The 288,358-nt window shown below is 42.7% G+C and overlaps 7 protein-coding genes, 2 long non-coding RNA genes, 1 other non-coding gene and 1 pseudogene across 18 annotated transcripts; 5 read left to right on the top strand and 6 right to left on the bottom strand.

Annotated features, from left to right (window-relative positions):
* Nucleotides 1–21,250: 21,250 nt before the first annotated feature.
* LOC110517167 lies at nucleotides 21,251–25,751 on the bottom strand. The gene is made up of 2 exons (XM_036952493.1): nucleotides 21,512–25,751; nucleotides 21,251–21,391 (listed from the first exon to the last, which is right to left on the bottom strand). Exon 1 carries the CDS (start codon nucleotides 25,191–25,193, stop codon nucleotides 21,615–21,617), a length of 3,579 nt encoding a protein of 1,192 aa, XP_036808388.1. The 5' UTR covers nucleotides 25,194–25,751; the 3' UTR covers nucleotides 21,251–21,391; nucleotides 21,512–21,614.
* Nucleotides 25,752–69,857: 44,106 nt separating this feature from the next.
* LOC118941130 lies at nucleotides 69,858–98,845 on the bottom strand. Its single transcript, XR_005037426.1, has 3 exons — nucleotides 96,901–98,845; nucleotides 71,106–71,230; nucleotides 69,858–70,012 (listed from the first exon to the last, which is right to left on the bottom strand). It is a non-coding gene; the product is annotated as an uncharacterized LOC118941130 (long non-coding RNA).
* Nucleotides 98,846–101,981: 3,136 nt separating this feature from the next.
* On the bottom strand, nucleotides 101,982–112,427 carry LOC110510683. Its single transcript, XM_036952487.1, has 7 exons — nucleotides 112,209–112,427; nucleotides 111,891–112,009; nucleotides 111,572–111,722; nucleotides 111,148–111,444; nucleotides 103,535–108,112; nucleotides 103,315–103,390; nucleotides 101,982–103,193 (listed from the first exon to the last, which is right to left on the bottom strand). The coding sequence occupies exons 2-7, from the start codon at nucleotides 112,004–112,006 to the stop codon at nucleotides 103,087–103,089; spliced, it is 5,325 nt and encodes a 1,774-aa protein (XP_036808382.1). The 5' UTR covers nucleotides 112,007–112,009; nucleotides 112,209–112,427; the 3' UTR covers nucleotides 101,982–103,086.
* On the bottom strand, nucleotides 112,179–117,225 carry LOC110501762 (fibrous sheath-interacting protein 2). The gene is made up of 4 exons (XM_036934053.1): nucleotides 117,026–117,225; nucleotides 112,954–113,016; nucleotides 112,614–112,775; nucleotides 112,179–112,298 (listed from the first exon to the last, which is right to left on the bottom strand). Exons 1-4 carry the CDS (start codon nucleotides 117,047–117,049, stop codon nucleotides 112,179–112,181), a joined length of 369 nt encoding a protein of 122 aa, XP_036789948.1. The 5' UTR covers nucleotides 117,050–117,225.
* An 11,168-nt stretch (nucleotides 117,226–128,393) lies between these two features.
* Nucleotides 128,394–138,614, bottom strand: LOC110493335 (formin-binding protein 4). 2 transcript variants are annotated; one of them, XM_021567598.2, is made up of 17 exons: nucleotides 138,428–138,614; nucleotides 137,786–137,881; nucleotides 136,725–136,846; nucleotides 136,076–136,256; nucleotides 135,778–135,928; nucleotides 135,530–135,629; nucleotides 135,094–135,420; nucleotides 134,199–134,391; nucleotides 133,880–133,989; nucleotides 133,643–133,747; nucleotides 133,070–133,203; nucleotides 131,903–132,066; nucleotides 131,309–131,580; nucleotides 130,884–131,010; nucleotides 130,447–130,646; nucleotides 130,077–130,234; nucleotides 128,394–129,593 (listed from the first exon to the last, which is right to left on the bottom strand). In XM_021567598.2, exons 1-17 carry the CDS (start codon nucleotides 138,534–138,536, stop codon nucleotides 129,500–129,502), a joined length of 2,643 nt encoding a protein of 880 aa, XP_021423273.1. In that variant the 5' UTR covers nucleotides 138,537–138,614; the 3' UTR covers nucleotides 128,394–129,499. The 2 variants fall into 2 exon arrangements, with proteins under 2 accessions (XP_021423273.1, XP_021423282.1); XM_021567607.2 differs by having other exon boundaries at nucleotides 137,786–137,863.
* Nucleotides 138,615–157,893: 19,279 nt separating this feature from the next.
* LOC110493325 (leucine-rich repeat-containing protein 10) lies at nucleotides 157,894–160,599 on the bottom strand. Its single transcript, XM_021567588.2, has one exon. It carries the CDS (start codon nucleotides 160,010–160,012, stop codon nucleotides 159,146–159,148), a length of 867 nt encoding a protein of 288 aa, XP_021423263.2. The 5' UTR covers nucleotides 160,013–160,599; the 3' UTR covers nucleotides 157,894–159,145.
* A 12,808-nt stretch (nucleotides 160,600–173,407) lies between these two features.
* On the top strand, nucleotides 173,408–201,495 carry LOC110493282 (CCR4-NOT transcription complex subunit 2). 7 transcript variants are annotated; one of them, XM_021567577.2, is made up of 15 exons: nucleotides 173,408–173,561; nucleotides 175,009–175,188; nucleotides 186,176–186,248; nucleotides 186,537–186,681; nucleotides 186,985–187,170; nucleotides 187,326–187,405; nucleotides 187,600–187,725; nucleotides 193,104–193,228; nucleotides 195,424–195,541; nucleotides 195,705–195,861; nucleotides 196,002–196,063; nucleotides 198,619–198,668; nucleotides 198,806–198,906; nucleotides 199,194–199,338; nucleotides 200,033–201,495. In XM_021567577.2, the coding sequence occupies exons 2-15, from the start codon at nucleotides 175,021–175,023 to the stop codon at nucleotides 200,117–200,119; spliced, it is 1,623 nt and encodes a 540-aa protein (XP_021423252.2). In that variant the 5' UTR covers nucleotides 173,408–173,561; nucleotides 175,009–175,020; the 3' UTR covers nucleotides 200,120–201,495. The 7 variants fall into 7 exon arrangements, with proteins under 7 accessions (XP_021423252.2, XP_021423249.2, XP_021423235.2 ...); XM_021567574.2 differs by having other exon boundaries at nucleotides 199,194–199,344; XM_021567560.2 differs by having other exon boundaries at nucleotides 193,074–193,228; nucleotides 199,194–199,344.
* A 7,747-nt stretch (nucleotides 201,496–209,242) lies between these two features.
* LOC118936773 lies at nucleotides 209,243–220,210 on the top strand (annotated as a pseudogene).
* Nucleotides 220,211–222,407: 2,197 nt separating this feature from the next.
* On the top strand, nucleotides 222,408–267,403 carry LOC110493250 (nuclear transcription factor Y subunit beta). Of its 2 annotated transcripts, none has more exons than XM_021567516.2 (7): nucleotides 222,408–222,560; nucleotides 228,745–228,838; nucleotides 229,183–229,316; nucleotides 255,298–255,495; nucleotides 260,465–260,543; nucleotides 266,373–266,452; nucleotides 266,795–267,403. In XM_021567516.2, the coding sequence occupies exons 2-7, from the start codon at nucleotides 228,745–228,747 to the stop codon at nucleotides 266,825–266,827; spliced, it is 618 nt and encodes a 205-aa protein (XP_021423191.1). In that variant the 5' UTR covers nucleotides 222,408–222,560; the 3' UTR covers nucleotides 266,828–267,403. The 2 variants fall into 2 exon arrangements, with proteins under 2 accessions (XP_021423191.1, XP_021423194.1); XM_021567519.2 differs by having other exon boundaries at nucleotides 222,512–222,897.
* LOC110493274 lies at nucleotides 255,504–257,162 on the top strand. The gene is made up of 3 exons (XR_002469111.2): nucleotides 255,504–256,143; nucleotides 256,528–256,586; nucleotides 256,696–257,162. It is a non-coding gene; the product is annotated as an uncharacterized LOC110493274 (long non-coding RNA).
* Nucleotides 266,509–266,622, top strand: LOC118944178. The gene has a single exon (XR_005039489.1). It is a non-coding gene; the product is annotated as a small nucleolar RNA SNORD67 (small nucleolar RNA).
* Nucleotides 267,404–288,358: the final 20,955 nt, after the last annotated feature.

Raw genomic sequence — 288,358 nt, 5'->3', positions numbered from 1 at the left:
TGGGCTTGCTGCAACACGTTGCAAAGCCTTCCACAGAATCATACCTCAACCCTAAAATGTGATCCACATGTATTCGATGTCGAAATTGTCAGTCATTTGCAGTGATGGATTTAAAGCATTACCACGACTACGTCAATATTATTCAATTATTGCACCCACACTGCTTGGGCGCGCCAATGAGCGTCTGCATAGCAAAGGGCTAAAATAGAAGACAGTTCTATTTCTGATGCAGATCACACTGCAAGTCCTGCCTCTCCCATCTCCTCATTGGTTTATAGAAGCAGGTACCAACGTGCCATCTCCTCATTGGTTATAACCACGTGGGTGACTGAAAAACCAAAGAGGTCAGTGGCGGTAAGGCACCTAATTTATGAAAGTTGCCAATCGCAATATAGAATCAAGAGAAGAAAAAGCCTGGAAGGAGGAGAGATGACTAGAAACGATTCGGTTGACCGTTTTATGTGTGGATTAATTGGTGGTGTAAAGGACCTTGGTTCACACAGGGTCATGTTTGGCGAGTCAGTGGACAAGTATCCTGCCTCTATTGTATTGAGTTTTGGAGAAAATGGGGGTCGTATTAGCAGTAACTGCAAAAAGTTACTGTGAAACCAAGGTAAATGGCAGTAACTGAACTTACTGCCTTTTAGCTTGGTTTCAACCTGCCCTTGGCTGTAGTTACTGCGTTTGACCTTTGTATCATATCATTTTATTCTGATAGTGATGCAATCAAACCTGTATGACACTGACTGACAGCTACACACACATACATTGCTAATCTAGGGATACAACACCATGGCACAGCATTCCCGGGGGAAATTATGGTTCAATTTGCCCTGAAACGCCGACATCCAGACACTGGTAAGAACTAGCTAGCTAAGTACATCTGACATCAAAATAAATTAGCTAGTTAGCATAGACTAACAATGCTCCCTGCTCGCATAAGAGATCTGCAATTGATACTAACGTCAATCTATTAGCCACATAATCAATTATATTCAGAAATTTCATCTGCTGGTTTCTTTGAATCAGTACACCATACACACAATTTCTAGCCAGTGACAGCCACTTAGCTAAAAATGACGCGCCCCTACCAAAACTTCAAAACCTACCTAGCTAGCATTAGCATGAAGCAATAGATTTGTGCTACATGTTCCCATAAGAGACGATCAACAGTTTATACTAGCTTCAATCTATTATACCTGGATTTAATATTATCCTTTTAGTTGTATTCTGACATTCAATGGGTTATTTGAATCCGTAACGTTACACCACACACACACGATCTTTAGCCAGCTGACGGTCAGTTGGACGTGCACCGCATACTGAATTGTCAAAAGCCACGCACACTCTTTTTCCGGATGAGCGCACACACAGCATTGCTAGCTCATTAATAATATATCCACTCACATATTTAGGGTTTCTGGATTTCTTTTATATTCCAGTATTGCGTGACTGTCCTGGTCAGGGAAGTTAAAATCCCAAATTGTATCCATCACCTTTGTTGGTGGCATATGTAATTAGTACAACAAGCTTTGACATGCCAAACGTGTGCTCAATGTGTCTGCTTCAGTGCCATCTTTACATGAATGCGGAAAAAACTGTTTTGCATGATTTCCACCAATCCCTGTGGCCTAGATGATTAGTATCAATGCGGATCAAAGTTGCCATGTGAGGGTGTATTAGACAGTACAACCACGTCAATACTAGGTTTTATTCCTGTCAATGTCCATCCATGCAATATTTTTGTATTTGTAAATAAAAATGAAAATGTAAGAGCCTTTTTGGGGAAGCAGGTATGAAATTAATAGATGAACTGAGTTTTGACAGTGAAAATTATTAAGATAATGTTTGCACAAGATAAAATCAACATTGATTATATCCTATATTATAGAATAACTGAAAAGGATTATGATCATATGTTTGCACACCAGAAAATGTCACTATTAATTATTATCATCCATGACAGATTAGAATCATTAGGATGCATGTCCCTGATTATTTGCTCTATTTAGTTCAGTTGAGTTTGAGGACCACATTTCAACAAAGATTCCTGATCTACCCCCTTTAACTGAAGTCACAGTGTCAACACTATTTGAAGAAATAGAGAGCCAGTGGGTGGTCTCTGACTCATTAGACATCAGACTATCAGAAGATAAATCAATTGTCAATGATGATGATGAAGAGTATCATCCACCTTCAGAGTTGGATGTTCCAGCACAAGTGGTAGCTGAGCCCGTGGACACAACTCCAGAACACCTATCAAATAAGAAATCCAAGATTCCACCAATGGGTAAGCCATGTGGTCCCAAATGCAAGAGGCAATGTACTCAGAATATTTCAGAGGTTAGGCGAAAGGAAATATGGGAAAATTAATGGGAGATTAATTATAAGGAGAAGAGGACATGGATCTTCCTCACGGTGGCACAGCAATCTAAGAAAAATGTTACAGTTGGTGCTTACAGTCAACGCAGCAGGTCGTTTCTGTACCATCTTCTAAACCAGAGTGGTTCTGCACAACAGGTGTGCAAAGTGTTTTTTCTGACAACATTGGGCTACCACCCCAAAAATGACAGGTTGATTGTCACAATGATGGGCAAGTCAATCACAACCAAACTGATTCCACCAAAGGATCAGAGGGGAAAGAAAGCTTCAGCGAGCAAATTGAACATGAATCCAATCCTGCAACACATTGAGTCCTTACATCCCCAAATCAGGCACTACAGACGAGAGCATGCCCCACATCGTGTCTACCTCCCTAGTGACGTCAATATTCGGTTCATGCATAATGACTACAAGGAGAAGAACAAAGATGCCAGCTGCGGTTATGAAACCTATCGCAAGGCAGTAAAAGGAAGGAACATCAGCTTTGTGAAGCTTGAAGAGGAGGAGTGCGAGCTCTGTTTGGTGTAGGGTCATCATCTTAAGATGGAGCACAGGGAGAATGAGGCCATGGAAACCCAAGCCTGCCAAGACAACAGCCAAGCAGCACCTGAATTCACCATCACCAACCCTGACTGCATTCAATGTAGAAAATATGAGGAATATAAGAAGTCTGCAGGGCAGAGCAGAAGCCATTACCAGGCTGATGCACAGAAAGATTGGCCTGAGGACTGGTCTGTGAAGAGCGTTGATATGCAAAAAGTCATCATGCTCCCTCGCATGCCAGGTGTGAAAACAGCATTGTTCACAAGAAGAATCGTTGCCTATCACGAGACATTCGCCACCATTGGAAAGAAGTCTCAAAAGAAGAAGTAAACAATCTCAGTGGTATGGCATGAAGGAACAGCTGTTCGGAAGGCAGAGGAGATTACTTCCTCTTACGTAACAGCACTGGAGAGTGAGAGAGATGTCAAGCATGCAGTGTATTGGGTGGATAACTGCACTTCTCAAACCAAAAACTGGTGCCTCCTAAAATCACTGGTGAGCGTTGTCAATGCTGACTCAACTTTGATGGAGGACATCACCCTCAAGTTCTTGGAGCAAGGACACACCTTCATGAGTGCAGACAGTTTCCACCATGGCGTGGAACAGGAAATGAAAGCTCGACCTGGAGGTGTGGTGTACGACTTCGGGGACTTCCTCCATGTGGTCGCTACTTCCAATGCAGGCAAGGTGGAGGTGGTCGATATGAAAAAGGAAATCATCCTGGCATGGAAAGCTGGCCATTCCATCGTCAAGCTGAAGTAGGCAGCAGCACCAAAGCTGGCAGAGATGGCTGAGATCCAATTGAGGCGTGGATCCAGGAGCCTCTTCTACAAAGTCTCCCATGAAGAAAAGGACTTCACAGAGCTTGACTTCCTCATGAAGAAAGTCACTCTAGAGACACTCTCGACACTACGTACACAGGATAGAGGGATAGAAGAGTCCAAGAAGATGATCATAATCACCAAGATGTGTTCTCTAATGCCTGCAAATCGAAGGCAGTTCTGGAATGACTTGGCTGTGAACAGCATTACTGAGGATGAGGAGTGATATGGAAGTGCACTGAAGAAGTTTTACTTAAAAATGAAATATTACTTAAATGAAATGTAACTATTCAGCGTTTTATCAATTGTAGCTAAATGTAATTTGGGTCCTCTTGTGAATATGAACATGTAAATATGTTTAAAATGTATTCTTAAAGCTGTTATTTATTCAATCAAAAGTATAATTTGAAAAAATACAAATAAAATGTTTTATAAGCAAACTCATGGTCATTTTTTATCATTTGTATTACCCTACATCATATGATTAACACACGGGACGAGACCCGTAATTATCTGCGCAATCCACAAGGACACGAAAGCCCAAAACACACAGCACAGGTACTCACGCGCACCAACGGACATTGTAATAATAATCAAAAGTCCAATGTAAACTAAAGGGCACACTTATACAAGTCCTAATCAGTGGGAATAGGGGACAGGTGTGCGTAATGAAAGTTCCGGCGGGATCCCTGACATCCGAGAAGCGCATGAAGCATGAATGCTCTGACTTCTGCGGCCAATGCAGAATTCGGATTGACCATGCCGAGTCCTTAATAGTAATAGTAATAATAATAATAATAGTAGTAATAATAGTAATAATAATAATAGTAGGAATAATAACAATAGTAATAACAGCAATACTCATAATAATAGTAATAATAATCATACAAATAGTAATAATAACAACAGTAATAATTATAATTATAGTAATAATAGTAGTAATAGTATTAATAATAATAATAATAATAATAGTAATAATAATAATATATGGCATTTCTGTAGCACTTTTCATAGATTCTCAAAGTGCTTCAACAGCAAAAAACAAACAAGCAATATATCAGGACAGGTCAACCAATAGAGGCCAAGTCTTTGAAAGCTGCATCCTCCGAAGATGGAGGGTCCGTTCATGGCTTGAGCGGAGAGAGCTGGTGAGAGAATGGTAGATGATGGTGATGGAGTTTGCTAATGATCTTGTAGAGGGTAAGTCTGGGAACCAGCCTGAGTCTTATAGCCACTGGATTTGTCTTCCACTCTGGGTAGCACCCACTTGGGTGATGCCTCAGCGTTTCTCGGCATCACCTCAAAAAGTTCCAAATAGTAGCCAGTCATCCTTACCACGAACACCCCACTGCACCTCTCTGATTCAGAGGGGTTGAGTTAAATGCAGGAGACACATTTCAGTTGAATGTTTTCAGTTGTGCAACTGACTAGGTATCTTCTTTCTTTACCTTTCCATCCCAGCATATTCTGTAGTATTCATAGTATATTCATAGTATACTCATAGTATACTCATAGTATATTCATAGTATATTGTGTAAATATCCCTGCTACCCTTCCTCCTTTTTGGTTACCTATTAGGCATTTATTCACTATTTCTTATTCTTTATCTAATACATTTGTTTATTCATTCACAACTAAGATGTTGCTGGGTCAGTATAGGCATTGAGGTGCAGTGGCGGTAGGAAGAAAACAGAAAGAGACACACAAATGTAATGCCAATTCCATAATATGTAATAGTGATTACCACTAGGGTATGATGTGTTGCTAAATTGCCAGGGCTGAATTTTTGTCCCAGTCAGCCAATGCTTGCCATAACAAAGGGGTTGAATACTTTTTGACTCAAGATATTTCAGCTCTTAATATTTTATTAATTTGTAAAAATGTCTAAAAAACTTAATTCCACTTTTACATTATGGGTTATTATGTGAAGATCAGTGGCACAAAAACTTAATTTAATAAATGTTATATTCAGGCTGTAACACAACACAATGTGGAAAAGGACAAGGGGTGTGAATACTTTCTGAAAGCACTGTACATATTGGTATGTTTAATCATAGAAATACAGTAGATACATTCTATTGTGGTTTTCTTTGTAGCCTATTGGTTTCGTGGTTGTAAATGGAATAGTACATATTGGAAACGTATTTATGGTAGGCTGGCATTGCTTAATTGATTATGTGGGTCTAATTTGATCCACAGAAGTGTATTGTATCATATCACAACGTGTTGCTGAACCCCTGAGCAGCACGACTTTCCATGTTTGAAGCGGGCCTGTTGTTTTGGCAAGACAGCTGTGCATGGCTGCATCTCACTGTAGCAGGCTGTATACTATGTTTTGGTTATTTGCGTTTTGTTTGCTGCATTTGTTTACTGTTAATGTAACTAGCCTTAATATATTGTAGATTGTGTCATATCTTTATCAATCTTACATTTTGTTTACTAGTCATACTACTTGGTACCGCTGTTCACGTTCAATCGTTGCATTCACAGTTGTGTCAGTAGGCTATTCCAAGCCAAACTGCTATTCAGTTGCTTTAGTGTGTAGGGAACTGTCCATGGTGCTGATACGCAGCGGAAATACAACAGCTTTTGCACCAACCTACCTTACTTCAAATGCACTCAATGATCTCTGAGTCTCAGCATTTAAACTTTATGTTTGTGATATACGCAGAATTCAATATAATTCCAATGCAAGAACCCCCCAAAAATGTGCCCCCTCATCGATTTCGACTGCCCCCTTAGTAAATGTTTCCTGACGCCTGGTGTGCGTGAGCGGTCTCGGGCATACGGGTCTGATTAGATGGCAATTCCTAACACACAATGATCTAAGCCAAATCGATCCATTTTATAGACTCCATGCTGGCGACAGGGGATTTACACATAACCTCAGACATGCACCCGTCTCCATACATTTTTCAGTGTAATCAATACAAAAACTGTCTACAGTCAATCATTTCAAGGTAGGCCTGTAGCGATAGAAATGGACTTACTTTTCGGGCGTCGTCGCCGTCCATGCTACACGCCTAATTAGTTCTCCAAAATGAGCCGGTAAAACATCGTACTTCATCTGAGTTTGCCAAAGCTTGAATGCTACTGAATATTAAACTGGCTTAGAAATAAGAATGTATAGAAATTCAAAAAAAAACATTGAAATTATTGCGTCACAATACCAGGCAGCCATTGGGAGTGTACCCATGAAGTTACCAGTCAATTTCCAGGGTTAGAGTTCCAAGCCCATTCTATTCATTCTTATTTCTGTGAGCCCAGGCCTACTTCCATCATGATGTAATTTGCAGTCCACATCATTAAGCATAAATCTTAGACCACAGATGCTGAGATGCACTATTTTGCTCAAAATATATAGCTTTTACCCTTTGGTCTAAGCTATACAGTACCATTCAGAAGTTTGGATGCACCCACTCCTTCAAGGGTTTTTCTTTATTTTTACTACATTGTAGAATAGTGAAGACATCAAAACTATGAAACACATATGGAGTCATGTAGTAACCAAACAAGTGTTAAACAAATCCAAATATATTTTATATTTGAGATTCTTCAAAGTAGCCACCATTTGCCGTGATAACAGCTTTGCACACTCTTGGCATGAGCCGGCTTCACCTGGACTGCTTTTCCAACAGTCTTGAAAGAGTTCCTACACATGCTGAGCAATTGTTGGCTGCTTTTCCTTCACTCTGTGGTCCAATTAATCTCAAACCATCTTAATTGGGTTGAGGCCAGGTCATCTGGTGCATCACTCCATCACTCATCTTGGTCAAATAGCCCTTACACAGCCTGGAGATGGGTTAGGTCATTGTCCTGATGAAAAACAAATGACACTAACACTGAACACAAACCAGATGGGCTGGCCTATCGCTGCAGAATGCTGTGGTAGCCATGCTGGTTAAGTGTGCCTTGAATTCTAAATAAAGCAACGCACCCTCACACCTCCTCCTCCATGCTTCACGGTGGATATCACACATGCAGAAATCATCCGTTCACCTACTCTGCGTCTCACAAAGACACGGCCGTTGGATCCAAGAATCTCAAATCGCAGGCTGTCAAATCAAAAGGCACTCCTTCGATAAAGTTGTTTTTGACTAAAATGAAAATATGTCATTTTCACAAGGTTGTGGAGTAACATGTTCAACTACCTATTATTGGCTCAAATTAGGGTTGTGCCTTTAGATTGACAAAATTAACAACCAATGCAAGAATTTTTCACTTGTCAAACCCTGCCCTGGTCTGCTTGGTTTGTTTCGTAAGCGTTCAAGAAAGTCTTGTGATGTTGCGCCTCTTGGTTCAGAAATTCCGATGTAACATTAAGCCTGTTAGAAGAATAACATTTACAGGAAAAATATACAGGAATCCTAGTCTCTCAGCCTGTATATTTTGTGCTAAGCTATCAATGCTAGTTAGCAAAGTATCTAAACCTGATGCATGTGAAATAACTATTGTTTAAAGTTAAATATAGCCTCAGTGACTGTTCAAGCAAACAACAACACTGGAGGCTTATTGGAACTACTAAAAAGTATGAAGTTTACATGTAATTAAATACCAAAAATATAGGCTATTTGGAAAGGACACAATGGCTGCAACTTCGGTCAGTGATGGTGGGAGTGGTTTTGCCGAATGGACCCATAGGAGTTTGAGCCTTGAACAACAGAAAAATATTGAGTAACTACTCTCATTCGACAGGTTTTTAAGCATCTAGTTACAGACGTTAGACTAAGACATCCAGAGCAACACATAGCAGGGAGCTCCAATATGATCAGGAAACTAGACCGGTTATATAGATCGCTGAAAATGACTGTCAATCATTTCTTGTATTAGTCATCTCAGGGATGGTACTTGAAAAATGTAGCAGAAGCAATTTCCGGTTTAGCTCCTCACTAAACAGTCTATAGACATGAAATCATAAAATTACACAACTGAATAGGACAAAATAAACCACCAAAACTCGCAATCGAAAAAAAACTGGCAGTGAAAGCAAAGATCCATGTCATCTAACCAAAGGTAGTAACTGCAGGCAAGAGCGAAATGGATTCAATAGGGTTGGTTGTTTCAAAAATTCAAATGAAAAACTATTTTTAAATTAGTTTCCAAATAATTTGTTCTGCTTTTAAATTAGTTTTGCTCCTTTTGTTTACAAATCTACAAACGATTCTCTCAACATCCATCACTTCTCTCAATCTTCACATTTTCAAACATCGAGGGCGTTTTACTAAGACATATGCAATGTACACAACTGAAAACTGCTCCCAAAAAACAGGACACTGCCCTTGCCACCAAACTAAACTTGATTTTCAGCACAGCGAAAGACCTCAAATTGAAAATATATGAATGTGATCAAGACAAAGGAGATAATTGTGGACTACAGGAAAAAGAGGACCGAGCACGCCCCCATTCTCATCAACGGGGCTGCAGTGGAGCAGGTTGAGAGCTTCAAGTTCCTTGGTGTCCACATCACCAACAAACTAACATGGTCCAAGCACACCAAGACGGTCATGAAGAGGGAATGACAATGCCCTTTCCCCCTCAGGAGACTGAAAATATTTGGCATGGGTCCTCAGATCCTCAAAAGGTTCTAGTTGGTTGCATCACTGTCTGGTATGGCAACTGCTCGGCCACCGACCGCAAGGAACTACAGAGGTAGTGCGTATGGCCCAGTACGTCACTGCGGCCAAACTTCCTGCCATCCAGGACCTCAACACCAGGCGGTGTCAGAGGAAGGCCCTACAAATTGTCTAAGACTCCAGCCACCCTAGTCATAGACCGTTCCCTCTGCTACTGCACGGCAAACGGTACCGGAGCACTAAGTCTAGATCCAAGAGGCTTCTAAACAACTTCAACCCCCAAGCCATAAGACTCCTGGACATCTAGTCAAATGGCTTCCCAGACTATTTTCAGTGCCCCCACCCCCCCCCCCCCCACACACACACACACACCCTCTTTACACCGCTGCTACTTTCTGTTGTCATCTATGCATAGTCACTTTAATAACTCTACTTACATGTTCACACTACCACAAATAACCAGTGCCCCGCACATTGACTCTGATCGGTACCCCCCTGTACATAGTTTTGCTATTGTTAATTCACTGCTGCACTTAAATTACTTGTTACTTTTATCTCTTATTCTTATCTGTATTTTTTGAAACTGCATTGTTGGTTAGGGACTCGTAAGTAAGCATTTCACTGTAAGGTTTACACCTGTTGTATTCGGCGCATGTGGCTAAAACAATTTGATTTGATTGATTTGATTTGTAAGCTCTGATTCAAAGTCTTTAAGGTGATCGGGACATTCGTGTGTCCTAACAGGGTAAGGACACAAAGTAGCCATTGATTGTTGTTGTTCTGGGGCCTGGCCAGTTTGCACATAGGCCAACATAGAAATGCACAACATAGAATGCCCACCCCAAATCACACCCTGACCTAACCAAATAGAGAAATAAAACAGCTCTCTAAGGCCAGGGCGTGACAAAAGGACATGATGGATAAAAAAAATCACGACAGGCCTGATGGAAACAGCAAATTTGTCGGTCAATCTTACAAATGTCAACAAAACAAAATACACTAGGCAAGGTTGGATCTTTTTGTGTCGGTAAAATGAATTGTGCGAGAAATGGCGGTGGAAACGCCATTATGCGCAAATATTTATATAATAACCATCATATCGAAGTAAACTTGGAGTCACGCAATGATATTGTGTGGTCCTCCCACTATGACTCGAGAAAGCATGCAGTTTATTAGGCTACAGATGAAATAAGTTACGATGAACTTGATGATCTTGATGCTCCTTTCCAATATACAGTGCCTTGCGAAAGTATTCGGCCCCCTTGAACTTTGCGACCTTTTGCCACATTTCAGGCTTCAAACATAAAGATATAAAACTGTATTTTTTTTGTGAAGAATCAACAACAAGTGGGACACAATCATGAAGTGGAACGACATTTATTGGATATTTCAAACTTTTTTAACAAATCAAAAACTGAAAAATTGGGCGTGCAAAATTATTCAGCCCCTTTACTTTCAGTGCAGCAAACTCTCTCCAGAAGTTCAGTGAGGATCTCTGAATGATCCAATGTTGACCTAAATGACTAATGATGATAAATAAAATCCACCTGTGTGTAATCAAGTCTCCGTATAAATGCACCTGCACTGTGATAGTCTCAGAGGTCCGTCAAAAGCGCAGAGAGCATCATGAAGAACAAGGAACACACCAGGCAGGTCCAAGATACTGTTGTGAAGAAGTTTAAAGCCGGATTTGGATACAAAAAGATTTCCCAAGCTTTAAACATCCCAAGGAGCACTGTGCAAGCGATAATATTGAAATGGAAGGAGTATCAGACCACTGCAAATCTACCAAGACCTGGCCGTCCCTCTAAACTTTCAGCTCATACAAAGAGAAGACTGATCAGAGATGCAGCCAAGAGGCCCATGATCACTCTGGATGAACTGCAGAGATCTACAGCTGAGGTGGGAGACTCTGTCCATAGGACAACAATCAGTTGTATATTGCACAAATCTGGCCTTTATGGAAGAGTGGCAAGAAGAAAGCCATTTCTTAAAGATATCCATAAAAAGTGTTGTTTAAAGTTTGCCACAAGCCACCTGGGAGACACACCAAACATGTGGAAGAAGGTGCTCTGGTCAGATGAAACCAAAATTGAACTTTTTGGCAACAATGCAAAACGTTATGTTTGGCGTAAAAGCAACACAGCTGAACACACCATCCCCACTGTCAAACATGGTGGTGGCAGCATCATGGTTTGGGCCTGCTTTTCTTCAGCAGGGACAGGGAGGATGGTTAAAATTGATGGGAAGATGGATGGAGCCAAATACAGGACCATTCTGGAAGAAAACCTGATGGAGTCTGCAAAAGACCTGAGACTGGGACAGAGATTTGTCTTCCAACAAGACAATGATCCAAAACATAAAGCAAAATCTACAATGGAATGGTTCAAAAATAAACATATCCAGGTGTTAGAATGGCCAAGTCAAAGTCCAGACCTGAATCCAATCGAGAATCTGTGGAAAGAACTGAAAACTGCTGTTCACAAATGCTCTCCATCCAACCTCACTGAGCTCGAGCTGTTTTGCAAGGAGGAATGGGAAAAAATGTCAGTCTCTCGATGTGCAAAACTGATAGAGACATACCCCAAGCGACTTACAGCTGTGATCGCAGCAAAAGGTGGCGCTACAAAGTATTAACTTAAGGGGGCTGAATAATTTTGCACGCCCAATTTTTCAGTTTTTGATTTGTTAAAAAAGTTTGAAATATCCAATAAATGTTGTTCCACTTCATGATTGTGTCCCACTTGTTGTTGATTCTTCACAAAAAAATACAGTTTTATATCTTTATGTTTGAAGCCTGAAATGTGGCAAAAGGTCGCAAAGTTCAAGGGGGCCGAATACTTTCGCAAGGCACTGTATATCAAGGGTCTTATTCTGATGGCATGATGATCGATGCTTGGCTGCCGTTTGACAAGTAAAATCATACGGTATAGGCTATACCCGCAAATTATCAGCGAGCTGTTTGCTAGAGCACACGTGCCTAGACCAGAGTGGGCACATTCTTTATATAACGCAACCAATTTTGTGACAAAACCATCAATAGAGTTGAAAATGCAATGAAAACCCAATTGTTTTTTATTATTTGGTACATGGAAATTTAACCGTAAAGTTATTTTATGTGCACTACATCTTAATCTGTAACAAGTCAATTTGATGGAAACACACTGGTGGGAATATATGTATAATTTTTCATGCAGAAGTTTGAATATTCGCATGAAAGTCTGTAGCCAATTGGACGGAAACCTAGCAAATGACAGGAAAGAGATTTAGTTTATGCATTTGTGGTGACTTAAGAATGGTATTTACAATATTGCATATGGATAGGAATAAAATACCTCTACAGTTAATGTATGTCAGATACCAAGATTATCATTGTGGGTAAGGAGAGTAAACAAACATGTAGAGTTCCTTACTAGTTTATAATCAATTCAGCTGTACGGAGAACAAACAGATTTTTTTTTTTACTAATTGCCTAATCTATAACACATTGGTTGATGTTTGACAGTTTTTCAAAAAGCAAAATGATTTGGACAAACTTTGACATTTTGGCTACAGAGGCAGTCATTCTTTTTTAGTTATACATTATAAAGGGGTGGGTGTGCATGAAGTTATGCTTAAATCCTCTAAGGACATAGAAGTCTAAAAACGATCAAGTAGTCTGAAACAAAGTACATCCATTTTTATTAGAACTGTTGTAAGAGTCCCCGGGGGATTCATAGTGAAGATTCTAGGATGAGGGCTCTCAAAAGGCATGTAGGAAATGAAGTAGGCAGCCAAAGCTCAAAACTTAAAAACATAAGAAACTTGTGGAAACACAAGAGATTCACACAGTGCAGAATGATTTTCCAGTGGTTGTAAATACAATCTATTTTTCTACAGGATATTTATGTATTTATATTTTAGCACAGTGGTCACATCACAATGTCAGGTGTCATCAGATAAAATTAAATGTTATTTGTCACATGCTCTGAATACAACAGGTGTAGTAGACCTTACAGTGAAATGCTTACTTACCCCAACTTGACCCCAACTTTATATAGTTGCATTGCTATTTAGGACGGGGCACACTTGGGTCTTCTTTAACCTTCATTTTAAGATAGAATTCAGTCAAGACTACCTCTGACTGAAATTAAAGATTGTCTGCTCTGAATAATTTTGAGGCAAAATCCTTTCTAAAACATTTCAAAGCCTTATCAGTTCCCCTTTCCAGTTTAATTTGGTTTGGTTTTGTGCTGTTCATTTCTCTCTCTCTCTCTCTCTCTCTCTCTCTCTCTCTCTCTCTCTCTCTCTCTCTCTGTCTCTCTCTCTCTCTCTCTCTCTCTCTCTCTCTCTCTCTCTCTCTCTCTCTCTCTCTCTCTCTCTCGCTGTTGACAATGAGTTCAGCAAGACCTGCTACTACAATTAATACGTCTGTCTGGCACTGACAGGAAGTTTCCAAATTGTCATCAGTGGCACTGTTATCAAGTGATTGATTCTCATAACTCACTGGGTTGTCATAAGACAACTGGGTTGTCTTATTGGGACATTTGTGCATATCTCAAACTGTCTTATCTGTGGTTACATCCCAAATGCACCCTATTCCCTGTATAGTGCTCTACCCTGGTCAAAGGTAGTGCACAATATAGGGAATAGGGTGCCATTTGGGATGCTCAATTCAACCTGTCAGTATTGCTCTATTGGAGGATTCATGTCAAATCTTCCCATTTGATCTCAATTTCTAATAGAATCCCACCCTGATAGGAATATCAGATTGAAAGGGCTTCATTGTTGTTTATTCATACATCATCACAGGGACGGTTTTCAGAAAGTTGGGGAATCTATTGATAACAATTCAGACAAATCCTGTTCACTGCATCAGCAGAAGTGTGATAGTCATTTGCTTTGAGACATATTGTTTTATTTGACATAATTACAACATAATTGAATATATAAAGGAAAAGACAAAGGTTAAGAAAAAGGCTAATAGGATTTTAGGGTCATTTAAATTATGTAATTTACTGTTCTTAACTACTGTAACACAGTTAGTAACCCTATATTAGCATTTAGAGCCCACTGCTGTGGGAGTCTGTCACATAGTGTGCACATGAAATGTTACATCAAATGAGAAGGCAAGTGATACATTATTTTGAAGTACTCAGATATTTACCACGGTTCATTTTTTATGTCTGATTTTAGTCTAATGAAATGATGTGTGATACCCTACAGCAGCACTGGTTCTTTAATATTTTTGATTTGAGATAGACAAGTCATTGACCTGCCTACCCCAGTGCCGTCCCTGGCCAGGATGACTTGAAGAAAAGAGTACAGAGATGACGGATTAACAGGCAGCCTTATGGCCTATGATTATTTAGTCTCAGCACAGAAGAATATACAAGAAAAAGCTGTAGGGTGATTTATTTCCACACAGGGTAGACAACATTTCTCTTTTACCATCCTCCTTAGGTCCGGTCAACAATGATGCTATCACTTTTTGAATAATAAACTTCAAAGATTATAATAACATGACAGAAAGATTATCAGTGGGCTTTCCACATAAAATTCTGACTTAGGTAATGCACTTGCCTGATGCACAACTGTTGGATGTTCTTAAGTCTGACTTTAAGCCCCTTTCTTCCCATTTTCTACTTGCCTCAATAAACATACCATATCTCATATCACTGACTTTACCCGACAATGAATAATGCCATAGTATAATTTTAGTCTGCTTATATACAATAGGCAGCTTAATTCAATACATTCCTTCTGGTCATTAGAGTCATATTACATAATATTCATTTCTTTCCTTAAATCATGTTTATTCATGCTTTCCAGACATGAAGGAGACATCAGCTTTCTAGTGCTTACCCGCTGAAGCAGAAAGCAATTTAGAGCCACTGTGCTCTAGTGGAGTAATAGGTTCACATATTGATTTTTCTCAGTTGGGCTCTGGAGTGTGTGTTCAGACTATAGCTGAATCATCACTATCTCTCATTAGGTGCTGTGAGGCAGATGAGGGAGAAAAAAGAGCCACAAGTTCTCAGGGAATACATGTACAGTATTTGTAACCCTGACCCATGACACATACATATAGGGAGATGTACACTTGTCAGTCACATCTCTAAGTATACTGCATTCAACACATGCATTTGTCTGGCAAGGAGACTGCTCTCTTTGTGATGTAGCATTGGTTAAAACATGACAACAGACAATGAAAAAGGAATCTTCAACCTCTTTTCAACCTTTGGATAAAAGCGTCTGCTAACTGGCGTACTTGATATTGAGCAACTCAGGGTATAGAATGTCAAAAGGAACAGAGGTGGCTTTGTACACTGACCATCAGGGCTGGTTCCAGGCATAAGTGACATAAGCAGTAGCATAGGGCCCCCGACTGCTAGAGGGCCCCCTGACCAAAAATAAAGAAATAAACGTACCCCCAAAAATGTAACTCAGTAAAATGTGGTTGTGTATATACATGAAGTATGTGGGCACCCTTCAAATTTGTGGATTCGTTGCTGACAGGTATATAAAATCAAGCACACAGCCATGCAATTTCCATAGGCCTTACTGAAGAGCTCAGTGACTTTCAACATGGCATCGTTATAGAATGCCACCTTTCCATCAAGTCAGTTTGTAAAATTTCAGCCCTGCTAGAGCTGCCCTAGTCAACTTTAAGTGCTGTTATTGTGAAGTGGAAATGTTCAGGAGCAACAACGGCTCAACCGCAAAGTGGTAGGTCACACAAACTCCCAGAACGGGACCGCAGAGTGCTGAAGAGTGTAACGCGTAAATATTTTCTGTCCTCAGTTACAACACTCACTACCGCATTCCAAACTGCGTCTGGGAGCAACGTCAGGACATGAACTGTTTGTCGGGAGCCTCATGAAATTGGTTTCCATGGCCGAGCAGCCGCACACAAGCCTTAAATCCACATGCACAATGTCAAGCCTCGGCTAGAGTGGTGTAAAGCGTGCCGCAGTGGAAACACTTTCTCTGGAGTGATGAATCAAGCCTCACCATCTGGAACGACAGACGATTCTGGGTCTGGCGAATGCCAGGAGAATGCTACCTGCCCCAATGCATACTGCCAACTGCAAAGTTTGTTAGAGGAGGAATAATCGTTCAGGCTGGGCCCCTTAGTTCCACTGACAGGAAATTTTAACACTACAGCATACAATGCCATTCTAGATGATTCTGTGCTTTTAACTTTGTGGCAACAGTGTGGGGAAGGCCCTGTCCTGTTTCAGCTTGACAATTTCCCCATGCACAAAGCGAGGTCCATACAGAAACGGTTTGTCGAGATCGGTGTGGAAGAACTTGACTCACCTGAACAGAGCCCTGACCTCAACCCCATCGAACACCTTTGGGATGAATTGGAACGCTGACAGCGAGCCAGGCCTAATCGCCCAACATCAGTGCCCGAATTCACTAATGCTCTTGTGGCTGAACATAAGCAAGTCCCCGCAGCAGAGGGCACCCATTTATTTTGTTAGTCATTCACACTCAGATATCTTATTAACATGGCATAAGTCATTACAATATGTGTAGAATTGCAGGAAATTTGCTTTAAATCTGCAAACATTTCTATCCACCCCATGGTAAAATGTGTAAAATTGAAGGAAAAAAACTGTAAAACTGCACATTTTTTATCTGTGCCCCACGGCATACTGAGTATAATTGCATGACATTTGTTATAAAAAGTTCTCGCTGTCCCATAACAAAAGATGTAGAAATGCAGTTACAAGAATTTGAATGATGATGTCCCATCCTCCCAGGCTGCTGGCCTGGAGTAGTATCAGATAGGGCCAAAGTAGTGGCATTTTGTTGAGGTTTTAATGGGATCAGGGTTAGTTGGTAAAGCAATTGTTTTTGTATTTAGTTTTATTTTTCATATTTTTTTATTCACAAAGTGTAATGAATTCATACTATAGAATAGTAGACTGATACACAGCCAATACAGCAGCATGCACCTACGACATTTATTTGTGGACCACCGTAATACCGAAGAAGAAGAGACAATTGATACATGGATTGTGTGCCGTTCAGAGGGTGAATGGGCAAGACAAAAGATTTAAGATTGAATTGCCTTTGAACGAGGTAGGTGCCAATAGTTTCCTGTGTGTATCAAGAATGGTCCACCACCCAAAGCACATCCAGCCAACTTGACACAACTGTGGGAAGAATTGGAATCAAAATGGGCCAGTATCCCTATGGGACGCTTTTGACACCTTGTAGAGTCCATGCCTCGACAAGGGTGTTCTGAGGGCAAAAGGGGTGCAATGGAATATTAGGAAGTTGGTCTTAATGTTTTGTATACTCAGAGTACAGCCAAACCAACAAGGAACTGGCAGTATATCTGTGTCAGAGTCTCTCCACCGCTCTCTCTGAATTTGATATAAAACCATCTGTGTTCGTCATAGAATAATGGGACTAGTTTCTGTGGATGGGGACAGATTTCCAGCGTTGTGCTTTGTTTGAAGCAAGCAGTGGCGGGCCCTCTGATGAGCAAATTCAATTTTAGGTGGGACTTTCCAGCCTCCAATGGCTGTGGATATTTAAGTGATGATGCCGGAGAAGCTGGTGTTTGGAGGATATATTGGCACAGGTGTTTATAGGCCTGAGACGAAGTGCCAATACAGGGAGTGAAGGTTAAATAACTGAAAGACATTAAACAGAACAGGAACAGCGTCTGGACAGGAACACACAACACCAAGTAATGCGTACACAGGGAACACCACGAGGAACAGATATATATACTGGGGCAATCAACCACGTGAAGGAGTCCATGTGAGTCCAATGAGCGCTGCTGCGCGTAGTGATGGTGACAGGTGCATGTACAGACGGGTAGCCTGGCGCGGAGGGGGAGTGGGAGCAGGCGTGACAATATCCTCCAAACACCGGCTTCGAGGATACATCAATAACAATGAGCTAATCAGTTACGATTTCACCCGGCATAAAAAAAAGTGCTCTTGTTAGGACACTATTGTTCAGAGGAGCTAGCCAACAACACAGCTAACACAATAACTTAAAACTGGAGCTGGAAAGACTGCAAACTAGCTGCCCTTCCTTTCGTTTAATCTTTTTTCAATTGACATTTCTTTGTATATATCCATAAAAATCATGTCAGCTTATTCATGATTTCGACTGGCTGAGAAACTGGCATCTCTCTTTCTCGTCCGACTCCCGATCCCTACACGTTAATTACTATGGGACAGTTGGAGATCGAATTTGAATATTTGAAACAATGTTGCAGATGTCGGAGAGCGACTCATGTTTATACAAATCTCCGCGTTTGAAAACTAAATGTTAGTCTAAAGAAATGTGAGATAATGTCTAGATGCTTTTTATAGTGGAGATCAAGTTTATAACTTCCCTGCCTGGGCTGATGAGACAGTCAGATGGAACAGAGTACATAAGCATTTTAACGTCATAGATTTAGCTTGTGGTAATTTGTGGAATAGACACCGGCTGGAATGCGCTTTTAACCAATCAGCATTCCGGATTATACCCACCCATTGTATAAATGGGTGATTCATGTGTTATGACGTCTTAATGTAGGTAGCCCTCAAGTAATGCATTATGTGTGTCAAACTACTAACAGGCAGGGTTGCCACACAACATACTGGCCCACAAGTTATGATTAAGGTCATCTCGTTCACCAGATACTTCAATTAGCTGGGGGATGAGGTCCTGATTAAGGTGTAGCAGCAGTATAAAAACCACACTACAAATGATGAGCTGAGTCATCATGCCCCAAAAACACCTTATTGTACATGAGCATGCCTGCAGGAGAGGGAGAGAGAGACGGAACACTGGCTAGCAGACCTAATCCCCTTATTAAAGCTGAGTCTGAACTTGCATCCCAAATGGCACTCTATACAGTGCACTACTTTTGACTAGACCCCTATGGGCCCTGGTCAAAAGTAATGCATTGTATAGTGAATAGGGTGCCATTTGAAATGCAGTCTGGATCTCCTCAACACAATTATACGGATGAGTTTCCACCGTTCCACTGTGCCTGAGGTTACGGTAAAGCCACTCACATGGAGTGGGCTTACGACTCCTCCTCTTCGCCTCAGCCTCTGAGAGAGGGGCTTCCCTGCTAGTATGAATGGGCCATGATAAAGTCCTCTTTTTCAATATGTCTAAGTCCTCTTCTGAAAGTATTACTTTCTTTGTCTCCCCAAGTTAGGCAAACAGAGTAGTCACATAAACACGTGGTGCATAAATATCATATGCCAAATCATACTAAACTCACGTGCCAGGCTTCACGGTTCCGGATGCAGAATACATGCAAGAATATGGCAGCTGGCCGTAAGACTCGCATGCTCCGGTAACTTCAAATATATACAACCTGAAGTATATACACTGAGTGCACAAAACATCAGGAACACTTTCCTAATATTTAGTTGCACCCTTTTCCCCCATCAGACCAGCCTCAATTCGTCGGGGCATGGACTCTACAAAGTGTCAAAAGCATTCCACTGGGGTGCTGGTCCATGTTGACTCCAATGCTTCCCACAGTTGTGTCAAGTTGGCTGGGTGTCCTTTGGTTGGTGGACCATTCTTGATTCACACGGGACACTGTTACGCGTCAAAAACCCAGCATTTACACTGTGACATCAATAAAGGATCATAGCTTTCACCTGGATTCACCTGGTCCATCTATGTCATGGGAAGAGCACTCATGTTTTGTACACTCAGTGTATATTACACTGCTTTAATACTGCTAATTAATTTGGCAGACAGCAATGTTGTACTTCACACTAGAAACTCTGAATTCAATATACTGTAAATGATTCATCAAGCCCTTCTCTGCCAAGGCAGAGTTAGAGGAAGATGTAAGTATGCATTTCACCTGTTCGACAGCGCATGTGATAAATACATTGATAGGATTTTCTGACAGAAGATATTTGTCGCCTTCTTGAGGCCTTTTCTACCTCTTTCAGGACCGTGCCAATTAAATAAATAAGTGAAAGTCATACAACTTCCGTCTGTCTAACAATAATATAGCTTTTGTTGAGCAAGCAAATATTGCCATCAAGTTGACATACATCAATTCACTTTTATTCATTTACATTATTTCTACTATAATATAAAGCTCCACAATGAATATCTTAATACTGCACTATGGATACAATTATATACCCTTATAGAAGTCATAAAATGACTAAGCCTAGTTCATACAATAGGGAGAGGTGCAACACAAGAACGCTTCTCAAAATGCTGATCCTGCGTTCTTGTGTAAAGTTTTTTTTGTGTAGCTGCTTGTAGTTATTTCTTGTGTACGTATGTAGGGTATAAACTACGCTTTAGTCCCATGTCATCAAATGAAAACCTAAATTAAAATAAAAAATGATGAAAGATACAATATTAATAAAAATCTGCAATACAAATGCTTTATTAAAACAACCATTAAAAAGTATGTTTGTGATTGAAAAATAAAATACATAGTTTCTCAAAGCCCAAAAAGTTTAGCACCACTTTCCTAATCGTAAGAGTAGAAGCTGCTGTCGGCCTACCCTCCTTGTCATTTTTTAATTTAGGCTAAATATCTACATCAAATTTAGAGGCTGCAATGGACGTGGATCAATGATTACAATAGGGAGAGGGCATCAGATGTACAGCACATCTAGTCAATTGGTTGGGCTTCTTAGCTTATCTTCCTAATCACAGGAGAAGCTGTAGATGTCTGAATGACATTTAGAAGCTCACATTCCTAGTTACAGGAGTGGGAGCTAATAAGGGATCAAAAGACCCAGATGGAATTGTGGTGTTGACTAGCCTATAGTGTATCTTCCTTAAGGAGTATTAACTAATGGTAAGCTAGTCCACTGACAGCCTGGTTCAAATATAGCAGCATTAGGGGATTCAAAATGAAAACAGAAATGACCAACAAAAATAAAAATGTTGTATTGAGGCCAGTTGTGGTGTCCTCCTCAGATGTAGCCTGGCAAAAGCAACTGACATGGGCTGCACGTCATCCAGGCTACCCATCAGAGGACCCAGAGGACTTGCAGGTGACCAAGCGTTTCCAGGCCTTCTGGACTCCCCAGAAGAAGTCCCGGATGCCTTTCCTCATCTTGGATAATTTAACTGGCAAGAAGATGAAAATATGTAAGAATTTCAGATGGACAATTGTCTGAAAAAACAATAATTTATTACTTCTTTATATATAATTGTCCCATAAGAACATTTTCCCCCAGGAATACTCACTCATAGGTGTAGAATCCACAGCAATGTACATCTCTGGCTGGTTTGTAGTGTCTGTAAGGACGATGCTCATGTTGGACTGTGATTAGAATTCAAGAATGCACAATTAAACTTCAATTTCACTTCCTTTACATATTCCTATAATTATACAACTGTACTTACTGGTGCCGATATCAAAAAGCACAACCAATGACCATTCAAGAGTAATCTGAGCTTGTCTTACCTTTCTGCCGGTGGCATAATGCACCCCCTCAGATTCCGCATCCTCCAAATCATTACTGCATGAGTCTTCAAGGTCTGAGGTCTCACGGTCATATGGGTTGGAAACTGAGGGTTTCAAGATGGCCAGTAGCTTGTGGGAAACAATGACAGAGACAATGGAAAGCATCTCCTGATCCTCAAATAAATCGTCAATTTTCAAGGAGCATTTCAAACGCTTGACCTTCCCAAGGTCAGTGTAGATGGCATCTGCCAGCTTCGATGTCATCTTAGAATTGAAACTTTTTTTCTGGCTTTCCATTTCCTCAATCAGATATTTGGTCACCTCATCGTCGAACAATCGGATCAGCTCAGTCACCAGATCACTGATCTGGATGCGCTGACGCTTGTTGATCCTTTTTGGCATACGGCATATCTTCTTGACAAGCTTCATCAGGACTTCTTCTAATATAAGCTCCCTAATGAAGCTGGTGGAACCGGATGTCACTTGTTCCACAGTGGACCACTCCGACTGTTCAATCTCAGTCTTCATGCTGCTCTGCTCAGCTTTCTTATTCAAAGATTGACGGGTTGTCATTTCATTAAACAAGGCTGTCAATTCTTTCAAGTTGAGTGTAGATTCCAGATTTTTGGTGCTTTGAAGTTTGGATGGTGCATCCATAATTCCGTTCGTGACAAGACAGACAATGTCCTTGTGCAGCTTGGGTGCCTTGTGGCACAGTATCTTCTGTAGGGCTTCCTCTGTGCCATAGCGTTGCATCAACTTTCTATGCACAGACAGCACCAACTGAAAGATGTCTGTTGCCTTCAGGCAGACATTTGCTTCCCTCCACCTGTTAGTCACCCTCACCCACAGAGCACTGGACAGCTTGTTGGTCACATCCTCAACTAGGGTCCAGCTGGCCAGTTTATCCTGGGTCCGAGGAACAATCAGAGACCGCAGCCGGACAATGATATCCATCACCGCCTCTACATGAACAATAATATACACCGGTTGGGATGCCTTCACCTCAGCCGAGCCACATCGGCTCTTAACCATGACCTTGTCCTGGTCTGTCCTTAGGCAGATGTCTGAGGAGAGCGGCCTGATAGAGACTTTGGGTACAATTGAACCCAGACGGTTGACTTCCCTGGTGACTGCACTCGCAATGGCTGTTGTCATCTCCCCGCTGCCACGGCTCAAAGCTCGCCTCAGAGCATCAGGAGAGCCCATGTGCTCCTCCAGCTCTCTGCAGAGGGCACTTACAATCCTTGCACTTGAGGGGCGGGAGTACGGCGTCTTGAGATCCTTGGTCATTTCCAATGCTGAGGTAACGTCTGGGGAATCGGACATGTCCCGAAGGACAGAAACCACCATGTCCATTGCCACATCAGAGAGAGTGGTGGTTGGGGATGACACAGGTGATGCAAAGTCCTCTGAGTTAAGCTCATACCCATGAAGCAGCTTGGTGATCAGGTCTACAACCACCTCTGGTGTGGAATGTAGACTGGGAGAGTCCTTGTCGGAGGTCTCAATCATACAGGATTCAATTTCACTCAAAGCCCCTCTGACCATGATGTTTGTCTCAGAGTCATCGGGTACATGGTTCTCTTTGAGGTGTTTGATACCTGCCTCACACAGCTCTTTCACATGGATGTTCTCGGAAGACATCACTGCTTCTTGAATAGTAGGTTGTTGATTGGCTATGGTTGTAGCCATGATTGTCCTTACCATCAGAGGACAAAGCTTTGCCACCAGTTCATTCTGTAGCTTAAAGTTCTCAGAGCGGCTGTAGTTCATGGGTACCTCAGGGATGTCAAGGCCCTGAAATAGCATCTTCCGTACCAGTTTGCCCACTACACCCTCCAGTAGACAATTAGTAGGGCTCGGGGTCTCATTCCCTCTGCCACTGGTGTTGGAAGGTAACTCTTGCTTCTTGTGAAGGCCATGAATGGCCTCACTTTGCGCAATACAACCCTCAACAGGCAACTCCTCCACTGCAATCGTGTGCATAACCACATTGACGTCGTTGGTGTGGGGTCCAATCAAAAGCTTCTTATAGGTTGGGTCTGTGACATATTGTAAAACACCCCCGCCTGTCTTTAAGTTCTGAGCTTTATCTCCAAATGTCCTATCCAGGAGACACAATACTGACTCAGATAGTGGGTCAGTGAACTCCTGGAGCTCTAGGCTGCTCTCAACTTTGAAGGGGCTGAGGCTACAGCTGATCTGGGAGCTGTAATAAGAAGCCTGCAGCTCACTTTTGGACTCCAATCGGTCATAAAGCTTTGGATATAAGGCATCTGCAATAGAGTCTGTGAGCCGCTCATCCAAATTAACAGAGAAAATATTATTCAGGCTTTTGTTGGAAGCCTCCTCTTTGGTTTTCCTCAGGATGTCCCGCACAGCTTCCCTTGGGGCAGAACCAGAAGTGCAAACATGTCCATTGGATGGTGTCTGGGTGCCAGTAAGGGATTCCTTGATCAAGAAACTCTGGAGTTCGGTGGCCACTTCCTTAGACATCTCCCTTTTGATCTTCAGAACAGCAGGAGTCAGTGTAGCTTTCTCTGAGGTCAAAGGTGTCAGAACTCTGGTCAAAGTTGAGGGGCATCTGAGATGATCACCCAGACCCTCTAAGTCATCAGAGCAGGACACCGTGGCAACTTTAAATAAAACCGAACTAATAAGGTTCTGAGCCACAGCAGATGATTTTGCTGATGCTGCCTGGAGGGTCTCTGAACTAAGCTGATTGGAGGCAGCCATCTTTGTTGTTGCCCTGGTAATGATGTTACTCACAGGCTTGATGGAGTAGCTCATAAACTGGGATCTCAGGCTTTCAAAGACTCCCTTCACTCTTTCTGCCTTCAGGTCTTTGTCAGTGGCAAATACACACGACTGAACAGCATAGAGAGATACAGGGAGAGGAAAGCCCAAGGGTGAAGCCACATCTGTGATATGGATGGAGGACTCTGAGGGTGTCTCCTCAAGGCGCCTCTGCAGCAACTTTATCATCTCCAGGACTCTGGCATTGTCCTGTGGTGAGGTGGAACACTCTCCTGAGACGTTCTCACTGTCTAGTGTGTTCTGGATTCCAAGCAGTGTTGTGCTGAGTATCCTCCTGTCATGGGGAAGCACTCCCCTCAGTGCAGAAGAGAACCGGCTCTGTGGTGCTGGTGTGTTGCATGGTGTTGATGCACCAGAGACGTCACTTCCACTGTCATCATCTTTTTTGGTCCTCATTATAATAAGGATTTCGTCAATGATCTCATCACTGTAGACTTCTAAGTCCTCTGTGGTAACATGGGCCGTTGGGGTGGCGATACTCAGAGTACGACCCCCAAGAAGTTTGAAGGACGTCTCCGACCCACTGCCAAGAGGGCCAACAGACACACATTGCAGTGTTTCGCTTGATGACGAAGAACAACTGGAGGAGAGATCAAGCAGCTCCTCCTCCAAAGTCGGAGAGAAGGAAATAATTCCCTCCATTTTCAGGACAGAGATAACATCCGCAAGTGTTGAATCTACAAGGTCCTCACCTAGTGGGCTACTCCTTAAGTGGCTGACAAACACCCTTGTAGGAGAATGGGAGACTGTGGTGGGAGATGGAGAGCCCTCCTCACCATTCACACTTGACCGCCCCTCCACAATTGCTAAAGACTGGGAGATGACGGAACATACAGCTCCGCCAGCCCGTTCAATAATGGAGGGGAGGGAAACATCCAAAGGGTCTGGAGGTGTCACACTCCCTCCTTGGCCATTTCTATCTTGGCTGAGGCAGATCGACGAGACCTCAGTAGCAAATTGATTCTCCCGCAGAGGGCTGCTGCCGGAGTCAGGTCCAGGAACATTTGAAATGGAGCTTACAGTCAGGGAGCAAGGAATGTCACTCCTACTGTCTGAAAGCTTGATGGAGCACGAGGAGGGGAGGCTGCTGGAGGAGAGGTTGGTGTTGGTCTCGTCGCTGGAGATTAAGGAGGAGAAAGGGGCCAAGGTCAGTTTGACAGGGATGACATGCCCACGACCGTCCACAGCAGATAAGGTTCCAGAGTAGTCAGTGGCAGTAGGTGGTTTAGCAGAATGTGGTTTAGCAGGTGGTGGTTTAGCAGGTGTTGGTTTAGCAGGCGTTGGTTTAGCAGATTGTGGTTTAGCAGGTGGTGGTTTAGCAGATTGTGGTTTATCAGATGGTAGTTTAGCAGATGGTGGATTGGCAGAACGTGGCCTAGCAGCCAGGAGGTTCTTAGTAGAGATCTGACTGGAGAAAGAGTGTGCTCGTTCCTCACTGGACAGAGAACTGCTGCTACAATAAGTCTGGACAGCAGTGACTGGTTCATCAATGGAGATTGGGGAGAACCTACTGTCAGGACTCTGAGTGAGACAGATGACATTGACTTTGGAGAGTAGGGAGGTACAGCTGACAGAGGCCTGGGTTGAATCTTCATTGGTGTCTTTGCTGATGGGGAGCATATTCTCTGCAGCACTTTCTGAAGCTCTCAGCCTTATAAGGTCAACCAAGGCAGGGATCAGGATGCTATTTACCTCCTCCAATACTGAGCTTGTTATGTGCCCAATCAGGAGCAGCAAGTCCCTAACAGTAATCTGTATATATGAACATCAACATAATTTATTAAGATTCACAGTATGTTGGAAATCAAAACACATGTTAATACATATCAAATTATTTAAAAAAGTAAATATAACAAGTATACTTTTCTTTATTTTCTAGCAATTACTCTATATCAAATGTGTGGTCTCCATTGTTGCAACTTAATCATCTTCCTCATCTAGACGTTTTACATTTACTAAAGTGGCAAACACATATCACATCATATCATCCAAATACAGTGGCAAGACAAAGTATATGAACCCTATTGGAATTATCGGAATGTCTGCATAAACTGGTCATAAAATTAGATTTAATCTTCATCTAAATCACAACAACAGATTAACACATTCTGCTTAAACTAATAACACACAAATTATTGTATTTGTATTGTCTATACTGAATACATAATTTAAACATTCACAGTGTAAGTTGAAAAAAGTATTTGAAACCCTAGGCTAATGACTTTTCCAAAAGCTAATTGGAGTTAGCTAACCTGGAGTACAATCATTGAGACGAGATTGGAGATGTTGGTTAGAGTTGTCTGCCCTATAAATACTCACAAAATTTGAGTTTGCTATTCACAAGAAGCATTGCCTGATGTGAACCATGCCTCAAACAAAAGAGATCCCAGAAGACCTAATATTAAGAATTGTTGACTTGCATAAAGCTGGAAAGGGTTACAAAAGTATCTCTAAAAGCCTTGATGTTCATCACTCCACGGTTAGACAAATTGTATATAAATGGAGAAAGTTCAGCACTGTCGCTACTCTCCCTAGGAATGGCCGTCCTGCAAAGATGACTGCAAGAGCACAGCGCAGAATGCTCAATGAGGTTAAGAAGAATCTTAGAATGTTAGCTGACGACTTAAAGAAATCTCTGGAACATCCTAACATCTCTGTTGACGAGTCTACGATATGTAAAACACTAAACAAGAATGGTGTTCATGGGAGGACACCACGGAAGAAGCCACCGACTGTCCAAATAAAAACATTGCTGCACGTTTGAAGTTCGCAAAAGAGCATCTGGATGTTCCAGATTCTGTGGAGAGATTAAACTAAAGTTGAGTTGTTTGAAAGGAACACACAACACTGTGTGGAGAAAAAAAAGCACAGCACACCAATATCAAAACCTCATCCCAACTGTAAAGTATGGTGAAGGGAACATGGTATCATGGTTTGGAGCTGCTTTGCTGCCTCAGGGTCTGGACAGCTAGCTATCATCGATGGAAAAATGAATTGCCAAGTTTATCAAGACATTTTGCAGGAGAATGTAAGGCTGTTCGCCAATTGAAGCTCAGAAGTTGGGTGATGTAACAGGACAACGACCCAAAACACAGAAGTAAATCAACAACAGAATGGCTGCAACAGAAGAAAATATGCCTTCTGGAGTGGCCCAGTCAGAGTAGGGGACCTCAACCCGATTGAGATTCTGTGGCAGGGCCTCAAGAGAGCGGTTCACACCAGACATCCCAAGAATATTGCTAAACTGAAACAGTTTTGTAAAGAGGAATGGTATAAAATTCCTCCTGACCGTTGCTCAGGTCTGATCTGCAACTACAGAAAACGTTGAGGTTATTGCTGCCAAAGTAGGGTAATCCGTTTATTAAAACCAAGGGTTCACATAAACTCAGCAAAAAAAGAAACGTCCTCTCACTGTCTACTGTGTTTATCATCAGCAAACTTAACATGTGAAAATAATTGTATGAACATACAAGATTGAACAACTGAGACATCTTCTTAAGGCTAGGGGAACCCCTCGACAACATCCGCTGAAATGGCAGAGATAAAAAATATTTTTTCGAAATATTTAACTTTCATACATTCACAAGTGCAAAACACCAAATTAAAGCTTAACTTCTTGTTAATGTACCCATCATGTCCAATTTCAAAAAGGCTTTACAGCGAAAACACACCATACGATTATGTTAGGTCAGTGCCTAGTCACAGAAAAACATACAGCCATTTACCAGCCAAAGAGAGGAGTCACAAAAGGCAGAAATAGAGATCAAATTAATCACTAACCTTTGATGATCTTCATCAGATGGCACTCATAGGACTTCATGTTACACAATACATGTATGTTTTGTTTGATAAAGTTCATATTTATATCCAAAAATCTCAGTTTAAATTGGAGCGTTATGTTCAGTAATGTTGTGCCTCGAAAACATCCGGCGAATTTGCAGAGAGCTACAACAATTTACAGAAATACTCATCATAAACTTTGATAAAATATACAAGTGTTATTCACAGAAATAAATATATACTTCTCCTTAATGCAACCGCTGTGTCAGATTTCGAAAAAGCTTTACGGAAAAAGCACACCATGCAATAATCTGAGTACAACGCTCAGACACAAAAACAAGCCATACAGATGGCATGTTGTGGAGTCAGTAAAAGTCAGAAATAGTGTTATAAATATTCACTTACCTTTTGATGATCTTCATCAGAATGCACTCCCAGGAATCACAGTTCCACAATAAATGTTTGTTTTGTTCGATAAAGTTCATCTTTATGTCCAAATACCTCCTTTTTGTTAGCGCATTTAGTTCACCAATCGAAATTCACAAGGCGCGGTCAAGTCCAGATGAAAGTCCAGACGAAAAGTCAAAACAGTTCTATTACAGTTCGTAGAAACATGTCAAACGATGTATAGAATCAATCTTTAGGATGTTTTTATCATAAATCTTCAATAATGTTTCAACCGGAGAATTCCTTTGTCTTTAGAAATGAAAAGGAACGCAGCTCGCTCTCACGGCCGCGTGCATGACTTAGCTCATGGCCTTCTGCCAGACCTCTTAGTCAAACAGCTCTTATTCGCTCCCCCTTCATAGTAGAAGCCAGAAACATGGTTCTAAAGACTGTTGACATCTAGTGGAAGCCTTATTAGTAAGTGCAATATGACCCCATTTACACTGTATAGTAGAAAGGCAATGAGTTGAAAAACTACAAACCTCAGATTCCCCACTTCCTGGTTGGATTATTCTCAGGTTTTCGCCTGCCATATGAGTTCTGTTATACTCACAGACATCATTCAAACAGTTTTAGAAACGTCAGAGGGTTTTCTATCCAAATCTACTAATACTATGCATATATTAGCTTCTGGGCCTGAGTAGTAGGCAGTTTACTCTGGGCACGCTTTTCATCTGAACGTGAAAATACTGCCCCCTATCCCAAACAGGATAAACTGAACATGTGGCTAACAGAAATGGAATAATGTGTCCCTGAACAAAAATGGGGTTCAAAATCAAAAGTATTTGCCAGTTCTTGCTGTAAGTTCCCAGACATTTCTGGGGGGGGGGGGGCCACAGGAGGACCCTCCGATCCAACAGGTCCCAGACGTGCTCAATGGGATTGCGATACGGGCTCTTCGCTGGCCATGGCAGAACACGGACATTCCTTTTTTTTGTGTGAATTTTACCCCGTTTTCTCCCCAATTTTGTGGTATCCAATTGTTTAGTAGCTACTATCTTGTCTCGTCACTACAACTCCCGTACGGGCTCGGGAGAGACGAAGGTTGAAAGTCATGCGTCCTCCGATACACAACCCTACTGCTTCTTAACACAGCGCGCACCCAAACCGGAAGCCAGACGCACCAATATGTCGGAGGAAACACCGTGCAACCTTGGTTAGTGCGCACTGCGCCCGGCCCACAGTGGACATTCCTGACTTGCAGGAAATCTCGCACAGAACGAGCAGTATGGCTGGTGGCATTGTCATGCTGGAGGGTCATGTCAGGATGAGCCTGCAGGAAGGATACCACATGAGGGAGTAGGTTGTCTTCCCTGTAACGCACAGTGTTGAGACTGCCTGCAATGACAACAAGCTCAGTCCGATGATGCTGTGACACATCGCCCAAGACCATGAAGAACCCTCCACCTCCAAATCGATACCGCTCCAGAGTACAGGCCTCGGTGTAACGCTCATTCCTTCGACGATAAATGCGAATCCGACCATCACCCCTGGTGAAACAAAACCATGACTCGTCAGTGAAGAGCACTTTTTGACAGTCCTGTCTGGTCCAGCGATGGTGGGTTTGTGCCCATTGGCGACGTTGTGCCGGTTTCCTTACAACAAGCCTACAAGCCCTCAGTCCAGCCTCTCTCAGCCTATTGCGGACAGTCTGAGCACTGATGGAGGGATTGTGCATTCCTGGTGAAACTCGGGCAGCTGTTGTTGCCATCCTGTACCTGTCCCGCAGGTGTGATGTTCGGATGTACCGACCCTGTGCAGGTGTTGTTACACGAGGTCTGCCACTGCGAGGACAATCAGCGGTCCGTCCTGTCTCCCTGTAGCGCTGTCTTAGGCATCTCACAGAACGGACATTGCAATTTATTGCCCTGGCCACATCTGCAGTCCTCATGCGTCCTTGCAGCATGCCGAAGGCACGTTCACGCAGATGAGCAGGAACCCTGGGCATCTTTCTTTTGAGGTTAATAGAAAGGTTAGTATAAAGGCCTCTTTAGTTTCCTAAGTTTTCATAACTGTGACCTTAATTGCCTATCGTCTGTAAGCTGTTAGTGTTTTAACGATCGTTCCACAAATGCATGTTCATTAATTGTTCATGGTTCATTGAACAAGCATGGGAAACAGTGTTTATACCCTTTAAAATGAAGATCTGTGAAGTTATTTGGATATATATGAATTATCTTTCAAAGAAAGGATCCTGAAAAAGGGAAGTTTCTTTGTGTACTTTTTCCACTCTGCACTGTGAATGTTTACACCGTGTGTTCAATAAAGACATGAAAAAGTATCATTGTTTGTCTATTGTTGTGACTTAGATGAAGATCAGATAACATTTTATGACCAATTTACTCAGAAGTCCAGGTAATTCCAAAGGGTTGACATACTTTGTCTTGCCACTGTACTTGGATATGGATTTCCCAGTAGATGGGAGACAGGGAAGCAGTAATATGTCTACAGCCCCCAAAGAGTGAAAGCTGGGAACATGTTCATGACCAAAATGACCTACCACTGACGGGCTAGCTGAATGTGGTGAGCAGGTCATCACAGAAGACAAGGTTCCAGAGGGATCAGAGTCACTGCTAGGTCTTTCAGTTGGTGGTCTGGCAGAACGTGGTCTGGTAGTTTGTGGTCTGGCAATATGTGGTCTGGCAGTATGTAGCCTAGCAACCTCGAAGTTCTCAGTCGAGATCTGACTGGAAAGAGTGTCCATCGAGGAGGTGGAGTGTCTGAAGGGAGAGTCCATTCCCAGAGGTGTGTGTGTCTCCATGCCCAGGGGTCTCCAATCTGCCATCTGGCTACCAGGCTAAGAGAGACGGGTGAGAAAGAGAGGCAAATGGATGAAGATACCAACAGAAACACTGAGGTCCTACTGCTGCTTAAGCAACTGTGAGTTGATATCAGCCCTAGGAGTGCCGCTGTTCCATCCTTACCTGTCCAATCACCGACCAGCGGATTCGGCGCTCCAGGCGCAGCTCCCTGCACACTTCTCTTTCCAGCTCCTTAAGCCTGAGGCGTCGTTTCACATCCCAAGCCAGTTCGGCCAAGTGAAGGTTCTTCCCCTCTTCCATTTCACTCTGAAACCTTCACATACAAGGGAACATAAAACATGATTAACCTTAATTTTTCTACAACTCTAACTGTCCACCATTTATATTTCTTAAGTTATTGCTAGATAGGTCAATGTGATTCCACACCTTTGCTTATGTTTTTTTTAAACAAATTTCAGTAAAAGATTCTAATAACACTCACGTGTTCTTGAAGTAGCTTCTACCCTTGGCAATGAGCCAATCTCTAACATCCGTCAGTGAAATGTGGGACGGAACCTCCCCTTGCTGTTGCAAGACTAGGAACTGCTTCAAAAGCATTTTCTGAGAGAGAGAGAGAGATAGAGATTAATTTGCACCCTTCCACAAGTTTTTCCTGGTCTTGTTGAAATAAAACGCATGGAAAGGTGTCTTACAATATAGCATTTGTGTTTTTATAATTATGCATCTAGAAAGCAGACCACTCTAACCTGCTGGGCACAGCACTGCTTCTCCCACAGCAACTGAACTGACTTGATGTAGCTACTGTAGCGATTGTACTCTTTACACGTACACAGCACCTGAAAGGGAGGAGCCACAAAAGAGCCATTTTTAGAGGAAGTTCATGTGTACAAACACCCAATCCCAAATCTACCTCTAACCCCTACCCCAATATTGATTGATTTTGCCTGTATTTAACCAGGTAAGACATTAAGAACACATTCTCTTTTACAACCTGCACTAACAATGACCATATGTAGATTTGGATTTGTGTAAGCTAAGCAAAATGGCAAACATTTCACCTAGCTATCATATTGCTTACACCTGTACAATTTTCTCAGTTCCATATAAGTGTCACTTTTAGATTTTGGAAAGAAAAGGGAGGTCTGCCTTGCCTTCTCATTTGAGGTGATGAGGCCTTGCTTCACCAGCCGCTTCTTCCTTTCCGGATGGCGGAAAAAACTCTTCAGGTGTTTGTCGTGGAGGCGGTTATAACTAACATCTATGACTCTCATGTTGGGGTCCAACAGGTCAAATCCTGGGGTCTCCTGATGGAGCTGTGGATTGTGTTTTAACAAACCTCAATGTCAGGGCAATGGATACTACAGTGGGAATGGTTTTGGAATTAGGACTGGAAATGGGAAGGAAGTAATTAAAAATATATAATTAGGTAACATTTAATTTGAAAGAAATTGAGGATCTCAGATCATTTGGAATGTCATACTATCACACTAACCTTCTCCCCCAGTTTTCCTCTGAAGAATACAGGGAATGTCCTTTCTGGGGCTTCCTGTAACCCCTACAAAGACAAAGACAATCATGACAAAACTTTTTAGACGTGGGGTTTTGGTAATGGTTTTGATGGTAGACCCCATCCCTGTCACTTGGTTTACAATAATTCCACCTTTTGCCAATTCACTTGCATGAAAAATGTTGAATCAAGCTTATCTCTAAAACAAATGTGTTTGATCCATTTACACTGTTAAACTATTCTTAAAGTAGTCAACTAGCCGTAGGCCAACATGATGACTGATTCTGTAGGCTACATATTAATCTCATAGACTTCCATCATCCATAATTAGAATTATACAAATGTGAAGCGACATTAATATGAAGAATGAACAAAGCATTATCCTAGGCCTACCTACATTTTTTTCTGCTTTGCCCGCACTTTTTGACATAGTAGGTATATTGACTAATATTATAAACAAGTGATGTCATAACTGAAACTTGATTATCCTGTGTCTCCAGAAAAGGTAGGCCCTATGCCCTCCAAACGTCCTCTATCTGATAGACCTATGTTGTTGTACTGATATAAACACTATGAAAGGATATTGTAGCCTTAACCTACTGATATAGTCTACAGGCTTATTTATGGTGTGCCCGCTCCATAAAGCACACCTCCAGTTGTGCCTGGGTCTGCTGCAACACGTGCACTCTGTTGCCAAGCCTTCCACAGAATCATACCTCAACCCTAAAATGTGATCCACATGTATTCGATGTCGAAATTGTCAGTTATTTGCAGTGATGGATTTAAAGTATTACCACGACTACGTCTATATTATTCAATTATTGCACCCATACTGCTTGGGCGCGCCAATGAGCATCTGCATAGCAAAGGGCTAAAATAGAAGACAGTTCTATTTCTGATGCAGATCCCACTGCAAGTCCTGCCTCTCCCATCTCCTCATTGGTTTATAGAAGCAGGTGTGCCATCTCCTCATTGGTTATAACCACGTGGGTGACTGAAAAACCAAAGAGGTCAGTGGCGGTAAGGCACCTAATTTATGAAAGTTGCCAATCGCAATATAGAATCAAGAGAAGAAAAAGCCTGGAAGGAGGAGAGATGACTAGAAACCATTCGGTTGACCAATTTATGTGTGGATTAATTGGTGGTGTAAAGGACCTTGGTTCACACAGGGTCATGTCTGGCGAGTCAGTGGACAAGTATCCTGCCTCTATTGTGTTGTGTTTTTGAGAAAATGGGGGTCGTATTAGCAGTAACTGCAAAAAGTTACTGTGAAACCAAGGTAAATGGCAGTAAGTGAACTTACTGCCTTTTAGCTTGGTTTCAACCTGCCCTTGGCTGCAGTTACTGCGTTTAACCTTTGTATCATATCATTATAATCTGATAGTGATGCAATCGAAACTGTATGACACTGACTGACAGCTACACACATACATTGCTAATCTAGGGATACAACACCATGGCACAGCATTCCCGGGGGAAATTATGGTTCAATTTGCCCTGAAACGCCGACATCCAGACACTGGTAAGTACTAGCTAGCTAAGTACATCTGACATCAAAATTAATTAGCTAGCTAGCGAGCATAGACTAACAATGCTACCTGCCTTCATAAGAGATCTGCAATTGATACTAACGTCAATCTATTATACATATAATCAATTTTATTCTGAAATTTCATATGCTGGTTTCTTTGAATCAGTACACCATACACACCATTACTAGCCAGTGACAGCCACTTAGCTAAAAATGACGCCCCCCTACCAAAACATCAAATCCTACCTAGCTAGCATTAGCATGAAGCAATAGATTTGTGCTACATGTTCCCATAAGAGACGATCAGCAGTTTATACTAGCTTCAATCTATTATACCTTGTCCTGGTCAGGAAAGTTAAAATCCCAAATTGTATCCATCACCTTTGTTGGTGGCATATGTAATTAGTACAACAAGCTTTGACATGCCAAACGTGTGCTCAATGTGTCTGCTTCAGTGCCATCTTTACATGAATGCGAAAAAAAACTGTTTTGGATGACTTCCACCAATCCCTGTGGCCTAGATGATTAGTATCAATGCGGATCAAAGTTGCCATGTTTTGACAGTGAAAATTATTAAGATCATGTTTGCACAAGATAAAATCAACATTGATTATATCCTATATTATAGAATAACTGAAAAGGATTATGATCATATGTTTGCACACCAGAAAATGTCACTATTAATTATTATCATCCATGACAGATTAGAATCATTAGGATGCATGTCCCTGATTATTTGCTCTATTTATTTCAGTTGATTTTGAGGGCCACATTTCAACAAAGATTCCTGATCTACCCCCTTTAACTGAAGTCACAGTGTCAACACTATTTGAAGAAATAGAGAACCAGTGGGTGGTCTCTGACTCATTAGACATCAGACTATCAGAAGATAAATAAATTGCCAATGATGATGATGATGAAGATTATCATCCACCTTCAGAGTTGGATGTTCCAGCACAAGTGGCAGCTGAGCCCGTGGACACAACTCCAGAACACCTATCAAACAAGAAATCCAAGATTCCACCAATGGGTAAGCCATGTGGTCCCAAATGCAAGAGGCAATGTACTCAGAATATTTCAGAGGTTAGGCGAATGGAAATATGGGAAAATTAATGGGAGATGAATTATAAGGAGAAGAGGACATGGATCTTCCACACGGTGGCACAGCAATCTAAGAAAAATGTTACAGTTGGTGCTTACAGTCGACGCAGCAGGTCGTTTCTGTACCATCTTCTAAACCAGAGCGGTTCTGCACAACAGGTGTGCAAAGTGTTTTTTCTGAAAACATTGGGCTACCACCCCAAAAATGACAGGTTGATTGTCACTAAGATGGGCAAGTCAATCACCACCAAACTGATTCCACCAAAGGATCAGAGGGCAAATTGAACATGAATCCAATCCTGTAACACATTGAGTCCTTCCATCCCCAAATCAGCCTCTACCTCCCTAGTGACGTCAATATTCGGCTCATGCATAATGACTACGAGGAGAAGAACAAAGATGCCAGCCGCGGTTATGAAAACTATTGCAAGGCGGTAAAGGGAAGGAACATCAAGCTTTGTGAAGCTTGGAGAGGAGGAGTGCGAGCTCTGTTTGGTGCAGGGTCATCATCTTAAGATGGAGCACAGGGAGAATGAGGCCATGGAAACCCACGCCTGCCAAGACAACAGCCATGCAGCACCTGAATTCACCATCACCAACCCCGACTGCATTCAATGTAGAAAATATGAGGAACTTAAGAAGTCTGCAGGGCAGAGCAGAAGCCATAACCAGGCTGATGCACAGAAAGATTGGCCTGAGGACTGGTCTGTGAAGAGCGTTGATATGCAAAAAGTCATCATGCTCCCTTGCACAAGAAAAATCGTTGCCTATCACGAGACATTCGCCACCATTGGAAAGAAGTCTTAAAAGAAGAAGTAAACAATCTCAGTGGTATGGCATGAAGGAACAGCTGTTCGGAAGGCAGAGGAGATTAATTAATCTTACGTAACAGCACTGGAGAGTGAGAGAGATGTCAAGCATGCAGTGTATTAGGTGGATAACTGCACTTCTCCTAACATCACTGGTGAGCGTTGTCAATGCTGACTTAACTTTGATGGAGGACATCACCCTCAAGTTCTTGGAGCAAGGACACACCTTCATGAGTGCAGACAGTTTCCACCATGGCGTGGAACAGGAAAGGAATGCTCGACCTGGAGGTGTGGTGTACGAGTTCGGGGACTTCCTCCATGTGGTCGCTACTTCCAATGCAGGCAAGGTGGAGGTGGCCGGAATAAAAAAGGAAAACATCCTGGCATGGAAAGCTGGCCATTCCATCGTCAAGCTGAAGTAGGCAGCAGCACCAAAGCTGGCAGAGATGGCTGAGATCTAGTTGACGCGTGGATCCAGGAGCCTCTTCTACAAAGTCTCCCATGAAGAAAAGGACTTCACAGAGCTTGACTTCATCATGAAGAAAGTCACTCTAGAGACACCCTCGATACTACGTATACAGGATAGAGGGATAGAAGAGTCCAAGAAGATGGACCAAATCACCAAGATGTGTCCACAAATGCCTGCAAATTGAAGGCAGTTCTGGAATGACTTGGCTGTGAACAGCATTACTGAGGATGAGGAGTGATATGGAAGAGCACTGAAGAAGTTTTACTTAAAAATGAAATGTAACTATTCAGCATTTTATCAATTGTAGCTAAATGTCATTTGGGTCTTCTTGTGAATATGAACATGTAAATATGTTTAAAATGTATTCTTAAAGCTGTTATTTATTCATTCAAAAGTGTTATTTGAAAAAAATACAAATAAAATGTTTTTATTAGAAAACTCATGGTCATTTTCTATCATTTGTATTACCCTACATCATATGATTAACACACGGGACGAGACCCGTAATCATCTGCGCAATCCACAAGGTCACGAAAGCCCAAAACACACAGCACAGGTACTCACGCGCAGCAACGGACATTGTAACAATAATCAAAAGTGTAATGTAAACTAAAGGGCACACTAAAACAATTCCTAATCAGTGGGAATAGGGGACAGGTGTGAGTAATGAAAGTTCCGGCGGGATCCCTGACATCCGCGAAGCGCAAGAAGCATGAATGCTCTGACTTCTGCGGCCATTGCAGAATTTGGATTGACCATGCAGAGTCCATAATAGTAACAATAATAATAGTAGTAATAATAGTAATAATAATAATAGTAGGAATAATAACAACAGTAATATTAGTAATACTCATAATAATAGTAATAATAATCATAAAAATAGTAATAATAACAACTGTAACAAGTGACACAAGTCATAATAATAATAGTAATAATAGCAACAGTAATAATTATAATGATAGTAATAATAGTAGTAATAGTATTGATAATAATAATAATAATAATAGTTGTAATGATAATAATAATAATAATGTATGGCATTTCTGTAGCACTTTTCATAGATTCTCAAAGTGCTTCAACAGCAAAAAACAAACAAGCAATATATCAGGACAGGTCAACCAATAGAGGCCAAGTCTTTGAAAGCTGCATCCTCCGAAGATGGAGGGTCCGTTCATGGCTTGAGCGGAGAGAGCTGGTCAGAGAATGGTAGATGATGGTGATGGAGTTTGCTGATGATCTTGTAGAAGAGTCTTATAGCCACTGGATTTCTCTTCCACTCTGGGTAGCACCCACTCGGGTGATGCCTCAGCGTTTCTGGGCACCAGAAAGCTCACCTCACAAAGTTTCAAATAGTAGCCAGTCATCCTTACTACGAACACTCCACTGCACCTCTCTGATTCAGAGGGGTTGAGTTAAATGCAGGAGACACATTTCAGTTGAATGCATTCAGTTGTGCAACTGACTAGGTATCTTCTTTCTTTACCTTTCCATCCCAGTATATTCTGTAGTATTCATAGTGTCACGCCCTGGCCTTAGTATTCTGTGTTTTCGTTAGTATTTTGGTGAGGCCAGGGTGTGACATGGGGATTTATGTGGTTTGTTTTGTCTGGGGTTGTTTGTAGTTATGGGATTGTGGTTAGAGTAGTACTCTAGGTAAGTCTATGGTTGCCTAGAGTGGTTCTCAATCAGAAGCAGATGTTTATCGTTGTCTCTGATTGGGAACCATATTTAGGCAGCCATATTCTTTAGGTCTCTTGTGGGTGATTGTTCCTGTCTCTGTGTTTGCACCAGATAGGGCTGTTTTGGTTTTGTCACATTTCTTGTTTTTTTTAGTTTAATCATGTATAGTGTCTATATTAAAGAACCATGAATAACCACCACGCTGCGTTTTGGTCCGCCTCTCCTTCACCTCAAGAAAACCGTTACACATAGTATATTCATAGTATATTGTGTATATATTCCTACTACCCTTCCTCCTTTTTAACAATTGTTTCTATTACTTGGTTGTATTTATGTCTGTGTGTATGTGTGTGTGTTGCATTGTTGAGGAGAGCCTGTGAGTAAGCATTTCGCTGCAACATTTACGTCCTGTATTCTGGGAATGTGACCAATATATTTTGATTTGATGATAGCCAGGCACTAATTAGCCAAATAAATCTAAGGTATTATGAGCAAATGGTAACCTATTAGGCATTTATTCAGTAGTTTTTCTACTTTATTTAATACATGTGTTTATTCATTCACAACTAAGATGTTGCTGGGTCAGTATAGGCATTGAGGTGCAGTAGCGGTAGGAAGAAAACAGAAAGAGACACACAAATGTAATGCCAATTCCATAATATGTAATAGTGATTACCACTAGGGTATGATGTGTTGCTAAATTGCCAGGGCTGAATTTTTGTCCCAGTCAGCCAATGCTTGCCATAACAAAGGGGTTGAATACTTTTTGACTCAAGATATTTCAGCTTTTAATTTTTTATTAATTTGTAAAAATGTCTAAAAAACTTAATTCCACTTTTACATTATGGGGTATTATGTGTAGATCAGTGGCACAACAACTCAATTTAGTAAATGTTATATTCAGGCTGTAACACAACACAATGTGGAGAAGGTCAGGACAGAAATACAGTAGATACATTCTATGGTTTTCTTTGTAGCCTATTGGTTTCGTGGTTGTAAATGGAATAGTGCATATTGGAAACTTATTTATGGTAGGCTGGCATTGCTTAATTGATCCACAGAAGTGTATTGTGCCATATCACAAGTGTTGCTGAACCCCTGAGCAGCACGACTTTCCATGTTTGAAGCGGGCCAGTTGTTTTGGAAAGACAGCTGTGCATGTGTTGCCGATGTGAAATGGCTAGCTCGTTTGCGATGGTGCGCGCTAGAGGCGCTTCAATCGGTGACTTTACTTGCTCTGAGACCTATAAGTAGTGGTTCCCCTTGCCCTGCAAGTGACTGTTGACGTGTGCAGCGTCCCTGGTTCGCGCCTAGGTCGGGGCGAGGGGACGAGCATCAAGTCTATACTGTTACACATGGCTGCATCTCAATGTTGCAGGCTGTGGACTATGTTTTGGTTATTTGCCTTTTGTTTGCTGCATTTGTTTACTGTTAATGTAACTAGCCTAAATATAAATTAGATTGTGTCATATCTTTATCAATCTGACATTTTGTTTACTAGTCATACTACTTGGTACCGCTGTTTTGTTCTGTTCACGTTCATTCGTTGCATTCACAGCTGTGTCAAATCAAATCAAATCAAATTTTATTTGTCACATACACATGGTTAGCAGATGTTAGTGCGAGTGTAGCGAAATGCTTGTGCTTCTAGTTCCGACAATGCAGTAATAACAAGTAATCTAACTAACAATTCCAAAACTGCTGTCTTGTACACAGTGTAAGGGGATAAAGAATATGTACATAAGGATATATGAATGAGTGATGGTACAGAGCAGCATAGGCAAGATACAGTAGATGGTATCGAGTACAGTATGTACAAATGAGATGAGTATGTAAACAAAGTGGCATAGTATAGTATAAAGTGGCTAGTGATACATGTATTACATAAGGATACCGTCGATGATATAGAGTACAGTATATACGTATGCATATGAGATGAATAATGTAGGGTAAGTAACATTTATATAAGGTAGCATTGTTTAAAGTGGCTAGTGATATATTTACGTCATTTCCCATCAATTCCCATTATTAAAGTGGCTGGAGTTGAGTCAGTGTCAGTGTTAGTGGTGGCTGTTTAACAGTCTGATGGCCTTGAGATAGAAGCTGTTTTTCAGTCTCTCGGTCCCAGCTTTGATGCACCTGTACTGACCTCGCCTTCTGGATGATAGCGGGGTGAACAGGCAGTGGCTCGGGTGGTTGATGTCCTTGATGATCTTTATGGCCTTCCTGTGACATCGGGTGGTGTAGGTGTCCTGGAGGGCAGGTAGTTTGCCCCCGGTGATGCGTTGTGCAGACCTCACTACCCTCTGGAGAGCCTTACGGTTGAGGGCGGTGCAGTTACCATACCAGGCGGTGATACAGCCCGCCAGGATGCTCTCGATTGTGCATCTGTAGAAGTTTGTGAGTGCTTTTGGTGACAAGCCGAATTTCTTCAGCCTCCTGAGGTTGAAGAGGCGCTGCTGCGCCTTCTTCACGATGCTGTCTGTGAGAGTGGACCAATTCAGTTTGTCTGTGATGTGTATGCCGAGGAACTTAAAACTTGCTACCCTCTCCACTACTGTTCCATCGATGTGGATAGGGGGGTGTTCCCTCTGCTGTTTCCTGAAGTCCACAATCATCTCCTTAGTTTTGTTGACGTTGAGTGTGAGGTTATTTTCCTGACACCACACTCCGAGGGCCCTCACCTCCTCCCTGTAGGCCGTCTCATCGTTGTTGGTAATCAAGCCTACCACTGTTGTGTCGTCCGCAAACTTGATGATTGAGTTGGAGGCGTGCGTGGCCACGCAGTCGTGGGTGAACAGGGAGTACAGGAGAGGGCTCAGAACGCACCCTTGTGGGGCCCCAGTGTTGAGGATCAGCGGGGAGGAGATGTTGTTGCCTACCCTCACCACCTGGGGGCGGCCCGTCAGGAAGTCCAGTACCCAGTTGCACAGGGCGGGGTCGAGACCCAGGGTCTCGAGCTTGATGACGAGCTTGGAGGGTACTATGGTGTTGAATGCCGAGCTGTAGTCGATGAACAGCATTCTCACATAGGTATTCCTCTTGTCCAGATGGGTTAGGGCAGTGTGCAGTGTGGTTGAGATTGCATCGTCTGTGGACCTATTTGGGCGGTAAGCAAATTGGAGTGGGTCTAGGGTGTCAGGTAGGGTGGAGGTGATATGGTCCTTGACTAGTCTCTCAAAGCACTTCATGATGACGGATGTGAGTGCTACGGGGCGGTAGTCATTTAGCTCAGTTACCTTAGCTTTCTTGGGAACAGGAACAATGGTGGCCCTCTTGAAGCATGTGGGAACAGCAGACTGGTATAGGGATTGATTGAATATGTCCGTAAACACACCGGCCAGCTGGTCTGCGCATGCTCTGAGGGCGCGGCTGGGGATGCCGTCTGGGCCTGCAGCCTTGCGAGGGTTAACACGTTTAAATGTCTTACTCACCTCGGCTGCAGTGAAGGAGAGACCGCATGTTTTCGTTGCAGGCCGTGTCAGTGGCACTGTATTGTCCTCAAAGCGGGCAAAAAAGTTATTTAGTCTGCCTGGGAGCAAGACATCCTGGTCCGTGACTGGGCTGGATTTCTTCCTGTAGTCCGTGATTGACTGTAGACCCTGCCACATGCCTCTTGTGTCTGAGCCGTTGAATTGAGATTCTACTTTGTCTCTGTACTGGCTCTTAGCTTGTTTGATAGCCTTGCGGAGGGAATAGCTGCACTGTTTGTATTCGGTCATGTTACCAGACACCTTGCCCTGATTAAAAGCAGTGGTTCGCGCTTTCAGTTTCACACGAATGCTGCCATCAATCCACGGTTTCTGGTTAGGGAATGTTTTAATCGTTGCTATGGGAACGACATCTTTAACGCAAGTTCTAATGAACTCGCACACCGAATCAGCGTATTCGTCAATGTTGTTATCTGACGCAATACGAAACATCTCCCAGTCCACGTGATGGAAGCAGTCTTGGAGTGTGGAGTCAGCTTGGTCGGACCAGCGTTGGACAGACCTCAGCGTGGGAGCCTCTTGTTTTAGTTTCTGTCTGTAGGCAGGGATCAACAAAATGGAGTCGTGGTCAGCTTTTCCGAAAGGGGGGCGGGGCAGGGCCTTATATGCGTCGCGGAAGTTAGAGTAACAATGATCCAAGGTCTTTCCTCCCCTGGTTGCGCAATCGATATGCTGATAAAATTTGGGGAGTCTTGTTTTCAGATTAGCCTTGTTAAAATCCCCAGCTACAATGAATGCAGCCTCCGGATAAATTGTTTCCAGTTTGCAAAGAGTTAAATAAAGTTCGTTCAGAGCCATCGATGTGTCTGCTTGGGGGGGGGATATATACGGCTGTGATTATAATCGAAGAGAATTCTCTTGGTAGATAATGCGGTCTACATTTGATTGTGAGGAATTCTAAATCAGGTGAACAGAAGGATTTGAGTTCCTGTATGTTTCTTTCATCACACCATGTCACGTTGGCCATGAGGCATACGCCCCCGCCCCTCTTCTTCCCAGAAAGATGTTTGTTTCTGTGAGCGTGATGTGTGGAGAAACCCGTTGGCTGCACCGCTTCGGATAGCGTCTCTCCAGTGAGCCATGTTTCAGTGAAGCAAAGGACGTTACAGTCTCTGATGTCCCTCTGGAATGCTACCCTTGCTCGGATTTCATCAACCTTGTTGTCAAGAGACTGGACATTGGCAAGAAGAATGCTAGGGAGTGGTGCGCGCTGTGCCCGTCTCCGGAGTCTGACCAGAAGACCGCCTCGTTTCCCTCTCTTTCTGAGTCGTTTTTTGGGGTCGCTGCATAGGATCCACTCCGTTGTCCTGTTTGTAAGGCAGAACACAGGATCCGCGTCGCGAAAAACATGTTCTTGGTCGTACTGATGGTGAGTTGATGCTGATCTTATATTCAGTAGTTCTTTTAGACTGTATGTAATGAAACCTAAGATGACCTGGGGTACTAATGTAAGAAATAACACGTAAAAAAACAAAAAACTGCATAGTTTCCTAGGAACGCGAAGCGAGGCGGCCATCTCTGTCGGCGCCGGAAGTTTGGCTATTCTAAGCCAAACTGCTATTCAGTAGCCTATTTTTGTTTGCATGCATGAATAACTAGGTTACTAGGCTACTTTCAGCATTTAGTTTGTATTATTTTGGTAAAACAGGCTGTTTGTAATAAGTTAATTACCCTATCTATCTTGTAGCCTATATTCATTACCAAACGGACTTGCTTTAGTGTGTAGGGCACTGTACATGGTGCTGATACGCAGCGGAAATACTACAGATTTTGCACCAACCTACCTTACTTCAAATGCACTCAATGATCTGAGTCTCAGCATGTGATATAAGCAGAATTCAATATAATTCCAATGCAACAACCCCCCAAAAAGTGCCCCCTCATCGATTTCGACCTCCCCCTTAGTAAATGTTTCCTGACGCCGGGTGTGCGGTGAGCGAACTCGGGCATACGGGTCTGATTAAATGGCAATTCCTAACACACAATGATCTAAGCCAAATCGATCCATTTTATAGACTCGATGTTGCGACAGTGGATTTACACATGACCTCAGACATGCACCCTTTTCCATACATCTTTCGGTGTAATCAATACAATAACTGTCTACAGTCAATCATTTCAAGGTAGGCCTGTAGCGATAGAAATGGACTTACTTTTCGCGCCTTGTCGCCGTCCATGCTACACGCCTAATTCGTTCTCCAAAATGAGCCGGGAAAACATCTTACTTCATCTGAGGTTGCCAAAGCTTGAATGCTACTGAATATTAAACTGGCTTAGAAATAAGAATGAATAGAAATTCCAAAAACACATTGACATTATTGCGTCACAATACCAGGCAGCCATTGAGAGTGTACCCATGAAGTTACCAATCATTTTCCAGGGTTATAGTTCCAAGCCCATTCTATTCATTCTTATTTCTGTGAGCCCAGGCCTACTCCCATCATGATGTAATTTGCAGTCCACATCATTAAGCATAAATCTTAGACCACAGATGCTGAGATGCACTATTTTTCTCAAAATATATAGCTTTTACCCTTTGGTGTAAGCTATACAGTACCATTCAGAAGTTTGGATGTACCCACTCCTTCAAGGGTTTTTCTTCATTTTTACTATTTTCTACATTGTAGAATAGTGAAGACATCAAAACTATGAAACCTATATGGAGTCATGTAGTAACCAAAAAAGTGTTAAACAAATCCAAATATATTTTATATTTGAGATTCTTCAAAGTAGCCACCCTTTGCCGTGAAAACAGCTTTGCACACTCTTGGCATGAGCCAGCTTCACTTGGACTGCTTTTCCAACAGTCTTGAAAGAGTTCCTACATATGCTGAGCAATTGTTGGCTGCTTTTCCTTCACTCTGCGGTCCAATTAATCTCAAACCATCTTAATTGGGTTGAGGCCAGGTCATCTGGTGCATCACTCATCACTCATCTTGGTCAAATAGCCCTTACACAGCCTGGAGGTGGGTTAGGTCTTTGTCCTGTTGAAAAACAAATGACACCAACACCAAACACAAACCAGATGGGCTGGCATATCGCTTCAGAATGCTGTGGTAGCCATGCTGGTTAAGTGTGCCTTGAATTCTAAATAAAGCAAAGCACCCCCACACCATCACACCTCCTCCTCCATGCTTCACGGTGGAAATCACACATGCAGAAATCATCCGTTCACCTACTCTGCGTCTCACAAAGACACGGCCATTGGATCCAAGAATCTCAAATCGCAGGCTGTCAAATCAAAAGGCACTCCTTCGATAAAGTTGTTTTTGACTAAAATGAAAACATGTCATTTTCACATGGTTGTGGAGTAACATGTTCAACTACTTATTATTGGCTCGAATTCGGGTTGTGCCTTTAGATTGACAAAATTAACAACCAATGCAAGAATATTTCACTTCTCAAACCCCGCCCTGGTCTGCTTGGTTTGTTTCGGCAAGTGTTCAAGAAAGTCTTGTGATGTTGCGCCTCTTGGTTCAGAAATTCTGATGTAACATTAAGCCTGTTAGAAGAATGACATTTACAGGAAAAATGTACAGGAATCCTAGTCTCTCTGCCTGTATCTTTGGTGCTAAGCTATCAATGCAAGTTAACTAAATATCTAAACCTGATGCATCTGAAATAACTATCGTTTAACGTTAAATACAGCCTCAGTGACTGTTCAAGCAAACAACAACACTGGAGGCCTATTGGAACTACTAAAAAGTATGAAGTTATTTGGAAAGGACACAATGGCTGCAACCTCGGTCGGTGATGGTGGGAGTGGTTTTGCCGAATGGACCCACAGGAGTTTGAGCCTTGAACAACAGAAAAATATTGAGTAACTACTCTCATTCTACAGGTTTTTAAGCATCTAGTTACAGACGTTAGACTAAGACATCCAGAGCAACACATAGCAGGGAGCTCCAATATGATCAGGAAACTAGACCGGTTATATAGATCGCTGAAGCTGACTGTCAATAATTTATTGTATTAGTCATCTCAGGGATGGTACTTGAAAAATATAGCAGAAGCAATTTCCGGTTTAGCTCCTCACTAAACAGTCTATAGACATGAAATCATAAAATTACACAACTGAATAGGACAAAATAAAACCACCTGCTTTTAAATTAGTTTAGCTCCTTTTGTTTGCAAATCTTCAAACAATTCTCTCAACATCCATCACTTCTCTCAATCTTCACATTTTCAAACATCGAGGGCGTTTTACTAAGACATATGCAATGTACACAACTGAAAACTGCTCCCCAAAAAACAGGACACTGCCCTTGCCACCAAACTATACTTGATTTTCAGCACAGCGAAAGACCTCAAATTGAAAATATATTTATGTGATGAAGACAAAGGAGATAATTGTGGACTACAGGAAAAAGAGGACCGAGCACGCCCCCATTCTCATCAACGGGGCTGCAGTGGAGCAGGTTGAGAGCTTCAAGTTCCTTGGTGTCCACATCACCAACAAACTAACATGGTCCAAGCAGACCAAGATGGTCATGACAGGCCACTACTCTTGTTTTTGTTGTTGTTGTTTTTTTGGAATTTTTAACCCCTTTTTCTCCCCAATTTCGTGGTATCCAATTGTTGTAGTAGCTACTATCTTGTCTCATCACTACAACTCCCGTACGGGCTCGGGAGAGACGAAGGTTGAAAGTCATGCGTCCTCCGATACACAACCCAACCAGCCGCACTGCTTCTTAACACAGCGCGCATCCAACCCGGAAGCCAGCCGCACCAATGTTCCCAGACTATTTTCAGTGCCCCCCCCCCCACACACACACACACCCTCTTTACATCGCTGCTACTTTCTGTTGTCATCTATGCATAGTCACTTTAATAACTCTACTTACATTTTCATACTACCTCAAATAACCGGTGCCCCGCACATTGACTCTGATCGGTACCTCCCTGTACATAGTCTCGCTATTGTTATTTCACTGCTGCACTGAAATTACTTGTTACTTTTATCTCTTATTCTTATCTGTATTTTTTGAAACTGCATTGTTGGTTAGGGACTCGTAAGTAAGCATTTCACTGTAAGGTTTACACCTGTTGTATTCGGGCGCATGTGACTAAAACAATTTGATTTGATTGATTTGATTTGTAAGCTCTGGTTCAAAGTCTTTAAAGTGATCGGGACATTTGTGTGTCCTAACAGGGTGAGGAGACAAAGTAGCCATTGATGGTTGTTGTTCTGGGGCCTGACCAGGTTACACAGCTTACTGGTTATACTGGAGCAGTATCCTTCTTGTATGACTGGCAGGGTATTCAGGGCTGTGTGGTGATCAGTTTCCAACTACAACAGTTGGTTCCAGGCCCATTGACTAACTGGATGATGCTAGGACATAAAAAGGATATCTAAGATCAGGGCGTGACAATAATAATAGTAATATATATATATACATTTACTACTGTAGCAATGATACATGTCCATTGGAAAGGGGGGGGGGGCAATTTAATCCAACACAAAGGTTAACTACAGGTTACTTAGAGCGTAGGTCATAGACTACGACTAAGAAGCATTATGAGGGACGTAGCACAACTCCACACGCATATACATTTGAAGAGGATCCCTGGGCTTTGATATACTCAAACGTGAGTTGGCTTGGGGGTGTGGTTTGATATGTGTGTTCTTCAGTGTGTCCTTGCCACCTCCAAGACCCAGGAGTAGAGATCAACACCAGGGCAAAATGGAGTGTTAAAAAAACATGTTGTTGTTATAGTTTATTTGTGTTCTCTGTACCAGACAACACAGTGCCTAACACCTCTTTGCTCTAAAATAAGACCTTGTCCAGGGTTAGGAGTTTTCCCTGGTCAGTTCATGTGGTCAGGAAAACCTCCTTACCCTGCTCATACTTTACAGATATGCCGCTGGGTCAAGGTCAGATCCCATCCCTTCAGCATCACTGTGCTTCCTCTATGTTTGAAGGGAGTGAATACTGAATATACATTGCTTTTACACTCTTTGGTTTACTGTTGCTGGCGAGTGTATGTAGTGAACCGCAGTCTAAACTCAGGGACACTCTCAAATTCCAAATGGGGTTTGAAGGCATTTGTCAGTCCACTTCATCCTCGCGCAGGAGAAATACACTCATGGCTGTGCTTTTAAAGAAGAGACATGCTTTTAGTATGGAAAATGTTATCCCAAGACAGGAGCCATTTAATTTCAATGGAGGGGAACAAACAGAAGTGTGTGTGAGCAGACTTCTAAGGCCACGATTTGGTCACACTAATCAGGTTTACAACCAACTTTTATATGCGAGTAAAGGTGTCACGTTCGTCGTAAGTATTGGACCAAGGCGCAGCGTAGTAGGCGTACATTTTCTTTTTATTAAATGAACACCAGACAACAACAACAACAACAACAACAACAACAACAACAACACGTGACACTACTGTTGTGCACTCAGGCAACTAAATGTAGACAAGATCCCACACCAGAAAGTGGGAAAAAGGGCTGCCTAAATATGATCCCCAATCAGAGACAACGATAAACATCTGTCTCTGATTGGGAACCATATCAAGCCAACATAGAAAAGCACAACATAGAATGCCCACCCCAAATCACACCCTGACCTAACCAAATAGAGAAATAAAATGGCTTTCTAAGGTCAGGGTGTGACAAAAGGACATGATGGATAAAACAATTCACGACAGGCCTGATGGAAACAGCAAATTTGTCATTCAACCTTACAAATGTCAACAAAACCAAATACACTAGACAAGGTTGGATCTTTTTGTGTCGGTAAAATGAATTATGCGAGAAATGGCGGTGGAAACGCCTTTATGTGCAAATATTTATATAATTCCCAGCTAGCTAGTCCTCCCACTATGACTCGGGAAAGCATGCAGTTTATTAGGCTACAGATGAAATAAGTTACGATGAAGTTGATGATGTTGATGCTCCTTTCCAAAAAATATCAAGGGTCTTATTCTGATGGCATGATGATCGATGCTTGGCTGCCGTTTGACAAGTAAAATCATACGGTATAGGCTATACCCGCAAATTATCAGCGAGCTGTTGGCTAGAGCACACGTGCCTAGACCAGAGTGGGCACATTCTCTATATAACGCAAACAAATTTGTGACAAAAACATCAGTAGAGTTAAAAATGCGATGGAAACCCAATCGTTTTTTATTATTTGGTACATGGGAATTTAACCGCAAAAGTTATTTTATGTGCACTACGTCTTAATCTGTAACAAGTCAATTTGATGGAAACACACTGGTGGGAATATATGCATATTTTTTTCATGCAGAACTTTGAATATTCGCATGAAAATCTGTCGCCAATTGGATGGAAACCTAGCACCTGACAGGATAAGAGATTTAGTTTATGCATTTGTGGTGATTTAAGAATGGTATTTACAATATTGCATATGGATAGGAATAAAATACCTCTGCAGTTACAGTATGTCAGATACCAAGATTATCATTGACAGAACAGGATGGTATTTAAATATTGTAGATAACAGTGTTACTCAACTGGACCTCTAGAGTTACAGTTTGAGATACAGAGATCAGTTGACAGGTCTTCTGAAAAGGACATACCAGGCCTTTCCTGCCAGTATGATTTTGACCGTATTGTATCATTTTGTTGTTGTGGTTAGCCACTGTTTACTGGGCAGTCTCTGGACTCATGCCCGTTTACTCATGTCTGACTCCAAAATCCAATAGTCTGGAACAATATCCCTTCCATTATTTTTTACATTGTTAATATTCCAAGATGGCGTAGCAGTGCAGATGTGTTTTGTTCGTCCTCTATTTCAATTTTATTTTCAATCACTCCTCCATTTTAGTTCAATTATACCTTCCGGTAACCTGCCACACTCAATGTGATACGGAAGCGCTATTATTCTTATTTTAAAGACCTTATAGCAAGAACCACCTAGCCATCAGAAGCTAACCAGCTAATTAGCTACAAGCCATTTAGTCATTGTTAGCCACTGCTTGCAGCCTTTACCTGCACAGATACCAGCTCTTTTTTTTTGCCTGGATAATACTCGCCAGCCTACCATCAACAGACTGTCTCTCCACTACAACGCCGGATTCCCGCCGTAATCCCTGGACCATTACTCCTGATCTTCAAAGCTAGCTAGCACCCACCGAGTTACCCAGTACCGAAGCTATCTCTGAGGCCCACCTCCCGGCCTACTCAGTTGTTCACCCGGACTCTACCCAAACACGGCTAGAACACACTACTCCACCGGATCCTTGCCGTAAGCTCTGGACCTTGGCACCGGATCACCGCTGCTACCGAGTGGCTATAGTGGCTAACGCCCCTGCCCCGAAGCTAGCAGCAGTTAGCCGTGAGCCAGGCGCATCTCCCGGCTAGAAAACTAAATTACTACAATACCTATTTCGCCATCTGGCTTGGATCCTTTGTCGACACGGCGCCCCGCCGCACCACCACGACTGGTCTGCCGACGAATACTCCATCCGCTGTGCCTTCAACCGGCCTCCGTCGGACGTCGGTTGAACCAATACACTCAGTCAGTCAGGAAAGGAACCAATACACGCAGTCAGTCAGGAAAGCAAAGGCTATCTTTTCAAGCAGAAATTCGCATCCTGTAGCTCTAACTCCAAAAAGTTTTGGGACACTGTAAAGTCCATGGAGAACAAGAGCAACTCCTCCCAGCTGCCCACTGCACTGAGGCTAGGTAACACGGTCACCACTGATAAATCCATGATAATCTAACATTTCAATAAGCTTTTCTCAACGGCTGGCCATGCCTTCCTCCTGGCTACTCCAACCCCGGCCAACAGCTCCGCCCCCACCCCCACAGCTACTCGCCCAAGCCTCCCCAGCTTCTCCTTCACCCAAATCCAGACAGCAGATGTTCTGAAAGAGCTGCAAAACCTGGACCCGTACAAATCGGCTGGGCTAGACAATCTGGACCTTCTCTTTCTAAAACTATCCACCGCCATTGTTGCAACCACTATTACCAGCCTGTTCAACCTCTTTCATATCGTTCGAGAACACTAAAGATTGGAAAGCTGCCGGGGTCATCCCCCTCTTCAAAGGGGGTGACACCCTAGACCCAAACTGTTACAGACCTATATCCATCCTGCCCATCTAAAGCCTTTGAAAGCCAAGTTAATAAACAGATCACTGACCATATCGAATCCCATCGTACCTTCTCCGCCGTGCAATCCGGTTTCCGAGCAGGTCACGGGTTCACCTCAGCCACGCTCAAGGTACTAAACGATATCATAACCGCCATCGATAAAAGACAGTACTGTGCAGCCGTCTTCATCGACCTGGCCAAGGCTTTCGACTCTGTCAATCACCGTATTCTTATCGGCAGACTCAATAGCCTTGGTTTTTCTAATGACTGCCTCGCCTGGTTCACCAACTACTTTGCAGACAGAGTTCAGTGTGTCAAATCGGAGGGCATGTTGTCCAGACCTCTGGCAGTCTCTATGGGGGTACCAAAGGGTTCTTGCTGCAGGCGATTCCCTGATCCATCTCTACGCAGACGACACCATTCTGTATACCTCTGGCCCTTCCTTGAACACTGTGCTAACTAACCTCCAAACGCGCTTCAATGCCATACAACACTCCTTCCGTGACCTGCAACTGTTCTTCAACGTGAGTAAAATCAAATGTATGCTTTTCAAACGTTTGCTGCCCACACCCGCCCGCCCGACTAGCATCACCACCCTGGATGGTTCCGACCTAGAATATGTGGACAACTATAAATACCTAGGTGTCTGGTTAGACTGTAAACTCTCCTTCCAGACTCATATTAAACATCTCTAATCCAAAATTAAATCTAGAATTGGCTTTCTATTTCGCAACAAAGCCTCCTTCACTCACGCCGCCAAACTTACCCTAGTAAAACTGACTATCCTACCGATCCTCGACTTCGGCGATGTCATCTACAAAATAACTTCCAATACTCTACTCAGCAAACTGGATGCAGTCTATCACAGTGCCATCCGTTTTGTTACCAAATAACCTTATACCACCCACCAATGCGACCTCTATGCTCTAGTCGGCTGGCCCTCGCTACATATTTGTCGCCAGACCCACTGGCTCCAGGTCATCTATAAGTCTATGTTAGGTAAATCTCCGCCTTATCTCAGTTCACTGGTCACGATAACAACACCCACACTCTCGGGTTCAGTGTTGTTGTCCCTCTCAGATTCAGAGTAATTTTCCCTGTCAGGCCTAGTCAGCTTCCCTGTAAAAAGCTAAATAAACTCTGCAGTGGTGGGTTGAGGCAGAGTTGAGTGAAGCAGCTTCAATGGTAAACTTGACCTTTCCCTTATAAATCAAATCAATATTACAGGCGGAGTCGTATCACGCTCATGGGTCCTATGTGCCCACTAGGACTAATTGAATGATCCAAAAAGTGCAAATCAAGTGTAGCCTACCTGGGAACACATGGAACGTTCAAACAGCGCACGGAAGTAATTGTTTTGAATAGGACTTAAGTGGCAAGTACATAGGTCTACATTTACACAAGGTTGCACCCTCTTCATTCAAAAGGCTAGGGGTAAAATAACATCCAAATTGAGCGCTCATCGACTGAGAGAGGTATCAGGTGCAATTTTCTGTCTTTGTTCACAGGCATCACATGTAGTGTATGAGCAAAGTGCACAAGCTTTTCCGACTCTTTGTGCATCGAAGCACCACATAAAACTGTCTGTAACAAAGAACCCAAAACGACTGCGTGCGTGCGCCATCGTGCATAAATGTATTTTGTCCCCCCACACCAAACGAGATCACGACACGCAGCTTAAAATATCAAACCAAACTCTGAACCAATTACATTAATTTGGGGACAGGTCGAAAAGCATTAAACATTTATGACAATTTAGCTAGCTAGCTTGCACTTGCTAGCTAATTTGTCCTATTTAGCTAGCTTGCTGTTGCTAGCTAATTTGTCCTGGGATATAAACACTGAGTTGTTATTTTACGTGAAATGCACAAGGTCCTCTACTCCACCAATTAATCCACACATAAAACGGTCAACCGAATCGTTTCTAGTCATCTATCCTCCTTCCAGGCTTATTCTTCTCTTGATTCTATATTGCGATTGGCAACTTTCATAAATTAGGTGCGTTCCCGCCACTGACCTCTTTCGTTTTTCAGTCACCCACATGGGTATAACCAATGAGGAGACGGCAAGTGGGTACCTGCTTCTAAAATCCAATGAGGAGATGGGAGAGGAAGGACGTGCAGTGCGATCTGAATCAGAAATAGAACTGACTAAGCAGTGTGGGTGCAATAATTTAATAATATAGATTTCTAAATTCATTTTGGTGTAGTCAGCCTGTTAGCCGTGATAATGCTTTCAATCCATCACTGCAAATAACTGACAGTTTCGACATCAAATACATGTGGATCACATTTAGCTAGCGGAGGTTTGGGGGCATAGGGCCTACCTTTTCTGGAGACACAGGATAATCAAGTTTCAGTTATGACATCACTTGTTTACAATATTAGTCAATATGCCTACTATGTCAAAAAGTGCGGGCAAAGAAGAAGAAAATGTGAGTAGGCCTAGGATAATGCTTTGTTCGCTCTTCATATTAATATCGCTTCACATTTGTATAATTCTAAAGATGGATGATGAAAGTCTATGAGATGAATATGTAGCCTACAGAATCAGTCATCATGTTGGCCTACGGCTAGTTGACTACTTTAAGAATAGTTTAACAATGTAAATGATCAAACACATCTGTTTTAGATATGAGCTTGATTCAACATTTTTCATGCAAAGTGAATTGGCAAAAGGTGGAATTATTGGCAACTAAGTCACAGGGATGGGGTCTACTATCAAAATCCTTACCAAAACCCCACGTCTAAAAGGTTTTGTCATGATTGTCTCTGTCTTAGTAGAGATTACAGGAAGCTCCAGAAAGGACATTCCCTGTATTCGTCAGAGGAAAACTGGGGGAGAAGGTTAGTGTGATAGTATGACATTCCAAATGATCTGAGATCCTCAATTTCTTTCAAATTAAATGTTACCTAATTATATATTTTTAATGACTTCCTTCCCATTTCCAGTCCTAATTCCAAAACCATTCCCACTGTAGTATCCATTGCCCTGTCATTGAGGTTTGTTAAAACACAATCCAAGCTTGTCGTGGTAATTTCCTGTATTACTAAATGATGAGAGTTACAAACCACACACCAGTCAGAGTTATACTTAAACTTCATGTGACTTTTCCCTAGAGAAGAAAGGAAAATGCAACTGCCAACAAACAGTATAGTCCAAAAGAAGACATTCTAATGACAAGTATAAGATAAATAAAACATCTTATTTATCTATGTTACCTAACTAATTCTGATTCAGCTATGACATTCCCCTCTCAAGGGACTCTGTCCCTTCTGGAGACTCAGTAACTACATACTCAATATTTAAAATAAAATAAAAAATCTAATCCCTTCAATGTCAAGTACCTTAGTTTCAGAAGGGAAAAATCTTACATATAAGCTAAGTTAACCTTTATTCTACAAGACAGACTTGCACAGGTTTAATCACACAGAATAATCCATTGTTGAGGAAAATAAAAATAAAAAACAGAACATGGAAATGCTCCCCAAGTTACATGAGAACCAGTGTCTAAACACATGCCTCATCACAACATATAGGACAGTCTTCCCTCTAAGTCCTTATGCTCAGAATAGAGAATAGGTCAGGGAAATCATTCATATTCCAAATCATAGCTTCAACCCAACTAATTATCCAACCAAAATTTAGAATGACATTCCTCAGTGATTCAAATTGGTCCTATCACTCAAAGTAAAAAACTAAATTTAACACACATCAATATTGGAAGAATTTACATTTATATTAACATTCAGTATAATTACCCCATAATTATACTATTAACTTTTTAATCACGATTATAATACAGATCAGTATCTCAATGCATTCTTAATCTAAATTACTATAATTTTACGTGGTGTAGACCTCTACAATCAACCTGATACCACAAAAGTCCAAAACAATTTATTGGCATAGTTGACCAACCCCCTCTTTCAGGCACAGATTCTTCTGGCATCCTTTTCCTTCTTCTTCGGATAGCTTTACAGTTCAAAGTGGATGGCCCATGATAATGTCCCAATTTCAATGTCTCATCTTTACACCATCACCTTTACCACTTGTCCATTCGTGAACCAATATAACAGCAACATAAGAAAAGTTTAGAACAGATCTCTCTCCATGCTTACTCCACGTGGACTCCTCTCACACTCCTGAGAGAAACATGAGAGAAAAGCAGTTGATAGCTTAGATCGGATACTGTACACCGATTCCTGGCTTGGTTCCCTTCTCCCGGTAGAAGTGGTCCAGACAGGGCCTTATTCAACGCCTTTGTCACTCTTCTTCAGCCAGTTAGAGGGGGTTTTGAGGTACACACACTGTTCGGTCCAATTACCTCTTCCATGCATTAAGATACCGTCTGATGTCACTTTTCATGATAACCTCGAAAGAACAGATTAGAACAACGGTTTAGTCCAGTTTATTAACTACATGATAAATTATTACTTTTACTAATTATTCTTAATACACATCTAAACATATTTCAAAGAGAATATCCACACATTCTATTGAAACTATTCTTTCAAATTGGCTTATACTCCCCATCATACTGTCAACTCCATCGTAGAGCCAAAGGATCAGGAAGTTAGACATATTTCCCCTCGGGAATAGAACAGAACAAACACAACAACAATACAATACAATACACTCCTTCACATATCACTCAAGATTTATAAACTTCAATCCAAAACCTCAAAGAACTGAATCCTCCCCCATCCTCTCAGTATGAGAGTAATGTATAAAACAAAACTACTACTGGTACAAAATATTTTTTTTAAATCAAATAAAATCTCTAAACTGAAAAACTCCAAAGAAAAATTATTTAACCCAAATGGTCATAGGAAGATGGAATTAAAGCAGCCTTAGTTAATATGACTAAGAACTATATTTCAATTTCACAAATTACCTTGAAATCAGTATAACAAATTACCGTAAATTCATTATCCAAATGGCTTTCCAATGAGGGTGATCAAGCCACAACGGAAAGTCATGATAGAGTTCATAGGTCATACAAAACCCTTTAAAGAAGTGTTTTTTACTATATTAGACAAATTACAAAAATAGTCAAACATTTCCTACATGTTGTAACCCAGGTTCCCAGAACTTTCCTTTATCAAAATAATTCACGTGTTTAATTCAAACTCAGAAAATAAAAACTCATAAAGATTCCGTGCCCTTTTAAAATAAATTTGCACTAAAACAAATTTTGAAAACAAATCAAACATAGTATTTTAAAAACACCAACAAATAGTCATAACAAATGTTTTGTGTGTGTGTGTGTGTATTTGCAAACCTTAATGTAAAAACACAAAAACTTAAGTGAACTATAAACAAAAACCTAATGATAATTCCATTGTACTTCCTCCAATAATTGAATCATACATTTTAATCTACACCAATGTATACAGTGGGGCAAAAAAGTATTTAGTCAGCCACCAATTGTGCAAGTTCTCCCACTTAAAAATATGAGAGAGGCCTGTAATTTTCATCATAGGTACACTTCAACTATGACAGACAAAATGAGAAAAGAAAATCCAGAAAATCACATTGTAGGATTTTTAATAAATGTATTTGCAAATTATGGTAATACAGTGATAAATGCATGCAAATAACAAACAACAAGCTACACAAGATCTCACTACTGTAATGGTTCAGATGACAAAATTGCTCAGAGACTCATGTTTGCATCTAATTAAAATAAAAACAGTCTGCATGTTCCTCACAAAGAAAACAACTGATGCCCCTGAGAGAGATGTCTATGTATCAGGGGAAAAGCTAAAATAACCAAATTCAACCTAGCTAATTTTCCAAAACATATGAAATTGTTTTGACAATAGAGTTAATAAAACTATAATTAAAATCTATGATACTCCCCCACTTAACATACTACCTTACTAGTTTGGCCCAAGCTTGCTTTTCAACATTAATACCCATTCAGTCTTCTGCAAACAGGCTCTCAAAGTACTTGTTAGGAAACCCAATAGCTATAGAAAGCATAAGCTCCTGAGTTGGAAAAAATCTTATGCAATACACTGACGCCTATCTTGTATTCAAGATTCTAAATGTCCCTCTACTCAGTACTTTTATTGAACAGAAAACCCAAACCTTATGGCAGCAGATCCACAAGATCCGCCATGAGAAATGACTGTATAGTTCCTTTAAGGAAAAGTACCTTTAGTCAATCTGCTTTCAGTGTGAGAGCTTCCCATGTCTGGAATACCCTGCCATTAGACACACACAACTGTGATTAATGATGCACTGTCCCTGTAAAAATAAAAACTACTCAAACTGCAATCAACTTTAATGACCTGACATTGTTCCACGTAATGGAAACAGATTACAATGTTAGACTACATGAACTTTCTGCTCAAATTCACTGGTGTTAACTAAACAATCAAACCAAGAATCAATAACCATCAGAATACATTATCACAGTGTTTCCTTATTCACACCTAAATCACTTTCAGCTTAACTCTCCTATTTTTTCCCCAGTGGGCAAAAATATAACCCCTCTCATTTCAACGTTTTGTCTTACCTCCTATCGTAAGATTAAAACCAAACTTTAAAACTTTCTCTTCTCTTTCCTCTTCCCACTTATGAAATGCCCAAGACTTTAAAAATAACACGCAGAGCGCCAAATTTATAACATATGTCAATCCATAAGAATGAAAAACATTTCGGTGGGCACCTCTCTACCGCCATTATATCTCCGCTATTATTTAGAATTTCTTTAATTTAGGTAACGGTCTCCTCTATGATACAGTAATTTAAATACGACTGAATTCTCAATACATTATTCCAGCAGATCATTTAGGCAACAGACACCGTCTTGCATCGAAATTCGCTTCGCTATTATTTTGAATAAATTAGTCTATCAATTTAACCTAAACAATCTATTAAAAAGTTACATTTATCCCTTCTTTCAATAGGAACCAAACAAGCTATTAAAACGTTCAGTTTATATCTTATACAAATACTAGCGACCATAACTTTCCAGGCAAAACATACAAATAGTTGATTTACAATCAAAAACTCTGATTTTAGTTAGTGTATTTGCCGGGAACCAAACTCGGGTCTCAAGCTTAGAAGGCAGCTATTTAACCACTGAACCACCAATGCTATTTGAATGACTAATACTCTCTGCAAATAAACCCACTTTACAATTGTCTGTATTTGTAAAATCAAGACACTTCCCAGAAAAAATAGCCCTAATTTAAAGGTCCAAGCGTTATTCCGGCTATGATTCTCACATGCCAAATGAATAGATTAGCAATCAAAGAATAAAATCGACATTTATAGACTAGGAAACAGATCTTGCGCCTTTTAATAAAAGTAGATTATGTTTACTCATGCAACGTATTTCAATTACTTTACTACATCACATTAATCACGCAATGATAATTAGTTTGATGGAAGCCTTAGGCTTTGTACGACATTATAAATTACGTCTAGATTCCCTCTTAATTCGCTCTAATTTATGGAAAACTGTTTATTCGATAAATCCCGCAACTCCTCTCATACTGGGAAGAAAAAATAAAACATTTTCAGACCTTAAGGGCAGTTTTATTTCAAATGTTGTACCCAGATGGAGATAATCCAATAAGCGTTTTATAGTTCCATCGTTAGGGTAAGAAAAGTGGACACACTAATCAGTTTCTTGAGCTCAATTTCCCAGATTTTGTAGACTAGTTTAATAGTGCTTAAAACCTCATCTTTGTCAAATTATCCATTAAAGATACCAACTCGAAACCTACGTACGTCTACGAATGGGTGGTTTAAATTGTATCTAATTATATTCTCAGCATTACTTTATCAAATCTCTAGTAATCGATTATACACACATACAATTTATCATATTTTCAAATATTCACAGAATCCATATAAAACATAGAAAATCTTAGGTACTCACACAGAACTTTAAGGATCCCCCACACAGGAATGGTCAGATGTTCACACAGAAATGGTCAGATGTTCGCACAGAACATCAGAACATAATTAAAAGGTTACCCACACAGAGTCAACCTACACCGCTCACACAGAACGCTCCTACAAATATTACCTAGTGATCCCGTAACAAAATACTCACACAGAGTAACCCAGGGCAAACCTGGCTAGCACATTTAAAATAATTGGAATTCACCACCTCTGAGAGACACTTAGACAGTCACACAGACACTTTCAGAATGAGGTCCTTCTTCCAATAGGGCTTCACCAAGTACAGTGTTTCACACAGAACACAGTCACCCTGGCCCCTCACCCCCACAGACCGCACCAATCCCTACTGTAATCAATTCAGTGCCGGGACGGCTCTAGGTCGCCCGCAACAGACCAAGAGCAGAGTATTCTTTGAGTCCGCAAACTCTCAGATTACTCTCCTCTGACTCGGCTCTGTTTACGCCTCCGAAGGTGCCCTCCTTACAAAGGAATACACAGCCCACATAACAGAGGCTTTTCTAAAGACTCGACTTCAAGTATGTGTGGTTCGCTCCCCTTTCTTAAAAAAACAACTAAGTTCGAGATGTGGTATCCACTCGGCTCGCTGCCTCTCAGATCAAAGGTGGGTCCATCTGCTTCGTTCCCGAAGTGTGGTTTCCCTGAGATCCCAAGTTTGAGGGATCCCTCGTGCACGATTTACCTAGGTCGTCAGGAGCGGTCACCGAGGGAAGATTCACATCCCATCCCCGTCGCCAAATGTCGTGGTAATTTCCTGTATTACTAAATGATGAGAGTTACAAACCACACACCAGTCAGAGTTATACTTAAACTTCATCTTTTAATAATATGAGCTTCACCATAGCCCTGTGACTCTCAGATAAATTCAGTGTCTATAAATGAATTCTGAGAGAGCTTACAAAAGAATACTTCATCTTTTATAGCCAAGATACACCCCTCTCAACTCACAATGACGAACCACAGATCTTAGGAACTTCACAAAGGGCCTTTTACTGGAAAGAGGAGTATCCCATAGCCAGATAACATTAGCTATAAATTATCGTTCAGTTTGGTCTCTTAGACCAGGTTCTACTTCTCGTTCTTGGTACTTCATATTACCAAAACATTACCTCATCCAATGGCATATATCAATTGTCGATTCTAGATACTCCCATCTCAAATACAACCCACCTCTGGACAAGCTCCCTGAGAGGAGTGAGCCTCTAGGTCATATACTATGAAAGATAAGTTTCAACATCAGAGGGGACATACAATGTTTCCAGACACTGCCATACTCCTTCCCCCAATGGGAAAAGGAGGGAATGACTGGAGTACAGACATAGTGGAGCCCTTCACATGGTTTCACATATATATTTATTATGAAGACAATGTTCAAACCTGACTTCTCCCTTTCTGATATTCTGCCTATTACCCGACATGTAAAAGACAAGCCTGACCTCTCCCCTCTCTGGGCCCCAAGTGACTTTTCCCTAGAGAAGAAAGGAAAATGCAACTGCCAACAGTATAGTACAAAAGAAGACATTCTAATGACAAGAGAAGATAAATAAAACATCTTATTTATCGATGTTACCTAACTAATTAAGATTCAGCTACAACAAGCTCCATCAGGAGACCCCAGGGTTTGACCTGTTGGACCCCAACATGAGAGTCATAGATGTTAGTTATAACTGCCTCCACGACAAACACCTGAAGAGTTTTTTACACCACCCGGAAAGGAAGAAAGGCTGGTGAAGCAAAGCCTCATCACCTCAAATGAGAAGGCATGGCAAACCTCCCTTTTCTTTCCAAAGTCTAAAAGTGACACTTATATGGAACTGAGAAAATTGGACAGGTGTAAGTAATATGATGGCTAGGTGAAATGTTTGCCATTTTGCTTAGTTTACACAGATCCAAATCTACATATGGTCATTGTTAGTGCAGGTTGTAAAAGAGAATATGTTCTTAATGTCTTACCTGGTTAAATACAGGCAAAATCAATCAATATTGGGGTAGGGGTTAGAGGTAGATTAGGGATTGGGTGTTTGTACACATGAACTTCCTCTAAAAATGGCTATTTTGTGGCTCTTCCCTTTCGGGTGCTGTGTACGTGTAAAGAGTACAATCGCTACAGTAGCTACATCAAGTCAGTTCAGTTGCTGTGGGAGAAGCAGTGCTGTGCCCAGCAGGTTAGAGTGGTCTGCTTTCTAGATGCACAATTATAAAAACACAAAAGCTATATTGTAAGACACCTTTCCATGCGTTTTATTTCAACTCTGTATGTAACTTGCTGTCGCTCATGGACCGGGAAAGGGTTTTCTGATCACGTAACAAGACCAGGAAGAACTTGTGGAAGGCAAGGGTGCAAATTAATCTCTCTCTCAGAAAATGCTTTTGAAGCAGTTCCTAGTCTTGCAGCAGCAAGGGGAGGTTCCGTCCCACATCTCACTGACGGATATTAGAGATTGGCTCATTGCCAAGGGTAGAAACTACTTCAAGAACACGTGAGTGTTATTAGAATCTTTTACTCAAATTTGTAAAAAAAAACATAAGCAAAGGTGTGGAATCACGTTGACCTCCTATCTAGCAATAACTTAAGAAATAGATATGGTGGACAGTTTGAGTTGTAGAAAAATTAAGGTTAATCATGTTTTATGTTCCCTTGTATGTGAAGGTTTCAGAGTGAAATGGAAGAGGGGAAGAACCTTCACTTGGCCGAACTGGCTTGGGATGTGAAACGACGCCTCAGGCTTAAGGAGCTGGAAAGAGAAGTGTGCAGGGAGCTGCGCCTGGAGCGCCGAATCCGCTGGTCGGTGATTGGACAGGTAAGGATGGAACAGCGGCACTCCTAGGGCTGATATCAACTCACAGTTGCTTAAGCAGCAGTAGGACCTCAGTGTTTCTGTTGGTATCTTCATCCATTTGCCTCTCTTTCTCACCCGTCTCTCTTAGCCTGGTAGCCAGATGGGAGATTGGAGACCCCTGGGCATGGAGACACACACACCTCTGGGAATGGACTCTCCCTTCAGATACTCCACCTCCTCGATGGACACTCTTTCCAGTCAGATCTCGACTGAGAACCTCGAGGTTGCTAGGCTACATACTGCCAGACCACATATTGCCAGACCACAAACTACCAGACCACGTTCTGCCAGACCACCATCTGAAAGACCTAGCAGTGACTCTGATCACTCTGGAACCTTGTCTTCTGTGATGACCTGCTCACCACATTCAGCTAGCCCGTCAGTGGTAGGTCATTTTGGTCATGAACATGTTCCCAGATTTCACTCTTTGGGGGCTGTAGGCATATTACTGCTTCCCTGTCTCCCATCTACTGGGAAATCCATATCCAAGTACAGTGGCAAGAAAAAGTATGTGAACCCTTTGGAATTAGCTGGACTTCTGCGTAAATTGGTCATAAAATGTTATCTGATCTTCATCTAAGTCACAACAATAGACAAACAATGATACTTTTTCATGTCTTTATTGAACACACGGTGTAAACATTCACAGTGCAGGGTGGAAAAAGTACACTCAGCAAAAAAAGAAACTTCCCTTTTTCAGGATCCTTTCTTTGAAAGATAATTCATATATATCCAAATAACTTCACAGATCTTCATTTTAAAGGGTATAAACACTGTTTCCCATGCTTGTTCAATGAACCATGAACAATTAATGAACATGCATTTGTGGAACGATCGTTAAAACACTAACAGCTTACAGACGATAGGCAATTAAGGTCACAGTTATGAAAACTTAGGAAACTAAAGAGGCCTTTATACTAACCTTTCTATTAACCTCAAAAGAAAGATGCCCAGGGTTCCTGCTCATCTGCGTGAACGTGCCTTCGGCATGCTGCAAGGACGCATGAGGACTGCAGATGTGGCCAGAGCAATAAATTGCAATGTCCGTTCTGTGAGATGCCTAAGACAGCGCTACAGGGAGACAGGACGGACCGCTGATTGTCCTCGCAGTGGCAGACCTCGTGTAACAACACCTGCACAGGGTCGGTACATCCGAACATCACACCTGCGGGACAGGTACAGGATGGCAACAACAGCTGCCCGAGTTTCACCAGGAATGCACAATCCCTCCATCAGTGCTCAGACTATCCGCAATAGCCTGAAAGAGGCTGGACTGAGAGCTTGTAGGCTTGTTGTAAGGAAACCGGCACAACGTCGCCAATGGGCACAAACCCACCATCGCTGGACCAGACAGGACTGTCAAAAAGTGCTCTTCACTGACGAGTCATGGTTTTGTTTCACCAGGGGTGATGGTCGGATTCGCGTTTATCGTCGAAGGAATGAGCATTACACCGAGGCCTGTACTCTGGAGCGGTATCGATTTGGAGGTGGAGGGTTCTTCATGGTCTTGGGCGATGTGTCACAGCATCATCGGACTGAGCTTGTTGTCATTGCAGGCAGTCTCAACACTGTGCGTTACAGGGAAGACAACCTCCTCCCTCATGTGGTATCCTTCCTGCAGGCTCATCCTGACATGACCCTCCAGCATGACAATGCCACCAGCCATACTGCTCGTTCTGTGCGAGATTTCCTGCAAGACAGGAATGTCCACTGTGCCTCCCGGGTGGCGCAGTGGTTAAGGGCTCTGTACTGCAGCGCCAGCTGTGCCACCAGAGACTCTGGGTTAACGCCCAGGCTCTGTCATAACCGGCCACCACCGGCCACCACCGGTAGGTCCGTGGCCTAGCGTCGTCCGGTTTAGGGAGGGGTTGGCTGGCAGGGATATCCTAACCAAGGTTAGTGCACGGTGTTTCCTCCGACATATTGGTGCGTCTGGCTTCCGGGTTGGGTGCACGCTGTGTTAAGAAGCAGTAGGGTTGTGTATCGGAGGACGCATGACTTTCAACCTTCGTCTCTCCCGAGCCCGTACGGGAGTTGTAGTGATGAGACAAGATAGTAGCTACTAAACAATTGGATACCATGAAATTGGGGAGAAAACGGGGTAAAATTCACACAAAAAAAAGGAATGTCCGTGTTCTGCCATGGCCAGCGAAGTGGATCGGAGGGTGAGGGCTAGGGCCATCCCCCCCCAGAAATGTCTGGGAACTTACAGGTGGAAGAGTGGGGTAACATCTCACAGCAAGAACTGGCAAATACTTTTGATTTTGAACCCCCTTTTTGTTCAGGGACACATTATTCCATTTCTGTTAGCCACATGTTCAGTTTATCCTGTTTGGGATAGGGGGCAGTATTTTCACGTTCGGATGAAAAGCGTGCCCAGAGTAAACTGCCTGCTACTCAGGCCCAGAAGCTAATATATGCATAGTATTAGTAGATTTGGATAGAATACTCTCCGACGTTTCTAAAACTGTTTGAATGATGTTTGTGAGTATAACAGAACTCATATGGCAGGTGAAAACCTGAGAATAATCCAACCAGGAAGTGGGGAATCTGATGTTTGTAGTTTTTCAACTCCTTGCCTTTCTACTATACAGTCTAAATGGGGTCATATTGCACTTACCAATAAGGCTTCCACTAGATGTCAACAGTCTTTAGAACAATGTTTCTGGCTTCTACTATGAAGGGGGAGCGAATAAGAGCTGTTTGACTAAGAGGTCTGGCAGAAGGCCATGAGCTAAGTCATGCACGCGGGCGGCCGTGAGAGCGAGCTGCGTTCCTTTTCATTTCTAAAGACAAAGGAATTGTCCGGTTGAAACATTATTGAAGATTTATGATAAAAACATCCTAAAGATTGATTCTATACATCGTTTGACATGTTTCTACGAACTGTAATAGAACTGTTTTGACTTTTCATCTGGACTTGACCGCGCCTTGTGAATTTCGATTGGTGAACTAAATGCGCTAACAAAAAGGAGGTATTTGGACATAAAGATGAACTTTATCGAACAAAACAAACATTTATTGTGGAACTGTGATTCCTGGGAGTGCATTCTGATGAAGATCATCAAAGGTAAGTGAATATTTCTAACGCTATTTCTGACTTTTACTGACTCCACAACATGTATGGCTTGTGTTTGTGTCTGAGCGTTGTACTCAGATTATTGCATGGTGTGCTTTTTCCGTAAAGCTTTTTCGAAATCTGACACAGCGGTTGCATTAAGGAGAAGTATATATTTAATTCTGTGAATAACACTTGTATATTTTATTAAAGTTTATGATGAGTATTTCTGTAAATTGTTGTGGCTCTCTGCAAATTCGCAGGATGTTTTCGAGGCACAACATTACTGAACATAACGCTCCAATTTAAACTGAGATTTTTGGATATAAATATGAACTTTATCGAACAAAACATACATGTATTGTGTAACATGAAGTCCTATGAGTGCCATCTGATGAAGATCATCAAAGGTTAGTGATTAATTTGGTGTTTTGCACTTGTGAATGTATGAAAGTTAAATATTTCGAAAAAATATGTTTTATCTCTGCCATTTCAGCGGATGTTGTCGAGGGGTTCCCCTAGCCTTAAGAAGATGTCTCAGTTGTTCAATCTTGTATGTTCATACAATTATTTTCACATGTTAAGTTTGCTGATAATAAACACAGTAGACAGTGAGAGGACGTTTATTTTTTTGCTGAGTTTATGTTAACCCTTGGTTTTAATAAACGGTTTACCCTACTTTGGCAGCAATAACCTCAACGTTTTCTGTAGTTGCAGATCAGACCTGAGCAACGGTCAGGAGGAATTTTATACCATTCCTCTTTACAAAACTGTTTTAGTTTAGCAATATTCTTGGGATGTCTGGTGTGAACCGCTCTCTTGATGCCCTGCCACGGCATCTCAATCGGGTTGAGGTCCCCTACTCTGACTGGGCCACTCCAGAAGGCATATTTTCTTCTGTTGCAGTGTTTTGGGTCCTTGTCCTGTTGCATCACCCAACTTCTGTTGAGCTTCAATTGGCGAACAGCCTTACATTCTCCTGCAAAATGTCTTGATTAACTTGGCAATTAATTTTCCCATCGATGATAGCTAGCTGTCCAGACCATGAGGCAGCAAAGCAGCTCCAAACCATGATATGATGCTCCCTTTACCATACTTTAAAGTTGGGATGAGGTTTTGATATTGCTGTGCGTTGCTTTTTTTTTCTCCACATAATGTTGTGTGTTCCTTTCAAACAACTCAACTTTAGTTTCATCTCTTCACAGAATCTGGAACATCCAGATGCTCGTTTGTGAACTTCAAACGTGCAGCAATGTTTTTATTTGGACAGTCGGTGGCTTCTTCCGTGGTGTGCTCCCATGAACACCATTCTTGTTTAGTGTTTTACGTATCGTAGACTCGTCAACAGAGATGTTAGGATGTTCCAGAGATTTCTTTAAGTCTTCAGCTAACACTCTAAGATTCTTCTTAACCTCATTGAGCATTCTGCGCTGTGCTCTTGAAGTCATCTTTGCAGGACGGCCACTCCTAGGGAGAGTAGCGTAAGTGCTGAACTTTCTCCATTAAAAGACAATTTGTCTAACCGTGGAGTGATGAACATCAAGGCTTTTAGAGATACTTTTGTAACCCTTTCCAGCTATATGCAAGTCAACAATTCTTAATCTTGGGTCTTCTGAGATCTCTTTTGTTTGAGGCATGGTTCACATCAGGCAATGCTTCTGGTGAATAGCAAACTCAAATTTTGGGATTTCTTTTTAGGGCGGACAGCTCTAACCAACATCTCTAATCTCGTCTCAATGATTGTACTCCAGGTTAGCTAACTCCAATTACCTTTTGAAGGTTTAAATGATGTATTCAGTATAGAAAAGAAAAATACACTCATTTGTGTGTTATTAGTTTAAACAGAATGTGTTAATCTGTTGTTGTGATTTAGATGAAGATTAAATCTAATTTTATGACCAGTTTATGCAGACATTCAGATAATTCCAATAGGGTTCATATACTTTGTCTTGCCACTGTATTTGGATGATATGATATGCGTTTGCCACTTTGGTAAATGTAAAAAGTCTAGATGAGGAAGATGATTAAGTTGCAACAATGGAGACCACACATTTGATATAGAGTGATTGCTAAAAAAGAAAGAAAGGTATACTTGTTATATTTCCTTTTTTAAATAATTTGATATGTATTAATATGTGTTTTGATTTCCAACATACTGTAAATCTTAATCAATTCTGTTGATTTTCATAAATACAGATTACTGTTAGGGACTTGCTGCTCCTGATTGGGCACATAACGAGCTCAGTATTGGAGGAGGTAAATAGCATCCTGATCCCTGCCTTGGTTGACCTAAAAAGGCTAAGAGCTTCAGAAAGTGCTGCAGAGAGTATGCTCCCCATCAGCAAAGACACCAACGAAGATTCAACCCAGGGCTCTGTCAGCTGTACCTCCCTACTCTCCAAAGTCAATGTGATCTGTCTCACTCAGAGTCCTGACAGTATGTCATCCCCAATCTCCATTGATGAACCAGTCACTGCTGTCCAGACTTGTTGTAGCAGCAGTTCTCTGTCCAGTGAGGAATGAGCACACTCTTTCTCCAGTCAGATCTCTACTAAGAACTTCCTGGCTGCTAGGCCACGTCCTACTAGGCCAAAATCTGCCAGGCCCCAATCTGACAAACCACCACCTGCCAAACCACCATCTGCTAAACTACCATCTGATAATCCACAATCTGCTAAACCACCACCTTGTAAACCACAATCTGCTAAACCACCACCTGCTAAACCACAATCTGCTAAACTACAATCTGATAAACCACCACCTGCTAAACTAAAATCTGCTAAACCACAATCTGCGAAACCACCTATTGCCACTGACTACTCTGGAACCTTATCTGCTGTGGTAGGTCGTGGGCATGTCATCCCTGTCAAACTGACCGTGGCCCCTTTCTCCTCCTTACTCTCCAGCGAAGAGACCAACACCAACCTCCCCTCCAGCAGCCTCCCCTCCTCGTGCTCCATCAAGCTTTCAGACAGTAGGAGTGACATTCCTTGCTCCCTGACCGTAAACTCCATTTCAAATGTTCCTGGATGTGACTCTAGCAGCAGTACTTCCCTATCCAGCGAGGAAAGTGTTATCTGTGTCATCCCCAACCACCACTCTCTCTGATGTGGCAATGGACATGGTGGTTTCTGTCCTTCGGGACATGTCCGATTCCCCAGACGTTACCTCAGCATTAGAAAAGACCAACGATCTCAAGACGCCGTACTCCCGCCCCTCAAATGCAAGGATTGTAAGAGCCCTCTGCAGAGAGCTGGAGGAGCACATGGGCTCTCCTGATGCTCTGAGGCGAGCTTTGAGCCGCCACAGCGGGGAGATGACAACAGCCATTGCGAGTGCAGTCACCAGGGAAGTCAACCGTCTGGGTTCAATCGTACCCAACGTCTGCCTAAGGACAGACAAGGACAAGGTCATGGTTAAGGGCCGATGTGGCTCGGCTGAGGTGAAGGCATCCCAACCGGTGTATATTATTGTTCATGTAGAGGTGGTGATGGATATCATTGTCCGGCTGCGGTCTCTGACTGTTCCTCGTACCCAGGATAAACTGGCCAGCTGGACGCTAGTTGAGGATGTGACCACAAGCTGTCCAGTGCTCTGTGGGTGAGGGTGACTATGTGAGGGTGAAGGTGGAGGGAAGCAAATGTCTGCCTGAAGGCAACAGACATCTTTCAGTTGGTGCTGTCTGTGCATAGCAAGTTGATGCAACGCTATGGCACAGAGGAAGCCCTACAGAAGATACTGTGCCACAAGGCACCCAAGCTGCACAAGGACATTGTCTGTCTTGTCACGAACGGAATTATGGATGCACCATCCAAACTTCAAGGCACCAAAAATCTGGACTCTACACTCAACTTGAAAGAATTGACAGCCTTGTTTAATGAAATGACAACCCGTCAATCTTTGAATAAGAAAGCTGAGCAGAGCAGCATCAAGATTGAGATTGAACAGCGGGAGTGGTCCACTGTGGAACAAGTGACATCCGGTTCCACCAGCTTCATTAGGGAGCTTATATTAGAAGAAGTCCTGATGAAGCTTGTCCAGAAGATATGCCGTATGCCAAAAAGGACCAACAAGCGTCAGCGCATCCAGATCAGTGATCTGGTGACTGAGCTGATCCGATTGTTTGATGAGGAGGTGGCCAAATATCTGATTGAGGAAATGGAAAGGCAGCAAAAAAAGTTTCAATTCTAAGATGACATCGAAGCTGGCAGATGCCATCTCCACTGACCTTGGGAAGTTCAAGCGTTTAAAACGCTCCTTGAAAATTTACGATTTATTTGAGGATCAGGAGATGCTTTCCATTGTCTCTGTCATTGTTTCCCACAAGCTACTGGCCATCTTGAAACCCTCAGTTTCCAACCCATATGACCGTGAGACCTCAGACCTTGAAGACTCATGCAGTAATGATTTGGAGGATGCGGAATCTGAGGGGGTGCATTATGCCACCGGCAGAAACGTAAGACAAGCTCAGATTACTCTTGAATGGTCATTGGTTGTGCTTTTTGATATCGGCACCAGTAAATATAGTTGTATAATTATAAGAATATGTAAAGGAAGTGAAATTGTGCATTGAATTGTGCATTCTTGAATTCTGATCACAGTCCAACATGAGCATTGTCCTTACAGACACTACAAACCAGCCAGAGATGTACATTACTTGTGGATTCTCCACCTATGAGTGAGTATTCCTGGTGGGAAATGTTCTTATTTGACAATTATATATAAAGAAGTATAAAGTATAAAAAAATAAAATAAAGTATAAAATAAATTGTTTTTTCAGACAATTGTCCATCTGAAATTCTTACATATGTTCATCTTCTTGCCAGTTAAATTATCCAAGATGAGAAAAGGCATCCGGGACTTCTTCTGGGGAGTCCAGAAGGCCTGGAAACACTTGGGTCACCTGCAAGTCCTCTGGGTCCTCTGATGGGTAGCCTGGATGACGTGCAGCCCATGTCAGTTGCTTTTGCCAGGCTACATCTGAGGAGGACACCACAACTGGCCTCAATACAACATTTTTATTTTTGTTGGTCATTTCTGTTTTCATTTTGAATCCCCTAATGCTGCTATATTTGAACCAGGCTGTCAGTGGACTAGCTTACCATTAGTTTATACTCCTTATGGAAGATCCACTATAGGCTAGTCAACACCAAAATTCCATCTGGGTCTTTTGATCCCTTATTAGCTCCCACTCCTGTAACTAGGAATGTGAGCTTCTAAATGTCATTCAGACATCTACAGCTTCTCCTGTGATTAGGAAGATAAGCTAAGAAGCCCAACCAATTGACTAGATGTGCTGTACATCTGATGCCCTCTCCCTATTGTAATCATTGATCCACGTCCATTGCAGCCTCTAAATTTGATGTAGATATCTAGCCTAAATTAAAAAATGACAAGGAGGGTAGGCCGACAGCAGCTTCTACTCTTACGATTAGGAAAGTGGTGCTAAACTTTTTGGGCTTTGAGGAACTATGTATTTGTTTTTTCAATCACTTACATACTTTTTAATGGTTGTTTTAATAAAGCATTTGCATTGCAGATTTAGATTAATATTGTATCTTTCAGAATTGTTTAATTTAGGTTTTCATTTGATGACATGGGACTAAAGCATAGTTTATACCCTACATACGTACACAAGAAATAACTACAAGCAGCTACACAAAAAAAGCTCTACATAAGAACGCAGCATCAGCATTTTGTGAAGCGTTCTTGTGTTGCACACGAAGGGTATGAACTAGGCTTAGTCATTTTATGACTACAATAAGGGTATATAATGATATCCATAGTGCAGTATTAAAGATATTCATTATGGAGCTTTATATTATAGTAGAAATAATGTAAATGAATAAAAGTGAACTGATGTATGTCAACTTGATGGCGATATTTGCTCGCTCAACTAAAGCTATATTGGTGTTAGGTCTGAAGTTGCATGACATTCACGTATTTATTTAATTGTCACGGCCCTGAAAGAGGTAGAAAAGGCCTCAAGATGGTGACAAATATCTTCTGTCAGACAATCTAATCAATGTATTTATCACATGCGCTGAGAAGAACAGGTGAAATGCATACTTACATCTTCCTCTAACTCTGCCTTGGCAGAGAAGGGCTTGATGAATCATGTACAGTATATGGACCAGCATCCCAGTGGAATGCTTTTGACCCTTTGTAGAGTCCATGCCCCGACGAATTGAGGCTGATCTGAGGGGGAAAAAGGGTGCAACTAAATATTAGGAAGGTGTTCATTATGTTTTGTGCACTCAGTGTATATACTTCAGGTTGTATATATTTGAAGTTTCCGGAGCATGTGAGTCTTACGGCCAAGCTGCCATATTCTTGCATGTATTCTGCATCCGGAACCGTGAAGCCTGGCACACGAGTTTAGTATGATTTGATATATGATATTTATGCACCACATGTTTATGTGACTACTCTGTTTTCCTAATTTGGGGAGACAAAGAAAGTAATACTTTCAGAAGAGGACTTAGACATATTGAAAAAGAGGACTTTATCATGGCCCATTCATACTAGCAGGGAAGCCCCTCTCTCAGAGGCTGAGGCGAAGAGGAGTCGTCGTAAGCCCACTCCATGTGAGTGGCTTTACCGTAACCTCAGGCACAGTGGAACGGTGGAAACTCATCTATATAATTGTGTTGAGGAGATCCAGACTGCATTTCAAATGGCACCCTATTCACTATACAATGCATTACTTTTGACCAGGGCCCATAGGGGTCTAGTCAAAAGTAGTGCACTGTATAGAGTGCCATTTGGGATGCAAGTTCAGACTCAGCTTTAATAAGGGGATTAGGTCTGCTAGCCAGTGTTCCGTCTCTCTCTCTCTCTCCCTCTCCTGCAGGCATGCTCATGTAGAATAAGGTGTTTTCGGGGCATGATGACTCAGCTCATTGGTGACCAAACTCACCTTTTGTAGTGTGGTGTTTATACTGCTGCTACACCTTAATCAGGACCTCATCCCCCGGCTAATTAAGTATCTGGTGAACGAGATGACCTTAATCATAACTTGTGGGCCAGTATGTTGTGTGGCAACCCTGCCTGTTAGTAGTTTGACACACATAATGCTTTACTTGAAGGCTACCTACATTAGGACTTCATAACACTTTCATCACCCAGTTATACAATGGGTGGGTATAATCCGGAATGCTGATTGGTTAAAAGCGCATTCCAGCCGGTGTCTATTCCACAAGTTACCACCAGCTAAATCTATGACGTTAAAATGCTTATGTACTCTGTTCCATCTGACTGTCTCATCAGCCCAGGCAGGGAAGTTATAAACTTGATCTCCACTATAAAAAGCAACTAGACATTATCTCACATTTCTTTAGACTAACATTTAGTTTTCAAAAGCGGAGATTTGTATAAACATTAGTCTCTCTCCAACATCTGCAACATTGTTTCAAATATTCAAATTCGATCTCCAACTGTCCCATAGTAATGAACGTGTAGGGGGTCGGGAGTCGGGACGAGAAAGAGAGATGCCAGGCAGCGTTTCTCAGCCAGTCAAAATAATTAATCAGCTGGCATAATTTTTATGGATATATACAAAGGTCAATTGAAAAAAGGTCAAACGAAAGGAAGGGCAGCGAGTTTGCAGTCTTTCCAGCTCCAGTTTGAAGTGATTGTGTTAGCTGTGTTGTTGGCTAGCTCCTCTGAACAATAGTGTCGTAACAAGAGCATTTTTTTTTATGCCGGGTGAAATCGTAACTGATTAGCTCATTGTTATTGATGTATCTTTGAAGACGGTGTTTGGAGGATATTGTCACGCCTGCTCCCACTCCCTCTTCGCGCCAGGCTACCTGTTTGTACATGCCCCTGTCACCATCACTACAATATCTCCAGCACAACGCTGGAAATGTGTCCGCATCCACAGAAACTAGTCCCATCATTCTATGACGAACACAGATGGTTTTATATCAAATTCAGAGAGAGAGGCAGAGAGACTGACACTTTTGTCTTGCCCATTCACCCTCTGAACGGCACACAATCCATGTATCAATTGTCTCGTCTTCTTTTTCTGTATTATGGTGGTCCACAAATAAATGTCATAGGTGCATGCTGCTGTATTGGCTGTGTATCAGTCTACTATTCTATAGTATGAATTCATTACACTTTGTGAATAAAAAAATATGAAAAATAAAACTAAATACAAAAACAATTGCTTTACCAACTAACCCTGATCCCATTAAAACCTCACCACAATTCCACTACTTTGGCCCTATCTGATACTACTCCAGGCCAGCAGCCTGGGAGGATGGGACATCATCATTCAACATCTTGTAACTCTGGATTTCTACATATTTTGCAATGGGACAGTGAGAACTTTTTATAACAAATGTCATGCAATTATACTCAGTATGCATTGGAGCACAGATAAAACATTTGCAGTTTTCCCCCCTCAAATTGACCCATTTTGCCATGGGGTGGATCGAAATGTTTGCAGATTTAAAGCAAATTTCCTGCAATTCTACACATTTTTGTAATGACTTATGCCATGTTAATAAGATATCGGAGTGTGAATGACTAACAAAATAAATGGGTGCCCTCTGGAGGTCAGGGCCCCTGGGCACGGCATTTGGCCATAATTATTACTAGTTTAGATAGCCGGCTAAACTACACTACATTACCAAAAGTATGTGGACACCTGCTCGTCGAACATCTCATTCCAAAATCATGGGCATTAATAAGGAGTTGGTTCCCCCTTTGCTGCTATAACACTAGATGTTGGAACATTGCTGCAGGGACTTGCTTTAAGTTCAGCCACAAGAGCATTAGTGAGGTCGGGCACTGATGTTGGGCGATTAGGCCTGGCTCGCTGTCAGCGTTCCAATTCATCCCAAAGGTGTTCAATGGGGTTGAGGTCAGGGCTCTGTTCAGGTGAGTCAAGTTCTTCCACACCGATCTCGACAAACCATTTCTGTATGGACCTCGCTTTGTGCATGGGGGAATTGTCATGCTGAAACAGGACAGCGCCTTCCCCACACTGTTGTCACAAAGTTAAAAGCACAGAATAGTCTAGAACGGCATTGTATGCTGTAGTGTTAAGATTTCCTTTCACTGGTACTAAGGGGCCCAGCCCAAACCATGGAAAACAGCCCCAGACCATTATTCCTCCTCTAACAAACTTTGCAGTTGGCAGTATGCATTGGGGCAGGTAGCATTCTCCTGGCATTCGCCAGACCCAGAATCGTCTGTTGTTCCAGATGGTGAGGCTTGATTCATCACTCCAGAGAAAGTGTTTCCACTGCGGCGAGCTTTACACCACTCTAGCCGACGCTTGGCATTGTGCATGTGGATTTAAGGCTTGTTGTGGCTGCTCGGCCATGGAAACCCATTTCATGAGGCTCCCGACAAACAGTTCTTGTCCTGACGTTGCTCCAGGACGCAGTTTGGAATGTGGCAGTAACTGTTGCAACCGAGGACAGACAATATTTACGCGTTACACTCTTCAGCACTCGGCGGTCCCGTTCTGTGAGATTGTGTGACCTACCACTTTGCGGATGAGCCGTTGTTGCCCTTTGACAGTTCCCACTTCACAATAATAGCTCTTACAGTTGACTAGGGCAGCTCTAGTAGGGCTGAAATTTTACAAACTGACTTGTTGGAAAGGTAGCATTCATTAACGATGCCACATTGAAAGTCACTGAGCTCTTCAGTAAGGCCTATGGAAATTGCATGGCTGTGTGCTTGATTTTATATACCTGTCAGCAACGGGTGTGGCTGAATTCGCCGAATCCACTAATTTGAAGGGGTGTCCACATACTGCACGTATATGCACAACCACATTTTACTGAGTTAAAGTTTTGGGGGGTACGTTTATTTCTTTATTTTTGGTCGGGGGGCCCTCTAGCAGTCGGGGGCCCTATGCAACTGCTTATGTCGCTTATGCCTGGAACCGGCACTGATGTTCAGTGTTCAAAGCCACCTCTGTTCCTTTTGACATTCTATACCCTGAGTTGCTCAATATCAAGTACGCCATTTAGCAGACGCATTTTATCCAAAATTTGAAAACAGGTTGAAGATTCCTTTTTCATTGTCTGTTGTCATGTTTTAACCAATGGAACATCACAAAGAGAGCAGTCTCCTTGCCAGACAAATGCATGTGTTGAATGCAGTATACTTAGAGATGTGACTGACAAGTGTACATCTCCCTATATGTATGCGTCAGGGTTACAAATACTGTACATGTATTCCCTGAGAACTGGTGGCGCTTTTCTCTCCCTCATCTGCCTCACAGCACCTAATGAGATATATAAGATATTCAGATATGGTCTGAACACACACTCCAGAGCCCAACAGAGAATAATCAATAATCAATATGTGAACCTATTACTCCACTAGAACACAGTGGCTCTAAATTGCTTTCTGCTTCAGCGGGTAAGCATTAGAAAGCTCATGTCTCCTTCATGTCTGGAAAGCACGACTAAACATGATTTAAGGAAGGAAATTAATATTATGTAATATATATTGAATTAAGCTGCCTATTGTATATAAGCGGACTAAAATTATACTATGGCATTATTCATTGTCGGGTAAAGTCAGTGATATGACATATGGTATGTTTATTGAGGCAAGTAGAAAATGGGAAGAGAGGGGCTTAAAGTCAGACTTAAGAACATCCAACAGTTGTGCGTGCATCAGGCAAGTGCATTACCTAAGTCAGACTTTTATGTGGAAAGCTCACTGATGATCTTTCTTTGAAGTCATGTTATTATAATCTTTGAAGTTTATTATTCAAAAAGTGATAGCATCATTGTTGACCGGACCAAAGGAGGATGGTAAAAGAGAAATGTTGTCTACCCTGTGTGGAAATAAATCACCCTACAGCTTTTTCTTGTATATTATTCTGTGCTGAGACTAAATAATCATAGGCCATAAGGCTGCCTGTTAATCCATCATCTCTGTACTCTTTTCTTCAAGTCATCCTGGCCAGGGACGGCAAAAAGTGATACAATACGGTCAAAATCACACTGGCAGGAAAGGCCTGATATGTCCTTTACAGAAGACCTGTCAACTGATCTCTGTATCTCAAACTGTAACTCTAGAGGTTCAGTTGAGTAACACTGTTATCTACAATATTTTAAATATCATCCTGTTCTGTCAATGATAATCTTGGTATCTAACATACTGTAACTAGAGGTATTTTATTCCTATCCATATGCAATATTGTAAATACCATTCTTAAATCACCACAAATGCATAAACTAAATCTCTTTTCCTGTCAGTTGCTAGATTTCCATCCAATTGGAAATGTTTTAATCAATCACTTCACATGAACAAACTAACAAAAACAAGAAATGTGAAAACTCAAAACAGTCCTATCTGGTGCAAACACAGAGACAGGAACAATCACCCACAAACACACAGTGACACCCAGGCTACCTAAGTATGATTCTCAATCAGAGACAACTAATGACACCTGCCTCTGATTGAGAACCATACTAGGCCGAAACATAGAAAAACAAACATAGACTGCCCACCCAACTCACGCCCTGACCATACTAAATAATGACAAAACAAAGAAAATAAAGGTCAGAACGTGACAGTACCCCCCCCCCCCCCCCCCCAAAGGTGCGGACTCCGGCCGCAAAACCTTAACCTATAGGGGAGGGTCTGGGCGGGACGCGGACCCCACTTCACCATTGTCTCAGTCCGCCTTATTGTCCGCCTCCGTGGCTTTCTAACCATGGCCACTCTTCTCAATGGACAGAGGGGCGGCAGCTCGGGGCAGAGGGGCGGCAGCTCTGGGCAGAGGGGCTCTGGCGGCCCCTGGCTGACTGGGGGCACTGGCGGCCCCTGGCTGACTGGCGGCACTGGCGGCCCCTGGCAGACGGGCGGCACTGGCGGCTCCGGGCAGACGGGCGGCACTGGCGGCGCTGGGCAGACGGGCGGCAGTGGCGGCCCCTGGCAGACGGGCGGCACTGGCGGCCCCTGGCAGACGGGCGGCTCCTGGCAGACGGGCGGCACTGGCGGCCCCTGGCAGACGGGCGGCACTGGCGGCCCCTGGCTGACTGGCGGCACTGGCGGCCCCTGGCAGACGGGCGGCACTGGCGGCCCCTGGCAGACGGGCGGCACTGGCGGCCCCTGGCAGACGGGCGGCTCCTGGCAGACGGGCGGTACTGGCGGCTCCGGGCAGACGGGCGGCACTGGCGGCGCTGGGCAGACGGGCGGCACTGGGCAGACGGGAAGCTCAGATGGCGCTGGGCAGACGAGAAGCTCCGGCAACGCTGGACTGAGTAGCTCTCGTAGCGCCGAACAGGCGGGAGACTCCGGCAGCGCTGGAGAGGAGGGAGACTCCGGCAGCGCTGGACAAGCGAGGCGCACTGTAGGCCTGATGCGTGGTGCTGGCACTGGTGGTACTGGGCCGAGGTCACGCACAGGAAGCCTGGTGCGGGGAGCTGCTACCGGAGGGCTGGGGTGTGGAGGTGGTACTGGAAAGATCGGACCGTGCAGGCGCACTGGAGCTCTTGAGCACCGAGCCTGCCCAACCTTACCCGGTTGAATGGTCCCGGTCGCCCTGCCAGTGCGGCGAGGTGGAATAGCCCGCACTGGGCTATGCAGGCGAACCGGAGACACCGTGCGCAAGGCTGGTGCCATGTAAGCCGGCCCAAGGAGACGCACTGGGGACCAGATGCGTAGAGCCGGCTTCATGGCACTTGGCTCGACGCTCACTCTAGCCCGGCCGATACGCGGAGCTGGAATGTACCGCACCGGGCTATGCACCCGCACTGGAGACACCGTGTGCACCACAGCATAACACGGTGCCTGCCCGGTCTCTCTAGCCCCCCGGTAAGCACAGGGAGTTTGCGCAGGTCTCCTACCTGGCGTAGCAATACTCTCTGTTAGCCCCCTCCCAATAAATTTTTGGGGCTGACTCCCGGGCTTCCTTGCCAACCGTGTTCCCTCATATCGCCGGCTCCTCTCTCTGGCTGCCTCTGCTCTCCTCGCTGCCTCCACCTGTTCCCATGGAAGGCGATCCTTTCCCGCCAGGATCTCCTCCCATGTGTAGCAACCCTTGCCGTCCAACACATCGTCCCAAGTCCATTCCTCTTTGCGCCACTGTTGCTTCTCCTGCTGCTGCTTTTGCCGTTGCCCGTTACCACGCCGCTTGGTCCTGTTGTGGTGGGTGATTCTGTAAGGGATTTCTTCCATTGACGGAGAGGCGGACCAAAGCGCAGCGTGGTTGTTTTGATTCATGTTTTAATCAATCACTTCACATGAACAAACTAACTGTCACGTTCTGACCTCTATTTCTGTTGTTTTGTATTTATTTAGTATGGTCAGGGCGTGAGTTGGGTGGGCAGTCTATGTTTGTTTTTCTATGTTTTGGGGCATTTCTATGTTTTCGGCCTAGTATGGTTCTCAATCAGAGGCAGGTGTCATTAGTTGTCTCTGATTGAGAATCATACTTAGGTAGCCTGGGTTTCACTGTGTGTTTGTGGGTGATTGTTCCTGTCACTGTGTTTGTTGTCACAGGATAGGACTGTTTTGCGTTCTCACATTTCTTGTTTTTGTTAGTTTGTTCATGTGTAGTGATTTATTAAAATATGAATAACCACCACGCTGCGCTTTGGTCCGCTTCTCCTCCTCCTACAGACGAACGCCCTTACAGAATCACCCACCCACCAAGGACCAAGCGGCGTGGTAAACAGAGGCAGCAGCAACAGGAGAAGCGACTGGTGCAGCAGGAGCAACAGCAGCAGCAGCAAAGGCAGCAGCAGGAGGAGCAACAGCAGCAGCAGCAGAAGCAGCAGTGGGAGAGGCTGCACTACTTGGAGAGATGGACTTGGGAGGAGATTCTAGACGGGAAAGGACCCTGGGCAGAGCCAGGAGAATATTGCCGCCCCAAGGCCGAGCTGGAGGCAGCAAAAGCAGAGAGGCGGCATTATGAGGAACTAGCACGGCAGAGCGGATGGAGGCCCGAGATTCAGCCCCAAAAATTTATTGGGGGGGGGCACAGGGGGAGTGTGGCAGAGTCAGGAGTCAGACCTGAGCCAACTCCCCCCGTTTATCGTGAGGAGCCAAGGAGGAGCTCAGAACCAGAGCTGGTGTTGGAGGTGAGCGAAGCAGAGACTGTGAAGGAGTTAATGGGGAAATTGGAGGAGAGTGATATGAGGGACTTGCTGGTTTGGTGCATGAGGCACGACATTCGCCCGACGGAGCGTGTCAGGGATTTAATGGCACCGGGGTCAGCTCTCCATACTCATCCTGAGGTGCGTGCGAGGGGTCTGGTGAAGACTGTGCCAGCCTCACGCACCAGGCCTCCTGTGCATCTCCCTAGCCTTGCACGTCCTGTGCCATCTCAGCACTACAGTGCTCCTAGCAGTGCTAACTGTGGCGGGCGTGGTGCTGGTCAGGCACCGTGTTATGCAGTTGTGCGCACGGTGTCCCCAGTACGCGTGCTTAGCCCGGTGCGCTACATCCCAGCTCCCCACATCTGCCGGGCTAGGGTGAGGATCCAGCCAGGGCGGTTGGTGCCAGCCCTGCTCTCAAGATCTCCAGTACGCCTTCACGGTCCGGTCTATCCGTCACCACCTCCACGCACCAGCCCTCCGGTGGCAGCCCCCCGTACCAGGCTGTCTCTCAGGCCCATCCTTACAGGGGCTTCCTCCTGTCCAGCGCTGCCGGAGTCTCCCGCCTGTCCGGCGCCTCCGCCGGAGTCTCCCGCCCGTCCGGCGCCTCCGCCGGAGTCTCCCGCCTGTCCGGCGCCGCTGCCGGAGTCTCCCGCCTCTCCGGCGCTACCAGGGCCTTCCTCTTCTCCAGCGTTGCCGGAGCTTCCCGTCTGCCCAGCGCCAGCTGAGCTTCCCGTCTGCCCAGCGCCAGCTGAGCTTCCCGTCTGCCCAGCACCAGCTGAGCCTCCCGTCTGCCCAGCGCCGCCAACGCCGTCCGTCTGCCCAGCGCCGCCAGCGCCGTCCGTCTGCCCAGCGCCGCCAGCGCCGTCCGTCTGCCCAGCGCCGCCAGCGCCGCCCGTCTGCCCAGCGCCGCCAGTGCCGCCCGTCTGCCCAGCGCCGCCAGTGCCGCCCATCTGCCAGGGGCCGCCAGTGCCGCCAGTCAGCCAGGGGCCGCCAGTGCCGCCCGTCAGCCAGGGGCCGCCAGTGCCGCCAGTCAGCCAGGGGCCGCCAGTGCCGCCAGTCAGCCAGGGGCCGCCAGTGCCGCCAGTCAGCCAGGGGCCGCCAGTCAGCCAGGGGCCGCCAGTAAGCCAGGGGCCGCCAGTGCCGCCAGTCAGCCAGGGGCCGCCAGTGCCGCCAGTCAGCCAGGGGCCGCCAGTGCCGCCAGTCAGCCAGGGGCCGCCAGTGCCGCCAGTCAGCCAGGTGCCGCCAGTAAGCCAGGGGCCGCCAGTAAGCCAGGGGCCGCCAGTGCCGCCAGTCAGCCAGGGGCCGCCAGTAAGCCAGGGGCCGCCAGTGCCGTCAGTCAGCCAGGGGCCGCCCGAGCAGCTGCCCCTCTGTCCCGAGCTGCTGCCGCCCCTCTGTCCCGAGCTGCTGCCGCCCCTCTGTCCCGAGCTGCTATCGCCCCTCTGTCCCGAGCTGCTATCGCCCCTCTGTCCCGAGCTGCTATCGCCCCTCTGTCCCGAGCTGCTATCGCCCCTCTGTCCCGAGCAGCTGCCCCTCTGTCCCGAGCAGTTGTCCCTCTGTCCCGAGCAGCTGCTTCACCTCTGTCCCGAGCTGCCCCTCTGTCCCGAGCAGCCCCTCTGTCCAGTGGGGTCATTGAGAGGGGTGGCCATGGTGAGTAAGCCAGGGAGGCGGACAATAAGGCGGACTAAGACAATGGTGAAGTGGGGTCCGCGTCCCGCGCCAGAGCCGCCACCGCGGACAGACGCCCACCCAGACCCTCCCCTATAGGTCAAGGTTTTGCGGCCGGAGTCCGCACCTTTGGGGGGGGGTACTGTCACGTTCTGACCTCTATTTCTGTTGTTTTGTATTTATTTAGTATGGTCAGGGCGTGAGTTGGGTGGGCAGTCTATGTTTGTTTTTCTATGTTTTGGGGCATTTCTATGTTTTCGGCCTAGTATGGTTCTCAATCAGAGGCAGGTGTCATTAGTTGTCTCTGATTGAGAATCATACTTAGGTAGCCTGGGTTTCACTGTGTGTTTGTGGGTGATTGTTCCTGTCACTGTGTTTGTTGTCACAGGATAGGACTGTTTTGCGTTCTCACATTTCTTGTTTTTGTTAGTTTGTTCATGTGTAGTGATTTATTAAAATATGAATAACCACCACGCTGCGCTTTGGTCCGCTTCTCCTCCTCCTACAGACGAACGCCCTTACACTAACAAAAACAAGAAATGTGAAAACTCAAAACAGTCCTATCTGGTGCAAACACAGAGACAGGAACAATCACCCACAAACACACAGTGACACCCAGGCTACCTAAGTATGATTCTCAATCAGAGACAACTAATGACACCTGCCTCTGATTGAGAACCATACTAGGCCGAAACATAGAAATACCCAAATCATAGAAAAACAAACATAGACTGCCCACCCAACTCACGCCCTGACCATACTAAATAATGACAAAACAAAGGAAATAAAGGTCAGAACGTGACAGTTTCCATCAAATTGACTTGTTACAGATTAAGACGTAGTGCACATAAAATAACTTTTGCGGTTAAATTCCCATGTACTGTACCAAATAATAAAAAACAATTGGGTTTCCATCGCATTTTCAAATCTATTGATGGTTTGTCACAAAATTGTTTGCGTTATATAGAGAATGTGCCCACTCTGGTCTAGGCACGTGTGCTCTTCCCAACAGCTTGCTGATAATTTGCGGGTATAGCCTACACTTTGATTTTACTTGTCAAACGGCAGCCAAGCATCGATCATCATGCCATCAGAATAAGAACCTTGATATTTATTGGAAAGGAGCATCAACACCATCAAGTTCATCGTAACTTATTTCATCTGTAGCCTAATAAACTGCATGCTTTCTCGAGTCATAGTGGGAGGACCACACAATATCATTGCGTGACTCCAAGTTTACTTCGATATGATGATTATTATATAAATATTTGCGCATAAAGGCGTTTCCACCCCCATTTCTCGCATAATTCATTTTACCGACACAAAAAGATCCAACCTTGTCTAGTGTATTTTGTTTTGTTGACATTTGTAAGGTTGAACAACAAATTTGTTCTTTCCATCAGGCATGTCGTGGATTTTTTTATCCATCATGTCCTTTTGTCACGCCATAACCTTAGAGAGCTGTTTAATTTCTCTATTTAGTTAGGTCAGGGTGTGATTTGGGGTAGGCATTCTATGCTGTGCATTTCAATGTTGGCCTGATATGGTTCACAATCTGTTTATCGCTGTCTCTGATTGGGGATCATATTTAGGCAGCCCTTTTTCCCACTTTCTGGTGTGGGATCTTGACTACATTTAGTTGCCTGAGTGCACAACAGTAGAGTCATGTTTCGTTTGGTTGTTTTTGTCCGGCGTTTATTCATTAAAAAGAAAATGTACGCCTAAAACGCTGCGCCTTGGTCCGATCCTTACGAAGGAACGTGACACCTTTACTCGCATACAAAAGTTGGTTGGAAACCTGATTAGTGTGACCAAATCGTGGCCTTTAGAAGTCTGCTCACACACACTTCTGTTTGTTCCCCTCCATTGAAATTAAATGGCTCCTCTCTTGGGATAACATTTTCCATACTAAAAGCATCTCTCTTCTTAAAAAGCACAGCCATGAGTGTATTTTTCCTGTGCGAGGATGAAGTGGACTGACAAATTTCTTCAAACCCTATTTGGAATTTGAGAGTGCCACTGAGTTTAGACTGCAGGTCACTACATACACTCGCCAGCAGCAGTAAACCAAAGAGTGTAAAAGCAATGTATATTCAGTATTCACTCCCTTCATACATAGAGGAAGCACAGTGATGATGAAGGGATGGGATCTGACCTTGACCCAGCGGCATATCTGTAAAGTATGAGCAGGGTAAGGAGGTTTTCCTTACCAAATGAACTGACCAGGGAAAACTCCTGACCTTGGACAAGGTCTTATTTTAGAGCAAAGATGTGTTAGGCACTGTGTTGTCTGGTACAGAGAACATTAGTAAACTATAACAACATATTTTTTTAACACTCCATTTTGCCCTGGTGTTGATCTTGGAGGTGGCAAGGACACACTCAAGAACACCCACATCAAACCACACACCCAAGCCAACTCACGTTTGGCTTCTGTCATGGCCGCTTGAGGAGCAATCCAATAAAAACTAGGCAAAATCAGCTATTTGACAAAAAAGAGGCCCCTTAAAATGGACAAAATCAAATAAATGTATTGATATAGCCCTTCGTACATCAGCTGATATCTCAAAGTGCTGTACAGAAACCCAGCCTAAAACCCCAAACAGCAAGCAATGCAGGTGTAGAAGCACGGTGGCTAGGAAAAACTCCCTAGAAAGGCCAAAACCTAGGAAGAAACCTAGGGAGGAACCAGGCTATGAGGGGTGGCCAGTCCTCTTCTGGCTGTGCCGGGTGGAGATTATAACAGAACATGGCTAAGATGTTCAAATGTTCATAAATGACCAGCATGGTCAAATAATAATAATCACAGTAGTTGTCGAGGCTGCAGCAAGTCAGCACCTCAGGAGTAAATGTCAGTTGGCTTTTCATAGCCGATCATTAAGAGTATCGCTACCACTCCTGCTGTCTCTAGAGTTTAAAACAGCAGGTCTGGGACAGGTAGCACGTCCACAAACTAAAACAAATATGCTATATGTCATTGTGTATGGTGGCTGGGGATCTATTGCGAGATAGTGGTCTTTGTGCACAATGCTTGACCAGCTCCACCTCCTTCTGTAAACCCTTTACTTTCCATCAAAGCCCAGGGATCCAATTCAAATGAAAATGCGTGTGGAGTTGTGCTACGTCCCTCATAACGCGTCTTAGTCGTAGTCTATGACCTACCCTCTAAGTAACCTGTAGTTAACCTGAGGTCACCCTCCCCGGTTCTGTCCCTCTCCATGTCTCCTGCAGGGACTGCTCCCAACCGTAATCACAGCCAACCACCCAGAGCTAATATCTGCCATCCTACCTGACCTCCAAAGGAATATGAAGGAATATGTAGAATGTGACCTGCAGGACATTTTGCCACATTCAACATAACAATTTCCACCCACAGACCAATTAGGCATAGGAATGATTGTGAGTAGTAAGACACACATTTCTGCTCTTTAGAATCAACAACTAGATACCGTAAATGGTCACACTAATCCGGTTTCCATCCAACCTTTTACTGCGAGTAAAGTACATGGCGGATGAAAAAAATATCACGACAGGCCTGATGGAAACAGGAAATTTGTTGGTCAACTTTCCAAATGTCGACAAAACAAAATACGCTAGACAAGGTTGAATCTTTTTGTGTTGGTAAAATTGCCCCCACCCCCCCAATGGACATGTATCATTGCTACAGTTGTAAATGTATATATATATATATATATATTGCTATTATTATTTTATATTTCTTATACAGTACCAGTCAAATGTTTTGACATACGTACTCATTTATTTTTACTATTTTCTACATTGTGGAATAATAGTGAAGACATCAAAACTATGAAAAAACACATATGGAATCATGTAATAACCAAAAAAGTGTTAAAGAAATCTAAATAGATTTGAGATTCATCAAAGTAACCACCCTTTGCCTTGATGACAGCTTTGCACACTCTTGGCATTCTCTCAACCAGCTTCACCTGTAATGATTGCAGGGTGAACAAGGCTTTAGTGACAGCACTTTCACAGACTCTCCTTCACAACCAGACAACTAACCATTCCACTACTGGAGAATCCTAGCATCATCCAGTTAGTCAATGGGCCTGGAACCAACTGATGTAGTTGGAAACTGATCACCACACAGCCCTGAATACCCTGCCAGTCATAAAGGAAGGATACTGCTCCAGAATGGCCAGTTAGCTGTGCAACCTGTCTGGCCCCAGAACAACAACCATCAATGGCTACTTTGTCTCCTCACCCTGTTAGGACACACGAATGTCCCGATCACCTTAAAGACTTTGAATCACAGCTGTACAAATCACATCAAATTGTTTTAGTCACATGCGCCGGATACAACAAGTGTAAACCTTACAGTGAAATGCTTACTTACGAGTCCCTAATCAACAATGCAGTTTCAAAAAATACAGATAAGAATAAGAGATAAACGTAACAAGTCATTTTAGTGCAGCAGTGAAATAACAGTAGCGAGACTATGTACATGGGGTACCGATCAGAGTCAATGTGCGGGGCACCGGTTATTTGAGGTAGTGTGAACATGTAAGTAGAGTTATTAAAGTGACTATGCATAGATGACAACAGAAAGTAGCAGCGGTGTAAAGAGGGTGTGTGTGGGGGGGGGCACTGAAAATAGTCTGGGAAGCCATTTGACTAGATCTTCAGGAGTCTTATGGCTTGGGGGTAGAAGTTGTTTAGAAGCCTCTTGGACCTAGACTTGGCGCTCCGGTACCGCTTGCCGTGCGGAAGCAGAGAGAACAGTCTATGACTAGGGTGGCTGGAGTCTTAGACAATTTTTAGGGCCTTCCTCTGACAACGCCTGGTGTTGAGGTCCTGGATGGCAGGAAGTTTGGCCCCAGTGATGCACTGGGCTGTGCGCACTACCTCTAAACCGGAAATTGCTTCTGCTAAATGTTTCAAGTACCATCCCTGAGATAACTAATACAAGAAATGATTGACAGTCATTTTCAGCGATCTATATAACCGGTCTAGTTTCCTGATCATATTGGAGCTCTCGCCTATGTGTTCCTCCGGATGTCTTAGTCTAACGTCTGTAACTAGATGCTTAAAAACCTGTAGAATGAGAGTAGTTACTCAATATTTTTCTGTTGTTCAAGGCTCAAACTCCTATGGGTCCATTCGGCAAAACCACTCACACCATCACCGACCGAAGTTGCAGCCATTGTGTCCTTTCCAAATAGCCTATATGTTTTGTATTTAGTTACTTGTTATTAGTTCCAATAGGCCTCCAGTGTTGTTGTTTGCTTGAACAGTCACTGAGGCTGTATTTAACATTAAACAATAGTTATTTCAGATGCAGCAGGTTTAGATATTTAGTTAACTAGCATTGATAGGTTAGCACCAAAGATACAGGCAGAGAGACTAGGATTCCTGTACATTTTTCCTGTAAATGTCGTTCTTCTAACAGGCTTAATGTTAAATCAGAATTTCTGAACCAAGAGGCGCAACATCACAATACTTTCTTGAACACTTACGAAACAAACCAAGCAGACCAGGGCGGGGTTTGAGAAGTGAAAAATTCTTGCATTGGTTGGTAATTTTGTGAATCTAAAGGCACAACCCGAATTAAAGCCAATAATAAGTAGTTGAACATGTTACTCCACAAACTTGTGAAAATGACATGTTTTCATTTTTGTCAAAAACAACTTTATCGAAGGAGTGCCTTTTGATTTGACAGCCTGCGATTTGAGATTCTTGGATCCAACGGCCGTGTCTTTGTGAGACAACGAGGAGGTGAATGGATGATTTCTGCATGTGTGATTTCCAACGTGAAGCATGGAGGAGGAGGTGTGATGGTGCTTTGCTTTATTTAGAATTCAAGGCACACTTAACCAGCATGGCTACCACAGCATTCTGCAGCGATACGCCAGCCCATCTGGTTTGTGTTTAATGGGAGTGCAATTTGTTTTTCAACAGGACAATGACCTAACCCACCTCCAGGCTGTGTAAGGGCTATTTGACCAAGATGAGTGATGAGTGATGCACCAGATGACCTGGCCTCAACTCAATTGAGATGGTTTGAGATTAATTGGACCGCAGAGTGAAGGAAAAGCAGCCAACAATTGCTCAGCATATGTGGGAACTCTGTCGAGACTGTTGAAAAAGCATTCCAGGTGAAGCTGGCTGATAGAATGCCAAGAGTGTGCAAAGCTGTTATCAAGGCAAAGGGTGGCTACTTTGAAGAATCTCAAATATAAAATACATTTGGATTTGTTTAACACTTTTTTGGTAACTACATGGTTCCATATGCGTTTCATAGTTTTGATGTCTTCACTATTCTACAATGTAGAAAATAGTAAAAATTAAGAAAAACCCTTGAAGGAGTGGGTGCATCCAAACTTCTAAACGGTACTGTATAGCTTACACCAAAGGGTAAAAGCTATATATTTTGAGCAAAATAGTGCATCTCAGCATCTGTGGTCTAAGATTTATGCTTAATGATGTGGACTGCAAATTACTTCATGATGGGAGTAGGCCTGGGCTCACAGAAATATTGACTGGTAACTTCATGGGTACACTCTCAATGGATGCCTGGTATTGTGACACAATAATTTCAATGTTTTAAAAAATGTTCTATTCATTCTTATTTCTAAGCCAGTTTAATAATATTCCGTACCATTTCTATCGCTAAAGGCCTACCTTGAAATGATTGACTGTAGACAGTTCTTGTAGTGATTACACTGAAAAATGTATGGAAAAGGGTGCATGTCTGAGGTCATGTGTAAATCCACTGCTGCAACATCAAGTCTAAAAAATGGATCGATTTGGCTTAGATCATTGTGTGTTAGGAATTGCCATTTAATCAGACCCTTATGCGCGAGGCCGCTCACGCACACCCGGCGTCAGGAAACATTTACTAAGGGGGCAGTCGAAATCGATGAGGGGAAACTTTTTGGGGGGTTGTTGCATTGGAATTATATTTAATTCTGCTTATGTATCAAACATAAAGTTCATATGCTGAGACTCAGAGATCATTGAGTGCATTTGAAGTAAGGTAGGTTGGTGCAAAATCTGTAGTATTTCCGCTGAGTATCAGCATCATGGACAGTGCCCTACACACTAAAGCAAGTCCATTTGGTAATGAATATAGGCTACAAGATAGATAGGGTAATTCACTTATTACAAACAGCCTATGTTTTACCAAAATAATACAAACTAAATGCTGAAAGTAGCCTAGATACCTAGTTATTCATGCATGCAAACAAAAATAGGCTACTGAATAGCAGGTTGGCTTAGAATAGCCTACTGACACAACTGTAAAATGCAACAAATGAACGTGAACAGAACAAAACAGCGCAGTACCAAGTAGTATGACTAGTAAACAAAATGTCAGATTGATAAAGATATGACACAATGTACAGTATATTTAGGCTAGTTACATTAACAGTAAACAAATGCAGCAAACAAAAGGCAAATAACCAAAACATAGTCCACAGCCTGCTACAGTGAGATGCAGCCATGTGTAACTTGATGCCCGTCCCCTTGCCCGGACCTAGGCGCGAACCAGGGACGTTCTGCACACGTCAACAGTCACCCTCGAAGCATCGTTACCCATCGCTCCACAAAAGCCGCGGCCCTTGCAGAGCAAGGGGAACCACTACTTCAAGGTCTCAGAGAAAGTGATGTCACCGATTGAAACGCCACTAGCGTGCACCACCGCAAACGAGCTAGCCATTTCACATCGGCAACGCATGCACAGCTGTCTTGCCAAAACAACAGGCCCGCTTCAAACATGGAAAGTCGTGCTGCTCAGGGGTTCAGCAACACGTTGTGATATGGCACAAAACACTTCTGTGGATCAAATTAGACCCACATAATCAATTAAGCAATGCCAGCCTACCATAAATAAGTTTCCAACATGTACTATTCCATTTACAACCACGAAACCAATAGGCTACAAAGAAAACCATAATAGAATGTATCTACTGTATTTCTGTGATTAAACATACCAATTTGTACAGTGCTTTCAAAAAGTATTCAACCGCTTTGTTATGGCAAGAATTCGCTGACTGGGACAAAAATTCAGCCCTGGCAATTTAGCAACACATCATACCCTAGTGGTAATCACTATTACATATTATGCAATTGGCATTACATTTGTGTGTCTCTTTCTGTTTTCCTCCTACCGCCACTGCACCTACCTGTCACGATCGTCGTATGAAGGAGACCAAGACCAAATGTATTAGATAAAGAAGAAAAAAATACTGAATAAATGCCTAATAGGTTACCATTTGCTGAAAATACCTTATATTAATTTGGCTAATTAGTGCCTGGCTATCATCAAATCAAAATATATTGGTCACATTCCCAGAATACAGGACTTAAATGTTGCAGCGAAATGCTTACTCACAGGCTCTCCTCAACAGTGCAACACACACACACATACACACAGACATAAATACAACCAAGTAATAGAAACATATTTTAAAAAGGAGGAAGGGAAGTAGGAATATATACACAACATACTATGAATATACTATGAGTACACTATGAGTATACTATGAATATACTATGAATACTACAGAATATGCTGGGATGGAAAGGTAAATAAAGAAGATACTTAGTCAGTTGCACAACTGAATGCATTCAACTGAAATGTGTCTCCTGCATTTAACTCAACCCCTCTGAATCAGAGAGTTGCAGTGGGGTGTTCGTAGTGAGGATGACTGGCTACTATTTGGAACTTTGTGAGGTGAGCTTTCTGGTGCCCAGAAACGCTGAGGCATCACCCAAGTGGGTGCTACCCAGAGTGGAAGAGAAATCCAGTGGCTATAAGACTCAGGCTGGTTCCCAGACATGCCCTCTACAAGATCATCAGCAAACTCCATCACAATCATCTACCATTCTCTCACCAGCTCTCTCCGCTCAAGCCATGAACGGACCCTCCATCTTCGCAGGAAGTAGCTTTCAAAGACTTGGCCTCTATTGGTTGACCTGTCCTGATATATTGCTTGTTTGTTTCTTGCTGTTGAAGCGCTTTGAGATTCTATGAAAAGCGCAATAGAAATGCCATACATTATTACTACTATTATAATTATTACTACTATTACAATTATTATGACTATAATTATTATGACTATTATTATGACTATTATTTTTATGACTACTATTATTACTACTACTATTATTATTATTATTACTATTGAGGACTCTGCATGGTCAATCGGGTCTCGTCCCTAATGTGTTAACCATAGGGTAATACAAATTTATAAGAAATCACCATGGGATTGATAATAAAAACCTTTTATTTTTCAAATTATACTTTTGAATGAATAAATAACAGCTTTAAGAATAAATGTTAAACATATTTACATGTTCATATTCACAAGAGGACCCAAATGACATTTAGCTACAATTGATAAAACGCTGAATAGTTACATTTCATTTTTAAGTAACATTTCATTTTTAAGTAACATTTCATTTTTAAGTAAAACCTCTTCAGTGCTCTTCCATATCACTCCTCATCCTCAGTAATGCTGTTCACAGCCAAGACATTCCAGAACTGCCTTCGATTTGCAGGCATCAGAGGACACATCTTGGTGATTTGGTCCATCTTCTTGGACTCTTCTATCCCTCTATCCTGTGTACGTAGTGTTGAGGGTGTCTCTAGTGACTTTCTTCATGAGGAAGTCAAGCTCTGTGAAGTCCTTTTCTTCATGGGAGACTTTGTAGAAGAGGCTCCTGGATCCACGCGTCAACTGGATCTCAGCCATCTCTGCCAGGTTTGGTGCTGCTCCCTACATCAGCTTGACGATGGAATGGCCAGCTTTCCATGCCAGGATGATTTCCTTTTTCATATCGACCACCTCCACCTTGCCTGCATTGGAAGTAGCGACCACATGGAGGAAGTCCCCGAAGTCGTACACCACACCTCCAGGTCGAGCTTTCCTTTCCTGTTCCACGCCATGGTGGAAACTGTTTACACTTATGAAGGTGCGTCCTGGCTCGAAGAACTTGAGGGTGATGTCCTCCATCAAAGTTGAGACAGCATTGACAACGCTCACATGTTAGGAGGCACCAGTTTTTGTTTTGAGTGCAGTTATCCACCCAATACACTGCATGTTTGACATCTCTCTCACTCTCCAGTGCTGTTACGTAAGAGGAAGTAATCTCCTCTGCCTTCCAACCAGCTGTTCCTTCCTGCCATACAGCTGAGATGGTTTACTTCTTCTTTTGAGACTTCTTTCCAATGTTGGCGAATGTCTCGTGATAGGCAACGATTCTTCTTGTGAACAATGCTGGTCACAGACCAGTCCTCAGGCCAATCTTTCTGTGCATCAGCCCTGCAGACTTCTGATGTTCCTCATATTTTCTACATTGCATGCAGTCTGGGTTGGTGATGGTGAATTCAGGTGCTGCATGGCTGTTGTCTTGGCAGGCTTGGGTTTCCATGGCCTCATTCTCCCTGTGCTCCATCTTCAGATGATGACCCTGCACCAAACAGAGCTCGCACTCCTCCTCTCCAATCTTCACAAAGCTGATGTTCCTTCCCTTTAATGCCTTGCGATAGGTTTCATAACCGCAGCTGGCATCTTTGTTCTTCTCCTTGTAGTCATTATGAATGACCCGAATATTGACATCACTAGGGAGGTAGAGGCGATGTGGGACATGCTCTCGTCTGTAGTGGCTGATTTTGGGATGGAAGGACTCAATGTGTTACAGGATTGGATTCATGTTCAATTAGCTCGCTGACGCTTTCTTTCCCCTCTGATCCTTTGGTGGAATCAGTTTGGTGGTGACTGTTACAATCAACCTGTCATTTTTGGGGTGGTAGCCCAATGTTGTCAGAAAAAAACACTTTGCACACCTGTTGTGCAGAACCGCTCTGGTTTAGAAGATGGTACAGAAACGACCTGCTGCGTCGACTATCAGCACCAACTGTAAGATTTTTCTTAGATTGCTGTGCCACCGTGAGGAAGATCCATGTCCTCTTCTCCTTATACTTCATCTCCCAATACTTTTCTCATATTTCCTTTCACCTAACCTCTGAAATATTCTGAGTACATTGCCTCTTGCATTTGGGACCACAAGGCTTACCCATTGGTGGAATCTTGGATTTCTTGTTTGATAGGTGTTCTGGAGTTGTGTCCACGGGCTCAGCAAAGGTGATGGATACAATTTGGGATTTTAACTTTCCTGACCAGTACAGTCACGCAATAGTGGAATATAAAAGACAACCAGAAACCCTGAACATGTAAGTAGATATATTATTAATATATTATTAATGAGCTAGCAATGCTGTGTGTGCGCTCATCCGGAAAACGAGTGTGCGTGGCTTTTGACAATTCAGTATGGGGTGCACGTCCAACTGACCGTCAAATGGCTAAAGATCGTGTGTGTGGTGTAACGTTACGGATTCAAATAACCCATTGAATGTCAGAATACAACTAAAAAGATAATATTAAATCCAGGTATAATAGATTGAAGCTAGTAGAAACTGCTGATCGTCTCTTATGGGAACATGTAGCACAAATCTATTGTTTCATGCTAATGCTAGCAAGGTAGGTTTTGACGTTTTGGTAGGGGCGCGTCAGTTTTGGCGAGGTGGCTGTCACTGGCTAGTAATCGTGTGTATGGTGTACTGATTCAAAGAAACCATCAGATAATATTTCAGAATATAATTCATTATATGGATAATAGATTGACGTTAGTATCAATTGCAGATCTCTTATAAGAGCAGGTAGCATTGTTAGTCTATGCTCGCTAGCTAATTCATTTTGGTGTCAGATCTACTTAGCTAGCTAGTTCTTACCAGTGTCTGGATGTCGGCGTTTCAGAGCGAGTTCAACCATCATTTCTCCCGGGAATGCTGTGCCATGGTGTTGTATCCCTAGATTAGCAATGTATGTGTGTGTAGCTGTCAGTCAGTGTCATACAGGTTTGATTGCATCACTATCAGAATAGAATGATATGATACAAAGGTTAAACGCAGTAACTGCAGCCAAGGGCAGGTTGAAACCAAGCTAAAAGGCAGTAAGTTCACTTACTGCCATTTACCTTGGTTTCACAGTAACTTTTTGCAGTTACTGCTAATACGACCCCCATTTTCTCCAAAACACATTACAATAGTGGCGGGATACATGTCCACATGATTAAGCATGCATTAAATGTAACAAAAAATGACATTAACTCATTTTCGACCAAATGAGCAGTTACTGCCTTTTTGCTTGGGAGGGCAGTATGGTTCATTTAACAAGCATGGGAAATAGTGTTTAAACCCTTTACAGTGAAGATCTGTGAAGTTATTTGGATTTTTACGAATTATCTTTGAAAGACGGGGTCCTAAAAAACGGACGTTTCTTCTTTTGCTGACTTTATATATACATGAGAGAGAGAGAAATGTTTTTTATCTAACATATTTTTATAGTATTTTATAGTTATACTGTACCTTTGCCTATTCAATCTGGTCAGTAAACACAGGACTATGGCATTGCACCAAATTCTTGTCTCAAAAACATCTAATCTGTGCTTCATTACCAAAATATATAATAAATAATAAATAGATTTTATTTTCATAAATGCTTGTCCGCTTTTCACAACAACCCCAAGTTAATATTTTTGTTTGCTTATGTAGTGCATATGAATGTGGTTTATTTAAGTGATAATGTCCGAGAAGCCGGTGTTCGGAGGATATATTGGCACGAGTATCCTCCAAACACCAGCTTTGGTGTGCGAGTGTGTATTTGTTTTCTTCCTAGGGTTTGTTTTTTGGCGTTCATGGTCATGGTTGTCAATTGTACCGCAGGAATAGAATGTAAATCACAGAGGATAGACGATGTGGTGGCAGCTGAAGAGAAATAATTTGGTGTACGAGATTTCACTGCCGAAGAGTTACAAGATGTTTTGAATGATAATGTCCCATCCTCCCAGGCTGCCGGCCTGGAGTAGAATCAAATAGGGCCAAAGTAGTGGCATTGTGGTAAGGTTTTAATGGGATCAGGGTTAGTTGGTAAGTTTAGTTTTACTTTTTATATTTCGTTTTTTTTTATTCACAAAGTGTAATGAATTCATACTATAGAATAGTAGACTGATACACAGCCAATACAGCAGCATGCACCTATGACATTTATTTGTGGACCACTGTAATACAGAAGAAGAAGAGACAATTGATACATGGACTGTGTGCCGTTCAGAGGGTGAATGGGCATGACAACAGATTTAAGATTGAATTTTTTTTGTGAAGAATCAACAACAAGTGGGACACAATCATGAAGTGGAACGACATTTATTGGATATTTAAAACTTTTTTAACAAATCAAAAACTGAAAAATTGGGCGTGCAAAATTATTCAGCCCCTTTTACTTTCAGTGCAGCAAACTCTCTCCAGAAGTTCAGTGAGGATCTCTGAATGATCCAATGTTGACCTAAATGACTAATGATGATAAATACAATCCATCTGTGTGTAGTCAAGTCTCCGTATAAATGCACCTGCACTGTGATAGTCTCAGAGGTCCGTTAAAAGCGCAGAGAGCATCATGAAGAACAAGGAACACACCAGGCAGGTCCGAGATACTGTTGTGAAGAAGTTTAAAGCCGGATTTGGATACAAAAAGATTTCCCAATCTTTAAACATCCCAAGGAGCACTGTGCAAGCGATATTGAAATGGAAGGAGTATCAGACCACTGCAAATCTACCAAGACCTGGCCGTCCCTCTAAACTTTCAGCTCATACAAGGAGAAGACTGATCAGAGATGCAGCCAAGAGGCCCATGATCACTCTGGATGAACTGCAGAGATCTACAGCTGAGGTGGGAGACTCTGTCCATAGGACAACAATCAGTCGTATATTGCACAAATCTGGCCTTTATGGAAGAGTGGCAAGAAGAAAGCCATTTCTTAAAGATATCCATAAAAAGTGTTGTTTAAAGTTTGCCACAAGCCACCTGGGAGACACACCAAACATGTGGAAGAAGGTGCTCTGGTCAGATGAAACCAAAATGGAACTTTTTGGCAACAATGCAAGACGTTATTTTTGGCGTAAAAGCAACACAGCTGAACACACCATCCCCACTGTCAAACATGGTGGTGGCAGCATCATGGTTTGGGCCTGCTTTTCTTCAGCAGGGACAGGGAAGATGGTTAAAATTGATGGGAAGATGGATGGAGCCAAATACAGGACCATTCTGGAAGAAAACCTGATGGAGTCTGCAAAAGACCTGAGACTGGGATGGAGATTTGTCTTCCAACAAGACAATGATCCAAAACAAAAAGCAAAATCTACAATGGAATGGTTCAAAAATAAACATATCCAGGTGTTAGAATGGCCAAGTCAAAGTCCAGACCTGAATCCAATCGAGAATCTGTGGAAAGAACTGAAAACTGCTGTTCACAAATGCTCTCCATCCAACCTCACTGAGCTCGAGCTGTTTTGCAAGGAGGAATGGGAAAAAATGTCAGTCTCTCGATGTGCAAAACCGATAGAGACATACCCCAAGCGACTTACAGCTGTAATCGCAGCAAAAGGTGGCGCTACAAAGTATTAACTTAAGGGGGCTGAATAATTTTGCACGCCCAATTTTTCAGTTTTTGATTTGTTAAAAAAGTTTGAAATATCCAATAAATGTCGTTCCACTTCATGATTGTGTCCCACTTGTTGTTGATTCTTCACAAAAAAATACAGTTTTATATCTTTATGTTTGAAGCCTGAAATGTGGCAAAAGGTCGCAAAGTTCAAGGGGGCCCGAATACTTTCGCAAGGCACTGTATACAGGGGCAATCAACCACGTGAAGGAGTCCATGTGAGTCCAATGAGCGCTGCTGCGCGTAGTGATGGTGACAGGTGCATGTACAGACAGGTAGCCTGGTGCAGAGGGGGAGTGGGAGGAGGCGTGACAATATCCTCCAAACACCAGCTTCGAGGATACATCAATAACAATGAGCTAATCAGGTACGATTTCACCCGGCACAAATAATGTGCTCTCTTGTTAGGACACTATTGTTCAGAGGAGCTAGCCAACAACACAGCTAACACAATACCTTCAAACTGGTGCTGGAAAGACTGCAAACTAGCTGTCCTTCCTTTCGTTTTACCTTTTTTCAATTGACATTTCTTTGTATATATCCATAAAAATTATGCTAGCTGATTCATGATTTCGACTGGCTGAGAAACGCTGCCTGGCATCTCTCTTTCTCGTCACGACTCCCTACACGTTCATTATTAACCCTTTCATGCGTGAGTTCCAAATATCTCTTTCATGCGTGAGTTTTTTTATGCACGTGATGTTAGAACGTTCTCTCCATTCCAGAATGTGATTGTTAGGTAACAGTACATTTATTCCGCGCTGCCCTCGAACCAAAGCACGCAGCCTGTTTTTATTTGTCAATTTTAAATTATTTTCTAGTAAGTTTTTATTTTCTAATAACAGTTTTGAAATTAGGTGTGTTCCACCTCATTCATTCACATAAAAGTAGTCATTTTTACTTTTGCGGACTAATTCATTTTTTAGACATTTCTGACCCTGACAAAATTCCCCAAACACTTCTCAATTGTTTGTGCAGTTCAATTCTGCAGACATTTGCTCATCTGCCGTCCTGCACACACGTGTTCATATTTTCCACCTGTCGCCTGCATCGCAATCAAAGTTGTTTTCATTACCAATAATAACTTTGTAAATGTGTGCGTTTCCATCAAAGTGCCTTATTACGTTATAATAGTTTCTGCATGTCGTGTTATGTCGTTTCTACTGTAGCATAATGTTTTTGTGTATATTCCTTATAACCGCGGACACGCGATGTAACGTTACTCATTTCATAACATTTATGGTGTTATACTCAATGATTAGGTAGCTAGCTACATTCTTCTATTAGCTCTGGAAAACTATGCTAATTGCGTCAGGGAAGTATTAGCATGTGTTGTATTTTGAAGTTACCCTGGCCTTATGACTCCCAAGTGGCACAGCGTCTCAGTGCTAGAGGAGTCACTACAGACACCCATCTTCAAATCCAGACTGCGTTTCTATCAAAGTAAGTGCCTTATTACGTTATAATAGTTTCTGTGTGTTGTGTTATACCGTTTCTACTGTAGCTCACTGTGTGTATGGAGCAAATATATATTTGTGTATATTCCTTAGAACCGCGGACACGCTAGGTAACGTTACTCATGTTACTCACCTTTTATGGTGTTATATTCAATCGTGCTTATGTAGCGGGTTTCTTATGTACCACAGGAGAACCAAGAAATGAAGAGCGATACCACGGCTGTCTTTTAGGCTTTTATGTTGATCTGCAATAGTATTGTGAAAAGACAGGACAGGAACACATCAGTCTCCAATGCACCATCTGACAAGTTGTTCTCTCTCTCTCAGTGTTTTCTCAGACTCACACAATCACACTCATACATAAAGCAATAATGTATACTATAAAATAATAACCAGTCCTTAATACAGAGAATGTATCATCTTAATTCCTAGACAATAGAACCATACCTGCAATAGTATTGTGAAAAGACAGGACAGGAACACATCAGTCTCCAATGCACCATCTGACAAGTTGTTCTACACAGGAGCATGAAGAAATGTAAAACACATATATGTCTCACATCCTCAATACATTGCTAGGTGCTTTCAGTGTTGACAGTAGCAAAATAAAACAACTCATGTACAAAAACACTGCAACATAAACAAGTTACAACGTGAAATCGCCTCTATTCCATTCGGACCGTAGAGGACCAAACAACATCTCCCATAATGCAACGCCAGCACCAGTCCGCAGCTCAGCTAGCCGTATGCATCATAGAAAGGCATGCTAGCTTGCAACAGCAGCACTTTTAGCACTCTGTAAACTATATGAATAACAACAATAAAACTCTGAAAGTTACATGTTTCTATAGTCTCACACTCCCTTATAACAATATCTACAGCATTAACCTTGGGATGTTTTATTTATTTCACGTTATGTACTTCTACAAAAGAATAATCTGCAACACATACCTTTCTCTGTGTTTTCTCCGACTGAGGAGAACGGGACCTACGGGTAGTACCAGGGTGTTAGTAGGTGACACAAGCACCCAGATGAAATAAAATACATTTAATGAAACAAAACCCGAAGATGTTAACATCATTCAGCTACTGTAGCTGCCTACCTACCATCAACAGGCAGCACCAGTAGCGCAACAATTTAAAAAAGACACTAAAACTAAAGTTCCTGGCGATCATAGCGATCTGCCTCCCCCCTCTGTCTGAACTTGGAATATTCCTGTTCGCGGGCTTTGGCCACTGACCCTCAACCTGGTTGTTCTGTTCTGCGTTGTGTACTATTCTAATAATTTGAAGTTTGATTGAATAACCTATTTAACTCTACTACACTTATGTAGCTAGTTACATTCTTCTATTAGCTCTGCAAAGCCATGCTAAATGCGTCAGAAGTATTGGCATGTTGTATTTTGACGCTACCCTGGAAAAATATCTTGGTCATTTTCTGCCCCCATTTTGAGGTTATAGTCAAGCACGCAGTCTGGTTTGATGTCTCCCTGTCTGGTTTGTTTCTCTCTCCCGTCAGGTGGTCCACCTTCCCTGTGGCCGACATGATTGCTGTATGGACAGTGGAGAGGACATGGACGTCTTGTTTGTCATGGCACTTTACTGCCAGCTGTTAACATTTTATTTTTTTTGTATAATGGGTCATTTAGGATGGCAGTAGCGTTGTTGATGAAATGCAGTCATAGCAGCAGAATTAGAAAGCAGTCTTGGAAAAAGAGGGTGGCAAAGAAGGGAGTTGCAAACATAGGATCTCTGCTCCAGTATTCTGTTAGGGAGTTATTCTTTACTGTCACCAGGAATGTATACATTTCACTAATTGTGGCTGTCCCCCCACTCCTGGCTCTCTCTTTTCCTGTAGCTCCAAGGCATAGCGATTAGTCTCTAATATGTCTCCCACCAGCTCCTCTGTCAGAAACAACTTGAAGCACTCTGCCTCAGATGGAAATAGCAAGGGGCGTTGCACTCCAAACTGGGACTCATCAACACAAACAGCAGGGCCAGGAGGGGTGAAATGGCTGGCAGCCTTCCAGCTTCCACAGAACTCCTGTACTTCATCCACTATCGGTCTGCCTCCATCACCACCAACCAGCATCTTCAAAGGGAACTGGGACTTTGTCAGTGGACAAGGGGTCCTCTGTCACTGTCAGAATCTGATTCCTGACTTTCAGACTCATTGTCAGAGTTTTTTTTTAAATTCATTTTGAAAGACATTGCTAATGCTACAGTTTAGCTCATTAGCTACGTACATAACAACACTGAATGGCTCAGAGTGGGAGTGAGAGGTTATGTGATTGACTGCCTGCACGCGCCATTTGTATCAATAAATCACAATCAGAAAATGTTTTGTGTGGTGTTATTGATTTATTTACTATTTTATTCACGTTTTTCAATTACCGGTGACAAATCATGCATTCCGATTTTTGCATAGATTGTAATGGGCAAATAGTATGTGTGTAAAATAATGTTTTAATAATGCTCTACTTTCCGGCTACCCGGATAAAGCACTAAATAAACTTCAGTTAGTGCTAAATACGGCTGCTAGAATCCTGACTAGAACCAAAAAATTTGATCATATTACTCCAGTGCTAGCCTCTCTTCACTGGCTTCCTGTCAAAGCAAGTGTTGATTTCAAGGTTTTACTGCTAACCTACAAAGCATTACATGGGCTTGCTCCTACCTATCTCTCTGATTTGGTCCTGCCGTACATACCTACACTGTGGGCTATACTCAGCCTTGTCTCAGGATGGTAAGTTGGTGGTTGAAGATATCCCTCTAGTGGTGTGGGGGCTGTGCTTTGGCAAAGTGGGTGGGGTTATATCCTTCCTGTTTGGCCCTGTCCGGGGATGTCCTCGGATGGGACCACAGTGTCTCCTGACCCATCCTGTCTCAGCCTCCAGTATTTATGCTGCAGTAGTTTATGTGTCGGGGGGCTAGGGTCAGTTTGTTATATCTGGAGTACTTCTCCTGTCCTATTCGGTGTCCTGTGTGAATCTAAGTGTGCGTTCTCTAATTCTCTCCTTCTCTCTTTCTTTCTCTCTCTCGGAGGACCTGAGCCCTAGGACCATGCCCCAGAACTACCTGACATGATGACTCCTTGCTGTCCCCAGTCCACCTGGCCGTGCTGCTGCTCCAGTTTCAACTGTTCTGCTTTATTATTATTCGACCATGCTGGTCATTTATGAACATTTGAACATCTTGGCCATGTTCTGTTATAATCTCCACCAGGCACAGCCAGAAGAGGACTGGCCACCCCACATAGCCTGGTTCCTCTCTAGGTTTCTTCCTAGGTTTTGGCCTTTCTAGGGAGTTTTTCCTAGCCACCGTGCTTCTACACCTGCATTGCTTGCTGTTTGGGGTTTTAGGCTGGGTTTCTGTACAGCACTTTGAGATATCAGCTGATGTACGAAGGGCTATATAAATAAATTTGATTTGATTTGATAGGTTGTACTGATTATGAGCTAAGCTAATTCCAGCTATATGTGGGGAGCCATGTTTGTTGACACAATTAATTCTGGGTTTCACTTGATCGTCTGTCGGACCAAAGATGCTATAGCAAAATGAGGTGAGTTAGGGTTCACTAATTTTTTGAGAACTTCAGGAAGTGAATGTGGAATGTGAACAATAGTAGACGAGACACCCCTTCAACATGCATACTAATAACAGACCAAACTCATCTTGTCTTCTCTTTATCCTTGGTTTCTGTGATGAAACAAAGCCCGGCTGCATGCTGAAACTAATCGTCGGATTACTTTCGATGTCTAGAAAGTGTTTTATTGAATTATTTTGATCAACGGTAAACTCTCCCATGATGTGATTAATTATACATGGTAATTGATGTTAGCAAATTCATATTGTAGTTTGTCAGCCGAGAGTTAGAACAAATGACCTTGTGTTGCTCACTTTTTTCTCAGTTAGCGCAAGGACAAATGTAGCCTACATTTTTCCAGTTAGGATGATTATGTTATGCTATATATAACTACACTTCTGTGAATATCTGAACATTGCATCCAAAAATAAACTGCTCACATTCTGGACATAACTTTGTAACGACTTGTTTGTGTAAATAGTTTCTGAAAAAAGTGTGGCCAGCTCAAATGTTGATTGTTGCGTCATTCGAACTTGATGTTCTAAACGAGTGTTCTACTCACAAGGGGTGTGATCGTATGCTTCAGGGACCACTAGAACGATCACACCGTGTGTGATGGTATGTGTGAAAGGGCTAAGGGACAGTTGGAGATCGAATTTGAATATTTGAAACAATGTTGCAGATGTCGGGGAGAGACTGATGTTTATTCAAATCTCCGCTGTTGAAAACTAAATGTTAGTCTAAAAGAAATGCGAGATAATGTCTAGATGCTTTTTATAGTGTAGATCAAGTTTATAACTTCCCTGCCTGGGCTGATGAGACAGTCAGATGGAACAGAGTTCATAAACATTTTAACATCAGATTTAGCTGGTGGTAATTTGTGGAAAAGACACCGGCTGGAATGGCTTTTAACCAATCAGCATTCCGGATTATACGCACCCATTGTATAAATGAGTGATGAAAGTGTTATTAAGTCCTAATGTAGGTAGCCTTCAAGTAAAGCATTATGTGTGTCAAACTACTAACAGGCAGGGTTGCCACACAACTTACTACTGGCCCACCTAAAAAAGGTGAGTTTGGTCACCAATGAGCTGAGTCATCATGCCCCGAAAACACCTTATTGTACATGAGCATGCCTGCAGGAGAGGGAGAGAGAGATGGAACACTGTCTAGCAGACCTAATCCCCTTATTAAAACTAAGTCTGAACTTGCATCCCAAATGGCACTCTATACAGTGCACTACTTTTCAATATGTCTAAGTCCTCTTCTGAAAGTAAGTATTACTTTCTTTGTCTCCCCAAGTTAGGCAAACATAGAGTAGTCACATAAACATGTGGTGCATAAATATCATATGTCAAATCATACTAAACTCACTGGCCAGGCTTCACGGTTCAGGATGCAGAATACATGCAAGAATATGGCAGCTGGCCATAAGACTCACATTCTCCTATAACTTCAAATATATACAACCTGAAGTATATGCACTGAGTGCACAAAACATCAAGAACACCTTCCTAATATTTAGTTGCACCCTTTTCCACCAGCAGATCAGCCTCAATTCGTCGGGGCATGGACTCTACAAAGTGTCAAAAGCATTCCACTGGGATGCTGGTCCATGTTGACTCCTATGCTTCCCACAGTTGTGTCAAGTTGGCTGGGTGTCCTTTGGTTGGTGGACCATTCTTGATACACACGGGACACTGTTACGCGTCAAAAACCCAGCATCTACACTGTGACATCAATAAAGGATCATAGCTTTCACCTTGATTCACCTGGGCCATCTATGTCATGGGAAGAGCACTCATGTATTGTACACTCAGTGTATATTACACTGCTTTAATACTGCTAATTCATTTGGCAGACAGCAATGTTGTATTTCATACAAGAAACTCTGAATTCAATATACTGTATATGATTCATCAAGCCCTTCTCTGCCAAGGCAGAGTTAGAGGAAGATGTAAGTATGCATTTCACCTGTTCGACTCAGCGCATGTGATAAACACATTGATTAGATTTTCTGACAGAAGATATTTGCCGTCATCTTGAGGCCTTTTCTACCTCTTTCAAGGCCGTGACAATTAAATAAATACGTGAATGTCATGCAACTTCAGACCTAACACCAATATAGCTTTTGTTGAGCAAGCAAATATCGCCATCAAGTTGACATACATCAATTAACTTTTATTCATTTACATTATTTCTACTATAATATAACGCTCCAAAGCCCAAAAAGTTTAGCACCACTTTCCTAATCGTAAGAGTAGAAGCTGCTGTCGGCCTACCCTCCTTGTCATTTTTTAATTTAGGCTAAATATCTACATCAAATTTAGAGGCTGCCATGGACGTGGATCAATGATTACAATAGGGAGAGGGCATCAGATGTACAGCACATCTAGTCAATTGGTTGGGCTTCTTAGCTTATCTTCCTAATCACAGGAGAAGCTGTAGATGTTTGAATGACATTTAGAAGCTCACATTCCTAGTTACAGGATTAGGAGCTAATAAGGGATCAAAAGAACCAGATGGAATTGTGGTGTTGACTAGCCTATAGTGGATCTTCCTTAAGGAGTATAAACTAATGGTAAGCTAGTCCACTGACAGCCTGGTTCAAATATAGCAGCATTAGGGGATTCAAAATGAAAACAGAAATGACCAACAAAAATAAACAGTTGTGGTGTCCTCCTCAGATGTAGCCTGGCAAAAGCAACTGACATGGGCTGAACGTCATCCAGGCTACCCATCAGAGGACCCAGAGGACTTGCAGGTGACCAAGCGTTTCCAGGCCTTCTGGACTCCCCAGAAGAAGTCCCGGATGCCTTTCCTCATCTTGGATAATTTAACTGGCAAGAAGATGAAAATATGTAAGAATTTCAGATGGACAATTGTCTGATAAAACAATAATTTATTACTTCTTTATATATAATTGTCCCATAAGAACATTTCCCCCCCAGGAATACTCACTCATAGGTGGAGAATCCACAGCAATGTACATCTCTGGCTGGATTGTAGTGTCTGTAAGGACGATGCTCATTTTGGACTGTGATCAGAATTCAAGAATGCACAATTAAACTTCAATTTCACTTCCTTTACATATTCCTATAATTATACAACTATACTTACTGGTGCCGATATCAAAAAGCACAACCAATGACCATTCAAGAGTAATCTGAGCTTGTCTTACCTTTCTGCCAGTTGTATAATGCACCCCCTCAGATACAGCATTCTCCAAATCATTACTGCATGAGTCTTCAAGGTCTGAGGTCTCACGGTCATATGGGTTGGAAACTGAGGGTTTCAAGATGGCCAGTAGCTTGTGGGAAACAATGACAGAGACAATGGAAAGCATCTCCTGATCCTCAAATAAATCGTCAATTTTCAAGGAGCGTTTCAAACGCTTGACCTTCCCAAGGTCAGTGTAGATGGCATCTGCCAGCTTCGATGTCATCTTAGAATTGAAACTTTTTTGCTGGCTTTCCATTTCCTCAATCAGATATTTGGCCACCTCATCGTCGAACAATCGGATCAGATCAGTCACCAGATCACTGATCTGGATGCGCTGACGCTTGTTGGTCCTTTTTGGCATACGGCATATCTTCTTGACAAGCTTCATCAGGACTTCTTCTAATATAAGCTCCCTAATGAAGCTGGTGGAACCGGATGTCACTTGTTCCACAGTGGACCACTCCGGCTGTTCAACCTCAATCTTGATGCTGCTCTGCTCAGCTTTCTTATTCAAAGATTGACGGGTCATCATTTCATTAAACAAGGCTGTCAATTCTTTCAAGTTGAGTGTAGATTCCAGATTTTTGGTGCCTTGAAGTTTGGATGGTGCATCCATAATTCCGTTCGTGACAAGACAGACAATGTCCTTGTGCAGCTTGGGTGCCTTGTGGCACAGTATCTTCTGTAGGGCTTCCTCTGTGCCATAGCGTTGCATCAACTTTCTATGCACAGACAGCACCAACTGAAAGATGTCTGTTGCCTTCAGGCAGACATTTGCTTCCCTCCACCTGTTAGTCACCCTCACCCACAGAGCACTGGACAGCTTGTTGGTCACATCCTCAACTAGGGTCCAGCTGGCCAGTTTATCCTGGGTCCGAGGAACAATCAGAGACCGCAGCCGGACAATGATATCCATCACCGCCTCTACATGAACAATAATATACACCGGTTGGGATGCCTTCACCTCAGCCGAGCCACATCGGCTCTTAACCATGACCTTGTCCTGGTCTGTCCTTAGGCAGATGTCTGAGGAGAGCGGCCTGATAGAGACTTTGGGTACGATTGAACCCAGACGGTTGACTTCCCTGGTGACTGCACTCGCAATGGCTGTTGTCATCTCCCCGCTGCCACGGCTCAAAGCTCGCCTCAGAGCATCAGGAGAGCCCATTTGCTCCTCCAGCTCTCTGCAGAGGGCACTTACAATCCTTGCACTTGAGGGGCGGGAGTACGGCGTCTTGAGATCCTTGGTCATTTCCAATGCTGAGGTAACGTCTGGGGAATCAGACATGTCCCGAAGGACAGAAACCACCATGTCCATTGCCACATCAGAGAGAGTGGTGGTTGGGGATGACACAGGTGATGCAAAGTCTTCTGTGTCAAGCTCATACCCATGAAGCAGCTTGGTGATCAGGTCTACAACCACCTCTGGTGTGGAATGTAGACTGGGAGAGTCCTTGTCGGAGGTCTCAATCATACAGGATTCAATTTCACTCAAAGCCCCTCTGACCATGATGTTTGTCTCAGAGTCATCGGATACATGGTTCTCTTTGAGGTGTTTGATACCTGCCTCACACAGCTCTTTCACATGGATGTTCTCGGAAGACATCACTGCTTCTTGAAGAGTAGGTGGTTGATTGGCTATGGTTGTAGCCATGATTGTCCTTACCATCAGAGGACAAAGCTTTGCCACCAGTTCATACTGGATCTTAAAGTTCTCAGAGCGGCTGTAGTTCATGGGTACCTCAGGGATGTCAAGGCCCTGAAATAGCATCCGCCGTACCAGTTTCCCCACTACACCCTCCAGTAGGCAATTAGTAGGGCTCGGCGTCTCATTCCCTCTGCCACTGGTGCTGGGAGGTAACTCTTGCTTCTTGTGAAGGCCATGAATGGCCTCACTTTGCGTAATACAACCCTCAACAGGCAACTCCTCCACTGCAATCGTGTGCACAACCACATTGACGTCGTTGGTGTGGGATCCAATCAAAAGGTTATTATAGGTTGGGTCTGTGACATATTGTAAAACATCCCCGCCTGTATTTAAGTTCTGAGCTCCAAATGTCCTATCCAGGAGACACAATACTGACTCAGAAAGTGGGTCAGTGAACTCCTGGAGCTCTAGGCTGCTCTCAACTTCGAAGGGGCTGAGGCTACAGCTGATCTGGGAGCTGTAATAAGAAGCCTGCAGCTCTCTCTTGGACTCCAATCTGTCATGCAGCTTTGGATATAAGGCATCTGCAATGGAGTCTGTGAGCCACTCATCCAAATTAACAGAGAAAATATTATTCAAGCTTTTGTTGGAAGCCTCCTCTTTGGTTTTCCTCAGGATGTCCCACACAGCTTCCCTTGGGGCAGAACCAGAAGTGCAAACATGTCCATTGGATGGTGTCTGGGTGCCAGTAAGTGATTCCTTGATCAAGAAACTCTGGAGTTCGGTGGCCACTTCCTTAGACATCTCCCTTCTGATCTTCAGAACAGCAGGTGTCAGTGTAGCTTTCTCCGAGGTCAAAGGTGTCAGAACTCTGGTCAAAGTTGAGGGGCATCTGAGATGATCACCCAGACCCTCTAAGTCATCAGAGCAGGACACCTTGGCAACTTTAAATAAAACCGAACTAATAAGGTTCTGAGCCACAGCAGATGATTTTGCTGATGCTGCCTGGAGGGTCTCTGAACTAAGCTGATTGGAGGCAGCCATCTTTGTTGTTGCCCTGGTAATGATGTTACTCACAGGCTTGATGGAGTAGCTCATAAACTGGGATCTCAGGCTTTCAAAGACTCCCTTCACTCTTTCCGCCTTCAGGTCTTTGTCAGTGGCAAATACACACGACTGAACAGCATAGAGAGATACAGGGAGAGGAAAGCCCAAGGGTGAAGCCACATCTGTGATATGGATGGAGGACTCTGAGGGTGTCCCCTCAAGGCGCCTCTGCAGCAACTTTATCATCTCCAGGACTCTGGCATTGTCCTGTGGTGAGGTGGAACACTCTCCTGTGAGGTTCTCACTGTCTAGTGTGTTCTGGATTCCAAGCAGTGTTGTGTTGAGTATCCTCCTGTCATGGGGAAGCACTCCCCTCAGTGCAGAAGAGGACCGGCTCTGTGGTGCTGGTGTGTTGCATGGTGTTGATGCACCAGAGACGTCACTTCCACTTTCATCATCTTTTTTGGTCCTCATTATAATAAGGATTTCGTCAATGATCTCATCACTGTAGACTTCTAAGTCCTCTGTGGTAACATGGGCCGTTGGGGTGGCGATACTCAGAGTACGACCCCCAAGAAGTTTGAAGGACGTCTCCGACCCACTGCCAAGAGGGCCAACAGACACACATTGCAGTGTTTCGCTGGATGACGAAGAACAACTGGAGGAGAGATCAAGCAGCTCCTCCTCCAAAGTCGGAGAGGAGGAAAGAATTCCCTCCATTTTCAGGACAGAGATAACATCCGCAAGTGTTGAATCTACAAGGTCCTCACCTAGTGGGCTACTCCTTAAGTGGCTGACAAACACCCTTGTAGGAGAATGGGAGACTGTGGTGGGAGATGGAGAGCCCTCCTCACCATTCACACTTGACCGCGCCTCCACAATTGCTAAAGACTGGGAGATGACGGAACATACAAGTCCACCAGCCCGCTCAATAATGGAGGGGAGGGAAACATCCAAAGGGGCTGGAGGTGTCACACTCCCTCCTTGGCCATTTCTATCTTGGCTGAGGCAGATCGACGAGACCTCAGTAGCAAATTGATTCTCTCGCACAGGGCTGCTGCTAGAGTCAGGTCTAGGAACAGTTGAAATAGAGCTCACAGCCAAGGAACAAGGAATATCACTCATTCGGTCAAAAATCTTGATGGAGCCCGAGGAGGAGGAGGTGCTCGTGGCTGACCACTGCTTGGGAGGCATATCAGTGGCTGAGAGTTTCAAAGTGGTAGACACTATGGAGCTTCTGGTAGATGAGCCCTGGCTGGAAGGGAAGCTGGTGTTGGAGGAGGAGAAACTGGCCAAGGTCTGTTTGAAGGGGATGACATGTCCATGACTAAAATGACATATCAAACCTGGGCTAGCTAAATGTGGTGTGCAGCCCACTACAGCAGATGGGGGTTCATAGACATCAGCGGCAGTACATTGTATGTCAGACTGTGGCCTGGCAGACTGTGGCGTAGCAGAACATGGCCTAGCAGCATGGAGGTTCTCAGTAGAGACCTGATTGGAGGTTGAGTGAGCTCGTTCCTCACTGGACAGAGAACTGCTGCTACAATAAGTCTGGACAGCAGTGACTGGTTCATCAATGGAGATTGGGGAGGACCTACTGTCAGGACTTTGAGTGAGACAGATCACATTGACTTTGGAGAGTAGGGAGGTACAGCTGACAGAGCCCTGGGTTGAATCTTTGTTGGTGTCTTTGCTGATGGGGAGCATATTCTCTGCAGTACTTTCTGAAGCTCTCAGCCTTATAAGGTCAACCAAGGCAGGGATCAGGATGCTATTTACCTCCTCCAATACTGAGCTCGTTATGTGCCCAATCAGGAGCAGCAAGTCCCTAACAGTAATCTGTATTTATGAAAATCAACAGAATTGATTAAGATTTACAGTATGTTGGAAATCAAAACACATGTTAATACATATCAAATTATTTAAAAAAGTAAATATAACAAGTATACCTTTCTTTCTTTTTTAGCAATTACTCTATGTCAAATGTGCGGTCTCCATTGTTGCAACTTAATCATCTTCCTCATCTAGACTTTTTACATTTACCAAAGTGGCAAACGCATATCATATCATCCAAATACAGTGGCAAGACAAAGTATATGAACCCTATTGGAATTATTTGAATGTCTGCATAAATTGGTCATAAAATTGGATTTAATCTTCATCACAACAACAGATTAACACATTCTGCTTAAACTAATAACACACAAATGAGTGCATTTGTCTTGTCTATACATCATTTAAACATTCACAGTGTAAGTTGAAAAAAGTATTTGAACCCCTAGGCTAATCACTAATTGGAGTTAGCTAACCTGGAGTACAATCATTGAGACGAGATTGGAGATGTTGGTTAGAGCTGTCTGCCCTAAAAAAAAACTCACAAAATGTGAGTTTGCTATTTACAAGAAGCACTGCCTGATGTGAACCATGCCTCAAGCAAAAGAGATCTCAGAAAAACCAGGATTAAGAATTGTTGACTTGCATATAGCTGGAAAAGGTTACAAAAGTACCTCTAAAAGCCTTGATGTTCATCACTCCACGGTTAGACAAATTGTATATAAATGGAGAAAGTTCAGCACTGTTGCTACTCTCCCTAGGAGTGGCTGTCCTGCAAAAGAGCATCTGGATGTTCCAGATTCTGTGGAGAGATGAAACTAAAGTTGAATTGTTTGAAAGGAACACACAACACTGTGGAGAAAAAAAGCACAGCACACCAATATCAAAACCTCATCCCAACTGTAAAGTATGGTGAAGGGAGTATGGTATCATTGCTGCCTCAGGGTCTGGGCAGCTAGCTATCATCGATGGAAAAATGAATTGCCAAGTTTATCAAGACATTTTGCAGGAGATTGTAACGCTGTTCGCCAATTGAAGCTCAACAGAAGTTGGGTGATGTAACAGGACAACGACCCAAAACACCAAAGTAAATCAACAACAGAATGGCTGCAACAGAAGAATATTTGCCTACTGGAGTGGCCCAGTCAGAGTAGGGGACCTCAACCCGATTGAGATGCTGTGGCAGGGCCTCAAGAGAGCGGTTCACACCAGACATCCCAAGAATATTGCTAAACTAAAACAGTTTTGTAAAGAGGAATGGTATAAAATTCCTCCTGACCGTTGCGCAGGTCTGATCTGCAACTACAGAAAACGTTGAGGTTATTGCTGCCAAAGTAGGGTCAACCATTTATTAAAACCAAGGGTTCACATAAACTCAGCAAAAAAAGAAACGTCCTCTCACTGTCAACTGTGTTTATTATCAGCAAACTTAACATGTGCAAATAATTGTATGAACATACAAGATTGAACAACTGAGACATCTTCTTAAGGCTAGGGGAACCCCTCGACAACATCCGCTGAAATGGCAGAGCGCGAAATTCAAAAATATTTTTTCAAAATATTTCACTTTCATACATTCATAAGTGCAAAACACCAAATTAAAGCTTAACTTCTTGTTAATCTACCCATCGTGCCCTAGCCCTCACCCTTCGATCCAACAGGTCCCAGATGTGCTCAATGGGATTGAGATACGGCTCTTCGCTGGCCATGGCAGAACAGTGGACATTCCTGTCTTGCAGGAAATCTTGCACAGAACGAGCAGTATGGCTGGTGGCATTGTCATGCTGGAGGGTCATGTCAGGATGAGCCTGCAGGAAGGATATCACATGAGGGAGGAGGTTGTCTTCCCTGTAACGCACAGCGTTGAGACTGCCTCCAATGACAACAAACTCAGTCCGATGATAGTGACACACCGCCCAAGACCATGACGAACCCTCCACCTCCAAATCGATACCGCTCCAGAGTACAGGCCTCCGTGTAACGCTCATTCCTTCGACGATAAACGCGAATCCGACCATCACCCCTGGTGAAACAAAACCATGACTCGTCAGTGAAGAGCACTTTTTGACAGTCCTGTCTGGTCCAGCGATGGTGGGTTTGTGCCCATTGGCGACGTTGTTGCCGGTTTCCTTACAACAGGCCTACAAGCCCTCAGTCCAGCCTCTCTCAGTCTATTGCGGACAGTCTGAGCACTGATGGAGGGATTGTGCGTTCCTGGTGTAACTCGGGCAGTTGTTGTTGCCATCCTGTACCTGTCCCGAAGGTGTGATGTTCGGATGTACCGATCCTGAGCAGGTGTTGTTACACGAGGTCTGCCACTGCGAGGACGGTCAGCTGTCCGTCCTGTCTCAGTGTAGCTCTGTCTTAGGCGTCTCACAGTACGGACATTGCAATTTATTGCCCTGGCCACATCTGCAGTCCTCATGCCTCCTTGCAGCATGCCTAAGGCACGTTCACGCAGATGAGCAGGGACCCTGGGCATCTTTCTTTTGGTGTTATTCAGAGTCAGTAGAAAGGCCTCTTTAGTTTCCTAAGTTTTCATAACTGTGACCTTAATTGCCTATCGTCTGTAAGCTGTTAGTGTTTTAACGATCGTTCCACAAATGCATGTTCATTAATTGTTCATGGTTCATTGAACAAGCATGGGAAACAGTGTTTATACCCTTTAAAATGAAGATCTGTGAAGTTATTTGGATATATATGAATTATCTTTCAAAGAAAGGATCCTGAAAAAGGGAAGTTTCTTTTTTTGCTGAGTGTACTTTTTCCACCCTGCACTGTGAATGTTTACACCGTGTGTTCAATAAAGACATGAAAAAGTATCATTGTTTGTCTATTGTTGTGACTTAGATGAAGATCAGATAACATTTTATGACCAATTTACGCAGAAGTCCAGGTAATTCCAAAGGGTTCACATACTTTTTCTTGCCACTGTACTTGGATATGAATTTCCCAGTAGATGGGAGACAGGGAAGCAGTAATATGCCTACAGCCCCCAAAGAGTGAAAGCTGGGAACATGTTCATGACCAAAATTACCTACCACTGACGGGCTAGCTGAATGTGGTGAGCAGGTCATCACAGAAGACAAGGTTCCAGAGTGATCAGAGTCACTGCTAGGTCTTTCAGATGGTGGTCTGGCAGAACGTGGTCTGGTAGTTTGTGGTCTGGCAATATGTGGTCTGGCAGTATGTAGCCTAGCAACCTCGAGGTTCTCAGTCGAGATCTGACTGGAAAGAGTGTCCATCGAGGAGGTGGAGTGTCTGAAGGGAGAGTCCATTCCCAGAGGTGTGTGTGTCTCCATGCCCAGGGGTCTCCAATCTCCCATCTGGCTACCAGGCTAAGAGAGACGGGTGAGAAAGAGAGGCAAATGGATGAAGATACCAACAGAAACACTGAGGTCCTACTGCTGCTTAAGCAACTGTGAGTTGATATCAGCCCTAGGAGTGCCGCTGTTCCATCCTTACCTGTCCAATCACCGACCAGCGGATTCGGCGCTCCAGGCGCAGCTCCCTGCACACTTCTCTTTCCAGCTCCTTAAGCCTGAGGCGTCGTTTCACATCCCAAGCCAGTTCGGCCAAGTGAAGGTTCTTCCCCTCTTCCATTTCACTCTGAAACCTTCACATACAAGGGAACATAAAACATGATTTACCTTAATTTTTCTACAACTCAAACTGTCCACCATTTCTATTTCTTAAGTTATTGCTAGATAGGTCAATGTGATTCCACACCTTTGCTTATGTTTTTTTTAAACAAATTTCAGTAAAAGATTCTAATAACACTCACGTGTTCTTGAAGTAGCTTCTACCCTTGGCAATGAGCCAATCTCTAAAATCCGTCAGTGAAATGTGGGACGGAACCTCCCCTTGCTGCTGCAAGACTAGGAACTGCTTCAAAAGCATTTTCTGAGAGAGAGAGAGAGAGATTAATTTGCACCCTTCCACAAGTTTTTCCTGGTCTTGTTATGTGATCAGAAAACCCTTTCCCGATCCATGAGCAACAGCAAGTTACATACACAGATGAAATAAAACGCATGGAAAGGTGTCTTACAATATAGCATTTGTGTTTTTATAATTATGCATCTAGAAAGCAGACCACTCTAACCTGCTGGGCACAGCACTGCTTCTCCCACAGCAACTGAACTGACTTGATGTAGCTACTGTAGCGATTGTACTCTTTACACGTACACAGCACCTGAAAGGGAGGAGCCACAAAAGAGCCATTTTTAGAGGAAGTTCATGTGTACAAACACCCAATCCCAAATCTACCTCTACCCGAAACCCCAATATTGATTGATTTTGCCTGTATTTAACCAGGTAAGACATTAAGAACACATTCTCTTTTACAACCTGCACTAACAATGACCATATGTAGATTTGGATTTGTGTAAACTAGGCAAAATGGCAAACATTTCACCTAGCCATCATATTGCTTACACCTGTACAATTTTCTCAGTTCCATATAAATGTCACTTTTAGATTTTGGAAAGAAAAGGGAGGTCTGCCTTGCCTTCTCATTTGAGGTGATGAGGCCTTGCTTCACCAGCCGCTTCTTCCTTTCCGGATGGCGGAAAAAACTCTTCAGGTGTTTGTCGTGGAGGCAGTTATAACTAACATCTATGACTCTCATGTTGGGGTCCAACAGGTCAAATCCTGGGGTCTCCTGATGGAGCTGTGGATTGTGTTTTAACAAACCTCAATGTCAAGGCAATGGATACTACAGTGGGAATGGTTTTGGAGTTAGGACTGGAAATGGAAGGAAGTAATTAAAAATATATAATTAGGTAACATTTCATTTGAAAGAAATTGAGGATCTCAGATCATTTGGAATGTCATACTATCACACTAACCTTCTCCCCCAGTTTTCCTCTGAAGAATACAGGGAATGTCCTTTCTGGGGCTTCCTGTAACCCCTACAAAGACAGAGACAATCATGACAGAACTTTATAGATGTGGGGTTTTGTTAAGGATTTTGATAGTAGACCCCATCCCTGTAACTTGGTTTGTAATAATTCCACCTTTTGCCAATTCACTTGCATGAAAAATGTTGAATCAAGCTTATCTCTAAAACAAATGTGTTTGATCCATTTACATTGTTAAACTATCCTTAAACTAGTCAACTAGCCGTAGGCCTACATGATGACTGATTCTGTAGGCTACATATTCATCTCATAGACTTTCATCGTCCATCTTTAGAATTATACAAATGTGAAGCGACATTAATATGAAGAACGAACAAAGCATTATCCTAGGCCTACTCACATTTTCTTCTTCTTTGCCCGCACTTTTTGACATAGTAGGTATATTGACTAATATTGTAAACAAGTGATGTCATAACTGAAACTTGATTATCCTGTGTCTCCAGAAAAGGTATGCCCGATGCCCTCAAGTAAACGTCCGCTATCTGATAGACCTGTTGTTGTACTGATATAAACACTATGAAAGGATATTGTAGTCTTAACCTACTGATATAGTCTACAGGCTTATTTATGGTGTGCCCGCTCCATAAAGCAGACCTCCAGTTGTGCCTGGGCTTGCTGCAACACGTGCACTCTGTTGCCAAGCCTTCCACAGAATCATACCTCAACCCTAAAATGTGATCCACATGTATTCGATGTCGAAATTGTCAGTCATTTGCAGTGATGGATTTAAAGCATTACCACGACTACGTCTATATTATTCAATTATTGCACCCACACTGCTTGGGCGCGCCAACGAGCGTCTGCATAGCAAAGGGCTAAAATAGAAGACAGTTCTATTTCTGATGCAGATCACACTGCAAGTCCTGCCTCGTGCCAACGTGCCATCTCCTCATTGGTTATACCCACGTGGGTGACTGAAAAACCAAAGAGGTCAGTGGCGGTAAGGCACCTAATTTATGAAAGTTGCCAATCGCAATATAGAATCAAGAGAAGAAAAAGCCTGGAAGGAGGAGAGATGACTAGAAACGATTCGGTTGACCGTTTTATGTGTGGATTAATTGGTGGTGTAAAGGACCTTGGTTCACACAGGGTCATGTTTGGCGAGTCAGTGGACATGTATCCTGCCTCTATTGTATTGAGTTTTGGAGAAAATGGGGGTCATAATAGCAGTAACTGCAAAAAGTTACTGTGAAACCAAGGTAAATTCAATTCAGGTTTCAACCTGCCCTTGGCTGCAGTTACTGCGTTTAACCTTTGTATCATATCATTTTATTCTGATAGTGATGCAATCAAACCTGTATGACACTGACTGACAGCTACACACACATACATTGCTAATCTAGGGATACAGCACCATGGCACAGCATTCCCGGGGGGAAATTATGGTTCAACTTGCTCTGAAAAGCTTCAATCTATTATACCTGGATTTAATATCATCCTTTTAGTTGTATTCTGACATTCAATGGGTTATTTGAATCCGTAAAGTTACACCACACACACGATCTTTAGCCAGCTGACGGTCAGTTGGACGTGCACCCCATACTGAATTGTCAAAAGCCACGCACACTCTTTTTCCGGATGAGCGCACACACACAGCATGGCTAGCTCATTAATAATATATCCACTCACATGTTTAGGGTTTCTGGTTTTCTTTTATATTCCAGTATTGCGTGACTGTCCTGGTCAGGGAAGTTAAAATCCCAAATTGTATCCATCACCTTTGTTGGTGGCATATGTAATTGGTACAACAAGCTTTGACATTCCAAACGTGTGCTCAATGTGTCTGCTTCAGTGCCATCTTTACATGAATGCAGAAAAAAACTGTTTTGCATGACTTCCACCAATCCCTGTGGCCTAGATGATTAGTATCAATGCGGATCAAAGTTGCCATGTGAGGGTGTATTAGGACAGTACAACCACGTCAATACTAGGTTTTATTCCTGTCAATGTCCATCCATGCAATATTTTTGTATTTGTAAATAAAAATGAAAATGTAAGAGCCTTTTTGGGGGAGCAGGTATGAAATTAATAGATGAACTGAGTTTTGACAGTGAAAATTATTAAGATAATGTTTGCACAAGATAAAATCAACATTGATTATATCCTATATTATAGAATAACTGAAAAGGATTTGAGTCCCTGGCGGCGTAGTGTGTTACTGATGGTAGGCTTTGTTACTTTGGTCCCAGCTCTCTGCAGGTCATTCACTAGGTCCCCCTGTGTGGTTCTGGGATTTTTGCTCACTGTTCTTGTGATCATTTTGACCCCACGGGTGAGATCTTGCGTGGAGCCCCAGATCGAGGGAGATGATCAGTGGTCTTGTATGTTTTCCATTTCCTAATAATTGCTCCAACAGTTGATTTCTTCAAACCAAGCTGCTTACCTATTGCAGACTCAGTCTTCCCAGCCTGGTGCAGGTCTACAATTTGTTTCTGGTGTCCTTTGACAGCTCTTTGGTCTTGGCCATAGTGGAGTTTGGAGTGTGACTGTTTGAGGTTGTGGACAGGTGTCTTTTATACTGATAACAAGTTCAAACAGGTGCAGGTACAGGTAACGAGTGGAGGACAGAGGAGCCTCTTAAAGAAGAAGTTACAGGTCTGTGAGAGACAGAAATCTTGCTTGTGTGTAGGTGACCAAACACTTATTTTCCACCATAATTTGCAAATAAATTCATTAAAAATCCCACAATGTGATTTTCTGGATTTTTTTCCCCTCATTTTGTCTGTCATAGTTGAAGTGTACCTATGATGAAAATTACAGGCCTCTCTCATCTTTTTAAGTGGGAGAACTTGCACAATTGGTGGCTGACTAAATACTTTTTTGCCCCACTGTAAATGTTATATTCAGGCTGTAACACAACAAAATGTGAAAAAGTCAAGGGGTGTGAATACTTTCCGAAAGCACTGTACATATTGGTATGTTTAATCCTAGAAATACAGTAGATACATTCTATTATGGTTTTCTTTGTAGCCTATTGGTTTCGTGGTTGTAAATGGAATAGTACATATTGGAAACGTATTTATGGTAGGCTGGCATTGCTTAATTGATTATGTGGATCTAATTTGATCTACAGAAGTGCATTGTACCATATCACAGCGTGATGCTGAACCCCTGAGCAGCACGACTTTCCATGTTTGAAGCGGGCCTGTTGTTTTGGCAAGACAGCTGTGCATGGCTGCATCTCACTGTAGCAGGCTGTATACTATGTTTTGGTTGTTTGCTGCATTTGTTTACTGTTAATGTAACTAGCCTTAATATACTGTAGATTGTGTCATATCTTTATCAATCTTACATTTTGTTTACTAGTCATACTACTTGGTACCGCTGTTCACGATCATTCGTTGCATTCACAGTTGTGTCAGTAGGCTATTCCAAGCCAAACTGCTATTCAGTAGCCTATTTTTGTTTGCATGCATGAATAACTAGGCTACTTTCAGCATTTAGTTTGTATTATTTTGTACAGCTGCATTCACATAGGCTGTTTGTAATAAGTGAATTACCCTATCTATCTTGTAGCCTATATTCATTACCAAACGGCCTTGCTTTAGTGTGTAGGGCACTGTACATGGTGCTGATACGCAGCGGAAATACTACAGATTTTGCACCAACCTACCTTACTTCAAATGCACTCAATGATCTCTGAGTCTCAGCATTTGAACTTTATGTTTGTGATATAAGCAGAATTCAATATAATTCCAATGCAACAACCGCCCAAAAATGTGCCCCCTCATCGATTTCTACTGCTCCCTTAGTAAATGTTTCCTGACACCTGGTGTGCGTGAGCGGTCTCGGGCATACGGGTCTGATTAAATGGCAATTCCTAACACACAATGATCTAAGCCAAATCGATCAATTTTATAGACTCCATGCTGGCGACAGGGGATTTACACATAACCTCAGGCATGCACCCGTTTCCATAAATTGTTCAGTGTAATCAATACAAAACCTGTCTACAGTCAATCATTTCAAGGTAGGCCTGTAGCGATAGAAATTGACTTACTTTTCGGGCGTCGTCGCAGTCCATGCTACACGCCTAATTCGTTCTCCAAAATGAGCCGGTAAAACATCGTACTTCATCTGAGGTTGCCAAAGCTTGAATGCTACTGAATATTAAACTGGCTTAGAAATAAGAATGAATAGAAATTCCAAAAAAACATTGAAATTATTGCGTCACAATACCAGGCAGCCACTGGGAGTGTACCCATGAAGTTACCAATCATTTTCCAGGGTTAGAGTTCCAGGGCCATTCTATTCATTCTTATTTCTGTGACCCCAGGCCTACTTCCATCATGATGTAATTTGCAGTCCACATCATTAAGCATAAATCTTAGACCACAGATGCTGAGATGCACTATTTTGCTCAAAATATATAGCTTTTACCCTTTGGTGTAAGCTATACAGTACCATTCAGAAGTTTGGATGCACCCACACCTTCAAGGGTTTTTCTTTATTTTTACTACATTGTAGAATAGTGAAGACATCAAAACTATGAAACACATATGGAGTCATGTAGTAACCAAACAAGTGTTAAACAAATCCAAATATATTTTGTATTTGAGATTCTTCAAAGTAGCCACCCTTTGCCATGATAACAGCTTTGCACACTCTTGGCATGAGCCAGCTTCACCTGGACTACTTTTCCAACAGTCTTGAAAGAGTTCCTACATATGCTGAGCAATTGTTGGCTGCTTTTCCTTCACTCTGCGGTCCAATTAATCTCAAACCATCTTAATTGGGTTGAGGCCAGGTGATCTGGTGCATCACTCCATCACTCATCTTGGTCAAATAGCCCTTACACAGCCTGGAGGTGGGTTAGGTCATTGTCATGTTGAAAAACAAATTACACTAACACTAAACACAATCCAGATGGGCTGGCGTATCGCTGCAGAATGCTGTGGTAGCAATGCTGGTTAAGTGTGATTTGAACTCTAAATAAAGCAAAGCACCCCCACACTATCACACCTCCTCCTCCATGCTTCACGGTGGAAATCACACATGCAGAAATCATCCGTTCACCTACTCTGTGTTCTCACAAAGACACGGCCGTTGAATCCAAGAATCTCAAAACGCAGTCTGTCATATCAAAAGGCACTCCTTCGATAAAGTTGTTTTTGACTAAAATAAAAACATGTCATTTTCACAAGGTTGTGGAGTAACATGTTCAACTACTTATTATTGGCTCTAATTCAGGTTGTGCCTGTAGATTGACAAAATTAACAACCAATGCAAGAATTGTTCACTTGTCAAACCCCGCCCTGGTCTGCTTGGTTTGTTTCGTAAGCGTTCAAGAAAGTCTTGTGATGTTGCGCCTCTTGGTTCAGAAATTCTGATGTAACATTAAGCCTGTTTGAAGAATAACATTTACAGGAAAAATTTACAGGAATCCTAGTCTCTCTGCCTGTATCTTTGGTGCTAACCTATCAATGCTAGTTAGCAAAGTATCTAAGCCTGCTGCATCTGAAATAACTATCGTTTAACGTTATATACAGCCTCAGTGACTGTTCAAGCAAACAACAACACTGGAGGCCTATTGGAACTACTAAAAAGTATGAAGTTTACAAGTAATTAAATACAAAAAATATAGGCTATTTGGAAAGGACACAATGGCTGCAACCTCGGTCAGTGATGGTGGGAGTGGTTTTGCCGAATGGACCCATAGGAGTTTGAGCCTTGAACAACAGAAAAATATTGAGTAACTACTCTCATTCTACAGGTTTTTAAGCATCTAGTTACAGACGGTAGACTAAGACATCCAGAGCAACACATAGCAGGGAGCTCCAATATGATCAGGAAACTAGACCGGTTATATAGATCGCTGAAAATGACTGTCAATCATTTCTTGTATTAGTCATCTCAGGGATGGTACTTGAAAAATGTAGCAGAAGCAATATCCGGTTTAGCTCCTCACTAAACAGTCTATAGACATGAAATCATAAAATTACACAACTGAGTAGGACAAAATAAAACCACCAAAACTCGCAATTGAAAAAAAAACTGGCAGTGAAAGCAAAGATGCAAGTCATCTAACCAAAGGTAGTAACTGCAGTCAAGAGCGAAATGGATTCAATAGGGTTGGTTGTTTGAAAAGTTCAAATGAAAAACTATTTTTAAATTAGTTTCCAAATCATTTGTTCTGCTTTTAAATTAGTTTTGCTCCTTTTGTTTACAAATCTACAAACGATTCTCTCAACATCCATCACTTCACTCAATCTTCACATTTTCAAACATCGAGGGCGTTTTACTAAGACATATGCAATGTACACAACTGAAAACTGCTCCCCAAGAAACAGGACACTGCCCTTGCCACCAAACTATACTTGATTTTAAAACTGTCGAGTGTAGAGATTATAGAGATATTGTTATCCACGTCGGCACCAACGATGTTAGGATGAAACAGTCAGAGATCACCAAGCGCAACATAGCTTGTGCGTGTAAATCAGCTAGAAAGATGTGTCGGCATCGAGTAATTGTCTCTGGCCCCCTCCCAGTTAGGGGGAGTGATGAGCTCTACAGCAGAGTCTCACAACTCAATCGCTGGTTGGAAACTGTTTTCTGCCCCTCCCAAAAGATAGAATTTGTAGATAATTGGCCCTCTTTCTGGGACTCACCCACAAACAGGACCAAGCCTGACCTGCTGAGGAGTGACGGACTCCATCCTAGCTGGAGGGGTGCTCTCATTTTATCTACCAACATAGACAGGGCTCTAACTCCTCTAGCTCCACAATGAAATAGGGTGCAGGCCAGGCAGCAGGCTGTTAGCCAGCCTGCCAGCATAGTGGAGTCTGCCACTAGCACAGTCAGTGTAGTCAGCTCAGCTATCACCATTGAGACCGTGTCTGTGCCTCGACCTAGTTTGGGCAAAACTAAACATGGCGGTGTTCGCCTTAGCAATCTCACTAGGATAAAGACCACCTCCATTCCTGTCATTATTGAAAGAGATCATGATACCTCACATCTCAAAATAGGGCTACTTAATGTTAGATCCCTTACTTCAAAGGCAATTATAGTCAATTAACTAATCATTGATCATAATCTTGATGTGATTGGCCTGACTGAAACATGGCTTAAGCCTGATGAATTTACTGTGTTAAATGAGGCCTCACCTCCTGGCTACACTAGTGACCATATCCACCGTGCATCCCGCAAAGGAGGAGGTGTTGCTAACATTTACGATAGCAAATTTAAATTTACAAAAAAAATAAAATGACGTTTTCGTCTTTTGAGCTTCTAGTCATGAAATCTATGCAGCCTACTCAATCACTTTTTATAGCTACTGTTTACAGGCCTCCTGGGCCGTATACAGCGTTCCTCACTGAGTTCCCTGAATTCCTATCGGACCTTGTAGTCATAGCAGATAATATTCTAATCTTTGGTGACTTTAATATTCACATGGAAAAGTCCACAGACCCACTCCAAAAGGCTTTCGGAGCCATCATCGACTCAGTGGGTTTTGTCCAACATGTCTCTGGACCCACTCACTGTCACAGTCATACGCTGGACCTAGTTTTGTCCCATGGAATAAATGTTGTGGATCTTAATGTTTTTCCTCATAATCCTGGACTATCGGACCACCATTTTATTACGTTTGCAATTGCAACAAATAATCTGCTCAGACCCCAACCAAGGAACATCAAAAGTCGTGCTATAAATTCACAGACAACACAAAGATTCCTTGATGTCCTTCCAGATTCCCTCTGTATACCCAAGGACGCCAGAGGACAAAAATCAGTTAACCACCTAACTGAGGAACTCAATTTAACCTTGCGCAATACCCTAGATGCAGTTGCACCCCTAAAAACTAAAAACATTTCTCATAAGAAACTAGCTCCCTGGTACACAGAAAATACCCGAGCTCTGAAGCAAGCTTCCAGAAAATTGGAAACGAAATGGCACCACACCAAACTGGAAGTCTTCCGACTAGCTTGGAAAGACAGTACTGTGCAGTACCGAAGAGCCCTTACTGCTGCTCGATCATCCTATTTTTCTAACTTAATTGAGGAAAATAAGAACAATCCGAAATTCCTTTTTGATACTGTCGCAAAGCTAACTAAAAAGCAGCATTCCCCAAGAGAGGATGACTTTCACTTTAGCAGTGATAAATTCATGAACTTCTTTGAGGAAAAGATTATGATTATTAGAAAGCAAATTACGGACTCCTCTTTGGGTCTGCGTGTTCCTTCAAGGCTCAGTTGTCCTGAGTCTGCACAACTCTGCCAGGACCTAGGATCAAGAGAGACGCTCAAGTGTTTTAGTACTATATCTCTTGACACAATGATGAAAATAATCATGGTCTCTAAACCTTCAAGCTGCATACTGGACCCTATTCCAACTAAACTACTGAAAGAGCTGCTTCCTGTGCTTGGCCCTCCTATGTTGAACATAATAAACGGCTCTCTATCCACCGGATGTGTACCAAACTCACTAAAAGTGGCAGTAATAAAGCCTCTCTTGAAAAAGCCAAACCTTGACCCAGAAAATATAAAAAACTACCGGCCTATATCGAATCTTCCATTCCTCTCAAAAATTTTAGAAAAGGCAGCAACTCACTGCCTTCCTGAAGACAAACAATGTATACGAAATGCTTCAGTCTGGTTTTAGACCCCATCATAGCACTGAGACGGCACTTGTGAAGGTGGTAAATTACATTTTAATGGCATCGGACCGAGGCTCTGCATCTGTCCTCGTGCTCCTAGACCTTAGTGCTGCTTTTGATACCATCGATCACCACATTCTTTTGGAGAGATTGGAAACCCAAATTGGTCTACACGGACAAGTTCTGGCCTGGTTTAGATCTTATCTGTCGGAAAGATATCAGTTTGTCTCTGTGAATGGTTTGTCCTCTGACAAATCAACTGTAAATTTCGGTGTTCCTCAAGGTTCCGTTTTAGGACCACTATTGTTTTCACTATATATTTTACCTCTTGGGGATGTTATTCGAAAACATAATGTTAACTTTCACTGCTATGCGGATGACACACAGCTGTACATTTCAATGAAACATGGTGAAGCCCCAAAATTGCCCTTGCTAGAAGCATGTGTTTCAGACATAAGGAAGTGGATGGCTGCAAACTTTCTACTTTTAAACTCCGACAAAACAGAGATGCTTGTTCTAGGTCCCAAGAAACAAAGAGATCTTCTGTTGAATCTGACAATTAATCTTAATGGCTGTACAGTCGTCTCAAATAAAACTGTGAAGGACCTCGGCGTTACTCTGGACCCTGATCTCTCTTTTGAAGAACATATCAAGACCATTTCAAGGACAGCTTTTTTCCATCTACGTAACATTGCAAAAATCAGAAACTTTCTGTCCAAAAATGATGCAGAAAAATGTATCCATGCTTTTGTCACTTCTAGGTTAGACTACTGCAATGCTCTACTTTCCGGCTACCCGGATAAAGCACTAAATAAACTTCAGTTAGTGCTAAATACGGCTGCTAGAATCCTGACTAGAACCAAAAAATGTGATCATATTACTCCAGTGCTAGCCTCTCTACACTGGCTTCCTGTCAAAGCAAGGGCTGATTTCAAGGTTTTACTGCTAACCTACAAAGCATTACATGGGCTTGCTCCTACCTATCTCTCTGATTTGGTCCTGCCGTACATACCTACACGTACGCTACGGTCACAAGACGCAGGCCTCCTAATTGTCCCTAGAATTTCTAAGCAAACAGCTGGAGGCAGGGCTTTCTCCTATAGAGCTCCATTTTTATGGAACGGTCTGCCTACCCATGTCAGAGACGCAAACTTGGTCTCAACCTTTAAGTCTTTACTGAAGACTCATCTCTTCAGTGGGTCATATGATTGAGTGTAGTCTGGCCCAGGAGTGGGAAGGTGAACGGAAAGGCTCTGGAGCAACGAACCGCCCTTGCTGTCTCTGCCTGGCCGGTTCCCCTCTTTCCACTGGGATTCTCTGCCTCTAACCCTGTTACAGGGGCTGAGTCACTGGCTTACTGGGGCTCTCTCATGCCGTCCCTGGAGGGGGTGCGTCACCTGAGTGGGTTGATTCACTGATGTGGTCATCCTGTCTGGGTTGGCGCCAGTATTTATGCTGCAGTAGTTTATGTGTCGGGGGGCTAGAGTCAGTTTGTTATATCTGGAGTACTTCTCCTGTCCTAATCGGTGTCCTGTGTGAATCTAAGTGTGCGTTCTCTAATTCTCTCCTTCTCTCTTTCTTTCTCTCTCTCTGAGGACCTGAGCCCTAGGACCATGCCCCAGGACTACCTGACATGATGACTCCTTGCTGTCCCCAGTCCACCTGGCCGTGCTGCTGCTCCAGTTTCAACTGTTCTGCCTTATTATTATTGGACCATGCTGGTCATTTATGAACATTTCAACATCTTGGCCATGTTCTGTTATAATCTCCACCCGGCACAGCCAGAAGAGGACTGGCCACCCCACATAGCCTGGTTCCTCTCTAGGTTTCTTCATAGGTTTTGGCCTTTCTAGGGAGTTTTTCCTAGCCACCGTGCTTCTACACCTGCATTGCTTGCTGTTTGGGGTTTTAGGCTGGGTTTCTGTACAGCACTTTGAGATATCAGCTGATGTACGAAGGGCTATATAAATACATTTGATTTGATTTGATTAACACACGGGACGAGACCCGTAATCATCTGCGCAATCCACAAGGGCACGAAAGCCCAAAACACACAGCACAGCACAGCACTCATGCGCACCAACAGACATTGTAACAATAATCAACAGTCCAATGGAAGCCAAAGGGCATACTTATACAAGCGCTAATCAGTGGGAATAGGGGACAGGTGTGTGTAATGAAAGTTCTGGCGGGATCCCTGACATCAGCGAAGCGCAAGAGGCATGAATGCTCTGACTTCTGTGGCCAATGCAGAATTCGGATTGACCATGCAGAGTCCTTATTAGTAATAATAGTAATAAAAATAATAATAATAGTAGTAATAATAGTAGTAATAATAATAATAATAGTAATCATAACAGTAGTAATAACAGTAATAATAATAGTAATAGTAGTAATAATAACAACAGTAGTAATAGTAATACCCATAATAATAGTAATAATAATCCTAATAATAGTTATAACATTAATAATAATAGTAATAGTAGTAATAATAACAACAGTAATAATAGCAGTACTCATAATAATAGTAATAATAATCATAATACTAATAGTTATAATAGTAATAATAATCATAATAATAACAACAGTAATAATAGTCATAATAATAACAATAGTAATAATTATAATGATAGTAATAATAGTAGTAATAGTATTATTAATAATAATAATAATAATGTATAGCATTTCTATAGCGCTTTTCATAGAATCTCAAAGCGCTTCAACAGCAAAAAACAAACAAGCAATATATCAGGACAGGTCAACCAATAGAGGCCAAGTCTTTGAAAGCTGCATCCTCCGAAGATGGAGGGTCCGTTCATGGCTTGAGCGGAGAGAGCTGGTCAGAGAATGGTAGATGATGGTGATGGAGTTTGCTGATGATCTTGTAGAGGGCAAGTCTGGGAACCAGCCTGAGTCTTATAGCCACTGGATTTCTCTTCCACTTTGGGTAGCACCCACTTGGGTGATGCCTCAGTGTTTCTGAGCACCAGAAAGCTCACCTCACAAAGTTCCAAATAGTAGCCAGTCATCCTCACTATGAACACCCCACTGCACCTCTCTGATTCAGAGGGGTTGAGTTAAATGCAGGAGACACATTTCAGTTGAATGCATTCAGTTGTGCAACTGACTAGGTATCTTCTTTCTTTACCTTTCCATCCCAGCGTATTCTGTAGTATTCATAGTATATTTATAGTATACTCATAGTGTACTCATAGTATTAACATAGTATATTCATAGTATATTGTGTATATATTCCTACTACCCTTCCTCGTTTTAAAAATATGTTACTAATATATTACTTGGTTGCATTTATGTCTGTGTGTATGTGTGTGTGTGTTGCACTGTTGAGGAGAGCCTGTGAGTAATCATTTCGCTGCAACATTTAAGTCCTGTATTCTGGGAATGTGACCAATGTATTTTGATTTGATGACAGCCAGGCACTAATTAGCTAAATAAATAGTTAAGCTTTTATAAGGTATTAAGAGCCAATGGTAACCTATTAGGCATTTATTCAGTATTTTTTTTTCTTTATCTAATACATTTGTTTATTCATTCACAACTAAGATGTTGCTGGGATCAGCCTATTGGTTTCGTGGTTGTAAATGGAATAGTACATATTGGAAACGTATTTATGGTAGGCTGGCGTTGCTTAATTGATTATGTGGGTCTTTGATCCACAGAAGTGTATTGTGCCATATCACAACGTGTTGCTGAACCCCTGAGCAGCACGACTTTCCATGTTTGAAGCGGGCCTGTTGTTTTGGCAAGACAGCTGTGCATGGCTGCATCTCACTGTAGCAGGCTTTAGACTATGTTTTGGTTATTTGTTTGCTGCATTTGTTTACTGTTAATGTAACTAGCCTAAATATACTGTAGATTGTGTAATATCTTCATCGCATTCACAGTAGTGTCAGTAGGATATTCCAAGCCACACTGCTATTCAGCAGCCTATTTTTGTTTGCATGCATGAATAACTAGGCTACTTTCAGGATTTAGTTTGTATTATTTTGGTAAAACAGTTGTGTGTACAGCTGCATTCACATAGGCTGTTTGTAATAAGTGAATTACCCTAACTATCTTGTAGCCTATATTCATTACCAAACGGCCTTGCTTTAGTGTGTAGGGCACTGTCCATTGTGCTGATACGCAGCCGAAATACTACAGATTTTGCACCAAACTACCTGTCACTTCAAATGCACTCAATGATCTCTGAGTCTCAGCATTTGAACTTTATGTTTGTGATATAAGCAGAATCCAATATAATTCCAATGCAAGAACCCCCCAAAATGTGCCCCCTCATCGATTTTGACTGCCCCCTTAGTAAATGTTTCCTGACGCCGGGTGTGCGTGAGCTGCCTCGGCCATAAGGGTCTGATTAAATGGCAATTCCTAACACACAATGATCTAAGCCAAATCGATCCATTTATAGACTCCATGCTGGCGACAGGGGATTTACACATAAACTCAGACATGCACCCTTTTCCGTACATTTTTCAGTGTAATCAATACAAAAACGGTCTACAGTCAATAATTTCATAGCGATAGAAATTGACTTACTTTTCGGGCCTCGTCGCCGTCCATGCTACAGGCCTACTTCGGTCTCCAGAAAATGAACCAACATGCCAAAGATGAAATGCTACTGAATATTAAACTGGCTTAGAAATAAGAATGAATAGAAATGTCAAAATACCATTGAAATTATTGCGTCACAATACCAGGCAGCCATTGGGAGTGTACCCATGAAGTTACCAGTCAATTTCCAGGGTTAGTGTTCCAAGCCCATTCAATTCATTCTTATTTCTGTGAGCCCAGGCCTACTCTTATCATGATGTAATTTGCAATCCATATCATTAGGCATAAATCATAGACCACAGACGCTGAGACGCACTATTTTTCTCAAAATATATACATTTGACCCTTTGGTGTAAGCTATACAGTACCAGTCAGAAGTTTGGATGCACCCACTCCTTGAAGGGTTTTTCTTTATTTTTTTTACTATTTTCTACATTGTAGAATAGTGAAGACATCAAAACTATGCAACACATATGGAATCATGTAGTAACCAAAAAAGTGTTTAACAAATCCAAATATATTTTATATTTGAGATTCTTCAAAGTAGCCACCCTTTGCCTTGATAACAGCTTTGCACCCTCTTGGCATTCTATCAGCCTGCTTCACCTGGAATGCTTTTCCAACAGTCTTGAAGGAGTTCCCACATATGCTGAGCAATTGTTGGCTGCTTTTCCTTCACTCTGTGGTCCAATTAATCTCAAATCATCTCAATTGGGTTGAGGTCAGGTGATTGTGGAGGCCAGGTCATCTGGTACATCACTCATCTTGGTCAAATAGCCCTTACACAGCCTGGAGGTGGGTTAGGTCATTGTCCTGATGAAAAACAAATTACACTAACACAAACCAGATGGGCTGGCGTATCGCTGCAGAATGCTGTGGTAGCCATGCTGGTTAAGTGTGCCTTGAATTCTAAATAAAGCAAAGCACCCCCACACCATCACTCCTCCTCCTCCTCCATGCTTTAAGGTGGAAATCACACATGCAGAAATTATCCGTTCACCTACTCTGCGTCTCACAAAGACACGGACGTTGGATCCAAGAATCTCAAATCGCAGGCTGTCAAATCAAAAGGCACTCCTTCGATGTTTTTATTTTAGTCAAAAAAAACTGTCATTTTCACAAGGTTGTGGAGTAACATATTCAACTACTTATTATTGGCTCAAATTCAGGTTGTGCCTTTAGATTGACAAAATTAACAACCAATGCAAGAATTTTTCACTTCTCAAACCCCGCCCTGGTCTGTATGGTTTGTTTCTCAAGCATTCAAGAAAGTCTTGTCATGTTGCGCCTCTTGGTTCAGAAATTCCGATGTAACATTATGCCTGTTAGAAGAATAACTTGAAAAAATGTACAGGAATCCTAGTCTCTCAGCCTGTATCTTTTGTGCTAAGCTATCAATGCTAGTTACCTAAGTATCTAAACCTGCTGCATCTGAAATAATTATTGTTTAAAGTTAAATACAGCCTCAGACTCAGCCTCAGACTGTTCAAGCAAATAACAACACTGGAGGCCTACTGGAACTACTAAAAAGTATGAAGTTTACAAGTAATTAAATGCAAAACATATAGGCTATTTGGAAAGGACACAATGGCGGCAACTTCGGTCGGTGATGGTGGGAGTGGTTTTGCCGAATGGACCCATAGGAGTTTGAGCCTTGAACGACAGAAAAATATTGAGTAACTACTCTCATTCTATAGGTTAAGCATCTAGTTACAGACGTTAGACTAAGACATCCAGAGCAACACAGCAGGGAGCTCCAATATGATCAGGAAACTAGACCGGTTATATAGATCGCTGAAAATGACTGTCAATCATTTCTTGTATTAGTCATCTCAGGGATGGTACTTGAAAAATGTAGCAGAAGCAATATCCGGTTTAGCTCCTCACTAAACAGTCTATAGACATGAAATCATAAAATTACACAACTGAGTAGGACAAAGTAAAACCAACTAAATCCGAAATAGAAAAAAAACTGGCAGTGAAAGCAAAGATCCAAGTCAACTAACCAAAGGTAGTAATTGCAGGCAAGAGCAAAATGGATTCAATAGGGTTGGTTGTTTGAAAAGTTCAAATGAAAGACTATTTTTAAATTAATTTTCAAATAATTTGTTCTGCTTTTAAATTAGTTTTGCTCCTTGTGTTCACAAATCTACAAACAATTCTCTCAACATCCATCACTTCTCTCATTCTTCACATTTCCAACTTAATTTGATGTTTACGATTTATTTTATTTTGAATTCAATACTTAAAGGCGTGAAATTGACCCCATATGTTTTCCCCAAACAATATACAATATTGTTGCATTCCCTCCCCACCACCATATCATAAACATCAAGGGCGTTTTTACTAAGACATATGCAATGTACACAACTGAAAACTGCTCCCCAAAAAAACAGGACACTGTCCTTGCCACCAAACTATACTTGATTTTCAGCACAAATTGAAAATATATTTATGCAAATATGATATGATAAATCAATTGGCACATATTTTTATTATTGGCATGTCATTATGTATTTTCCCTTTGTCCAGAGTTGACAAATACAAGACCAAAATAGTAGGCTGGGAAATGGGTTGTTTGGTCATTTCACCTACTGGCTTTACTTCAAATTTGTGCAGAGAAAGTCTGCAATGAAGCGGTTTCCACTATTGGACCATGTGAAAACGCACTTGTATACACGGTTTAAAGATCATATCTTTAGTCAGACGACAAGAAAAATCTGACAGGATATGTAGAGGGTATACCATGAATAAACTAAAAGTACTGTCAGTCTCTATAGTTGTAGCATCCAGCAGTCTTCTGCCCTGCCTGGATACTTTCCAGTAACAGCAGAGGGCGATACAGCAACATTAAAAACTGAATATGGACCAGAGTTATTAGGAAGGTGTCATTGATCATAGTTTATGAAAATGGGCAAGGACATGGCGGAGGTCAAAACACAACTACATATAGAGTTGATCTCCACTATAAACAAAGGTTTAGAAACTCCAGCATTCCCAAACATTTCACAGAAAACAGCATTTATGCTTTAAAACAGGTCAAGCAGAGAGGGAGGCTTGGTAGGGGGAGTCTCCAAGGTAACATGTAAAAACAATAGTGGGTATTACAGCGAATAAAAAAGAAAAAAAAGAACATTCCAACCCATCCAATGTATTCATCCAAGATATGAGGGGCTTTTCAAACCGTTTCAAAATGACAGTGAAAGCGTAAAAAGTGCACAGTCCAGATTCTTCTCAGTAAGGGTTTAGGGGAGGATGGCGTGTGCACACACACGCCTATATGTGGAGGCAGGGAGAGGAGTGTGCGTGTTACGTGCTCTTCATCATCTTCCTCTTCTTCAACAGTCTCTCTCGCCAGTCATCAGGTAAAGCCTCAAAGTTTGCGTTCTTTCCAGCTTTTCCCCTGCAACCCAAAAGATAGAGGTAGTAAGAAAGATTATTTTCACAAAAAAACAGAAGTTGTTAAAATATACAAAAAGTATGTTTGACATTCTCTACCGCACTGGCTATGAAAAGCCAACTGACATTTACTCCTGAGGTGCTGACCTGTTGCACCCTCTACAACCACTGTGTTTATTATTATACCCTGCTGGTCATCAATGAACGTTTGAACATCTTGGCCATGTACTGTAATCTCCACCCGGCACAGCCAGAAGAGGACCGGCCACTCCTCAGAGCCTGGTTCCTCTCGGTTTCTTCCTTGAGAGTTTTCCCTAGCCACCGTGCTTCTACATCTGCATTGCTTGCTGTTTGGGGTTTTAAGCTGGGTTTATGTATAACACTGACACCGGCTGATGTAAAAAGGGCTTTATTAGTAAGATAGATAGATAGTTGTCCTCGTCAGAAAAATTGCTTGCAATCACAGTAGTTCAGGGGAACCACTTACGTGAGTAGCTGCTGTTGTTTCCACTCCTCGATGCCCCTCTTGTTGAGCTGGTCCCTGTCCTCGTCACTGGAACTAGACTTCTCCTCCTCGTCCAGTTCCTTCTGGATGCTCTGCCACTTCTTCACCAGGGACGGCATCTTCGTCTTGCTCTTCTTCGACTGGACACAGCAACCAGGGATGTGGGGAAGGGGAATAAAGGAGACAACGGGGGATTGTCATTTAAGAGCGTCACTGTGGTTCGATACAACTAGGAGAAAACTATTTAAATTGAAAGCTATTACATCGAATTAGACGGTGCCAATCTTGTACCATCCTTTTTCCTTATCAATGCATAGAACAGATGCCATTGTATAAGTCAAAGACGCCCAACCTTATCCTTCTTCAGTTTCTTGGTCTTGTCCGTGGGCAGTGTTTTAAGCCCTGTGGGGTCCAGGGTAAAGGGGGGCTGAGTGGGGGGTAGCGGGGGGCGAGTAGGGGGAGGTGGGAGAGGTGGGGCCGCAGGTTCAGAAGGCAGTGGAGGTGCAGCTACCGCAGACACTCCCCAGTAGGCAGCTCCTGACATCACAGGGGCTGAGGACACAGAAAGGAACACACAAAAAAACTTTATGGTTTGCAATTAAACAGCCAAACACCTATACAGAGATACACTAGGGCCATACATCTCCAATCAGAAAAATCATTAAATCACAGTAATTCAGTACAGGTCTGTGAAAGTTGTCATCATTGAGAGTCCTACTACTTTAAAGAACCATGTTTTCATGAAAAAAACAGCAGGCACACCGACTCGATGATATCATAGCTTTTTACCTGCCGTGGAGGTGATCTGTGTATAGAGGATGGCACTGCTGCCGATTGTTACTGCCTTGGTCAGCTGACCTGCTCCTGAAGCTTTGCGTTTCTGACCCTTACCCAGGGAAGCTGTAGACTCCACAACCTGAGTGAAGACAAAAAGATAAGCTTACAGTAAAAGCGTATGCTAATGTCCAACAAAATGCTCGCTATGCACATCTCCCATCAACAACAAAAAAATGGTTTGCAATAACAGTAATTCAGTACAGGTCTGTGAAAGTTATCATTGAGAGAGTCATGTTAACATAAAAACCAGCAGGCCCACTGACTGGCACTTGACAACTGCTGAACTAGGCTGTCACCTAGAAAGTGTGCTTGGTTAGTCTATTCACAAGCCTACTGAGATGAGACTTGAGGTCTGGATGTGTAGAACGGTCCCATACCTTCATGCCGCCGACACCCAGGGGGAGGGGAGGCTCTGTTCCTGGTGCTGGAGGCTCACAGTCATCATCCTCCATCTCTACCTCCTCTATCTCACCATCATCCTCCAGGGGAGGAGGAGGGGGCGGGGGAGGCGACTCCGGGGGTGGAGGGGGGGGCAGGGGGATGTCGGACGGGGGAGGGGGCTGGTCAGGGGGAAGTGGGGGCTGAGGCATAGACCAACAGGAGGGAAGGCTAGGCTGAGGGGGGACGACGGGTGAGAAGACTGAAGCTCCTGCAATATGATAGAAAATGTATAAAAATGTACCCATTTTCTTTGTCAGAGGGGAGAAGTGAGTAAGGTTCACCAAATACTAACTTTTTAGTAACATATGACCGTGGCAGGTTCCATAGCGCAAGACATGCTTGTTAGTTACTAAGCCGAATGCTCTATGCATCCCTCCTTCAGTACAGGTCTGCGAAAGTTCGAGTCATGCAACTACACAACTAGCGTGATTTCAAGGCCAAGCGATAAATCTGGACCTAAAGATAGAGGCTGTCACTTAGGAGAAAATAAGGGGATTTTAAAATAATGTTGAGGGGTCTTGAGAACAGACCTGCAACTGCGAGCCCACCAGCGGGTACGGGTGGGGGTTTGGGTTCCCCCTGTATGGACAACGTGGTTTCTGGTCCTTCCTCCTCCTCCTCCTCTTCCTCAGCTGGGAAGTCCCACTGGGAGGCATTGGTGCGGTCATTGGTATAGAAATACCTCCTGTGCTCTCTAGGAGGGAGAACAGAGATACAAGGCAGAGTCTCAACAGCTGGCCTTATAACTAGCTGAATCGCAGTATACCCCGAGGAGGGGGGGGGGGGGGGGGACAATGCCCCGTTGGGGGGGAGGAGAGGGGGAATGTTGGGCTGGACAGCCAGGTTAGCCATCCAGGAGAAGAGCCAGATTGGATCATGATGGGGGACATTGATGGTGAACCCACTAACTTTCTTAAAACCAAATTAACAAACCAAAACCTATCAGCTCGGGTCCTGCAAAGTTGATCGTCAAAGCAGTGTTCAGACGTTCAGAATAATGGTCCATATAATGGTTGTTATGACAACATACAGCCCCTCCAAACAGACATAGATGCAAAAGAGACAGTCATCAATTCAACAATTTTTTTTTTTTTTTTTGTTTTTACATCAGAACTATCTATACATTCAGTCAATCAAGGAATAAAAAGTAAAAACAGGAAACATATGAAATAGAGTTGGTCTGACCTGCTGGGTCCTCGTCAACGCTCCGTCTTCGCTTTAACTGATGTTTTTGACACTCCTCGTTTCCGGGGCTTCAATCTGTCACTCATTTCGCCCAGCAATGCATTCTGGGGGCTGTAGTCCTGTAAAGTGCACACAACCACCTTCCTAGCTATGTACCCCCGTTCCACTGACTGGACCCCCAAACAGTCTACAGAGGGCCCCCCAAAGACAAGAGCCAGAGTCTGGGCTATGGGTGGACAGGACAGGGATCCCGTATCCGCATCTGGTGGTATAGTGTTAGGGGATCAAGCTGGCCTGTATGGCTGCTCCCATATCACCACTGACAGTGCCAGCATTGCATCACAGAAACCTTGAGGGTCTGTCTCGGTTTCATTTTATCCACTGGGACTGGTTAAGATCTCCCTCATATCAGGTTAAATAGATGGCAACCCCAGCTCTGAGGGGGTCGTGGTCACACTGGGTTTGGGGAGGTGGGGGGTGTTTAAGAGATGTTAAAGGTAAGGAGCGCGTACCTGTCCCAGTGGCAGGACCAGCCTTTAGGGGCGGCGTTAAGTTCGTAATGTTTTATGTGCTCGGCGGCTTCCTGCAGCCTACGGCGGAGATAGATCCCGTTCAGAGCCCCTTCCCGCCAGTCAGCGATCCGCGTCTGAGAGGGAGAGAAGCATGGGGGGGGGAACAATGACGGTTAGGCATGTACATTTCTTTTCTATAATGTTATAACATTAATTTAAAAAAAATAAACATCGCCCATCAGAATGATCAATGGCCGTCATTCAGTACAGATTGTTATGTAAATAGGAGCTTTTTCTATTACAGCATATTCTTGTTTTTTTATTACCATTTGTATAATTTTATTTGACGTAGTCCTGCATGTTGGTGCTCAAAGGTTGTACCCTGCAATCACACCTGCAAATGTGACTAGTAAACACAATCTGAAAGGTCTGCGAAAGTTCTCACCATTGAGACTCATGCAGCTAGCTAACTAGTGTGGTTTCTAGGCCAAAATAATCTAATCTGGACCTAAAGATATAGGCTTTCACTGTGACTGGAGGTAAGCTATAATAAACAGGTCATGGTCATCTCACCTCAGTTTGTAACAGAAGCAGCTGGAAGTTAGAGATGGTTTTCTTGTTGATCCCTAAGAACTCCATCTTGCTGGTTAAGGTGTTGGCAAGTTCTCCGATCTGAAACTGATCATTCAAAATACAACAATTTTTTAAAAAATGTTATCCACCAGTTATTTTATCACTCTGGATTTTTCCTGCTCAGGCTCTACTACTGAGAGTTAAATCGGTGTGGGAGTAGTTAAAAAGGTTCCATACCCTGAGCTCCGGAGTTTCCACCTCCTCTTTTGGTGGCACGTTGGTTAACGTTCTGTCCCCGGTCTCCTTCTCCTGCTCTTCCCCGGCCTTCTCTGGGACTTTGGAATGTGCTGTAAGACACACAAGAGGACTGGTATTAAGTAGACGCCTACACATTACATTTGTATGACAATTGGTCTATGCAGCATATCAGATCAGAAGACCTTGAGAAGTGTTTACATTTTAGGATGAACCACATCAGAAAAATTGAATGATATAAACTGCCAAGAATTTGTGTATCCGGACCAGATCGCACCCTAACTGTTCTCCAGACACTCACTTGTGTCGGGGTCTTCCCGTGTATCTGAGCCCCTGCTGTTTGAATCGGGGCTGGCTGCTCTAAGGAAGGCCGTCTTCCACTTGGCCTTCTTCAGGAGCAGGCTACAGGGCTCGGGGGCCTCCTGACTTGCGTCAGAACAGGGGCTGGAGCCCCCCGCACTACCATCACCCTCCTCCAACGCCCGTAACTCAGCCTAGGGGGCAGAATAACAAAGAGGACAAATGTTCATGTTCAAGTCATTGTAAACGATAACTCCCGAAGGTACACTTAATTCTGCAAGTATTTAATTGTGTCAACATTCTGGTCTGACCTTTTCAAAATAATCACAACATACATAGTGCACAAAACATTTAGGACAAATTCATTATATTGAGTTGAACCCCCCTTTGCCCTCAGAACAGCCTCAGTTCGTCAGGGCATGGACTCTACAAGGTGTCGAAAGCGTTCCACAGAGACACTAGACATGTTGATTCCAATGCTTCCCACATTTGTGTCAAGTTGGCTGGATGTCCTTTGGGAGGTACACCATACTTGATACACAGAGTGAAAAACCCAGCAGCGTTGCAGTTCTTGACTCAAACCGTTGCATCTGGCACCTACTACATACCCCGTTCAAAGGCACTTAAAACTTGTGTCTTGCCCATTCACCCTCTAAATGGAACACGCACACAATCCATGTCTCAAGCCTTAAAATAATTTAACCTGTCCCCTCCACCTACATTAAATTAAGTAGATTTAACAGGTGGCATCATAGCTTTAACTTGGATTCATCTAGTCAGTCAATGTCATGGAAAGAGCATAATGTTTTGTACACTCAGTGTATAAACTCACTTGAAAGAGATGTCAATGTCAACATCCCTGGTTTAATAAAGGATGAATAAAGACTTAAGCTGACCTTTTTCCTCTCCAGAGCCAGCTCGAGCTCCATGGTGTCCTCTTCCGTCTCCTCTTCCTCAGAGTTTTCCACAGACTGGTTCCTGCTGCGCTGGTCTCTCAGGGGGTGCGTGGGGGTATCTGGCTCATTCAGGGGGGGAGCGGGGGACCCTGGCAAGCTATCCTCCAGACTGTTCTCTTTCTCCTCTAGCCCTCCTACAAGCCTTTTCCTCCACTTCTCCTCCGCTTCTTTCACCTCTGCGGGGATGAGGGGACCGAGGAGGGAGGCGGCAACACCATGACGCTCCTCTTCTTCACTGGTCAGGGCAACCACGCTCTCCATCACCTCCTGTCAGAGGATATACACAGAGTTATAGACACACACACGAATGGATAGTTGAGTACTATGTTTGGATTAAAACTAAATCATTGAGCGCACAAAAACTCAAATAACTCACCTTCTTTATTGTCTTAGGCGTCGGAGCACTGACGCCAGTGGAGTGTTGTTCAACATGGTAACCTGCAGTCTGTGTAGTTCCGTTGCCATTGACTGTTGAGCTACAGGGGATGAAATAGAAAACAGGTGAAATCTTCAACTCCAAGTAGAAAATACACATTTCAGAGTCATGCTGTAAAATACAAAACCACTTGTGTATGACTAACATTTGTATATTATTATGTAGTACCATCCATTTTTACACTTCACCTGTCTGCGTACTGTTGCAGGCCTTGCACCTGGTGGGCCAGGTAGTAAGGCAGCTGCCAAGCCACCTCATTGGTTTGAGTGTTCCAGTAGTAGTAACAACCTGTGTTGTCATCCCACACCTCCTGCCAGTCACCCATCTCCAATCCTCCAACTGGTGGACAGGAAACACAAATAAGGAAGGAACTCCAGTCTTCAAAAACATACACTTAACATGTCACAATCCCAAACAATGGCTAGACTAACTGCTACTTCTCAGGTAAGTTTATGCTATTTATGAAATACAAAAAAAAACGGTCACCTCCAGCTAGTGAAGTATGGGTATCATACTGGAAGTCCGCCTCAGTGCTCTCCGGCTCTGTCCCAGTCTCAGAGGCATGTTGCTGGGCTTTGGGTTCTGGACGTGGTGGGGTGGGGGCTGGGGCCGACAGATCCCCTGTGGGTTCCTCTGAGCCCGGCTGTGTGGTGATGGCATCAATTTCCTATGGCCGGGGGGGGGTGATTAAATTAGGTTGTCGAAGGACACCACCTGTCTAAAGCCATGAACAAAGCAGAGAAATACAGGCCTACACGAGACAATCACAGGTATATAGCATTCTAAGACAACTAGGAAGAGAGCCCTGATATCACCATATTTATTGTAGAAAAAGAAAGATGTATTTTCATTTCTTTTGTTATAAATTTGAATTTCCCAAGTACCAATACGGTTATGAAATTTATGACATAAAACAATGGGTTGAAAGTTAAAAGGATGTCAAGGCCTAAGGTGTATTTTCTTCTGTGAGAAGCTATTTCAAGGCTGTGGTGTGCAGAGAAGGATTTACACTACCAACGTCAGTGACACAGCTTAATGGAAACAGTTCATCACATCACTGACTGACTGAGGTAGGAACACAGCCGACTGAGAAAAGACTATGAAACTAACAGAAAAACAGCATTTTTATACTGACGGCCATGAAGTTGGCGAGTATGTCTGCAGACTGGTTGTGTTGGGTCCTGATGGTGGAAGGCTGAGAGTCTGTATCCTCTTCTTCATCACTGTCCTCATAGGCCCCCAGGAGGGACAGACCCTCTGGGAAGAAACACAACAAACTGGTGAGGTAATGTACTGTTTGTAGGCAAACATGCTTGTGTGTGATTAGTAACCTGAGACCTGAAGACATCTTGTGTTGCCCCCCCAGATAATACATAGGCTTGAGCTCAGCTAGCCAAGTACACCTCAACTCCACGATACCATATCCGCAAAGTTGAGTGCAGATGAGATGAGTGAACCTCTGACTCATAGTGCAGTCAATAGTTCAAAAATGTTCATTCTTACAACCTTATCGTGTACATATGTTTGTCCTCTGTTGCATGTCTTTGTTTACTGAAATCCAGAACTTTTAATAAAATAAAGCCACTGACTGTTTCCTCTGATATTCAATCGGAACATGCATTCACGCTCAGTTGCCATTAGAGCAAGAGCGACAATGAAACAGTTGGTAGTTATATTTTATTCACGTTTTGTAAAAAGAAAGGATTTTAGCTAACAAAGAATAACCACACAACAGATGACAAACATAGGTACATGGTAAGGGTGTAGGAATATACATTTTCGAAATTGACTGCACAGCGACTCGAGTCAGAGGTTCACTCCAAAAACACTTGCGCTCAACTCCATGGCAATGGTCTAGTGGAGTTGAGATCGCTACTTGGCTAGAGCTCAGCAGGATGACAGTCTTATGGCAGGATGACAGTCTTATGGCAGGATGACAGTCTTATGGCAGGATGACAGTCTTATGGCAGGATGACAGTCTTATGGCAGGATGACAGTCTTATGGCAGGATGACAGTCTTATGGCAGGATGACAGTCTTATGGCAGGATGACAGTCTTATGGCAGGATGACAGTCTTATGGCAGGATGACAGTCTTATGGCGGGAGACCCAGGTTTGAACCCAGTCGTTCACGAGTTCACACAAGCTTGCAAACAAACGGGTGCATTAACAAAGTTACACACAAGTTATATCTTACCTGTGGCCTTAACTGCTGGGATCCTCATTTCGGTTGTTACTTCTCTCAGAAAACTGTTTCCATCACCGTTACCTTCGTCTGCAGAAAAAGGCATCACTGCAATTGTCAAAGTAGCTGAATTATGTAGTTATATATGTGGTCTCGATTGACCAGAGGCCTCAGTAGAGTGAGTCTATTAACTCGTAATCAACAGTAAGCTAACGTTACCATTGATATGCCTAGCTAGTTCGCTGGTGTCGCGGCGTTTGTTCGCGAAATACACAGGCCGCGCGCCACTACAAATCATTATTTCACCAATATGCTAACATGCTAGCTGGCTAGGCTAACTAGCTAACACTATTTAGAAACCGAAAAACACCAACATAAATAAATAGCATTGGCATACTTTGTTTCGAAAAGAGCAACCAGTTATTTAAATATAGTAACCAAGTCAAGCAATGCATATATTTCCGGAATATCGGTAACTAACGTAGCCAGCTACATTTTGAACAACTAGCTAGGCTACGTCACCGGCGAGGCCAATTAGTTAACGTTAGGCTAGCTAGTTTCTCTTCAGTGTTGATCAGTAGAAAAATGGGCCCGATTTTGAACGAATCATCCACCAACCATAAACTAAAACATAAAATATGATGGTGTTTTTACCTTCGGAACCTAAAACGTCTTCTCTTCCACCGCCTGTCCCGCTTCGAGGTGGGGAAAGTTGCAGTATTGTTCTGCGTCCTCCTGTTCCTGTGCGAGTTTTCTTTCCCATCGCTGGTCTGTGTAGCGCCAATGCACTATCCCATGGAGCCAAGGTGTTGCTGCTTGTACAGTTGAAAAAAAGAAGAAACTAGCCACATCCGGTGGGAGGGGAGGATTTATTTAAAAAAAATCGTATATATGTTTTTGTATCTTGCATAATATCACAGTTGCAATGCTGTTTTATAAGCTAATTTGTGTATTTCTTACATTTCTATTGCATGTGTATATGGAACATCATGTTGAACGAGGGAATGTATGAATATTTGATTGCATTAAAGGGGTAGATTCACCATGAATGTACTTCATGGTGAATCTACCCCTTTAATGCAATCAAATATTCATACATTCAATTGATCAAATATACTACTGTATACTAGAGACAATTCCTACAGGACTTCCTTATGATGATCCCTCGTTCAACATGATGTTCCATATACACATGCAATAGAAATGTAAGAAATACACAAATGTTTGTTTAGGCTACATTTGTTTTTCTTGTTTTAGCCTACTACTCACTTTTTGCAACATTTCAGTTCTCTTTATTTGGAAAGCCTGTCAAGATAAAAAAAAATCATCATCTACAGCATGATTTGTTTAGGCTACATTTGTTTTTCTTGTTTTAGCCTACTACTCACTCTCAGGCAGTGTTGGGTAGATTCCTCTCTAAATGTAGGCCTAATCTATTACAGTTACTACGCAAATAGCACATTTGGTTCCTTGGAAGTTGTGGGAAGGTACGTTTTTGGTTTCCCATTGGTTCTTGGTACAAAGCTATACATTTATTGATCTGTAAAACATAAAATCAAATGTATTTATAAAGCCCTTCTTACATCAGCTGATGTCACAAAGTGCTGTACAGAAGCCCAGCCTAAAACCCCAAATAGCAAGCAATGCAGGTGTAGTAGCACGGTGGCTAGGAAATACTCCCTCGAAAGGCCAGAACCTAGGAAGAAAACTATAGAGGAACCAGGCTATGAGGGGTGGCCAGTCCTCTTCTGGCTGTACCGGGTGGAGATTATAACAGAACATGGTCAAGAAGTTCAAATGTTCATAGATGACCAGCATGGTCAAGTAATAATAATCACAGTGGTTGTCGAGGGTGCAATCTCAGGAGTAAATGTCAGTTGGGTTTTCATAGCTGATCATTCAGAGTATCTCTACCGCTCCTGTTGTCTCTAGAGACTTGAAAACAGCAAGTCTGGGACAGGTAGCACGTCTGGTGAACAGGTCAGGTTCCATTGCCGCAGGCAGAACAGTTGAAACTGGAGCAGCAGCACGGCCAGGTGGACTGGGGACAGCAAGGAGTCATCCGGACAGGTCGTCCTGAGGCATGGTCCTAGGGCTCAGGTCCTCCGAGAGAGAGAAAGAAAGAGAGTAAGAAAGAAAGAAAGAAAGAAAGAGAGAGAGAAAGAAAGAGAGAGAATTAGAGGGAGAATACTTAAATTCACACAGGACACCGGATAAGACAGGAGAAATAGTCCAGATATAACAGACTGACCCTAGCCCCCCGACACATAAACTACTGCAGCATAAATACTGGAGGCTGAGACAGGAGGGGTCAGGAGACACTGTGTTCCCTTCCAACGATACCCCCAGACAGGGCCAAACAGGCAGGATATAACACCATCCACTTTGCCAAAGCACAGCCCCCACACCACTAGAGGGATATCTTCAACCACCAACTTACCATCCTGAGACAAGGCCGAGTATAGATCATGAAGATCTCCGCCACGGCACAACCCAAGGGGGGGCGCCAACCCGGACAGGAAGATCACGTCAGTGACTCAACCCACTCAAGTGATGCACCCCTCCTAGGGACGGCATGGAAGAGCACCAGTAAGCCAGTGACTCAGCCCCTGTAATAGGGTTAGAGGCACAGAATCCCAGTGGAGAGAGGGTAATCGGCCAGGCAGAGACAGCAAGGGCGGTTCGTTGCTCCAGAGCCTTACCGTTCACCTTCACACTCCTGGGCCAGACTACACTCAATCATATGACACACTGAAGAGATGAGTCTACAGTAAAGACTTAAAATGTTGAGACCGAGTTTGCGTCTCTCACATGGGTAGGCAGACCATTCCATAAAAATGGAGCTCTATAGGAGAAAGCCTTGCCTCCAGCTGTTTGCTTAGAAATTCTAGGGACAGTAAGGAGGCCTGCGTCTTGTGATAGCGTACGTGTAGGTATGTACGGCAGGACCAAATCAGAAGATAGGTAGGAGCAAGCACATGTAAAGCTTTGTAGGTTAGCATTAAAACCTTGAAATAAGCCCTTGCCTTAACAGGAAGCCAGTGTAAAGAGGCTAGCACTGGAGTAATATGATAATTTTTTTTTGGTTCTAGTCAGGATTCTAGCAGCCATATTTAGCACTAACTGAAGTTTATTTAGTGCTTTATCCGAGTAGCCGGAAAGTAGCGCATTGCAGTAGTCTAACCTAGAAGTGACAAAAGCACAGATTAATTTTTCTGCATAATTTTAGGACAGAAAGTTTCTGATTTTTGCAATGTTACGTAGATGGAAAAAAGCTGTCCTTAAAACATTCTTGATATGTTCGTCAAAAGAGAGATCAGGGTCCAGAGTAAAGCCGAGGTCCTTCATAGTTATATTTGAGACCAATGAACAACCGTCAAGATTAATTGTCAGATTCAACAGAAGATCTCTTTGTTTCTTGGGACCTAGAACAAGAATCTCTGTTTTGTCCAAGTTTAGAAGTAGAACATTTGCCACCATCCACTTCCTTATTTCTGAAACACAGGCTTCCAGGGTGTGCAATTTTGGGGCTTCACCATGTGTCATTAAAATGTAGAGCTATGTGTCATCTGCATAGCAGTGAAAGTTAACATTATGTTTCTGAATGACATCACCAAGAGGTAAAATATATAGTGAAAACAATAGTGGTTCCTTGAGGAATGTTGCTTTTTAGTTAGTTTTGCGACAGTATCAAGAAGACACTTTGGATTGTTCTTATTTTCCTCAATTTAAGTTAGAAAAATAGGATGATCGAGAAGCAGTGAGGGCTCTTCGATACTGCACGGTACGGTCTTTCCAAGCTAGTCGGAAGACTTCCAGTTTTGTGTAGAGCCATTTCCGTTCAAATTTTCTGGAAGCTTGCTTCAGAGCTCGGGTATTTTCTGTATACCAGGGAGCTAATTTCTTATGACAAATGTTTTTTGCTTTTAGGAGTGTGACTGCATCTAGGGTATTGCGCAAGGTTCAATTGAGTTCCTCAGTTAGGTGGTTAACTGATTTTTGTACTCTGACGTCCTTGGGTAGGTGGAGGGAGTCTGGAAGGGCATCTAGGAATCTTTGGGTTGTCCGATAATTTATAGCATGACTTTGGATGATCCTCGGATGGGGTCTGAGCAGATTATTTGTTGCGATTGCAAAAGGTTATTTGAAGGTAATTAAATAATATTCTGAGAACATTTTTCAAAAACACTTTTAATAGCACTGCTAGCTTAGTTTAACTGTTTTGAACTCTAAGCAAATGTAGGAAACGTAGGAAACAGTAATGTAGGAAACATTATGCTGAAGTACTTAAATTCACAGAAACATATGAATCTCAGGATGTTATGTGCTAGCTGGGTATCCAGTACCATTCCCAGAACCTGAGAAGGTTGTATGCACAACAACCATAAGACAACAACACTCTCGCCGAGCTCTAAAAAACATATTGTTCTCAGAACTTGCTGGGTACTTGTGCTTGCTGGGTTTATTTGTTTATTTGATGATGTCCCAATCTTTCTGAATTCACCCTATAACCATAGTAGCAATTGAAAGGGAACACTTTCGAGATGGGGAAATTATCAGACCAAAGGTGAGGACACAACAGTTCACCTGACACAAGACTGAATTCAAACATTACACAGTTGATTTTATGTGCATTTTACATTTACTGTACTTTTCACAGCATTTGTAAATAACTACATTTGAAAATACACTGGATACATTCAGTAACATAATAATAACATTCAGACAATTTTTAGTGTAGGTGCAAGATTTTAAAAAAAAAACTATTACAAGGGTTTGAGTGAGAGGTCTAACTGGTGTCTCCAAGTGGCCACATACTGTGCAAAGTGCCTAACACGGGAACCAATCCGGCTGCATGCGTGCGCCATTGTGCATAAATGTATTTTGTCCCCCCACACCAAACGCAATCACGACACGCAGGTTAAAACATCAAAACAAACTCTGAACCAATTATATTAATTTGGGGACAGGTCGAAAAGCATTAAACATGTATGGCAATTTAGCTTGCTAGCTAATTTGTCCTATTTAGCTAGCTTGCTGTTGCTAGCTAATTTGTCCTAGGATATAAACTTTGAGTTGTTATTTTACCTGAAATGCACAAAGTCCTCTACTCCGCCAATTATTGGGGGCGAAGTCAGGTGCAGGAGAGCAGAGTGTAGTGAACAGGCGCATTTTTTATTCCGGTCAAAATGACAGCACAAAATAACATAAAATGTGCCCAAAACACGGAACATAGACAAAAAGTAATGCGCGCAACAATATCCACAATAAAAAAATACATGTAACACAAACAATCCTACACAAAGACATGATGGGGAACAGAGGAATAAATACATATGAATTGATTGGGGAATGAAAACCAGGCGTGCAGGGAACAAAACAAAACAAATGGATACATGAAAAATGGAGCGGCGAAGGCTAGAAAGCCGGTGACTTCGACAGCCCAACTCCGCCCGAACAAGGAGAGGAGCCGACTTCGGTGGAAGTCGTGACACCGGTCAACCGAATTGTTTCTAGTCATCTCTCTTCCTTCCAGGCTTTTTCTTCTCTTGGCTTTATATTGAGATTGGCAACTTTCATAAATTAGGTGTATTACCGCCACTGACCTCATTCGTCTTTCAGTCACCCACGTGGGTATAACCAATGAGGAGATGGCATGTGGGTACCTGCTTCTATAAACCAATGAGGAGATGGGAGGCAGGATGTGCAGTGCGATCTGCATCAGAAATAGAACAGACTTCTATTTTAGCCCTTGGCAATGGAGACGTGCGAGCAGTGTGGGTGCAATAATTGAATAACATCGATTTCTACATTTATTTTACAATGTGAGTGGTGTAGTCAGCCTGTAAGTAATTCCAATGCACTAATATGACTCAAGGAAAGCTGCTTTTTATTTTTTATCTCTCCTAGCTTTGCCATTGAGGAACTGAAGCAAGCAGTTTGTAATTTTTTGTTTGGAACACAGCCCTGAATCCCCACCACCACACAATTACTTTTGTGTTTACGCATTCCAAAAAAGTTCAATTATAAATCGCAAGGACAGGTGGGCATCATTTGACAGCTTATTCAATTGCCAACATGGCTAAGTTATAAAATATGATTTTACAGTGTTTGGCTTTCAAAAACAAAACAGATTGTAATTTTGGTGCGCACTGAATGGAGTCATGAGCGCATTCAAGTGTGAGTTCCATTCCTCTTTTTTGAAGCTAAAATAATAATAATAATACATTTAATTTGTATAGCACTTTTAATTAGTGTTATCTCAAAGCTCTAAAATTTGGCATTAGGATCTGGCTCACGTTCTGTACATAGTTTTTCTAATGCTGCTGCTCCCCCTCCCTTCACGTTTCGATATTTACCACCCTCTTCTGAACCATGATGATGTGTAGCCCATTGCCTTGATCACACTGATTGTGTGAATTTTGGTACACAAGAAGTACATTAATTTCTAATGGAACGCTGCATTTGCCTTGCTGTGTTGCAGAGGCAGACAGAGTTGCAGTGCGTTCTGCATATGTTGGATTTAACGAAGGTATGCCTCAAACTGTATAGTAATTTTGCAGTCTAACACTTCGAACACACTGACAGCATTTTTGCGCAAAATAATATGCAGCGTCATCTTGATATGTATGCAATAAAAGTTCAACATTCAACTTCTGCTAACATTTATGTCAAGCCGTCTACACGTACAGTTTGACGCATGTGTTCGATAAATCCAATGTATGCACCACACCGAACGCACTGAAACTGCCTCTGCAACCAATGCTGCAAGGCGAAGGCAGCGTTTATTTGGAAATTAATATAATTCTGGTGTACCAAAATGTAAGGCCCTGTCGGTGTGTTCGAAGCGTAACTGCAGTCACAGTGCAGTAAAACTGCAGTTATTCTGCAATTACTGTGTCCAAAATTGACTGCAGATACGGCAGTTTAAAAACAGCAATTTTCTTTGTAAGGGTATTGTAAGGAAGTGCTATTTCTTATGCAGGTGACCAACCTACTGCTATTACATTGCTATAACTGAGACAACGTATTTTCACAGTAAAACATGTTAGGTCCCATACAGGATAGCTCCCACACCCACACACACAGCACACACACATTACACACACTAACTGCCGAGGACACACAGATAAGACATACACCCACACATTGGGAGGAAGAGACAGCCTTGACTTGCAGAAACCAGCGCACACACCTAATCTCCTTTCTAGCCGAACATTGTGTGACTGAGGACAGCGCACACACCTAATCTCCTTTTTAGCTGAACATTGTGTGACAAAGAACAAGACTCAGAGGGATGACGGACGGCCCAACAGGGCCAATCCAAGAAGACTACACCTCAGCCTGAACCAACCCGAAGACCCGATCTTCTAGAATCAACCTACTTTCTGTTCTGTATATGAGACATGTGCACTCTGTTATCTGCGCTTCTTTTTCTGCTGGTTCCTTAAGAACCGAATGAAATGGCCCGTATACGTTGTACCAGATATCTTTACTCATAATTAAACTGTCACTTGTCATACAATAGACCACCTTGTCTGAATCGATCCTTGACCGGCTCGCCCTCCTACATATCCCATTATTAACAGAAACTTGGTAGCAGAAGGATGGTTTACTAACGACCCAGTCCAGAGTGGTTGATGTGGGTGTGAGGGGGCGAGTTGGTGAAAGGACGGTTCCCGGAGGACAGGTGAAAACCATTCGGGGGTGGACAACAATTCTGCTCAACTCGGGAAACTGATCTCTGGTCGACCACAAAATAAGGTAAGCAAAACCTGTTTTATCAAACTTTGCATATTGTCGAATAGTCATACCAAATTACGATCAGTAGTACCGAGTGTGGGTAAGAATTTTTGTGTAAATTTTATATAAATAATGGACTTGAAATTGACAGTGAAGTAAACATATGTGGTAATTAGAATATCCCGATAGTCCGGCATGAGAACGGTCCGGTGGCAGACACCGGTAAGGGATGAGTAGTAGTTAGAATATTCCGATAGTCCGGCATGAGAACGGTCCGGTGGCAGACACCGGTAAGGGATATTTAGTAGTAGACCTAATATTAATAGAATATTCTGATAGTCCGGCTGTGAACGGTCTGGTGGCAGACACCAGTAAGGAATAAATAATATAGTCTAGGATAGATTTTCACCGATAGTCCGGCTAGTGACCGGTCCAGCTGTGTCTGGTAAGGTGGTCTATTATTGAGTATTGATGTGACCAGGATTATATTCTATGTATAAGTGATATTCGTTCGGGCGTCTGAAAAAGGGCGTGATCAGTTTTATCATTAACATCTGAGTATGATTCGATCATTCATCTGCAAAAGATAAATCCAATTAGTGTTTTAGATAGAACCAATAGCCGGTAGTGTCCGGTGAGGTTAAAATCCAATAGCTGGTAGTGTCCGGTGAGGTGTCTACAATAGATTAATGTATGATTAAGATATGTTGGACTGAAAAGTCCGCTTTGTGTTGTGGCCAGAATGAATGTGATAAATGTACTAATGTGTGATGTCATAGAATAAGATGTTCTAATTGAACAATTGTGTTTAAAACTATGTCCATGTAATAATATTTGTGTGTTGACTATAGACTAAATGTAAACGGCGTTTCACAAGTCCCTGATATTATTACCATTATTTAAAATTATTGTGAGCAAAGTATTTCCTAAATTCAAAAAAAAAAAAAAAATCTATTATCCAAATTGTTTAAACATAGTTTATGTTGATAATCATTTCCTGAATTGGTGGCTCGTGTTTAATCATTAAAACATTATTGTTTAAAATTCTGGATATATGACGGAGAGGCTCTGAGTTAAGACAGAGTACGAGTAATAGTGTCTCCTAAGAATACATCACTGGCACGAGCCAGTGACGGGCTAAGTATATCCAAAGAGTGTACAAAATATTTCTAAAAAAAAACACGTCAAATCAGCACCTAAGACAGGTGGAGGAGAGGTTTGGCATTACACACAAGTTTGGCTCTGTGTATAGGCCGCAATCGCAGGGCCTTGTGGAACGCTGTAATCAAAATCTGAAAGCTAAGATAGCTAAAGTGTGTGCAGGGACCAAATTGACCTGGGTGGAAGCCCTGCCCCTGGCACTGATGGCCATGAGGTCCTCACCAGGTGCAGGGACACATCTTTCACCCCATGAAATAATGACAGGTAGAGTAATGCCAGGGCCACCAAGAGAGGGAGGTCATATGCCCCCTCTTGATGTGCACCAAATAGGGATGTCTGACTATGTGAAGAAATTGACGGAATTGTCTGCAGCTCTCTCCAAACAGATACACCGTGTCGCAGAGAGGGAGCTGACTGACGTCCCGGAACAACCAAGGGTAAAAGTTGGGGACTGGGTAAGGATCAAGGTCCACAAGAGAAAGTGGGCTGATCCCAGGTGGACTGGACCGTACGAAGTGAAGGAGGTTACTTCACACTCAGTCCAGGTCAAAGGTAAATTAGGCGCACCTTGGCACCACCTGACACATTGTACACCAGCCCCAACCCCTGCCAGAACTCTGGCTGAAGTAAGAAGTGATTTACTCACATCCAATTCGAATTCAAATTCTGACATCCCTCCCGTCTGATCATGTGGAGGAGACTCCCATCCTCAGATGATAGGGACACTAGAGTAGCACCATGGGCTAGAAGGGCTAGGAGACCATGGGAAAGACTGGGTTGTTCTGGCCCATTGTTTGTCCTAATTATAGTCAATGTTGTTTTGACATTGGGAGTAATGATATGGGCAGCCCAGCGTATAATCACTGACCAGGAACAGACTACCCAGCTAAACATCACCAATGCTTCAATATTCTCGGATACGCATGTTCTGTCTAAACGTCAAGTTCAGAATAATGACTTTGAGTGTACTGCAGAATTGATTAGGTCAGCTACTCTGTGTATCCCGCCTAACGCTACTACCACTGTTATACTTACCTGGGGTGTTATTGGAAGCCCAGGTGGCGGTTATGGTACTCATGCAATCAGTTGGTCTAGATCAGTGTGGTACATGACAGAAGGGGGGTATAATAAATGGACGTGGAAGAATTTAGTGGCAGAGACTGGTCCTGACTGGTCTAGCTGGACAGTGCATCAGATGGCACTCCTGTGGCGGAGCAGGTTGACGTTAACTAAAGTTACAACTGGTTTGAAATTGGTAATCAAACACAGGGAAGGTGGTATGACTTATGACCTCCATTGTAACTTTCCTTTGTGGTCTGATCAGCCTCATTGGAAAGCCATTTGGATGGAGAATCTAGGGTAATTTATAATACTGATATTAAGGTAATTTAATACAAAAAGGCAGTGAAATTTACATTATAGTGTCAATATATTTTCTCTGATGAACGTGGTGTGAAAATCTAGCTAGGATAAGTTTTATTTATGGTAGACTCATGTTAAGTATTTGGGACATATTTTGAGCCAACAGGGCAGGGAAGAAATTGAGATATTTGTGTTTGGTTTTAACACCTGTATATAGGGGGTGCCATTTGAATATTTAATTTGTGGTCATGGGTAATACGGTTTGTTTTTGTTTTTATTTTTTAAGGTAAATTAATTATAGTGGGGTTTAATTAACCTATATAAGGACTTTAGAAAGTGCCACCATAGACATGTTTTTCTAAAAAAAAAAAATCCATGAGTTTAGATAAAGCCAAACAGTGAGACATTTAGTTCAAATTTGGAAACATGAGAAAACGAGCTACAGACAGATAAGGGGAAAAGGCAGACAGAAGAGCCCTCCCCTGCACTGCAGAGACCTTGAAGGTTGGAGAGCAGAGAGGATAAGTTTTAAAAGGGAGCCAGGACGAGCAAAGATAACAGAATGTGTAGATAACAGTTACTGAGTGGAGACAAAAGGGATAATTGGACATGTGGAAAATGAAAGGGGCGCTCCTACATGATAATGTCAGAACAGAAGGATAATATACTAATCTTACCTAAGTCATTATTTAGAGTAGGTAAGGTTGTTACCTGGGCAGAGCCAGGTATCAAAAGGGGGATGGGTAAATTGTGGTCTAGGATAGGATGGGGCGAACTGGATAAGAAACTAAAGATATAATCAGATAAAACATATGAGAAACTGTTTGTTAACCAAGCCTGTATGTCCAGGATTTTATGCATTACAGGTGAACTACAGGTGAAGTCACTCAATCCAGTCCCAGAGGCTTGTTGGGGGGACCATACAAGGACTCCTGGTGACAGCTAGCTGAAAGAGCTACCCGGATTCATATCGCACGGGGAAGGGTAGGACACTGACACTGTCGAACAATAAACAGTGTTCGAGAGGAGAACTGGAATTAACAGGATTCCGGGGGCCATCTCTCGAATGAAGTAACCCTCCCTGTCCTGTCACCCCTGTTTTTGTTCATAGAAGTGAAGATGTGTCTGGCTCTTGCTAGTGATGTGTTCTCTGGGAGAGGGTGGGGCTTTACAGGAGTGTCAGTGTACCTGTGTAATGGGGGAGGGTGTCCATATGGGGATTACATGATAACCAACTTAAGACAATTCTAGGATTGGAGAAGAGGGTATTCTTATAGCATAGGGGATCCCACAAAGGTGGATAGGTTTTCCATCATATGGGGAAAACCTGGGAGCACTGTTGAACTTTGTAAAGGTGATGAAATCCTACTAACCATCAAAACTATTAAGCTCTCTGATGCAGGCACTTACACCCTCGGACTACAAAGGACCGGGACAGACACGATGGGTGTGTTTTCTATTAGGGAGCTGCCAAAACCAGAGGTCCCAGACGAACCAGGGCCAGACACACTCCTCTACCACCCCTGGACCGAACCTGCCACCTACCACCACTGTGTTAAAAAATCCTATTCAGGTAATTAATGTTAGAGACTACACAGCTATTGATCAATTAGGCACTGAGACTGGTTTTGATGGTAGGGACAATTTGTGGCTGTCTTATATGAGGTACACAGCTAAAACCATGAGAAGAAAGGACTGCACTATTTGTAGTCATGCTAGACTTGTTCTGGCTACACACCCATTTGCTATAGGAGAAGGAGAAGGAGAAGGGTGGTTGTGTATTCTGAGAGGTTTTTACCAGGTTCAGCCCAATTCAACCCTCTGTTCCTCTTTGAGCCTTGTGTTTCCTACAGTACCTCCTCATCGGGCCCCTTGGGGTGTTAAGGCATATGGGGGCAATTACAGTTGCATCACGGGTACAGGTAGTGGCATGGACTATGGGAGATTGCCTGAAGCTGATTGCAGCAGTAACATAACCATTTATGCCACTTGGCCAGTTACAGGCCTAAACCAAACTAGTGGTCTGGCTGATGTGTGGTGGATATGTGGACCCAAAAGAGTACTGAGACCCATTCTTAGAGGAGACTGGCAAGGTACGTGTGCTCTGACCAGTTTGATAATTACACTGACCATTGTTGATGTTACTTCTGAACAGCTGTTGGGTTCTGTATCCAGGGGACCTGAAAACATTCCATCCCATGGGAGACATAGATGTAGTGCTCCATGGACAGAGGATGTAGTTGACATACACACTAACCTGTTGGGAGTGCCAGTGGGGGTTCCTCATGAGTTTCAGGCCTTGGGTAGGAATGATGGACTCTGGCACTTACTACCTATTATAGGTCCAGCCATAGTGGATGCTAGACAGACTGCATGGATCAGTTATATCTACTATAATCAACAGCGTTTTGTGAATTACCCCCGTGATGCACTCACTGGTCTGTCTGAACAGCTTGAGGCCACATCTAGGGTTGCCAGACAGTCTGCAAGATGTTCGGTGAACAATGTTGCACGTATATTCCTAATAACACCACTCCAGATGGTGGTATAGCTAAGGCCTTTAATGGGCTTGGTGCACTATCTGCTGAGATGAGGACCATGGCGGGGGTGGAGGAGTCTGGACTGTTCTTTTGGTTGGGAGCCTGGTTTGGTAAGTACACTGGTATGGTGGTTACTGGATTTCTGACCCTAATTCTTGTATTTTTATTATTGATGTGTTGTGCTGCTTGCATCATACCGTGTTTTAAGAAGTCTGTTACAGATGTGACTCTAACATGTTTAATCCCATTAATGACTACGGATAACCCCAGTTGTAATTGCTCTGCCTGGGATGCTGTCTATCCCATGACTAAATCTACTGCTAGGAAACCATTGTTTTCCAACAAGGTTGCCAGGGCACATTTCACCTGTGTCAAAATGACGGGAGGCGGTACTAATGTGGGACAGGTTCCTGGGAATTGGTGTCTGGATACAATCAACATTGTTGGGAGTTTCAGTCCAATATCCAGAGCAGATGTGAGGTGGTGGTGTGGCAACACTGTCCTGTTTGATAAATTACCCTCCAATACTACTGGAAGCTTGTTACACTTGTTACTCTCCTTTTGCCTGTTTCTATCTACCCTACAGAGGCTGGAGACCTCATCCTTAGGGTCCAGGGGGTGAACCCTGAATATTGGAGGGGACGTTCCAGGCGTGCCACCACCCCATCTAGTGGTGATCCGACGTACATAGACGCCATTGGAGTCCCAAGGGGAGTTCCTGACGAGTACAAGTTGGTGGATCAGGTGGCAGCTGGGTTTGAGTCCTCCATTTGTTGGTGGTGCACTGTTAATAAAAATGTGGATAGAATACATTCCAGAATCGTATCGCAGTTGACATGCTCCTAGCTGAGAAAGGAGGTGTCTGTTCTATGTTTGGGGAACAATGCTGTACTTTTATCCCTAATAACACTGCTAGTGATGGTAGCTTGACCGTAGCCCTAGAAGGTTTGAGGACTCTTAATGGTAAAATGAAATCTCATTCTGGGATTGATACCTCAATGTATCAATGTGGGACTCCTGGATGAGTGCCTTTGGTAAATATAAAACCCTGGTCTCCTCCATTTTGGTCTCCATTTCGGTGTTCGCGGCCATTTTGGTTCTCTGTGGATGCTGTTGCATTCCATGTATTCGTTCCCTCACCACTAGGGTTATCTCTAGAGCTATTGACCCTTCCCCCCTTTCCCAGATGTTTCCTCTGCTTGCTAATGACCTGCCCGAATTTGAGGATGAGGTTGAGAGTGCCTACTAGGTTTTGTTTTTTCTTTTCATGAAATGCTATGACTGCTGAAATAAGGGATAATGAGTGACACCCTAGTGGGTGTCAAAAAGGGGGGCTTAAATTTCACATCATTTTCTTTTGTTCTGTTTTTGAATGAGCTGTTGTTCTCTTTTGACATGAGGGTTGCAAGTTCCTAGGTGGCTGGTAGCCAATCTAGTACATAGTGGGATCGAATGGAGAACATGAAGGTATTTTAAACTTTGTAATTGTTAGCCTAGTTTATGTCACATCTCTTAGGAGATGTGAAGAGAGGGAATCACAAAACTTTTCCTTCTGGGAAAAGTTTTCTTTTTGTGTCTGGATCTAGTTAGGTTGTGTCACGTCTCTGGGGAGACGTGAAGAGAGGGATTTGTAAGGAAGTGCTATTTCTTATGCAGGTGACCAACCTACTGCTATTACATTGCTATAACTGAGACAACGTATTTTCACAGTAAAACATGTTAGGTCCCATACAGGATAGCTCCCACACCCACACACACAGCACACACACATTACACACACTAACTGCCGAGGACACACAGATAAGACATACACCCACACATTGGGAGGAAGAGACAGCCTTGACTTGCAGAAACCAGCGCACACACCTAATCTCCTTTCTAGCCGAACATTGTGTGACTGAGGACAGCGCACACACCTAATCTCCTTTTTAGCTGAACATTGTGTGACAAAGAACAAGACTCAGAGGGATGACGGACGGCCCAACAGGGCCAATCCAAGAAGACTACACCTCAGCCTGAACCAACCCGAAGACCCGATCTTCTAGAATCAACCTACTTTCTGTTCTGTATATGAGACATGTGCACTCTGTTATCTGCGCTTCTTTTTCTGCTGGTTCCTTAAGAACCGAATGAAATGGCCCGTATACGTTGTACCAGATATCTTTACTCATAATTAAACTGTCACTTGTCATACAATAGACCACCTTGTCTGAATCGATCCTTGACCGGCTCACCCTCCTACATATCCCATTATTAACAGTATGCTTACTGAGGCATGGAATACAATAGTTCGAACAGATTTGTGAACAACAAAGCTTTTAGGAAAATGTGCTTATGCTTAATAGCCTACTGAGGGAATACAATAGTTCGAACAGTTTTGTGTACAGCATGAAGTTTGTAGGCTAGACGAGTGACCAGACCGAGGCATCAAAGAGGGGGAAGCGGGGCACTCAGCACAGCAGCTACATAGACAGCTGAGTGGGCACTCAGCTATGTAAAAAACAAATAAGTGTATATCCTCCACTGAAATATCAGTATTTCAAAAAAATTTGGAACGCCGTTTGGGTCTTTGTATGTCAAAAAAGATACACGTCAAATACCACTATTTGACGAGTCAAATAAGCTTTTCATTTGACACGTCAAATAACAGTTCTATTATAGAATGATGTATGTTCTGAATTTGCACGTGAAAGCCAAGCGCAACCGCGCAACCACTACTAGTAGCACTGTCAAAACTGTACATAAAAGTCTGCAAACAAGCAAACACCGGCAAAGAACGATGTGTTTACAATACCGCTTTGGTAATAAGGCATTATTTGTTCAACCGCAACTTCTGGGGTAGCTAGCTTTAGCTTGGTACCTAGCTAGCACCAATACAACCAGCCTGAAAACAATGACAATTAGAAACTCCAGTCATTTTCATTATTCTTAGCAATGATTTAGGAATCCTTGTGAGTAAGTACTAGATAGGTTGCCACTTGTTGTTCGCCTATTGAAATTGAACTTCAGTTCATGAAAATAAATAGCTAGCCAGCTACTTAACCCTGTTGCCCAAAGCTAACGTTATAAGCAGATAGCTAGCTTCATCTGGCTAGTGACGCTCGACTGGGTTATGTGTTGTGAAGCTAGCCACAACAAGGATTAGGCACAAAAGTGGAATCTATTTTGCCTTCAATATAAAAGTACATATTTGAAAGTGACGCAATTGGTGGAATCATGCCATATTTAGACTAAATAATGTTAAACAAGGATGGAATGTGAAGCAGTGAAATTGGGGTATCAATCTACTATGTGACACCCACAGAACACAACTGTGAAGGGTTTATGCAAATATTAGCGTTGTAGCTCTTATCGCAGGTCTGTGACTGTGAAATCACCTCCCCAGTCAGCCTATTGTCTGTATTGACATTCATATTGCACTGTACAGCTTTACCTAAGGATTGGGGATAAATTAAATGGGGTATCAGTCTACTTATTACCCAATATATTTTTTCCCAGCGTCCTCCTCAGAGTTATCAGACTACAAATCATTCATTCACGCACTATTGTTTTTCCTCTGAACTAGTGTTCAATGCATAGGTTGACAATACATGTGGCTCAATTCACGCAATAAGAGCTACAACGCTAATGTTCTCTGGGTGTCACTGAGTAGACTGATACCCCATGTCATTGATCCACAATCCATAGGTAAGGCTGAACAGTTAAATAGGTATGCCCCCAATGCAATTCTGAAGTATAATGCATCCAGTGTGATTTCAACAATTTTTTGTCAAATTAACAAATTATTGTCTTTTTAAAATTTTATATAGCAACATTCCAGCCTCGTTTAGCTCGATCTGTTCAATTATGGTATAATTATGCTGTTTGTATTCATTTGCATCACTGTCAATTCCATACTTTTATTTTGAATTAGGGTTATTTTAGATGACGACACCTAGCTAGCTAGCTAACTATAGCTACCGAAACAGATTGTAATTTTTCTGTTTTTGGAGAAGAACATTGTTTGCCTCCCTGAGCTTGCTAGCTTTTTTATGACCAACACTGTAGATGCGCGAGACAACTTTACCAGCATCGATACGTATCGATGAATCGTTGTGACGTAAGAAATACGAGTGATGGTGTAATCAATGTGTAACAGTTACGTAAAAAATGTATGAACGTGTTAAATTATTGTGATGTGAAGTCATATTCAGGTCCTGATTGGTCAACAAGCTTATTTGACATGTCAAATAGTGTTATTTGACACGTCAAATAACACTGACGTGTATCTTTTTTGACACGCAAAGGCCCAAACGGCATTCCATAATTTTTTGCCTTGGCAAATTGGGATACAGAAATTCCAAATCCATAGCTAATAAGTCCAACATCCCAGTAAGCGAAATTATGTTGATTCCAGACGTTGACATCACGTGCATTCCAGGTGCTGAATTGAAGGTTAGAAGATATATTTTTCACCAATGGGAAAATGTATAGTTGTTTTGTAGGGTTAACTAACTGCTATTATCTCATAGAACAAAACAGATACGATCTCATAAGCCTGTGTTAAACTCAGGTAGACCCAGTGTACTTTTATATTCGTATGAGAAGGTTAATTGTTAATTTTTGATAAACTAATGTTACTTGAAGACATTCTGTTAGCAACTCTGTGCTTTTGTCTTGAAGCTAAAATGTCATGTGTAGCCTACAGACCAGAAAACAAACCCAACTGTGTCTCCACATGCTTGAGAATTTTTGCATTATTGAATAGTGTAATGTGTTTTAGAAGAAAGGTTTCTGTCATTGTTGAATAATTGTGTTTACTGGCTATAGTGGGTACTGTGACCAAGAATGTTGCATTGCCAGCCACAACGAAAGGTAAGGCAAGGATGCAATGTGAATTGAAAAGTAGAAATCTCCCACTGGGAACACACTGGTTGAATCAATGTTGTTTCCACGTAATTTCAACAAAATTACATTGAACCAAAGTGGAATTGATGTTGAATTGACATCTGTGCACAGTGGGCTCTTTCGCCACAGCTTCTCAGACTCATTTCATATCTCGTAGTTGGAATATGGCCTTAGTGGGGACATTACTCAAAATGTTCAAGCTGATAAAACTCCAAATCTGGACCGCCTACAGGGTCACAGTGACTCTATTGGTTTGAGTAATGACTACAAAATCACTTTAAGTAACTGTACTGAGATATATTAAGTGCAAGAGGTTTCCTCCAATGTTTTGAGTAACGACAGCACATTGGGGTTTATAGTGTTCTCTCAGGTAGCACAATATTTAACCTGTGTGTCATTTCTTTAGCTAGTCTCATACAGCTGTGTTTTTATTGTAGGTAAGAAGCTCCTGTGATAATATTAAAAACCCATTAAACACCTTTAAATCAAATCTACGGCCCTACCTGTCATATAACCTAAATTATGCATCATTCTGGATGAAAGATGTAGCTTGACTTTAACCATATATCAAAGATGTTAATCACCTCACCGAAATAAGGCTTGGCAGGTTGAGACAGTATTTCATATTCTCGAGAAATTTGGAAAATGAAGTAGGTCTATGTAAATTCTGATAACTAAGAAGTGTCTCAACACTGCTCTGTAAGAGCCTATGACGACAATATCTGTATACAATCCTTTCATGAAAATAATATCTACACAGCAAATTGACCAGTGTTACCAAGTGTTGATTTTTCAGTGTAACATTTCTAGTGTTGATTCAGGAGTTCATTTAACTTTCTAAGAGTGAATGTAACACTCATTGGTGTTAATAAAAAGTGTTGAATATGAGAGTGTGATTGTGTCAGTTTTACTCTGTGGAGAGTAAAACATTCCCATCAAAACCATGCCCATCATTATAATATTTTCATGCTTACTCTACTGCAGTTAGATTTTCTCACAATTGTTTTTAATATCTGTGTTTTTGCATGTACGTTGATTGATTCATCTTATGCTACATAAAGATAAATAACATTTTAAAAATCTAAATGAATCCATCCACCTGACCGGGGTGGCATATCAAGAAGCTGATTAAACAGCATGATCTTTACAGAGGTGTACCTTGTGCTGGTGACAATAAAAGTCTACTCTAAAATGTGCAGTTTTGTCACACGACACAATGCCCCAGATCGTTCAAGTTTTGCACAGTTGCAATTAGCAGGCTGACTGCAAGAATATCCACCAGAGCTGTTGCCAGAGAATTGAATGTTGATTTCTCAATGTTGTTTTAGAGAATTTGGCAGTATTTCGAACTGGCTTCACAACCACAGACCATGTATAACCACGCCAGCCCATGACCTTAACACCTGGCTTTGTCACCTGCGGGATCATCTGAGACCAGCCACCTGGACAGCTGATGAAACAGTGGGTTTGAACAACAGAAGAATTTCATCACAAACGGTCAGAAACTGTCTCAGGGAAGCTCATCTGCGTGCTCGTTGTAGTCACCAGAGTCTTGACCTAACTGCAGTTCGGCATCTTAACTGACTTCAGTGGGCAAATGCTAATTTTCGATGGCCACTGACACACTGGAGCAGTGTGCTCTTCACGGATGAATCCATGAACTGTAACAGGCAGATGGCAGACAGCCATCAGGTATGGCGTGCTGTGGGTGTGCGGTTTGCTAATGTCAATGTTGTGAACACAGTGCTCCATGGTGGCGGTGGGGTTATGGTATGGGCAGGCATAAGCTACAGACAATAAACACAATTGCATTTTGTCGATGGCAATTTGAATGCACAGGGATACCGTAACAAGATCCTGACGACCATTATCATGCCATTCATCTGCCGCCATCACCTCATGTTTCGGCATGATAATGCACGGCCCCATGTCGCAAGGATCTGTACACTTTTCCTGGAAGCTGAAAATGTCCTAGTTCTTCCATGGCCTGCATAGTCACCAGACATGTCACTCATTGAGCATGTTTGGGATGCTGTGGATCGACGTGTACTGCAGCGTGTTCCAGTTGCCACCAATATCCAGCAACTTTGCACAGCCATTAGAGAGGTTTGGGACAACATTCCAGCCTGATCAACTCTATGCGAAGGTGATGTCACTGCATGAGGCAAATGGTAGTCACACCAGATAATGACGGATTTTCTGATCTATGCCCCTACCTTTTTTTACAGTATCTGTGACCAACAGATGCATATCTGTATACCCAGTCATGTGAAATCCATAGATTAGGGCCTAATTCAATGATTTCAATTGAATGATTTCCTTATATGAACTGTAACTCAGTAAAATCTTTAAAATTGTTGCATGTTGCGTTTATATTTTTGTTCAATGTAGATTTATTGCGCCCATTGTTCCAGTTTAAATGGTTTAGGTAGTCTCTTTTATCAATGTTCCTAACCCTGATAATCATTATTAGCGCAGGATGCGGGTGAATAAATTTTTTAAATTGTTGGCTGTCCTAACTCTGGCTGGATTCCAATAGAAATTACATATAATTTAGCAAACCAGCATAATATGACTTGCAGGCCTGATGTGGCTTGTAAACCAGGAGGTTCCTAACACCACTGTGTAAAACTTGGCCGTCAAAGTAAGGTCTTTATGATATATGTAATGTATTGTCATAAACAGTTTCATTTTAATGATAACATTTGCCTACAGTAGGAACCCACTTGAAGTCCACAGGACTGAAAAAGAATTAATTTAACAACGATGCCTCTGTCACTAACTAATACAGTCATGGGCGTTAAGGATACAATTCACTCGAAAAGGCAAGGCACACTGGGAAATTATATTTGAGGTGTGGTTTATTGGGACGTGGCTTTCAATTAGGTATTTTTGGCCACCTGTGAGTGGAAGCGTTGTACTAGTTTAAGTGGTCTATAGTTATGTTAATAAACATTTGAGCATGTCTGCTTCCAGTTCTGATGTTTTTATAAACTCTTACATAAGAGCATGTTACAATAAAGACTTGAAACATTATTGTAATGTCCTTAACCCAACTGTGTGACCTTGTAATGGGTAAAAATACAATATAAGGTGTTATTGCACAACACTGAAAGTTTTAATTCCTTAACACTGACAAAGTGTAATAGTGTCAGCACTAAGCACAGTGTTCATTTAACACTCAAAAGTGTGGACCTGTGTAGCCATGGCCAGTGTTACATTTATACAGTCAGTATTGATTTAACACAGGAGAATTTGCTCTGTACTCAATGCTATACAAACAGTATACTGCCCCCAGCAAAAGTTCATGAATAGGGACACCTGGTAGAATTTCTTCATGACTCAATAAATTATTTAAATTGGATAATCACCTGTTAAATTAACTAAAAACTAGCCACAATTTCATTCAAGTCTGCAGACAGTTATGTAATAGAGAACTTCATGTGAGATTTCTCCTGGAGCTTTTCATGAGGTCCATGTTTCATCATGATGGAAAACCAATTGTAATGGCTTATTATTTGTCATCTGTGTTTAGGTCCATATTATTGGCTTTACCATATTTGGAAGCCAACACCATCAGGCCTGTCTGCTTGTGTAACATGCCGAGACAAATGGCCGCTCTCCAGTAAGTGCTCCACTTGACTGGCATCCTGTTCTCCAGCCTATCCACGGCTGAAGGTCAGATTGTTCCACGACCCTTTTCAAGTAGTGTGTCCAATTCTCCCTCTGAGGCAAGCTCTGTGGCAAGCTCCTTCACCTCAGTCAGCGTCTCACACACTTTCGACCCATCCTCACCATCCTCTTCATCATCTGAGCTGTCCGCCCAGCGTCCAACCCTCCTGACCCCCTCCCCGACCACAGGTGCGTTCACACAGGGGTTGTGGTCGTAGATTACCAGTTTTAACCCCTGCAAGTGGGAGAGACCGGGAAAACGGCAGATGTTGTTGCTGTCCACATCAATCACAGTCAGAAAGTGCATGGCAAGCAACACTGGCGGGAACTCAAACAGCTGGTTCCCGGCTAGCCAGATACTCCTCAGCTCCTTCAGCCCACTGAGCTCCATTGGCAGTTTGCTTATCTGGTTGTACCCCAGATGGAGGGTCTTGAGGTTGGAGAGGTCGCAGACTACACTAGGGAACTCAATGAAGCGGTTTGTCTCCAACCAAAGGGTATTAAGTTCTTTCAACTCACGCAGCTCCCGGGGGAGGCTCCAGAGCTTGTTGTTGCCCAGATACAGGATGTTAAGCTGGGGTAGCTGACACACCGCCGCAGGCAGCTCTTCGAAACTGTTAAAGTCTAAAGCTAGGAGCTGCAGCTTCCTCAGGTCCTGCAGGTCTGCAGGTAGGGTGTTCAGGTTGTTGCCACTCAGGTAAAGCTTTACCAGCTCATTGAACAGGCAGGCAGCCATAGGAAGCCGACGCAGCTGGAAATTGCTCAGGTCTAGTGTCCGATCAAGAGGCATCTCCTTTAGGTCGCCCACCAGGAAACGCTGGCAGCGCTCGGAGGGGATGAAGGCCACAGCGCCACGCATGACGTTCCCCATCATGAACACCCTGTCCTCAACCTGATGCTGCCCCTCACTCACCTCTGATTTAGCCACAGAGGTGAGGGAGGAGTGAGGGGCTCATGGAAGAAAGTCCAGGAAAGTCCATTCCTTATCTTTCATGATTACTTAGCAATATAAGCTGTCAAGTCTGTTGCTATTTTATAGAAAAAAACAAGAATAAAACATGAAATATCACACTATATGAGTGAATAACTTACGACTTGATTGAAACCCTGAAAGGCAATTCCAATGTCAAGCTACCGGTCCATGCATCAGCCAATTCTGTTGTGACCCCCACAAAACTGGAGATTATACATGACGGTCTCTCAAAAAACAGACTTCCAAATTATGTTTGCCAGCGTTCCCCCAAATAGTGGTATGCCATTGTTGTATCCCACATAGTGAAAGTGTTGCTGATATTCCCATACCCTTGCACAGACCTCTGTTGGCTCTCTCTCTGTCTGTCTATGGTTCTGAGCTTTGCCTCTCAAGCAAAAGCAAATGACGAGCTGCTCACTCCTCCCCATTTGTGCTTAATGACTTTTCCCGTCTTCATAACGGGAGAGAGCGGGGGGTGGGCTATGGTCTACAGAACAGAATGTAGTCAGTTGATAAGTGTAAGAGGTGTTAAATAAAGAAAGCATGGGAGGTCATCTACATTCCGTCCGTATACAAGCCCTCACACAGCCTGTGATTCATACCTTTAACATCGCCACACAAGTGGCCATTCGCCCTTCACTATGATGTGCAGAATTTGTGACTGTTAGCAGAGGCTGCCTGTCATGTTTCTGAGCTATGGCACAGTGTTGCAGGCAGCCATGTGAGAGAGCCAGAGAGTGTTTTGGTCAAACTGGAAAACCAGTAAATCATCGGGTGGTTTGAAATGTTTGCTGTAGGGAGTGGAAAATGAAGTAACAGCCTCCCAAAAAAAGTAAAGCAGCGAATGAGGGAGGTGTAAATGCCAGAGTGGTCTGGGCTTCGTCAACCCCAGGTTAGGGAGTCCTGTCTGCTTCGTTCACATTGACTTGGTGTGAGCTGTGAGTGTGTGAGGTCCCACTCACAGCTCACACCAGCATGGTCTAGCTGACCAGCATGGTCTAGCTAGACCAGTTATGCTGGCAGACCAGCCTTCATTGTGTTTTTCACTGGCAGACCAGCCTTTGTTGTATTTTGCAGGTGACCAGCCATTGATGTGTTTTTGCTGGTGACCAGCCTTCGTTGTGTTTTTGCTGGTGACTAGCCTTCATTGTGTTTTTGCTGGTGACTAGCCTTCGTTGTGTTTTTGCTGGTGGCTAGCCTTCGTTGTGTTTTTGCTGGTGACTAGCCTTCGTTGTGTTTTGGACATTGGTGACCAGCATAAGCTAGAGGAAAGCCAGCATCAAGTCACATTATACTGGTTTGCAAAGTGATGTTTAATTTCTTTTGGAATCCAGGCAGAGTGGATTCCCACAATCAGCATTCAAAAAGACTGCTAGGGTTAGAAAGATAAAAATTTGAGACTAGCTAAACAATCTAAACTAGATCAACCATTTCAATAACAGGTGCAATATATCCAACTAACAGATTGAATTTGTTTAGAAAAAGGTCAATTATTTATCTTTGTGTAGCACAAGATAGATTAATCAATCAATCTACATGCCAAAACAGATATTGAAACAAACAATTCAAAAAATCTATCAGCAAAAGAGCATGCTGGGAAATATGATAATGATGGACATGGTTTTGCAGACCAGCAAAGTGTGCATTACTTGGGAGTCAACATCACTTGGGATTTAAACTCACAACCTCTCGGTTGCCAGCAACCTGACATTCCTGCTGTGCCACAGGATCTGTGAGTACAATAATGAACCCCCTGGAGTTTTTAATTAGCACAATAAAATTAGCATAATACAAACTAATTAGCATAATAAAAACATCCCGATCAATATACGTCTGATTAAGCTAGAGATATCAGTTTATTTGAATGGGCTGTGTCTCAATCTACCACATCAGCAGACATCAGCTTTCCGCACCTGCGGTTGAAGGTGGCAGAACTACAGCTGGTTATTATCAGAATAGGAGTCACCCCAAAAATCGGTCTTCTCACAAAAACGTCTGTAGCATCCAAACCGTTTGGACTACACACTGATATGACCCCACCACCAAAAGGTGAGACTCTCACAAACACGTACATGCCGGATTTGCTCTAGGATACCCAGAAGCATCACAAGACTCATATGAAGGTAGCCCGGTACCAGTTTAAAAATGTATGGGAGTATATATGGAAGTAGAGGTTAAATATGGGGGAATATATAATATATATACACTACCATATATATACACTACCATTCAAAAGTTTGTAGTCACTTAGAAATGTCCTTGTTTTTGAAAGAGAAGCAAATTTTTTGTCCATTACAATAACATCAAATTGATCAGAAATACAGTGTAGACATTGTTAATGTTGTAAATGACTATTGTACCTGGAAACGGCTGATTTTGAATGAATATCTACATAGGGGTACAGAGGCCCATTATCAGCAACCATCACTCCTGTGTTCCAATGGCACATTGCATTAGCTAATCCAAGTTTATCCTTTTAAAATGCTAATTGATCATTAGAAAACCCTTTTGCAATTATGTTAGCACAGCTGAAAACTGTTGTGCTAATTAAAGAAGCAATAAAACTGTCCTTCTTTAGTCCATCTCTAGTTGAGTATCTGGAGCATCAGCATTTATGGGTTCGTTTACAGGCTCAAAATGGCCAGAAACAAATAACTTTCTTCTGAAACTCATCAGTCTACTCTTGTTCTGAGAAATGGAGGCTATTCCATGCGAGAAATTGCCAAGAAAATGAAGATCTCATACAATGCTGTGTACTACTCCTTTCACAGAACAGGGCAAACTGTCTTTAACCAGAATAGAAAGAGGAGTGGGAGGCCCCAGTACACAACTGAGCAAGAGGACAAGAACAAGTATGAGAAACAGAAGCCTCACAAGTCCTCAACTGGCAGCTTCATTAAATAGTACCCACAAAACACCAGTCTCAACGTCAACAGTGAAGAGGCGACTCCGGGATGCTGGCCTTCTAGGCAAAGTTGCAAAGAAAAAGCCATATCTCAGACTGGCCAATAAAATGAAAAGATTAAGATTGGCAAAATAACACAGACACTGGACAGAGGAAGATTGGGAAAAAAAAGTGCTATGGACAGACAAATCTAAGTTTGAGGTGTTCGGATCACAAAGAAGAACATTCATGTGACGCAGAAAAAACGAAAAGATGCTGGAGGAGTGCTTGACGCTATCTGTCAAGCATGGTGGAGGCAATGTGATGGTCTGGGGGTGCTTTGGTGGTGGTAAAGTGGGAGATTTGTACAGGGTAAAAGGCATCTTGAAGAAGGAAGGCTGTCAATCCATTTTGCAATGCCAAGCCATACCCGAACGGCGCTTAATTGGAGCCAATTTCCTCCTACAACATGGCAATGACCCAAAGCATAGCACCAAACTAAGCAAGAACTATTTAGGGTAGAAGCAGTCAGCTGGTATTCTGTCTATAATGGAGTGGCTAGCCTATCACCGGATCTCAACCCTATTGAGCTGTTGTGGGAGCAGCTTGATCGTATGGTACGTACGAACTGCCCATCAAGCCAATCCAACTTGTGGGAGGTGCTTCAGGAATCATGGAAGCATCAGATTACCTCAACAAATTGACAACTAGAATGCCAAAGGTCTGCAAGGCTGTAATTACTGTAAATGGAGGATTCTTTGACAAAGGCAAGGTTTGAAGGACACTCTTATTATTTCAATTAAAAATCATTATTGTCAACGTCTTGACTATATTTCCTATTCATTTTTCAACTCATTTCATGTATGTTTTCATGAAAAACAAAGACATTTCAAGTGACCCCAAACTTTTGAACGGTAGTGTACACAGTTGAGGTCGGAAGTTTAAATACACTTAGGTTGGAGTCATTCAAAATGAAAATGTCAAGAACTTTGAAGGTTTCTTCAAGTGCTGTCGCAAAATCCATCAAACTACGTCTGTAGCCATGAAGTGCTTTGAAAGGCTGGTCATGGCTCACATCAACAGCATCCTCCCAGACACAATAGACTCACTCCAATTCGCATACCGCCCCACCAGATCCACAGATGACGCAATCTCAATCGCACTCCACACTGCCCTTTCTCACCTGGACAAAAGGAACACCTATGTCAGAATGCTGTTCATCAACTACAGCTCAGCGTTCAACATCATAGTGCCCACGAAGCTCATCACTAAGCTAAGGACTGTGGGACTAAACACTTCCCATCTGGTTTGTGCTTAGTTGTTTTTCAACAGGACAATGACCCAACACACCTCCAGGCTGTGTAAGGGCTATTTGACTAAGAAGGAGAGTGATGGAGTGCTGCATCAGATGACCTGGCCTCCACAATCACCAGACCTCAACCCAGTTGAGATGGTTTGGGATGAGTTGGACCGCAGAGTGAAGGAAAAGCAGCCAACAATTGCTCAGCAAATGTGGGAACTCCTTCAAGACTGTTGGAAAAGCATTCCAGGTGAAGTTAGTTGAGAGAATGCCAAGAGTCTGCAAAGCTGTCAAGGCGAAGGTTGGCTACTTTGAAGAATCTCAAATATAACATTTAACACTTTTTTGGTTACTACATGATTCCATATGTTCTCATAGTTTTTATATCTTCACTATTATTCTACAATATAGTAATAGTAGAAATAAAGGAAAACACTTCAATGAGTATGTGTCCAAACTTTTGACTGGTACTGTGTATATATACACATTTAATGATCCTTCTTATATCTCTAAGATATGTGTCACGGTCGTCATAATGATGAGACCAAGGCGCAGCGTGAGTAGAGTTCCACATAATTTTAATAATCCGAAACTCACTGAACAAAACAACAAAAGCACGAACAAACCGCTACTGTTGTGCACTCAGGCAACTAAATGTAGACAAGATCCCACAACACAAATTACGAAAATGGCTACCTAAATACAACGATAATCAGCTGTCTCTGATTGGGAACCATATCAGGCCAACATAGACATACAAAACCCCCTAGACATACAAAAACCCTAGACATACAAAAACTAGAGTACCCACCCTAGTCACACCCTGACCTAACCAAAATATATAGCAAAACAGATATATCTAAGGTCAGGGCGTGACAATATGTCAAACATTTCAAAACAAACTTCCTTTTGTTTATTTTTTGACTATCTGTTTGCCATGTATGAATATGTTTTTTAGTGCGTTTTCATGTGCTACTAGCAGTAAGACCCAAATTCGATTTTTAATCAAGTATTGTGTTTTATAATTGTTTACATCAAGTAAAGTGGTTTTGTCGGACAATTATTGACTTGATTCTGGGCAACATTCAGCAAATTACAGAACTGTATTCCTGCCATTAAATCTGTGGCCAATCTCTGTCATGCCCACAGACCTGGTGGCGTAGCAGGAAATGCAGGTCATTAGCACCCAAGAATTTGTGAGTTCAAATCCCAAGTGAGGTATAGTCTCAAGTAACCAGCATTCGGCTGTAAAAATTCAGTAACTTATTGTTGTTTAACTTATTTTCACTACAATATGTAGCCTGTAGTGTATGCTTGAAATGTTTTTTCCAATTTAGATAGTTTAGGTCAAGGATGGGCAATCTCAATCTCTTCATTCAAAGACTCAATCATGGACACTCCTACTGACTGTTGTGGCTGCTTGCGTGATGTATTGTTCATCGTTCTAAATCTGGCAGTTATTCTGAATGCAGATTGTTGGTGAATAAAAGTTGTTGAATATCCACACTCAGGCTGGATTCCAATAGGAATTAGACATCACAATTAGACACCAGCATAATGCGACTTGGTAATGGTTTTGTGCATAAAGTTGAATAAATAATGAGAAAGCAAAAACAGGTTTTTAGAAATTTTTGTAAATGTATTAAAATAAAAAAAACTGAAATTCCTTTTATACATAAGTATTCAGACCCTTTGCTGTTTCCATTGATCATCCTTGAGATGTTTCTACAACTTTCTTGGAGTCCAGCTGTGGTAAATTCAATTGATTGGAGATGATTTGGAAAGGCACACACCTGTCTATATGTTGACAGTGCATGTCAGAGCAAAAACCAGGCCATGAGGTCGAAGGAATTGACCGTGTGGCAAGGCACAGATCTGGGTAAGGGTTCAAAAAAATGTATGCAGCATTGAAGGTCCTTAGGAACACAGTGGCCTCCATCATTCATAAATAGAAGAAGTATGGAACCACCAAGACTCTTCCTAGAGCTGGCCGCCCGGCCAAACTGAGCAATCGGGTGAAAAGGGCCTTGGTCAGGGAGGAGACCAAGAACCCGATGGTCACATTGACAGAGCTCCAGAGGTCCTCTGTGGAGGTGGAAGAACCTTCCAGAAGGACAACCATCTCCGCGGCACTCCACAAAGCAGGCCTTTATTGTAGAGTGGCCAGACTGAAGCCACTCCTCAGTAAAAGGAACATGACAGCCCTCTTGGAGTTTGCCAAAAGGCACCTAAAGGACTCTCAGACCATGCAAAACAAGATTCTCTGGTCTGATGAAACCAAGATTGAATTGTTTGACCTGAATGCCAAACGTCACAACTGGAGGAAACTTGGCACCATCGGTGAAGCATGGTGGTTGCAGCATCATCCTGTGGGGATGTTTTTCAGCAGCAGGGACTGGGAGACTCATCAGGATCGACAGGATCGAGGGAAAGATGAATGGAGCAAAGTACAGTAAGATCCTTGATGAAAACCTGCTCCAGAGTCCTCAGAACATTAGACTGGGGAGAAGGTTAACCTTCCAACAGGACAACGACCCTAAGCACACAGCCAAGACAACACAGGAGTGGCTTCTGGACAAGTCTCTGAATGTCCTTGAGTGGCCCAGCCAGAGCCCGGACTTGAACCCGATCAAACATCTCTGAAGACACTTGAAAGTAGTTCCACTCCCTATCCAACTTGACAGAGCTTGAGAGGATCTGCAGCGAAGAATGTAAGAAACTCCCCAAAAACAGGTGTGCCAAGCTTGTAGTGTAATACCCAAGAATACTCAATTCGGTAATTGCTGCCAAAGGTGCTTCAACAAAGTACTCAGTAAAGGGTCTGAATTCTTAAGTAAATGTAATATTTCTGTTTTTTTAAATTTTATTTGCAAAATGTAAAAAAAAAAAAAGTTTTTGCTTTGTCATTATTGGCTATTGTGTGTAGATTGATAAGGGGAAAAACGTTTTTATCCATTTTAGAATAAGGCTGTAACGTAACAAAATGTTTCCGAATGCACTGTATGATGGTACACTGGTGACCATCAAAAACACAATGAAGGCTGGTCACCAGCAAAAACACAATGAAGGCTGTTCACCAGCGAAAACCTAACTCTGTTTTTATCCAGCAGGGGCTATGGATACATACTGTGGAACCAAGCCACAGCTGGTGGCTGGTGCTAAAATGAGCTTCTAGGAAATGTTCTTTGATTCTGTTTAATTTCCTTTTTTAAGAAGATTAAGGTGGGATTTAATCAGAGCCGGATTTCGTACTGTAGTGTGAGTTTGAGCTTGCTTTTGGTCACATGTGATTTCATTTGTACTTACTGCACCATGTGCATGGGAACCACATTCAGTTACATAACCATGTCACGTAATTCTCTGCGAGCTGGAAGGTGGTATCATCTGCTGTCTCGTTAGTACAATCTCCTGTACCTTTATTAGGGTATATTTTCCAACCAGATAAAGGGCAAGAATATAATGTCCCTTACCAAATCAATCAAATCAAATCAAATGTAATTTGTTACATGCTTGGAAAGCAACAGGTGTAGACTAACAGTAAAATGCTTACTTACATGTCCATATCCAAGAATACAGAGTTAAAGATGGAGATAAAGAAATGTCAAATAGAAATAGAAATATTGACACCAGGAATGAATACACAGTCAAATAATGAATGACAATAAAGATTCAAAATGACATGGCTATATACTGGAAGTACCAGTACTGAGTCGATGTGCAGGGGTACGAGGTAATTGAGGTAGCTATGTACACATAGGTAGGGTTAAAGTGACTTGGCAACAGAACAGATAATAGATTGAGCTGTAGCAGCAGTGTATGTGGTGAGTGTGAAAGTGTTTGTGTGTGTGTGTGTGTGTGTGTGTGTGTGTGTGTGTGTGTGTGTGTGTGTGTGTGTGTGTGTGTGTGTGTGCGCGCGTGTGTGTTATGTGTGCATATGTAGTATGTGTGTGGGTAGAATCCAGTATGTGTGCATAGAGTTAGTTCAGAATAGGGTCGATGCAGGTATTCCGGGTAGCCATTTGATTAGCTATTTAGCAGCCTTGTTTATCAGTCTTATGGCTTGGGAGTAGAAACTGTTCAGAGTCCTATTGGTTTTAGACTTGGCACACTGGTACTGCTTGCCATGCGATAGCAGACAGAACAGTATATGGCTGAGTTCCCCTACTGGTGGCTCGCTGGCTGAATTTGGTACGCGGGTGGTTTTATTTGGGCCCCCAAGTTTTCAGAGCAAAAAAATATAATTAAAATGTTTTCAAAATAAAGTCAAACATGTGTGTAAAATGTTCATTGTTGGACATCAAAGACACCAGGAATTCAGCTCCACATGATTTTTATTTAAGAAATCTGTTCCCAAGTATTCCCACGCATACTAGAGAGACACGTGATCGTATACAAACGTAAGCAACGTTTGAAATTATTATGTTTTAGTCAAACATTATATCTGTTTTAGCTTCTTGCCGTCAATTTGCAGTCAAAAAATTGTGAATCTAGTTGATTGTCCCTGGCTTTGGTGGTTGGAGTTGTTGACCATTTTTGGGGCTTTCATCTGACACTGCCTAGTACAGAAGTCCTGGATGCTAGGGAGCTCAGCCCCAGTGATGTACTGGGCCATACTCACCACTAGAGGTCGACCGATTATGATTTTTCAACGCCGATACCGATACCGATTATTGGAGGACCAAAAAAAGTTGGTACCGATTAATCGGCAGATTTTTTAAATGTATTTGTAATAATGACAATTACAACAATACTGAATGAACACTTATTTTAACTTATTTTAATTCATCAATAAGATCAATTTAGCCTCAAATAAATAATGAAACATGTTCAATTTGGTTTAAATAATGCAAAAACAAAGTGTTGGAGAAGAAAGTAAAAGTGCAATATGTTCCTTGCTCAGAACATGACAACATATGAAAGCTTGTGGTTCCTTTTAACATGAGTCTTCAACATTCCCAGGTAAGAAGTTTTAGGTTGTAGTTATTATAGCAGTTATAGGACTATTTCTCTCTATACCATTTGTATTTCATATACCTTTGACTATTGGATGTTCTTATAGGCACTTTAGCATTGCCAGTGTAACAGTATAGCTTCCGTCCCTCTCCTCACTCCTACCTGGGCTCGAACCAGGAACACATCGACAACAGCCACACTCGAAGCAGCGTTACCCATCGCTCCACAAAATCCGCGGCCCTTGTAGAGCAAGGGGAACTACTCCAAGTCTCAGAACGAGTGACATTTGAAACGCTATTAGTGCGCACCCCGCTAACTAGCTAGCCATTTCACATCGGTTACACCAGCCACATGCTTGAAGCACAACGAAGAGCTGCTGGCAAAACGCACGAAAGTGCTGTTTGAATGAATGCTTACAGGCCTGCTGGTGCCTACCATCGCTCAGTCAGACTGCTCTATCAAATCATAGACTTAATTATAACATAATAACACACCGAAATACGAGCCTTAGGTCATTAATATGGTCGAATCCGGAAACTATCATCTCGAAAACAAGACGTTTATTCTTTCAGTGAAATACGGAACCGTTCCGTATTTTATCTAATGGGTGGCATCCATAAGTCTAAATATTCCTGTTACATTGCACAACCTTCAATGTTATGTCATAATTACGTAAAATTCTGGCAAATTAGGTGGCCCAAACTGTTGCATATACCCTGACTCTGCGTGCAATGAACGTAAGAGAGGTGACACAATTTTACCTGGTTAATATTGCCTGCTAACCTGGATTTCTTTTAGCTAAGTATGCAGGTTTAAAAATATATACTTCTGTGTATTGATTTTAAGAAAGGCATTGATGTTTATGGTTAGGTACACATCGGAGCAACGACAGTCCTTTTTCACGAATACGCACCGCATCGATTATATGCAACACAGGACACGCTAGATAAACTAGTAATATCATCAACCATGTGTAGTTAACTAGTGATTATGATTGATTGATTAATTGTTTTTTATAAGATAGGTTTAATGCTAGCTAGCAACTTACCTTGGCTTACTGCATTTGCTCCTCGTGGAGTGCAATGAGAGGCAGCTGGTTAGAGCGTTGGACTAGTTAACTGTAAGGTTGCAAGGTTGAATCCCCGAGCTGACAAGGTAAAAATCTGTCGTTCTACCCCTGAACAAGGCAGTTAACCCACCGTTCCTACGCCGTCATTGAAAATAAGAATGTGTTCTTAACTGACTTGCCTAGTTAAATAAAGATTAAATAAAGGTGTAAACCTTGCAGTTGCTATACTAAGTGGTGATGCAGCCAGTCAAGATAATCTCAATGGAGCAGCTGTAGATCTTTTTGAGGATCCGAGAGCCCATGTCAAATCTTTTCAGACTCCTGAGGGGGAAGAGACGCTGTTGTGCCCTCTTCAAATATGTGTGGTTGTCTGTGGACCATGTTAATTCCTTAGTGAAGTGGACACCGAGGAACTTGAAGCTCTCGACCCGCTCCACTACAGACTCATTGATGTGCGTGAAGGCATGCTTGTTTGTCTTGCTGACGTTGAGGGAGAGGTTGTTGTCCTGGCAGTGTGGTGCCAGGACCTCCTCCCTATAGGCTGACTCATCGTCATTGTTGATCAGTCCTACCAATTGAAGATGGTGTTGGAGTTGTGCGTGGCCACACAGTTGTGGCTGAACAGGGAGTACAGGAAGCACACACCCCTGATGGGCCCCCGTGTTGAGGGTCACTGTGGCGGATTTGTTGTTGCCTTCCCTCACCGCCTCGGGACAGCCATCAGGAAGTCCAGGATCCAGTTGCAAAAGGTGTTCAGTCCCAGGGTCCTTGATCTTGTTGATGCGCTTGGAGGGGCAATGGTGTTGAATGTTGAGCTGTAGTCAATGAACTGCATTCTCATGTAGGTATTCCTTTAATCCAAGCGGTTGAGGGCAGTGTGGATTGCAATAGACATTGCGTCATCTGTGGATCTGTTGGGGCAATATGTGAATTGGAGTCAGCCCAGGGTATCTGGGATGATGGCGTTGATGTAAGCCATGACCAGCCTTTCAAAGCATTTCATGGCTACAGATGTCAGTGCAGCCTTTCAAAGCAGGTTACCTTGCTGTTCTTAGGCACAGGGACTATGCTGGTCTGTTTGAAACAAGTTGGTATTACAAACCGGGTCAGGGATAAGTGTCAGTGAAGACACTTGCCAGCTGGTCAGGGCATGCTCTATCAATTTAATTCAATTTAACGGCTTTATTGGCATGGTAAACAAATGTTAACATTACCAAAGCAAGTGGAGTAGATAATAAATACAAGTGAAATAAACACTAAAAATTAACAGTAAACATTACACAGAAGTTCCATAAGAATAAAAACATTTCAAATGTGATATTATGGGTATATACCGTGTTGTAACGATGTGCAAATAGTTAAAGTACAAAAGGGAAAATAAATAAACATAAATATGGGTTGTATCTACAACGGTGTTTTTTCTTCACTGGTTGACATTTTCTTGTGGCAACAGGTCACAAATCTTGCTACTGTGATGGCACACTATGGTATTTCACCCAGTAGATATGGGAGGTTATCAAAATTGGGTTTGTTTTTTGAATTCTGTGTGATCTGAGGGAAATATATGTCTCTAATATGGTCATACATTTGGCAGGAGCTTAGGAAGTGCAGCTCATTTTCTACCTAATTTTGTGGGCAGTGGGCACATAGTCTGTCTTCTCTTGAGAGCCAGGTCTGCCTACGGCGGCCTTTCTCAATAGCAAGGCTATGTTCACTGAGTCTGTACATAGTCAAAGCTTTCCTTAAGTTTCGATCAGTCACAGTGGTCAGGTATTCTGCCACTGTGTACTCTCTGTTTAGGGTCAAATAGCATTCTAGTTTTCTCTGTTTTTTTGTTAATTCTTTCCAATGTGTCAAGTAATTATATTTGAGTTTTCTCATGATTTGGTTGGGTCTAATTGTGTTGCTGTCCTGGGGCTCTGTGGGGTCTGTTTGTGTTTGTGAACAGAGCCCCAGGACCAGCTTGCTTAGGGGACTCTTCTCCAGGTTAATCTCTCTGTAGGTGATGGCTTTGTTATGGAAGGTTTGGGAATCGCTTCCTTTTAGGTGGATGTAGAACGGCTCTATTCTGGATTTTGTTTTGTGTTGTACACTGAAGAAATTCTATCTCCAGCCCTCCTCTATGCAGCACATTACTCTTCATCTGGTGGCTTCTGACAGGCAGAAATACAGTACTGACTGAAGAAGGAGAAAATGTGGGCAATATGGTGGTCCCTCCATAGAATGTAATACTGTAGATATATTGGAGAGGACAACATTTGTTATCCAATATGCTCTTAACCGATAGGCCTATAGCACAGATGAGTTGATACAATGTGTCATGCATACCACATAGATAGAACAATGGAATGATGATGAACAATAAGAATACTGGCAGATGCTTTAAAAGAGGGGTTGGCAACAAAAAAAAATAAGTAAATTGAATTGAAGAAGATCACCAGGAATTCAGTAAAGTATTTAAAAAAAAATAGAACATCTGTTTCCAAGTATTCCCACCAAAAAATAGACATGATCGTGTCTCAATGTAAGCAAGGCATGAAATTATTGTTATTTTCCAATATCATATTTTTTTGGGGGGGGGGGGGGGGGGTGCACAATTGGCCCAGCGTCGTCTGGGTTTGGCCACGATAGACCGTCATTGTAAATACTTGCCTACTGACATTAAAAATATATATAAAAAAATCTAATTATGTTCTGGCACCCAGGCTCGGACAAAAATCTGCCTTGTGGCTGAATTTTGTTGTCTAGCCTGCTTTAAAATGTTATAAATATAAATAAGTGGCAACACTTTTTAAATCCTTTAATGGCATAGGTGACGGTGATTCGTAGCTAGTGAGTGACACATATCAATATGATATGGTGATACCATATATCTAGGCTACTACTACTGTGATATCATTCCGAGGGTTCATTGCCAAACCTCTATGTTTTGAAAATGACCGAAGTGGGAGTGGCTTGTTTTGTTTACCTACTGAGTTTGTTGATGCACTGATCATTGTCTACTACAGATTAGTGAGGTGAGTTCCCACAACAATATATGTAACTACAAAAACAACATTGCTGACTATTCAAATACATTCTGAGTATTAGCCACGTTGTACCCACATTAGTAGAACGTTCATCATTTGTGTGCGGAAATGATTAGGTTGCAGAGAGGTCAGAGGGTAAAGGCTATTCACCCAGGACTCTCGATTGTAGAATACACAGCCATCTTGGATCTACGAGCAGAAGGGAAATTAATGCGGTGAGGTTTTTTTTTTTTTTTTTTTTAATTTCCACCCTCCCCCCACCCAAATATAAACCCGTTTGGTCCGAATCAAATCGTTACATCACAACACATTCATCTTTGTAGTCCTTGCCGTTCGGTATGTTTTGGACCGGTTCGTGGATTTCAATTCGAATGGTCTTCTGTTTTTGTCTGTGTGGCCGCTAGCGTGAATTGAGACCGAGAGGTAGCTACTGGGATTGGGAAGTGGATAGGAGGCAAAGTAGGCCCAACCTGCACATCACTACCTATGGGCAAACAGACTGCCTGACAAGGGCTGTCACGGCTAGTTGTTGAAGCAAACTTATAATCAGACTTACGTTGTATTGGTAGCTAGTTAGCTCAATTTAGCTAGCTAGGACATAAACAATCAACTGGCGTTACTAACGTTAGCTAGTTAATAGCTATAGCGTTAGCTAGCTCGCTTGTCTGAGTCCTGTGACCCACATGCATGACTCAAATTCCATTGCATTACACCGGCACACCAAGCCACCTTGCCGGACCCCTTCGTTTCTCGAGAGTTATCTCTCCTGCAACCGGTCCATATTTTTTTGCGTCCCTCGATTCTGCTCGCTTAACTTGATAGGTTAGATAGCTATTTAGATATTTATGTCTTGATTAGCTACCTAACTGTGTTAGCCACAACATGCTGAAGCCAAAAGATAAACAACCAATGTATCCAGTCACGCGAGAGTGGGTGGCTGTTTAGCTAGTTAGCCAACTAAGTTACACTAAATATAATGTGGCATGTTCATGTTGATACTCTTCCCCCTGAGGCTCCACTACTAAACTGGCAGCAAGCATCTTGCTAGCACAACAAGCATCTTCCTAGTTTTGACACCAGTGTCAGAGATGACCCCATTCAATGTGGAAATAATGAATGTGTCATTTAGGTCATTTAGGTCATTTAAATATTAATAGCTATGTCTCCATGTTCACAAGGTGAGAGAGTATCAGAGGGTTCTTAGATTGAAGCAACATTTGGTGTGGAGAATAACTGGAATCGGTTGTGAACTTAAGAGGCACCTGAGCAGAAGCTTGTTGAATTGTGCTGAGGCAATGTTGCACAGATGCACACAGTTTTTGTATGTTGACCAATGCAATGAAACAGTGGGAAATCAACACTTTTTAAAAGTGATTGTAATTGTTTTGCTATATGAGCACATTGTGCAATGTGTGTGGGTGTGTAGTTGTCTGGTGGTGAGGTTGGAGTAGTTGAAACTGAAAGTCTAGTAGATCATCGTCATCGGACTAACTGTAGGCTCCTGCATAACTGTTGTGTTTCACTCCAGTCCTGTCCATGATAGTTTAAAAAAAAAACTGATATGAACAATGTTTTGTCAATAAATGGATGCAGGCATGCTGGTTGAGAAAGCCTTTTTGGAGTTGAAATAGTAAAACCTCTTCTTTCATCTCACTTTTGCAGGTGACAAACGGAATGTTCAGTGCTACGAGAAAGAAGTTTGTAGAGGGGGTCGAAAGTGACTACCCTGATGAGGGCATGTACTACAGCCAGCCGTTGCCGTTCTCACATAGGTCGGACAAAGACTTAAGCGCTCTGTCTGCTCGATCACACGTCCCTAGTACAGCTCCCTTTGAACTTGAAGTAAGTACAAAACATTTTCACATGTTTCTTCTATAATTTCAATCTGTTTATGCATATTTTGTCATATTTAGTGCGATTTAGGTTACTCCATTATCCTACACTACCCTCTGTGTTTATTTGGACTGCGAAGCTAAAACATTTAATGTGGCTCTATACTCCAGCGTTTTGGAATTGAGATCAAATGTTTCATATGTCGAGACAGGACAGATTTGAGGGTATTTTCACACATGTCTGTTTTGCCAGGGCCCTGATTATTTGATATTGTCACGATACCTAGGTGCCGTTACGATGTGTTATGATTATAGATGTATTGCGATTCAATACTGTGATTTATTTTTTATTTTTTAAATGTTCCAAGCATATTGCTCACCATACTGTATGTCTGCTGCAGAGGGACAAAAGAGCCATGAGAAAAACGAGTTTTGATCAGTCATGGAAATAAAAGGGCTGAAAACAAATAGTCTCCCTATTTAAAAATAAGATGGAGAACAAGCTGTGAAGGAAAGATCCTGGAGTTTTGGTGCAAGTACAGCCAACTAGCGCAAAAAATAATATTGCGATATTGTCACAATGATATGAAACGCTATGTCGTCAAAAATAATATCCTGATATGTAACTGCATCGCAGTTAATGCAGACATTGAATATCCCTTTGAGCATAGTGAAGTTATTCATTACACTTTAGGTCGTGTATCAAAACACCCAGTCACTACAAAGATACAGGTGTCATTCCTAACTCAGTTGCCGGAGAAGAAGGAAACTGCTCAGATATTTCACCATGAGGCCAGTAGTGATTTTAAAACAGTTACAGAGTTTAATGGCTGTGATAGGAGAGAACTGAGGATGGATCAACAACATTGTAGTTATTCAACAATACTAACCTAATGGACAGTGTGAAAAGAAGGAAGCCTGTACAGAATTAAAAAAGATTCCAAAACATGCATCCTGTTTGCAACAAGGCACTAAAGTAATACTGCAAAAATGTGACAAATGTGACAAATTGGTCGTCTGCTTGTCGACATTTTTAAACGTGTATTTTTCAATATATAGACACACCCTATGTGTTTGAATAAAATCAACTATATGCCTTGAGATTGTCTGACGCTTTAAGTGCACTGTTTGATTAAATAATTATGACACAAATGACTCGAGGGAATCTGATGGCTACGCTGTGTAATTTAAAAAATATATGTATATATTTTTTTATAGTGAGTGACTGGCATACGTTGTCTCTCTCCTCCCTGATTCAGTGAAAAGGCACCACCGCACAGCTATGTTTATCACACTGTTTGTGCTGAAGCAGCAACATCTTTTTAACCATTTCGTTTCTTTCTTGTTTCTCTGACTGAAAAGTTCTGTTAATCAAAATCACTAATTTGTTGAGGAAAAACATCACCTATTCCCTCAACCCTTGCAGTCTTTACGTGAAACTGGGGTGGCAGGTAGTCAATTACACGCTCCCTCAACTTGAGACATCTGTGACATTGTGTTGTGTGACACAGCTGAACATTTTAGGATGGCCAATTATTTTCCCCAGCACAAGGTGTACCTGTGTAATGATCTTGCTGTTTAATCGGGTTCTTGATATGCCACACCTGTCAGGTGGATGGATTATTTTGGAAAGGAGAAATGCTCACGAACAAAGATAAAAACACATTTTAGAGAAATACAATTTTTGCGTGTATGGATCATTTCTGGGATCTTTTATTTCAGCTCATGAAACATGGGACCAACACTTTACATGTTGCATTTATATTTATGTTCAGAAAAAAGGAGGGTATAGGAGCAATCATTTTGTGAGTATTATGAGTGACAAACAGGTGCTGTTAAATTACAATATTATTTTTACTGACGATTAATAACTGTGTGATGACATTAACACACAAGCTGTGTGATGACATTAACAAATTAATGATTGATTGATACATTAGCATATATATTGAAGTATAAGCCTAACTAAGTTACAAGACCACATAATGACAAAGCGAAAACAAGTGTTTAGACATTTTTATAGACAAGGCACACACTTGTCTATATAAGGTCCCACAGTTGACACTGCATGTCAAAGCAAAAACCAAGCCTTGAGGTCGAAAGGAAGTGTCTATAGAGCTCTGAGACAGGATTGTGGCGAGGCAAGGGAAGTGTGCCAAAACATTTCTGCAGCATTGAAGGTCCCCAAGAACACAGTGGCCTCCATCATTCTTAAATGGAAGAATTTTGGAACCACCAAGACTCTTCCTGGAGCTGGCCGGCCAGCCAAACTGAGCAATCGGGGGAGAATGGCCTTGGTCAGGGAGGTGGCCAAGAACCCGATGGTCACTATGACAGAGCTCTAGAGTTCCTCCGTTGAGGTGGGAGAACCTTCCAGAAGAACAACCATCCCTGCAGCACTCTAAAGTTTCCGAAACTGTCAAAATATTGTCTGTGAGTATAACAGAACTGATATTGCAGGCGAAAACCTGAGGAAAATCCAACTGGGAAGTGCCTCTTATTTTGAAAGCTCCCTGTTCCATTGCATGCCTTCCAAGGGAAGGGATATCAACCATACTTTTCTGGTCTGAACAGTCTTTAGACATAGTTTCAGGCTTTTATTCTGAAAAATGAGCGAGAAAGATCACATCGCATCAGTGAATGTCTGGGTGCCAGCAGCGTTTTGCATGCTCCAACAGAGTGGAGCAGACACTTTCTCTCTCACTCCTATTGAAAAAGCTAAGGTCCGGTTGAAATATTATTGATTATATATTGTAAAAACAACCTGAGGATTGATTATAAAATATGTTTGACATGTTTCTATGAACTTTACGGATACTATTTGGAATTTTCGTATGCCCCGTCGTGACCGCTCGAGCCTGTGTATTTCTGAACATAACGCGCCAACCAAATGGAGGTATTTTGGATATAAAAATAATATTTTTGGATCAAAAGGAACATTTGTTGTGTAACTGGGAGTCTCGTGAGTGCAAACATCCGAAGATCATCAAAGGTAAGCGATTCATTTTATTGCTTTTCTGACTTTCGTGACCAATCTACTTTGCTGCTAGCTGTTTGTAATGTTTTGTCTGCTGAGAGAGATGTCCTTACATAAACGCTTGGTATGCTTTCGCCGAAAAGTTTTTTTGAAATCTGACATGCCAGGTGGATTAACAACAAGCTAAGCTGTGTTTTGCTATATTGCACTTGTGATTTCATGAAAATTAAATATTTTTTGTAATTTAATTTGAATTTGACGCTCTGCAATTCAGTGGATGTTGACAAATGATCCCGCTAACGGGACGGGCGCATCAAGAAGTTAAGAACACATTCTTATTTACAATGACGTGCAAAGCGTCGCGTCCAGGGCTGTGGCGGTCATGTGATTGTCAAGCAAATAACTGTCGGTCTCATGGTAATTGACTGTTAATTAACATAAAGGGGATCCACACATGCAAGCTGCTGATGCGTGCCTTTGAAATATCTACATTCTAAAGTGTAATAAATCCACTTAATTGCCTGTACACCACAATAACACCACAATATTTTAGGCAGGTGTTTCCTACGAAACATTATAATCCAAAATAATGGCACTTCTTCATATTTATATGATTTTATTGTAAGAATATAATTGAACCTCGCTGAAAGAAATTCGAAATTAAGGATATTTTTCTGAGCTAGTGCGCACATGGAGAGGTTATTCTGTGTTCAGCTTTAAAAGTGATCATTTGAAACGGGTTAAATGCTTGACTTTGAGTTATTTGGCAACTTTAGTTGTGAATGATACAAACCTTAATGTCTAATGAAATCAACATATATGGGCTGCATGATTCCACTATATTAATGATGTAGAAAAAAAACATTGGTGTGAAAAAGGCATACACCATTTCTTGTCGCAGTGTAATTGCCTATACAGTGGGGCAAAAAAGTATTTAGTCAGCCACCAATTGTGCAAGTTCTCCCACTTTAAAAGATGAGAGGCCTGTAATTTTCATCATAGGTACACTTCAACTATTTTTTTATACATTATTTTCCACCATAATTTGCAAATAAATTCATTAAAAATCCTACAATGTGATTTTCTGGATTTTTTTTCTCATTTTGTCTGTCATAGTTGAAGTGTACCTATGATGAAAATTACAGGCCTCATCTTTTTAAGTGGGAGAACTTGCACAATTGGTGGCTGACTAAATACTTTTTTGCTCCACTGTATGTGTGAAATTGGGCAGGCTAAACATCACCATTATATAATGATTAAGCTGTTATGATTTAGCTTACACACAATTTTGTTTATGGTTTTTATTTTTTCTGAATGCAACCAAAACCAGCATTGTGACAAATAGTGCCTGTAGGCTACTTAGGCTTTCATATTGGAATGTTCGTATATTCTCTTTTTTTCCCGTTTGAATGGGGAACACGCATGAGGAATAAATAAGACACTTCTAATTATGTAAATAAAAATAAGCACAATGGAAAATAATAAAAGTATTGGGCTCAAAGTTTAAGGTGCTTGTTTGCCGAAAACGGTTATTGTTTCAGTTCACTATCATAGGCTATAGCACTCGCCAAAGTTAGGCTCTAAGGTTCTGATTAAGAAACACCAGCATGTTTACTATGTCGGGCTTCAGTGAAGACCGTAGAGAGGTAACTATGTTCCCTGCTGTGCTGAACACCCTCTCTGACGCAGTGCTGGTAGCACAAATGCACATCTACTTTTTAGAAAGCAGAGCCAATAAAGGAAAACGACAGTGGTTATCCCGCCAACATGACGGGGTCAGCAGATGTGTCCGGTTCCTTCTCTTTTGTTTACAAACACTTAGGTTGGAGTCATTAAAACTCGTTTTTCAACCACTCCACAAATTTCTTGTTAGCAAATTATAGTTTTGGCAAGGCGGTTAGGACATCTACTTTGTGAATGACAAGTAATTTTTCCAACAATTGTTTACAGACAGATTATTTCACTTCACTGTATCATTATCACTGTATCACAATTCCAGTGGGTCAGAAGTTTACATACACTAAGTTGACTGTGCCTTTAAACAGCTTGGAAAATTCCAGAAAGTTGTCATGGCTTTAGAAGCTTCTGCTAGGCTAATTTACATCATTTTAGTCAATTGGGGGTGTACCTGTGGATGTATTTCAAGGCCTACCTTCAAACTCAGTGCCTCTTTGCATGACATCATGGGAAAATCAAAAGCAATCAGCTAAGACCCCAGAAAAAAATTGTAGTCCTCCACAAGTCTGGTTGACCCTTGGGAGCAATTTCCAAACGCCTGAAGGTACCACGTTCATCTGTACAAACAACAGTACGCAAGTATAAACACCATGGGACCACGCAGCTGTCATACCGCTCAGGAAGGAGACGTGTTCTGTCTCCTAGAGATGAATGTACTTTGGTGCGAAAAGTGCAAATCAATCCCAGAACAACAGCAAAGGACCTTGTGAAGATGCTGGAGGAAACGGGTACAGAAATATCTATATCCACAGTAAAACGAGTCCTTTATCGACATAACCTGAAGGGCTCTCAGCAAGGATGAAGCCACTGCTCCAAAACCTCCATAAAAAAGCCAGACTACGGTTTGCAACTGCACATGGGGACAAAGATTGTATTTTTTGGAGAAATGTCCTCTGGTCTGATAAAACAAAAATAGAACTGTTTGGCCATAATGACCATAGTTATGTTTGGAGGGAAAACAGGGAGGCTTGCAAGCCGAAGAACACCATCCCAACCGTGAAGAACGGGGGTGGCAGCATCATGTTGTGGGGGTGCTTTGCTGCAGGAGGGACTGGTGCACTTCACAAAATTGATGGCATCATGAGGCAAGAAAATTATGTGGATATATTGAAGCAACATCTCAAGACATCAGCCAGGAAGTTAAAGCTTGCAAATGGGTCTTCCAAATGGACATTGACTCCAAGCATACTTCCAATGTTGTGGCAAAATGGCGTAAGGACAACAAACTCAAGGTATTAAAGTGGCCATCACAAAACCCTGACCTCAATCCCATTGAAAATTTGTGGACAGAACTGAAAAAGCGTGTGCGAGGCCTACTAACCTGACTCAGTTACACCAGCTCTTTCAGGAGGAATGGGCCAAAGTTCACCCAACTTATTGTGGGAAGCTTGTGGAAGGCTACCCAAAACGTTTGACCCAAGTTAAACAATTTCAAGGCAATGCTACCAAATACTAATTGAGTGTATGTAAACTTCTGACCCACTGGGAATGTGATGAAAGAAATAAAAGCTGAAATAAATAATTCTCTCCACTATTATTCTGACATTTTCACATTCTTAAAATAAAGTGGTGATCCTAACTGACCTAAGACAGGGAAATTTTACTACGATTAAACGTCAAGAATTGTGAAAAACTGAGTTTAAATGTATTTGGCTTAGATGTTTGTAAATTTCCGACTTCAACTGTAGCGAGTCTTCTCGGTGTCGGCAATCACTCTCAAGGGTATTGGGGAGCTTTCAGGGCCAGTTTCATCTCTAAGATGATCACCAAGATTCATCTTCTTAGCCGGGGGCTGTGCACAGTCATCCCCATCTCCAGCTGTACGACAGGTGCTACCTCCGTCAACTTCCCGAGGGCCTCCTGAAGGAGGGCATCTTTCCAAGCCATCTCCCACACGGCCTTTGTACCGGGGGTCAAGTAGGCAGGCCTTTTACAACAGTACCTGTAGTGCTGGTGCTTTGTACTTGTCCTGCAGTACACTGTCCATGTTAATTTTTATATTTTTAGTTAGCTCGGAGTCGATGGGTTTGAGAAAGAGAATCTGTCCCGTTAAAAGTCATAAAACGTGCTTGACTGACGACACTGTCACACAGATTTCCCCAGATAGGATATCAATGAAGTCGGCCACAGGCTAACGTGCCGCATTGACCGATTGCAGAACATTGATGACCTGCAATGACCGATCTAAATGATTGTGGTCTCGATCGTCAATCAATACCCGTCTTATGGCCGGGACCTGCTCCAAAACTATTTCAACCATTTGTTGTTTGGTCCCCCAACATGTTTTACAATCCTAAGGGATGAAAAATTATAACATTTATGAAATGCAAGGGAATTCAATGGGCATATCATTCGATTTATATACAAGTTATTAATCAAGATGTTGGTCCTAGATAAAGAAATTGTATTGTATTTGATTTAAGTAGCCTAAAATTAATACAATGAAATGTGCACATCATTCAATTGATATATATTGAAGGCCTATTAATAGGACTAACATCTAGATAGTGAAATTGTAGCTTGTATTTGAATTAAATAGCTGAAAATGAATGGAATGCAATAGGCATATAATTTGATTGATATACACGACCATCAAAAGTTTTAGAACACCTACTCATTCAAGGGTTTTTCTTTATTTTTACCATTTTCTACGTTGTATGAAACTATGAAATAACACATATGGAATCATGTAGTAACCAAACAAGTGTTAAACAAATCAAAATATATTTTATATTTTAGTTTCTTCAAATAGCCACCCTTTGCCTTGATGACAGCTTTGCACGCTCTTGATTTGTTTAACACTTTTTTGCTTACTACATGATTCCAAATGTGTTATTTCATAGTTTTGATGTCTTCACTATTATTCTACAATGTAGAAAATAGTAACAATAAAGAAAAACCCTTGAATGAGTAGGTGTTCTTAAACTTTTGATCGGTAGTGTACATGGTATTAATACAAAGACCAACATCTTGATATTGAAATTGTAGCTGATATTTATTTAAATAGCCTAAAATTAATATAATAAAATGTGCACATCATTCGATTGATATATATTGAAGGCCTATTAATAGCACTAACATCTTGATAATGTAGCTCATATTTGATTTGAGTGTCCTAAAATTAATGGAATACAATGCCATTTAAGACGGAATATGAACTAAATAAGACCTCTCACCGGTATGAGCGAGAGCTGGGGCATCTCAAGATCCTCCTGTGCGTTATGGATGTTTCTCCTCTTCAACCAGCTTGTGGTGAAAGTGCTGGCTAGTGTCCTACATTGCACAAGTCTTTCTGACTTGCAACAACTTTTGCCCCGTTGTCAGTTTGCCCCGTTGTCAGTTGTGATGCAGGACACTTCCTTCTCATCCAATGCCCACTCTGCCATCATGGACCGGAGAGCTTCACTCAGGTTGTCTGTAGTATGGTTCTCTGGCATATAGGTTGTCTCAAGACAATGGAACATGAGAGACCAATCACTGGATATGTAGTGAACAGTCAGGCTCATGTATCGGGTCATGTGTACACTAGACCACATATCTGTTGTGAGAGAGAAATTGGGTATGCCTTTGAGTTCTTGGAGAATTTCTCCCCTCACTTTCTGATACATATTGGGAACAGCCGTTCGTGAGAAGAATGCTCTCGATGGTAACTCATACTGATTGTCCGTTTCCTGCAATAATTCTTTAAATGATTGCTTTTCAACTGTATGAACTGGAATCTTCTCCCTTACCAAGTAGCGAGTCACATGGTCAGTTATTCTCTGCCATTTGTTGCTTTCTCGTTTGCATTTCTCCACTCGGGAGAACGCCTGCGCAACACTCAGCTGCCCCTTGACGCACATTTTGCCGCAACCTGTTGATGTGGTAGAGGTTCCTCTTAGTTCAGCAAATTTAGCAGGGTGGTTAATTCGAAGGTGGCTTCTGAGATTTGATGTGTTTGCGTGTTAATCAATTATTTTAATCTTGCATATTCGGCAAATGCCTTCATCCAGGTTTATTGGCTGACCTCTCGCATTTGACTTCAATCCAAAATGCGCCAAATGGCTGAAGTTGTGTTTGGCTTTGAAACATTATCCATGACAGTGTTTTAGAATCAGTTTCCACCTGTTATTGTCAAACTGGGCCTGGCGGGACCGCTCAGATCTTCCCCTCTTTTCTTTCCATATGGGAAGGCGTGGTTAAATCAAGGAAAGTCAATACACCAGATTTTCCAATAATGTTAGTTTCTTCGATTGCTATCTCTGCAAGATATTTCAAATTCAATCATGAAGTGTTTGATTTTTGATTGCATTTGCATTGATGTCAGAGTGATTAGAAGGACAATAGAGTGCTGAGTACCAGGCCATTAGCGACTTGATGACTGTTAGAAAGTGCACAGTTTTTGAGTAGCCTAGTTACATTGAATCAATGTGGAATTTGACTGTGGTCATGACTTGTGACTGGCAGTAATATGGTCACCGTATGCAGAAATGTCTGAAATTTCTGAAATTTCTTTGTCATTATGGGGTATGACCTTAGTGATCACTGTCCCCGTCCCCCCCCGCATGAGGCCTTTTGGTAGGCCGTCATTGTAAATAAGAATTTGTGCTTAACTGGCTTGCCTAGTTAAATAAAGGTTAAATAAATAAAAGTATTATCTGTAGGTTGATGAGGGGAAAAAACGATTTAATACATTTTAGAATAAGACTGTAATGTAACAAAATGTGGAATAAGTCAAGGGGTCTGAATACTTTCCAGATGGACTGTATATATGGATGATTTATAAAGCCAGGCACATTTAACAGTTAGGCTATTGATTATAGACCTAATTAAATTGGTGTTTTCTCTCCTCAATTTTATCAGACAATTAAGGCAAGGGCTGTTTCCTCTTCTACTTAACCCACTGCGTCCTCTGCCGCATTGTACTCAACACCAATATGCTGGTTAACTTTTCTATTATTCACATAGCAACATAGGGAAAGGCAGCAATTCTACGGCGCACCGAAGATTGTTTCAGAGCCGCAGACAGTGACCGCTATCCAATAATGGAGAAAGCGCATATGTTATAAAATAATATATTTATTAATGTTGCACCATTATTTTTGCATAATATAACCATGTACAATTTAAGTATCACATGTTTTAAAGTGATTGACTGTGCCATCCCCATGGCCTCCACAATGAATTACTCCACTGAAACAGGTGTGAATCAGACAGGTGTCTTGTGCACCATGAAGAAGAAAAAACATTTTTGCGACTGCTTGATTAAAGAAATCTTAGTCGACAAACAGCCTATCGACCAAACAATCGACCAGTCAACTAAATGGAGTCAGCCCTAAAAGTAATTGACTCACTTTTTGTCCTGAATAGAAAGTGTTATATTTGGGGCAAATACAACACATTACTCAGTACCACGCTCCATATTTTCAAGCATAGTTGTGGCTGCATCATGTTATGGGTGTGCTTGTAATCGTTAAGGTTTGGGGAGTTTTTCAGGATAAAAAAGAAACGGAATGGAGCTAAGTACAGGCAAAATCCTAGAGGAAAACCTGGTTCAGTCTGCTTTCCACCAGACACTGACACTTGGAGTTGAAACCTAAAACACAAGACCAAATCTACACTGGAGTTGCTTACCAAGAAGACAGTGAATGTTCCTCAGTGGCGACTTAAATCTGCTTGAAAATCTATGGCAAGACCTGAACATGGTTCAATAACCATTTTTACAGAATTTGTAACACAAAAGTCAGGCAGTGTGAATACTTTCTGAAGTCACTAATCTGAAACACAACCAAAACAAACTGCAAATGCAGATAAACAAGTTCATTGCGTGATAGGAATATGGGACCAAATACTATACTTTTTACTACTTTAATACACACAAGTGAATTTGTCAAAATACTTATGACACTTTCAAATGGGGAGACATTACTTTCTAAATGGTAAGACAGATATGCATGAAAATAACCTGAAATAAAAGGTGATATTCTGTGCTGTCGCCTCATATGAAATGTTTGATCTAAAAAATGCTGGAATATACAGCCAAATTAAACGTATTAGCTTCACTGCCCAAATAAATACATAGGGGAGTGTATATGCCTAACTTTATATCTGTGCCTTAGCATTGATGGTGTTATTATTATCCTTGAAATTGAATACCCAAATTCCTGTGTGATTTGTAAAACATGATATATGAACTGCCCGAATGTGCAGTTGTGTTATTGATGAAGGCACTGTCATCTCTGGCTGTTCTTGTTTCCAGTACTCCCTCCTCTCATTATGTGGTTTATCTCTTCTCTTCTTCCAGATGCTCTCGTCTCCCTCACCGTCGTCATCAGGTCAACTGTCCCAGCTTGGTGCCAGTTTATACGGCCCACAGAGTAAGCTGACTGCGTCTGTTTTCAGGGTCTTTCCTACTAAGTCCATAATACATTTATGTCTGTAACAATTTGGTAGTCAAGTCATACCTGGAGCAATTTGATCATTACAAATAATTACCCGATATACCTGTTTAGAATTGGGTATATTTAAATCAGACTTCAGCACTATTCCCTTAGGCACTTCTTGTTGATTTCAAAAGATTATTTTAAGAGATATCCAATCTATTGGTCACTTTGGAAGTTGGTAAGAGAGACCCATGTTTACTGTTTCTATTTCTCGCGTTGCAGGTGCACTAGGCTTCTCGATAAGGGGCATGGGAAACAACACTCAGTTAAACCGCAGCTTAACACAAGGCACCCAGCTACCGAGCCATATCACCCCCACCACGGGGGTGCCCACCATGTCCCTCCATACCCCGCCCTCGCCAAGCAGGTGTGTTTAAGAGATGAGACGTGAGACAGAGATGCTGGAGAGAGAGATATATATATATACATATGTTTCCCATGCCAATAAAGCCCATTGAATTGAGATATTCTGGAGACAGACATATAACACATAAGCCAGTGTGCTTGAATGCCATGGAATCATTATTCTGCTGCTAATTAGTTAGCCAGTCAGTTCAGTTCAGTGGTTGCAGAGCAGGACAGGACATTTATTAGTAAAATCATCATCTGGCTTCATATCAACCCATTCTGTCCTCCCATCTATCTCCAACCCATGATGTGTCCTCCGCAGGGGGATCCTGCCGATGAACTCGAGGAACATGCTGAACCACTCCCAGGTGGGCCAGGGCATCGGGATGGTCAGCAGCAGGACCAACAGCATGGGCAGCTCAGGGCTGGGCAGCCCCAACCGCAGCTCCCCCAGCATCATCTGTATGCCCAAACAGCAGCCTGCACGGCAGCCCTTCACCATCAACAGGTACACAGTGACACGGTCTGGCTGGCCATACAATTGAAAGATCTGCTGTTCTCAACTCTGTATAAAAGTATAAATCAATTGTTTTTTGTGATGATTGGAAGTAGATATTAAGGTGCTCCAGTTGGAGGCTAAAGTTGTCCTCTGTATTTCTGTAGCATGTCAGGATTCGGGATGAACCGGAACCAGGCGTTTGGGATGAACAACTCGTTATCAAGCAACATCTTCAATGGCACAGGTTAGTAGTGTGTCACTTCATAATAATCAACTATCTGATGCTCAGTCTGGCCATTGATTGATACATCAGTATTTGTAACGTTCACTTTCCTATCCATTCACACAATCTATAAGACACACAGTCAGCATGAATAGTAACATACATTTACCTACCCATATGGCTTTCTTACAAGTCTTTAACCCTCCCTCTCACAGACGGTAGTGAAAACGTGACGGGGCTAGACCTGTCCGACTTCCCTGCTTTAGCAGACAGGAGCCGGAGGGAAGGAAGCGGAAACCAAACGCCACTTCTCAACCCACTAGCTGGAAGGGCCCCCTATGGTAAGATGTCTTTATAGCACAATAGTCAGGAATTATAATTGTGGGTTAATCTAGGCGGGCTACCTATAGTAAGGGCTCAACGTAGTGCACTAAAAAGAAGGGCTCATTGTTAATGCACTAGGCTTGGATGCTAAAGGCACTTGGCAGTGCATGTGTAAAAAGCATCGGACTCATCACGTTACTGTGGGCCAGTCAGTACTGCTTGACACATTCTCATTGTAAATACTCAGTTCACTTGTCTCTCTTCAAAACAGTAGCGAGTCATGTGATGAAGAAAGGGAAAAGGCCTTGTCCAATGGTGTGTGTGTGTGTATGTATATGTTAATACATACATACATACATACATACACACACAGGCGGGCGGGCGGGCGAGCGAAAGTATTCGGCCCCCTTGAACTTTGCGACCTTTTGCCACATTTCAGGCTTCAAACATAAAGATATAAAACTGTATTTTTTTGTGAAGAATCAACAACAAGTGGGACACAATCATGAAGTGGAACGACATTTATTGGATATTTCAAACTTTTTTAACAAATCAAAAATGGAAAAATTGGGCGTGCAAAATTATTCAGCCCCCTTAAGTTAATACTTTGTAGCGCCACCTTTTGCTGCGATTACAGCTGTAAGTCGCTTGGGGTATGTCTCTATCAGTTTTGCACATCGAGAGACTGAAATATTTTCCCATTCCTCCTTGCAAAACAGCTCGAGCTCAGTGAGGTTGGATGGAGAGCATTTGTGAACAGCAGTTTTCAGTTCTTTCCACAGATTCTCGATTGGATTCAGGTCTGGACTTTGACTTGGCCATTCTAACACCTGGATATGTTTATTTTTGAACCATTCCATTGTAGATTTTGCTTTATGTTTTGGATCATTGTCTTGTTGGAAGACAAATCTCCGTCCCAGTCTCAGGTCTTTTGCAGACTCCATCAGGTTTTCTTCCAGAATGGTCCTGTATTTGGCTCCATCCATCTTCCCAACAATTTTAACCATCTTCCCTGTCCCTGCTGAAGAAAAGCAGGCCCAAACCATGATGCTGCCACCACCATGTTTGACAGTGGGGATGGTGTGTTCAGGGTGATGAGCTGTGTTGCTTTTACGCCAAACATAACGTTTTGCATTGTTGCCAAAAAGTTCCATTTTGGTTTCATCTGACCAGAGCACCTTCTTCCACATGTTTGGTGTGTCTCCCAGGTGGCTTGTGGCAAACTTTAAACAACACTTTTTATGGATATCTTTAAGAAATGGCTTTCTTCTTGCCACTCTTCCATAAAGGCCAGATTTGTGCAATATACGACTGATTGTTGTCCTATGGACAGAGTCTCCCACCTCAGCTGTAGATCTCTGCAGTTCATCCAGAGTGATCATGGGCCTCTTGGCTGCATCTCTGATCAGTCTTCTCCTTGTATGAGCTGAAAGTTTAGAGGGACGGCCAGGTCTTGGTAGATTTGCAGTGGTCTGATACTCCTTCCATTTCAATATTATTGCTTGCACAGTGCTCCTTGGAATGTTTAAAGCTTGGGAAATCTTTTTGTATCCAAATCCGGCTTTAAACTTCTTCACAACAGTATCTCGGATCTGCCTGGTGTGTTCCTTGTTCTTCATGATGCTCTCTGCGCTTTTAACGGACCTCTGAGACTATCACAGTGCAGGTGCATTTATACGGAGACTTGATTACACACAGGTGGATTGTATTTATCATCATTAGTAATTTAGGTCAACATTGGATCATTCAGAGATCCTCACTGAACTTCTGGAGAGAGTTTGCTGCACTGAAAGTAAAGGGGCTGAATAATTTTGCACGCCCAATTTTTCCGTTTTTGATTTGTTAAAAAAGTTTGAAATATCCAATAAATGTCGTTCCATTTCATGATTGTGTCCCACTTGTTGTTGATTCTTCACAAAAACATACAGTTTTATATCTTTATGTTTGAAGCCTGAAATGTGGCAAAAGGTCGCAAAGTTCAAGGGGGCCGAATACTTTCGCAAGGCACACATACATACATACATACATACATACATACATACAGTGGGGCAAAAAAGTATTTAGTCAGCCACCAATTGTGCAAGTTCTCTCACTTAAAAATATGAGAGGCCTGTAATTTTCATCATAGGTACACTTCAACTATGACAGACAAAATGAGGGAAAAAAATCCAAAAAATCATATTGTAGGATTTTTAATTTATTTGCAAATTATGGTGGAATATAAGTATTTGGTCACCTACAAACAAGCAAGATTTCTGGCTCTCACAGACCTGTAACTTCTTCTTTAAGAGGCTCCTCTGTCCTCCACTCGTTACCTGTATTAATGGCACCTGTTTGAACTTGTTATCAGTATAAAAGACACCTGTCCACAACCTGAAACAGTCACACTCCAAACTCCACTATGGCCAAGACCAAAGAGCTGTCAAAGGACACCAGAAACAAAAGTATAGACCTGCACCAGGCTGGGAAGACTGAATCTGCAGTAGGTAAGCAGCTTGGTTTGAAGAAATCAACTGTGGGAGCAATTATTAGGAAATGGAAGACATACAAGACCACTGATCATCTCCCTCGATCTGGGGCTCCACGCAAGATCTCACCCCGTGGGGTCAAAATGATCACAAGAACAGTGAGCAAAAATCACAGAACCACACGGGGGGACCTAGTGAATGACCTGCAGAGAGCTGGGACCAAAGTAACAAAGCCTACCATCAGTAACACACTACGCCGCCAGGGACTCAAATCCTGCAGTGCCAGACGTGTCCTCCTGCTTAAGCCAGTACATGTCCAGGCCCGTCTGAAGTTTGCTAGAGAGCATTTGGATGATCCAGAAGAAGATTGGGAGAATGTCATATGGTCAGATTAAACCAAAATATAACTTTTTGGTAAAAACTCAACGCGTCGTGTTTGGAGGACAAAGAATGCTGAGTTGCATCCAACGAACACCATACCTACTGTGACACATGGGGGTGGAAACATGCTTTGGGGCTGTTTTTCTGCAAAGGGACCAGGACGACTGATCCGTGTAAAGGAAAGAATGAATGGGGCCATGTATCGTGGGATTTTGAGTGAAAACCTGCTTCCATCAGCAAGGGCATTGAAGATGAAACGTGGCTGGATCCTTCAGCATGACAATGATCCCAAACACACCGCGCGGGCAACGAAGGAGTGCCTTCGTAAGAAGCATTTCAAGGTTCTGGAGTGGCCTAGCCAGTCTCCAGATCTCAACCCCATAGAAAATCTTTGGAGGGAGTTGAAAGTCCGTGTTGCCCAGCAACAGCCCCAAAACATCACTGCTCTAGAGGAGATCTGCATGGAGGAATGGGCCAAAATACCAGCAACAGTGTGTGAAAACCTTGTGAAGACTTACAGAAAACGTTTGACCTCTGTCATTGCCAACAAAGGGTATATAACAAAGTATTGAGAAACTTTTGTTATTGACCAAATACTTATTTTCCACCATAATTTGCAAATTAATTCATAAAAAATCCTACAATGTGATTTTCTGAATTTTTTTTCTCATTTTGTCTGTCATAGTTGAAGTGTACCTATGATGAAAATTGCAGGCCTCATCTTTTTAAGTGGGAGAACTTGCACAATTGGTGGCTGACTAAATACTTTTTTGCCCCACTGTGTGTGTGTGTGTGTGTGTGTGTGTATATATATATATATATATATATATACACACACACTGCTCACAAAAATAAAGGGAACACTAAAATAACACATCCTAGATCTGAATGAATGAAATATTCTTATTAAATACTTGTTTCTTTACATAGTTGAATGTGCTGACAACAAAATCACACACAAATGATCAATGGAAATCAAAAGTATCAGCCCATGGAGGTCTGGATTTGGAGTCACACTCAAAATTAAAGTGGAAAACCACACTACAGGCTGATCCAACTTTGATGTAATGTCCTTAAAACAAGTCAACATGAGGCTCAGTAGTGTGTGTGGCCTCCACGTGCCTGTATGACCTCCCTACAACTCCTAGGCATGCTCCTGATGAGGTGGCAGATGGTCTCCTGAGGGATCTCCTCCCAGACCTGGACTAAAGCATCCGCCAACTCCTGGACAGTCTGTGGTGCAACGTGGAGTTGGTGGATGGAGCGAGACATGGTGTCCCAGATGTGCTCAATTGGATTCAGGTCTGGGGAACGGGCGGGCCAGTCCATAGCATCAATGCCTTCCTCTTGCAGGAACTGCTGACACACTCCAGCCACATGAGGTGGCATTGTCTTGCATTAGGAGGAACCGAGGGCCAACCGCACCAGCATATGGTCTCACAAGGGGTCTGAGGATCTCATCTCGGTAGCTAATGGCAGTCAGGCTACCTCTGGCGAGCACATGGAGGGCTGTGCGGCCCCCCACACCATGACTGACCCACCGCCAAACCGGTCATGCTGGAGGATGTTGCAGGCAGCAGAACGTTCTCCATGGTGTCTCCAGACTGTCACGTCTGTCACGTGCTCAGTGTGAACCTGCTTTCATCTGTGAAGAGCACAGGGCGCCAGTGGTGAATTTGCCAATCTTGGTGTTCTCTGGCAAATGAAAAACGTCCTGCACGGTGTTGGGCTGTAAGCACAACCCCCAACTGTGGACGTCGGGCCCTCATACCACCCTCATGGAGTCTGTTTCTGACCGTTGGAGCAGACACATGCACATTTGTGGCCTGCTGGAGGTCATTTTGCAGGGCTCTGGCAGTGCTCCTGCTCCTCCTTGCACAAAGGCGGAGGTAGCGGTCCTGCTGCTGGGTTGTTGCCCTCCTATGGCCTCCTCCACGTCTCCTGATGTACTGGCCTGTCTCCTGGTAGCGCCTCCATGCTCTGGACACTACGCTGACAGACACAGCAAACCTTCTTGCCACAGCTCGCATTGATGTGCCATCCTGGATGAGCTGCACTACCTGAGCCACTTGTGTGGGTTGTAGACTCCGTCTCATGCTACCACTAGAGTGAAAGCACTGCCAGCATTCAAAAGTGACCAAAACATCAGCCAGGAAGCATAGGAACTGAGAAGTGGTCTGTGGTCCCCACCTGCAGAACCACTCCTTTATTGGGGGTGTCTTGCTAATTGCCTATAATTTCCACCTGTTGTCTATTCCATTTGCATAACAGCATGTGAAGTTTATTGTCAATCAGTGTTGCTTCCTAAGTGGACAGTTTGATTTCACAGAAGTGTGATTGACTTGGAGTTACATTGTGTTGTTTAAGTGTTCCCTTTATTTTTTTGAGCAGTGTATATATGTGTATATATATGTGTGTGTGCATATATATATGTGTGTGTGTGTATGTATGTAAGTATATATATTTTAAAAAACAAGGCTAAACTTCTTTCTCATTGTGGTGATTTATTTAAGAAGCCTCTTCTCTTCATCTCATGACCTCATCAGTTGGCATGGTGACGAAGCCATCGAATGAGCCGACGCAGGATTTCTCCATCCACAACGAGGACTTCCCTGCACTGCCTGGTCCCAACTACAAGGACCCCACGTTGAGCAATGATGACAGCAAGACAGTGAGTAACGCAGACACAGGCTTACTTTAGTCTGGTTGTCAGTCTGTTTTCCTTGGTCGTTGTCATGCCAAACATGGTTAAAGCTGAAATGGACAGGCAACCAGGCAAGGCCTCCTTATATTAAGCAGCAACAGCTACTGCATATTCAAGTGTTTCACCATATATATATATGTCTAATATATGGCCGCCTTTTTACGGGCTCCTAACCAACTGTGCTATTTGGTTTGTTTTTTCGCATTGCTTATAACTTATTTTGTACATAAAGTTGCTACTACCGTCTCTTATGACCGAAAATAGCTTCTGGGCATCAGAACAGCAATTACTCACCTCGAACTGGACAAAGATTTTTGTCTTTTAATGAGTCTGACGCAAAGGATATACTGCTCTCCGGAGAACAGGCCCAGACCCCGTCATTTGCATGAAGAAAAGGTGGAGATACAGAGGGAGAAGGTTGGGGTGCTTTGTTAGGAAAACAATCTCGATGACTATCCTATCAACGGGACATTAAAAACAGTAATATCTTATGTTTCACTGAGTCGTGGCTGAACGATGACACGGATAATATAGAGATGGCTGGGTTTTCCGTGCATTGGCAGGACAGAGCAGCTACGTCTGTTAAGACGAGGGGCGGGGTGTGTGTCTATTTGTCAATAACAACTGGTGCGCGATGTCTAATATTAAAGAAATCTCAAGGTATTGCTCGTCTGAGGTAGAGTACCTCATGATAAGCTGTAGACCACACTATCTACCAAGAGAGTTCTCATCTATATTATTTCTGGCCGTCTATTTAGCTCCACAAACCAATACTGGCACTAAGGCCGCATTCAACGAGCTGTAAATGCTCATCCAGAAGCGGCGCCCACAGTGGCCAGGGACTTTAATGCAGGCATACTTTAAATCTGTTTTTTACCTTAAATCTGTTTTACCTAATACCATACCTATACCACCTCAATCACCAGCTTCTTCAATAAGTGCATTGATGACGTCGTCCCCACAGTGGCCGTACGTACATATCCCAACCAGAAGCCATGGGTTACAGGCAACATCCGTACCGAACTAAAGTTCTAGAGCTGCCGCTTTCAAGGAGCGGGAAGTGTTTTCACTGACATTTTCAACCTCTCCCTGACCGAGTTTGTAATATCCACATGAGACAGCCTCTAGAGAGGAGGGCAGAGACCTGGCAGTGTGGTGCCAGGACAACTTCCTCTCCCTCAATGTGAATACAGGAAAAGGATGGCCGAACAGGCCCCCATTAACATCAACAGAGCTGTGGTGGAGCGAGTCGAGAGTTTCAAGTTCCTTGGTATCCACATTACCAACAAACTATCATGGTCCAAACACACCAAGACAGTTGTGAAGAGGGCACGACAACACCTTTCCCCCTCAGGAGACTGAAAAGATTTGACATGGGTCCCCAGATCCTGAAAAAGTTCTACAGCTGCACCATTGAGAGCATCCTGACCAGTTGCGTCACCGCCTGGTATGGCAACTGCTCGGCATCTGACCGTAAGGCACTACAGAGGGTAGTGCGTACGGCCCAATACATCACTGGGGCCAAGCTTCCGGCCATCCAGGACCTGTATACTAGGCGGTGTCAGAGGAAGGCCCATAAAATTGTCAACGACTCCAGTCACCTCCAGTCAACGCCTGTTCTCTCTGCTACCTCACGGCAAGCGGTACTGGAGCACCAAGTCTAGGTCCAATTGGCACCATAACAGCTTCTACCTCCAAGCTACGAGACTGCTGAACAATTAACCAAATGGCCACCTGGACTATTTACATTGACCCCCTCCCCCCTTTGTTTTTACACTGCTGCTACTCGCTGTTTATTATCTATGCATAGTCACTTTACCCCAACCGACATGTACAAGCTACCTCGACTAACCTGTACCCCCGCACGGTACCCCCTGTATATAGCCTCGCTATTGTTATGTAATTTCATTGTTACTTTTTGTTTACTTTTGGTTATTTAGTAAATATTTTCTAAATTCTTGAACTGCATTTTTGGTTAAGGGCTTGTAAGTAAGCATTTCACGGTAAGGTCCTGTTGTTTTCGGCACGTGACAAATACAATTTGATTTGATTTAGAAGAGCGGATATCTTATATTAAAAGCAATGTTCCAAGATGTCGTGTGGGTTATAGATGTATTAAAAATAAGATGATTATTAATTCATTTGTTTTTTGCTTTGTTCAGAACCTAAACTCTACAGGCAAGAGCACGTCCAGTGCAGATGGGCCTATGTTCCCCGGAGACAAGACGACCTCAGCACAGAACAACAACCAGAAGAAAGGGATCCAGGTGTTACCTGACGGTGAGCCTTCTCAACCAATCACACCTCTCGGTCTCGACCTGGGTGGGTTTTGAGATGGTTTCTGTGTGACTGTTGGCCAGTGGTGATGTCCAAATTTGCACTAGCTGGAGGATAAGCTCTACTTGTTGATTATAATTTTGTGTTGATTTTCCTTCATCTGTAGGGCGGGTGACGAACATTCCCAGGGGAATGGTGACGGACCAGTTTGGAATGATCGGCTTGCTGACATTTATTCGAGCGGCGGAGACGGACCCAGGCATGGTGCACCTGGCACTGGGAAGTGACCTCACAACATTGGGACTTAACCTCAACTCTCCAGAGTAAGATGGCTGCCCTGTCTCAATATTAGGTTGAGGGGATACATAATTCAAAAATCTAAGTTTTGTCAGATGTTCTTTATCATCAAAGTGGTTAAGTTAAGTCCATTTTGAGAGTAACATGTCCCTTCCTCTCCTGACAGAAACCTGTACCCCAAGTTTGCTTCCCCCTGGGCATCAGCACCGTGTCGACCTCAAGACATTGGTAAGATATTATCCTGACCACACACACCAAGACACATACACCTGTGTAGACACAAAGAAGGCGCCGAAGAACATGGCTGACGTTTTACATTCTCCCAACCAATTGTGCTATTTTGTTATTTTTTGTGTGTTTTGTGTAACTTATTTTTTAACTTATTGTGTTCATAATGTTACTGCTAACTTCTGGACATCAGAAAAGCGATTACTCACCGCGGACTGTAGGAAACTTTTTTTCCTTTATTGAGTCCGACGAGAAGGATATCCTGCTTTCAGTGGGACAGGCCCAGATTTACACCTTTTGCGCGAAGAAGAGATGCTGGAGAAGAGGCCGCAGATCGGGCACCCTTCTAAGAATCCGGAGGCAAGCAAGTAACTCCCATTGCACGTAAGCAAGAACAATGGAAGGCAATCATTGGAAAATAAAACTGATGACCTACGATTAAGATTATCCTACCAACGGGACATTAAAAACGGGAACATCTTATGTTTCACCGAGACGTGGCTGAACGAAGATACTGACAATATAGAGCTGGCAGGATTTCCCATGCACCAGCATAACAGAGATGCTACCTCTGGTAAGACGAGGGGTGGGGGTGTGTTTTTTTGTCAATAACATCTGCTGCGGAATGTCTAATATTAAAGAAGTCTCGAGGTATTGCTCACCTGAGGTAGAGTGCCTGATGATAAGCTGTAGACCACACTATCTACCAAGAGAGTTCTCATCTGTATTATTCATAGGCATCTATTTACCACCACAAAGCGAAGCTGGCACTAAGACCGCTCTCAACCAACTCTATAAGGTCATAAGCAAAGAAGAAAATACGCTCCTATTGGCCAGGGACTTTAATGCAGGCAAACTTAATTCAGTTTTACCAAATTTTTACCAGCATGTTGCATGTACAACCAGGGGGGAAAAAACCCTAGACCACCTTTACTCCACACACAGAGATGCATACAAAGCTCTCCCCCACCCTCCGTTTGGCAAATCTGACCATAATTCTATCCTCTGCCCTGTGGCACTCAAGTTGGTAGCCATTAAATGCTTTGAAAGGCTGGTCATGGCTCACATCAACAGCATCCTCCTGGACACCCTAGACCCACTCCAATTCGCATATAACCCCAACAGATACACAGATGATGCAATCACCATTGTACTCCACACTGCCCTTTCTCACCTGGACAAAAATAACATCTATGTGAGAATGCTGTTCATTGACTACAGCTCAGCGTTCAACACCATAATGCCCACAAAGCTCATCACTAAGTTAAGGACTCTGGGACTAAACACCTCCCTCTGGGACTTCCTGAAGTGCCACTCCCAGGTGGTAAGAGTAGGCAACAACACATCTGCCATGCTGATCCTTAACACTGGGGCCCCTCAGGGGTGTGTACTTAGTCCCCTCCTGTATTCCCTGTTCCCCCACGACTGCGTGGCCAAACACGACTCCAACACCATCAATAAGTTTGCTGACGACACAACAGTGGTAGGCCTGATAACCGACAACGATGAGACGGACTATAGGGAGGAGGTCAGAGAACTGGCAGTGTTGTGCCAGGACAACAACCTCTCCCTCAGTGTGAGCAAGACTAAGGAGCTGATCGTGGACTACAGGAAAAGACGGGCCGAACCGGCCCCCATTAACATCGACGGGTTGTAGTGGAGCGGTTCGAGAGTTTCAAGTTCCTTGGTGTTCACATCAGCAACAAACTATCATGGTCCAAACATACCAAGACAGTCGTGAAGAGGGCACGACAAAACCTTTTACCCCTCAGGAGACTGAAAAGATTTGGCATGGGCCCCCAGATCCTCAAGTTCTACAGCTGCGCCATTGAGAGCATCCTGACCGGTTGCATCACCGCCTGGTAAGGCAACTGCTCGGGCACCTGACTGTAAGGCGCTACAGAGGGTAGTGCGAACGGCGGCCCAGTACATCACTGGGGCCAAGCTTCCTGCCATCCAGGACCTAGGCGGTGTCAGAGGAAAGCCCATAAAATTGTCAGACTCCAGTCACCCAAGTTGTAGACTTTTTCCCCCTGCTACTGCACGACAAGCGGTACCGGAGCACCAAGTCTAGGACCAAAAGGCTACTCAACAGCTTCTACCCCCAAGCCATAAGACTGCTGAACAATTCATAAAATTGCCATCGGACAATTTCCATTGACACCCCCCCCCCCTTTTTGTACACTGCTGGTTGTTTGTTACCGATGCAGTAATTTCGCCCCCACCTACATGTACGGATTATCTCAACTAGCACACTGACACGGTACCGATGCCCCCTGTATTTAGCCTCATCATTCTTATTGTGTTACTTTTTATTTTAGTCTTCTTGGTAAATTTCTTCTTCTTGAACTGCACTGTTGGTTAAGGGCTTGTAAGTAAGCATTTCACGGTAAAATCTACACTTGTTGTATTCGGCGCATGTGACAAAGTTTGATTTGACCAGGGATAGTCCACTCATTTGCCACATTTGCCACTGTTTTCCACCAAGACGCACGCACACACACCCGCACTCCGCACCTAGCCTTTTGGTGACCCTGGTGCCGCCTCTCTTTCAGACTTCCACGTCCCGTCTGAGTACTTAACCAACATTCACATACGGGACAAGGTAGGTGATGAATCAGTCATCTAATCAGTTTGTGTAACACCCCCTTTCATGTGGCATTGATCTTATGCTCTTGAAGAAAGCACAATGTCATCATCGGATAAACGAATGATGGTGTTGATAAAGACGTCTCTCCTCAGCTGGCAGCTATTAAACTGGCTCGTTACGGTGAAGACCTGTTGTTCTATCTGTACTACATGAACGGAGGAGACCTGCTACAGCTCCTGGCAGCAGTAGAGCTGTAAGTAGCACATCCAAACTACTACTGAAGGCATTTAACTTAGTTTGTAGTATTTAGTGCCTTGCTAATCTTTTATTTATAAATGATTAGACTCCTCTCAAAAGGGATTTTTTTGAGATTTTACATCACTTCAACTCCCAGCATCACTTTTTGGTTTCTTCCAATAGTTGTCCAAAGTACCACAGTTCTTTCCATAGGTTGTTATCAATAAGCGATTTGTGCGTATTTTCTTTGACTTGACTGTGCAGTAATGGAATTTCTTTCTCTCCTGCCTGGTGTTGGTGCAGCTTCAACCGGGACTGGCGGTACCACAAGGAGGAGCGGGTGTGGATCACGCGGGCGCCGGGTATGGAGCCCACACTAAAGACCAACACCTACGAGAGGGGAACCTACTACTTCTTTGATTGTCTTAACTGGAGGAAGGTAGCCAAGGTAAAGGTATTGGCTTTAGGATCCACTACCCTAAATCAATACACTAAACATTAATAAAGGGATAGTCCGAGATTTTGGCAATCTACTTCCCAAAAGTCAGATTAACTCTAGTATACAATTTGTATGTCTCAGCGTCCAGTATGAAAGAAGTTAAATGTATTTTTGTGAGCCAATGCGAACTACAGTTAGTGCAATGCTAACCAGAGTTAGCATGCTACCTGTTTTCATAGACGTCTAGTCATTGTGCTAACGCTAGTTAGCATTTTTCTTCAAACTGCATGCAGAAACATAAAAATGGTATCCTTGAGTTCATCTGACTCTGGGGAAGTAGATAAAGGGCTTCATTGCCAAAATGTTGAACTATCCCTTTAAGAGAGAGCATTATCTGTGTGTGCCTTTTTAGATTTATATGTATGCCATGAGTTGTGAATCTCCTTTGATGGAGTTACGTGCTTTACGTACTAGTTTTGTTTTGGGAACTTTTAAGAGTTTTTAACGTTGGTTGTGACCCTCAAGAACGGCTTGTAAAGGGGCTCAAGGTAGGCCTTCAGTATCTCTCGGTTACTGGTGATGTCACACTGGGTTTTTAGTTCAGTAGTCCAGTAGTTCAGTAGTTTTATCAGTAGTCTCACTTGGGCCATATAAACTCAGCAGGAGTCTTCCATTACTGATGGTGTGTTCTCAATCCCTTCAGGAGTTCCACCTGGAGTACGACAAGCTAGAAGAGAGGCCCCACGTCCCGTCTACCTTCAACTACAACCCAGCCCAGCAGGCCTTCTGAGGCCCAAGTACAGTATAGTCCCAGGGGTACTGCTGTCCCTGCACCCCTCCCTCCCAGCCTGAGGAAGGTGCTGTGGCCCAGGCATCCATCCTGGTTTTTATTCCTTGAGGGTCTGGTTAAAAGGACTGCAGAGGAGGTCCTCACCACTGCATAAGGGTGGGGAAAACTGAGCCCTACCTTTCCCAAATTATGTGCTGCCCAAACACCTACACTTGTTCTGTTTTTATTCCTTTAATGTCCTTGTTTTTTGAGGTGGGAGTTGAGCAGGGTCTGTGTTTTGTTTACCTCTGAATCAGAAGACTGACTATACCGGCACACTTTACAGTGACAAAACAAGGGTTATGACACATTTTTTCATCAACAAAAAAGTGACAAAGGCGGGGAAGGCTAAACCAACAAGTACCATCCCACACGTGAGAACGAAAGGGGCCGGAAGAAATGCAATGTTCGTTGTTGCACTATTTAGTAATAAAAGAACACAAAGATTGTTTGTGCTTTTTTATGTGAAAACACTCCCTCCTGTTTTGTTTTGTAAAGATCAGCAGCCTGTCTACACCTCTCTTTCTATCTCTCCTCTTGTACATTCCCTCTTTTCTCCTCAACCGGCCCCACATCTTTCTTTCCTTTTGACGGGTATTTTCTGTCTGGCTTCAAAATAGACACAGATCGGATACTTTTTTAGTGAATGTTCTCACAACCTGTGGACAACCCGTACAAGGGTTGTTAGAATACCTACCCAGCTTCATTGTTCCAGAGCAAGCAAAACACTTTCCAGTCTTTGTTACGATTTTGTAATAAACGTGTAAAAAAAAAAGTATTTTTATGTTTGAACATCACATGAATACTGATATGTATGTATGAATCTGTATGTATTATATATTATATATATATATGTGTGTGTATATATATATATATATATATATTATATATATATGTGTATGTGTGTATATATATATATATGTATATATATTTTGGAGAAAAAAATTGCTCTGCCTTGTACCTCGTTTTTAGGAGGTCAGCGTGGATGCAATATGTGGATAAAATAGGACATTTCTGTATCTGCTGGACAGGGCGTCGCACTCGGCGCCGTGAGCACTTACGACGAAGAATTACAAATAAAAAAGACAAACAAGGAAATACCTGATTCTTCTGAGCTAAAACAAGGAAATCCACCCCCTAAACAAACCAACTAATCAGTCCAAAGCAAGAGGACAGACGGACACATTTCACTTAAAGCTGTTTAAACAGCAGCATTTCGTAGGAAATGGAAAAGTGAATAATTTTAAGAATAATGAATACAGATCAATCTTGAATTTTCTGACGTTCAAAGCCTCTTTTCTTTGTAATAAAGCGGAAAAGGCTTTCCTGAACTACAATTGTGTGGCGTCTGGTTTCTGAGGGAAGGAGACATTTCTGACATTTGAAATCTTCATGAGTCTTGATGAAAACCAAACAAATTTGACACAATTTATACGAAATTATATCCCCCTTCCAGTTGTATATGTATTACTGACCTACTGATACACATAATTTAAGGGCCAGTCACAGACAGGACCATCCATCTCCGGTCCAGTGGTATAGAATGACAGAAGGAGTAGGAAGGGATAGAATGTGTAGGGCTAATACAGTGCCTTCAGAAGGTATTCAGACCCCTTGACTTTTTACAAATGTTACTTTACAGCAGGGCTGCCCAACCCTCTTCCTGGAGATCTACTGTCCTGTAGGTTTTCAGTCCATCCCTAATTTAGCATATCTGATTCAGCTAGTTAACATCTTGTTGAGCAGCTAATTAGTAGAATCGGGTGTGTTAAATTAGGGTTGGACTGAAAACCCACAGGACGGAAGATCTCTCGGAAGAGGGTTGGGTAGCCCTGCTTTACAGCATTATTCTAAAATTGATTAAATAAAACAAATTCCTCCGAAATTTGCACACAATACCCCATAATCACAAAGCGAAAACAGGTTTTTAGACATTTTTGCAAATGCATTTATTCACACAAGCATTGACACTTTGCTATGAGAAATTTAGATCAGGTGCATCTTTCCATTGATCTTCCTTGAGATGTTTCTACAACTTGTTTTGAGTCCACCTGTGTAAATGTAATTGATTGGACATGGTTTGGAAAGGCACACAACTGTCTATATAAGGTCCCATAGTTGACAGTGCATGTCAGAGCAAAAACCAAGCCATGAGGTAGAAGGAATTGTCTGTAGAGCTCTGAGACAGGATTGTGTAGAGGCACAGATCTGAGGAAGGGTACCAAAAAGATTCTGCAGCATTGAAGGTCCCCAAGAACACAGTGGCCTCCATTCTCAAATGGAAGATGTTTAGAACCACCAAGACTTCTAAGAGCTGGCCGCCCGGCCAAACTGAGCAATCGGGGGAGAAGGCACTTGGTCAGGGAGGTGACCAAGAATCCGATGGTCACTCTAGACAGAGCTCTAGAGTTCCTCTGTGGAGATGGAGGACCTTCCAGAAGAACAACCATCTCTGCAGCAATCCACCAATCAGGACTTTTTGGTAGAGTGGCCAGATGGGAGCCACTCCTCATTAAAAGGAACATGACAGCCCGCTTGGAGTTAGCCAAAAGACTCAGACCATGAGAAACAAGATTCTCTGATCTGATGAAACCAAGATTGTAATTTGGCCTGAATGTCACATCTGGAGGAAACCTAGCACCATCCCTAAGGTGATGCATGGTGGTGGCAGCATCAGGCTGTGGGGATGTTTTTCAGTAGCAGGGACTGGGAGACTAGTCATGATTGAGGCAAAGATGAACGGAGTAAAGTACAGAGGGATCCTTGATGAAAACCTTAATTATCTATCAATTAATTAATCTATCAACAGGAGAACGACACAGGCAAGACAACGCAGGAGTGGCTTCGGGACAAGTCTCTGAATTTCCTTGAGTAGCCCAGCCAGAGCCCGTACTTGAAACCGATCTATGGAGAGACCTTAAAATATCTGTGCAGCAACGCTCCCCATCCAACCTGACAGAGCTTGAGAGGATATGCAGAGAAGAATGGGAGAAACTCCCCAAATACAGGTGTGCCAAGCTTGCAGTGTCATACCCAAGAAGACTCTTCTGTAATCGCTGCCAAAGGTGCTTCAACAAAGTACTGAGTAATGGGTATGAATACTTATGTAAATGTGATATTTCTTTTTTTATATATATAAACTAGCAAAAATGTATTTCTCTTAAATTCTGTGCACAAATTTGGTTACATCCCTGTTACTGAGTATTTCTTCTTTGCCAAGATAATCCATCTACCTGACAGGTGTGGCCTATCAAGAAGCTGAATAAACCGCATGATCATTATACAGGTGCACCTTGTGCTGGGAACACTAAACGACCACTCTAAAATGTGCAGTTATGTTACACAACACAATGCCACATTGGCATGCTGACTGCAAGAATGTCTGACAGAGCTGTTGCCAGAGAATTCAATGTTCATTTCTTTACCATAAGCCTCCTCCAATGTTGTTTTAGAGAGTTTGACAGTACACCCAACCGGCCTCACAGCCGCAGACCTCCACATCTGTTTGTTTCACCTGCGGGATCATCTGAGGAGGGAGGGGGGTGTGTGCTGAGGAGTATTTCTGTCTGTAATAAAGCCCTTTCATGGGAGAAAAAGACCCAAACATGGCTGCAACCCTGCCAAGTTATGTGAAATCCATAGATTAGGGCCGAATTAATTGATTTCCTTCTATGAACTGTAACTCATTAAAATCTTTGAAATTGTTGCATGTTGCACTTATATTTTCGTTCAGTATATAAGGGCTAAGCCAGCGATGGGCAACTCCAGTCATCTGGGGCCTAATTGGTGATACACTTTTTGCCCAAGCCCCAGCTAACACACCTCCAATAATCAACCTCATATTATGGTCTTCAGTTTAGAGTGCAATTTGTTTAATCAGGTGTGTTAGCTTTATGAAAAGGGCATTTTCTGATATCGGTATACGATGCTCGCTATTGGTCTGTGTCTGTTTATTTCGTGTCAGGGACAACTGTAGCATTGTAGCTAAGCCGAACCCTAACCCATTTCCTAACTTTAACCTTATTCTCCCAAACCTGCTATTTAAACAAATAATCTGTGTTGAGAAACTATCCATCTCAAAACACCGGAACTGACCAATGCCAGGCACCAATGGGTGTTTCCTGATATAAAGGAACAACCACATTAAGAAACACCCCGAATTACGGTCTGCAATTACACCCTATTGAGCTATAGGGTGTAATTGAAGACTGCCGTTTCCCATCCCTTGGCTGATAATTTATCATCCTTGTAATGGAGATGTGATTATCACAAAAAATTGGTTTTCATTGTTTTGTGATTAGTGCCTGTATCAGACCTCAGGATAAGACCCAGATGCAGACAGTTCGAAGTAACAAAAGTTTATTACAAAAACAGGGGGAAGGCAAACGACAGGTCAAGGGCAGGCAGCGGTCAGTAATCCAGAGCAGAGTCCGAAAGGTACAGAACAGCAGGCAGGCTCAGGGTCAGGACAGGCAGAATGGTCAAAACCGTGAAAAGAAGAAAACAGGGACAAAAGGCTGTGAGACATAGGTAATCCTAGACACATGAAAAGTGGGATGTACACGGAGGATACGGGGCAAGAGAAGACGAACAGTAGAGGGGTTAATAATCTTGGAGATGGGGAAAGGGCCAATAAAACGGGGTGAAAGTTCGCTGGACTCTACCCGGAGGGGCAGATCCCAAGCGGACAGCCATAGCCTCTTCCCAAGATGATAGTTGGGAGCCGGGGTCCGGTGGCGGTCCGCCTGTTGACGATACCTGGAGGTGTCTTGAAAAGAGTGGACCGAGCTCTCTTCCAGGTACCGCGACAGCGGCGGACGAACATCTGGGCAGAGGGTATGTGGCGGAGAAGGGAAGGGTGTTCCGGCCGTACTCCACCCACATGAGTTGCTGGCTCCAGGTGGTGGGGTTGGCCGAGACAAGGCACAGAAGTGTTGTCCTAATTGGCACGCTCCAACTGGCCGTGGGATTGGGGATGAAACCCGGGGGACAGGCTGGCCGACGACCCAATAAGTGTGCAGAACGCCTTCCAAAACCGGGACGAGAACTTAGGACGACGGTCGGAAATCATGTCCACCAGAAGTCCATGTATCCGGAAGACGTGCTGCACCATCTCCTTGGCAGATGGTAGCTTGAGGAGGGGAATGAAATGGGCAGCTTTGGAAAACCTGTCCACCACCGTGAGGATAGTGATGTTGCTATCAGACGGAGGGAGACCAGTGACGAAGTCCAGAGATATATGTGACCAGGGACGGTGAGGGACAGAAAGAGATTGAAGGATGCCAGCCGGAGCTTGCCGAGGAGTCTTGTTCTGAGCACAGACGGTGCAGGGGGCAACAAACGTGGAGATGTCCGGAACCATGGTAAGCCACCAAAAGTTTTGTTGCACAAAGGCCAGGGTCCGACGGGAGCCAGAGTGGCAGGCAAGCCTGGAGAAATTAGCCCATTCCAAGACCGGGGAACAGGCAGCGTCTCATGAATATTAATATTTTCTAGTAAGATTTTTTGTCCGTTGCGTCATGCTACTTAGTGTCAGTTAATGACAATTCTCCCGGATCCGGGAAGGGTAGTTACAAGAGGCTATTAAGGTCCTGGAATGCCCGGTCAGCCGCTGGGGACCATGTGAATAGGAACTTGGGAGAGGTGAGTGCTGAAAGGGGGGAAGCAAGGGTGCTGTAACTCCGTATAAAACGGCGATAGAAATGGGCAAATCCTAAGAAACGTTGCAGCTGCACTCTGGACGGGGGTTGGGGCTAATCCACCACTGCTCTCCCCTTTCCCGGATCCATCTGCACATTCCCAGCAGCGATGATGTATCCAAGGAAGGAAACGGTGGAGCGATGGATCTCACATTTTTCGGCTTTGACAAAGAACTGGTTCTCCAGGAGACGCTGGAGAACGTGTTCTTGAGCCGAGTGGGTAAAGACGAGGATGTCGTCGAAGTATACGAACACGAACCGGTTCAACATATCCCGGAGAACATCATTAATCAGGACCTGGAACACAGCAGGAGCATTGGTCAGACCGAATGGCATCACCAGGTATTCATAGTGTCCGCTAGCAGTGTTAAAGTGTCGTTCCTTATCCGTACCAGGTGGTAGGCATTCCGTCTAACTTAGAGACTTAGCCCCCTGGAGTGGCTCGAAAGCCGAGGCGATGTTTGGTAGCGGGTAGCGGTTCCTAATCCCGGTAGTCGATACACGGTCGCAGGGTTTTGTTCTTCTTCTCCACAAAGAAGAACAATGCATCGGTGGGGGAGGAAAAATGATGGATACCCCCTGCAGCCAGGGAGTCCTCCATGTACAGTGCCTTGCGAAAGTATTCGGCCCCCTTGAACTTTGCGACCTTTTGCCACATTTCACGCTTCAAACATAAAGATATAAAACTGTATTTTTTTGTGAATAATCAACAACAAGTGGGACACAATCATGAAGTGGAACGACATTTATTGGATATTTCAAACTTTTTTAACAAATCAAAAACTTAAAAATTGGGCGTGCAAAATTATTCAGCCCCTTTACTTTCAGTGCAGCAAACTCTCTCCAGAAGTTCAGTGAGGATCTCTGAATGATCCAATGTTGACCTAAATGACTAATGATGATAAATACAATCCACCTGTGTGTAATCAAGTCTCTGTATAAATGCACCTGCACTGTGATAGTCTTAGAGGTCCGTCAAAAGCGCAGAGAGCATCATGAAGAACAAGGAACACACCAGGCAGGTCCGAGATACTGTTGTGAAGAAGTTTAAAACCGGATTTGGATACAAAAAGATTTCCCAAGCTTTAAACATCCCAAGGAGCACTGTGCAAGCGATAATATTGAAATGGAAGGAGTATCAGACCACTGCAAATCTACCAAGACCTGGCCGTCCCTCTAAACTTTCAGCTCATACAAGGAGAAGACTGATCAGAGATGCAGCCAAGAGGCCCATGATCACTCTGGATGAACTGCAGAGATCTACAGCTGAGGTGGGAGACTCTGTCCATAGGACAACAATCAGTTGTATATTGCACAAATCTGGCCTTTATGGAAGAGTGGCAAGAAGAAAGCCATTTCTTAAAGATATCCATAAAAAGTGTTGTTTAAAGTTTGCCACAAGCCACCTGGGAGACACACCAAACATGTGGAAGAAGGTGCCCTGGTCAGATGAAACCAAAAGTGAACTTTTTGGCAACAATGCAAAACGTTATGTTTGGCGTAAAAGCAACACAGCTCATCACCCTGAACACACCATCCCCACTGTCAAACATGGTGGTGGCAGCATCATGGTTTGGGCCTGCTTTTCTTCAGCAGGGACAGGGAAGATGGTTAAAATTGATGGGAAGATGGATGGAGCCAAATACAGGACCATTCTGGAAGAAAACCTGATGGAGTCTGCAAAAGACCTGAGACTGGGACGGAGATTTGTCTTCCAACAAGACAATGATCCAAAACATAAAGCAAAATCTACAATGGAATGGTTGAAAAATAAACATATCCAGGTGTTAGAATGGCCAAGTCAAAGTCCAGACCTGAATCCAATCGAGAATCTGTGGAAAGAACTGAAAACTGCTGTTCACAAATGCTCTCCATCCAACCTCACTGAGCTCGAGCTGTTTTGCAAGGAGGAATGGGAAAAAATGTCAGTCTCTCGATGTGCAAAACTGATAGAGACATACCCCAAGCGACTTACAGCTGTAATCGCAGCAAAAGGTGGCGCTACAAAGTATTAACTTATTAAGGGGGCTGAATAATTTTGCACGCCTAATTTTTCAGTTTTTGATTTGTTAAAAAAGTTTGAAATATCCAATAAATGTCGTTCCACTTCATGATTGTGTCCCACTTGTTGTTGATTCTTCACAAAAAAATACAGTTTTATATCTTTATGTCTGAAGCCTGAAATGTGGCAAAAGGTCGCAAAGTTCAAGGGGGCCGAATACTTTCGCAAGGCACTGTACGTCTCCATAGTCTTGGTCTCTGGACCTGACAGTGAATACAGCCGTCCCTGGGGTGGTGTAGTGCCCGGGAGAAGGTTGATCCCGTAGTCATAGGGTTGATGTGGAGGAAGCGAAGTGGCTCGGGCCTTGCTGAAAACCTCCCGGAAATCCTGGTACTCTGGAGAGGTCCGAGGCTTCTTCTGAGCCCACAGGAGGACGTCCCGGGGAAGGCTGTGACAACTTCAGGCAATAGTCGTGGCAGAACGGGCTCTAGCCCACGATAGTAACAGCAGTCCAGTTGATAAGGGGATTGTGGTGCTGGAGCCAAGAACCCCAATACCACAGGAACCTGAGGAGACTTTATGAGCATAAACTATATAAACTCAATGTTGTTTCCGGACACACGCAGGTGGATAGGAGTAGTGTTGTGGGTGACCCTGCCAATAGAGCGCCCATCCAGTGCTCTAACGTCCAGGGGACTGGAGATGGGCTGAGTGGTGATGCCCAGCTCAGATACTTGTTGGTCCCAGAGTCAATAAGAACCCGGAGAGATTTAGACTGGTCTCCCCACAGCAGGATGGCATGGAGAGGGTGCGAGTAAGGGAAGAAGAACATTTCTCTGTATGGCCCACCAGAGTACTTGTACCTACTGATGAGCCTGGTCTCTTTAAAGGACAGGTAGACACATAATGACCGGCAGTTCCGCAATACGGTCAACTCTGGGTGTTAAGTCTGCATAAGCGTATGGCTAGAGACAACCTAGCTCTGCCAAGTTGCATTGGCTTCGAAAAATGCGAGTCAGCAGACCTCCTCTCCCTCCTACATTCCCATAGCCGCCCATTGAACCGGATGGTCAAGGTGATGAGTGAATCGAGATCCGTAGGCAGCTCCTGGGCTGCGAGCTCGTACTTAACCTCCTCCGATAATCCATGAAGGAATGTGTCAAACAGAGAGCAGCCAATGTACGGAAATCAACCGCATAGACCGCCACACTGTGGGAGTCTTCGCGAAGCTGGATTAACTTCCGGGCAGCCTCTCTCCTGGACAACGGAGAATCAAAAACCTTTTTCACCTCAGCCACGAGCTCCTCCAAGCTAAAACATACGGCAGATTGTTGTTCCCACACCGCCGTAGCCCAGGCGAGAGCCCTCCCGGACATTAGCTTTATGAGATATGCTATCTTCGAGCGGTCCAAGAGGAAGGACGAGGGCCGGAACTCGAAGATGAGGGAACACTGGGAGAGAAACATCCGACAGGTTCCTGACCCTCCAGCGAAGCATTCCGGAGAAGGTAAGCAGGGATCTTGGGAAGCCTGTGTGGCCTGGAGAGATGCACTGCTGACAGCTGTGTTACTGGGAGGCTGGAAGGCTACTGTTGTGGCCGGCTGCTTCACAGATAATCCACGGAATTGCTCCAACAATGTATTCAAGGCACAGTCATGGCATTCTGCCAAGGTCTGGAGTCTGTCCAGAAGACCTCGAAGTAACTCCTCGTGTCTCCCAATGGTGGCTCCTTGGGAGGAGATTGTCTGAGTCTACTGGGTCAGTAAGACCAAGATGCAGACAGTTCGAAGTAACAAAAGTTTATTACAAAAACGGGGCAGGCAAACGACAGGTCAAGGGTAGGCAGAGCAGAGTCCGAAAGGTACAGAACGGCAGGCAGGCTCAGGGTCAGGGCAGGCAGAATGGTCAAAACCGGGAAAACAAGAAAGCAGGGACTAGAGCGATAACAGGAGTACGGGAAATATGCTGGTAGGCTTGACGAGACAAGACGAACTGGCAACAGACAAACAGAGAATACAGGTATAAATACACAGGATAATGGGGCAAATGGGCGACACCTGGAGGGGGGTGGAGACAAGCACAAAGACAGGTGAAACAGATCAGGGTGTGACAGCCTGTGCCTAATGAGGAATTATACAATACATTTCTTTAGAAATCAATTTTATTACTATGACATTGTATCTGTAAGTATATGGTTAATATACACAAATGCCTTGGATTTACAAAAGGTTAATAAAACAAAAAAGACATCCGAATTAGGATGTGACAAGCTGATGGCTGAAATGAACCAACCTGGGCCCGGTTTCTCAAAAGAATCTTAAAACCTACGGGATCGGTGTCCCTATACCGGGACGGTTGTTGCTAACGTGCGCTAATGTGACTAGAATGACGTTGTAAGTAACAGCCAACTTTCCAGGACATATGTTTTATATGTGCAGAAAGCGAAAATTATTGTTAATCTGCTGTAACTGCACTGTCCAATTTACAGTTGCTATTACAGTGAAAAATGCCATGGTATTGTTTGAGTGCACAACAACAAAAAACTTTTATCACGGCAACTGGTTTGATACATTCACCCCTGAAGGTACATAATTTACTTACATTCAGTAATCTTGCTCTGATTTGTCATCATGAGGGTCCCAGAGATAAAATGTAGCATGGTTTTGTTTGATAAAATCCATCTTTATATTCAAATGTAGGAACTGGGTTCTACAGTTTGAACCCCTGCTGTTTCTGGCCCCACACCCATGCTGCCCGGACATCTAGATGTGTGAAGGTTCGTGTCTTTTCTGTCCGAAAGCTAATTATCCATCTTGTATGACCTTACTGGGAGTGTGTAAACATGTTTTTTTATTACCATATTATTTGGTATGTTCTCTACAGTTATGTACTTAAATGTATCAATTGACAAATTTGGCACATTTGTGCAGACTTAATTCAAAATGTTGTGCAGTAATGAAATGCTTCACTGGGTCAGTCTGAAACTTTGCACATACTGTTGCCATCTGTTGGCCAAAATCGAAATTACAACTACACTCCTATGTCATTTTATGGCCTTTCTCTCCATTTCAAAGATAATGGAAAAAATAAATACATGTTTTTGTTTGTATTATCTTTTACCAGATCTAATGTGTTATATTCTCCGACATTAATTTCACATTTCCACAAACTGTCATTTTAGGTGAAAATTGAAAAAAAAGGTCAGATCCTCTAATTCCCTGCAATTCTAGACATTTTGCCATGACTTACATATAAACAGTTAACATATTAATCATAACCTCGTATTATATCATCACTCTGAACAGTCGTAACCTCCTTGCATCTGCAAACACCCGAGCCTTACTTGTGATTCAAGACTACACAAATTGATTTAATTATTTATTTACTAGCTAATTAAATGGGAACACAGGATAAACATACACACTGAACCGGTTATTGACTGGAGACTTAATACGCTGAAAACAGGTCCCTCGCGGAATGACAACAACATGGATGCTTGTTGAAGAAGAGAGTGAAAGAGAGGGATGGAGGCATTTAACATTTCCACATTCAGAAACTACTTTCAACTACAGTAACTATATACTTTGCACACGAACCGCTGCCCGCTTTGAGAAAGAAATCATGAATGTATTTACGTGAAATGCCGGGGCATCGGCGGACGCATCGATGGTTTCCCAGTGGTGTGATGAGAGTAGCGTAATATGATGGTTTGAGCAGAGTAACAGGATGGTCTTACTTAAATTCGCTTTCGAAGATACTTTAAAGCTAATCAGCCATACCAGTGATTGACCGGGAGGTGAATTTATCGCCTCCACCTCATGTTAAGATTCAAAGTTCAAACCATTTTCAACGTGCAGCTGCAGCTTCACGCTTTTCTGGTCTAATGTGTTAACTTCTTCACCCATCCTTTATACCTTTGGCTCGAAAGGGGCGGTTCTGACAGGCTGGCACGCTCCCTGACCTCACTCCGGAGTGGTGACTACTCACTGTGAAAAGTTCTGGAAAACAATAAATCTCTTATAACTTCTCAAATCACATCCATCTCTTAACAAAAACACTTTTATAATTTTTCATATATGTAATATATATTACATATAGTATGGACAACGCATAGTATCTAAACATCATACAGTATATGTAGTGGGTATACTTTCCAAATTACTGTATTTCCTTTATAACATTTTGAATGACATCACAAAAGAACAAATAAAATGACATTAGTGTCCTATAGATCACCTCTGTGTCACGCCCTGACCTTAGAGAGCCTTTTATTAATGTCTCTATTTGGTTTGGTCAGGGTGTGATTTGGGGTGGGCATTCTATGTTTTGTTATCTATGATTTTGTATTTCTATGTTTTGGCCGGGTATGGTTCCCAATCAGGGACAGCTGTCTATCGTTGTCTCTGATTGAGAACCATACTTAGGTAGCCCTTTCCCACCTGTCTTTTTGGGAAGTTGAGTTTGTTTAGGGCACATAGCCTTTAGTTTCATGGTTTGTTTTTGTAGTGTTTATTGTTTTGTTCGGCTTCATTTTTATTAATAAAATAAAATGTACGCTCACCACGCTGTACCTTGGTCCTCTTCCTTTAACGGCCGTGACACTCTGACCATTCCCCACATTCTACGTTGGAAATATTGCTCCAGTATTTGCTTTTGAATGTATTAGAGTTTCAGTGGGAAAAAGTCTGTTGAGACTAAGCACATTCCTTTGGTAAATCTTGAGAGCACAGGCCTGGATCTTCTCCTTTGATTTACAACAGGATGTGAGTTGTTAAACCCCACTAGTTCTTTCCTTCCCCCTCTACGGGTTTGAGGGGTCTGATAGACGTTATTCATAGTAAACCTGATCTGACTTATTTGGATTCTCGTGGACAGTCATGACAGTCCCCCTCTGGTGTGTTAAATTTTGGAAGGATTCTGCAAGTTTCAACCCCCAACAAGAATGACCACGGGATGTCCTGGTTGTGGATCATCGTTCCGGACCCGTCGCCCGGTTGATCTAGGCAGTAACTTAGGCAGATGTTAATAACGCACCACACTCACGCAATACATCCTTACATTTCTTCCCCAAATGAGCGGCGTTGTGGCATCAACTGGTGGTTGAACGGGGAACTTGTTAAGGGCCGTATTACTTTGTAAATTACCCAATTTAAATAAAATAAACAATATACATGATATAGTTACAACACCTTAATAATCTAATTGGACTCTATTCTACATATGTCCACGGTCTTGGCTAAATTACTCTATCATGACATTTTGTCTAATGTCATATCTAGGGCGGTCCTACTTAGTGGTGTGTTGCTTAGGGCACTATCTTAAGTTGATAACTACATGATGAGGCTACTGCTGTAAGGCACTAGCTTCGGATAGTCTACAGGGATGACCTATGGACCTCTGGTGAGAAACTGGTGATTCATGTAGCTGTAGAGTCAAAGGGGCTTTAGGGTCTATTTACAACTTTACCAAGACTGGTATTTTGCTTAGACCCTTAAGTGATCCTAGTATAAATTGCCATTAAATGTCCAGTTGTGCATGTCAATATCCGCTTGAGTCAGATTCTGCACCAAGAGGTATTGAAACGTCTTTTTCCTATGACCTTTGTTTCAAGAGACTTTTCCCGCCGAAAACTCTAATAAGTTCAAAGCAAATACTGGAACAATATTTCTAACATAGAACATGGGGAATGGTCAGAGACGATCTATAGAACACAAATGTAATTTTGTTTGTTATTTTGTGATGTCATTAAAAATGTTATGAAGAAAATACTGTAACTTGTAACACACTACATGTACAACGTTTCTCCTGTGTATATCTGACAAAAGGTCAGAGTGTGTATGGTGAATTATTCATTTCCAGAGCTAGGACATAAGGGTCAGCTGATTTAAGGAAATTTGAGAAGATATATTAGTTTGGCCGAAGCAAAGTATTATCTCTTTGTTTCTTTATGCTACCGCGTATTCCGGTAACATTGCTAGCAAGAAACGCTGATTGTGTTGAATGTGAGACGTTGTTCTAAACCCCCGGTCCCCAATTGAAGGGGACCTTTTTGTGCTTGAAGTGAACATGCTTGTACAAGAATGGCTAGCTTTGCATTAGAAGCTAAGCTAACAAACAGAGAGAAGACATTGTTCTTTGTTTATAGCAGAAATCCCGCGCTTTTGGCGATGGAAGTCCCGCCTTTGCTGGAATCCCGTGTGATTTTAGCTTTCAGGGTTAACTGACCCCTTGTGGTGAAGAATTGCCAACAATGTTTTTGTGAAGACAAAAAAAAAAATCCAATGTGAGAGCAAAACATCTTCTCACATCTGTAACAACTGGTTCCACTTTATAATATTCAACCAATATCAACTGATTGGTTGATCTCATTTGATAAATTGCCTTTTTACCAGGTTGATCATTCGGCTAAGGACCAAATTAATTTGTTCCAACCAATTAGACATTTTAAACTTATCAATCTTAACCTAGATACAGCGACACTTTCAGGTTAATTCAAGTTTAATTCCCAGATAGCCTATACATTTAAGGTTAATCATTAACATTGCTAAATCAATTAAATTTGCTTTTGCAAGTTCATAGATGTCCAACTCCCACATTACGTTTCCAGTATTGATGATTCATTAATGTCTATAAATTGATTAAAATCGTTTTGCAGCTTCCAACGAGTCAAAACCCAAACTTATTTTATTTTTATAGTAATGACCAAGCTATCAGAGGGGGTGGCCCCCATTCCCCTGCTAATTAATGAACCCTTACCCACAGAAAGATTGATCGATGACCTCAGCAGCGATATAAACCCAAACTATGCCATAAGCGAAAGAACAGCAGAAATAACAACAAACACCCTCCAAAATAAACCATCAGGCGCAGGCCTTGTAAAGGTTCTCTCCAGTTTAGCCCTGAAGTATGGCTGCCAGCAGATTGACACCAGGTCCAGTACCGCAGTGCACAGCAAAAGCACGAGCAGGAAACGGTTGACATGAAAGGACAGGTGGAGAGAACCAGGAAACTAATAACAAAAGCAGAAAAGATACTGCTAGCCAAGGAACTGTGTTTGAAAATTGAACAATTAAAAGAAATGGCAAAAGTTATGACGACAAACGAGCACAAACTCTTGAACAAAAATCGTCTTCTACAGGAACAAAATCATCTTCTACAGGAACAACTTGATGTAGCCAAAAATAAACAAGACAAAGTCCAATCCAAACTAGATAAATCTGACGAGTTAGCTACAAACAGGGGCACACGACTTAATAACATGCATGCAGTTTTGATGTAATGATGTATTTGGTATTTTATTAGGATCCCCATTTGCTGTTGCAAAAGCAGCAGCTACTCTTCCTGGGGTCCACACAAAACATGAAACATAATACAGAATGACTTGATACAGAACATCATTGGACAAGAACAGCTCAAGGACAGAACTACATATATTATTTTTAAAGGCACACGTAGCCTACATATCAATGCATACACACAAACTATCTAGGTCCAATAGGGGAGAGGCGTTGTGCTGCGAGGTGTTGTTTTATCTGTTTTTTTAAACCAAGTTTGCTGTTTATTTGAACAATATGAGATGGAAGGAAGTTCCATGCATTAAGGGCTCTATATAATACTGTACGTTTTCTTGAAAGAATAAAAAATAAAACGGAAAGGATGCATGTTTTGGAATATTTTTTATTCTTCCTTCTTTTCACTCTGTCATTTAGGTTAGTATTGTTGAGTAACTACAATGCTATTGATCAGTCCTCAGTTTTCTCCTTTCACAGCGATTAAACTCAAACTGTTTTTTTTTCTGGCTGGATTGGGGTGAGTTCAGGAGTTCAGGTGAGGTACTGATAAATTGCATGGTGTGTTTATTTGTTGATCTGTTATTGCATTGTGTATGGGCGTGTACTGTATTGTGTTTTAGTGTAGTGCATGGTATGTTTATGTATTGTATTGTGTGTCTGAATATTGATCTATTGCATTGTCTACTGGTCTATCTAGTAGTGTATTGTGTGTTGGTGTGTACACTGCATTGTGTGTCAGTTTATTACAGGGCTCTCCAACCCTGCTCCTTGAGAGCTGCCATCCTGTATGTTTTCATTCCAACCCTAATCCAACCCTAATCCCTAACCCTAATCTAGTGCACCTATTTCTAATAATTAGTTGGTTTAAAATATGAATCAGGTTAGTTACAACTGGAGTTGGAGTGACAGGAGGGTAGCTCTCCAGGAACAGGATTGAAGAACCCTGGTGTAATGCATGTTATGTTGGTGTGTTCAACTGTGGGTGTGTTGTTGTGGCAGCATTGGGAGGTGTTCCAGAGTCACCGAGATCTTCATCCTGGTGCCAGTTGCTGTGGAATAACAGCCTGCACTCTTCTGGGAAGGCTTTCCACTAGATATTGGAACATTGCTGAAGGGACTTGCTTCCATTCAGCCACAAAAGCATTAGTGATGTCGGGCACTGATGTTGGGTGATTAGGCCTGGCTCGCAGTCAGCATTACAATTAATCCTAAAGGTGTTTGTTTGGGTTGAGGCTGGGGCTCTGTGCAGGCCAGTCAAGTTCTTCCACACCGATCTCGACAAACCATTTCTGTATGGACCTCGCTTTGTGCACAGGGGCATTGTCATGCTGAAACAGGAAAGGGCCTTCCCCAAACTGTTGCCACAAAGTTGGAAGCTCAGAATCATCTATAATGTAATTGTATGCTGTAGCATTAAGATTTCCCTTCACAGGATCTAAGGGGCCTGGCCCGAACCATGAAAAACAGCCCCAGACCATTATTCCTCCTCCACCAAACTTTACAGCTGGCACTATACATTGGAGCAGGCAGCGTTCTCCTGTTATCTGCCAAACCCAGATTCATCCGTCGCACTGTCAGATGGTGAAGCGTTTTTCATCACTCCAGAGAATGCTTTGGCATTGCGCATGGTGATCGGCCATGGAAACGCATTTCATGAAGCACCCGACGAATAGTTCTTGTACTGACATTGCTTCCAGAGGCAGTCTGGAACTCGGTAGTGAGTGTTGCAACCGAGGATAGACGTTTTTTATGCACTACGCGCTTCACGCACGGTCCCGTTCTATGAACTTGTGTGGCCTACCACTTAAACGGCTGACCCGTTGTTGCTCCTTGAGGTTTCCACTTTACAGTGACAGCACTTACAGTTGACCGGGGCAACTCTAGCAGGGCAGAAATTTTACGAACTGACTTGTTGGAATCCTATGACGGTGCGACATCCTATGACGGTGCGACATTGAAGGTCACTGAGCTCTTCAGTAAGGCCATTCTAATGCAAATGTTCATCTATGGAGATTGCATGGCTGTGTGCTCGGTTTTATACACCTGTCAGCAATGGATGTGGCTGAAATAGCCAAATCCACTAATTTGAAGGGGTGTCCATATACTTTTGTGGATATGTAGTGTACCATTCTGACTTTGGGAGGCCCAGGTTGTAAATTACAGCTCTAACAGCTAGCTAGGTATTTACAGCAACAGACGAACACCAACACTAGTTTAAAAACAGCATTTATCCATATCATCACATCACCTCATTGTCCGACATAGGTTCATGCATGCCAATTCCTCCCTGCAATAAGGCCCTCTTCACTAGCATCTTAGTGTGAGACTGCAGTTGCTATAGGGAAGGTGCGTCGTTCTACATACCACGTCCTCTCTATCACGGGGGCACGTGTGTATCCATGAATCATTATTACTAATGACTATTTACCATAGTCAAAAGCCTGCATGCTCTTTCTGTCTATGGGACACAGAATATTCAGCAAAGAGACCACAGGATACAACTAAAACTAAAACTGTAAGTTTCTACCATATTAGAGACCTTTTGGTTGCTAAATAATTTGATAACTCAAATAAAACCAATGCTTAAAATCTGAGAGACCGACCAGACTCTGTAGAGCTTGTGATCAAGGACAGTCAAATCAATTATTCATGTGGTTTTATATTTTGAATGCTGGTTAGGGAAAGTTGTACAACTGATTGCCTTCAACCAAGATGTGTTTTCCACATTTAACCCAACCCCTCTGAATCAGAGGGGTGGGTTAACTACATTGCTCAGCAGCAGAACAACAGATTTTTACCTTGTCAGCTCAGGGATTTGATCCAGCAACCTTTCAGTTACTGGCCAAATTCTCTAACCACTAGGCTACCTGCTGCCCCTAGGTTACTTCCTGATTGGTCCAGATACTTCACCATCCGTGTTTACGGGTTCTTAATTTTAATTTACCACTGGATATAAGGGGAAGTGAATAATGCCACTGAAGGCTATTTCGTCCCCTGTGCCTTCCCCCAGTCTGCTGCTTCTCCCAGCTGTAACCACATTGCTTTAATTTTGTGCACCTCTTTGCTCCTCAATTCATGCACCTTGGTTGGAGAGCCATGCAACTCTGAATAGTTGACTGAACCAAACTCTACTGTGTCCTCCCAGGGATGATCGTGGTGGGAGTGATCATCGGCTCCAAGAGGATAGGCATCAACCCAGACAATGTGGCCACTCCCATCGCTGCCAGCTTCGGTGACCTCATCACCCTGGCCTGCCTCAGCCAGGGGCTCTATGAATGCAAAGGTGAGGGGAGAGCAGCAGGCATAGAGAAGAGGAAGAAAGGGGGGGGGGGGTTAGTTGAGAGGGGCAGTGAGAAAGAGAGAGAGGTTTAGGTCTCTAGGGGGCAGTCAGGCCCATTTACTGGAGAGTCATAGCTACATTTATGGCTCTGACACTAGTCTGTCTGGCTATCAACTGTGTTTGTTTAGCAAGTATGTCTGCTCCTCTCTGTCTCCACAGAGCATTATCCCTATGTGTCGTACCTGGTGTGTCTGATCTGCCTCTGCCTGACCGTCTCCTTCAGAAACCCAGACAGTTGCATCCTACTCTACACAGGCTGGGAACCAATCATCACTGCTATGGTCATCAGCAGGTCTGCTACCCTGTTCCGTGCCCCTGAAGTCCAGTCACAGCATTCGAATCTTGTGAACTTCATGGAAATACCATGCTTCATTTTTTCTTCTTCTCTAGTATCGGAAGATAGTAGATCGGAACATCGGAGTATCCTGAACACAACTGAATAAGACCCGAACATGGCGGGAATGATAGTCTACACGCCAGTTATGAATAGTAAGACGGGGAGCTGGGTTTTTAGGAGCACACATTCAGGATCCTTCAAGAAAATGGTAAGTCATAATACATATGATCATTGTGTCTCTCCTCCTCATCTCAATCTAGGTTGTTGGGGGGAACTTGGTTGCCAACTAGTCCAGTCGTATCACCACTGATCTGCAGGCAGGTGCCTGAGGATCGAAGGAGCTGCTACAACCCCTGCAGGACCTTTTGTGGCTCAGGTAATGACACACACATGACCAATCCCTTTAACATGCATGTGAACACAAAATTAATTAAATCTTGTTGTCAGTGTATTTTACCTGTCAGTTTAACTATCTATACCTCTCTGACAAGAGCCAATCATCGCTCTGCCCAGGTGCTGCTCCTGTCTATCACCTTCTTAGCTGCAGCTTTTCTACAGGTAAACCATGAAGCAAGAGAGATCAGTTAGGCCAATTCATGTGTCTCAGTAGTCATAAGTGGGTTATTTCTCCTCTGCTCCTTTATTGACACTGATATGGAGTATACCAAACATTAAGAACACCTGCTCTTTCAATGACATAGACTGACCAGGTGAAAGCTACTGTATGAGCCCTTATGGATGTCACTTGTTAAATCCACTCCAAATCAGTGTAGTTAAAGGGGCAAATTATTTTTAAGCCTTTTGAGACATGGAATGTGTATGTGTGCCGTTCAGATGGTGAATGGGGAAGACAAAAGATTGAAGTGCCTTTGAACAGGGTATGGTAGTAGGTGCCAGGCACACCGGTTTGAGTGTGTCAAGAACTGCAATGATGCTGGGTTTTTCACGCTCAACGGTTTTCCCTGTGTATCAAGAATGGTCCACCAGTCAATGGACATCTAGCCAACTTGACACAACTGTGGGAAGCATTGGAGTTAACATGGACCGGCATCCCTGTGGAACGCTTTTGACACCTTGTAGAGTCCATACCCCGACGAACTGAGGCTGTTCTGAGGGCAAAAGGGGGGTGATCTTAATGTTTGGTATAGTCAGTGTATACTATAATAAAGGGCTGACTCACTCTTTTTCCCCCCTTCCGTATATCTTCCTGTGTTCTCTTCTCTCAGGTCTTCACTCTGCTGTGTCTTGCTGACCGGATGGTCCATTGCCTGTGGTGGACGGGCAAGGACCCAGACAGTTACTCCATCCTTTACCTCACCGCTCTGGGGATCTATTGGGCACGGCCCTCCTCGCTCTGGCCTTCTTCCTGCTCTGGCTCATAGGGGAGCAGGTTCCCACTGGAGACTGACACCCTGGGTGCTTCATCTTATACTATTCTCCTTTGATTCTGCTTGGGTAAAAGTAGGCACGAAACATAGCAATGCCTTCAAATTATGTAGGCAACTCCACACACAGTTGAGAAATTCTAAACATTCCCTTTACAAGTCAAATGTTTAATACATTTATTTGAATTTATTCAGACGATTGTTGGTCCTTCAGTTGGTTGGAATTTGAAACAATATCCACAGGAGAGTGTTATTAATCCGACTTCATAATGCAGTTCTCTGTCATTAACAATCAAGATTTGTTTGCTCGTGCACATGACGAAAGTAACCGAAGTCTGCAGGTGTTTACATGGTTTTTCGCATGTGCCAGGTTATATAAATTTAAACGGCAGTACAGGCGCTCTAAAAAGTCAGATAAACAATACTTTTTTGTGGAGATTTTGTCTCTTTGTTTCGACTGGCTGAAGGACCAACTGCACAGACAACTGGTAAAGTTCAAATACTGAACAAAAATATAAACGCAACATACAATGCAAATGTAAAAGATTTTACTGAGTTAGTTCATATAAGGAAATAAGTCCATTTAAATAAATTCATTAGGTCCTAATCTATGGATTTCACGACTGGGAATACAGATGTGCTTCTGGTCACAGGTATCTGTATCTGGAGTGATCACCATTTGTCTCATGCAGTGTGACATCTCCTTTGTATAGAGTTGATCAGGCTGTCGATTGGCTCCTGGGTGGCTTCCTGCCATCCAGGACCTCTATACCAGGCGGTGTCAGAGGAAGGCCCTAAAAATTGTCTAAGACTCCAGCTACCCTAGTCATAGACTGCTCTCTCTGCTACCGCACGGCAAGCAGTACTGGAGCACCAAGTCTAGATCCAAGAGGCTTCTAAACAGCTTCTACCCCCAAGCCATAAGACTCCTGAACATCTAATCAAATGCCTACCCAGACTATTTGCATTGCCCCCCGTTCTACGCTGCTGCCACTCTCTGTTATTATCTATAAATAGTCACTTTAATAACTCTACCTACATGTACATATTACATCAAATACATCAACTAACCAGTAACCCCTGTATATAGCCTCGCTATTGTTATCTTAAGGAATCATTGCTTTCACCTGGTCAGTCTACGTCATGGAAAAAACAGGCATTCCTAATGTTTTGTACACATGTATATTTGTATTATTTTATAAAATGGCATCTAGTGGTCTTTTTGGGTACTGCAGATTATCACAGGTCTGTAATTATTTCTGGCCCTGTGGCCTTCTCACATGTAAAATATATAAAATAATGAAAGAGGATGATTTTAAAATAAAACATTTACTGACCAAGCTGTAAAACATTTCCCTAAATAAAAACCATCAACTTAGCCTAGTGGTTAGAGCGTTGGACTAGTAACCGAAAGTTTGCAAGTTCATATCCCCGAGCAGACAAGGTACAAATCTGTTGTTCTGCCCCTGAACAGGCAACCCACTGTTCCTAGGCCGTCATTAAAAATAAGAATTTGTTCTTAACTGACTTGCCTAGTTAAATAAAAAATAATAACATTTGTGTTTAATATGAGGCCTCAAGTTTCAGCATGAAATATCCATATTTTTTTCTTTTTTTACACACTTATTTATTTTACTATGTCTAAATGTCTTTGTTGTAAATGTTTTGGCACCAAACTGGTGGCAGTTGTGAAAAAAAGTGAATAGTTGGAAGAGTTGCAGTTAACTGAAAAGAATGCCATTGTTGATTAGATGCTATTTTCTCTTGAACCATATGTTCTATCCCCAATAAACTCATTGACACAGATATAAAATACCATATATGTATACATTTTTTAAAAGTGAATAAAGTCTAAATTACCATACCCTAACAATGACAATGTGAGACAATAATATTGCAGTTACTTCCTTCCCTTATGAAAAAAGATTGCAGTCAGAGTACAACATACAATGCAGCATAACTGTGGTTATAGTGAAGTATAACTGCTGTCATTCTACATGTACTGTGTCCAAAATATTACGGTCAATCTTTTTTTGTCAAGGGTTATATGTGTGACTTGTTTTGCATTGTTTTGTGAGTTGAGAACGAGTCCAACGTCTAGTGAATAAAAATAAAATATTTAAAAACTTGTTCTGCCTCTGCATCTATATGACGAGTAGCCTAATTTCCAGGTACCAGTAGTAGAAGACAGGTCTATTGGACAGTGAAAACATTGCTCCCCTAGCGGCAGAGTGAGATAGAGATTTTGGGACGCAGAGCTTCGCGCTGGGACTGGTTCTCTCGCAGCCATTTTCTGTCCAACCACACGGCCGTTTAGAGAAGCTAACCAACCAGGGCTGTATCGGAGGTTTGTGGCTGGCTCCGGCCAATGATTGCTATCCGATTTCGCTTTACCTCGAATCGAAATCTCCGCATTTGACTGTTTCTTTTTATTTGATGGTAGTGTGAATGGGAATTAGCAGCGGGAAAGTAGAAATTAAGACTGCGAGTTGTTAAATTACAGGACTCGCTAGTAAATGGTTTCTCACGCACAGGCCCTCCAAACAAAGACTAGCTCAGACAATTCCTAAAATCATCTGTCAAATGTAGCTATGGTAATTGGCTATGTTAGGCATGGTGGTCGAACAGGTGAAGTCGACGGGACATCTTGAATATTGTTTAAACATGAAGAATTTTTCCAAATCGTGAGTTACTAATCGATTTAACAATGGCCATTAAATGGTGCGCTTTTTGATTTAGTATGAATGTGAGTTGGCTAGTACGAGCTAACATTAACGTTAGCTCTCCTTCCCATCTAGCTAGCGCATCTTGTTATCATAGCTAGCTAACGTTAGCTAGGTATCTAATGTTATCTTAAGTAGAAATGCTAACTGTTTTGTCTCCGCGTATTTACCTCGACCTCAATGCCGTCTCTGGGTTTTTGGCAAGTTCGCTTCGTCGACATAAGCCAGTTAACGTTACACTCGCTACTACTAGCCAACCAGTTAGCCATTGTATTTCCCCTCTGGCTAGTTGTCAGTCAACGCGGGAACAAAGAGAATGTTGCACGTTTCTGGAAAAACTAGTGTTAGCTGGGTAGTACAGCGGCTTATAGATTCATGACCATCCATGCCTGAACTAGTAACAAATCGTAGTTTTATGCAACTGTATGTTAGATTCTCCATTCCATGCTAATGTGAATGTACTCTGTTTTAGCCGCGACTAGACAGCGGTGCTCACAGATATTTCACCGGATGTATAAATGTGAAGCATCCGCTTGGCGTTTCCACTCCAGTAGCTGTTGTGCCGAAAATCACCACCCTACCAGAACACCTTCTAATTTTCTTAATTTTGTGGCTAGAGTCAAATACTTTATATATGTACGTGTGTTATATTAAACAGAGGGAGTGAAATGTTGGCAAGCAATAAATGGCTGAATTATTATCCTTACACTTTCAAAAATACTAGTCGAGTAAGACATGGGAGAGATGACACATTTTGGCAAAGAGATTTAATTATAGACTAATACAAATCAGTAGCAGATTTAGGTTGGAGCGACATGGGCAGCTGCCCAGCGTGGCAATTTACCGGGACCCACCCGCACATGGGCGCCCCCGGGTGTGGGTGCGCGCTGTTTCGCCCAGGGCGCCATACAAGCTAGAACCACCACATAAACTTGAAACAAATAGCCAAACTAAAAACTGCAGGCAAAAAATGCTTTCTGCTACTAAGATCAGTGAAATGTGGGATAAACTGACAACGGAGTGAAGAGCAGAAATCTCAACTAGCAATCAAGCCGCTGCATTGAAGAACGTGTGAAGGGGTGGGAGATTTTCGGCACAACACCGGCAGTGGGAGATTCTGCTAATGTTCTAATCGATTAAACATTCGATCTCAATACAGTTTTCTTAACGCAAAACTAAAATATGTTACTTACAGAGTGAACTACGTTTTGTAGACTTTACCCCTTTTCAAAGATTTAAAAAGTTGCGTTGTTTGGAATGCAAAGGCAAATTTAGTTATTTCACATGCATTCCCTAAGGGAAATATGCAAATGTTCGCTAGAATGCGCCAATAGGATCTCGCTAGCTCGTTCTTGACTCTGCCCACCTTGCTTGTTCTGTCCACTGACTGTCCATTTCAAACGACAGACCACAGCCTATCTTGGTATAATTATACAAATATTTGGCTACAACAACCTATGCTTTCTTCTTTGGTATCATTGCGTTCACACATTTTGTTTGTGCATGCAGCCACCTACTGTGCTGTAGTGTGTGTTCAATCACGTTACATTTGTGATATAAAAAGGAAGGGGGATTAAAAATCCAATACCCCATTCCAGCACTATGCAAACAGCCTGGGAGGAGGAGACACCACCACTCAACGCACCCTGTAACTCTTCTGAAGTCAAATCTCATAAACGGTACCAGTCAAAAGTTTGGACACACCTACTCATTCTCAGGGTTTTTCTTTATTAGAAAAAATAACTATTTTCTACATTGTAGAATAATAGTGAAGACATCAAAGCTATGAAATAACACATGGAATCATGTAGTAACCAAAAAAGTGTTAAACAAATCAAAATATATTTGAGATTTTTCAAAGTAGCCACCATTTGCCTTGATGACAGCTTTGCACACTCTTGGCATTCTCTCAACCAGCTTCATGAGGAATGCTTTTCCAACAGTCTTGAAGGAGTTCCGACATGCTGAGCACTTGTTGACTGCTTTTCCTTCACTTTGTGGTCTAACACATCCCAAACCATCTCAATTGGGTTAATTTTGGGGGATTATGGAGGCCAAGTCATCTGATGCAGCGCTCCATCATTCCTTGGTCAAATAGCCTTTACACAGCCGGAAGGTTTGTTGGGTCATTGTCCTGTTGAAAAACAAATTATAGTCCCAGTAAGCGCAAACCAGCTGGGATGGTGTATCACTGGAGAATGCTGTGATAGTCATGCTGGTTAAGTGTGCCTTGAATTCTAAATAAATGACTGACCGTGTCACCAGCAAAGCACCATCACACCACCTCCTCCATGCTTCACGGTGGGAACCACACATGCAGAGATCATCTGTTCATCTACTCTACTTCTGACAAAGACATGGCAGTTGGAACCAAAAATCTCAAATCTGGACTCATCAGACCAATGGACAGATTTCCACCGGTCTAAGGTCCATTGATCGTGTTCCTTGGCCCAAGCAAGTGGTGTCCTTTTTAATAGTGGTTTCTTTGCACCAATTTGACCATGAAGGCCTGATTCACGCAGTCTCTTCTGAACAGTTGATGTTGAGATGTGACTGTTACTTGAACACTGAAGCATTTATTTGGGCTGTGATTTCTGAGGCTGGTAACTCGAATGAACTTATCCTCTGCAGCAGAGGTAACTCTGGGTCTTCCTTTCCTGTGGCAGTACTCATGAGCCAGTTTCATCATAGCACTTGATGTTTTTTGCGACTGCACTTGAAGAAACGTTCTTGACATTTTCCGTATTGACTGAACTTCGTTTTAATGTAATGATGGACTGTCATTTCTCTTTTCTTATTTGAGCTGTTCTTGCCATAATATGGACTTGGTATTTTACCAAATAGGGCTATGTTCTGTATACCACCCCTATCTTGTTACAACAGAACTGATTGGCTCAAACGCATTAAGAAGGAAATAAATTCCACTAACTTTTAACAAGGCACACCTGGTAATTGAAATGCATTCCAGGTGACTACCTCATGAAGATGGTTGAGAGAATGCCACGAGTGTGCAAAGCTTTCAAGGCAAAGGGTGGCTACTTTGAAGAATCTCAAATATAAAATACATTTTTATTTAACACTTTTTTGGTTACTACATGATTCCGTATGTGTTATTTCATAGTTTGGATTTGTTCACTATTATTCTACAATGTAGAAAATAGTAAAAATAAAGAACAACCCATGATGTGGTGTTTAGTTGGTGTTTCCTAACTTTTGACTGGTACTGTACCTAATACTTATCTGCAGCTGCCACCACCTCTATTTTCTGTGATTTAAGTTCCATTGTACAATTGCTAAGCCATTGCTATGAACGATAAGAAGCCAAACTTACTGAAGATTAAATCACTCGTTGGCCTATCCCTTTGTGCTGGCACAAATCTACTTGCACCCTTGACCCATCCTTTAATTTCTTCACTGCCTCAGCATACGACACCTTCTACACTACTCTGACTCTAGCCACCTCAACCTGTCTGTCTCGCACCGGACACTTCCGATCCCCAGCAACATGGGCACCCCCTACAGTTGACATACAACTTCATCCACCGAAACTACACAATCCCATGCCTTCCTGCACACTTCCCACATTTTGGAAACTCCCTCCTACAAACTGCTGCTACATGACCATAAAAGTTGCACCTGAAACAGCTCAGTAGATTCGGCACAAAAGCTCTAACAGGATAACAGATATCCTAACATGACTTTGTCAGGTAGAGACTGACACCTCATAAGGACTGCCGGTGGCTCCTCTGTTTCACCACCCTCCCCACCGGGTTTGCGTCGCACCAAACAGCGCGGGCATCGCACCAAACAGTGGGCAAATTCCAAGGATCTTGTACTTCAATTGCTCCACCTTCACACTTAACACTACCCCAGTAATCCCTGCTTTCGATACCCTGTTCCTAAGATCAAAGTAAGAAACAGATCTTGACCGAAGTTGTGTGACACGGAGCGCCTGCTCCCTCTGATTAGAAGAAACAAACAAATATCACAAGTCCACTACAGTTTACCTTCACTGATTCAACTGCTCAAAACTCGTTTCTCACCCACCCTGAATCCACATGGATCAGCCCAATGGAAAGGTCCACTTTCTCCAAAATCCTCACTCCTGCTGGACCAGATTCTTCTTTATCATGCCCAACGATGCTAAGCTCGGGTTCCACGCCCTTCAGAACACCTTCCACCTCACTTAACTTAACCTCATGCACTTCTATTGCCCCTATAGAACTCGGTCTGGCACACGGCTCATTCTGTTTGCACTTCACAACACCACTCTTCTTCGACAGCCCATTCATTGTTATCGCCGTCTTCCTCAGATTCAAATCCAACCTCTGCTTTCTTTATTCTCTTCCTCTTTTTATGCCTCTATTCCTCCTCAGAAATTCATGTTTCTGTGTCCATGCCCCAATATTCCTGATCTTGTTCCATGATTCCCATGTAGCACCATTCCGCTCAAGACCACTTGTTTCATGCCAGCTAACAACCTCAAGATATCCTCTTTGTCTGAAAAAAAATGCTTCCCAGGCGACTAACATGTGCTTTCAGTTTTTGATTGGCTATTTGGATAGTTCATCCAGCCAGTGATTGGTTAATGTAGCTAAAACAGAAACAGGTTAGAATACACAGTCAACCCGTATTGTTGTATTGTTGTACGAGATGTCACACATGTACTGAAAAGTTCCCAATACTTGTAGTTAGTGACATATATATATATATATATATATATATATATATATATATATATATATATATATATATATATATATATATATATATATATATATATATATATATATATATATATATATATATATATATATATATATATATATATATATATATATATATATTAGTGGTCACTACAAATAACTGAGTTATAACTTCTGTCTGTTTACAGATGGACATCGACAGTTCAACCACCGACGCCTCTCAGTTGGGAATGTCACTCCGGCTTGCGATACTTTTTTTATTAAAAGCCTATTGATTTCACGAAGTTCTTGAAAGCGTCGTATTTGAACCGATTTGCCACGACAAACTGCGGGAAAGCAGTGCTTAGCAGGTGGGGGCGAAAGACACTGTACCGGTGTCCCCTAGCCTCGCTAGCTAGAAGCTTCCTTTGGTGTTTTGTTTTTGGTGGTTGGCATTGGTGCATTACTGCAAGCTACTGTGCTGGAGTGTGGCCCAGAGACAGAGCTAGCAGCTTCAATGGCAGTGGACATGGCATGTGTCATGGAAATATTCAGTCAATAATATTTCTCAAATACCAGAGCCAGTGAGTTCAAATAGACTTTATTACAAAGTAACACAAGCCGAGCTGGTTCATGAAGCAACTGCCTTTCCAGCCTTGGCACACACTTTTTATACAGTTTTCATCCTTACGTCACACACATAGTAACTCCTCTTCATGTTAATGATTCATCCCCTCTGGCATTTAGCCACCATTATCTTCTTGCCTTGCACTAATTTTAGCTTGGTTTCACATTAGGTCATAGATTCCATTGGTGGCGTAACCACAGCGACAGTAAACATTAGGCCATGGCAATGGTTTTAAAATAAACAGACATGCAGACTCCCAAGAGAGGTAAATGTCTAATGGTGCATAATGACCTAGACACACACATAGAGTGCACTTATTCTTACTACTCTAAGATGTCACACATGTACTGAAAAGTTCCCAATACTTGTAGTTAGTGATATATATATATATATATATATATATATATATATATATATATATATATATATATATATATATATATATATATAGTGGTCACTACAAATAACTGAGTTATAACTTCTGTCTGTTTACAGATGGACGGCGACAGTTCAACCACCGACGCCTCTCAGTTGGGAATGTCAGGGGAGTACATGGCAGGAAGCCACTACGTTCTTCAATCACAGGACGGTAGGTGGTGGAACTCACCTCACAGACTAAGCACCCCTAATCAGCAACACCCTATTTTCTGACATTCACAATCCCTTGGTCATAATAACTTGGGTGCTCAATGATGCTGGACACAATCAGAGCACCCCTATATAAACATAAAGATACTAACATGGCACTACCACCTTTCACAAGGCCAAAGATGCTTTACAAATAACCAGGCTTACATACTGTAGTAATCATAAATGATCAGGCTTGACATGAACCAAGTCACATGTAGATTTTATCTAGATACAAGTAGAGAAGATTTGTATAGGCACAATGTGGTGTTGAATAGGGATCTAACATGCCCCTCTCCCTGACAGATGATGGGGATGAGAGCCTGCATGACCATGAGGAAGGAAACGGCAGCAAGGAAAACTTCCGTGAGCAGGACATCTACCTCCCCATCGCTAACGTGGCTCGCATCATGAAGAACGCCGTCCCACAGACAGGAAAGGTATGGATTCAAATCAAATGTTCTTTATCACGTGGCGAATACAGCTGGTGTAGACTTTACAGTGAAATGCTTGCTTACGAACCTTTCCCAACGATGCAAAGGTTACAAAATAAAACAGTAACTAACACGAGGAAAAAATACAGAGGAATGGAGGAAGTACCAGTACCAGATTCATGTGCAGAGGTACTTGAGGTAGATATGCACATGAAGGCAAGGTAGTGACTAGGCATTCAGATAGATAATAAGAGTCAAATGGAAACAGAGTAGCAGCAGCAAATTATGAGTGTAAAATGTGTGTGTGTGTGTGTGTGTTGTGTCTTAGGGTTGGGTGGTATACCGTATTTTACGATATAATGGTATTGATGCACGGCCCGGTGTGGTGGAATATTCTAATCAAGTGTGAGAGACTTTGTCATTTCTTCAAACAATCATCTTTGTCAACCTCTAGTGACTCCCCATCCCGGGTCCGGGAGCGTAATCATCGACTGACACTAATTAGCATAACGCGACGGACATAAATATTCCTAGAAAATATTCCTATTCATGAAAATCACAAGTGAAATATATTGAGACACAGCTTAGCCTTTTGTTAATCACCCTGCCATCTCAGATTTTCAAAATATGCTTTACAGCCAAAGCTAGACAAGCATTTGTGTACGTTTATCGATAGCCTAGCATAGCATTTTGTCCAGCTAGCAGCAGGTAACTTGGTCATCAGAAAAGCAATCAAATTAAATCGTTTACCTGTGATGAGCTTCAGATTTTTTCACTCACGAGACTCCTAGTTAGATAGCCAATGTTCCTTTTTTCCAAAAATATGATTTTTGTTGGCGAAATAGCGCCGCATAGATCATGTTTGACTGAGAAATCGCCCGGAAATTGCAGTCACGAAAACGCCGAAAAATATTCCAAATTAGCTCCATAATATCGACAGAAACATGGCAAACGTTGTTTATAATCAATCCTCAAGGTGTTTTTCAAATATCTATTCGATAATATATCCACCGGGACAATTGGTTTTTCAGTAGGACCGATTGGAATAATGGCTACCTCTGTATTTTACGCGAGAATCACATGTATGTATGTATGTATGTATCAATGTAGCCGCTTACGGGTATTCTTCAACATAAATGCGTAAAACTACGTCACAATGCTGTAGACACCTTGGGGAATACGGAGCAAAAGTAATCTGGTTGATAGCCCATTCACTGCTCAATAGGGACGCATTGGAACGCAGAGCTTTCAAAAGATGAGTCACTTCCGGATTGGATTTTTCTCAGGCTTTCGCCTGCAACATCAGTTCTGTTAATCTCACAGACAATATTTTTGCCGTTTTGGAAACTTTAGAGTGTTTTCTATCCTAAGCTGTCAATTATATGCAATTCTAGCATCTTGTCCTGACAAAATATCCCATTTACTACGGGAACGTTATTTTTCCAAAAATGAAAATACTGCCCCCTAGTCACAAGGTTAAATATCGATTAATTATTGCAATAATGAAGCTGTTGACCCCACACTAAAATGTGTTGCCGAGGCTTAACCTTTACAGAAATGCCTTTGTTCTTTATATAGTAGACCTAAAAATGCTTAGTTAAGGCTGGTTCCACACCTCCCATGCAGACCAAGGGGCATCATAAGACACTCTGGGTTCATCCTATCATTATCTGCACTGGGGGCTATTGTCTCAACCCCACCTTGGCTTAGTTTTCCAGATGCCAGGATGATTTTGAGACAAAGAAGGATTATGTTCTACTCCCTCAGGCTCAGTCAGGCTCAGTCAGACCCCAGGCTCAGTCAGGCTCAGTCAGACCCCAGGCTCAGTCAGGCTCAGTCAGACCCCAGGCTCAGTCAGGCTCAGTCAGACCCCAGGCTCAGTCAGGCTCAATCAGACCCCAGGCTCAGTCAGGCTCAGTCAGACCCCAGGCTCAGTCAGGCTCAGTCAGACCCCAGGCTCAGTCAGGCTCAGTCAGACCCCAGGCTCAGTCAGGCTCAGTCAGACCCCAGGCTCAGTCAGGCTCAGTCAGACCCCAGGCTCAGTCAGACCCCAGGCTCAGTCAGACCCCAGGCTCAGTCAGACCCCAGTCTGTCAGACCACACAGACACTGATGAGAAAGTTCTAAAAACCCTAAAATATTGCATAAAACAACATTGCATAAACAGTATTACTGCATAAACAGTATTATAACATTATCTTGTAATTTTTCTCACACTAGTTTGGGTTTTTACCTTACCTTCTATAACGGTATTTGAATGTTTGGTTTGTTAAAGGTGATACGCCATGCAAAACATCAGTTTTTATAGTTTACTTGGCTACTGAGTCATCTCTCTCTGCTCTCTCTCCATGCTGCTTTCCACACAGACCGGGCCTCGTCCCCTGTCACTCAATGAGCGCATTTGTTGTTCTTCTTGTGTTCAGTCTGCATGGTGAATGCAGCACATGCAACAATGTTGATGACAACTGTTTGTTTTTACTCTGTTTATTTAGAACCTAACAGACAACTAGGAAAAGCTCAAACCAAGTTTTCACCCAATGGATAAGACAGCTGAACAGTGTGGTGGCAATTCTACCTTTAACTAATCATGAGGAGAGGCAAAATCAATAATCAATAAAGGTATTACTTTTATTAAAAACGTATTATAATAGGGAGCCTGGTCGTACCACCCACGCAGGTGAAATGGAGTGAGAGCCTCCCTGTACAAAGAGTACAGGAGAATTTATATAGTCAAGTTACCCCATGCAAGCATCTGCAAAACACGTGACCCTATGCACGTGTGTGTGTGTGTGTGTGTGTGTGTGTGTGTGTGTGTGTGTGTGAGGGGAGACAACTGGGTGAAAAGGTTACCTCAGTCTGTCGCAACTGAGTGAGGATAATGGGGGCCAAATGACAGGAAGTCACTCCAGACATAGTTCCTCTAACGGTAGCTCAACGGTTCCCCCAAGTTGGGCAAGCAAGCACCTTTGACTGTCGGCCCAGATGATGTATGGTCGATGTCACAAAGTGCTGTACAGAAACCCAGCCTAAAACAGCAAGCAATGCAGCTGTAGAAGCACAGTGGCTAGGAAAAACTCCCTAGGAAGAAACCTAGAGAGGAACCAGGCTATGAGGGGTGGCCAGTCCTCTTCTGGCTGTGCCGGGTGGAGATTATAACAGAACATGTTCATAGATGACCAGCAGGGCCAGAAAATAATAATCACAGTGGTTGTAGAGGGTGCAACAGGTCAGGACCTCAGGAGTAAATTGGCTTTTCGTATTCGATCATTCAGAGTTAGAGACTGCAGGTGCGGTAGAGAGAAGAGTCCAAAACAGCAGGTCCGGGACAAGGTCGCACGTCCAGTGAACAGGTCAGGGTTCCATAGCTGAACATAGGCAGAACAGTTGAAACTGGAGCAGCAGCATGACCTGGTGGACTGGGGACAGCAAGGAGTGATCAGGCCAGGTAGTCCTGAGGCATGGTCCTAGGGCTCAGGTCCTCCAAGAGAAGAGAGCGAGAGAATTAGAGGGAGCATACTTCATTTTACACAGGTCACCGGATAAGACCGAAATACTCCAGATATCACAGACTGACCCTAGCTCACAGACACATTAAATTATTGCAGCATAAATACTGGAGGCTGAGACAGGAGGGGTCGGGAGACACTGTGGCCCTGTCCGACGATACCCCCGGACAGGGCCAAACAGGCAGGATTTAACCCCACCCACTTTGCCAAGAACAGCCCCCACACCATGAGAGGGATATCTTCAACCTACTACCCTGAGACAAGGCCGAGTGTAGCCCACAAAGATCTCCCCCATGGCACGAACCCGAGGGGGCGCCAACCCAGACAGGAAGATCACGTCAGTGACTCAACCCACTCAAGTGATGCACCCCTCCTAGGGACGGCATGGAAGAGCACCAGTAAGCCAGTGACCCAGCCCCCATAATAGGGTTAGAGGCAGAGCATCCCAGTGGAGAGAGGGGAACCGGCCAGCAAGGGCGGTTCGTCGCTCCAGTGCCTTTCCGTAAACCTTCACACCCCTGGGCCAGACTATACTCAATCATCGGACCTACTGAAGAGATGAGTCTTCAATAAAGACTTAAAGATTGAGACCGAGTCTGCATCTCTCACATGGATAGGTAGACCATTCCATAAAAATGGAGCTCTATAGGAGAAAGACCCTGCCTCCAGCTGTTTGCTTAGAAATTCTAGGGACTGTAAGGAGGCCTGCGTCTTGTGACCGTAGCGTACGTGTAGGTATTTATGGCAGGACCAAATCAGAAGATAGGTAGGAGCAAGCCCATGTAATGCTTTGTAGGTTAGCAGTAAAACCTTGAAATCAGCCCTAGCCTTAACAGGAAGCCAGTGTAGAGCGGCTAGCACTGGAGTAATATGATCACATTTTTGGGTTATAATCAAGATTCTAGCTGCCGTGTTTAGCACTAACTGAAGTTTATTTAGTGCTTTATCCAGGTAGCAGGAAAGTAGAGCATTGCAGTAGTCTAATATAGAAGTGACAAAAGCATGGTAAAGTTTTTCTGCATCATTTTTGGACATTTTTTGCAATGTTACGAAGATGTAAACGCTGTCCTTGAAACATTCTTGATATGTTCGTCAAAAGAGAGATCAGGGTCCAGAGTAACGCTGAGGTCCTTCACAGTTCTATTTGAGATGACTGTACAACCATCAATTAATTGTCAGATCCAACAGAAGATCTCTTTGTTTCTTGGGACCTAGAACTAGCATCTCTGTTTTGTCAGAGTTTAAAAGTAAAACATTTGCCGCCATCCACTCCCTTATGTCTGAAACAGTCTTCCAGGGAGGGCAATTTTGGGGCTTCACCATGTTTCATTGAAATGTAAAGCTGTGTATCGTGCGCATAACAGGGAATGTTAACATTATGTTTCCGAATGACATCACCAAGAGGTAAAATATATAGTGAAAACAATAGTGGTCCTAAAACGGAGCCTTGAGGAAAACCAACATTTACAGTTGATTTGTCAGAGGACAAACCATCCACAGAGACAAACTGATTTATTTCCGACAGATAAGATCTAAACAATGCCAGAACTTGTCCGTGTGGATCAATATGTGTTTCCAATCCCTCCAAAAGAATGTGCTGATCGATGGCATCAAAAGCAGCACTAAAGTCTAGGAGCACTAGGACAAATGCTGAGCCTTGGTCTGACGCCATTACAAGGTAATTTACCACCTTCACGAGTGCAGTCACAGTGCTATGATGGGGTCTAAAACCAGACTGAAGCATTTAGTTTCCATTGTTTGTCTTCGGTAAGGTAGTGAGCTTTTTCTAAAAAATTTGAGAGGAATGGGAGACTCGATATAGGCCGATTTAGTTTTTTTTCTGGGTCAAGGTTTTGCTTTTCATGAGGCTTTATTACTGCCACTTTTAGTAAGTTTGGTACACATCCGGTGGATAGTGTTGGATTCGGGGTAAACTTTGAACATTGACATACTGGAGACATGATAGATCAGAAGCATAGTATATTATTAAGGAGTGTAAGACTGGTTTTTACATAAGAAGTTAACCTCTCTGGGATATGTGGGACAGCGTCCCACCTCGCCAACAGCCAGTGAAATTGCAGGGTGTCGAATTCAAACAGAAATCTCATAATTAAAATTCCTCAAACATACAAGTATTATACACCATTTTAAAGATAAACTTCTTGTTAATCCAGCCACAGTGTCTGATTTTCAAAAAGGCTTTACAACAAAAGCACACCATGCAATTATGTTAGGTCAGCGCCTAGCCACAGAAAACCATCCAGCCATTTTCCAAAGAAGAAGTGTCACAAAAGACAGAAATAGCGTGAAAATGAATCACTAACCTTTGATGATCTTCACCGGATGGCACTCCCAGGACACCATGTTAGACAATAAATGTGTGTTTTGTTCGATAAAGTTAATCTTTATGTCCAGAAACCTAATTTGAAATGTACATGTTATGTTCAGAAATGCATAGTCTCAAACAAACATCTGGTGAAAGTGCAGAGAGCCACATCAAATTACAGAAATACTCATCATAAACATTGATGAAAGAAAGAAGTGTTACGATTAATGATAAACTTCTCCTTAATGCAACCGCTGTGTCAGTTTTAAAAAAGGCTTTACGGCAAAAGCACACCATGTGATTATGTTAGGTCAGTGCATAGCCACAGAAAACCATACAGCCATTTTCCAACCAAGGAGAGGTGTCACAAAAGTCAGAAATAGCATTAAAATGAATCACTTACCTTTTTGATGATCTTCATCTGGTGTCATTCCCAGGTCTCCATGTTAGGCAAATGTTTGTTTTGTTCGATAAAGTTCATCTCTATGTCAAAATACGTCCTTTTTGTTTGCGCGTTTAGTTCGGTAATCCAAATGCACAAAGTCCAGACGAAGTCCATTATAGTTCGTAGAAACATGTCAAACAATGTATATAAATATATAAATCTTCAATAATATTCCAACCGGACAATTCCTTTGTCTTTAGAAAGGAATGGGAACGGAGCTTGCATGATAAACACCTCGAGGCTTTCAGCTAGACCACTGGTTGAAACAGCTCTTATTCGCTCCTCTTTCACAGTAGAAGCCTGAAACAACGTTCTGTTGACATCTAGTGGAAGCCTTAGGAATTGCAATCTGACCCCATAGACATAGTATATTGGATAGGCAATCACTTAAACTACAAACCTCAGATTTCCCACTTCCTGGTTGCATTTTTCTCAGGTTTTTGCCTGCCATATGAGTTCTGTTTACTCAGACATTATTTTAACAGTTTTGGAAACTTTCTGGGACTGAGTAGCAGGCACTTTACTCTGGGCACCTTATTCATCCAAGCTACTCAATACTGCACCCCGTTCCCAAAAGCTTCTCTAGTGTCCGTGAGTTATTTACTCTGAAAAATTAGAAACTAACAATAGGGAGACGTTTATTATATTCAACATAGGCGGGCTAAGCACAGGAAGCAGCTCTTTAAGTAGTTTAGTTGGAATAGGGTCCAGTATGCAGTTTGAAGGTTTAGAGGCCAAGACTATTTTCATCAATGTGTCAAGAGATAATAGTATTAAAAAACTTGAGTGTCTCCCTTGATCCTCGGTCCTGGCAGTGTTGTGCAGACTCAGGACAACTGAGCTTTGGAGAAATACTCAGATTTAAAGAGGAGTCCGTAATTTGCTTTCTAATCATCATAATCTTTTCGTCAAAGAAGTTTATGAATTTATCACTGCTGAAGTGAAAGCCATCCTCTCTTGGGAAATGGTGCTTAATAGTTAGCCTTGCGACAGTATCAAAAATACATTTTGGTTTGTTCTTATTCCTCTCAATTAAGTTGAAAAAAAAAATAGGATGATCGAAAAGCAGTGAGGGCTCTTCGATACTGCACGTGTCTTTCCAAGCCAGTCGGAAGACTTCCAGTTTGGTGGAGCACCATTTCCGTTCCAATTTTCTGGAAGCTTGCTTGCTTCAGGGCTCGGGTATTTTCTGTATACCAGGGAGCTTGTTTCTTATGGCAAATGTTTTTTGTTTTTAGGGGTGTGACTGCGTCTAGTGTATTATGCAAGGTTAAATTGAGTCCCTCTGTTTTTTGTACTCTGAAGTCCTTGGGTAGGTGGAGGGAGTCTGGAAGGGCATCTAGGAATCTTTGGGTTGTCTGAGAATTTACAGCGCGGCTTTTGATGATCCTTGGTTGGGGTCTGAGCAGATTATTTGTTTCGATTGCAAACGTAATAAAATGGTGGTCTGATAGTCCAGGATTATGAGGAAAAACATTAAGATCCACAACATTTATTCCACAGGACAAAACTTGGTCCAGAGTATGATTGTGGCAGTGAGTAGGTCCGGAGACATGTTGGACAAAACCCACTAAGTCGATGATGGCTCCGAAAGCCTTATGGAGTGGGCCTGTGGAATTTTCCATGTGAATATTAAAGTCACCAAAAATTTGAATATTTTCTGCCATGACTTCAAGATCCGATAGGAATTCAGGGAACTCAGTGAGGAACACTGTATATGGCACAGGAGGCCTGTAAACAGTAGCTAGCTATACAAAGTGATTTAGTAGGAGGCTGCATAGATTTTATGACTAAAAGCTCAAAAGAAGAAAATGCAGTCATTAAAAAAAAAAAAAATTATTGAAATTTGCTATCGTAAATGTTAGCAACACCTCCGCGGGACGCGCGGGGGATATGGTCACTAGTGTAAACAGGAGGAAAGGCCTCATTTAATACAGTAAATTCATCAGGGTTTAAGATTATGATCAGCGATTAGTTCATTGACTAACTGCCATGGAAGTGAGGGATCTAACATTAAGTAGCCCTATTTTGAGATGTGAGATATCACAATCGCTTTCAATAATGGAATGGAGGAGGTCTTTTTTCCAGTGAGATTGCTAAGGCGAACACCGCCATGTTTTGCCCAGCCTAGATTGAGGCACAGACAATGGGGATAGCTGAGCTGACTATGCTAGTGGCAGACTCCACTAAGCTGGCAGGGTGGCTAACAGCCTGCTGCCTAAACAGCCTGCTGCCTGGCCTGCACCCTATCTCATTGTGGAGCTAGAGGAGTTAGAGCCCTGTCTATGTTCATAGATAAGATGAGAGCACCCCTCCAGGTAGGATGGAGTCCGTCACTCCTCATCAGGCCAGGCTTGGTCCTGTTTGTGGGAAAGTCTCAGAAAAAGGGCCAATTATCTACAAGTTGTAGATAATGTCTAATGTCTACAAGTTGTGTCTGTAAATGCCGATAACGTATTGGAAGGAACAATAGTGTATGTGTGTAATAGAATGTGTGCAATAGAACCTGACCTCCGCCCACATTCCTCCTTCCTCCCTAATCCATGGCTATTTTTTATTTTTTTATTTCACCTTTATTTAACCAGGTAGGCTAGTTGAGAACAAGTTCTCATTTGCAACTGCGACCTGGCCAAGATAAGGCATAGCAGTGTGAACAGACAACACAGAGTTACACATGGAGTAAACAATTAACAAGTCAATAACACAGTAGAAAAAAAGGGGAGTCTATATATACATTGTGTGCAAAAGGCATGAGAAGGTAGGCAAATGATTACAATTATGCAGATTAACACTGGAGTGATAAATGATCAGATGGTTATGTACAGGTAGAGATTGGTGTGCAAAAGAGCAGAAAAATAAAAATAAATAAATAAAAACAGTATGGGGATGAGGTAGGTGAAAATGGGTGGGCTATTTACCAATAGACTATGTACAGCTGCAGCGATCGGTTAGCTGCTCGGATAGCAGATGTTTGAAGTTGGTGAGGGAGATAAAAGTCTCCAACTTCAGCGATTTTTGCAATTCGTTCCAGTCACAGGCAGCAGAGAACTGGAACGAAAGGCGGCCAAATGAGGTGTTGGCTTTAGGGATGATCAGTGAGATACACCTGCTGGAGCGCGTGCTACGGATGGGTGTTGCCATCGTAACCAGTGAACTGAGATAAGGCGGAGCTTTACCTAGCATGGACTTGTAGATGACCTGGAGCCAGTGGGTCTGGCGACGAATATGTAGCGAGGGCCAGCCGACTAGAGCATACAAGTCGCAGTGGTGGGTGGTATAAGGTGCTTTAGTGACAAAACGGATGGCACTGTGATAAACTGCATCCAGTTTGCTGAGTAGAGTGTTGGAAGCAATTTTGTAGATGACGTCGCCGAAGTCGAGGATCGGTAGGATAGTCAGTTTTACTAGGGTAAGTTTGGCGGCGTGAGTGAAGGAGGCTTTGTTGCGGAATAGAAAGCCGACTCTTGATTTGATTTTCGATTGGAGATGTTTGATATGGGTCTGGAAGGAGAGTTTAGAGTCTAGCCAGACACCTAGGTACTTATAGATGTCCACATATTCAAGGTCGGAACCATCCAGGGTGGTGATGCTGGTCAGGCGTGCGGGTGCAGGCAGCGAACGGTTGAAAAGCATGCATTTGGTTTTACTAGCGTTTAAGAGCAGTTGGAGGCCACGGAAGGAGTGCTGTATGGCATTGAAGCTCGTTTGGAGGTTAGATAGCACAGTGTCCAAGGACGGGCCGGAAGTATATAGAATGGTGTCGTCTGCGTAGAGGTGGATCAGGGAATCGCCCGCAGCATGAGAAACATCATTGATATATACAGAGAAAAGAGTCGGCCCGAGAATTGAACCCTGTGGCACCCCCATAGAGACTGCGAGAGGACCGGACAGCATGCCCTCCGATTTGACACACTGAACTCTGTCTGCAAAGTAATTGGTGAACCAGGCAAGGCAGTCATCCGAAAAACCGAGGCTACTGAGTCTGCCGATAAGAATACGGTGATTGACAGAGTCGAAAGCCTTGGCAAGGTCTATGAAGACGGCTGCACAGTACTGTCTTTTATCGATGGCGGTTATGATATCGTTTAGTACCTTGAGCGTGGCTGAGGTACACCCGTGACCGGCTCGGAAACCAGATTGCACAGCGGAGAAGGTACGGTGGGATTCAAGATGGTCAGTGACCTGTTTGTTGACTTGGCTTTCGAAGACCTTAGATAGGCAGGGCAGGATGGATATAGGTCTGTAACAGTTTGGGTCCAGGGTGTCGCCCCCTTTGAAGAGGGGGATGACTGCGGCAGCTTTCCAATCCTTGGGGATCTCAGACGATATGAAAGAGAGGTTGAACAGGCTGGTAATAGGGGTTGCGACAATGGCGGCGGATAGTTTCAGGAATAGAGGGTCCAGATTGTCCAGCCCAGCTGATTTGTACGGGTCCAGGTTTTGCAGCTCTTTCAGGACATCTGCTATCTGGATTTGGGTAAAGGAGAACCTGGAGAGGCTTGGGCGAGTAGCTGCGGGGGGGGGGGAGCTGTTGTCCGAGGTTGGAGTAGCCAGGCGGAAGGCATGGCCAGCCGTTGAGAAATGCTTGTTGAAGTTTTCGATAATCATGGATTTATCGGTGGTGACCATGTTACCTAGTCTCAGTGCAGTGGGCAGCTGGGAGGAGGTGCTCTTGTTCTCCATGGACTTCACAGTGTCCCAGAACTTTTTGGAGTTGGAGCTACAGGATGCAAACTTCTGCCTGAAGAAGTTGGCTTTAGCTTTCCTGACTGACTGTGTGTATTGGTTCCTGACTTCCCTGAACAGTTGCATATCGCGGGGACTATTCGATGTTAGCGCAGTCCGCCACAGGATGTTTTTGTGCTGGTCGAGGGCAGTCAGGTCTGGAGTGAACCAGGGGCTATATCTGTTCTTAGTTCTGCATTTTTTGAACGGAGCATGCTTATCTAAAATGGTGAGGAAGTTACTTTTAAAGAAAGACCAGGCATCCTCAACTGACGGGATGAGGTCAATGTCCTTCCAGGATACCCGGGCCAGGTCGATTAGAAAGGCCTGCTCACAGAAGTGTTTTAGGGAGCGTTTGACAGTGATGAGGGGTGGTCGTTTGACTGCGGCTCCGTAGCGGATACAGGCAATGATCGCTGAGATCCTGGTTGTAGACAGCGGAGGTGTATTTGGAGGGCCAGTTGGTCAGGATGACGTCAATGAGGGTGCCCTTGTTTACAGAGTTAGGGTTGTACCTGGTGGGTTCCTTGATGATTTGAGTGAGATTGAGGGCATCTAGCTTAGATTGTAGGACTGCCGGGGTGTTAAGCATATCCCAGTTTAGGTCACCTAACAGAACAAACTCTGAAGCTAGATGGGGGGCGATCAATTCACAAATGGTGTCCAGGGCACAGCTGGGAGCTGAGGGGGGTCGGTAGCAGGCGGCAACAGTGAGAGACTTATTTCTGGAGAGAGTAATTTTCAAAATTAGTAGTTCGAACTGTTTGGGTATGGACCTGGAGAGTATGACATTACTTTGCAGGCTATCTCTGCAGTAGACTGCAACTCCTCCCCCTTTGGCAGTTCTATCTTGACGGAAGATGTTATAGTTGGGTATGGAAATCTCAGAATTTTTGGTGGCCTTCCTGAGCCAGGATTCAGACACGGCAAGGACATCAGGGTTAGCAGAGTGTGCTAGAGCAGTGAGTAAGACACACTTAGGGAGGAGGCTTCTGATGTTGACATGCATGAAACCAAGGCTTTTTCGATCACAGAAGTCAACAAATGAGGGTGCCTGGGGACATGCAGGGCCTGGGTTTACCTCCACATCACCCGCGGAACAGAGAAGGAGTAGTATGAGGGTGCGGCTGAAGGCTATCAAAACTGGTCGCCTAGGGCGTTGGGGACAGAGAATAAGAGGAGCAGGTTTCTGGGCATGGTAGAATATATTCAGGGCATAATGCGCAAACAGGGGTATGGTGGGGTGCGGGTACAGCGGAGGTAAGCCCAGGCACTGGGTGATGATGAGAGAGGTTGTATCTCTGGACATGCTGGTTGTAATGGGTGAGGTCACCGCATGTGTGGGGGGTGGGACAAAGGAGGTATCAGGGGTATAAAGAGTGGAACTAGGGGCTCCATTGTAAACTAAAACAATGATAACTAACCTGCACAACAGTATACAAGGCATATTGACATTTGAGAGAGACATACAGCAAGGCATACAGTAATCACAGGTGTTGAATTGGGAGAGCTAGCTAAAACAGTAGGTGAGACAACAACAGCTAATCAGCTAGCACAACAACAGCAGGTAGAATGGCGATAGATTAGGCAGAGAGGGTCGGATTAACTACACACAGAGCCTAAGTGCGGCTGGGGCCGACAGATAAAACATAAACAAGCAGAATGGATTACCGTGAATTAATGGACAGTCCAGCCTGCATCAGCTATGTAGCCAAGTGATCAGTGTCCAAGGGGCAGCGGTGGATGGGGCAGGGAAGCTGGACTGGCGAGTGTTATCCAGGTTAGAAAACTAACAATGACTAAATAGCTTGTAGCCAGTTAGCTGGTTAGCTTCTGAAGGTTCTTGAGTGTGTTCTAAAAATGTAAAGATAATAGCGGTTCCGTATCACATTGGGTGAGGCAGGTTACCGGAAGGTATAAACAAATTAAAAATCGAAAAGGGATAGAAAGTAAATATGGGTTCAGTGAGTGTTTGGGACGCGGCGATTCAGATGGTTAGCAGGCCTGTGCTAACAAGCTAACAGTTAGTAGACGGTGCTAAACACGGTAGCAGTTAGCGGACCGGGCTAAACAAGCTAGCAGTTAGCAGGCCGAATTTGCAAGCAAGGAGATAGCAAGGGCTAGAGAGTTAGCCTTTGGGGACGTCGCGATGGGGGGAGTCTGTTTATTCCTCTTCATGCGGTGACATCAATGGACCGGTCGTGGGTCTGGATATTGTAGCCCAGGAGTTCAAAATGTTCCGTTTGCGATGGGAATCCGGGGGTGAAAAATAAAATAAAAGATAGGTCCGTTATGCTCTGGTTAGAGTCGCGTTGTTCGAACTGGCGAGAGCTTTCCGAGCTAAAGGTTAGCTGATGACCGGTTAGCTGACCGGTTAGCTGAAGACCGCTAGCAATGTTTTGCTGAAGCTGGTAGTTAGTTGGCTAGTTGGCTAGCTTCAGTTGAGGGGTTCCAGATCCGAAGTAAATATAAATACTTTAGGAAAAAAGCTACGTTGGGTGAGGCGGGTTGCAGGAGAGTATTTAGAAGAAGTTGAGGTTCAGCAAAAAGTTTTAAAGATATGTGAAGAAAAAAACGAAAACGAAACGAAAACAAACGATATATACAAGGAACACGACAATCCAACCTTATCAGTGACTGACACCAGACTGTTACCCTTTGGCCCTCTCCATAGGATCCATGAGATTTAACAATTACATTATAGATGTAAAGTAGTTAAAGTAACATGAATAAGTATATATTTCAAGCTAGAAACTTGTATTATTCAAAAACATAAAATACCACCATACCAGCCCAAGGTTGTTGTTTTTTTTTGTGTTTTTTTTGTGAAATGATATTTTGGCCATATCGCCCAGCCCTATTGTGTATGTGTGTGTTACAGTGCCTTCGGGAAAGTATTCAGACCCTTTGACTTTTTCCACATTTTGTTACGTTACAGCTTTATTCTAAAATGTATTAAAATAATGTTTTTCCTCATCAATCTACACACAATACCCCATAATGACAAAGCGAAAACAGTTATTTTTTGTGTGTTCATTTTGTTTTGTTATTTGAAATATCTTATTTACATAAGTATTCAGACCCTTTGCTATGAGACTCGAAATTGAGATCAGGTGCAACCTGTTTCCATTGATCATCATTGAGATGTTTCTACAACTTCATTGGAGTCCGCCTGTGGTAAATTCAATTGATTGGACATGATTTGGAAAAGAACACACCTGTTTATATAAGGTCTCACAGTTGACAGTGCATGTCAGAGCAAAAACCAAGCCATGAGGTCGAATAAATTGTCTGTAGAGCTCCGAGACAGGATTGTGTTGAAGCACAGATCTGGGGAAGGGTACCTAAACATTTCTGCAGCATTGAAAGTGTTGTGGAAATTCAGTACTGAGAGAGATTTGGTATTTTCTTCAAAATGTATTTATTTAATGTCGATTAATTGTTGCAATAATGAGGCTGGTCGACCCCCTCCCTTGAGTGTTAAGTAAGTAACCTAACCAAGTAACCTAACCTCAACCCTCCTTATGCAGACCAAGGAGCATCATAAACCACTCTGGCTTCGTCTTGTCGTTATCTGCAAGTGGGTTGTTGTCTTAACCCCACCCTGGCTTAGTTTCCCAGATGGTTTTGAGACGATGAGTGATTGTTCTACTCCTAAGCTATCCCTTAGTAAAACACATTTTTGTCTATGTAATGCAGTCTTTAACCCATTTGTTAGCCCAAGCCATCTCCAGTGACCATACGCCCAGATTAGCTGCAGGGAACTAGAGTGGAGCCCATGAAAACACAGACACTAATGGGACAGAAATGTCTTATTATTAGTGAAATATTAATTGTTAACCATTAATATCAAATAAACCAGGTACATATGTACTTTTTCTATCACAGATGTCCCTAAGAACACAGAGCTGACAGAGCTTGAGAAGATCTGCAGAGAAGAATGGGAGAATCTCCTCAAATATAGGTGTGTGAAGCTTGTAGCATCATACCCAAGAAGACTCGAGGCTGTAATAGCTGCCAAAGTTCTTCAACAAAGTACTGAGTCTGAATAGATATGTACAATTTCTAAAAAGCTGTTTTTCATTAAGGGGTATTGTGTGTTGATTGACGAGGGGGGAAAACTATTTAATGAGGTTTTAGAATAAGGCTTTAACGTAACAAAATGCAGAAAAAGTCCAGGGGTCTGAATACTTTGTGTGTGTGTGGAAGTAGTGTTTGAATGTGTGTGTGGAAGTAGTGTTTGAATGTGTGAGGGATTTGTGTGGAAGTGACAGTAGTGTATAGTGTGTGTGTGTGTGTGTGTGTGTGTGTGTGTGTATATATATATATATATATAAGTCTAGTGAGTGTGCATAGGGTCAGTGCAAGATAGTTTTGGTACCATTAATTGACTGCAGTCTGGCTATTTAGCAGTCGCATGGCTTGGGGGTAGAAGGTGTCTCGGAGCCTGTTGGTCGGAGAGCCAATGCTCCGTTACCGTTTGCCGGACGGTAGCAGAGTGAACAGTCTATGGCTTGGGTGACTGGAGTCTTTGGCAATTGTTCAGGCCTTCCTCTGACACCGCCTGATATAGAGGTTCTGATGGCAGAGAGCTCAGCCCCAGTGATGTACTGGGCTGTCCGCACCACTCTTTGTGGCGCTTGCGGTCATGCTGCCAGTCAAGATTCTCTCTTGTGGACGAGGCCCTCTTCACAACTGTGCGGGTGTGTGTGGACCATGTTAAGTCCTTAGTGATGTAAACTCCAAGGAACTGGAAACTCTCGACCCGTTTCAATACAGCCCTGTTGATGTGGATGGGTCGTGCTCTCCCCTCTTTCTCCTATAGTCCACAATCAGCTCCTTGGGCTTACTGACGTTGAGGTAGTTGTCTTGGCACCACACTACTAAGTCTCTGACTTCCTTTCCTGTAGGCTGACTCGTCGCCGTCGATGATCAGGCCTACCACCGTCGTGTTGTCAGCAGACTTGATGATGGTGTATGCTTAAAGTAATACATTTTTTTTGTGATGCACTGATTTTAAATTTTTGACCGATATCTAATATTTTTCTTGCTCCAAAAAAATGTTACCAATACCGATTTTTTTTATTTGTATTTTTTTTACATTTTAGCTGCCATTTAAGCATTATAGTGCAGTTAAATAGTTAACACACACATGGACGCAGCGGTCTAAGACATTGCATCTCAGTGCAAGAGGCATCACTACAGTCACTGGTTCGAATCCAGACTGTATCACATCCGGCCGTGATTGGGAGTCCAATAGGACAGCACACAATTGGCCCAGGGTCGTCTGGGCCGTCATTGTAAATAAGAATTTGTTCTTAACTTACTTGCCTAGTTAAATATAGGTTACACACCATACTGACCAAAAAGTTATTTTGTTGGCATTTACGTATGTCCCCATTACCAGTAAAACACAATCAAAACCTATTTCTTTCACTTACTTGCTGTTTCGTTGTTCAGTCGTTTCATTCTCAACCAAACGGTGTTTGCGTGTCAAAGAAGATACATCACATAACACTAATTTGACATGTCAAATAACACAATCTGTTTCAGTAGCTATAGTTAGCTAACTAACTTTATAGCTAGGTGTCATCTAAAATAACTCTAATTTATAAGACATGTTCTTATTTGATTAATGGTGGTCAGATCCATCTATGTGAAGCTAGCCACAATAAGGATTAGGCACAATAGTGGAATTTGCGGTTAGCCTTCAAAATAAAAGTATGGCATAATTCTACTATTTGTATTAATTTGCATCACTGTCAAAGACATACTTTTATTTTGAAGGCAAACCGCAAATTCCACTATTGTGCCTAATCCTTATTGTGGCTAGCTTCACAACACATAACCCAGTCCGGTCGAGCCTCACTAGCCAGATGAAGCTAGCTTGCTGCTTATAACGTTAGCTTTGGGCAACAGGGTTAAGTAGCTGGTTAACGTAAACTCACCCCATTCCGTACAAATGTGCTCAACTGCAACACTCAAACGAGGCTACAAAGAAAACTAATGAGACTGTTGACTTCAAAATCAGGGTGTGAACTAGGTTTCTATTCAAGCGTTGATCGATATGGTAATGGCTCTATAGTATTGGAGAAGTTGAAAAAACTGACCCTCCGTTACATCGTGACGTGACGTGTCATGTCGTAACGTACAGCACGCATAAAGCAACTATTTCTGTCTTACAATCTCTCTCCACCAGGTGTAGCACTTCTCTCATCCTTTAAAAACAAGAAATGGACAGTGACGGGGTTAAGGGGGGGATACCTAGTCATTTTCATGCGATCATCATTCTCAAAGCCGCTGTTTACTTCTATAAGATCACTTTAGCACTGGACAGATGGAGTGAAAAAAAGCAATTTTCCCACATCTCTCCTTCTCACTATCACGCATTAGTTTCGCTTCCCCACCCACCATTTTTAAAAAGTCCCGACGGGGCTCATTGCCTTCTTGAATCATGCATAAACGGGCAGCGTGGGGGTCATGTAATTGATTCTGTTGGAAAGGGGAGATATTGTGCTTTACAATGGTATTGACATAACAGTTGATCTGGAAGTATTACATTTTTGGGGCGCTATAATAAGGTCAATTGTACGGACCAAGGCGATGTAAAAAAAAGTGAGTGTGTTTTAAGTTAGCTATTTATTTTCATGAACTGAAGTTTTAATTTCAATAGATGAACAACAAGTGGCAACCTAGCTAATACTTACTCTTAAGTATTCCTAAATCATTGCTAAGAATAATGAAAATGACTGCAGTTTCTACTGATCGTTGTTTACCCCAGAAGTTGTGGTCGAACAAAAAATGCTTTATTACCAAAGTGGTATTGTAAATACATCATTCGTGGCCGGTGTTTGCTTGTTTGCAGACTTTTTTGTACAGCTTTGACAGTGCTGCTGTATCTTTTTTGACATGCAAAGACCCAAACAGCGTTCCATAGTTTGTATGTCGTGAAGCTAATATCAGTGACGCTATTACTGTGTAACTCCGGTAGGGTAACATCAGAAAAAATAGCGCACTTGGTAGTGTCTTCCGGTGCTCAACCAGTCGGTGAAAGCCAACATCACCCACGACAGAGAACGGTTGGATTGTCAAGGGCAATGAATTCCATTTTCTTGGCTTTAATGGATTTTACTTTGAGTTGTCTCACTGATCTTACTCTTTCAAGTGATTGCTCGATCCACACAGACAGTGTTGCCAACTCCTCGGTAAAGAAAGAAGCTATTGGCTGTCGTAAAAGTCGTTAGAAGTCGCTAAATGACGTCATCACCTAATTTGCATAATTTGCCATATAATTGTGATGGACGCTGTAGGAGAGAGGAATAACGTCGTGGGAGAGACAAAAATGTGTAAAAAACACACTAAATGTGTTTAGATCTAGCTGAACTTTCTTCTTTTGATTATTGTTTTTTTTATTTCACAATTCCAACCCTCCTTTATCCGGGCTTGGGACCTGCAAAAGTGACCCAAAATAGACACTGGTGGAGTTACTTTGTTTTTAATTTAATTTGTTTTATTTAATTTTTTTATTTTTCTTAATTTGGTTTGGTTTTTAACCTTATGGTCCACTGAGCCTACAACAAGTCACAGTAAAACATCAAAATTTTTAACCATAACATTTTTTTTTTCTTTTTCTAAACAATCTAAATTAACCAAAAAGAGACAATAGAAAAAACGGTCAATGTCAATGTGAGAAAATTATAGTAACTAGTCTGGCCCTAATTCAGGCTAATTAAAAACAATTTTTTTAATGGGATCGGCCAGCGGCGGCTTCCCGCATGCGCGATTCATTTGCAGTCTGACGCAGAGGGGTGAACATCTCCTGCTCTGACTGCTGCTGGGAGGGACTGCTGCATGAGGACAGGGCTGCCTGTGAGTGCTTTGGAACGGGGGTGGGGCCCATGGCAGCATCCGCTGCTCGTTAAGAAGAGTTAGAACGATACGTGCTTTCACGTCAGAGGCTCCAAAAGTCTCCAATAACACCAGAAAAAGTAGCTATATTTGTCGCTGGTCACTTTTTTTGAAAATGTGTCGCTAGAGGAGTCTGAATACTCTCTAAATATAGCAACAAAGTCGCTAAGTTGGCAACACTGCACACAGCTAACATTGTTTGGGCTAGGTTAGGAATGCTGTGTTGCACATGTTTTTTGTTTTTGTTTTGTTCGATTACGTCCATATTTATGTCCAAATACCTCCGTTTTGTTCACGTGTTTAGTTCACTATTCCAAAGGCACAATGTGCAAGCGCAAAATCCAGACGAAATCCATTACAGTTTGTAGAAACAGGTCAAACGATGTTTACAATCAATCCTTAGGGTCTTTTTTATGATAAATCTTCAATAATATTCCAACCGGACAGTAGCGTATTCATTACAGAGGAAAAAGAAGGAACGGCGTGACCGCGCAGTAAACAACTGATTGGCCACAGCCTGGTCCACTTGTTGAAACAGCTCTTATTTCACCCCGTTCCACAATAGAAGCCTCAAACAACTTTCTAAAGACTGTTGACATCTGCTGGAAGCCTTGGTAAGTGCAATCTGGCCTCATAGACATAGCATATCGGTAAGGCAATCACTTAAAAATGAAACCACAAACCTCAGATTTCCCACTTCCTGGTTGGATTTGTCTCAGGTTTGCTCCTGCCATATGAGTTCTGTTATACTCACATACATCATTCAAACAGTTTTAGAAACTTCAGAGTGTTTTCTATCCAATACTACTAATAATATGCATATATTAGCATCTGGGACAGAGTAGCAGGCAGTTTACTCTGGGCACCTTATTCATCCAAGCTACTCAATACTGCCCCCCTGTCACCAAGAAGTTAAGTATCAAAAATAAAAGTATAAATAATTTCAAATTCCTTCCTATTAAGCAAACCAGATGGCACCATTTTCTTGTTTTTTAAGTTTACGGATAGCCAGGGGCACACTAACACTGTCAAAATTTACAAACAAAGCATTTGTGTTTAGTGAGTCCTCCAGATCATGGGCAGTAGATGACCAGGGATGTTCTCTTGACAAGTGTGTGAATTGGACCATTTTCCTGTCCTGCTATGCATTGAAAATGTAATGAGTACTTTTAGGTGTGTTAGATTTGCGTCAATTCGAATCTGGTATCAGGATAAATATGACAATGAGTCACGATTGTATACTATGTATTTTTTATTAGCTAAGCAATAAGTGGTAAATGCAATTTTCGTATATACGGGCTCTCTGTCCCACCTCGCAGGGCAAACAGAGAACTGACTTGTTCCTGACAAAGATATTATAATATACCCTGATGACAGTAGTAGTTCCGGCTTCCGAGCCGGCCTGTCAGAGTAGAGACTGGGTGTGGTTTAAACTTGCTCAGCCTATTGCAGGCGCTCAGGCGGGTCCCCGCCTCTTGGCGCTTCTGTTGATAGATGTAACTGTTGCTGTGAAGAACATCCATGCGCTCATGCTCGATACCGTTATCTCGCACCTGGCTCCTGTTATCTAACAAAAGACCGCTTGTTCTGCAACCCCACGCTCTGAATGTGCCCAACTCATTGAACAGTTCCTGTCTTCATGCTACTCTGTATTTTTCCATCATGAGAAAGGCCCATGGCCCTGAGACTGTTAACAATGTTTCAAGTCAGCTATGTTGCATAACACATACATACATACATCCACACAAGCCAACAGCAGATAATATTAAATCACATGTATGGTAACGGGCTATAGTGCATAACACAGAAACCTCATAGGTGTCAGGGAAATGTTTGGAGTAAAAAGTACCGTATTTTCTTTAGGAATGTAGTAGTGCAGTAAAGTTGTCGGGGGGAAAAAAGTAAAGTACACATACCAAAAAAATGACTTAAGTAGTACTTTAAAGTATTTTTTAGTGCTCAATTGAGATCATTTCCACACTGCCATGTAGGGCTGCACGATATGGGCAAATAATCTAGGACTTATTTTTAACCAAATGTTGAAATTGTGATTTGACTTCCGAATTAGAGCATGACTGTTGGAATCATGGAAATATAATGACTATTCTAATTCTATAGTTAGAATATAATAGTGGGCACTTTGAATACAGTGTTGTTTGAGATGACATCAAATTAAAATTCCAGGGATGAGTTATTGTGACAGGGTAGGAACTAAAGTGTAGATAAGTGTTTCCTAGGGGACCCTATAAGCTTTGGCTACATTGCTTGTTTTCTCTTAGCTACTTCATGTAGCTAACATATTCTTGCTTTGCATATTCCTCTTTGAAGATAGATACTGTTGCACAAACAACATGCTGATTTAGGTCTACACCATCACTGGCATTTTCAGGCTGTATTAGCTAGCTACGTTTGCTCTTACTCAGTACATTTATTAGCTAGCTAGCTAGCTATTAGCATTAGTGGCTAACAATTAGTGTCTCAAAATGTTTAGGCAACTTGCTAAGAAAATACAAACTAGCTGTTTGCTGATGTACGAAACACAAACTAATAGTGTCATTATAGAACGCTAGTGGATTTATATTAAGAAGCAAAGTGAGAACAGCATTGTTGTCATCAACATTGTAGCATGTGTTGCATTGACTATGCAGACTGAATGCAAGTGTCTCCTGGTTGAGGAACATCAAATGCGCTCCTTGAGTGACAGGGGGCGTGGCTAGGTCGGTGTGGAATGTGGCACAGAGAGAAAGAGCAGAGAGAGATGACTCATGTAGGGAATAAACTATGAAAATGGACATTACACATGGCATATCACATTTAAGAAAAACAAAAAAAACATTCAAATACCGGTATAGAAGGTAAAGTATAAACCCAAACCGGTCCCTGCATCAATACCGGTATGTCATAAAATACGGTATACCGCCCAGCCCTACATATACCACATAATCATCATATAGGTTTTCCAACAACAGCTAAATTATTGTCATAACCAATTTGAGGCCATGTATTTTAAAGAAAGCTGGACTCATGCAGTGGTAGAGGAAACACTGAGACTGAGTACCCAGAAGCGCCTTTCAGGTCACCCAAGGACACACTGTACATTTAAAAAAAGATATATATCATTTGGCAAGACTAAATATTTACCAGTGTTGTTGTGTTTCTCTGCCATGGCCCAAACATACAGTAGGCTACATGTCCTGTGGGGAAATTATTGTAATCAAAAGGAGGGACTTTTTTAAAGATTTTCTTCAAAACAATCCAACTTTATTATTTAATTACTGCAGTAATGGAGCTGGTCGGTAATCACCACTGGAGGTAATCACTGAGAACTCAACCTGCTGGTTTGAGCCACAGCATTTTATAGCCAAGTCCATCCTCCTTCAGTCTACACGACACACAATAGATGTATGGAATGGGTCACAAGGTTAAGATTTGTATGAAAGATACTTATAATTCACAATGAGAATGAGAACCCATTGTGTGGATACCAGTGTCTGGCCCCCCAACTCCATACTAGAGCCATCTCTCCCTGGTACCGTATAGAACAGATACATTAACTCTTGCCCTGGAATGCAGAATCCACAAAGACATCGTAAATCTTTCAGAGGCCCATCCTCAGTAGAACACACACAGATGAGAATTCTAACAACCTTTTATTATGTTGCAGTAACAGCATTATAACATAATCTTGTAATTTCCACCATAGTCCTTGAGCCTCCTGGTACTCCCTCGTTCCAGCTACAGGTGGTAAAGCTCTCGAAGGCTGCTTGTTTGCTGCCTGACTGACTATTGTTCCTTGTTTTCCAACCCAGCATGGCTTCCATGACTGATTAACAACAGATGTGACATTCCACATAAGTCGCACATGTCAGGTTGACCTGGCCGTGTTTATTTTTCACCAGATCCATTAACTTCTTTGGGACACCCCCCCTTCTCTCAATTTCCGCCTGAAGACATACCCTAATTTAACTGTAGCTCATGGCGAGAAGCAAGGATATGCATATTCTTGGTATCATTTGAAAGGAAACACTCTGAAGTTTGTGGAAATGTGAATTGAATGTAGAAGAAAATACAAGGAAATAAACATAAGTTTTCTGTTTTTTATTGTTGCATCTTTCAACTGAACAGGAACAGCCAAACATTCAGATATGATGCTGGGGATAATTTCGATGAAGCACATAAGAGGGCAACAGTATTTGAAAAAAGTTTCAGAAAGATATCTTCAGGAATGAGTGAGCTACATGACATTGAGCATGTAGTCACCCAGGTGTCCTGCACAAGTTGCCCAAATGTACCCAAGTGGCCGAATTGGTACAGTGATACATTTTGAAGTAAATAACTATATACAAAGTACTAAAATGCTATTCTAGCACACCCCCACACAAAAAAATACTTTTTTTTTTTTTTTTTAAATAACAGGGGTAACTATTTACACACATTCAATGTATAATGTACAATATTGTGAAGACCCTCAGTCCTCTACACAATATTGTGCTACTGATGCCATGCCCAATAGCAGTCTCTTTCTGCTGTAAAGCAGAGGATTACTGAACATGTGGTGCAGGTGATGGGGCATTTCCTGTGACAAAGCGCACAACAACGCCTCCCCACTGTGCCCCGAGGCACACTCATGCCTGCAGAGATTAATCTGGGCAGGTGAACACCACTGGTTGGAGCAGAAGGGACAGAAGCTGCTGCAGTGGACTTGCTGTAGCAAGCAAGCTCCTGGATGAGCAGCTCTCTGAAGGCTAGCTGTGAGATGGGGGGCTGTCCACAGCTCTTAGCTATTTCCTTCTGGAGGATGAAGGAATTCACCACAGCAATGTCGATGAAATTATAGAAAAATATCTTGTACCATTTCATTGTCTTGTGGAGAACATTTTAGTAGCCTATTGGCGCATCTGACAGGTCCACACCTTCCATGCTCTTGTTGTAGTCCTTGATAGCTGCAGGAATGGGGACATTTTTGGTGGTCCATGCCCCAGTAGCGCCTTTCACATGCATGACGATGTGATCTCCACTGAAGGACTTGTGGATACTGGAGCACATGACCACCTCTCTGGTATCCATCCACTTCACAAAGAGCAGGCCATCTTGGCGAATCCATCTCATGGTACCCCGCTCAGCCCGCTTAGGCATGTCATTCACCTTGGTTTTCGGAAAGCCCACTCGGTTGGTCCGAATGGTGCCACAAGCTCACACATCCAGCTTCCTCAGGTCTGCGAACAGGATAGGGCTTGTGTAGAAGTTGTCCACAAAAAGTTTAGCCCTTCCCCAGCAGTTGGAAATCGAATAACCCCCCTAACGGAATCATAACTGAGGCCCTCACCGGTCGCAAAACGGCAAATAAAATGGCATGTGTATGCACACACAGAATCATGCAAAACAAACAGCTTGTAACCCCATTTAGTTGGTTTGTTATGCATGTATTGTTTTAGGCCAATTCAGGCCTTTTGAGGCTACCATCCTCTCATCGATGGAAAGGTTCTGGGCGTACTGAAAATAGGTCTTGCCGGCCTCAACCACACTGTGGTAGAGAGGTTTTATTTTGCAAAGCCTATCAAACTTTGCTGTGCCTCGCTTCTTCTCATTGTCCTCATCAACTTCTGGGTCACTGATATGAAGCGCCCGTGAAATTGTCACATGACATGACAGTGGAAGGGAAAGGCAGTTGATAGAGGGGAGCAGTTTTCCAGTAGTCTTTCGGGGTTTTCAGCTTCACAAGACCCATGTAAATTCCCATTGACAGGTACCAAAAAAGATCTGACATGGAAATGGGCTTCCATCCCTCTTTCTTGCCTGCCTACTTCTTAGCACCATACTTATTAGTGTTCAACACAAGGGAATCAACAACTGACGAGGTGAAAAACAGCCAGTTGCATGGGGCTGTACTTTTGAGGTCATGTCCAGCTGAGGTCCTGGTGGCCTTTTCGGTCTGAATATTGGAGGTTTTGGCGCCACATCCTCCTCCAGCACAGAGTGCCAACGACCCTCCTCCTCTCTGATTGCAGGTTTATCTCTTCCCCACCTCCACTTCTTTGTCACTGACTTCACACCTGGCCGGGCGGGGGTAGGTGTGGAGCCGGAGACAGCAGGGGTCCGGTTAGATGAACCAGCTCCTATGTGGGATGGGCACCTTAGCAGTGGGGGCTCCCAATCAGAATCGGAGGGACTGTGAAATAAAGACAGACACACAGGTTCTTAATAGAGTAGGGAACCCAATCACTATGGTGAGGTGCTGTTCCATTCCATGTTTAGATAAAATGTCAAAAATATCTAATATACACAGACATACATACCCCCTACCCACAATGTAGAGCCATGTGTATTTCACACATTTCATTACGTATTATATATATATACAGCCTTGCGAAAGTATTCGGCCCCCTTGAACTTTGCGACCTTTTGCCACATTTCAGGCTTCAAACATAAAGATATAAAACTGTATTTTTTTGTGAAGAATCAACAACAAGTGGGACACAATCATGAAGTGGAACGACATTTATTGGATATTTCAAACTTTTTTAACAAATCAAAAACTGAAAAATTGGGCGTGCAAAATTATTCAGCCCCTTTACTTTCAGTACAGCAAACTCTCTCCAGAAGTTCAGTGAGGATCTCTGAATGATCCAATGTTGACCTAAATGACTAATGATGATAGTCCCCCCCTCTCTAATATAGGTTTCTTCTTTTGCTGAGTTGATATTTATTGCAATTTGATACTGTGTTTTTATTGCGATTTGATGTTACACACATATTGGTCATTATATGTCAGCTGCAGAGAGACGAGAGAGGGTGAGAAAACGAGTTTTGATAATACAAGTGCTGAAAACATGTTGGCTCACTTAAAAAGAGAAGCTATAGGATGAAAAATATCATAATGTTGGTGCTGACTAGCAATGCTGACTAGCAATAAGAAATATATATTCAAATATCGAAATATCATCCCAAAATATCATATCACCCCATCACTACTTGTTAATCTGTGTCGAGGAAACCGGCCCTGAATGTAGTTTCCACATAATCAACCTTTTTAGGCAGCATTTTGACACATCCATCTTTTCCTATTCATTCTGTCCAGATAGCAAAAGATGCCAAGGAGTGTGTGCAGGAGTGTGTCAGTGAGTTCATCAGCTTCATCACGTCGGAGGCCAGTGAGCGCTGCCACCAGGAGAAGAGGAAGACCATCAACGGCGAGGACATCCTGTTTGCCATGTCCACCCTGGGCTTCGACATGTACGTGGAGCCCCTGAAACTCTACCTTCAGAAGTTCAGAGAGGTGAGAGGGAGAAGGGAGAGAGAGCCTGGGTGTGCGTGCGTGCAATTTCTCGACCTAAAACATTTGCCTGTGGACTGGTGCGTTCTCGAGTTCTCAGGAAGTCTCTATGTATGGCCTTGACTCAAACACAAAGGGCTTGATGTTGCTTTGTCCTTCCCTTACCTGGCCATTAAAGGGGATTGGAAACACTTCAGGAGTAGATCTAAGCAAAGATATATATTCAATCCACTAATACTAAACATGTGCATTTAACATAAAAACATCTCTATATTTAGTGTTTTGATTGTCGACCAGGTTTATTTGAGCAATGATCAGCGCCATTTTAAATTGCCATAGAAACGACTGACGCCAGTGCGTGCATCACTGGCAGGAATCAGAAAATTGTCTGTGGTATTGAATTTGTGCTAAGAGAGTGAATCGTAGAGAGTGAGGATACGCGCGGACAATGAAGATGGCGACAAGTGGCTCCAAAAAAATCCCTCTGTAAACTTCCATCGGCTGCCCAAGAACCTACAACTTTTGAAGAAGTGGCTCCATGTCCTGAAGAGGAAGGACGTGCCAGCTTGAGCTTGCAGGATCTGCAGACAGCACTTTGCGGAGGGAGACTTTGCTATGAAGGGCCAGGCTAGCGTTTGACACGAGATGAAGGTAACAAGCTAATTGCATCTGAAGTGTTTTGTGTAACCCCCCCCCCCAGCAAATAACGTTAGCAAGTTAGCAACTCAACTGCAACTAAAATTGCAACACAGTTTATCTGTGCACCCCTGATATTAGGTAACGTTAGTTACTGTAGCTAGCTTCCATCTCAGATAGTCAAGTACTGTAATACATTTTGTTGACAGATTTATTTTTGTAATCTTTTGTTAGCTCCACGTCATTTAGCTAGACTGAAGTTGACATCGCTAATGTTTGCTGAAAAATAAATGTCCCTCGTGTGTGTGTGTTGACAAGGCACACAGGACAGGTAGCTTGTTAATGCCAACTGATATATTTGGGTTCAGTTGTCTTAACAAAACATTTGTTTGTTTTCAGGATGACATATTCATCCCTGAAATGTTTTCATCCTGGAGGAGTCTGTGCAGGAGGCAGAGGTGGTACTTGCAAATCTGTGTTATTTCTAAGGCTATTGTTTATTTCAGGTATATGCAGTAATTCTATTTAACTAGCCTAATAGATGCCTTAATTGTTTTCTACCAACAGGAAAGAACGGTTAGTGCAGCATGCCAAACTGACCACCTGGTGCCAGAGTGTTCCTGTGCTGCGGTGGAGAAGAGGTCCAGCGGGACCATCACCAAAGAGCTCTGGGCCCAGCTAGATTGCGCTCAGAACCATCAGTATACAATCGAGTCCTGCCCCTATACGCCACAGATGGAGCTGACGGACAGTGAGATCAGTGAAGACCATAACTCGCTGTAAAAATCGCAATCATCTCAGTGCGAGCCAAGATATACTATCAATCACTTTGGGGAAGCGGGATGGTGTTCCGAAAATGGAGAAGGAGCAGGCCATTCAACAGCGAATTCAAAGATACACCCATCCATAAAGGGAATCCGAATGGAATAGTTTTCCCGCGTGTGTTTTTTTTTTACCCTTTTCAATGGATGTGCTACCTACAGTGCCTTGCAAAAGTATTCGGCCCCCTTGAACTTTGCGACCTTTTGCCACCTTTCAGGCTTCAAACATAAAGATATAAAACTGTATTTTTTTGTGAAGAATCAACAACAAGTGGGACACAATCATGAAGTGGAACGACATTTATTGGATATTTCAAACTTTAACAAATCAAAAACTGAAAAATTGGGCGTGCAAAATTATTCAGCCCCCTTAAGTTAATACTTTGTAGCGCCACCTTTTGCTGCGATTACAGCTGTAAGTCGCTTGGGGTATGTCTCTATCAGTTTTGCACATCGAGAGACTGAAATTCTTTTCCATTCCTCCTTGCAAAACAGCTCGAGCTCAGTGAGGTTGGATGGAGAGCATTTGTAAACAGCAGTTCTCAGTTCTTTCCACAGATTCGATTGGATTCAGGTCTGGACTTTGACTTGGCCATTCTAACACCTGGATATGTTTATTTTTGAACCATTCCATTGTAGATTTTGCTTTATGTTTTGGATCATTGTCTTGTTGGAAGACAAATCTCCGTCCCAGTCTCAGGTCTTTTGCAGACTTCTTCCAGAATGGTCCTGTATTTGGCTCCATCCATCTTCCCATTAATTTTAACCATCTTCCCTGTCCCTGCTGAAGAAAAGCAGGCCCAAACCATGATGCTGCCACCACCATGTTTGACAGTGGGTATGGTGTGTTCAGGGGGATGAGCTGTGTTGCTTTTACGCCAAACATAACGTTTTGCATTGTTGCCAAAAAGTTCAACTTTGGTTTCATCTGACCAGAGCACCTTCTTCCACATGTTTGGTGTGTCTCCCAAGTGGCTTGTGGCAAACTTTAAACAACACTTTTTATGGATATCTTTAAGAAAGGGCTTTCTTCTTGCCACTCTTCCATAAAGGCCAGATTTGTGCAATATACGATTGTTGTCCTATGGACAGAGTCTCCCACCTCAGCTGTAGATCTCTGCAGTTCATCCAGAGTGATCATGGGCCTCTTGGCTGCATCTCTGATCAGTCTTCTCCTTGTATGAGCTGAAAGTTTAGAGGGACGGCCAGGTCTTGGTAGATTTGCAGTGGTCTGATACTCCTTCCATTTCAATACGCGATAGCTTGCACAGTGCTCCTTGGGATGTTTAAAGCTTGGGAAATATTTTTGTATCCAAATCCGGCTTTAAACTTCTTCACAACAGTATCTCGGACCTGTCTGGTGTGTTCCTTGTTCTTCATGATGCTCTCTGCGCTTTTAACGGACCTCTGAGACTATCACAGTGCAGGTGCATTTATACGGAGACTTGATTACACACAGGTGGATTGTATTTATCATCATTAGTCATTTAGGTCAACATTGGATCATTCAGAGATCCTCACTGAACTTCTGGAGAGAGTTTGCTGCACTGAAAGTAAAGGGGCGGAATAATTTTGCACGCCCAATTTATCAGTTTTTGATTTGTTAAAAAAGTTTGACATATCCAATAAATGTCGTTCCACTTCATGATTGTGTCCCACTTGTTGTTGATTCTTCACAAAAAAATACAGTTTTATATCTTTATGTTTGAAGCCTGAAATGTGGCAAAAGGTCGCAAAGTTCAAGGGGGCCGAATACTTTCGCAAGGCACTGTACCTTGTCCCAGTTCTGTTGTTTCGACTCTCTCAATCTATGAATGCTCAGCTATGAAAAGCCAACTGACATTTGCTTCTGAAGTGTTGAACTGTTGCACCCTCTAACCACTGTGGTTATTATTTTGATGTAAAAGGGGCTTTTGTAAAAAATACATTTGTTTGCTCTGCTGGATGCTGTGTATTCACTGTCTGAGTGATGGGACATTTTTATAGTATCTGTAGCATATTTTGGTGTGTATTTAATCTACATTTTAACTTCTTAAAATGGCAATCAGTAGAAGAAACAATAACAAAGAGGCTCCCTGCTCTTCTTTTGGTAAAAAGCTGAGGGATAGGGCCGGAGAAATGTAACCAAACTCAAATTCATAGACAGAGTTATAGATGCAAGGACTGACCATCCATTATATCAAAATTGTAATCCTCTTTCTATGATCTGTTTCCACTACCATGTACCCAGTTTGCTTTGGATAAAGGTGTCTGCTAAATGGCATATATTATTGAAGTCTACTTTGACTCTGCCAACTAGTTGCCAGTGTAGGTACCATTCCTTTCCAATAGAAGGCAGCCAAAGCTAGTTGAAGTCACTACATTAGCGACAGGGACACAGGGTTAGTGCGCATTGAAAGTAGTTTTATCTTCAAAGCAAGTTTATCTGGTTACACTTGAACCTGTTGTTATAGTGGACAAGCTAACTCATACTATTTTTTACATAAGACCCAGGCATTAGGTATATGTCTTAGGCTAGATTTACTAAATTAATTTTAATCAATGCCTTTGCTTCTGGCTATTCTCCCTTGTGTCCCTCCATAGGGTGAACTGGCGATAAGCTGCCAGCCTGTATGCTCTGCAAACAAAATCATAAGAAAAGTTAGTCTGATACCTAAACTAAATCACAATGTATTTATAATTAGCACGCCCCATTATTGGTTAGAATGAGATTTCATGAATCATGATGTCTGCGATTCGAACTCTGGTCGTCTAATCTAAAGGTAAATGTGTTACCTACGCGCCAAACAGCGCTGATGATAAACAGCGTTATAGAATACTATAACGAATACTACATATATTGGACACCTACCCACTACTGATATTAACCTTAAACAATTGATAATCAAGCAAAATTTCACAAATTATTTAACTGGCATATTTACTGCTGACTGGCCGAGTAACCTCTTCAGCCAGGAAGTCCTTCGTAAGGATTAGTGACGCGTTCAACAACTACATCGTCATCCCGTCAGACTGACAGGAACCCAGCCACCATCCGCTGGGATCTTGTGCTGTATCGCCACCATCTCTCTACAACACACACACTCATACTCTAGCCATTACCTGGCAGCATCCCCACTCACACCAGTTTGTGTTTGCCTACTCCAACCCTCTAGCTGAGGTGTTTCAGGCGGCATATCGGTGTTGTTATTGCTACGAGAATAGACTCTTTGATCTGGGGCAACGATTGGCTCAAATATGATCGGCTTCAGTAGGTTTAGTGGCTCCCTAACTAACAATTATTTAATTCTCTGTAATAAACTCATTCGCAGACTTGGAGCTACTCTGTAAATTCAGCCATTTTGGGGAGTTCCAAAATGCTCTCCTGCCATTGACGCAACAATGCCAATATGACGGTTTACAGCTGGCGTTGTAAATCATAGTGTTTCCATTCCACTTTAACATATCACACGGTTGATGCTGTGGAAATACAGCTCAATGTTAGTATTTAACACATTGTTAATGTGTATCTATAGGCGATGAAAGGGGAGAAGGGAATCGGAGGCGTATCTGTAACGGAGGGACTCGGAGAAGAACTCACGGACGACAGCTTCGGTAAGTGGGGCCTCAATCCTCATAGAAAGTATCAACTGTCGTTATCTTCCTCCAGCACTCTGTTAAAAGCTCAAGGATTAGGCCTCGATGAAAGGATGAGAAGTGCTGTATGTATAAATGTACTCCTTTGTTATTTATGTGACAGGGTCATCAGCTAGTTTATGGTCCAGTTGACTGTCATGGCCTTATTTACTGCAGTTCTTCCCCCCTGGACCCAGTCATAATCCTCCCCTGAAGATCAACAGATAAGAGATAGGCCTTTCATCCTGGTCTCCCTTGGAAAATAGATTATTAGGCAGTAACCTAGAGATTAGTGGCCCGGGGCCTAAACCAGAAACCTATTGTGTTTTAGGTTATGGTCCTGCTGAAAGGTGAATTTGTCTCCCAGTGTCTGTTGGAAAGCAGATTAAACCAGGTTTTCCTCTTGGATTTTGCCTGTGTGTAGCTCTACGTTTCTTTTGGTGGCTGCATCATGTTGAAAATATGAAGAGTGGTACTCAGTGATGTTTTGTTGGATTTGCCCCTAACATAGTGCTTTGTATTCAAGACGTGAAGTTAATTTCTTTGACAGATTATTTTCAGTGTTACTTTAGTGCTTTATTGCAAGCAGGATGTACAGTGCCTTGCGAAAGTATTCGGCCCCCTTGAACTTTGCGACCTTTTGCCACATTTCAGGCTTCAAACATAAAGATATAAAACTATTTATTTTTTTGTGAAGAATCAACAACAAGTGGGACCCAATCATGAAGTGGAACGACATTTATTGGATATTTCAAACTTTTTTAACAAATCAAAAACTGAAAAATTGGGCGTGCAAAATTATTCAGCCCCCTTAAGTTAATACTTTGTAGCGCCACCTTTTGCTGCGATTACAGCTGTAAGTCGCTTGGGGTATGTCTCTATCAGTTTTGCACATCGAGAGACTGACATTTTTTCCCATTCCTCCTTGCAAAACAGCTTGAGCTCAGTGAGGTTGGATGGAGAGCATTTGTGAACAGCAGTTTTCAGTTCTTTCCACAGATTCTCGATTGGATTCAGGTCTGGACTTTGACTTGGCCATTCTAACACCTGGATATGTTTATTTTTGAACCATTCCATTGTAGATTTTGCTTTATGTTTTGGATCATTGTCTTGTTGGAAGACAAATCTCCGTCCCAGTCTCAGGTCTTTTGCAGACTCCATCAGGTTTTCTTCCAGAATGGTCCTGTATTTGGCTCCATCCATCTTCCCAATCTTCCCTGTCCCTGCTGAAGAAAAGCAGGCCCAAACCATGATGCTGCCACCACCATGTTTGACAGTGGGTATGGTGTGTTCAGGGTGATGAGCTGTGTTGCTTTTACGCCAAACATAACGTTTTACATTGTTGCCAAAAAGTTCAATTTTGGTTTCATCTGACCAGAGCACCTTCTTCCACATGTTTGGTGTGTCTCCCAGGTGGCTTGTGGCAAACTTTAAACAACACTTTTTATGGATATCTTTAAGAAATGGCTTTCTTCTTGCCACTCTTCCATAAAGGCCAGATTTGTGCAATATACGACTGATTGTTGTCCTATGGACAGAGTCTCCCACCTCAGCTGTAGATCTCTGCAGTTCATCCAGAGTGCTCATGGGCCTCTTGGCTGCATCTCTGATCAGTCTTCTCCTTGTATGAGCTGAAAGTTTAGAGGGACGGCCAGGTCTTGGTAGATTTGCAGTGGTCTGATACTCCTTCCATTTCAATATTATCGCTTGCACAGTGCTCCTTGGGATGTTTAAAGCTTGGAAATCTTTTTGTATCCAAATCCGGCTTTAAACTTCTTCACAACAGTATCTCGGACCTGCCCGGTGTGTTCCTTGTTCTTCATGATGCTCTCTGCTCTTTTAACGGACCTCTGAGACTATCACAGTGCAGGTGCATTTATACGGAGACTTGATTACACACAGGTGGATTGTATTTATCATCATTAGTCATTTAGGTCAACATTGGATCATTCAGAGATCCTCACTGAACTTCTGGAGAGAGTTTTCTGCACTGAAAGTAAAGGGGCTGAATAATTTTGCACGCCCAATTTTTCAGTTTTTGATTTGTTAAAAAAGTTTGAAATATCCAATAAATGTCGTTCCACTTCATGATTGTGTCCCACTTGATGTTGATTCTTCACAAAAAAAGTTTTATATCTTTATGTTTGAAGCCTGAAATGTGGCAAAAGGTCGCAAAGTTCAAGGGGGCCGAATACTTTCTCAAGGCACTGTATGTTTTGGAATATTTGTGTTCTGTACAAGCTTCCTTTTCCATCTGTCATTTCGGTTAGTATTGTGGATTAACTACAATGTTGTTGATCCATCCTTTGTTTAATGACTGTGATGAGAGAATTAACTGTTTAAGTCATCATTGGCCTCATGGTGAAATCCCTGAGAGGTTTCCTTCCTCTTCAGCAACTAAGTTAGGAAGGACGCCTGTGTCTTTGTAGTGACTGGGTGTATTGATACACCTTCCAAATTTCAATGCGGAAAGTGATATGCAATGTCTGCTTTTTTATTTTTACCCATCTACCAATAGGTGCCCTTTGCGAGGCATTGGAAAACCTCCCTGGTCTATGTGGTTGAATCTGTGTTTGAAATTCACTGCTCGACTGAGGGACAGATACTTGTATGTGCGGGGTACAGAGATGAGGTAGTCCATGCAACTTATTATGAGACTTGTTAAGGAAATGTCTACTCCTGAACTTTTTTAGGCTTGCCATAACAAAGGGGAAGAATACTTATTGACTCAAGACATTTCAGCTTTTCAATTTTGTAAACATTTCAAAAAAACATAATTCCACTTTGACATTATGCGGTATTGTTTGTAGGCCAATGACACAAAACTTGATTCTCCTTTATTCTATTATATGTTTAGTAAGTCCTCTAATTTATAGGGAGACTGACAGAAGGCGGACTCTAATGGCCGGACAGTGTGACATTAGGAACGACCCGTTGATTCAGAGTACTCAACCTGTTTAATGTTCATATGAGATAAAGCTGAGATTTCCTCATAAGAGTTCAGTTTTTTTCCCCTGTTCAGAGGACAATTTCTATCTTAAAAGGAAATAGGCTATTCAGAATTCTAAACATGACTTGAATAAGTTGCATACATTGTGTTTATAGTAAAATGCATATTATACTTTTAATAACATGGGAAAAATATCAATGTATAATTGGGTTCATACCAAAACGTGAGTTTTTCTGTTTAATACATTGATAAGAAACGCTTATGTTCTGGCGTTAGCACCCTTTTTTGCTCTTTGTTCACAAAGATATATTTTTGACTGCAGGTGGCACTCGGGGTCGGAAAGAAATGGGGGGAAACAGATGAGATTTGGTATTTTATTAGGATCTGTTACGAATCCCTTTTGGCCCGACAGTCTAGGGGGGGGGGGGGGGGGGTGGTAATGAGACCCGTAACATAACTCATGCAATTCTAATAGTGACAAAGTAAAAGTGAGAACGAAATAACCAGGACAACTGAAATCTACCGTCAAACTCAGGGTTTATTAATAAACACACGGTACTGGGGGGAGCAGGAAAAGGGGCTGAGCTGGACCCTAGGAAAGAAACAATAAGTATTCAAAAACACCACTAAGCTAGACTAGCCTATTTTAACAACAGCTAACTAACTAACCAAAAATACAGTGGGTGGTCCGCCCAGTTCTAACTAGTGTATTTAACAAAGTCTACATGGGCGACTTGTCTTGGTTTCCCCTTTTCCCACCAGCAAACAAACAAACACCATAACCAAAACAATACTCACAGGTGATGACAAAGTGCTATGGAGGTGCTCAAACAAAAGAAAGGTTAATACACAAAGAGAGAGTGAAACACAGAGACCTACAGACATGGCATTACAGAGATATTGAGCTGTAGAGCAAACAACTGATGGGGTTTTTAAACCAAGGGAAAGGAACTGTGATAGGGTAGGAAACAGGAGGAGGTGTGTCTTCTGATTGATGATTGGATTGGTGACTGATTGTGATGATTTTCACCTGTGAGGGGAGACGGAGAGAAAAGAACACAGGACACACACACACACAGGATACACACACGGGATAATGGTATCTGTAACAGGATCCCTGTTAGCTGTTGTAAAAGCAGCAGCTACTCTTCCTGGGGTCCACACAATACAGTAAACATGATACAGAACATCATTAGACAAGAAAAGAACTACATACATTTTTAAAAAGGCACACGTAGCCTACATACATTTTTAAAAAGGCACACGTAGCCTACATATCAATGCATACAAATTATCACTTAACAGGGAACTAATCAAATGTGTGCACCAAATTTGGAAAAAGTAAGCTTTTTATGCATGTGGACAATTTCTGGGATCTTTTATTTTTCAGCTTCTGAAACATGGGACCAGCACGTTGCATTTATATTTTTGTTCGGTAGACTTTATGGTGTAGTTGCTCTAACTGCTGTTCTTCCCCCTGGGCCCCAGGCCTATTCCTCCCCTGAACATCAACAGATAAGTGATGGTCCTTTCATCCTGGTCTCCCTGGGGAAATAGAATCTTAGGACCATAAGGAGCTAGGAACAAAATAGGTTTAAAATGTATTCTGTCCTTTATTCATTTTGAACAATGGGTAACAATGAGTGACACAGACCATTGCTTCAGGGAAAACGTGAGTCTGAATAATGTTAACCCTTTACACTCGTTCCTGTATGCGGGTTGAAGATGGCAGATTTGGGGACTGATAACGGCCTAAATTGGAACACAGTGGCTGTACAGTAACATGCTATAAATGACATCAGAGTTCAAGCACTGCGCTGTATGGGTTTTGACTGACAATCGTTCTGAACTTGAGCAACAAGAAGTTGCCCCCATCCCTCCCGCTAATTGGGCAACTTTTGCAAATGTTTTGTTGTTTTCTGAGTGACAAATGCTGTAAATGAAGAGGGCTCGAGGTATGTTGAAAGATAAGACATTGAGGATTCTAATAAATACCCCTTTGATGTCATAGAACCAAGCCAAACACCCGTGAGTCCAAATTTGCCCATCACATTTCCATATCATAAATCTCATGTCATATACAGTGTCAACGTTTATGATCACGATGCTTGATGTACAGTTACAAGATGACATGGTGTCATACCCTGGGTTGTTCTGAACAGAATGAGCCTATGTTTGTCTATTTTGAAGAAAATTTGCTGCAGAACACGCACCTCTATGCACTCATGACTCCTTGCTATGCGCACCAAAATTCCGATCTGTTTCTCTGAATACCCGTGTGAAAGCCTAATACTGTAAGGTCGGATTTTATAACTTAGCTAGCCATGTTGACAATATAACAAGCTTTCAAATTATGCCCAGCTGGCGATTTTATAATCGGACGTTTTTGGATTGTGTAAACAGTAATTGTGTGATGGCGGGGATTTAGGGTTATGTTCCAAACAAATAAACTACAAGTGAGTCATACAAGTGCGTTGAAATGACTTAGGAACGAACTGTGCATATGTTGGAGAGGTGTGTGGCCACTTGGAGACACCAGTTAGTCCTCTCACTCAAACCCTTGCCATTCTTTTGTCAAATGTTACACCTACCGCACATTTTCCAGGAATATTCTCATCATGTTACTGAATTTATTCAGAGTATTTTCTGATTTTGTTATCAATAAATGCGGCAAAGTACAGTAAATGTAAAATGCATATCAAATCAACAGTAATGTTTTGGATTCCGTTGTCAGGTTAACTGTCGTCCTCATCTTTGGTCTAATCATTTTCCCCTAATCTCCAAACTCTTCCCTTTCAGTTGCTACCATACTTTTGCATATGCTATCCATATTTCAATTGATCTGTTTCCTCTTGCAGCGAACCAGTTGCCTGCTGGAATAATAACTGCTGATGGACAACAACAGAATGTCATGGTTTACACCACCTCGTACCAACAGGTAAGGTTGCTCCTGAGTCTCCATGCACGCTGCTAGTACTCATTAAAGACCAAACACGTGAGAGTGATGAGTTGCACCATCAGTCGGGGCGCTGGTTGCAGTGGCACAAGCGTCCCGTCCCGCACCTCTCTGGGGACACACCCATGTGCACAGGGGCCATCTGACTCACCACCACCACAAAAGTACACACCCATGCACAATTTGTGCACCCCGGAAAATGTTAAATCAGGATTAATGAATATGTAATAGAAGAAACATCTGGGTAACCCATGGCTTGCAGCTAACCATAAAGAAGTGAGAAACACAGATCTCTACATGTAAGTTCTGCTCTCGTTCCTCCAGATTCCTGGAGTGCAGCAGATCCAGTTCTCTTGATGAGGTTCCGGAATTCCTCATTCTGAATCAGAGCACGTCGTTTGGAATGGGGAGGAGATTACTGCAATACTGAACACTCAGGTCAAAAGATGGTGGTGGGAAGATGGGAACACCCATGGGCGAGTGAGAGGGGAGAATGCAGAACTTGCAGATTTGGGTTTGAATCATAATCAGATTAATGTTTTGGTCATGATAAAAAACCAGACTGGAGCTGATCTGGAGCCATTTTTTTATTGCTGTTTTTCGTTTGGAGATTGTTTTCAGAACACTTTATAATTTTTTTTCCTCCATGTTGTGTATCACTTTTTGAGTTTTATCCGCGTTTGAGGGCGGGAATTAATTGGGGGTGGGGGGCGTGAACACGAGAAGCAAAGTTGAAATGTGTGTCTAGGGATTTGGTGACCTCTTTGAAGCAATAAAAACAAAAGTTGTTGAACGTTGACTTCTGCACTCTAAACTCCATTGTGAACAATTGTGAGTGGAATTACATTATTTAAGATTAGATTCATGTAACTCTTCCTATAATATCTGTAAAGTTATTTTATGTCAGTCCTTTTAATAAAAATGTTAGCGTGATGCCAGTCCCCGTTTGTATTTATTTTTCGCAAGTTTTTCTCCTAATCTCTCCACTCTGTCAAGATCCTGTAAAACTACAGCACCACCTAAAGTAGTAACCTAGTCGGGTGGGGCCTATGGTTGCCTGCTGCCCAGAGAATGAGAAGAGTATGGAGAGAACGTGCAGGAGCGAGTGACCGACAGAGAGGAGCAGCTAATGGATTTACTAACTGAAGTTATTTAGAGCAGGGCCGAGCCTTATATTTGGCAGAAGCAATTGGGCCGGGGGTAGGTAAGGGCCTGAACGTCTCGGTCATGGCTAGAGCTCGGACTTAAAATTAATGCCCGTGCAGGGCTCTAGTGTCCTGTTGAAGCGAGCTACACTGCTGCCTGAGTCTTAATCTCTCGATGCTGAACTTTGGTAAGAGACGGAACCAAAAGTGAAGTTTGACCTACATTAACAGGTGTCTTGTCAGTCACCGATAGTTATCAGATCATTGCATATTTTGTCTGTTGCATGTTTGAGCTTCTGCTGATCGCTTTGGTAAGTTCATAAAAAAATACAACTTAGCGCTTTGCAAACTTTTGAGCTTGCATTTTTGTGTTACTTTAACCACAGCCAATCGCTTCAGAGTAAGGAGACAAGATTTGAGGGCGGTTGAGAAGTAATCACACTTGAAAGCTTCCAAATTAAGCAACTTGTGCAGTTATTGCAGTAGGGGGTTTCCATAGAATACAGCTCAACTTGATTATAAAAGGGAGGAGGAGAATGATAGAACATTTGTTTAATTTGTTGTCTTTGATGCTGGAGATCTACTAGACTTGTGAGCTTTCTGAAGCAGATTTGCTTGCAAGCTGGTAAACTACAGTTGAAGTCGACAGATTACATACACTTAGGTTGGAGTCATTAAAACTCATTTTTCAACCACTCCACAAATCTCTTGTTTTTGTAACAGTATTTTTATTGGAATTTCACAATTTTCACCCATATTAAGAGATACAACAACAGAGACAAAGCACACAGAAAAAAAACAAGAAAAACACTTACACATATCTAAGCGTGCATATATATATATATATATATATATATATACACACACATACATACATACACACCCCCATACATATACATATACTCATATACGCGTACGCACACACCCATACATACGTACACCATTTTCCTCTTCCCGCTCGGAGCTTCTCTCACCCCATCACCATCATTGCGTCTCTCAATACATACATTTTAAACAAACTTACAAACAGAAATTAAACAAAAAAGCTCAGTTTAAACCAAGAGGTTAGGTTCCACACATGGAACGTACAGTGTAGTTCTGAAATACATAGATCCCCGCCATTCTACGAGAATCCTTGCAGCATAATAGCTGATACCTCAGGTTCTAGGTAATTTAGATAAGGTTCCCATACTTTGTAGAACTGGTCTGTTTTAGAATGCAATGTACATGTCAGATATTCCAGAGGCACCCATTCAAATAGTATCTTATGCCAAACTTTAATAGAAGGAACCTTATCACTATTCCACTGTAAAAGGATGTTTTTCCTCGCTGCGAAGGTAAGGATGTTGTAAAGCCTCCTTTTACCCACAGAAGTAACATGCCTACTAGGGAGACCTAACAGTAAAGAAACTGGGTCCAATTCTAGATCAACCCCTAGGATCTTTTCAATTTCTTGCAGAACACCAGACCAGTATCTTTGTATTTTGGTACATGACCATAAACAATGTGTTAGGGTGACTGTATCAGTTTTGCATTTAAGACACTGAGGGGAAGAGGAAGTGGGGCTAAAAGCATGTCTGCGATTTGGGGATATATGCAATCTGTGTATTATTCTTAATTGGATTGCTCTAGTACGATTACATATAGATATTGTTTTTGCATATCTCCAAATGTCCTCCCACATCTCTTCGTCAATAGTAACAGACAATTCTTTCTCCCACACTTGTTTCACCCTCTGTGTGTTGACAGCAGAAAAGGACCTTAAAGTATCAAAACAGATTTAGACATTTTCCTTTGTGGGAAAAAAAGCATTATTTCAATGACAGACACATCAGGGTTACCAATTAAGGTGGTGCTCTTCAGAATATAATGTCTTACTTGTAGGAAGCAGAAAAAGTCCTGCTTTGGGAGTCGATATTTCTCGACCATCTGCTCAAATGACAACAAAATATCAGCAAATAAGTCATTTAGCCTGCGTATGCCCTTATTAAGCCAAAAGTTAAAGCCAGCATCCAGCAATCCTGGACTGAAATCTGGGTTGATAAGAATTGGGGTTAGAGCAGAGGTTAGTTTGGACCTTCCCAGGAAGCGTTGAACTGACCTCCATACTTTGAGTGTGTTAAGTGTAACGGGATTATTGCAGTGATCTTCTACAGACTTGAAACTTCTGAAAAATAAAAGATCCTGTAAGGGGTATTTTGAAAGAGAAGTCTCAATGTCTAACCAAATAGAGGAGTCATCATTTGTGATCCAGTCAGAAATATAACAAAGGTGGGCACACCATTGATAGAACCTGATATTGGGCAGGTCCAAGCCGCCCATAGAACTTGGCAGCTGCAATATTGCCATCTTAAGTCTTGGCTTGCGTTTACTCCATATAAAGGAACTTAGCCATCCATTTACATCCTTTATTACCTTATTGGAGAGTAATACTGGGATCATTTGGATTGGGTAAAGTAGTCTAGGTAAAATGTTCATTTTCAAGAGGGATATTCTACCCAACCAAGAAATCGGGAGAGAGTTCCAGCGCTCCAGATCCTGTCTTATTGTATCAAACAAGGGAACAAAATTGGCTTTGTACATTTGCTGGAATTTAGGAGTTACAAATATACCCAGATACATGAAACCTGAGGGAGACCATTTAAAAGGGAAGGGGGGAGAAGCATTAGGTACAGAGTGTAGGCTACCAAGTGGCATAGCCTCTGACTTAGTTAGGTTAATCTTGTAGCCTGAGAATTCGCTGAATAATTCAATAATATTAATAAGAGCTGTAATTGAAGTCTCGGGACTAGAGATGAATATCAGGACATCATCAGCATACAGGCTTATTTTATGGTGAACATCACCAATGAGCAGCCCCTGTATAGCAGGCTGCACCCATCAGTACCCTGATGGCCTCGGCCAGTGGTTCCATAACGAGTGCAAAGAGGAGGGGGGATAAAGGACAGCCCTGTCTGATACCTCTGTGTATAGAAAAGCTATTTGACCTTAGCCCATTAGTAAGGACAGCAGCCTGAGGATCATCATATAAAACTTTCACCCATTTTATAAAGTTGTCACCCAGACCAAATTTATTTAGAGCAAATAATAGGTAAGACCACTCCACACGATCAAATGCTTTCTCAGCATCTAGGGAGAGCACAAGACCATCCACAGCACTTTGTTGGTAAGCCTGAATTACATTAAGAAGCCGCCTGACATTGTTGCATGACTTACGGCCCTTAATGAAGCCAGTTTGGTCTCCTTTCACAATTAGTGGCAGTGAGTCCTCTAATCTTGTGGCTAGAATTTTAGAAAGCAATTTTCTATCCACATTCAGAAGGGAAATTGGTCTGTACGAGGAACAAGACTCTGGACATTTTCCCTTTTTGAGAATAAGTGAAATGTTGGCCTCTCTCAGCGTTTGAGGGAGTTGGTCATTTGAAAATTAGTGATTAAACATATCACGCAATGGCTCAAGGATCAGGCCATGGAACTCTTTATAGAACTCACTACAAAACCCGTCTGGTCCTGGGGCCTTACCATTTTGCAGATTCTTAATTGCGAACATTATCTCTTCCTTGGTAATAGGGGCATTAAGGAGGGACCGCTGCTCTTCAGAGATAGTAGGGAGCTCAATCTTACAAAAGAAGTTCTCCATTAATTTGGGTGCATCATTTGGCAGTTCTGAGGCATAAAGATTTGTATAAAATGTCTTAAATGAGTCACTTATCAATTTATTTTCATATAAATGATTACCATCAGAGTCAGTAATAGTAGCAATTGACTGAGAGTCAGATCTCTTTTTAGCTAGGTATGCCAAGTACTTTCCTGGCTTATCGCCATGTTCATATAGCTTTTGCCTGACAAATCTCATTTTCTTTTCAGCGTCCTGTGTTAGGAGAGAGTCTAACGTTGATCTAATGACTGATATTTCCTTTAATAGGGCAGGAGTGGGCGTTTTAATGTAGTCCTTCTCTTTAGTTCCTAATTCACCCTCTAACATTTTTTGCTTTTCACGCTTTTTCAGTCTCTTAGTAGCTGTGTATGACATAATCAGACCCCTGGCATACGCTTTACAGGTATCCCAAAGGAGCGAGGGGTTATCTGTTGATTGAGAGTTAATAGAGAAAAATGCTTTAAACTCTGTAATAAAATATGATGTGAATGTATGGTCTTTAAGAATGGTTGTGTTCAACCTCCAATGTCTTGACCGATTGAATGCCCCGTTTAGTTTTATGTCCAAGATCACCTCAGCATGATCAGATATGACTATGCTTCCTATCCTAGTGGATAGAACAGACTGCAGAGACGTCCTGGGCACAAAAAAATAATCTATTCTAGTCTGACATCCATGAGGTGCAGAGAAAAAAGTGAACTCTCTGTTGGAGGGATGAAAAGCTCTCCAGACATCCGCATACCCCAGATCATCACAAATAGCTTTAAGTGACTTAGCTTGAGGAGAGAGTGAAGCTATACCGCTGGGAAACCTATCAATAAGGGGGTTCAACAAGCAGTTAAAATCTCCTCCAACCACTGCAGTGTCCGAGTTTAATTCTGAAAAGTATAGAAATACCTTAGTGAGGAAATCAGGGGGGTGAGCAGGGGGGAAGTAAATATTCATTATAGAAATGTTCTGCCCTTGTAAAGTACCATTAATTATAACAAAGCGACCAAATTTATCTTTCACACAATTCAAGACCTTAAGTGGTAAGTTATTTTTCACCAGAATTGCCACCCCTCTACTTCTGGATGTAAATGATGAGAAAAACACTTGACCAAACCCCCCTTGTTGTAATTTCAGGTGCTCCTTATCATCCAAATGAGTTTCTTGCAACAGGGCAATATCAATATTTTATTTTTTCAAAAAAGACAGTACCTTCTTCCTCTTAATGGGGTTATGGCTCCCTCTAATGTTCCATGTACATACACGTAGTCCGTTACCTGCCATTGTATCTTGACCATTCAATATCCAGGCTGGATCCCACTGTAAAAGTGAGGTGGTACCATTTTCCATGTGTTGAACTCTCCTCTATCTCACCGAGCATAAACAAACGATATGAACCCTGAACTCGAACTATACTAAACCCAAAAATTAAACATGTAAAGATCCAAAAGGGGGTTTTCCCACAAGCTAACAAGCAGGGGATTTCAACTCTCCAATGTAGACTCTTAAGTCTGCATTGCTGCTCCATAGCCTCATCCTTTATATGTATGGAAAAGAAAATCAATAGGAGAAGATTGAGGCTCTTCCACCTAAAACCAAACCTGGGCACCAATATGGATTCACACATATCTCAGCCTGAGCTATAGCGGCTATTACTTTAGCAAGAAAAATAATAAAGATACGAATATTACTGAGCCGGAGTACGTGAGGACTCACGCCACTGTTTCATGATTCAACCAAAAATAAACAAAGTTATCCAATGCTGCTGAGGTGCAGCTTAAAAGTTATTTACCCGAGAGAGTCAATAAACGCAGCAGCCTCTTCAGGTGTGTAGAGCTTTTTAGGTGATCAGTTGACCATAATCTTCAATGTGGCCGGGTACAACAGTGCGTAGTCCATCTTCATTCTCCTGAGTCGAGCCTTCGCCTCATCAACCGCTTTGCGTCTTCGTACAACCGCAGTGGAATAATCATTGAAGAATGAGACCTTAGGACTTTTACGTTGACGACCATCAGAGCCGATGTTTCTAGCTGCGTCCATGTCGTGCTGCTTGTCGGTGAAGTTGTGGAACTTTATAACCACCGGCCGTGGGCGCTGATTAGGACCGGGTATCGGTGCTTGAGAGCGATGGGCTCTGTCCAGCTTCACACGACCAGCCTTAGTGTCCATTTGTAGGTAGCCAGGGATCCATTCCTCAAAGAATTTTACTGAACGTGTCCCTTCAGAATTTTCCGGGAGTCCCACAACACGAATATTGCATCTGCGTCCTCGATTATCCAAGTCGTCAATGTGCTCCGCCATTTCGCGCACCTGTTTCTCAAGTGCTTTTATCTTAGCGTCCATAGATGTAGTTGAAGTTTCCACTGCATCAATTCTTCCTTCCGCCTCAACAACACGTTCCACAACCCTCTGTAGTTCAGCTGAATGGCCTGCTATTGCTTCCAAGACCGTTCTTATCTTAGCATCGATCACTTTAGTAATGTTATCAGTCATCTTTTGAATCACCAGGTCCATTGTGCCTGGATCCGCAATGGTGCTAGCCTCGCTAACGTTAGCTAGCTCCTCATGCACATCCACAGGGGTGGTGGTTTTGGTCGACTTCTTAGTAGTTCTGTTGGGCATGTTGTCGGAGATTTTTGCGAAATAGCCGTCAAGACTCATTATATGGTAACTTATTTAGCCAATTCTACCACTTTTTCAAGCTAGGAGATTAATGTAAAAATATAAATTTACGAATGCCACGAGAGCTCGCTGAAACACCGTGTTCTCTCTACGCCGCCATTTTCATCCGACAAATCTCTTGTTAACAAACTATAGTTTTGTCAAGTCTGTTAGGACATCTGCTTTGTGCATCACACAAGTAATTTTTCCAACAATTGTTTACAGATTATTTCACTTATAATTCACTGTATCACAGTTCCAGTGGGTAGGAAGTTTACATACACTAAGTTGACTGTACCTTTTAAACAGCTTGGAAAATTCCAGAAAATTATGTCATGGCTTTAGAAGATAGGCTAATTGCCATCATTTGAGTCAATTGGAGGTGTACCTGTGGATGTATTTCAAGGCCTACCTTCAAACTCAGTGATTCTTTCCTTGACATCATGGAAAAATCAAAAGAAATCAGCCAAGACCTCAGAAAAAACATTGAACCTCCACAGGTCTGGTTCAAACTGGTTCAACCAGGCAGAGACAGCAAGGGCGGTTCGTCACTTCAGTGCCTTTCCGTTCACCTTCACACCCCTGGGCCAGACTACACTCAAATATTGGACCTACTGAAGAGAAGAGTCTTCAATATAGACTAAAAGGTTGAGACCGAGTCTGCGTCTCTCACATGGATAGGCAGACCGTTCCATAAAAACGTAGCTCTAAAGCCCTGCCTCCAGCTGTTTGCTTAGAGATTCTAGGGACTGTAAGGAGGTCTGCGTCTTGTGACCGTAGCGTACGTGTAGGTATGTACGGCAGGCCCAAATCGGAAAGATAGGTAGGAGCAAGCCCATTTAATACTTTGTAGGTTAGCAATAAAACCCTGAAATCAGTCCTAACCTTAACAGGAAGCCAGTGTAGGGAGGCTAGCACTGGAGTAATATGATCAAATTTTTGGGTTCTAGTCAAGATTCTAGCAGCCGTGTTTAGCACTAACTGAAGTTTATTTAGTGCTTTATCTGGATAGCCGGAATGTAGAGCAATCTAGAAGTGACTAAAGAATGGATACATTTTCTGCATCATTTTTGGACAGAATGTTTCAGATTTTTTGCAATGTTACATGGATGGAAAAAAGCTGTCCTTTAAACATTCTTGATATGTTTGTTCATCAAAAGAGAGATCAGGGTCCAGAGTAACGCCGAGGTCCTTCACATTTTAATTTGAGACATAGCCCACAGAAGATCTCTTTGTTTCTTGGGACCTAGAACTAGCATCTCTGTTTTGTCTGAGTTTAAAAGTAAAACATTTGCCGCCATCCACTTCCTTATGTCTGAAACACAGGCTTTCAGGATGAGCAATTTTGAGGCTTCACCATGTTTCATCGAAATGTACAGCTGTATATCTTCTGCATAATAGTGAAAGTTAAAATTATGTTTCCGAATGTCATCAACAAGAGGTCAAATATATAGTGAGAACATAGTGGTCCTAAAACAGAACCTTGAGGAACACCGAAATTTACAGTTGATTTGTCAGAGGACAAACCATCCACAGAGACAAACTGATATCTTTCCGACAGATAAGATCTAAACCAGGCCAGAACTGCAGACCATTTTGGGTTTCCGATCTCTTCAAAATAATGTGGTGATCGATGGTATCAAAAGCAGCACAATGGTCCAGGAGCACTAGGACAGATGCAGAGCCTCGGTCTGATGCCATTAAAATTTTGCGGGTGGACGTCTGTTCCACCTGAGGCAGGGGAAGAGGAGAGCGCAGGATTTCGCCTTGGACTTCCGGACCCTGGCTGCCAGCGCGGGATTGAACGACAGGGCCCTACAATCACTACAGGTGCAGTCTGCGAGAGGATGTCCGTCGGGATTTCGACTGCCGAGACACCACCCTCACATTAGAACAGCTGGTGGACAACCTGCTGACTGCCCGCAGACGTCCGGATCGGGACATGTACCCCCCAGCACCACTCTTCCTTATTGATTCTCCTGCGTTTCCAGTGGTGCTGGGCTTACCCTGGTTGGCCTGTCATGACCCCACTATTTCGTGGCAACAGAGTGCTCTCAAGGGGTGGTCACGAGAGTCCTCAGGGAGGTGTGTGGGGGTTTCCATCGGTGCGGCTACGATGGAAAGGAGATGGAGAGTGACTGCATTTCAGCCGTGCGTAATTGGCCGACTCCCACCATGGTAAAGGAAGTGCAGCGGTTTCTGGGGTTTGCCAACTACAACCGGAAATTTATCCAGGGTTTTGGTCAGGTAGCAGCTCCCATTACCTCACTGCTGAATGGAGGACCGGTGCGACTGCAGTGGTCGGCTGAGGCGGACAGGGCTTTTGGTCACCTGAAGGCTCTGTTTACCAGGGCTCCCGTGCTGGCTCATCCAGATCCCTCTTTGGCGTCCATAGTGGAGGTGGACACGTCCGAGGCTGGGATAGGAGCCGTGCTCTCTCAGCGCTCGGGCACGCCACCAAAGCTCCTCCCCTGTGCTTTCTTTTTGAAGAAGATCAGCCCGGCGGAGCGAAACTATGATGTGGGGGACCGGGAGCTGTTGTCAAAAGTCTGAAGGTGTGGAGACATTGGCTTGAGGGGGCTAAACACCCTTTTTCCATCTGGACTGACCACCGCAATCTGGAGTACATCCGGGCGGGGAGGAGACTGAACTCTCGCCAGGCAAGGTGGGCCATGTTCTTTACCCGTTTTGTTTTCACTCTGTCCTACAGACCAGGTTCCCAGAACGCTAAGGCAGACGCACTGTCCCGAATGTATGACACAGAGGAGCGGTCCACGGATCACTCTCCCATACTTCCGGCCTCTTGCCTGGTGACACCGGTGGTGTGGGAGCTGGAGGCGGACATCGAGCAGGGGTTACGCACAGGGCACACTCCCCCTCAGTGTCCAGCTGGGTGCCTGTACGTTCCGACCGGTTGATCTATTGGGCCCACACGTCACCGTCCTCTGGTCATCCTGGCATCGGTCAGACGGTGCGTTGCCTTAGTGGGAAGTACTGGTGGTCCACCTTGGCCAAGGAAGTGAGGGTTTATGTTTCCTCCTGCTCGGTGTGCGCCCAGTGCAAGGCTCCCAGGCACCTGCCCAGAGGGAAGTTACAACTCCTACCTGTTCCACAACGGCCGTGGTCGCTCCTGTCGGTGGACTTCCTGACAGATTTTCCTCCCTCACAGGGCAACACCACGATCCTGGTCGTTGTGGATCAGTTTTCTAAGTTCTGCCGTCTCCTCCCTTTGCCCGGTCTCCCTACGGCTCTACAGACTGCGGAGGCCCTGTTCACTCACATCTTCCAGCACTACGGGGTGCCTGATGATATAGCTCTGATCGGGGTCCCCAGCTCACGTCCAGGGTCTGGAGAGCGTTAATGGAACGTCTGGGGGTCTCAGTCAGCCTCACCTCAGGTTTTCACCCCGAGAGTAACGGGCAGGTGGAGTGAGTAAACCAGGATGTGGGTAGGTTTCTGCGGTCATATTGCCAGGACCGGCCAGGGGAGTGGGCGGCATTCATCCCCTCCGCCTCTCCTCCATTAACCTCTCTCCCTTCCAGTGCGTGTTGGGGTATCAGCCGGTTCTGGCACCTTGGCATCAGAGCCAGATCGAAGCTCCTGCGGTGGAATGGTTTAAGTGCTCGGAGGGACGTCCTGGGACGACCTGGGACGCCGCCCATGTGCACCTGCAATGGGCCGTGAGGCGGCAGAAGGCGAGCGCCGACCGTCACCGCAGTGAGGGCCGGGTCTGGCTCTCGACCCGAATCCTGCCCCTCCGCCTGCTCTGCCGGAAGCTGGGTACGTGGTATGTGGGGCCATTCAAAGTCTGAACGAGGTATGCTACATGTTACAGCTTCCCCCAGATTACCGTATATGCTGTTCGAGCCATCCTGGACTTGAGGCGTCGGGCGAGGGGCCTTCAGTACCTCGTGGAGTGGGAGGGGTACGGTCCGGAGGAGAGGTGCTGGGTGCCGGTGGAGGATGTCCTGCACCCTTTGTTGCTGCAGGACTTACACCGTCTCCACCTGGATCGCCCTGCGCCTCGTCCTCCGGGTGGTCCCCGAAGTCGGTGTCGGCGCGCTGCTGGAGCCGCATGTCAAGGGGGGGTTACTGTCACGACTTTCGCCGAAGTCGGTCCCTCTCCTTATTCGGGCGACGTCCGGCGGTCGACGTCACCGGCCTTCTAGCCATCGCTGATCCACTTTTCATTTTCCATTTGTTTTGTCTTTGTTTTACACTCCAGGTTTCAATCCCCATTACTTGTTGATTATTTAACCTTCTGTTCCCCATGTTTTTTTGTGAGTGATTGTTTGTCTTGTATACAGTCCGTTATTTGTGGGCTTGGTCATTTGTGTTGCATTTGTGATTTACTTGAGTAAATACGTTGATTACTCATATCTGCTGTCCTGCGCCTGACTCTCTACACCAGCTACACACAGATCGATTACAATGTGGTGATCGATGGTATCAAAAGGAGCTCTAAGGTCAAGGAGCACTAGGACAGATGCAGTGCCTTGGTCTGACGCCATTAAAATGTAATTTACCACCTTCACGGTGCCTTCACAGTGCTTTGATGGGGTCGAAAACCAGACTGAAGTAATTCGTATACATTCTTTGTCTTCAGGAAGGCAGTGAGTTGCTGCGCAACAGATTTTTCAAAAATGTTTTAGAGGAATGGAAGACCCGATATAGGCCGATAGTTGTTTTATATTTTCTGCGTAAAGGTTTGTCTTTTTCAGAAGAGGCTTTATTACTGCCACTTTTAGTGAGTTTGGTAGACGTTCCAGTGGATAGGGAGGAGTTTATTATGTTCAACATAGGAGGGCCAAGCACAGGAAGCAGCTCTTTCAGTAGTTTAGTTGGAATAGGGTGCAGTATGCAGCTTCATTGTGTCAAGAGATATAGTACTAAAACACTTGAGTGCCTCTTGATCCTAGGTCCTGGCAGTGTTGTGCAGACTCATGACAACTGAGCTTTGGAGAAATACGCAGATTTAAAGAGGAGTCCATAATTTGCTTTCTAATGATCATAATCTTTTCGTCGAAGTTCATGAATTTATCACTGCTGAAGTGAAAGCCATCCTCTCTTGGGGAATGCTGCTTTTTAGGTAGCTTTGCAACAGTATCAAAAATACATTTTGGATTGTTGTTATTCTCATTTAGCTAGTCTCTCATGACAAATGTTTTTTTGTTTTTAGGGGTGCGACTCCATCTAGGGTATTACGCAACGTTAAATTGAGTTCCTCAGTTAGGTGGTGAGTTACCGTCGCTCTGATATCCAAATGGTCTTTCCGGCTGTATGTAATAACAACAAAACATTTGTTGCGACTGCATTGCAGAAGAAACTTTCAAAGTTCTTGAAATGTTCCGCATTGACTGACCTCCATGATTTAAAGTAATGATAGACTATTGTTTCCCTTTTTTATTTGTTGTTCTTGTCATAAGATGGTCTTTTACCACCCCTACCTTGTCACAACACAACTGATTGAGTAAAATGCATTAAGAAGGAAAGAAATTCCACAAATTAACTTTTAACAAGGCACACCTGTTAATTGAAATGCCTTCGTGGTGAATACTTCATGAAGCTGGTTGAGAGAATGCCAAGTGTGCAAAGCTGTCATCAAGGCAGAGGGCGTTAACTTTGAAGAATATAAAATATATTTTGATATATTTAACACTTTTTTGGTTACTACATGATTCCATATGTGTTATTTCATAGTTATTCTACAATGTATTCTACAATGTAGAAAATAGTAAAAAGAAAAAAAGAAAAACCCTGGAATGAGTAGGTGTCCAAACTTTTGACTGGTACTGTATATGCTGGTCAATGGAGGGCAGATAAGAACTAAGTGTATGGAAAGTTACTGAGTGGGGGAGGGGGAGGCAGGAAGTTTACATTCTGTCAAAAATGTTATTGTTAAATCTCATGGATTCTATGACGGGAGGCAAAGGGCAACAGTCTGGTTTCATTCACTGATAAGGTAGGACAGCCTTGGAGTTGGGAGGAGTGCGGAATTCGGCCCGAGGTCAGGTCAGATGAAGTGAGAAGGAACAGTCCTATTACACACACAATGACTACACCAGCGAGAGGAACCAGTTAAGTTCCTGACTAGCAACAGAGATATATTGGCTGTTGCCATGGAAATTCAGTACTGAGAGAGACTTGACTGTCGGACTGAGTGCTTGAATCATACAGAGAATACCAGGTATTTGTATACCAAACCTAAAACTGCTTCAACCATGGCTTGACTTTCACATCAATGCCGCCAAAATGTTGTTTAGAGTACAATTACCCCAACATCGATCCTTTCATATGATGCATTAACCAATAAAGCAGCTAAACCAACCCAACTATGGTGTTTAAAGTAGCTCCCAGACCCAACCCATCTGTCTATCTACAGTGAATCTTTCTTTCTCTCATTAGCCCTGCTTCCTCTGTCATGACATCTTCAAGCTAACCCATTGTGCAGCTGGACCCCACTTCACGTGAGAACTATGCACCCACCGAGGAGAGGCGTGACGATCTTTACCGCTGCAGGTGCTGTAAGGAGTACTGTGTGTGGACCAGACCAATGCTGTCCCAACACCCCCGCCTGGTATCTTGATGTACACTCAATCTCCAGAATTTTGTCCGTGCCATCGGTTATCCCCTGCTCCTCCTGGGAATATACACACTGCAACGCATGAGTCATTTCCTGACAACATAGACTCTTCCATTATGGCCAGATCTCTAATTTGTGACGTGAATAACAGCCCAGGGACTCCCATCGGTCTCCCATTTACCAGCTACCAAGCCATGTTGCATGAGGCCTCATAAAATGATATCCCAACAATGCTACTAAAGTAACCCCTGCTACTACTAACATGACCCATGACTATAGCCTCAGAATAACTATTGCATGTAATCTGTCAAGTGTTCGTCGGCTGTTAGAAATTGGGAAAGAGATTAATGATGTTGGAATAATATCCAACATAATAACACTTTGAGTCACAGGTTTCTTGAAAGTTGACAATAGAGTCTGAAATGCCAACACCAGCTCTGCTACTTTCACCATGATCTGGGTATGTGTAATGTTCAATTAAACTTCATAATACTTCCTATATTGTGCACAGTTAGCGTTCCTCCCTCTCCTACAAACTATCTCCTGTAACAGTATACACTGCTCAAAAAAAAAAGGGAACACTAAAATAACACATCCTAGATCTGAATGAATGAAATATTCTTATTAAATACTTTTTTCTTTACATAGTTGAATGTGCTGACAACAAAATCACACAAAAATTATCAATGGAAATCAAATTTATCAACCCATGGAGGTCTGGATTTGGAGTCACACTCAAAATTAAAGTGGAAAATGATCTCCTGAGGGATCTCCTCCCAGACCTGGACTAAAGCATCCGCCAACTCCTGGACAGTCTGTGGATGGAGCGAGACATGATGTCCCAGATGTGCTCAATTGGATTCAGGTCTGGGGAACGGGCGGGCCAGTCCATAGCATCAATGCCTTCCTCTTGCAGGAACTGCTGACACACTCCAGCCACATGAGGTTTAGCATTGTCTTGCATTAGGAGGACCCCAGGGCCAACCGCACCAGCATATGGTCTCACAAGGGGTCTGAGGATCTCATCTCGGTACCTAATGGCAGTCAGGCTACCCCTGGCGAGCACATGGAGGGCTGTGCGGCCCCCCAAAGAAATGCCACCCCACACCATGACTGACCCACCGCCAAACCGGTCATGATGGAGGATGTTGCAGGCAACAGAACGTATTCCACGGCGTCTCCAGACTCTGTCACGTCTGCCACGTGCTCAGTGTGAACCTGCTTTCATCTGTGAAGAGCACAGTGCGCCAGTGGCGAATTTGCCAATCTTGGTGTTCTCTGGCAAATGAAAAACGTCCTGCACGGTGTTGGGCTGTAAGCCCTCATACCACCCTCATGGAGTCTGTTTCTGACCGTTTGAGCAGACACATGCACATTTGTGGCCTGCTGGAGGTCATTTTGCAGGGCTCTAGCAGTGCTCCTCCTGCTCCTCCTTGCACAAAGGCGGAGGTAGCGGTCCTGCTGCTGGGTTGTTGCCCTCCTACGGCCTCCTCCAAGTCTCCTGGTGTACTGGCCTGTCTCCTGGTAGCGCCTCCATGCTCTGGACACTACGCTGACAGACACAGCAAACCTTCTTGCCACAGCTCGCATTGATGTGCCATCCTGGATGAGCTGCACTACCTGAGCCACTTGTGTGGGTTGTAGACTCCGTCTCATGCTACCACTAGAGTGAAAGCACCGCCAGCATTCAAAAGTGACCAAAACATCAGCCAGGAAGCAAAGGAACTGAGAAGTGGTCTGTGGTCACCACCTGCAGAACCACTCCTTTATTGGGGGTATATTGCTAATTGCCTATAATTTCCACCTGTTGTCTATTCCATTTGCACAACAGCATGTGAAATGTATTGTCAATCAGTGTTGCTTCCTAAGTGGACAGTTTGATTTCACAGAAGTGTGATTGACTTGGAGTTACATTGTGTTTAAGTGTTCCCTTAATTTTTTTGAGCAGTGTAAGTGTTATCATTCCATCTAACCCGTAACACAATAGTTACTACTCCTAATGCACTTCTACAGTTACATACTAAAAAACATACTCAAATCAATTAGTCAATATACATCATTCCCTCCTCTGGAACAATGATGTTCCACGAAACCTAAAAACATATTGACTTGAAAAGGAAAGAGAAAAAGTACACGTTTAATAATTCACACCAACCTAAGACTGGGGAAAGAACCGTCCATCCGCTCCATTCTATGCCCATGTGATGCTGATCTCCATCTCCCTTTCATTTTCATCCTTTGGTGTTGTCTCAAGACACAGACTATGAACCTTGTATGCAATTAATTGTACCGTATCATCCAGCAATCTACAGTTGAAGTCAGAAGTTTACATACACTTAGGTTGGAGTCATTAAAGTTACATTTTTTTAATATTTTTTTATATTTTGTGCCATTTTCCAATTAAGAACATTCAAAACAAAAGTGAAAAGATATTAGACAACAATAGGACAAAGTGACAGTAACAGACAAGCGTAACAAAAAAAATAAAAATAATTATAATTATATAAACAAACATACAATAAGAAAAAAAATAATAGCGAGACATTGGATCACCTGCCGTAGGCTACATATTATACATTACATGTGAAACATTATTTGAGGATTATATATAGATTCAATCAATGAGATGTGGGGGGAGATTCTCCATATAGTCAATAAAAGGTTGCCAAATTCTGTAAAATGTCTTTAACTTATTCCTCAAGCAGTAAGTGATTTTCTCCAAAGGGATACAACTATTAACTTCCGATAGCCACATTGCAACTGGCAGGGAGGAATCCAATTTCCATTTCAAGGCAATACATTTCTTGGCAATCGCTAGCAATATTTATGTTAGCTTTATAGTATGGCTTTGCCTAAGATTGGTGTTAGTAAAGTTACCCAGTAGACAGACCTCCGGGTCTAAAGGGAATGCAACTGTGAATTGAGGATTTGGTATCGCATACCCCCTGCCAGAAACCGTGTAGTTTTGAACACTGCCAAGTGGAATGGAGGAATGTTCCTTCATCTGAGCCACATCTAAAACATAGGGAAGAGATATCTGGGTTGAACTTGTGCAGTCTAGATGGGGTGATATAGAGCTGATGGAGGAAATTAAACTGATTAAAACAAATTTTTAAACCACTCCACAAATTTCTTGTTAACAAACTATAGTTTTGGCAAGTCGGTTAGGACATCTACTTTGTGCATGACACAAGTAATTTTTCCAACAATTGTTAACTGATTATTTCACATATTATTCACTGTATCACAATTCCAGTGGGTCAGAAGTTTACATACACTAAGTTGACTGTACCTTTAAACAGCTTGGAAAATTCCAGAAAATTATGACTATGAATTTTCAACTCCGATCCCGATACCGATTATTGGAGGACCAAAAAAGCCGATACCGATTAATCGGCCAATTTATTTAAAAAAATGTTTTATTTGTAATAATGACAATTACAACAATACTGAATTAACACTTATTTTAACTTAATATAATACATCAATAAAATCAATTTAGCCTCAAGTAAATAATGAAACATGTTCAATTTGGTTTAAATAATGCAAAAACAAAGTGTTGGAGAAGATAGTAAAAGTGCAATATGTGCTATGTAAGAAAGCTAACGTTTCAGTTCCCTGCTCAGAACATGAGAACATATGAAAGCTGGTGGTTCCTTTTAACATGAGTCTTCAATATTCCCAGGTAAGAAGTTTTAGGTTGTAGTTATTATAAGAATTATAGGACTATTTCCCTCTATACCATTTGTATTTCATTAACCTTTGACTATTGGATGTTCTTATAGGCACTTTAGTATTGCAAGTGTAACAGTATAGCTTCCGCCCCTCTCCTCGCTCGAACCAGCAACACAACGACAACAGCGACCATCGAAGCAGCGTTACCCATGCAGAGCAAGGGGAACAACTACTAGAAGGCTCAGAGCGAGTGACGTTTGAAACGCTATTAGCGCACGCTAACTAGCTAGCCATTTCACTTCGGTTACACCAGCCTCATCTCAGGAGTTGATAGGCTTGAAGTCATAAACAGCGCAATGCTTGACTCACAACGAAGAGCTGGTGGCAAAACGCACGAAAGTGCTGTTTGAATGAATGTTTACACACCTGCTTCTGCCTACCACCGCTCAGTCAGATACTTAGATACTTGTATGCTCAGTCAGATTATATGAAATGCAGGACACGCTAGATAATATCTAGTAATATCATCAACCATGTGTAGTTAACTAGTGGTTATGATTGATTGTTTTTTATAAAATAAGTTTAATGCTAGCTAGCAACTTACCTTGGCTTACTGCATTCGTGTAACAGGCAGTTTTCTTGTGGAGTGCAACGAGAGAGAGGCAGGTCGTTATTGCGTTGGACTAGTTAACTGTAAGACTGGCTAGGCCACTCCAGGACCTTGAGATGCTTCTTACAGAGCCACTCCTTAGTTGCCCTGGCTGTGTGTTTCAGGTTGTTGTCATGCTGGAAGACCCAGCCACGACCCATCTTCAATGCTCTTACTGAGGGAATGAGGTTGTTGGCCAAGATCTCGTGATACATGGCCCCATCCATCCTCCCCTCAATACGGTGCAGTCGTCCTGTCCCCTTTGCAGAAAAGCATCCCCCAAAGAATGATGTTTCCACCTCCATGCTTCACGGTTGGGATGGTGTTCTTGGGGTTGTACTCATCCTTCTTCTTCCTCCAAACACGGCGAGTGGAGTTTAGACCAAAAAGCTATATTTTGTGTCTCATCAGACCACATGACCTTCTCCCATTCCTCCTCTGGATCATCCAGATGGTCATTGGCAAACTTCAGACGGGACTGGACATGCGTTGGCTTGAGCAGGGGGACCTTGCATGCGCTGCAGGATTTTAATCCATGACGGCGTAGTGTGTTACTAATGGTTTTCTTTGAGACTGTGGTCCCAGCTCTCTTCAGGTCATTGACCAGGTCCTACCGTGTAGTTCTGGGCTGATCGCTCACCTTCCTCATGATCATTGATGCCCCACGAGGTGAGATCTTGCATGGAGCCCCAGAACGAGGGTGATTGACCGTCTTGAACTTCTTCCATTTTCTAATAATTGCGCCAACAGCTGTTGCCTTCTCACCAAGCTGCTTGCCTATTGTCCTGTAGCCCATCCCAGCTTTGCGCAGGTCTACAATTTTATCCCTGATGTCCCTACCCAGCCCCCTGGTCTTGGCCATTGTGGAGAGGTTGGAGTCTGTTTGATTGAGTGTGTGGACAAGTGTCTTTTATACAGGTAACGAGTTCAAACAGGTGCAGTTAATACAGGTAATGAGTGGAGAACAGGAGGGCTTCTTAAAGAAAAACTAACAGGTCTGTGAGAGCCGGAATTCTTACTGGTTGATAGGTGATAAACTACTTGTCATGCAATAAAATGCAAACAAATTACTTAAAATCATACAATCTGATTTTCTGGATTTTTGTTTTAGATTCCGTCTCTCACAGTTGAAGTGTACCTAAAATAAAAATTACAGACCTCTACATGCTTTGTAAATAGGAAACACTGCCGATTTTGCAGGTTATCAAATACTTGTTCTCCCCACTGTATAAACACCAGACAGTGGTTACTTCTCTTTATCTAGTTTAGATCGGACTCAGACCTAGCCTGCAAGCACACTCTCGCAACAGCCAGGGCTTAACCACAAAGACTAATAGAGATAGATTGTGTAGAGTTTTTAGACACATAGCAACAGTTTCTTATTATAAGGCCTGCAGCAAAACATATGAATCTTAAGGTGCCCTTAATCAATAATGGGGAGGGTCTTTGGGACCCACCCCCTACAGGACCACACAGCCGTCAAACTGCTCAGGAAGGAGATGCATTCTGTCTCCTAGAGATGAACGTACTTTGGAGCGAAAAGTGCAAATCAATCCCAGAACAACAGCAAAGGACCTTGCGAAGATGCTGGAGGAAACGGGTACAAAAGTTTCCACAGTAAAACAAGTCCTATATCGACATAACCTGAATGGCCACTCAGCAAGGAAGAAGCCACTGCTACAAAACCTCCATAAAAAAATCCAGACTACACATGGAGAAATGTCCTCTGGTCTGATGAAACAAAAATAGAACTGTTTGGCCATAATGACCATCGTTATGTTTGGAGGAAAAAGTGGGAGGCTTGCAAGCCGAAGAACACCATCCCAACTGTAAAGCACGGGGGTGGCAGCATCATGTTGTGGGGGTGCATTGCTGCAGGAGGGAATGGTGCACTTCACAAAATAGATGGCATCATGAGGATGAAAAGTATGTGGATATATTGATGCAACATCTCAAGACATCAGTCAGGAAGTTAAAGCTTGGTTGCTGAACTGAAAAAGCGTGTGCGAGCAAGGAGGCCAACAAACCTGACTCAGTTACACCAGCTCTGTCAGGAGGGGTGGGCCAAAATTCTTGAGACATCAGTGTGTGGCAAAACTGCACATTTTAGTGGCCTTTTATTGTCCTCAGCACAAGGTGCACCTGTGTAATGATCATGCTGTTTAATCAGATTCATGATATGCCACACCTGTCAAGTGGATGGATTATTTTAGCAAAGGAGAAACGCTCACATAACAGGGATATAAGCAAATTTGTGCACACAATTTGAGAGAAATAAGCTTTTTGTGCTTATGGAAAACTAAAAAAACTTGCGCACACACCAATGACTAGCTAGTCACCGGCAGTAGTTAACTAGGCTAGCTAGATTTGGCCAATTTATTGTCCTCATCTCCCCTTCTTAGTCACTTGCTTATTAATGCCCCTCTCTCAATAACTATGATAGCTAGTTAGATAGCTAGTTAACCCATACAGCAAATTAGATAGTTAGCAAATCAGTTAGCTATGCTTTCCCGCCTTGTTGCTAGCCAAAGATATTTAGCTATCCACTTCTTTCTGTTGCAAAATTATCTAGTTAGTTAGCTAGCTTGCTAGCTAGCATCTGCAATTTAGAGAAAAGTCTAGAGAAAACAAGCATTTGCAACCTGAACAGATAAAATGTTTAAAATAATATTCTGATAAAAATGTGTACTTACAGTCCCCACTCTTGCTTGTTCTTAAACTTCTTGAAAGTTATCCCTGTGCTGTGTGGCTTCTGAGAACAAGTGGCGCAAATGGCCATTAGACCGCACAGGGGACGGATCATAATACCCATAAAAGCTAGCGGTAAAACCCGGTAATGGTTCCAATAGTTTTTTTTCTCCATTCATTTTTTCGTACGGGATTTTAGAACTACTTCATATGGGTTTAGTGTAGGCTTACCCTGGCGTGACGTTTTGATAGCCATGTATTCTCTCTGAGAAAAAAATCGAAACTCTAATTAGCAACAGAGAAGACCTCAGCAAGACTACAAATTCCTGCATGAAGCTCCTGCAAGTCATCTCTTGCCGTCACGGTCAGCTACCATTCACCAGCGCGATCAGAGAGACCTTTGTGCACAATCCATGAATTTTCTCCGTTTTCTCTGTCTTAGCTAGCCACTGCCTACGCATAGCAGATCACCAGATCCCAAAAACTTTTTTTTTATTACTTAGCTTAGATAATTTTTTGTACAAAACTTTTTTTTTATTACTTAGCTTAGATAATTTTTTGTACAATATGTTGCTTTTGGTGTCTATTTCAGACTTTATGGCATTTTTTAAGGATGAGCATAAGTGCATTAAAAGGGGAGAAGACCACTATAAGAAGTGCAGCTATAGTGAGAGGAAACTTACCGGCTTGGTCAGTGCCACCATGACGGATAAAGTTTATCCTGTGTCTGTGAGTGTAGCTATTAAGTTAAGTTTAAGCATCTTGGCAAAACAATGTTGTCTATACCGCTGTCAACAATCTACAAGGAAAGAGCCACTTAATCAATTATATAATCATTAAC

Source organism: Oncorhynchus mykiss, chromosome 2 (assembly GCF_013265735.2).
Source record: "Oncorhynchus mykiss isolate Arlee chromosome 2, USDA_OmykA_1.1, whole genome shotgun sequence".
Classification (NCBI taxonomy): Eukaryota; Metazoa; Chordata; class Actinopteri; order Salmoniformes; family Salmonidae; genus Oncorhynchus; species Oncorhynchus mykiss.
This window is presented reverse-complemented; position numbering and strand designations above follow the sequence as displayed.

Excerpts from the sequence above, each read along its gene's own strand:
- LOC110517167 (XM_036952493.1), bottom strand. The coding sequence starts at position 25,193 with ATGGAGGGAATTATTTCCTTCTCTCCGACTTTGGAGGAGGAGCTGCTT.
- LOC110510683 (XM_036952487.1), bottom strand. The coding sequence starts at position 112,006 with ATGCTTTTGAAGCAGTTCCTAGTCTTGCAGCAGCAAGGGGAGGTTCCG. Across the intron at positions 111,723-111,890 it reads AGAAGCTACTTCAAGAACAC|GTTTCAGAGTGAAATGGAAG; the intron begins GTGAGTGTTATT and ends TTGTATGTGAAG. Across the intron at positions 111,445-111,571 it reads GCTGGTCGGTGATTGGACAG|CCTGGTAGCCAGATGGGAGA; the intron begins GTAAGGATGGAA and ends CGTCTCTCTTAG.
- LOC110501762 (XM_036934053.1), bottom strand. The coding sequence starts at position 117,049 with ATGGACTGCGACGACGCCCGAAAA. Across the intron at positions 113,017-117,025 it reads ACTGCGACGACGCCCGAAAA|GGGTTACAGGAAGCCCCAGA; the intron begins GTAAGTCAATTT and ends CTGTCTTTGTAG. Across the intron at positions 112,776-112,953 it reads GAGGAAAACTGGGGGAGAAG|CTCCATCAGGAGACCCCAGG; the intron begins GTTAGTGTGATA and ends CACAATCCACAG.
- LOC110493335 (XM_021567598.2), bottom strand. The coding sequence starts at position 138,536 with ATGGGAAAGAAAACTCGCACAGGAACAGGAGGACGCAGAACAATACTG. Across the intron at positions 135,630-135,777 it reads CTGCAACAGTACGCAGACAG|CTCAACAGTCAATGGCAACG; the intron begins GTGAAGTGTAAA and ends CATCCCCTGTAG. Across the intron at positions 131,581-131,902 it reads TGGTGGGCTCGCAGTTGCAG|GAGCTTCAGTCTTCTCACCC; the intron begins GTCTGTTCTCAA and ends ATCATATTGCAG.
- LOC110493325 (XM_021567588.2), bottom strand. The coding sequence starts at position 160,012 with ATGATGGGGAACGTCATGCGTGGCGCTGTGGCCTTCATCCCCTCCGAG.
- LOC110493282 (XM_021567539.2), top strand. The coding sequence starts at position 175,021 with ATGTTCAGTGCTACGAGAAAGAAGTTTGTAGAGGGGGTCGAAAGTGAC. Across the intron at positions 175,189-186,175 it reads CAGCTCCCTTTGAACTTGAA|ATGCTCTCGTCTCCCTCACC; the intron begins GTAAGTACAAAA and ends CTCTTCTTCCAG. Across the intron at positions 187,406-187,599 it reads CAACATCTTCAATGGCACAG|ACGGTAGTGAAAACGTGACG; the intron begins GTTAGTAGTGTG and ends TCCCTCTCACAG.
- LOC110493250 (XM_021567516.2), top strand. The coding sequence starts at position 228,745 with ATGGACGGCGACAGTTCAACCACCGACGCCTCTCAGTTGGGAATGTCA. Across the intron at positions 228,839-229,182 it reads CGTTCTTCAATCACAGGACG|ATGATGGGGATGAGAGCCTG; the intron begins GTAGGTGGTGGA and ends TCTCCCTGACAG. Across the intron at positions 229,317-255,297 it reads CCGTCCCACAGACAGGAAAG|ATAGCAAAAGATGCCAAGGA; the intron begins GTATGGATTCAA and ends CATTCTGTCCAG.